General features: G+C 42.8%; 5 protein-coding genes across 11 annotated transcripts in view; 3 read left to right on the top strand and 2 right to left on the bottom strand.

Moving 5' to 3' along the window:
* Positions 1-1534, bottom strand: part of LOC306928529 (seizure protein 6 homolog) — a 60974-nt gene extending 59440 nt beyond the window's left edge. Inside the window, exon 1 of the mRNA XM_079508732.1 lies at positions 1459-1534. Coding sequence (XP_079364858.1) covers positions 1459-1471 — 13 coding nt within the window. The 5' untranslated portion in view covers positions 1472-1534. The remainder of the gene's footprint in view (positions 1-1458) is intronic.
* Positions 1535-95680: 94146 nt separating this feature from the next.
* Positions 95681-225450, top strand: LOC306928531 (vascular endothelial zinc finger 1-like). 2 transcript variants are annotated; one of them, XM_079508734.1, is made up of 6 exons: positions 95681-95827; positions 139185-139510; positions 217308-218071; positions 220523-220592; positions 221132-221291; positions 223220-225450. In XM_079508734.1, the coding sequence occupies exons 2-6, from the start codon at positions 139442-139444 to the stop codon at positions 223576-223578; spliced, it is 1422 nt and encodes a 473-aa protein (XP_079364860.1). In that variant the 5' UTR covers positions 95681-95827; positions 139185-139441; the 3' UTR covers positions 223579-225450. The 2 variants fall into 2 exon arrangements, with proteins under 2 accessions (XP_079364860.1, XP_079364861.1); XM_079508735.1 differs by lacking the exons at positions 95681-95827; positions 139185-139510 and adding an exon at positions 212236-212315.
* LOC306928527 (unconventional myosin-XVIIIa-like) lies at positions 112187-194841 on the bottom strand. Of its 6 annotated transcripts, none has more exons than XM_079508726.1 (48): positions 194714-194841; positions 193451-193515; positions 193277-193302; positions 191849-192712; positions 190161-190241; positions 189544-189603; positions 188696-188728; positions 187935-188003; positions 186815-186902; positions 186272-186378; positions 184782-184958; positions 184132-184342; positions 183113-183255; positions 182832-182932; positions 182300-182363; positions 181970-182114; positions 179576-179746; positions 178124-178214; positions 177448-177640; positions 174863-174949; positions 169981-170119; positions 169570-169729; positions 168507-168693; positions 167609-167837; positions 167346-167455; positions 165973-166038; positions 162533-162661; positions 154898-155041; positions 153944-154033; positions 153413-153532; positions 153098-153218; positions 151695-151822; positions 151114-151268; positions 148206-148329; positions 146997-147197; positions 146140-146250; positions 145572-145676; positions 144648-144794; positions 143652-143765; positions 140677-140793; positions 137894-137977; positions 126811-126948; positions 125475-125660; positions 125224-125363; positions 124502-124546; positions 118036-118158; positions 115948-117379; positions 114411-114548 (listed from the first exon to the last, which is right to left on the bottom strand). In XM_079508726.1, the coding sequence occupies exons 2-47, from the start codon at positions 193485-193487 to the stop codon at positions 115963-115965; spliced, it is 7578 nt and encodes a 2525-aa protein (XP_079364852.1). In that variant the 5' UTR covers positions 193488-193515; positions 194714-194841; the 3' UTR covers positions 114411-114548; positions 115948-115962. The 6 variants fall into 6 exon arrangements, with proteins under 6 accessions (XP_079364856.1, XP_079364857.1, XP_079364852.1 ...); XM_079508727.1 differs by having other exon boundaries at positions 191858-192712; XM_079508730.1 differs by lacking the exon at positions 115948-117379 and having other exon boundaries at positions 112187-114548.
* A 5806-nt stretch (positions 225451-231256) lies between the features above and the next one.
* On the top strand, positions 231257-275170 carry ksr1a (kinase suppressor of ras 1a). Its single transcript, XM_079507244.1, has 21 exons — positions 231257-231696; positions 254005-254145; positions 255493-255640; positions 257222-257690; positions 263254-263438; positions 264466-264535; positions 265377-265460; positions 265553-265614; positions 265932-266041; positions 266439-266607; positions 267843-267884; positions 268410-268458; positions 268610-268679; positions 268829-269161; positions 270233-270429; positions 270517-270613; positions 270715-270848; positions 271082-271213; positions 271853-271988; positions 272141-272274; positions 274051-275170. The coding sequence occupies exons 1-21, from the start codon at positions 231481-231483 to the stop codon at positions 274061-274063; spliced, it is 2991 nt and encodes a 996-aa protein (XP_079363370.1). The 5' UTR covers positions 231257-231480; the 3' UTR covers positions 274064-275170.
* Positions 275171-283554: 8384 nt separating this feature from the next.
* Positions 283555-284943, top strand: LOC306928782 (oligodendrocyte-myelin glycoprotein-like; the record flags this gene model as incomplete). The annotated part of the gene is made up of 1 exon (XM_079509055.1): positions 283555-284943. The coding sequence occupies one exon, from the start codon at positions 283555-283557 to the stop codon at positions 284941-284943; it is 1389 nt and encodes a 462-aa protein (XP_079365181.1).
* Between the last annotated feature and the right edge of the window lie 3415 nt (positions 284944-288358).

Below are 288358 nucleotides of genomic sequence, written 5' to 3'. Positions count from 1 at the left end.
TGGCTCAGGGGTAGAGTGGCCGGATGGTAACCACAAGGTTGCCAGTTTGAACCCGGGCTCCCCCAGAGTTAGTGTCGAAGTGTTCTTGAGCAAGACTCTGAACCCCTAATTGCTCCTGATGAGCTGGTTGGTGCCTTGCATGGTTTCCGCCGCCATCTGTGTATGCATGTGTGTGTGAATGGGTGAATGTAATGCACAATCTATGTAAAGTGCCTTGGATAAAGGCGCTATATAAATGCACCATTTACCATTTTTATCACACTAACTTATTTTGATAAATTAAAATGGTAGGCCAACAACTAATGGCATGAGCACAAATGATGAGTAGGCTACAACTACAACTATCTACATAAGCATTTTGGTATGAAAACCAGCATTGCTAATCCAAATCCAGTATCATACAAAACAAACCACCTGTAAATCGGGTGAGAACTCGGCAAGTTGTGGTGCTTTTAATGCCCGGTTTACTTGCATTGAAGAGTGAACTGCGCAACTATGGCAGATAATACATTTTACTCTGGTCATTAACTATTTACCTTGTTGGTTTGATCATTTGATCATCTAAAATATATACAGAATATATATAAAATATATACAGAATACAGTCTGTTAACAGACTCCTTCTAGATTTGTTTTTGTTGAAAAAAATAAAAATAAAAATCAAGCTATGATCACATGCTCAAAATAAGGACGACAGGTTCAAGGTGGTTAAAGGAGCGAGGGATTTATTTCTCAACAATGACCGGCTGGCCGTCAATTATTCCGCTATTATTATATTGACCCAAAAGCAACAACAAAACTAAGTATTTCCTTGCGTAGGTTAATGAAAGTATTCCATAAGTGTTGCTCAGGGTGGACACGGTCACCTCGGAAAATAAGGAAGTGTTGATCAAATAGAATGAATTTCCGGTTAAACTTGCATTGTCTATTTCTCCCTTCAAATCTTTTCAAAAACATTCTTGAGAGCAATGTTTAGGTGCAAATGACTTTGTTGTTGACTTTGTTTACATGGCTGTCATGTTGGATACAGCACAAAAACAAGCAGCGCAGCAGGTGCTCTGAGTTTTTGATTAGACAGCGGTCTGTTAGTGTAGCCTCACGTAGCGATACTAATATCACTGTGTGGATATTAGTCTCGTCCCTCTCAGTGTTAGATTTGTTTTCTCAATGTCCCGCCCCATATTTGAATACTGGGCCCTGGTTGGTTATAGCCTTGTTCCAGACGATTCTGGTTGGCGTCACCATTTCGGCCGTGAAGCCCTTCCACAATTGAGAGGGGCCAGACTAAATCTGCTAGGGGCAATATGCATTGCAAAGGCAGATGAAGGCTGGCTACGCGAGGCTACTGTTATTGACTCAGCAGTCATTATCCAGAAATAACACATAGTTAATTCAGTGATTGACCAATCAGAAGCAAGCATTAAGCCATCCTTGTAATATAAGGTCTGTTGACGGTACCTGACGTTTGCATGGTGGTGATGGTGGTGGTTGTAATAGTGCTTGTGGCAGTAGATGCGTTTCCTTCGCGCTCTTCTACTTCCGGTGCTGTGGTCAGCTTGGTGAGCGGACGGCCAGGACTGTCTTTGTTTTTTCCTGCTGTACTCTTTGCTCCCCTGCCCTCCGCTGTCCTATCTGAGGTGGGTGCAGAGGGGGTCTCCACAGGAACCACACCCTGGCCGTAAGGCAGGCCTCTCAGGGTGGAAGGAGTTGTTGTGGTGGGGTGGTTTTCATTGCTCTTAGTATGTGTCACATAGGTAGTCAGGGACTCTGTGGTTGCTGTCCCCACGTCTACCCCTGTTCCTTTGTCTTCAGAGACCTTCTTCTGCGATGCAAACGCAGGCAACAGAGGTGCCGTGGGAGCGAATGTGGTCAGCGGGGTAGTCGTGGCGGCCGAGGTGGCGGTCGTGGCGATGTCTGAGAACGCCGGGGCATCCTCGTGGGGCACGAGCTGCGTGGTGGCTTCCCCTTCCTCCAGGGCAGAGACAGGGGCAGAGCCTGGCATGGTGGGATCAGCGGCCAGAGATCCATCGTCTCGGAAGAAGCGCTGGTCTCCCTGGAAGTCCTTGGTGAGCAGCCGCTCATGGAGCAGCTGGCCCTTGAGAACGGACCAGCGGTTCTGGACGTTTAGTGGCGAAACTGTGCTGAGTGTTTGGTGGACCTCGCCCTCCGTGTCCAGGGTGCTGGAGGGTGTTGAGATTCTTCTGTCCAGCTCTGCAGTTTTCTGTCTCACACCATTTGTTTCTTCTGGTGTAGATACTAGAAATGATAAAGACAATATTGAAACCATTATAATACATATAACACATTTTCACCATGTTTTAACACTTTTTGGCGAGTGGGATTATCATACAGCCTATGATGTGGGAATAATCTTTGCAAACTATGCAAAGGCTATGTTATCATTCAATATCAATTTCCCCCAGCACCAATTATATGACTTTCCTGTGCGCCCTGGAGATGTCCATCCTCTAGCAAGCGCTTATGCTGTAGGTCTTAAAAAGCCAAATGTCCAGATATCTGAATAACTATTAAAGCTTTATGCTCCCCTTTAATTGGGTGACTGATTAAGCATCCAACATAATACAGTAGATAGTTTTTAATACCTTGCTTTTAAATGCTTGTAATTGTGTCACCTGTTAATCCCATAATTACAACTACCTACAGTATTTATGTTAGAGATACTTAAGAGCCACTTAAGATGTTCGGTTACATCATCAAGTGAATAGTGGCTGCTGCATAATGTTAAATGCCGGTCAGATTGCCAGACAATGCTGCACGGCACGGCATGTCTACGATGGAACAAACTGATGTGGCCTCCTACACGACCTGAGAGCAGACATGAGATTTGAGCAGGCCGTACACTCAAGGCAGAGTGATGATAGATTGCTAAATCCTGTGATGGTGATCTTGGCGTACGCACGTTTCTCTGTCTGCGTAAGATTGATAAATGAGGGCCAGTATGTCTATCTGCTCTATCACCATCACCATGGTGGGATAAGGTTTTAATGATCCTGACAGTATGTCTATCTGCTCTATCACCATCACCATGGTGGGATAAGGTTTTAATGATCCTGACAGATTGTTAGTGACAGATTATGAGCAGAAGCAACATAAAGGAAAACAAATCACGTTTCCTGATTTATTATGAATGTGCTCAAGTGGAGCTTCCTGGCAGGCAAATTATGTCGACTGTATAGGCTACCTAAAAGACACCATATATGAATCACTATATGTTCCACGATTTTTGTCTGAAAGGGGGAGGGGGGGACGCAGGTTGATGTTACTGCGTCACATTGTCTAAGTATTATTAGGGCATGCCTCCTGGTTTTGTTGCAGTAAGTGGTAATTCCATTCAGCTTCTGCCATGGCAATTTCAGGCTCTCTATAGCAGCCCACAGCCACTGCTTCGAATAAATCCAATCCCTTCATTTGTCCTTTCAGACTTTGGAGATGGAGCAGCTCCTCTGTGACATGCATGTTGCCATCAACGCCTCAAAAATAAGCAGCTGGCATGCAGGGACAGATTAAGACTCATGGAGGACCCTGGCCTGGGCCAATTATCTTTTATGGCCCCCCACTCTGACCCACGCTACCCAGAAGAGGCAGTTGGGTGTTCACCCAAACACACTACTTATGAGTTGTAAGGCATGTGTGCGTTAAGAATGCTCCTGTAGAGCTCCTCCTTCATCGTACAGGATTTAAATTTTTATAACCTAGTACTTACATGATATTTATTAAATAGAACATCTTAAAAAAGTTACCTGAGTTAGTCAGATGGCTAATTGGCTATATGGGAGGGGACTTGCACTGTAGAACATATTTGAACTATATTTAATATATTATTTAATGTAAATATATATGGCCCCCACGGGCTCTTGCCGTCAAGGGCCACTGGGCACATGGGCACTGGCCCCAATGGCCCGGTGCATAATCCATCAAATTCTGGACCTTGTCTTTTATATCAATGTTTTCATACCACGCATTATAAAATAAGCCTAAATAATCCTGCACTTTGTCACAGATTTGCTTTTGTATGTCAGATGTTATGTTCTCAATCCTCTATGCAACTGTGTTCCAAATTCCAAATCACATTTTGAAACCAGGTTTCAAAAGTCACAGGCCATTTTAAATCTCTTTGCTATCACGGCACGACACCCTGTCATGAACAGGTGTACGTTACAGGTGTAGTTTATTGAATTGTAGTTTATTTAGGTTCTAAGACTTTATTAGACTCCACTGATTATTTAACACTAATATTTAACACTGTTCCTGTCATTAGTTCTCGGGCACCCAATGTATCTGTCTTAAGTCGCTTGACTAGACTCGGGAACGATGAACTATTAGAAGAACACATCTTGACCAGACGACCCTGGACGATTACCGCCAGCACTAATTAAATAAATAGTTATTTCCAACAGTGCATTGTTCATTCTTTAACTAACTGGACTGTACTGTTTTCTGTACTGACACAGTACTCTCTAATTGTACGCCAGAAAATACTAGCTGCCTCTAGTAGTGGGACTGCCCTAAATATTGAAGAACAATACTGATCGAAGCAACACTCGGTATAGTCTTGATCCCATGTGCGTACAAACGGGAATAATCCGCAATGTGTTTTGACACCTCCGTTATCTTGTACTCCGTGGGTGACAGTTTGTCTTAATGAGGCGGGAGAGCTGCAAGCACACTTCACATGGTTCTAAGATGAAAGGACGGTATTGACACTGGCGGAAAATGAATGTCTTATATCACCCTTAGTATCCCAGGGTAGTGTTCCTATTGGCTTATATCACCCTTAGTATCCCAGGGTGAGTGTTCCTATTGGCTTATATCACCCTTAGTATCCCAGGGTGAGTGTTCCTATATGGAACCACTGCACCCCAACAGGTTGCATAAACCACAGAGCTGCCAATTAAGTGTGATACACCTACACATTATACAAAGGTTTTTGCCACACAAAGACGTGATCGAGCTATATTGTTAATTGTTGTGAAGCTGTGTTTCGTGTGTTTCTTTATTTTTTTGGTTGGTTGCTAGGCCAACCTTAGTGGTAACCAGGGACCTTGTTAGTGACCCTTCATCTCTTCTTCTCATCTTTTTTCCTTCTTTGTAATCATTACTTTTTCTTTCTTTTTTCCGTTTGTTTGTGACTACTTTGATGATGCAATGAGCTGCAGACAGGGAATTTGTGCACCAGGTGTATCTTTTTATGTATCAAGGCTATGTCCAGGGGCTGTGCTTGTACATCAAGCTACCTCACGCTAGGTAAACAGTAGATAGATACTGTAGCTCCTGAAATATGGAATTATTGCCTCCCTAGCTGGACTAAGCATGAAGGTCCATGAAAAGAGAAAATATTGTAGTCTCATGTGGTACTGGCTCTCATGCAACGTTTGTGTAATCGCACGATTCTCACCTATACAAGACAGGACGTTTTGCACTGAATGCTTTTCATCAGGCATTCCAATCAAGAGCCTTTACTGTAGCTTGAAATGTCACATGACATGTATATTGGCATGGGAGCTACACCGTGTGCAGTCAGTATGTATATTGGCATGGGAGCTACACAGTGTGCTACACCGTGTGCAGTCATTATGTATATTGGCATGGGAGCTACACCGTGTGCAGTCAGTATGTATATTGGCATGGGAGCTACACCGTGTGCAGTCAGTATGTATATAGGCATGGGAGCTACACAGTGTGCAGTCACATGTATATTAGCATGGGAGCTACACAGTGTGCAGTCAGTATGTATATTGGCATGGGAGCTACACCGTGTGCAGTCAGTATGTATATTAGCATGGGAGCTACACCGTGTGCAGTCACATGTATATTAGCATGGGAGCTACACAGTGTGCAGTCACATGTATATTAGCATGGGAGCTACACCGTGTGCAGTCAGTATGTATATTGGCATGGGAGCTGCACCGTGTGCAGTCAGTATGTATATTGGCATGGGAGCTACACCGTGTGCAGTCAGTATGTATATAGGCATGGGAGCTACACAGTGTGCAGTCAGTATGTATATTGGCATGGGAGCTACACCGTGTGCAGTCAGTATGTATATAGGCATGGGAGCTGCACAGTGTGCAGTCAGTATGTATATTGGCATGGGAGCTGCACAGTGTGCAGTCAGTATGTATATTGGCATGGGAGCTACACCGTGTGCAGTCAGTATGTATATTGGCATGGGAGCTGCACAGTGTGCAGTCAGTATGTATATTAGCATGGGAGCTACACAGTGTGCAGTCAGTATGTATATTGGCATGGGAGCTGCACAGTGTGCAGTCAGTATGTATATAGGCATGGGAGCTGCACAGTGTGCAGTCAGTATGTATATTGGCATGGGAGCTGCACAGTGTGCAGTCAGTATGTATATTGGCATGGGAGCTGCACCGTGTGCAGTCAGTATGTATATTAGCATGGGAGCTACACAGTGTGCAGTCAGTATGTATATTGGCATGGGAGCTGCACCGTGTGCAGTCAGTATGTATATTGGCATGGGAGCTGCACAGTGTGCAGTCAGTATGTATATTGGCATGGGAGCTGCACCGTGTGCAGTCAGTATGTATATTAGCATGGGAGCTACACCGTGTGCAGTCAGTATGTATATTGGCATGGGAGCTACACAATGTGCAGTCAGTGACACGCTTTGTTCTCCATCTTTTCATGTCTGGCCCTGCTCGGGTACCTGTGGTGTATTTATGGATGTCTTTCCCTTTTGGCACTTTTCATAAAAATGTCATCTCAGCAGTAAAAAGTGATCCTTTACAAATATGCCCTGTTCAGTTCTTGACACATTAAAAAGTGTTTTGTTAGGGTTGATAATAATAAGCCTGCTAATTTAGCTGCTTGTCAGAAGATAACGAGTTCACCCTAAAATGTGTTTAAAGGTTCTAGAAATGACTCTCCCACAACAGCAAGTGTACATTTTGTCGGCCTTCTGGCGGTACATTCTGTCTTCCTCCTCATCCCTCTCCCCTTTCCTGCACATTACTGTACCCTATCAAATAAAGGCTTTTAAGGCCTTTCTGCATTCTGCATTACAGAATTCTGCACACTGTTAGTGTAAGAGTGTGATCGTGCCATTCAAGAGGACGAGTGAACCATTTCTTTCCCCAGCCTCTTGTGGGCTGACAGAGAGTTGACACGTGGCATTAGATTTCCACTGGCAGGCTCGACAACGCCACATTTATCTTTGTGGGCTACAGAAGAAATTCAAAGGCCTTTTGATGTTCCAAGATGGAGTGGAAACATTTCCTTGTAGCCTTATTCTGTCAGAGTTAGAGCATCCAAAGTGTTTTTTAAAGGTAAACTAAGTATATTTGACAAGCCTCAGTACCAAGGAGATGTAATAGGACTCCATGCAGGATTGTGGTATATATATTTACCACCACGGCCTTTTCAAAGCCAAACCTGAACTGCAATGGACTGTAGCCTGTACCCTCCAGTGAAAGGCACGTGAAAGATTGAATCTTATCCAAATTGGCTTATGGGCGGACAGTGGCCGGATGGGCATCACAAACATCCCGATTTGATTGGCCAACAAATGTCACAAACATGACATCTGCCCGGGTTTGATTGGCCAAGCTTTGCGTGCCATAGTATTACGATCAGCACTATTAGATTTCCGGGCTGCAAAGTGGCCTGAAAATCTAGATGTTATCAATCTCCTAGGAGCTTGAACATCTAATCTGGTTGTTCAAAATTGCAGAGCAACTCTTAAAAAAAGAAATAACACTCGTGTGACTGTGAAGTGAGGGGCACCTTGTAATGTTGAAATGAAGCATCATTTTGACTTTCATAAGCCTGCACATGTGGCAGAGTCACTTCCAAAAAACTAAAAACACTAAATACTCCATATTTCCTCAAATGCGATCTTTTTATACAGATAGTTTTCTGCTGAAACGTGTAAGTTGATCCTCACTCTTCTCTATCAGTCCTCTATGACTTGGCCCTTGACCATTCAATTGCTGCCAGGTTGCTGGCCTTCAGTCAGAATATTGAGTGAGAGCGGAGAGCAGAGCCTTGGGTTAAAGCAGAGTTTCTCATACGCAGATCGATAGAGGATCAATGTGTTCCGGCTGAAGACCTCAGCGCCACGCTGATTACAGAGCAGAAAGAACTGTTACTGCACCGCTCTCATCCAAGAAATCCTAATTGGATGTTCTCAGTTGCTGTTTCATAGAATGTACAATGGCCCTGTAAATGAATTCCAAAATGTATCTGCATCGGTCCACTTGTAATTCAGTGTTTACAGAACAGGACCTGAAGCAGATGCCAAAATTATCCAGAGTGACTTGCAAATCGCAAGACAGGAGTATTCGGCATGAAGCGAACTAACAACCGAATAAACTCAGCTCAGTCAGCTGTCAAGTACATAGAGAGCCATGAAAACAATTTAGTGTTACAATGCATCTACGATAGCAGATAGACATATCTATTCCTAATACAGTACACAAATCTTTCTATTATAGAATATGCATTGTCATGATTTTGACTAAATCGGTAGCCTACTCGGTAGTACTCCAATAGCCAGTATTGTTTGTTGATGATAAAATCACCTTCATCTAGTTCCCTATCCGAGCTTGAGCGTACCTTTTTATTGGCACTGACAGTTTAATAGACTTGAACAAATAAGGAACATGTTTAAAGGCAAAGATCTGAGCCATCGCAACCCTTTACTGGACTGTCTCACATACAAAAATGCTTCATTAGTAGATGGCTAAAAAGCTACTCCCACGCAATCAGGCTTATGAACGAACCAGTCAGGAAAAATAAAAATCAGCTTGGGAAATGTTAATACCACGACTGCCTGTCAGAGGCAGCATAATGTTCTGGCACAGACAGATGTTTATCAGTAGTTCTCTCAAACCTTTTTCATGTCAAGGACCACCAAGTTTATGTAGTATTTGACCATGGACTCCCATTAAAAATACATGTGCACTTTATAATTCAAATACAACAATAGTATATCTTTGACAAGCTTCTGCAAGTTGACTGTACTGATATGAACGGAAATCAAACCACGATGTTTTACTCCTTTTCATGTCAGACCACCAGTGTTGTTTTTGGCATCAAATTTCTATTTTAGTTTTAGTCATAGTCTCTTGAATAGTTTTCACTTAGTTTTAGTCACATTTTAGTCACCTGGAATGTGTTAGTGTTAGTTTAGTTTTAGTCGACTAAATGTCATGAGATTTTAGTCGACTAAATCTACAGTTGATTTAGTCGACTAAAATGCAACCAAGTGTAAAATGACTTATACTAGATCTCTTGTCCACTAGTCCCTTCCTAACATTTTAGTCTAGTTTTTATTTGTTGACTAAATTGTCAGTATATTTAGTCTTAATTTTAGTCATCACAGCTTAGTTTTCATTTAGTTTCCATTTAGTTTTTGTCAGTGGAAAAAGGTAGTCGACAAATAATCTTCGTCTTAGTTTTAGTCGACGAAAACAACACTGCAGACCACTGATATGGTCCTTCTTAGGGTGACTGCTGGTAAATAAAGTGCTGGTGTATAAAGTCACATCACTTGACAATGTTAAGTGTTAATGTTAAAAAAATGTTCTATTCCACGATCCCCTCTTTCACAAGCTGTCAATCCAAGCAAATAATAATAAAATAAAATAATGATGATAGTACTGTAAATCATCTGCAAGTGCCTGAAACGGCTAGTATGATAAGAAATAATTATTTCACAAGATTGTACTGTACATCTCCTGGTATACACTACTATATCTATCTGAGCTGCTTTCATCAAGTATGAATCAATTCTTCTTCTTGGTGTTGGCCAAAACATGTACTTGTTTAAATTGAGATATTTTTGTACAACCTTGCGAATCTTGTATTATTGTCAGACTTGCTGACAAAAATGAAATGAGCCTTACCCTGCCTCATTTCTCAGACATGCTCAGTGATCTCCACTTCCAAGTAATTATCTTTCGAGGACTCCAATCAGGTGTAAAAGTAATATGCTGACTTGTCTGAGTCCCTGACAGAAGCCGCACTGGGAGTCAAACTATAAGCGCTGTGCTGTCAGAGCAATGTGATACTGACATATCCTTATACGGCCCTGAAAACTGCTGTCATGATAGAACTTCTATCTTTAACCAAGCACACCAGTCAGACGAGTGCTGTATACTCCTATACGATCACAAAAACATTGTTAAACGGACAGTGAAATTAAGATGAACAAAAGTGTACAAGAACAGCATGCCTGTGTGAATTATTTGAACATATTGAGGTTTGTGTCAGCTCATTTTTATGGCCTGACCTCAAAAACACAAAATGTTAACCTTCTAAAGCACAGGTTACAAGGTGCCGCGAGGCGAGGCAAATTCCCTGATGCCGCAGGCTCAAGATGAGTTGTGTCGAATATAGAACATTGTAGTTAAGATTATGTGATCTCTCTGCACTCAGCTATACCTAACAGGATGTTTTTTTTATTAGAATATTGCAAATATATAATCATTTAAGACACTAAGGGCAGTATTATGCGTGTCTTAAGTACCAGGTCTTATGACTTAACTTAAGACCTGGAGGCGTGGTCAATGCCGTTTGGCTATTCTGAGTGGCCAAATGACATTGATCACGCCTCCAGGTCTTAAGTTAAGTAATAAGACCTGGTACTTAAGACACTCAAAATACAGCCCTAGAGGTTCAAACCCTCACACGTTGCACAGCTGATGCGATTCATGGCATTTTTTTCCTTTTGTCTGATGCCATGACGACACGGATTGTTTGGGTCTAGTGTTGGTCTAGTGTTGGGTCTGAGTCATAGTGAACTCTATATGGTTATTTATGAGTCATAGTGACAGGGCAGTGGTGGAATATTAATATATAGGATGGATACCCAACTGGCTCGCAAGCTTTTGTGTGTCCCACATATACAGTACACATACATACAAGTCAAATATCAAATCAAGCTCTTTTTGGACCATATTGTACCACACAATCCATCTCCAATTGGCTCCGATTGACTCTCTTCCTACACCAGTCTCTGGAAAAGGTTGTGAAGTGTGGGTCTGTCTCGAAAAAGGAATAACGCGTCTGTGAAACTACAGTCTCATGATCTTCAAGTATTTAAGGCGGCAGCACTTTAAACAGCAAATAATGAGAGCGAGGTACAAGTTGTCTACCCGTATATAAGCTCATAGTTTGCCGGTCTGAGTTCATGCAGAACGGAGAGATGCAAAAATGTAACAGTCCCAGCTTGCGTGTTTGTGTGTGTTTTTTATTTGCGTCGGTGCGGAGCAGTTCAAAAGCGATGCAGCCGAGAAACGTTGACAATTCAAAATCTACCATATTGAAAGTGAATAATGTGTTCCAATGTTTTGGAATAATAATAATTAAAAGCTAAATGTAGGAAATAAAAAAATAACCAGCGTTTGCGAACCACTGATGGGTCCTACAGTATATGTGCTCAGCCTCCACAGCCCAACGATAGTTATGTGTGACATTACTGTAGATGTGAAGTTTGGGCTTTTCTATTGATCTAGCCGTTATGACCCAATGAGAGAGAATCCTCCTCAAGATGACAACACCCTGCAGCTCCGCTCTCCGGCTGAATATCAATGGACTAATCAGAGGTTGTTAATAAGACGGGACAGGCCCCCCGTGGCAGGGCACTGATTGACATCAACCTCCTGATATCGCACAGAGACTTTTCCCCCGTTATTATTCCAGGGAGCCAGTAGACAAGAGAATCAATAGGCACTTTCCGACCATGATCAGATACAAGGCTGTCGGGTGACTTTACATGACTCCTTTTCATGGCCTTCACTAAAGGTTTGGACACACCTGCAAATAGTGAATTCATCCTCCGACGGGTGGAAGTGAGAGAGGTCTGAGAGGAGCTGGGAGTGAGCATTGTGCTGATTGCTCCAAGTGGTATTGGAGGTAGTGGAAGGTGTCTGCACTGGACTATGTTAAGCTATTATAGGGAAGAATGAAATGACAAAGCTGATAAATGATTCCATTAGTCCTCTTGATGAATGGCTAATTTCATCTAGTCCATGGGCAACATTGGGATGTGGCAGTGAAAACAAAGAGAAGAATGAGTATCCTGCTATTGGAATGGACAAACCCTCACCATTGTGTGCTAGCTCTAGTCTGGAATCCAGACTGATTCGCTATGTTAGTCTTCTTCTAACTTCCCTGTCTGGCCAGGGTCCTATTTGATTCGTATTTCAATTATGTAGGCAAGTCAGGAAGTGACTCAAATTTTACATTGGAAGACACAGGTCGGACTTCCAGACCCACACCCAGGGTGCCGGCCCGGTTACTGTGTGGGGTTCCCCGGGACTTTCAGACCCAGGAACAAGCCCAGGGTGCCGGCCCGGTTCCGAAACGGTCGAGAAATGACAGAGTTACCATGTGAGACTCCCCAGGGGTCCCCGGGGGGTCCCCAGAACACCCAGACCCCCAGGAATGCGCCCAGGGGGGCGGGCCGGTTCCGGCGAGCCGCCCCGCATCCGAAACGGTTGAGAAATGACAGTTACCATGTGGGGGTCTCCAGGGGGTCTACTGTACTGTACTGTACTGTCACTGTACTGTCACACCCGAAATCATATACAGTTTGTGTGTGTGTGTGTGTGTGTGTGTGTGTGTGTGTGTGTGTGTGTGTGTGTGTGTGTGTGTGTGTGTGTGTGTGTGTGTGTGTGTGTGTGTGTGTGTGTGTGTGTGTGTGTGTGTGTGTGTGTGTGTGTGTGTGTGTGTGTGTGTTAGGCTGCGCAACAGAGACACTTGGTGATGAAAACCAAGCAAACGCTATTTTCGTGCTCGGACACAGGGACACAGCCAGCCAGCCAGAAACACACAGGAGTGGTATGTTGCACCACTCAAAAACGACGAACGCAGCATTGTCCAGGGTCTCACAGCACACCATTACTCCAACTGTGTCCATACTTGCCACAAATATGGTTCACTGTTCTGGCTATGCAGTGGTTGGGGTGAGTGAGACATGGCTTGATGAGTCAGTAAAATGCAACCAAAATTTCAGTATAACTAATAGCCATGGGGGCAGGGTATGCCTTTATATTAGGAGGGACTTGGCATTTAACCTACGTCATGATTTGTCCAAGATAAACCTTGAAGCTCTACCCGTCGAAATTCCTCTGCCAAAGACACAACCTATACTGACAGGAGTCTGTCCTCTATAATAGACCACCCAAAGCAGAGTGAGTTTTATGAGCAGCTTGAGCAGTCATGTAATGACAGTCAGTGGTTTGCAGAATATGAATGTGTTCTTGTTGGCTTCAACACGAATGGAATGGCAAAAGACCATATTCACACTTGTCATGGTCTTAAACAACTGATTAGTGAACCAACTACAGTAACAGATATAAGGGAATGGAATCCATACTGGATTTAGACCATCGACTGCTCTCTACATGTTTAATACACCGGATTACATTACATTTATTTGTATTACGCTTTTATGTGTATACCGGTATCTGGGTTTAAGTTGTATTGTGTATACTCGTATTTATTTTCCCAAATCAAATCTACTTAGCTACACGTTGCACATTTATAGGGTTCTTTGCCCCACATTTTGGCCAGTAGGCAGCCTGTTGCACTGCATTTGGTTACCTATCGAATTCTGTTAGCTGCCCCACATTTTGGCCAGGAGGCGGCCTGTTGCACTGCATTTGGTTACCTATCGAATTCTGTTAGCTGCCCCACATTTTGGCCAGGAGGCGGCCTGTTGCACTGCATTTGGTTACCTATCGAATTCTGTTAGCTGCCCCACATTTTGGCCAGGAGGCGGCCTGTTGCACTGCATTTGGTTACCTATTGAATTCTGTTAGCTGCCCCACATTTTGGCCAGGAGGCGGCCTGTTGCACTGCATTTGGTTACCTATTGAATTCTGTTAGCTGCCCCACATTTTGGCCAGGAGGCGGCCTGTCAGGTAACAGAGTCGTCTGAGTAACTGGATCCGGTGTAACAGTGTACCATGTCCCGGCTGTGGAAACATAAACAATGTATATTGCGGTGACTTGTCTTGCTTTACCAGGACCAAAAGGAAAGACATGAAAAAGATGTAGCTGCCAATGGCTTTAGACCCATGCAGTATTAGTATTGTGTAAAACCGTTTCTAATCAGCTCAGAGTTACACCTAACGTTATCACAGACACGCTCAATAACCTGCCAATACTTGCCACTTTATACTGGAGTGTGTGAACTGGCTAAACAAATGGACTCGAAATACATTATAAAGGAATATAGGCATATGGATGTAATACAGACATGATCTGATAGGTGCAGATCTTTGTTGATCTTGTCGTCGTGTGTGTGTGTGTGTGTGTGTGTGTGTGTGTGTGTGTGTGTGTGTGTGTGTGTGTGTGTGTGTGTGTGTGTGTGTGTGTGTGTGTGTGTGTGTGTGTGTGTGTGTGTGTGTGTGTGTGTGTGTGTGTGTGTGTGTGTGTGTGTGTGTGTGTGTGTGTGTGCGCGCGCGCGCGCCTCAGTGTACATGTGTGTTGATGTACAGTAGGATAGAGAGAGAGAGAGACATACGTAGATGTTACAGTAGTAATGCACATTCACTTGACCTATAATTATCTGGAACAATCTTATGTTATATTTGAATGTACTGTATGTATATTAAATTATATATATTATTTTACAAATGTGGGGCTGTTAAACTGAGCTAAATGTAGGCCTGATACTGATGCTAAAATAAAATAAAATACATTTCCCAAACAAACTGCCTATTTCTTGTTGAGGTGCCCACAGTGTTTAGCTGCCCACTGGGCCTGCATCTGTTTGGCTCAAAGCCCTGAAGGGGGCTTTTTCTCTAGTCAATATAAAAGGTGGAAAATGTAATTAATGGGCAGGAAGAACATCAGGAAAGCTCACCTTTTTATTTCTTAGACAGTAATTGTCCTTCTCAAAAAGACATGAGGCACAGGACTCATGATTAATTTCCAGAAGCTCAAAAAGCCCTCTTCCTGTTTGGATAATGGATATGACATTGATATCTGCACTCTGCCTTCTTTAAGTGGAACCATAGCGTGTTCCTTTAATTTATTTCAGCCTGTCTGTTGTGTTTCACTTCATTGAGCATGTGTCCTTCAGAGGAGCTTTAAACAAACTGTATCTTAATGGTGCCAGTGAGCTCACAAGCCCTGACCTTTAGCTGGTGCAGAGCCAAAGCAGAGCTATCCCATGACACCATTAGTATGACAGCCATTAGGACATCCATAGTATTCTAACAACAAAGTACTACGCACGCACGCACGCACGCACGCACGCACGCACGCACGCACGCACGCTAGGGCATTAACGACTTGAGATTTTTCCAAGTCGACTTGTCAGACAGTAAAGTCGAAGTTGAGTCGATTTATCGTTTTGTACGACGGGGGGGGGGGGGGGTGGAGGTGCGCGCGCTCAAATACGGAGCATGTCAAACAAAGCACTGCGCACACACACAGTGGCCTCTCCAATATGGCACAGTGTATGTATCATCTATATGGCAAAGCGCTGATTATCAAAACATAAAACTATAATAGTAAATACTAAACAGTGTGTGTCGCGTGTCCCCGTGGGCCGCGGAGAGGCTCACGGCCCGGTCGCGAACCGTTTGTTGGGCCGCCGGCCACGGGGAAGAGAAAAGGAATAAAAAAGCCTCAAATTGGGCAGGCACTTTAGACCATGCGGCCGCTGACTCGGAGGGGGAAGTGAGGGCTGCCCCAGCCTGTGAGCTCGCAGATCTACGCTTCATGCAACGAATGTACCCGTACGTTTGTTCTATTAAAGGGTAGATCGCTACCTTTTGGGGTGGCGGATCTACCCTTTATAGAACGAACGTAGCGATATGCTGTGAGCTTAGCCTGTTGCTAACGCGACCGCCCTTCTCTCTCTCTCTCTCTCTGAGTCACTCTCTCTCTCTCTCTCTCTCTAACGCGTCTCTCTCTTTCTCTCTCTCTCTCTAACGCGACTCTCTCTCTCTCTCTCTCCCCCGTTGAAGTTGCAATAGTTGGATCACTCAACACAGACCAGAAAAGATAACACAACAGGAGAGGCATCATTGGCACACAGCGCCAGCAGCAGCGCGCAGCACAGCGCAGCGGCCCGAGAACACAATACAAAATATGATATGGGGAAAACTTTTTTTTTTTTTTTTTTCAACTTTCGACTTGTCCTAATGTGAATCGACTTGTGTTAATGAAATCGATAAATCGATAAATCGATTTTTTAGTGAATGCCCTAACGCACGCACCACGCCACACATGCCACACACACACACACACACACACACACACACACACACACACACACACACACACACACACACACACACACACAGTCTAACAAATTGATATCAACAGTGAGCAATAAAAGCCTCTTCTGTACTCGTTCTATAAAAACAATCAGCTCACACCCACGGCAACCGTCATTTGTGTCTCTAGTCTCTCTACTTTTCTGCACTGTAGTTTATGTTGTATAGTGTAGAAGAGCTATACAATTTAAGAAATCTTAGCCTTACACAAGAACAAAGTATGGAGAGCAATTTGCTCCCTCTAGACCAGAGTATGTGTTCAGAAAGGCTTCTGTCGCTGATTACTATACGAGATGACCGAGAATGCTCTGAAAATGAAGATGAAGTACCTACACCTTCTCTGACAAGAGAGACCTTCTCTAGCTGCGTGGCTAATATCACTTTCTCCCCTGCCTCAAGTGATCTCCCAGCCCTATAACAATTCAATCAGTGAGGATGAAAAGGTAGTGTCTAGATTCAAGCACCATGAAGAAGCTGGCAACAGCCTTACCCAGTGAACAGTGGCAAGAGAACAGATGTGATCTCACTGGCTAGGTTGATGAATTTGGGAGAAATGTATTCCTGCAGAGGGGAGTGACATGGAGCGGTCTGACTGTCCCACTAGAGAGGCTGTCGAGCATCAGTCACTATCAGGGTGGAAAAAGCACTCGTAATTGGCCACCGACCCCCATCTGGAAATATGTTGTTCCAGCTAGGGACCCCCCTTTAACCCAGAGATTTGAGTTAAAAATGTTCGCTGTGAAAGAATATATATTCAAAGATTTGCGCCACATTTTCAAGATTTTTCCAAAATGGCAGATCTACAAGCTCTTATCGCGACACTCGGTGCCGTGCTATGAGCTTGTAGATCTGCTATTTTTCAACAGCTAAAGAATAAGATAATGCTTAAAACACCAAAAGGGGTTCCTGTCTTGAATGGGTTAAGTAAAAGTATCAATGCTGCAATGTAGAACTACTCCGTCACAAGTAAAAGTCCGGAATTCAAAGTTTACTTTGCAGAATGTCCTATTTCAAGTTTGCAAATGTAACGAACATCTTTTGAAAATAGCAGATCTACAAGCTCACAATGCGTGTGTATTGTATATATTTTTAATAATAATCAAAATCTAAGTAACTCAAGTTTTCAAATAATTGTAGTGGTACATTATTTTGATCCGAAATGTAGTGTACTGAGTTACACTGGTCAGTATAGAATATAGACTTCCTGTCCCACCAAATAAGGGCAGACGAGCACAGGCATTTCCTGTGGTCTCTTGAGGAGGGAAGTGTGATCGGCCGACGATCCAGAAAAGGAGAAAATAGTTATAAGAGGCACGGCGGAGGGAGCGTTTGGTTTATATGACAGGGAGTGAATCTCCCTTCAGTCTATAGAGATATTATGAAGAATAGGCATCGTCGTCGCGTAAGGTCATTTCATTTTCCTCCCTCTAAACACGCAGGGAAATTGAAGGAAAGACACCCCCATAAAGGAGGTGTGTGTGTGTGTGTGTGTGTGTGTGTGTGTGTGTGTGTGTGTGTGTGTGTGTGTGTGTGTGCGTGTGTGCGTGTGTGCGTGTGTGCGTGTGCGCGTGTGCGCGTGTGCGCGTGTTCGCTATTGGAATAAAGAACTAGCTGGAGGGTTATGGCCAACCACTATAACCAGGTATCGTCTGTCACTCACCTTTACTTAACATTTGCCCTCTTGAGTCTCTCCCCTCTCACCCACTAAACAGATAGCAGATTATATCTGATCCGGGGGTCCCTTATAGGACCGACGGACCCATGTTCAACTGCTGTTCACAATTTCACATGCAAAAATCGGAATGGCTGATATTTGACCTCCAAAATATAGTTACCGCACTCATTTTGAGTTAGGTTTAGTATTATCGCCTTTTCTCTCAAACAAAACAAATTTAAACTTTGAAACTTTGTCACAAGATTTTTAAAAATGTGTTTTTTAAAAGTTACTTCACTCTGGCAGAATAGTCCATATCTATCACATCATTTGGATATCTTTTTATAATTATACAAAATAGTGAGGGGAAAAAACGAAACAAAAAAACAACAAAAAACACAGCGAGCTCATCTGCTAGTAGCCTTGGGTGAGGTGCTGCATGGAGCCACAATGGAGCCAGATGAAACAGAAAGGGGTGTTCCGCAGGCTGTGCACATTTTGTTATTTTTTAATATTAATACAGAAAGCTTTTGGTCATAGACCTTCTTCCGTATAATTATACAGAAATGGCTCAAAATGAGAAAGGTTCACCATAACTACCGAGAAGGCAGAGGGTAGCTGAATGGAATAGAATAAGCAATTTAATTGCACACTGTGCTACTGTTTCGGGTTTTTTGCAGCGTTTTTCCACTGGTTTTCCAAAAAAACGCGTCCAGTCTACAAGGACCTTTACTGTACCACATTGTAAAGAAAGTACCACAACTCCATCACATTCAATATACAATAGTCTACATTTTTCCTTATACGGTTAGCTAGCTATTGGCAAATGTGTGATTCTCATCGCTCCATTGGGATAATTAACTGAGGTTACTGAATAACCCAGAGTTACATGTGCAGGGAGTGCTATTTTCTAGCACATAGTGGAGAGGCAATGCCTATTTCTATGGCTTTCAGAATTGACTAGGTTTTGCAGAGTTATATTTTCTGAGCACTAACAATGGGTACTTATATTTCCCTTTAACATTTGAAGGACCTTTACTGTACCACACTATGTCATTGTAAAGAAAGTACCACAACTCCATCACATTCAATATACAATAGTCTACATTTTTCCTTATACGGTTAGCTAGCTATTGGCAAATGTGTGATTCTCATCGCTCCATTGGGATAATTAACTGAGGTTACTGAATAACCCAGAGTTACATGTGCAGGGAGTCTTTGGGACAAGGGCAGACAGAAGCTGCTAGAATGATCAATATACACATCAGTCTACACTTTTCCTTACGGTTAGTCGGTTAGCTATAGTTACAGTATAGGCAAATGTGTGTGTGAAATACAAATAGCAAAAATTGCCCTAGATTACACCCTATTGTTACAGGTTAGGAACTGCACCATGCCATCCAATGGGAGGGAGAGAGGGAGGGAGGGAGGGAGGGAGAGAGAGAGATGTCAAGCACAGGTATTTTAATATGCTGGCTGCATGTAATGCTGAAATGAATTTTATGCGGTTTGGCAGGGGAATGCCACAGAGCAAAGCCAGGTGAGGGCCTGTGAGTACACAAATCAGGAAACATAAATGCTGTAAACCAAAACACAAGCTGCCTATTGGGAGGTGAAGGGAAATAATATTAACGTGGACAGTGATGGATGATTCTCCTGCCTGTGGTCTGGTAGATACAGAGTCCTTTGCAGCAGAGGTGCGCTATTTTCTAGCACGTAGTGGAGAGGCAATGCCTATTTCTATGGCTTTCAGAATGTACTAGGTTTTGCAGAGTTATATTTTCTGAGCACTAACAATGGGTACTTATATTTCCCTTTAACATTTGACACCCAGTTTGACAAAAGCAAAACTGCAGACTGGGAGCCAAATAACTAACTCCATTTAATGCAATTTCACTCTTGATGTGCGTACTGTATGGTTTGGAGCTACAAACGCACGTCATCTTTCTGTGAGTCTGAAAATCGTGACTGCAGCTTGTCATGCATTAATTGCCACCACATTGCACGGGGTGGCTGAACTGACCATGACATTAGAACAAGCAGACCCATGGGAACTGACCATGGTATTAGAACAAGCAGACCCATGGGAAACTTTGATGGGTATCTGGGGGGAACCAAGGAGGTCACCCCCATGCACACCCCCGGTGTCCTTCCTCTAATATAGACGTTAACCTTCAGGTTAGGATGGATTGAATGTTGCACAGAGAGGGCTGTTTGGAATTGAAATCATAATTGTACCAATTTTGAACAAGGCTGTTTAGCAAATGACAGGCGCACCAATTCCGATTGTGCTGTGTAATATCTGAACCCAACAAATCCTATGACGCAAGACAATATAGTGTGTGTGTGTGTGTGTGTGTGTGTGTGTGTGTGTGTGTGTGTGTGTGTGTGTGTGTGTGTGTGTGTGTGTGTGTGTGTGTGTGTGTGTGTGTGTGTGTGTGTGTGTGTGTGTGTGTGTGCGTGTGTGTGCGTGCGCGTGCGCGTGTGCACGCGCACACAGCTTTTGTGCGTCCGTTTGTGTCCATGGACACAAGGAGGGTAATAATATTATATCAATGGTGATTGTCTTGCTGTGGTGTACATTTTTTGCTACTTTTTCTCAGGGCAGACTTATAAACATATTAACATATTAACATGCTACAGTACATAATTCCATGCTGTGTAGTGCATAGGCTTTAATATACTGTACGGAGTGTACGATATATTAACAGGAAATGAGAGGGATGATAACTGATGGATTTTAAAATACTATACTGTCACCAGATTGCATCTGCTTTGTGGGAGGCAGTCCCAGAATTCAGGAAGTTCTGTGATGATTTACATTTACAGTACATGTAGAACTGGGGAGGTGCGTCAGAAGACAAAAACCCTGCGAAAAAATAACAGATCTACAAGCTCACACTGAGTCGCCATGTGACACTGTATGAGCTTGTAGATGTGCTATTTTCGAAAATACTTGAAATAAATTGAAAGTACAGTAGGTTCTATTATTATTATTATTATTATTATTAATTTAAATAATGTTACAGAGACAATCTGGAGATTGCGTCTTGGATACAAATGAGGTCCTCCTGGCAGAATCCCAGCCAGACAGACTCACAGGTCACATTAATGAAGAAATATGACTGTAGCCTCTGAGAGGTGGGAGTGCCAGGCAGCTTTATGGGAGATCAACAGCCCTCCTATATCCACATGTAAGATTGCCTCCTGCAGCTTATCACTGGGGTTCAAATGTGTCTGCCCATAACTTGTCCAACCAATATACTGAAAATGTCAAATGGATTGTTATGAGTGCAGGAATTCCTTCATATTGTTAATATTACAGGTACAGCTTAGAAGTAATAAGACCCTGGCCAGACATTTTTATTTTGTAAACACAGATCTATGTTTGATAATACATTCGGGAAGGGTTTGATTGATTTATATATCTATATCTATATAATGCTTACTATATATCTATCTATATATTTTATGGCACTCTGCTGTGTTATTTCTCCATAGCAGACCTCTGCTCTGTGTTGTCGTTGCAAGGCAAGTGAGAAATTGTAAGCTTGTTTAATACAATTATAGTAAATAGCCATGTAATAAGCAGGATGATACAGCTTTGCATTGAACCTGCTTCAGTTTAACATGAATAATTACGCTAAGTAGTAGGCTAATCTTAAACTACATTGTTTACATTGCTACGTACATGCATGTACGTGCATGCGGTTCCAACCGTAGAATCTAACAGACTAATCATTTTTTAAATCTATTTTAAACAGAACTTATTTGCTCTTGTATTTTGTGCCAACCGTCTCTTTAGAAAGCATTTCCTGAAGAAGATCCTAGTGATCGAAACGTTGTAAACAGTACAGTACAGTACAGTACAGTACAGTACAGTACAGTACAGTCCCACTCACTTCAGACGGGTCTGATTTTTCAGAAAAAAGCCGCTAGAGTGCCAAGCAGATGCGGCAGATTTTACTCTGAAAAGCCCCACCTTCCATTTTCCTCCCTAAACCGGGAGGTATAATGTTCCATTACTACCTCGTGCTAACAAGTCTTATCTCTCTTTAGAAGCGTTAATATTTAATTACATTTACAATTTAGGCATTTAGCAGACGCTCTTAATCCTGAGCGAAATACAGTAAGCAAGAACATAATATATTCCAAATGAGATGCTTGGTTAAGTCAGAAATTAGGACAGAACATTGCCGTTTTGGTCAAAACCATGGACAGCGCCGTAGATTCAGAGAGAATAAGGAAGATTGTTGGCCCGTAAGCAAGGAAGTGAATGGCTGCGTACGCACGCAAAACATGTCCGGGAGCGCTGAGCAAGGCGTTGCCTGGCAATGGCCGCTGTCAAAAAATGGATTTCAGTGATCGCGTTTTATACCATTAGAAAGGACCTAGAGACGTACGTATACACATCTGAGGCACCCCGCCATTTTATTTGAGAGGACATGCATGCACTTCCTTAGCATCCTAAGTGTTAAACAGGATAATGCACAGCGAGTCGGTTGTTGCACAATATATCCCAACAAGGTGATGCAGGACCCTGATGTCAAACAGATGGGCCTTGAGTCATCCTGAAGGGGCTAACTTCGGCAATAATACCTGGCTCGCTGTTCATTCATTCTCCATATACTGAGAAGCACCATCAAATATTGGCCCTTGCTGTATGTCCTCTATTCAGCATCATAAACATTGTCTAATAAAACGCAATGTTGTGAGCCAAAGTAAGAAAGCATTGTGTAAATCGCTACTGTTAGAAACAAAGCACTTGGGATCTGAAGATATTTATGATGGAGAAACCTATACTGTATACCAGGGGTGGGCAACTGGCGGCCCGGGGGCCACATGCGGCCCCCACCTTCACTTAATGTGGCCCTCAGGTTAATGTCAGAATACTGATATAATATTGGTTTCAGCTGTTACAATTCCACAACATGCAAACATGACCCACTTGAATTACTTCAGTCTAAATTAGTAGCTCATTGCTCAACACAAATACTTGTGTATAACACAAGTATTATGTACATTTTTCAGGATTCCAATTCAAAAATAGCAAAAAAAAAATCAAGATTTCAATTAGAATATAGCAAAAATAGCCGATCTATAAGCTCAAAACGTATACTGTATACTCTAGATAAGCTTTCAATATTCTTCATGCATCCTCACGGACAACAGTTTTGTTAGACACGCATCTAACTGTTACCACATAATTATATCATGGGTTAGATATACAACCTTTACTAAAATATTTGTAACTTCAGTTTCAGGAATTCACACACGCACACACACACACACACACACGCATGCACGCACACACACACACACACACACACGTTTAAAATATCTAAAGGATCAAAAGCAGGTGAATAGGGATTTACAGTGTAAAGCTTTTAATACACTGGTCATCTAGTCAAAACACTTTATAAGTCCCACTGTAACGTAAAACACATTCACGTAGTCTGTTTATAATAAACGTACTAATCTTATCTTATTAGCTTTTTTGACATGCAATTGTGATGCACTTTATAGATAGACATAGCACGTGTGGTTCAAGCTGAACGGTGTGTGAGAGAACTGAGTGGAAAGATGGGCTTAAAGGAGCTTGGAAAGAAGTTTTATTTGTCCAGTCATTCATCTTCCTCATCAGCGTTCATGACAAGTTTTTAATAGGTTGTCTGTGAAAACCATGAGGCATACATCAGAGATGTTATTCACTCACTCTTTTATAAAACTAAGCTTGTGTGGGTGGCATTCAACTAATGCATTAGGCTAATTCTGTTAATTACGTATGCCTGCGGGTGAAAATACAAGGCTAATGACTCCCATAGCTGTCAGAAATTAGGAAACACATTTTAAGCAACAATTTAGTGTTGTTAAATAATTTATATAGTAGAAAAATCCTTGTTTTGGTTAGCGGCTTAAATACTATAAGCCATGATTCTCAACCTTTTTAATTTCACGGATCCCCAGTTTGATAATGCAATAGGCCCATTTGATCCAATTCGATACGGAATTTCAGACCCATAAGCGCGCATTTGGCTCCTAACTATCAGTAATTTAGACCCCTGGGGGGTCCCCAGACCTCATGTTGAGAACCAGTCCTATATACAAGCCGCATGCAATTACTGCTACTGTAGGTCTAGAACAGTTGTGTTGTGGCGGTGTGTGCTGAGAAGATCCTTCCTACACACGTATGGATTTCCTATTTACAAATGTGTTCTCATGCAAGACAGTGCACACATTAATTTTAGTTAGGAGTGTCACATGTTGTCACATCAGCTTGTGTACCTGCTTTTTTCTAAATCATGACAATTTTCGGAAAGATTTGAGGCACATTTCGTTTTTTTTTTTTTTTAAGATATTTTTTTGCGGCTTACGCCTTTTATTGGTTTTTGAAGGGACAGACAGTAGGCTGACAGGAAACGGGAGAGAGATGGGGGAAGACATGCAGTAAAGGCCGTGTCGGGCTCGGGAGTCGAACCCGCGGCACACTGCGACTGGATTACCAGTCGGGTGCCCAGACGGTTACGCCACCGCCTGGGCCGATTTGAGGCACATTTTAACGATTTTTCAAAAATAGCAGACCTACAAGTTCATAGCGCGCCACTCGGTGGCGCGCTATGAGCTTGTAGATCTGCTATTTTTCAATAGCTAAATTACAACATAATGTTTAAAACACCAAAAGGGGTTCCCGCCCAAAATGGGTTAATGGTTAATGTGGTTAAACGCTAACGTGACATGGATGCGTTCCAGGTCTCAATGGATTAAGAGCAGCTCTGGAGAAGTGCTGAAGTGACAGGCAGCTCAGTCACAAATACTGCAGTAGGCAAAACAGCTTTGCCAAGAAGAAAAACAAATTACCGGAATTCCATTAAAAAAAAAAAAAAAGGCAGAAAAAAACCCCATGCATCTTAAGAACACACTGGCTACAAAGAAATCTACAGACTACAGTATACTTACAGATCAATACCAGGTCATAGATTTTAAAAAAACTTGAAAGCAAATCCCTTCTGTACAGTTTGTACTGTAAATATGATGTTATTTCAATGGTACCTTGACATGACAATGCACGTACAGTAAAGACTTCAGTGTTATTTTAGAAGTGCAGTAAGCTATTTTATTTTGTTAAAATAAGTGTTAAGGTAGCTCTCCACCAAACAGACTACAGACTATTACACACTGGCAGTCGAATGAAGTTGGCAGATTTGTCAGTAAAGGTAAATGGTAAAATAGTAAATGGTGCATTTATAGTGTTTTTATCCAAAGCACTTTATGTATAGATTGTGCAAGGGGTGTAAGGTGTGAAAAAGGGTTGCTGAATGCACCTGAGAGCCGACACCGACAACTCGAGTCGTGACAACTCATGACAACACAAACAATATTTTGGACCAAACAAATAATTACAAAGAAGAAAAACAACAAAAAAAGTGTTGTAACCTTCCGTTTTTTTCTTCTTTCTAATTATTTGTTTGGTCCAAAATATTGTTTGTGTTGTCATGAGTTGTCACGACTCGAGTTGGCTTTGTCCGCGGCGTAACCGTCTTTAAATAAATACTTTAAGAAATGTCTATGAGAATAATGCATTGGGTTTCATTTCCTGGTCCAGGGTAGGAGGCGGGACTGCGACGCTCTATGGTGCTAAAAATAGCCTACCCACCGCCCATTCAACAGTGTACCCACCGCCCATTCAACAGTGTACCCACCGCCCATTCAACAGTGTACCCACCGCCCAGTGTACCCACCGCCCATTCAACAGTGTACCCACCGCCCAGTGTACCCACCGCCCATTCAACAGTGTACCCACCGCCCATTCAACAGTGTACCCACCGCCCATTCAACAGTGTACCCACCGCCCATTCAACAGTGTACCCACCGCCCATTCAACAGTGTACCCACCGCCCATTCAACAGTGTACCCACCGCCCATTTAACAGTGTACCCACCGCCCATTTAACAGTGTACCCACCGCCCATTCAACAGTGTACCCACCGCCCATTCAACAGTGTACCCACCGCCCATTCAACAGTGTACCCACCGCCCATTCAACAGTGTACCCACCGCCCATTCAACAGTGTACCCACCGCCCATTCAACCGTGTACCCACCGCCCGTTCAACAGTGTACCCACCGCCCATTCAACAGTGTACCCACCGCCCATTCAACAGCATATTTTCTGCAACAGGCTCTTTCCAACCGCCACCGATGTCGGTGCTACCTTTAAACAGTTCTATATCTTTATAGCAATCACTGCTATAGTGCATGTGTTCAGTAATTAGGGACTCGCAGCAGTCTCTCCAGATGCGTTTTCAGGTCAGGATACCAATGTTATACAATCAGGAGAGAGAACTCATACAGGATAAACAATGGAAGTGAAGACACCAAGAAATTACCAGGCAAAGTTGAAAGTGAAATACTATACTATACTGTACCATTTAAGTTGATAAATGGGTACTCTCCTGATTGGATTAAATTGGCAACCCACCTGAAAATGTCAGGGGAAAAGACCTAGACTGTGTGTTGTAAATGCAGGTGATATTCCATTAGCAGTTTCAATAAAGCTAATGCAAACAACTATTAACTCACCGTCCAGGCATTGTGAATTGACATGAAAGCAATTATTTGCACCCAGGCTTACAGCGGCTGCTGTGGGGTTGAATCTTGAGCTAGTAAAAACACAACTAATACTCAAAAAGAGGTCCAAGGCACTCTGTCACAGTCAAGTAAAAAGTCTTTATTTAAACGGCATAAGCTCGGCAAAGAGCATTAAAAAAGACCTCCGCGTTTCGGCTGTAAAAGCCTCCGTCAGGGTCCTATGTTCTATTCAACATCTAATACTCCATTGAGTTTTATTGGCATGGCACATTTTCTGCCACTTTGTGAAAGACAAATACATTTTTTGTTGCTGACATATTTGCAGGATAGGGTTTTCTTCTAACACTACAAAACCATGCAACACAGTATCTGTCATTGTCATTTATCATAGCTTGACGGAGCTCATGTGGTGAGAGTTGAGGGATGAAACTTTACCGCATGCGCTAGTCTGCCTACTTGACGCGTGATAGCTGTCACTTTCATGTCACTCAACTAGAATACGTTCAGCACGCACGCACGCACGCACGCACGCACGCACGCACGCACGCACGCACACACACACACACACACACACACACACACACACACACACACACACACACACACACACACACACACACACACACACACACACACAGAGAGAGAGAGCTGGCAAGCAAACACGCAAAGAATAATATTCAACCCATGATCATTTATACAGTTATATACTGTAGCTCGGATGAATATTTTATAATCAAGGTCCTTGCATCAGTGAGCGCATATAGCTGTCTGCCAATGATTATGAGTAGGACACGCGGACGCACACAAACACACATGACATTTAAAGAACTGCTAAATGTTGCAGTGTTCACTCAAGTATGACAAACCTAATAATGTGAACCCGGAGTGGAGCTGCTCGGATCGCTATGAAAGTAGCCTGGAGGAAATGCAATGAGCAGAAGCTAAGCATTAATAAAGCCCACTTCCCGTGTAAATAACCATTGTCAGCCATGCATTTTACTGTGCTGTGATAGTGTACTGTATACGTCTAGGCATGGAGGGAACTTGTTAGTACTATTCTACAGTATTACAGTATGGGCACGTACTGTACAGTATGTTTGTGAACAAAGCCACACAAATCATAACTACAGTTGGGTGCCACCGATATTGTCCCTTATCATTTGACCCATTTAGGCCTGACCTCAAAATTTAAAAAAATCCTTCTAAATCCTCCACTTTTCTGAAATAAATATTTTCACGATTTTTCAAAAATAGCAGACATACAAGCTCGTAGCGCGCCACTCGGTGGCGCGCTATGAGCTTGTAGATCTGCTATTTTTCAATAGCTAAATTATAACATAATGTTTAAAACACCAAAAGGGGTTCCCGCCCAAAATGGGTTAACTGTCCTTATGCGCAGATCACGCAAACCTCAGCAAAAAGAAAAGGACAATATCGATGGCCTCCAACTGTAGATAAAGTGCCCCTCGGGGCACAGGTCTCCACCAGGGCAGGTCAGGTTGTGGCCTCCTGGTGGCGCTATAATAGGCAAATGTGAAAAGGGTGCCATTTCTTCTTACGCCTTGGATGGCAAGTGGATGATTTTGCAAAAATCCACCTGTTGGTGGCGATATAACAGGCCAATGTGAAAAGGGTGGGATATATTCCTTAGCCTAGTAGGAAAGTGCGTGAAAGATTTAACGTAAATTGCACGCTGCGTTCATGATTTGAGGCCTTTTGTTCAAAACGGGCCAATCCTGCAAACTTTGAAAGCCAATGTTAGCCAATCAGGATGGATGAAATATCGGACAGATCCGTCTTGAGCACATGACTATAGAGATAGTGTGTAACGATTTGCGGGATTTTTGGACAAAATCTGGAGGAGTAATATCCAAAAATTTGTTTTTCAAAAGTCGGCCTCCTGGTGGCGCTATAACAGGCCGTTCTGGAAAATTTGGGGCAGAGGTTCATCATTGGCATCCAGGGAGTGTGTGTGTGCAAAATGTGGCCTGGACCGGGTTAGCGGTGCCGGAGATTAGCTGGTAACAGGACGGACGGACACACACACGGACTCGCATACACACGGACGGACGGACGGACGGACGGAGTGCAAAACATACTCTCTCCCCATGCCTTTGGCCTGGTGGAGACAATAAAACATACTCTCTCCCCATGCCTTTGGCCTGGTGGAGACAAACATACTCTCTCCCCATGCCTTTGGCCTGGTGGAGACAATCATTTGGGGTTCAGAGATGCAGCCACTCTATACAGGCTGGAACACACAGTGGTAGTCTAGTGTGGTGACGGCGTATAAGCCTACATCTCATTTGGCAAATACTGAAAAATAAATGCAATATTGGTTTTCTTTCTGACTGGCAATGCAGAATTTTGATTAGTTGGTTTTCCATTTATTTATTTATGTATTTATTTATTTATTTTTTTCCCCAGCTCTGATTTGGAAAAGTTTATGCAAAACTATTGATTTTGTGATTTTTCCACCTGAAAAGTCAGTCATTTGCAGCAAAACTTTTAACACAATCGGTGCCGGGATGCCTTCAAAATAGGAGCTCTGGGGTGCCGGAAAGACATGGCTTTCTGCCGCTAACAGTTAGTTAGTGAACGGTAAGCTAATATGACCGTAGGCTTCGCTCTACGGTGGCCGAGTGTCCGACTGAAAAATTAAAAAAAGGAAAAAATTCAGAATATCATTGAGGATGCGCTAGGACGTGTACACCCTTCCTATGTACGCGTCGATTGGGTTCCCTAGGACGTGTGGAGCCGTCCTACGGACGGTTAACGGGAAATCAACTTACTGTACTGAATAATGGCAAACTTAAATCACCGGTTATTGCGAATAGCTGAGAGAAGAGAACACAAATGTCCCCCAACATTTTCCATCTTATCACAGCTCCCAGGTGTGCAGTTTGGTATATTAGAGTGACGTGTCACTAGTTTAGTGTGTCACGTCGTTTTGTCACGACATGACAGTAGAATAGTGTACTGTACACAGTATGGCCTACGAGCCGGTTCCCCACCACTGAAAGATGTGTGCCGATAATGGTTTACAGAAGACAGTGTTCACATTGAATGATGCTCTACAAGGCTGATGATCCCCCGCTGAGAGTGGCCTTATCAGCACTCTCATCAGTACCCTTTGGCAGGTTCCACAAACCAATAGGTGCAAAACTCCCAAAGTTAGCCCTAATCTGTTTTCAAAGTGATACGCACTGACAGGAACGCTATCATGCATGAAGCAGAGTGAATAATTTAATGTACTTTATTTTGTTTCCCCCCTAAAATAAAAACTTTGACAAAATGCTAGGGGGGGGGGTTACAGCTTGTCAAATACAGATAAACTGTGCAAATGAATGAGAGCATGAGAGAATTAAATGGAAGCTGGCATTCCAACGAAAGTAGGTAAATGCACCTGATACTGTATGACGTTTTGATTAAATACACATGCTGCACGCACACACGTGCACGCACACACGCAAGCAGGTCGCACGCACACGCTCAAGTTCCCTGTCAGTGGTTTTAATGAAACGTCTACTGTCATCATGCTTAATTAACACAAATTACTGCACCGTGAATGACATAATCTAAGAGCTTTGATCGGGAGCGATTTGTGTGCGTGCGTGTGTGTGTGTCTACAGTATGTGTGTTTTAACCACTTAGGGGTAAAAACAAAAACTGTGTTCAATCAATTACTTCACCTGGGGCGGGGGGGGGGGGGGGGGGGGGCATTACTGTGCAGCTAGTACTGTAGCAGACTGGGATTTGTAGTTCTAGAGGAGTCATCTGGAGGTTGTCGTGGAGCTGTTTAACAATGACCGACACTGACTGTTAGTGCCCGTGGCCAAACTATGACTCACTTTTATTTGCAGTCAATGCCGGCTCTGACCAAGTGTGGCTGACACTCCAGCCACGCGCTAGAGGAGCCGAGGTGAAGTTAGGCAGTGTGACCGAGTGGCCGGGAGGCACCGCCGTCTCCCACTATGTGTGACAGTTTATGGTCAGTGCATTTATCACAAATGTCCTCCCGCATTAGCGTTGAGTTATTGCCAGACACGTTGCATGCATTTCATACAGAGCCTGAGTTATTGTTGCATGCAGGTGTCACGCACCCAAAATAGCCGTTCTGCAAGAGTTTGTAGATCATCTATTTTCAGAACTTACTCAACTACGTATCAGCCTGTACAGTAGGCTATTTGCGTATAGATCTGGATACATTTTCCAGGGGAAAGGAAAGATGACGGATTGAGTGAGTTGTCATTAATGTGTTATTTAATGTGCTGCTGACCATAATTGAAAATGACTGATGTGCAGACGTGATGTCATTAATGGTGATGACGTTCTGAACATCACTAAATTGTGTTACCGGTATAATTCTAATTCATGCTTTGGTGGAAAAGTGTCATCATGCAATATCACATAATGTATCACTTTTTTTCAGTTGAAAATATGTAATTTTACACTGCTGCATATACCATACTTACAGTGTACTAATAGACTATTAGTCAATAATGTATAATTACCAACCCACAGGGACAGCTTTATCCTATATTTCTGGAACAGCAGTTGTTTTTTCCACTGTACCTGTGTTAACTCCTTAAAGGAACAACATTGTCTCATACAACAGAAAAACCCCTTACCTTTATGTTCTGACCATCCATTGGTGTTTTGTTTGAAGAGAACAGCAGGGCAGAAAGAGGGAGAGAGAAAAGAGATTTATGTCAATACACATCATTTTTATCATGACTTTACTGCATGGTCTGAAGCTCAAATCCTGAATGTGGCCGAAATCCAGATTTATACGGCATGACTAGGTTTTTGTGAAGAGTTTGGGGCTGTCTGATATTCTGGTTTGGTGTCACGTTGGATAATGACACAAATGAATTATTTAATTCCAAAAAACGAATTGAATCCTGGGCGTCACGACTCACGATCAAACGGCAGCTGCAGAATTCCCCTGCAGTGACCACTGACCACACAGGCAAACAGGCAACAAATCAGCCAACCAACCAACCAACCACTTAGCTTCAGTTACCTGTCTGCACAGGCCCTCTGGGAGGTGCGTATACGGTATGTATGCACACAGCACTTTATGTCAACATGTCAGCACTGTGAGCGCTGCCCGGTACAAGGTCATGCAGGCACTGTAGAGAGGACAGCCTAAGCTTGTGCGGTAATCTTTTTTCTGGCCTTTGAGAGGGGAAGCTAATTCTGATTTAGACAGAACATGAGAGAGCTGTTGTTTTTCATCATGTGGCAGCCGGCCCCGCACTCTTGTTTCACAGCTTCCTCCAGGAAAAACAATTATGGTGAAATTGAGTGTTTTGGGCTGACTTCAAGCCTGAGAACACTGGACAATTCCACACTCAATGTAATATATATATATATATATATATATATATATATATATAAACAGAGCATTTATAATTTGTAAGAGCTGCTCCTCCAGCTTAGCCAAGTTCCTAGCTCTGAAGAACAACTAGATAGAACACACACAGGCACACCATCAAGCAACATATCATCCCTTATGTGCAATCGTATATGTATTGCTCGTTGCGTATCATTGTGTGTGTGTGTGTGTGTGTGTGTGTGTGTGTGTGTGTGTGTGTGTGTGTGTGTGTGTGTGTGTGTGTGTGTGTGTGTGTGTGTGTGTGTGTGTGTGTGTGTGTGTGTGTGTGTGTGTGTGTGTGTGTGTGTGTGTGTGTGCACGCACGCACGGGCGTGCATGCTCTTGCTTGTTGTCTTGCTCGTTGCTTCGTGAATTTGCACGTATCGTGTGTGTGTGTGTGTGTGTGTGTGTGTGTGTGTGTGTGTGTGTGTGTGTGTGAGCATGCACGCACGGGCGTGTGCACAATTCACAAATGCTTCCGCCTACTCGTGTGAAATTCGGAAGCTCTTCACCTCTGCTGTCCAACTGGAAAACAAACAGTCTCTGAAGCATTCAAAGAATGTGGAATAGACACACACACACACACACACACACACACACACACACACACACACACACACACACACACACACACACACACACAATCTTCAGTTGAGTAAGGCATTGCCTCCCCTGTAAAAGGTTGCTTTTGAAAATGGGAAAACAATTCCCTTATGGATGGCCCTGCATCGTTGAACTCCATTCATTGGGTCTCTCTCACCTCTAAATGAGCCATTCAGCCAGTCAGTCTACGACCCAACGCTCTCTCTGTCATCACGTATCCATCAATACATAGTCCTGATGTCTGACTCCATGGAAACAACTCAGTTGATAAGAGACACATGTAGCACAGTCAGTGCCGGGGCGCCGGAGAGATAAACAGCTATTTCTGACAACTTCTCATCCGGAAAGGGGAGGCTACAGTTGGAGGCCATCGATATTGTCCTTTTCTTTTTGCTGAGGTTTGCGTGATCTGCGCAAAAGGACAGTTAACCCATTTTGGGCGGGAACCCCTTTTGGTGTTTTAAACATTGTTATAATTTAGCTATTGAAAAATAGCAGATCTACAAGCTCATAGCGCGCCACCGAGTGGCGCGCTACGAGCTTGTAGGTCTGCTATTTTTGAAAAATCGTGAAAATATTTATTTCAGAAAACTGGAGGATTTAGAAGGATTTTTTTTTAAATTATGAGGTCAGGCCTAAATGGGTCAAATGATAAGGGACAATATCGGTGGCACCCAACTGTACAGTATGGGGGGCAGGGTGGGGGTCAAAAACACAGCTACTTTTATTCTTTAAAAGTCGGTATACATTAGATTAGCCTTACTAATACCTTTGGACACCACTGATAAACGGCCTATGCAGAACATGAGAATCGGCCGATGGCTATTCAAATGTATGAAACACGCCTTTTAAAGGTTGCATGAAAGTATCAAATATAATGTGCTGCAGTCAACATTGTAAATCTGTTTGTGTGCTTAACTGATTAGCATGGCATGCAGTAAGCTGGATGACACAGCGATGTGGTTCCTGGTTGTTTTACATGCAGTACGGAGGGACACAGAAAACAGCCATGACTTATTGATCGCCCTGTAAAGTGGTCCTCTTATCAGCTGGGGATGTCAGCCTGTATAGTGCAGTGAGCTACAGTTACAGATAAAACCATCCACCTGTCTCTCAGATGGCTGAGGGAGAGAGAGAGGGGCTCGGCCATGTTGCTGTTTTAATGGAGAGATAACTGATGAAGTGATGACCCTGGGACATTACGGAGATTGGCACTGGCCCTGGAAAGGTCAGCAATGCCATAAACCAAGTCAGCGTCGGAGAGCGTGGGCCAGGATTCTGATTGAAACGCCAGGGATTAACTCATAACTCCTCGGAACACTTAGAAAACACGCACGCACAGGCGCATGCACGCAGCCCCCCCGCCGCCCCAACACACACACACACACACACACACACACACACACACACACACACACACACACACACACACACACACACACACACACACACACACACAACCTGTCCTCGCTGCATCAGTTTAATTCACAGAGACGGGTGAATTCAATATGGTGATAAAGCAAACAAACAGCTGACGTACTCTGACCAACTAAGTCAAAACAAGGAGAGTGAAATCTTTCGACTGGAAATTATAGAAGTTCACAGATAGACAAAAACTGACAATTATTTACGCTTACAGAGATGAATGAACACTCAGGATACACATTAGGATCCAAGCCACAGCTAATTCTGTTTATTGTTACCGGAGGCGTGTATTTACAATTATTATTTGTGTGGCTTTCTGACAGATTGAGGAAGACTACACAAGGTTTTAGATTATTATTATTTTTTACTGCCGTTATTCTTAATAATAAAAAAAGATGGTGGTGAGACCAGCTATAATTATGTTGTATGGTTTAGAGACAGTCGCACTGAGGAAAAGACAGGAAGCAGAGCTGGAGGTAGCAGAGACTAAAAGAGGACATGACGTTAGTTGGTATGAGAGAAGGACAGGGTGAGATGGAGGCAGATGATTCGCTGTGATGAGGGAAAAGACGAAAGGAAAAGAAGAAGAGATTCTTAATAATAAAAAGAGTGTCTGGATCTGTGAAACCTTCTTCTTAATATATTAAGAAGAAGGTTTCACAGATAAGTATATTATACAGTATATTATACTGTATAGACACAAAGATCCATACAGAACTCCCCCACAGACACACACAGGCTCGAGCAAACAAAACTCTGCATTTGTTATCACCCAGAGGTGGTGGTACTGTTGAGTTCTTTTCAACCTTTTTCATATCAAGACCCATTATTTATTGGCATTTGAGCCACGGACCATTTGATGAGATTTATCGACTCAGACCCAAACCTAAGAATATGTTGTTGTCGTTGGATAAGATTTTGTCCTCAATTCTGTGCTGTATTGATGTGGTACCATAGGAGAGATAACAGGCAAACGTTGATCAAATGAATTATTATTTTACATTCTCTAATGTAGACTTCTTGTAAATTAACAATGCAGATGTAACTCTTGAGAGCGTGAAATGAAACCAAATGGACCCGTAAGGGTCCATTTGGTTTCATTTTACGCTCTCAAGAGTTAAAGATCTACAAGGGTTCATTTGGTTACCAACTCTCCATCATTTAGCGGTTGAAAACCACTGGTATAGAAGGTAAAGTGAGGGGTGCTCTTATCATCGTACATCATCATATTATCATCCCATTCCGGCCAATCAGAATTTGCGTCCTCACAAAAAGTCAAAATCAGCCAATCCTCTTATTATAATACAACAGACACGGGCGTGGCTTAAGAGGTCCAAGTATTGTATCTCTCTAGTATTGCACAACAATGTCTGACATCTCTCTACCAGCCACATACAGTATATACTGTACAACAGGTGTCCCCCGTGGCACAATCACAATTTGCGTCCTCACTTTTCCATCTTCACTTTTGTCTTCAATGTTTGTGTTTACACAAACACGGAAAGCTGGGCATAGGAGGGGCTAGCGCCCCTAAAGAAATGGACAAAAGCTTAACCCTAAGAACCTGGTGTTAAACTATACAGCATGTCTGTAAAATATGCGTCTGTGAGTCAGTGTGCAGCTGCAATCTTGGTTTATCATGCCTGTCTGGAATTGATCAGTCTTCGCACACAGTGCTGAGGACTTGGGGCAAATATTTGGGGGAACATAGCAGATCTATAAGTTCACAATCACAATGTATTGTGGCATGGTGTGAGCCTATATTCTGAGAAAATATTTGATGTTGAGAGAAAAACAAGGATGGGCCTAGTATATAGACCCCTGGGGGACTGACTGAAATATAGGGATTACTGTGATTAATTTATTGACTCAAGGTGGCAAGTGAGTGAATGCCAAACATCGGTTTTCCATTAACGTAAGCAGAAAACATGAGTGTTGAGTGTGTGTGCATTAGAAGAGTAATGCCATTCAAATTGAGGTCAGTCATCTCAATAGAGTGTGTGCTCATTTTATAGTTGGATTTCAGAATGAGAACAATAATCAACTTCCTGGTCCTTTGGCATATTATTATTATTACTTGCGCAAGCAGAGCCCGCACGTATTGTGGTCGGCTGGACGTATGTACTGTATATGGTATGCGTGGTAGGTAATTTAGATAGGTTTCAGATTACATACATGTATACATTACCTTTTATCCACCCGACATTGAAACATATCTTAAATACGTCACCATCAACAGCCAGTTATAACCCGACATTGAAATATATCTTAATTACGTCACCATCAACATCCAGTATATATATACCTACCAAGGCTACCATGCATACATACATACGTCAAACCGACTTTCAACTTACATACATGAAGTGGAGTCTGTCAAATCCCGCAATTTCCTTCTTCCCATTGCGCTGCAACGGAACTAGGATGATGAACGAAATTCTATGTATACATATGTATATGTAATTTGTAAGTTGATTAGCGGTATACTGTGGTTACTTTGCGCCCCGTTTGATGTGTATGTATCGTAGCAGCATATGACGTCAGGGTATAACTGGTATAACTAGCTCTCAATGATGACGTAATAAAGATGTGCATTAAAGGACTCAATGCCAGGGTGTAATTGGTTTTGTTAAGTATTCGTTCACGAAATACTTCACTCTATGGGATGTTTCCCTTGCGGAGCAAAAGGGCAGAAACTTCATTAATATACTCCCGCAGTACATATTAATCCATGTATGTACTGCGGGTTTAAGACTGATGACGTCAGACGCCCTGCTTCTCGAAGCATGTAGTGAGCGCCTACGTCATGCGTCTTTATTCGCTTTCCTTCTGCCGAGCTGTTAGGACAGGCTTCTGTTTTTGAGTCAAGTGTTTTGGGCGATTTATACCTTGAAAACCGGACAAGAGTTACAAACTCGAGTACCGTAAGGTTCCCTAATACCTAGACTTTCTTCCGACAGAAACTTTTCACGAAAAACTCTGCAGAAACAAAGCTCCACGGTCTGAGTAAGTTCTAGCTAGAACAATTTTAAAAAGACCGCCTTTTCTGACTAAAAGGCTAGTGCTAGCTACAGCGTAGCACCGCGCTAGCGGTTAGCTTAGCAAAGCTCTACCCTTTTTTCTCGCTAGCTTCTCGTTTCGGGGCTAGGACGCCCGCTACCTTTGGCTTAGCTTTTCTCTCCACGAAGGATCTATCCTTTTAGTTAGCTAGCTCGTTCGGGGGCTACGAAGCCTCTTACTCGCTAGCTAGCTCCTGCTTAGCACCGCAGCCGCGGTTTGTTAACGAGGGTTCCTCCTTCAACGTTAGCTAGCTAGTTTCACGCGGCTAAGAAGCCCTTTCACTAGCCTAGTTTTCACCTTTAGCTACGCGGCCGAGAAGCCCTTAGCAAGTTAGCTTTCTCCACGTTAGCGGACACCGACGCCCTTTCACAAAGTCAGCTAACTCCTGGACCCCTTCACGACGGAAGACTACCAGCATGTATTCCCCGTCGAAGGAGTCCGCCGCCGCCGCGAGACGCCGCCGCAGAGGCATTGTTCTACGACCCCAGAAGAGATGCGCTGTGGCGGGATGCGGCAACACGATGTCGGGCACCGACAATCACCAGGTATGTCTGTACTGCCTCGGCGTACAGCATGCCCGCGACGCCCTGGATACCGAGGACTTATCCCATTGCCCTAAATGTGGAACAATGGACGTAAGGTACCTGAGAGGAAGACTGAGGCGCGTCGAGGAATTCTACAAGAAGTACGAATTCAAAGACGGCCATGCTCCGGAATCCTACGAGGACCCCGGGCTCGATGACTATACCCAGGAACCTCCACGGGTCAGACCGAGGCAAAGGCTGGACTACAGTCCGGTTGCACGTAGCACCCCAGCTTTGCCGCGCACAGGAGACGCTCGATCCAGAGGCCCCGCTCTAGCGCGGCCTATACCGGCTCCTCGTAGCCGCGCTACAGCCACGGTCTCCTCCCAGGCAGCTGCAGACAGGGCCGACGAGGCCCGCTACGAAGCTTGTGGAGCCAGACCAAAAGCGGCGCCAAGAACGTCTACCATTGCTCGCCCTCTCATTCCTCGTCAGGTAAGCACCGAGGCTCGACACCCAGTAGCTGGGCCTCGCCACGAGATCCCAGTTATTGTGGAAGGGCGCTCCGCCAGGCCGATAGCGAAGCCCCGTCTTCGCACCGCGGCCTCCACTACCATGGCAGCCCGCCTAGACCCCTCTCCACCACGCAGCACAGGTCCTGTGCAGGACTGGGCTGGTCTTGAAGAGGGGGAAATCGACTATGACGAACTCCCCTCCCCCCAGGAGAGGAACTACGATGAGTATGATGTCATAGACGAGGGCTACTACCGCGAGGACGGGCGAGAGCAGGACTACTCGGAGGAGGAAGACGAGTATGTCTATCGTCGCCAGTTCCAGGACGGTGAGGACTTCGAGATGGAGGAATTTCCTCCCCTCGTCGTCAAACAGGTGGTCGAGGCAGTACACCCACCACCTCAGCCCCTCGCTGATCTCCCCAAGGATTCTTCTACCTTGATGGAGATTTACAAGAGGGCTGCAATCCGCTGTAACCACACCTGGGAGGAGGTCGCTAGCGAAACGGTGCTGTTCGAGGGACACTCTGAAGACAACCTCCCCCCTCCTGCACCAAGAAAGCAAGCCATTCCTCAGGCCAAAGGCTTCGTGGACACCATGACCAAAGCCTGGAATAACCCCATGGCCAAGACAGAGGCTATGCACCGCCGTGGCAAAGGGACAGCCACTGAAATGAAGGGCATGGACAAGCTGAACCTGCTCAACATGCCTCCCATGGACAGAGCCATGGCCTCTTATCTGGCCAACCCCCAAGCCCCCACTGTGATCCCACAGGACAAGGAGCCAGTCTTCTCCAATGCAGCCGACAAGGAAGGGTCAAAGGTCAACAAGTGGCTTTATGACCATATGACCTTCGTCGCCAGGGGACTCAACGCGGGGTCTCTCCTCCATGGGTCCATGAAGGCTCTCCTCTTGACGATGGGCAACATATCTACCCCAGAGAACCTGGCTGAGATGCGCCGCCTGGTACACGAGCAGGCCCAGCTCCAGTACAACATCACCAAGCACACTGGAGCGGCTCTGGCGTCCTGCATCCTTCTGGAGCGGATGAGGTGGGTGAACCTCGCCCCTCTCCCAGATTCCGTCAAGAAGGACATGGTGGGGAAGAACATATCACACGAGAGCCTGTTCCATGGGGTTCTCGAGGACATGTCAGTCTCTATCCAGAAGGCGGAGACGTCAAACAAAACCATGAAGGCCCTCCAGCCACTGGCTGTCAAGAACCCAGTCGGCCGCCCCAAGGCCAAGCGTCCCCCATGGAAGCCCAAGGCGGACGGAAAGGGCCCACCCAGGCCCCCGAGGGACTACTCCGACGACAGGCAGCGTCCACCACAGGGTCCACGCCCCGACCGCCGCCGCTCCCCTCCGCCCTACAAGCCTAGAGGAGGAGGACCCAGAGGACGAGGAGCCGGGAAGCGGAAATGACCCGCATGGCGGGTCCCTGAGGGGGGTCAGAGCCTCACCCCCCCATTTTCTCCCACAGAGTTCAAGGCCGGAGGGAGTGGTCACGGACCTCACCCCCGAGCCGGCGTCGAAGCGCTTGAGGACGTGTGTACAAACTGCCATGGGCAGCAATGTACACACGTACCAAAATGTTGGGATGTGCAATTCACTTGTTTTTCTTGCATTAAAGATTCAAAAAACAAAAAAAACACAAAAAACAACAAAACGAACTCTGAAGGGCATATGCCCACCTATGGGAGAAATAACCCATTCTGCATCAGCACAGGCTGGTGCAGTCCAGGACCGTCACGCCAAATTTTCTCTTCACTACCAGAAGAAACCACTAGAGGGAGACATTCCACACAAGGTGAGTCTTCCCCTAGGCAAACCGTTTCAACATGCCCACAAGCCACAAGAAGACGTCACCAAACAGGCGGGCCTCCCCCCACACACGGGGAACCCCCTGTCACGTCATCTGTTGAAATGGCGGGAGTGCGGGGCATCCTCATGGATCATGCGCACTATAGCGACCGGATACAGGCTCCAATTCGCGTCGAAACCGCCCACTTTCGAGAGAATCTTATTCTCGCAAGCGAGTGGACAGGAAGCAGGCATTCTGCGGGAGGAGATCACATCCCTCCTGCAAAAAGGTGCCATCATGGAGGTTTCTCACAAGCAGGAAATGAACGGATTTTATTCCCGCTATTTCCTGGTGAAAAAGAAAGGCGGCGGGCTGAGACCTATTTTAGATCTCAGAGCCCTCAACCGCTATCTGAAAACCTTCCGCTTCAAAATGTTGACACCACCAGTCCTACTGCGATCTATCCGCAAAGGGGACTGGTTTACGTCAATAGACCTACAGGACGCTTATTTTCACGTTCCAATATACCCACCGCACAGAAAATTTCTGCGCTTCGGGTTCGAGGGGAGAGTGTACGAGTACACGGTCCTCCCCTTCGGAATGTCACTGAGTCCGAGAGTCTTTGTAAAATGTACAGCAGCGGCTATCGCCCCACTGCGACAACAGGGCCTTCGTCTAGCAACATACATAGACGATTGGATCCTATCTGCGGACTCTCAACAAGAGGCGCTGTCACACACACACGTAGTGCTCAGCCACCTCCGCTCTCTCGGGTTTCTAATCAACTACGAGAAGAGCATGTTAACGCCGACGCAGTCAATAGACTTCATCGGTATAACCCTGGACTCCGCCTCTTACAGAGCTCGTCTAAGTCAAGAGAGAATAGACGCAATGCTACAAACTGCGACATCATTCAAGAAGGGACGCTCGATTCCCTTCCATGTATGTCTCAGGATGGCGGGGCTTATGGCTTCTTCAATCCATTTAATCCGCCTGGCCAGGTTACACATGAGACCATTCCAGCAATGGATGAACTCTCTGCGTGTACCTATGTACCGTCGCCACCAACGGGTAGAAGTGACATCACACTGCATACTAGCCCTGAAATGGTGGACAGACAGACGGATCCTTTCAGAAGGCGTCCCCATGGGGAGACCTCTGATCAGGAAAGTGGTCACCACAGACGCAAGCATGACCGGCTGGGGAGCCACGCTAGAGGGTGCCACGACCAGGGGGGTGTGGTCGGAGCGCTTACGCTCCTCCCACATCAACTATTTGGAACTGATGGCGGTTTTCCTCGCACTGAGGCAATTCGAACCGCTCATACAGGGCTGCCACGTGCTGGTGAGGACAGACAACACAACGACGATGTGTTACATAAACAAACAAGGCGGTCTCAGGTCCCCCCCTCTTCATCAGTTAGCTCGAGAGCTCATTCTATGGAGCGACTCTCGGCTGCTGTCCATCACAGCATGTCATGTCCCCGGTATTCTGAACACAGGAGCAGACCTGTTGTCCAGAGGACCTCTCCGCTACTCAGACTGGTCTCTACACCCACAGGTAGTCACACAGATCTGGAGCAAGTACGGGACACCCAAAGTGGATCTGTTCGCCACAGAAGGGAACACGAAGTGTCCTCTCTTCTTCTCGATAGAGGGGCCATCGACGCTGGGACTGGACGCCCTGTCACACCGATGGCCCAAAGACCTACTCTATGCATTTCCCCCACTGACCCTCATTCCTCCCACTCTGGACAGGGTGAGGATTCAGGGCCTGACAATGCTCCTAGTAGCCCCAGCCTGGGGGGTCTGGAGGTCGGAAATAACTCACCTCCTCTACGACCAACCGTGGCGACTCCCTCTACGAGTGGATCTTCTCACTCAAGCAGGTCGGGAGATCTTCCACCCTCGCCCAGGGGACCTAGACCTATGGGTCTGGCCCGTGAGAGGGTGATGTTGTCTGACGTAGGTCTCCCTCCGAATGTCATAGACACAATTCAGAGGGCAAGGGCTCAGTCAACAAGGGCCCGCTACGACACGGCCTGGCGCGTCTTCGAGCAGTGGTGCTCAACACGGCCTACCCAGGTGGTCCCCTACCAGGCGTCAGTAGTGGACATTTTGACTTTCCTACAGGAATTCCTAGACAGGGGTCTAGGCCTCTCCTCAGTCAAAAACAACCTGGCAGCAATCTCAGTCTGCCATGTGGGGTTTGATAACGAGACGGTATGGAAACACCCTCTCGTTAGGCAGTTCGTTAAAGGCGTACGAAGGGAACACAGGGTCAACAGATCCCTGGTCCCCTCCTGGGATCTAACGCTGGTCCTGAAGGCTTTAACCATGGACCCCTTCGAACCACTGTCGACAGTTAGTTTGAAGAACCTGACACTGAAGGTAGCCCTCCTAGTTGCCTTGACAACTGCTAAAAGGGTCAGTGACCTACACGCCCTCTCGACCTCGCCAGAGTGCATGAGGTTTGATGACAGGTCAACCAAGGTCACCATCAAACCTAACCCAGCCTTTATCCCCAAGAACGCTCTCTCTGTGTGCGTTCCAGTGGACTTACAGGCTTTCCACCCCCCTCCTTTTGCTTCAGATGAAGACAGGAGGCTAAACTGTCTCTGTCCAGTAAGAGCTTTACGCACATACGTGGACAGGACGGTTCCCTTTAGGATAGGGAACCAACTATTTGTATCCTGGGGTACCAGGACCAAAGGAAAGCCTGTCACAACGGTTAGTATCTCCAACTGGATAGTGCAAGCCATCCGCCTGGCTTATACTAGTCAGGGAGTGGAGCCCCCACAAGCGCTGAGGGCTCACTCCACAAGAGGCATGGCAGCATCCTGGGCACTCTGTAAGGGTGTCCCAATCCAAGAGGTCTGCACCGCTGCGAGCTGGTCCTCTCCCTCAACATTTGCCACATACTATAACCTAGACGTGGCAGCGCCCTCGGTGGCGCACGCAGTGTTGGGGGCTGCCGCACCATAATGGACCTATTAGGCCATTAAACCATGTGTAATCACATGAGTCTAGATGCCCTGGCCTATAATGGACCTATAAGGCCATTAAACCATGTGTAATCACATGAGTCTAGATGCCCTGGACATACCAGGCCTGCCAATAAGCATCTACCCCGGGAATGTATATCAGCCCGAAGCTGCTGCCATTCTCCACTGGGACCGGGCGACCAACCAGAGGTTGTCCAGCCCTCATTAGGTTGCCATATAACCCTGAACACACTTGACTAAGTTCAAGACACGGGAGTTCATAAGGTCCCATAGAGTGAAGTATTTCGTGAACGAATACTTAACAAAACGAAGAGGTTTCTTTAGAAACCAAGGTTTTGTAAGTAGAGTGAGCGAAATACTTCACTCGAAACACCCTTCTGTCTTGGCCCGGCAGAAGGAAAGTGTTCGAATAAAGACGCATGACGTAGGCGCTCACTACATGCTTCGAGAAGCAGGGCGTCTGACGTCATCAGTCTTAAACCCGCAGTACATACATGGATTAATATGTACTGCGGGAGTATATTAATGAAGTTTCTGCCCTTTTGCTCCGCAAGGGAAACATCCCATAGAGTGAAGTATTTCGCTCACTCTACTTACAAAACCTTGGTTTCTAAAGAAACCTCTTCGTTTTCGATGGTGACGTAATGACGATATGTTTTAGTGTCGGGAGGATTAAAGGTAATGCCCCTATGTATACATGTATGTATACATGTATGTAATCTGACACCACTGCCATATCAAGCACAAGTAGTCATTACGTCATACGCTGGCACGGCGCATACGCATCAAACGGCGACATGGACGAAAACTATTACTTGCGCGCTCTGCTTGCGCAAGTAATACCACGCATACCATACATACATACATACGTCCAGCCGACCACAGTATAGTACTTTCAACTTACATACATGTATACATACATACGTTAACTGTTGCCCAACCAATATTGAAACATATTGTAATTAAGTCACCATCGACCATATTGCATTTTCTTTTTGGATATGTAATTTTCCTAGAGAACGTTAAGGTTTGGGTGAGTATGTATGTTTCATCTGAAACTAGCAACTTGCGAGATACACACAACTAGGTCATACATAGCCTACTTGTGTACTAGTACCCTCCCAAAGTTATCTTAATTATGTCAACAACAACAACTAAAAAGATTCCTTTTTCCCATTAAATGATTTTGAAAGATAGATTGGTTACGTTACCATCAACAGGACAATGACGTAATCAATCAACGTTTCAGAATCGTTTATAAAGAATTACAAACGTTTATAAGAGCATAATATTTAATTATTTTGTATTGTTCAGGAGGTTTTCAAGAGACAAATAAGTAAAAGATACTTTAAATATTGATATCTTTACTGTTTCTTTAATGATTTTGGAGAGATTATATCCTTTTAAAAAGATAAAAAATAATTCTCTCTAAAGTTTAAAAAAAACGTGTTTTAATAATTAAAGATAATTAAAGATTTATTTGTTGTTTTAGTATTTAATTTCAACTTGCGCGCGCTCTGCTTGCGCACTAGTAATATTTATTTATTTTTGCTTGTTTACATAATTGTAAATTTTCCCTTCAATGTCAATGGCATTTCATGTTTTGATGTTTAATTTATGTCATATTTAGAGGAATTCTGACGTCATTTCTCCGTTCATTGTCAATGGCAAATATTGAGACGTGTGGGGACAAGATTTAGCAGACATTTGACCTGAATTCCCCTTTCATTGTCAATGGCAAATCATGAGACGTACGGTGTGGGGACAAAAGCTGTTTATAGCTAGCGCCCCTTAAAAAAGAAAAAAATATATTAATTTGTCAGGTATCTGTTTTTTTCTTAAATCCTATAACTATTATTGTTCTATACTCTTCTGACTCTCAGAATTACACTCAGGAAATCACGTTCATTTTTAAGTGAATGCGTTGTTTCGGGTAAAACTGTTTGTTGGCCCGGGCCCTTAAGCGCTTCCTTGACGAACTTTGCTGTATGTCTCTCCCCTCGTTTCCTGTCTGTCTCCACTTTCCACTGGGCAAAAAGCCCAAAAATATCTTAATAAAACAAAAAATAGTTTCAAGTAAAGGCCTGTGCAGTGACACTGAGAGTCTTGACAAGTATTTTGTGGTTTGTCTTGAATGCTGCCTTTTGACAGATCAATAAAGAGTCAGGCGTTTGGGAAGACAGCTACACGGTTCAAACAATTAGAAGATAACCTAGATAAGAGACGTACGGTATCTTCAATATTGTGTCATGTACAGTAGACACTTGGGGAAATGGTCTGCGTCACGATAACGATTATTTTTAGCACGTCTTTGTAGCTCAGTGGAATAGCTACTGTAGGTGCATGCATGCTACTGTATACAATTGTCACTCAGGACATGAACCTATACATTTGGCACATGGCCTTTGTCAATCTGTCTTCATCTTCCTCATCTTCCAGGTTGTGAAGAGCCACAACAGTAACGATACAAATTCCAGGAATGATCTCGTATTTCCATTATACTGCACACAGAATGGTTTGATCATAAACATTAACCGAAAAGTATTTATGCCCTAGAGGTGTTTTAGCCTCGCTAAAAAGCCTTGTATGTCGGTTTATCGAGCCACTAGTCGAGCCACTAGTCCTTTAACATATCTGAAAAACTTCTTCCTGGATTGACATGGAATTGGCAGAGCACGGAGCACGACCCCTATTGATTCTGGTGACCCTGTGGCCTTTCCTCTAGCGCCACCCGCAGTCCAAAATGTACATATCTCAAAATCCAATGGGCTGATTGCCATGAAACGAGCTGAGCACATGCATGCTCCCAGGAGGATGAACCCAAACCGTCTTGAGTGACCCCATCGACCTCTTCTCTGGCACAACACTCAGTTCAAAATGTCCACTGGCACATAAGATATATCAAAATAATTGGCAGTTTGCCAGTGAAACTTTTCATGCTCCCTGGAGGATGAATCAGATCATTTGGAGTGACTCCGTGACCTTTGACCTTTCTTCTAGCCTCCCTCAAGTCAATTGTCAACTCCTCACCCAATATATCTGTGGCTCAGTGCCACAATTTGACCAAAATGTCCATTTGGATGTACAGTTGGGTGTCACCGATATTGTCCCTTATCATTTGACCCATTTAGGCCTGATCTCAAAATTGAAAAAAAATCCTTCTAAATCCTCCAGTTTTCTGAAATAAATATTTTCACGATTTTTCAAAAATAGCAGACCTACAAGCTCGTAGCGCGCCACTCGGTGGCGCGCTATGAGCTTGTAGATCTGCTATTTTTCAATAGCTAAATTATAACATCATGTTTAAAACACCAAAAGGGGTTCCCGCCCAAAATGGGTTAACTGTCCTTTTGCGCAGATCACGCAAACCTCAGCAAAAAGAAAAGGACAATATCGATGGCCTCCAACTGTATATCTGTGGCTTAGTGCCACAATTTGACCAAAATGTCCATTTGGATGTAAGGAACGCTAAGCGGGGCTATTCAGGCTCTTAGTCTTGATTTTGTTGACTTCAAGAACAAGATTAGAGTATTGCTCTCTGGCAAATAGCCCTCACAGATAAGAGAATAATAGCACTGTTATCACATTTGAAAATGAATTCATTACAATTATTGAGGGGGACAAAGGGAGAGCAAGAGTGAATGAGAGAACAACTGTAGGGATATGTTGGGGTTGCTAGAAACCATTGGGTAGAGAAGCCTTGGCCATCTTGCTCCAGTAGAATTTTAATTACTGCAGACAGCAGCACTTCTCACAGACTAATCTCCTCCACGGTTGGATTTAAAGGCAGTATCGATGCTGACAAAGTGATCACTAAGGGAGAGATGAAACATTATAAAATAAAAGCGAGAAATGGATATGAATAACGCTCGCTCCTGCAGGCAAAATTGTCTTAATGGCTGTTTCACTAAACTAAATTGTTCATCAACAGATTGCCATGGACTATTACCTTTTCTTAATGTGCGTGCGTCCGCGTGTGCATGTGGAGTGCGTGCGTGCGTGCGTGCGTGTGTGTGTGTGTGTGTGAGCAAGCGAGCACAAGATATAAATGCTTCAATTAGGGATGGATAGTTTTCCGCTATTTATCACGTGGTTGAAATGCCATCAGTGAATTCCGTGGTCGCTCCACAGATGTATGTTTGGAGTATTCCAGCAATTCCAGCAGAACATTAAACACAGATGAAACAGCGAGGATTTCAACTAGTCTAATTCAATGTCACGCTGGTCTTTTTTTTAACAGAGGCTGATGACATTGTGTAATGTAAGGCAATGCCGACATTGAACGAGCAGGCATTATGATGAATTGCACACTGTCCAATATGCCCTATAGCAGTGGTTTTCAACCAGTGGTCCTGGGACCACCAGTGGTCCTTGAGGGGGTTCCAGGTGGTCCCCATCTGAATGATGGGGAGTTGTTAACCAAATGGACCCCTATAGATCTTTAACTCTTGAGAGTGTAAAATGAAACCAAATGGGCCCGTACAGGTCAATTTGGCTTCATTTTACACTTTAACATTTTTGTTAAACATCTACAAACATACATTACTTTTAATTTACAAGAAGTCTACACAATTCGATGATATCCAACGATAACAACATATTCTTTAGTTTTGGGTCTGAAAGCCCACCCATCTTCATCACCCCCTAAAACCTCCACCAGCACCATTACTGCACCAACCCCCATCCTGACATTTCTATTACAGCCAAACAGCAACTCCAGGAAGGCATGCTTCTGTCGTTGCCCTGTTTCCGCTCCAACTTAATCCTCCTGGCATTTCACTAGCCAGCTCTTCTTTACACGCACGCGCGCACGTGGACGCATGCACGCAAGCAAGCACAGATGTACACGCACGCACGTGCGCGCGCATTGCACTGTTTAATATTTAATCCACTTTGGATGGGATTACCACGCAAGGGGTTAGTTTGATAATTTTTGGCAGGAGAGAGGGTCCTATCAACGGTTGTGATGCATGCAGGGCATTTTTCCCTCGTTTCCCTTTTGGCTGGGTAACGGAACGTCATTTGATTGAGCTTGTTGAGTGTGAACAGGGATTGATGAGAGGTCTCAGTCTGGAGAGGGAGCCTCTAATGAACAAATAAATCAAACATCTCCCCCTGATTGAGCGGGCGGCCCCACTGCCTGTATCGCCGAGTCACACCACATCACACTTCTTCTAAAGAAGATGATCGAGAGTGCTAATTGAATTGCGGTGTACACATGAGTGTTCCTCCCCCGAACAAGCGGAGCAATCACCTCACTGGGTATTGCCTTTAATTTCACAGCCTGCAGTCAATTTCACACCCTGTGATCTCCATATGTTTATTTACACAAATCGAGTTTCTGTTATTAGCGACAGGCCCTCAACCACACGTTCAAATGAAGGTGTGCACTTTGTGCACGCCCATATAGTAAATAAGTGTATAGTATTATTATGCATCTGCTCATGCACATGAATACACACGCACACTCGCGCACGCACGCACGCACGCACGCGCACACACACACACACACACACACACACACACACACACACACACACACACACACACACACACACACACACACACACACACACACCACCGCCAATTCATTCAAACGGCACATATCCAGAAACGTGCTAATAGCACTGAATGTGGGAGGCGATTTCAAAATAGAGTGGATGGTGACTTTGAATTTATCACACGCAAAAAGCTGTAATGAATGTGTCAGCAATGAACTACAAGTAAAATCTGCAGTGTTCATTTATCCATTTGTAACGCAGAGCGTGTACAAATGTAACCAAACGGATCTCATGGGTCCATTTGGTTACGTTTATAAACTCTCACATCCAATTTATACATATTGTGAAGGAATGATGGAAGATGACTTAAAAAAGGGAGTTTGCATTTTCTCCCCGTGTCCCCTAGGGCGGCGCAGTCGGTACAGCTAGAAGGTTCTGGGTTCGATTCCCGCTGTGGGCGCTGGGGGTGTGTTCTCTCCTCCGCGTCATCAGGTGGGGTTGGCGAAAGGGCCTTTCTGGAGTTTGCATGTTCTCCTCCCGTGTCCCCTAGGGTAGGTACCCTCACAAAAAACATGCAGTAATTCTGGTCTCTATACTGCCTCCCCATGGCCAGCCGGGGCGCCTGATGGAGGGGAAAGGAACTGGTTGGAATAACGTGTTCCTTCCACGTGCTACGTCCAACCGGGGAAACTCCCCCCTGTCAGATGAAAAGAAGCGGCTTGGACTCTTCATTCACTGAAGGAAGTTTGAGGTCAGTCCGTTGTTCTCCCCAGGTTGGCAGAGGGAGTGTAGCGCCCAGGATTACATTCAAAATTTGACACTGGGTGAATAAAATACCCCCCCCCCCCCCATTTTTTTTTAAAAAGACATCTCATTGGTATTTTCCTTTCAGATCGGGTGAAACAGAACTATCAAGGTGTTTAAGATATTCCAAATTCCTGAGATCTTGCATCTTGGCTCATTCCCCATAATTTCCCACACTATATGGCCTTCTGGTTGTCTTCGGGGTGTCTTGCTGGCACTCTTGCAGATGGAGAGAAGAGCTGATCATTACTGGAAAGCCAGGAGCCAGGGTTTGATCAAAATGAAAGTGATCGAGAAGCAGTGCCAAGAATAGACACAAAAACATTCACTGCAAGACCTTGTGCACTGTGTGCAGTGTCACAGGATTGGTTTCAAAGTATTTGTTAGCATTCGCATTACCCTGCTAACTCACACTCTCACACACAGACAGAGAGAGAGAGAGAGTTACTACAGTACACATTTGACAATGCTATAACGAGGAATTTATGTTTAGTTCTGAAATAGTGCATGAAGAAGGTTGTGCACATCCGTGGCCCAGGTGCAAGATAAACACAAATATTGAAAAGAAGATACTGATGATGCTGAAAAAGCTCCTCTGAAGTTTTATTGCTCGTCAATGTTTCGATCTTATTTGATCTTCATATATTCGTATAATGTCCTGATGAAGATTGAAGATTACCATGGCCTATTTTTCAGCATCACCAGTGTGCAGACTCTATTCTTCTGTTTGTCCTGAAATAATGCATACACAATCCTGCAGGTTCATTCCTCCCACCAAGACCGTTTTCATTGTTGTATTATGTGTTCATGCTTTCTTGCCTAATAAGATGTGACACTTTGCCCCACTTAAAAAGCAGACAGTGCAGCGAGGCAAACTCACAAACAAAGTGAGAGGTCCACAGACAAAGCGACTGGCTGTGGAATGAATGCTGACCTTGAGTGTTTGGAGAATGTTCTCTCTCAAAGTCCAGGCTGAAAAACTATTGGTACGGTACAACAATATGTCTATCAGTAGTATAAACTATTGGTACGGTACAACAATATGTCTATCAGTAGTATAAACTATTGGTACGGTACAACAATATCTCTATCAGTAGTATAAACTATTGGTACGGTACAACAATATGTCTATCAGTAGTATAAACTATTGGTACGGTACAACAATATCTCTATCAGTAGTAGTACAAGAGACCAAGCTCACCTCTATTTTTATGACATCACGTTGTAAATCTGCTTCAAAGGGAAAGTGTACCCGCAGCTGCAATTCAGGATAATATGCAATACTGTATACCGTAGGTTGCACATTGCAATTGAGACTGTGAGACTGCTCGTGTGCGTATAGATTTGGAAAGTAATTGGATATAACACGTTGTAGAGTATTTTTTTGTCTGACAGTGCTCAACTGTCGGACAACAAAGGCACCATCAGAATGGTTCACAGACACTGGTGCATAATTAGACATTTTTACCATGAGTGAACACACCCTATGGAATGTCATTGGCAGGTACTTGTCATCTTGAGACAAAAATATAGTTACATTTTAATGTAGGAAACTTCATGGTTGATGAATCTTGATGAATGTTGCATATTGGCTCACAGAGACCACAATGTAATTTTAACAAAGTAAATTGCACAGATTTTTTTATATGCTTAGAGGGACAATACATTAACAACACATTATTTTTGGTGCGTGACACCATCGTAGGACAGATTATGTAATAGCGTATTGACCACACTTTTGTGATTCTTCACAGGTTTCTTTATTTATTTATTTTCCCTGCCTGATTCAGGGTCTAAGACGGGGCAGAACATATCCACTATAATAATGGCTACATACGGTACAGTAGATAGCAATAATGCAACAAAAAATTGTGGGGTATTTTATATGATCGAAAGTCCACTGTTAAGACCCTGAGTGGCAAGGACGGAGTTCTCCGTTCAATCAATTTGTAACACCCAGCACTCAGGACGGAGATTGATAAAAGGACGGAGATTTATTGATATCAAAACCGACCGCATCGCTCCACAGGCTTGGAGCGTCTGTTGCATTCGATGTTATTTTCCAGTGGGACGTCATCGAAAATGTTCCCCCCCCATTTTAGCCGATGAGACCGAAAAAGTTATTCACCGAAAACGTGAATAACTCTTGATCTTAAATCATAATGTCCAATTCTAAGCAAAGACTCATTGCGGTCCCGTCGCTAGTCGCGTTAGAATTAATCATACCTCCCGTTGTTGTCGATTGCATCGGGAGTGTTTTGGCTACATCTAGCTACTTCAGCTAAATCCGGGATAGCGCCTGGTCCGTCACTAAATGTGCTCCGCTGCTATAAATCGCTGGGCGCTCTGATTTAATGGATTAAATAACCCTGATAGTGTTACAATCTCTTTTTAATGCTATAAAGTACACTAAAATATGTTTCTGAAAACATTTGAGGTGAAAACAGAAACTTGATTCAGCACTGCCTTGTCACTCCCTTGTGACATATGAGGCAGGGAATGGTAGCCTACTCACCAATGCCCAACATCAGTGAATGGTAGTCTACCCACCAATGCCCAACATCAGTGAATGGTAGCCTACCCACCAATGCCCAACATCAGTGAATGGTAGCCTACCCACCAATGCCCAACATCAGTGAATGGTAGCCTACCCACCACCAATGCCCAACATCAGTGAATGGTAGCCTACCCACCAATGCCCAACATCAGTGAATGGTAGCCTACCCACCAATGCCCAACATCAGTGAATGGTAGCCTACCCACCAATGCCCAACATCAGGGAATGGTAGCCTACCCACCAATGCCCAACATCAGTGAATGGTAGCCTACTCACCACCAATGCCCAACATCAGTGAATGGTAGCCTACCCACCAATGCCCAACATCAGTGAATGGTAGCCTACCCACCAATGCCCAACATCAGTGAATGGTAGCCTACCCACCAATGCCCAACATCAGTGAATGGTAGCCTACCCACCACCAATGCCCAACATCAGTGAATGGTAGCCTACCCACCAATGCCCAACATCAGTGAATGGTAGCCTACCCACCAATGCCCAACATCAGGGAATGGTAGCCTACCCACCAATGCCCAACATCAGTGAATGGTAGCCTACTCACCACCAATGCCCAACATCAGTGAATGGTAGCCTACCCACCAATGCCCAACATCAGTGAATGGTAGCCTACTCACCACCAATGCCCAACATTAGTGAATGGTAGCCTACCCACCAATGCCCAACATCAGTGAATGGTAGCCTACTCACCACCAATGCCCAACATCAGTGCTCACAGCCGGATTAAAGATGTGCAGACATTCGGCATCTGGAGTTTGGGAAGCTCTGAGTCTGAAGCAGTCCAACAGACAGCTTCCTAGGACATGTCACAATACGGAAATGAAATACGCTAAAAATACCATTTCAGCTCATCTTTAAATGTGGGCCTGTAAAGCCCACTCATCTTTACAAATGTAGTTGAGTTGAGCTGGGCTACTGTATATGTAAACTATTGTAAACTGAGGCTCCCATACACACTGTGTGCTTGTGCTCCTTACGTTAGTGTTAACATACCATATTATGTATTATATGTACTGTGTTAAAAAAACAACATCCCAAATCATACAGAGTACTGTAGATGCTTTGTTATGTTGTGTGTGAGCCAGCCTGGTATCCTTCCTCTTCTTGTGTGATTTGGGGGTTGTATGATATGAGCGCTCAGAAAAAGGCAAAAAAAAAGAAACAATATGAAGAATAGGATTTGTAATGTGAAGAGATGTGTGCATGGACTCAGTCAGACAAGAAAATGTATGACAACACACTCTGGCCTGGTTCTCCGAGCTTAAGCAGATGATAAGCAGCAGTGAGTGTGCCTCCCTTGAACAGCCAAGTCGGTGTGTAACACAATCCTCATGTGGCCGGGGCAGTGGGCTATGACATTTCACCTCCTATGCCGAGTGGTTCCTTCTCCTATCTCTCCCCTCTAAGCCCCGGTGGCTCCTGGGAGCGCGGTGACACGGTCAGCGGCATGTGGCACTCGACTGAGGCTGATTGAATTAACTGACACAAAATGGATTCTGAGAGCTCAACCTGCCGGACAAATGAACGCATCACTCACAGGTCTGAAGCACGATCATTGCAGATACTCGCCCCGATCCAGGACAACGGAGGATGGTGAAGCCATTGCTCATGGAGCATTATACCTTTTCCACTTCTGCATTAAATAAAACAACACTGACAGTGAAGAGGATATACAAATTACAATCCATCAGCCTAAGAAGAAAAGGAGGCTTTGGGAAGCGTTTCTTGTCCCTGCTTCACATCAAAGCCTGATGGGTTGTGCTGTGTTCGCAGAGCAGATTATCAACATTGGCTTTTTTATGGTTTTGCAATTGCAACGGTGCGACCCTAGTTCCCACAACTGTCAACAAACAATTTTACATACAGTAAGAAGATAAACTACCTTGCGTATCCAAATGTGTTGTAACCCATGAACCAGAAAACCACACTGGCATTTAATAGAAATTGGTATTCTGTGATATCCAAACATACATAATAGGGCTAGCCCTGCCACAGCAAGTTATAATAGCCCAGACAATTACTGTTGAGAAGTGGATGTGTTTGCGTGTGTGTGTGGTTCTTGTCTCATGGGGCTTCTGGTGCCCTATAGCTGGATAAATAAAAGAAAAAAAGAAAGAAAACTCCTAACTTAGTTTTTTTATTTCCTTGTAATGAGGCAACATTAGCCTAGGTTGAAGAGGAGGCTTGTCACAGGAGGTTTGCACATTCACATCCCTTGATTTCCGTAGGAAATCTGCGTGGTGGAAATTAATGAGTGTTTTCCTGTGGTTGTTTTGGGCATCCCTCAAGCATGAGTGACTGATTGTATGTGCTAGGCAAACATCTCCCCAGTAGTCTCTCCCCAGTCTCTCCCCAGTAGTCTCTGCCCCATATATATATATATATATATATATATATATATATCTTTTTTTTATTTTTATTTTTATTTTTTTAGTATGATGACAAAATACTAAATTTTGCAATCAAATCAATCAAAACCAAAACAGGCTTCAGGTGTGACTTGTGGACTCAACTGCACTAAGTCACATACTAATTGTTTTTTGTATAGTTCTTGTTCTGAGGTTTATTCGCTACAATTAGACAGCTATTCAAGACACCTGTACTTGACACTGGGTGAACTTGAGGCGGTACAGCCCCAGGGAGGGGGAATCATTGATTTCCCTTAGCCATATAGGCTAGCTTCAAGGTTCTCTCATTATCAGACACGGACTATGCTGTTCACCGTTGCCAGAGGCTGTCTGCAGAAGGAACCCCAAATTGATCACTACAGAGGGCATGATGTACTATATTGTCTTGCCAGGGACACAGGCGGTTCCTTCAGGGGCAGCCGGTGGTGGCCTCGGGACCACACCTTGACAGTGTAACACGGGTCGCCTCAGAGCCGTCGGTGACACAACTTGGAGACATTATGCCCTCTATGTTTCTGCACCAAGAGCTCCACATGGTCAATGAAAGAGGCTCCACATGGTCAATGAAAGAGGCTCCACATGGTCAATGAAAGAGGCGGGTGAAACACTTGCAGCGTCGACGACACGCTATGCACACATGCCGTGTCCGGAGGTTGTACAGTTGGGTGCCACCGATATTGTCCCTTATTATTTGACCCATTTAGGCCTGACCTCAAAATTTAAAAAAAATCCTTCTAAATCCTCCAGTTTTCTGAAATAAATATTTTCACGATTTTTCAAAAATAGCAGACCTACAAGCTCGTAGCGCGCCACTCGGTGGCGCGCTATGAGCTTGTAGATCTGCTATTTTTCAATAGCTAAATTATAACATAATGTTTAAAACACCAAAAGGGGTTTTGCGCAGATCACGCAAACCTCAGCAAAAAGAAAAGGACAATATCGATGGCCTCCAACTGTATGAGACCACCTTCCGTGGCATCACTCCATGAAACGTTGACCTCTGTTTCAATGGAGGAATATTTAAGGCTATAGTAGACTCTGTTAGAATTATTAATATTATAATTATTGTAATAATAAAATAAAACCAGCATGTGCATACTGGTATAATCACTCTCATATGGGTATGAGTGATGGTGCGGATAAGCTTAAAATGATAGTCATTTAAATGAGCCATTTCCATAAAACTGATTGTTACAGGACCCATGTCGAGAAGAAAAACGATCAGAAATCTGTAGAATAGGAGAGATCAGCAGGATGTGTCATACTGACTGACAACAGGCCATGGGATGCCTGTGAGCGGGCGTTATAGGTTATAGGTGCTGGTACTGCCATTTGAGCAGGGCAGTGCCAGAACCCAGTATAGGTGCTGGTACTGCCATTTGAGCAGGGCAGTGCCAGAACCCCAGCCTATAGGTGCTGGTACTGCCATTTGAGCAGGGCCGTGCCAGAACCCAGTATAGGTGCTGGTACTGCCATTTGAGCAGGGCGGTGCCAGAACCCAGTATAGGTGCTGGTACTGCCATTTGAGCAGGGCGGTGCCAGAACCCAGTATAGGAGCTGGTACTGCCATTTGAGCAGGGCGGTGCCAGAACCCAGTATAGGTGCTGGTACTGCCATTTGAGCAGGGCGGTGCCAGAACCCAGTATAGGTGCTGGTACTGCCATTTGAGCAGGGCGGTGCCAGAACCCAGTATAGGAGCTGGTACTGCCATTTGAGCAGGGCGGTGCCAGAACCCAGTATAGGTGCTGGTACTGCCATTTGAGCAGGGCGGTGCCAGAACCCAGTATAGGAGCTGGTACTGCCATTTGAGCAGGGCGGTGCCAGAACCCAGTATAGGTGCTGGTACTGCCATTTGAGCAGGGCGGTGCCAGAACCCAGTATAGGAGCTGGTACTGCCATTTGAGCAGGGCGGTGCCAGAACCCAGTATAGGTGCTGGTACTGCCATTTGAGCAGGGCGGTGCCAGAACCCAGTATAGGTGCTGGTACTGCCATTTGAGCAGGGCGGTGCCAGAACCCAGTATAGGTGCTGGTACTGCCATTTGAGCAGGGCGGTGCCAGAACCCAGTATAGGTGCTGGTACTGCCATTTGAGCAGGGCGGTGCCAGAACCCAGTATAGGTGCTGGTACTGCCATTTGAGCAGGGCGGTGCCAGAACCCAGTATAGGAGCTGGTACTGTCATTTGAGCAGGGCGGTGCCAGAACCCAGTATAGGTGCTGGTACTGCCATTTGAGCAGGGCGGTGCCAGAACCCAGTATAGGTGCTGGTACTGCCATTTGAGCAGGGCGGTGCCAGAACCCAGTATAGGTGCTGGTACTGCCATTTGAGCAGGGCGGTGCCAGAACCCAGTATAGGTGCTGGTACTGCCATTTGAGCAGGGCAGTGCCAGAACCCAGTATAGGTGCTGGTACTGCCATTTGAGCAGGGCAGTGCCAGAACCCAGTATAGGTGCTGGTACTGCCATTTGAGCGGGGCAGTGCCAGAACCCAGTATAGGTGCTGGTACTGCCATTTGAGCAGGGCAGTGCCAGAACCCAGTATAGGTGCTGGTACTGCCATTTGAGCAGGGCAGTGCCAGAACCCCAGCCTATAGGTGCTGGTACTGCCATTTGAGCAGGGCAGTGCCAGAACCCAAGCCTATAGGTGCTGGTACTGCCATTTGAGCAGGGCAGTGCCAGAACCCAGTATAGGTGCTGGTACTGCCATTTGAACCCCAGCCTATAGGTGCTGGTACTGCCATTTGGGCAGGGCAGTGCCAGAACCCAGTATACTGTAGGTGCTGGTACTGCCATTTGAGCAGGGCAGTGCCAGAACCCAGTATAGGTGCTGGTACTGCCATTTGAGCCGGGCAGTGCCAGAACCCCAGCCTATAGCCTGCTGCCGGTGGTGCTCCCGTTGGCACGGCCGGGTGTGGGTAATCAGCGGCATGAGGAACCGGAGCCGTTGCGGTGCGACCTGAATAAAACATGTCGAGGGGAATTGAATCAGGAGAGGGCCATCGTCTGCAGAGCCGATGCCATGCTCCACACGTGTCCTCATGATGATGACATGCCTACAAGGAGGTAGAGGGCAACGCTTTTTTTCATAATCAAAGTGTGTTTTTTTATTCACGACATGTCTATTAATTAGTTGTGAGTTGTCAGCACCGTGTGCTCTGGAGAATTTAAATTGGCCAAAGAGGATTTACTCGTCCTCTTTTCGAGCCAGTGAATTCTTGGCAAGCGTTTTGAATGGAGGGCGGACAAAATGTGTGTGTGTGGGTTGGGGTGTCAAGAAAAAAAAGCAGACAGACAAGGTGTTAAATGTGTGTGTGTGTGTGTGTGTGTGTGTGTGTGTGTGTGTGTGTGTGTGTGTGTGTGTGTGTGTGTGTGTGTGTGTGTGTGTGTGTGTGTGTGTGTGTGTGTGTGTGTGTGTGTGTGTGTGTGTGTGTGTGTGTGTGTGTGTGTGTGTGTGTGTGTCTGGTGTCCCGTGAGACCTGGCATGTAATATATCATTCGGGAAGTTAAATTGAAACTGTCAATGGTGTTTGTCTTGCTGCGGTGTACGTTTTTGCAACTCAACAAATATGTAGTGAAAAATGAAAAATGTGTTGCAGACTGGGTGGCAGGAAAGTAATGATCAAGTAAAAAAAACAACACTTAAAATAAAACAGAAAAACTACATTCAGACAACAAAGCTAACGCTGGCGTCACTTTTTCACAGCTTCCAGGAATGATACAGCAGAGATGGTTTAAAACTGAGACAGTGTCATCTCCTGTATGTCATGTGGATGCCCCACCCCTTTAGGAGACCGGTGACAAGCTCTGCTATTAATCCCAATGGTATTAAGTATACGTGAGCATATTGTGACAGATTATTTATCTCACAGAACACAACTCACAGAAGTAAACACTGGACCCATTTTTCACAAGCCGCATATCTTCCAAACACTGACAAAAAAAGTGGCATTTTTCTGAAATATAACTATATATAACTAATATATATACTGCAACTACGACTTGGGGGTGTGAGAGGCAACCGCACCCACTTACAGTAGGAGACCGGAAGTTGTCTTACATTATTTTTTGCATATGGCGAATTGAACGATTGCGTTTGCAACTAATGAACATACATGTGAGCATCGTTAATTCTCACAAGACTTAATGATGCTGCTCACTGTCGTAAGAAGACACTTAAAGACAGATTGTAGTCATTTTCTCAAAACCAAGAACACAAACAGAATTGCATCCTTGGGAACAATGTGCAGTATAGCTACTCCTCATCAGACCGGAGAACGCGTCTTTGTAGTTGGAGCTCGACATGGACTTGAAGTCACGTGTTTGTAGTTGGAGCTGGACATGGACTTGAAGTCACGTGTTCGCCCACAGCAGCTTGCTGTAGTTGGAGCTGGACATGGACTTGAAGTCACGTGTTCGCCAACAGCAGCTTGCTGTAGTTGGAGCTGGACATGGACTTGAAGTCACGTGTTCGCCCACAGCAGCTTGCTGTAGTTGGAGCTGGACATGGACTTGAAGTCACGTGTTCGCCCACAGCAGCTTGCTGTAGTTGGAGCTGGACATGGACTTGAAGTCACGTGTTCGCCCACAGCAGCTTGCTGTAGTTGGAGCTGGACATGGACTTGAAGTCACGTGTTCGCCCACAGCAGCTTGCTGTAGTTGGAGCTGGACATGGACTTGAAGTCACGTGTTCGCCCACAGCAGCTTGCTGTAGTTGGAGCTGGACATGGACTTGAAGTCACGTGTTCGCCCACAGCAGCTTGCTGTAGTTGGAGCTGGACATGGACTTGAAGTCACGTGTTCGCCCACATCAGCTTGCTGCTCTCATCAGGTGTGAATGTTTCAGTCAAAACAGTGCGACGTACCTCACATCTCCAAAAATGATAATCTTTCTCAAAATGTGTGGACAAAAAAAAACACACAGCATTGACATCTACTGATCTACAGTATACCTTACTGCACTTCTTTTTTTTTTTTACTTTCTGCATAATATGACACATTGTATACTAAAACGTTATACTCACATTGTTTGTTTTGTTTTGTTTTTCCTTGGGTTTTAAAAGCAATCTAGTGCATGTGATTTATGCTGTAATTAGTTAAAGCTTGGGAAGTGGGCAGTGGCAATGAATCAGGGCTGGTAATGGACAGGTACAAGGAGCAGGTTCTATTGAAAAATAATAGCTCAGAGCAGCTCATTAAACAAACAAAAAAAATAAAAAAGCTCAAGAAAATAATGTGAACTAGTTTATTTATTGGGGCTGTGTGGAGGGGGAGCAGGGATGAATGGATCCTTTGGGATGGAATCAGCATCAGGACCACACGTTGCGTTGCTGTGTGACTTGGAAACTTAGCTTCACAATTCTAAATAGTAAACTGTGCAGTTGACTGTGACTCTGAATTCACTTTCATTTGTATGAACTCAGAGCTGCACTTTGTAACACTCACTGTTTTTTTCTTCACAAGTGCTAAATCTTTTCCAACTGAGTTAATGGAGCCTGCATGGTTGCTCAGGGGAGAAATGGATTTTTGACCTTAAGGTCAGGATTGTCAAACCAGAAACAAGAAGGTTGTGCTAAACCACAATCTAAATCAGGGGTGGGCAACTTTGACGATGGCGAGGGCCAATATATTTCCACACTCACTCCAGAGGGCCACAGTGCATATTACTGTCGTAGCAAAAATAGCCCATCTACAAGCTCAAAACGCGTCGCAATGCGACGCGTTTTGAGCTTTTTTTTGCTATATTTGAATTGAAAACCTGAATAATCTTTTGCTTTTTTTTTTTTTTTTTTAATTGGAATCCTGAAAAGTAACCTTTTTATTGAATTTCAAATGCATTTAGTTATAGTTATGTTAACTTTATGAACTGTTAACATAACTACATTGGACACAAAAAGACAATAACATTTTAATACTAGTCATTAGTCATGTAATACTAGTCATGAAATAATTCAAGCGGGTTTGGAATCGTAACAGCTGAAATCAATACTATATCAGTATTCTGATATTAACATGCAGGCCGCATTAAGTGAAGGTGGGGGCCGCATGTGGCCCCCGGGCCGTCAGTTGCCCACCCCTGCATTGGAGTGTAGGTTTTAAGGTAGACAACATAGACTTTTACACAAGACATGGGTCTTTACACAAGACATGGGTCAAAGTTAAAGCTGTAGACCTATTATGGCTTTTAATGTGTGTGTGTGCGTGCGTGTGTGTCTGTCTGTGTGTTTCTATGTGCAGGGCGTTGCTGAAAATGAGCACCTGTGCTCAGCTACTTCCCTGGGTAAATAAATAATAATAATAAAAATAAAAATAAATCACTTAATTTATGTCACTTTTTTTTGGTCCATTCTGTATGGTATGTCAATACTGTAGATACAATTGGGGTGGTTTGGTCTCATTGCTGTTGAGACATTTATGTTACACGATTTAATGCTGGCTTAAAATCTCTGCAAAATAAAGTCTGGCATTGCTCCATACTGTTAAAAGAGTGAACTATTGCTGTGTACTGTAACATCAGCTCTTGAACCATAGAAAGTCATCAACGGCCTGTTTTTGACACGGCTAATAAATAGGATTGTGGCCTTGGCAGTTGTCAAGACGTACTGCAATCAGCTTTAGTCATGGGGTTGGATGGAACAGGAGAAAAATGGATATGTAATGTTCATTTCACACTCTAAAGTGAAATCAGTCAGGCAGCCAGAGCGCTCCTCTACATGTACTGTGCAGTGTAATGTGCAGCGCCAAATTATCTCCCTGGCTTAATTATTCATTACGCAAACATAATTATTTTTGAAGAATCTGTTTCTCACAGGAAGTATTTCCAATGCACGCCAAAAGCACATAATTCTGCTTCATCATTAATGAACAAAGACTGCAGATAAGGGTCTGACTGCTTTAATGAATATTTATTTAGTAGTACTGTACATCCCAAATACTTTTTAGCCATCCTTATAAAGAGTGCCCTTGTGCCAAGCAGGCTTCAAACATTTACTCATGGAGTTGTAGTTGCTGGAAATTCCCTGACATTTTAGCTAAGGAGGCTCCACTTTCATCTGATTAGTGTGAAAATGACTAAGGTCTATAGGGAATAGGGATATGGGTAAGTTTGCCGATACATGATGTAAATCCTATCTTTCTATTGCAAGAGGGACATCACTTCCCAATGTGTTCTGTGTGCCGAGAGCTCGGTCTCTCGCAGCTGGAAAATCTCTATACAGCATGAGCTCTCAGCACACATGCATTGGGAAGTGATGTTACATGTCCTCCTCACATTAGAATGGCGGGCAGCAAAGTTGACATTTACTGTAAACAACTCTCCAAATGCTTATGCCTTAAACTAGTAGAGCACATAAAGCATAATTGGGCAGATTGCGGTGCAGGGATATTTCATATTCAAAGCTGTTATTTTTTCTTTTTCATTTGTTTCATACATACATTGCAGACATCAAGGTGGTCAGAGTGTCCAGGGATTGTTTTTGACCATGGCTGTAAGATGCAGAGAGATATGGTAACATTTCATCTGTGCTGCTGATGCTGTTCTAAACCTGTATCTGATCTACGCACGCACGCACGCACGCACGCACGCACGCACGCACGCACGCACGCACGCACGCACGCACGCACACACGCACGCAGTACCCACATACACATGATGATACATACACATACTGTACACGCACTAACATATCACACACACACACACACACACACACACACACACACACACACACACTTTGCCCTCTCTTCCCTTCTGTTCTGCCCTCGATCCCTCCGAGTTGAACAGAGGCATCTTACAGAGAGTGCACAGGCTTTGATCTCTGGGCCCCACGTTTCTGAGGCTCCAGATCAAGGGGCCGTTAGTCCTGAAACTCAGTGAACTCAGAGAGATGACCGGAGACAAAGCACAAACATGGCACCCAAGTGCCTTTCTATATCCATTTAAACGTGAGGAGCGTGCAGTGAATACATGAACCCTTGCTTCTCTCCTCCGCAACACGCTATTCCACAAATCATTACGGTTTGCTGTTCGCGGGGTGAAGCGAATGGAACATTGACAACATCATGAAAAACGTCATTAAAAGAACAACCCACGGCTGTCCTATCGAATGGCTGTATAATTATTATATTTTTCTTCTTTTCTTAATTGTTCTGATGCAAGTAAGCTGAGAGCAGCGCCGAAATAATGTCTGCAGCTGTGTAGTTCATTTGTTGTCTCATCCCCCGTTACTGCAATGAATGTCACTGAGACAAATTCCTATCAACCTTGTTGACATGGCAATAAAATTATCTTGAATATCATATGTTATTATGCAGTCAAAAATAATACATAAAAAGTATATGGGAGAGACTAGTGTCTGTCTGTCTAGGACATAACCTCATGCAAACTCAATATTTTAATTGTCAAAATGAAACCAGGGACAATGAATTAATGGACAAGGCACTTGTAGTGTTGGAAGTACGTTGGCTTAAGAGATATAAATGGAGTTTATAATGGAACACAAAGTCACACAAGGCCAGTCAATACTTTCCCTGATGAATGCTCTCAGAGTCTGTAAACAGTACTGCATGTGGTGGGTTATTTAGTATACACCATTAGTGGTCCCATAAGGTGCACAAAATAACAAAATAGGCAATAGACTAGAGCTTATAGCTTTCTCTGTTAACTGCAGCTACAGCTGTGGCTCAGGAAGTAGAGTAGTCATTTGGGAAGCATAATGCTCCTGGTTCGATCCCTTTCTTTCCTGGATTCATATCAAAGTGTAATTGAACAAGACACGGAATCCTTAACTGCTCCCGATGAACGGTTCCTTGCATGGTTGCCTCCACCATTGGTGGGTGAATGTGACGCACATTTTAAAGCGCCTTGGAGAAAAAACACTAGAGAAATGGCGTCCATTTGCTGTTATTGCCCTCTTGAGGAAAACAAGCACTGAGATGGCATGCTGCCTTCTTCAATGAAAATTCAAATATGCATGAATTCCTTCCATTCCACTATCAGGAAGTTGTTGACTATTATCTTTGTGACAGCTCAATATGGCTATACAAAGAACCTCACAACGGTGAGCTTTTCTCATTGAGTGGAGAGCAGTGGATTCAGCTGAACAGCAGGCTTCTTAAATGGCAGCAGAATTCACAGCTTGCCTTGGGCAATTTACCTCAACGCATGCATTTACAGTAGGATTCTAAATGCCTTGCTCCTTGCTTATTTTCTTTTGCCTAATATTGCCTGAAGGTCACACCTGAGGAAGTACCATGCTGCTTTGTAGATTCAACTTGGTGATGATCATACTGTATTCAGCAAGCATGGCCATCAAAAAGTATGCTACTGTAGGTTACCGTATTTTCTCTTTCTTGTCTGTAAACTGTTGTAATTCACTCAGCAAAGACTCAAGAGTATCAACGAGCAAATAAGTGTTGAGATGAGTAAATCTGACATTTCCCTTCTTAATTAATATTTACATGTGATCAAGGGAATTTTCATGTAACTGCAAGTTATTATGAAGCTACTGTTGTATTATTAATCCAATTTAAAAATGTTTTGTGGAAGTCAGAATTGGAAACAGATCTCCTATTATTAAACTGATTAATAACCTTTAACAGTTTTACTATGAGTAAAATACACTCATATATTAAAGTGGATTTAATATACCGTACTAGGGACCTAAAATTATTAAACAGTGCCTAGAGAGACATCATGAACTCTGTGTGACTGGTGGCTCAGCCAGTTAGTGCACATAACTAGATAGCTGGATTCCAACTTGTAAAGATTTGGCTTTTGTGACAAGTTTTAGCATTTTGGCATGGCCGCATGGTGTTAGGTATGGGTATAAGGTTTTCAAAAAGATGTGCAAACGAGTTGGGCACGTCCCCTATAGTGGTCTGTTTGCACTGACAAATATTAGACAAGTATAGGTATGGTTGAAACCCCAAATAATTCATAAAAGAGATTTTTCAATGGATTCTGTTAATACTGGGTGTGCTAAATAACATACAAAATTATTTAGGAAAAACTAGAAAGGCATCATTTTCAAGGTGGCATCCACAATGGCTGTCGAGAGCTAAAATGTCTATAAACTGGGATTTAATAATTATACAAAATCATAACAATTATGCATTTGGTAACTACTTGAAGCTACATGAAGGTTTTCAAAAATCATCGCAAACTAATTTGGCTAGCTCCCTAGTGAATAGATAGAATTTTTCAATGGATGCTGTTAAGCCAAATCTTGGTGATTTTTTACAAGTTCATCTCCAGCTAACATCATGCACCTTGTGAGTGCAAGAAACCGGGTTTGAATCCAACACCTGTCTTGTCTCTCCTCTCTTTGCCCTTGGTTCTGTCTCTCCTCACTGACCAAATTGAAATGAAGCATTACAATGTCCAACAACAACAAACAAGCCAATGGATAATGCACAGTTACAGCTGTGTAAACATAATGTGCTGATTGGTCCTCTAGTGTTTGCCATTTAATCAATACCTTATAACAATTATATAATTGATCAACAGCAAAGAGACACGTTTCAAGTGGCTCCTTTTGAGCAATAAGAAAGAAAACTAGATATTTTTCAAACTGATGGCAATGAATGAAGGTTTGTGTCCAAACTCCAAACCATAGCCAGATGGCAAGGTCATAAGAGGTGACCAAATCTCAAATAATCTTCTTCTGACTTTAATTAGAGAAGAAAAAGTGCATGACAAAGAGATCAGCCACTAGAAAATGGTGGCCTAATTGCTGATACACATGTAAAACGGATTATGGAGTAGATGTTTTTGACAGTGCACCTTTGTGTGTGTGTGCGTGCGTGTGCGTGCGTGCGCGTGCGTGCGTGCGTGCGTGCGTGCGTGCATGCGTGACTGTGCGTGCGTGCGACTGTGCGTGCGTGCGTGCGTGCGTGCGTGCGTGCGTGCGTGCGTGCGTGCGTGCGTGCGACTGTGCGTGCGGGCGACTGTGCGTGCGTGCGACTGTGCGTGTGTGCGTGCCTGCTACTCCTTTGAGCTTCTTCCAAGTTTGATGTGGGGTTTAGTGAGAGCTTTTCAACACTTCTTCAACTCTACATCCAGACACAAAACTGGGACTTCTGGAGCTAGGCCAGGGAGCCTGCCCACAGTCTCTTTACAGATAAATAGATCTTTCAAACTCAGTTAACTGCCTCCACGGAGGAACGCCGCTCTCCACAGTAATGCTCAAGCTTTTCCCATCATGCTCCTGCCTTCGCCTCAGCCACCCCGTCAATCCACACAGCAGCTAAGGTAAACAGTTTCACACCTTCCAAATAGAGGCCTTGCTTTGATGACAGTGTGTGTATGTACAGCCGTCAGCACGGAGAACCACCGACTCACAGGACAGACTCACTTTATGAGGAGGACTCTGAGATAATTGCATAGGAGCTGAGTGCCACCCTTTTGTGTCCTGGCCGTTTCGGGGTGTTGTCGAGGTTTGTTTACCCCTCCAAATGGGACTGCGACGAAGGGGTCACATTTCCTGCGATAGAAGCTAAACACAAACATTTCACCTTCAGGCTGGAGCGGTTACTGAGGTTGACAGGCTACTGTATGTGAGCCAGTATTCTATCCCTGTTGTGCTCAGCCGCATGAAATAACAGCACGCCCGTCCGGTGAGCTGGCCAATACAGTATAGCTCCCTGGACGTCTGTCTGTCTGTCTGTCTGTCTGTCTGTCTGTCTGTCTGTCTGTCTGTCTGTCTGTCTGTCTGTCTGTCTGTCTGTCTGTCTGTCTGTCTGTCTGTCTGTCTGTCTGTCTGTCTGTCTGTCTGTCTGTCTGTCTGTCCGTCCGTCCGTCCGTCCGTCCGTCCGTCCGTCCGTCCGTCCGTCCGTCCGTCCGTCCGTCCGTCCGTCCGCCCGCCCGCCCGCCCGCCCGCCTGCCTGCCTGTCTCTTACAGTGGCTCTCATCCTTAGACTCTGTTCTGTCATTCATATCGTTTTATTCCCTTAGTCACGCTCTATACTTACAGTAGTAAACTTGACGTGAGTTGGATCTGTTCTTGGACCGATATTTTCCCCTCTACACTAAATCTCTTTGCAGAAAAATATGTGTCACATTGTGACGTGTTGTGGGCTTATAGATTAGCTATTTCCAGCATATTCCCAGAATAGGCATGGTGGGTTCAAGTGGCTAGAAACCCTCCTTGTCAAATTGTTTATGAACTAGCACCTTAGAGAAGTCAAGGCAAAATTGTGGCAATGAAAACACTGGACTTGCTTTTTCAGCTTTTGATTCCATGTTACACTGCATACGTCTATAGCTGCTATGCCTATAGTATACACTATACAACTTTCAAACCCACAGTGAGAGAACTGATATTGATGTAGCCGGTCAATGTCCTTCCTTGGTCCTTTCCTACTGGAGAGTTTGCCTGCCTCATGCAGTCATGATCTCAAACCTCTCCTTCTCACATCATACACTAACAGCGTGGATGGATTCATAGCTGTCCAGATAAAAACACCGAAAATAGAGGGGCATGTCTTGTAAAATGCCATCATAGATTGATTGATTGATTAGTTCAAGTTGCCGGAGTCAAAATCCGTCTGTGGCTAGGTCTGTCTGTGGCTGGTGTGCATGTTTTCCCATATATGAGGTGGACAACACAATAATGACGGGCAGGCTGATAATACTGTACTGAGCACCGAGCAATGGTTTCTGTTGTGTCTTTGTGAGAATGTTATTTCATTTTAGTACAAATTGATTATTAGACTATAGACACACAGAGAGAGAGATGTAGAAGGGGTTAGGAGGGGAGGGAGGGGGGAGCTGAGCGGTGTGGGAGAGGGACAGATGGAGGGGGGCAGGGGGAGTCTGTGGGGGATTTAGGGGGACAGCAAGGGTCAAGAGAGGGAGGGGGAGAGAGAGAGAGAGAGAGAGAGAGAGAGAGAGAGAGAGAGAGATACTGTAGCCTATTTCACCATTGTAGTAACCCAGATACCCAGAACCTGAACAACATGCTGATTGACATGTTGCTAAATGCAATAACATGTGACACTGCCACATAAATGTGTGAAGATTGTTTTTTCCTGTCTTTTTATGAGTATTGAAAGAAAATGAAACATAACATACTGGGTGATAACAAGGGATATATTGGTTATAATATGGTTGAATATTTAACCCTGAAAAAATGTTTTGTTTTGTGTAGATGAATATGTCATTCATTTTCTGTTGACAAATTGCAATTTAATCTAAAAAACAACAGTTTTATGTTTTCTTTTTGGTCTGCAATACAGTTTGGTTACAAAGAATTACTGACGTGGGTACAGGACCTTTATTTCTTATATTTCTTTAATATAACTCTGACATACAATTTTATGGTTCTGATTGTTATAAACAGAGTGCAAGCTTATGCCGTGGCTGCATTTTCTGCAAACTATTCTCTTTCTTAATAATGCTGCTATTCTTGTCCATTTACCCGGCGGTCGAGGGAGCATGCAGTTCCCTATAGCCATACATTCTGCACTTGGTGTTCTTCCTTTGACTCGTCACTCTATCTTTGCACCGTTGCTCCAACTATCGGGGGTGTGATCCAATCAGATGCTGTAGATCAATGCCTCATCTGGAACATTCTGTGCAGTTTAGATTTTTTCATTATCGGAATCCGTAAGCCCCTCCCAATTGCCGTTTGGCGCGTTCCATCAAGGGGTCACTTAAGCTCACACCCCAAATCTGGGACAATTTAGTCTATTGCTTCCCGAGTTATGCCCTGGACATGGATTCTGTACACAGAAATTATTTCTTGCGTGAATTATTTTCCGTGGACAGAGACTTGGTGGCTTATGATAAGCACGCATACGCATACGCACACGCACACGCACACGCACACACGCACACATGCACACGCACACGCACACGCACGCACACACGCACGCACGCACGCACGCACGCACGCACGCACCATATTCACCTGGAAGTCTTTGTAAAGGATAGGACACATCCAAAGGTATTCCGCTGTAATTCATTTTCTCTCCCATTCCTAAGCCCGCCTGCTGATAAACATCTGGGCTTCGCCTTACAGCAGAAAGCTTCAAAGAAGCCTCTGCTAAGAGATGGGAGATGTGCTTCTAATGCTACTGATGTGGTGAATACATACAGGAGGCCATTGTAGGGACCATCTGCCGGGGAGGCCCAATGGCAAGCATCTTTCTTTGGTTCTCTCTTTCAGAGTGCCTGTTAAAATAACTTGCAGCAATTACAATACACGGCACATTGTGGGCTGACAAGTTGTGCATGTCTGGGCACATGATGGCGTTTGAAGTGATGCTTATTATTCCAGCAAAACAAAAATAAAAAGCATTTGAGCATTGAGCAAGTGAGTGGATTATTTGAAGTGGCTCGATCCATTCGGCAGTGGAGTGGTTGTTTTCACCTTGTGTCAGTGACTCTATGTCTAGGTAGTGCACTATAGGGTTTTACAGCGTGTGCATTTAGAAAAGTGAAATTGCTCCACCAGGGAGAAGTATTGTTTTTGTGATTCATCTCTAAGATAATTGGAAGTGTTCGTCGTTGTGAGGATAAAATTGACATCGTGAGGATAAAATATTACAGTAATTTAAAACTAGTTTAGCAGAGAGTGCGAGTTCAGTGTGACACAGTATTATGTGTCCAATCATCACCAAGGATCATGTCCTACTGTCACAATTCCTTGGCTCTGTTTGTCGCCATAATCCACATGTAATCCTTGAATGTACATACGGCCAAGGCTCATGAACCCAATATGCAACTCTCCCCAGTGTCCCCACTGACTATAGAGCGTCGCAGTCCCGCCCCCTCGAGAGACCCGGAAAATAAATCCCCGTTCATTTTCCTCATAGACTTTTCAGAAAGTATTTATTTAAAGACGTTTACGCCGCGGACAAAGCCAACTCTTGTCGTGACAAATCATATATATAAACACAATGTTTTGGGCCAAACAAAGAATTAGAAAGTAGAAAAAAACGGAAGGTTACAACACTTTTTTTGTTGTTTTTCTTCTTTGTAATTATTTGTTTGGTCCAAAATATTGTGTTTGTTGTCATGATTTGTCACGACTCGAGTTGGCTTCGTACAACGCTTAAAAGGTCTTTAAATAAATACGTTTTGAAATGTCTATGGGAAAAATGCATTGTGATTCATTTCCTGGGCCTGGCGTCGTCATGAAAGGGGGCGGGACTGCAACGCTCTATTGAGTCACACAAGAAGAATGTAGGCCTACAGTACGTTTTCCTCTTTGACTGTATTACACTGTCACATGGACAACTAATGGTGTTAATAGGAATATGATTTAGCCTAGTTAACAGAACAGTGCAGATTTACGCACTATGATCATAGTTACAATCTCTTAGTTTACATGAATATAGAGTTATAATTAATTCAAACATAAGATGTATTACAAGTGTGTGTGCAAAATACCGTAGCTTATATTAGCAATGTATCCAATAAATCCATTGTATTTAATTCAAACTGACATGATATTGATATACTATTTTTTCATACTTTTACCTAATAATATACTTTTTATAAAATTGCCTTGCCTGTGTACAGAATGCCTTGTACCTGCCTTAAATATAATTCTCTGAAAGAATAAGTACTTAGTAAATACTTGCAATGTAATGCATGCAATAGGATCATGCCTAATGATACCATGAGCACTAAAAACAAGGACTCTTGAAAAGGTGGTCTAACAAACAACTCTCTCACAGCATTATATATGAATACATAATAATGTATACAGTATATAAAAAATCACACCCGTGTGAATTTGGTGTAAGGTATTATATAGACTGATCAGCTGTGATCTGACGTAATGCCTGACGTAATGAAATCACACCCGGGTGAACTGGGTGACCATAGCAACCATGCTCATTTTTCGGTACGAACAGACACGTAAACTAACAATGATGAAATCACACCCGTGTGAACTGGGTGACCATAGCAACCATGCAAATTTGTTTTGGTACGGACAGACACGTAAACTAACAAAGCCAGTTGTAGGAGTGGTTTACACCACTCAAAAATGAATATAATTCATGAATTAATTTGTCAACATACAGCAAATCTTTTTCACCATACAGCAAAAAGCTGTATACGTATATCAAAAAATCACACCCGTGTGAACTGAGTGGTGTAAGGTCTTATATAGACTGATCAGCTGTGGTCTGACGTAATGTCTGACGTAATGAAATCACACCCGTGTGAACTGGGTGACCATAGCAACCATGCTCATTTTTTGGTACGAACAGACAGACAGACAGACAAACAGACAGACAGACACTGTATAAACACTGACTGTATAAACCAAAGACCGATATTAACAATTTGGGAAGAGAAGGCAACAATAGAGATATTTAGCCCTGAATGCCTTATTGTTCACAGCTGTGGCTTGGCTTCTAACGTGTCTTAGTCATTCCTGCTTAATGTCGCAAGTGCATTTCATGGAATTCTATGTGGCGATGCATTTGGACGTTTCTTGGAAATGTGTTGCGTGCTGCATTACATTGCCTGATTCACTGAAATATTTCATTTGCGTGCCAGTGCCCCGCACTGACAATAGCTCTACAAATGATCTACAAGCGCATATCCGTTGCGCCGCAACAATGTAATTGCGCTGCACGCTTCTATGTACAGTATAAATCAAATTATGCGGTACTAGAACATGACTCATAACTGATTTTGACCAATCTGTATGTGAATACAGTATAACTAACACAACTGTGGTGGTTGTATTTGGTCTCCCTGCTCTTCTATTGAGAACTTTAGATCCTGTGATCCAGGAAGAAAAGTGGTACAACCTGAAGATCAAAATGCAATGTTTGGGTTCGGATCTCCAATAGGACATGAAAGGTACAGAGTGCAGCTCTCACCTAGCCTGGTTAACCACTAGCTTTCACTTGAATCTGGGAAAATACCATATTATTGGACTGTCCTGTAATTGAGAGTTTTTTTGGCAGCAAATTCACAATTGTATCTTAGAAATTACAAAGGTTTATTTTCCCTTCAATTTTCAATTACAATTTACAATTAGGCATTTAGCAGACGCTTTTAATCCAGAGGGATTTACAGTAAGTAAGTCGCCCTAGGCTTTACATATTGGGTGACCCAAAGCAGGCTGCCCATTGTGATTATGTGGATTAATTTCATCCTGACGGCTATCATGATTGGTAGACAGGTTCTGATGAGGGGTTGGAAGGCTGCGGGGAGTCTCTCCCTATTTTCAAGAGTGATTTGTAATGGTACATTTGCAAGGTTGCTGCATATGAGGAAATAACCGATAGGAGGTCTGACAGATTGGATAAATATATCAGTAAATGGGGAAGTTATATAATGTATATTGATCGTTGTCGTTGGTTAAATTGTATGTTACTAAATACCTAGGACCAAATGGCATTGTTGTGACTGCAGGTCGCATTTACTATGAAATCGTGCATTTCCCGTCAGTCAGTCAGTCAGTCAGTTGTTTGGTTGGTTGGTCACCCCAGGCATGACCATATATGGTCGTGACATCACGTGACATCATCAGGGATGGAGATCCCTGATCATCCTGATGTTATCGATATTAAACCCATATATGGGCATGCCCATATATGGAGATCCCTGATGACATCAATATTGGCCAGCAACTGTACATCTGACCTTGATCCACAGTCTCTGTGGATCAAGGTCAGATGTACAGTTGATCGGCCTCTTCCAGCATCTGAAGACCCACAGATGACCAGATCCACCGACAGGAGGACAATCATTCGAGTGATCGCCGATGATGATGATGATGATGATGATTGTATTGTATTGTATTGTATTGTATTGTATTGTATTGTATTGTACATTTACTTTTTGTCTTGTTTTTGTTTCAATTGTCTTTTTGTATGTCTGATTCTTGTATTTATATTTTTCATTCATCCTATTTTTCTGTGTAAAATCTGGGGGGAAAAAAGAAATAAATTGCACATTATTTATTTGTTTATTTGTCCCCAGAATCGTGAGTATAGCATAAGGCTGGTGGAATGCAGAATCGTGAGTATAGCATAAGGCTGGTGGAATGCAGAATCGTGAGTATAGCATAAGGCTGGTGGAATGCAGAATCGTGAGTATAGCATAAGGCTGGTGGAATGCAGAATCGTGAGTATAGCATAAGGCTGGTGGAATGCAGAATCGTGAGTATAGCATAAGGCTGGTGGAATGCAGAATCGTGAGTATAGCATAAGGCTGGTGGAATGCAGAATCGTGAGTATAGCATAAGGCTGGTGGAATGCAGAATCGTGAGTATAGCATAAGGCTGGTGGAATGCAGAATCGTGAGTATAGCATAAGGCTGGTGGAATGCAGAATCGTGAGTATAGCATAAGGCTGGTGGAATGCAGAATCGTGAGTATAGCATAAGGCTGGTGGAATGCAGAATCGGCGTATAGGCTTGATTGTCATTCAGCAATAAAAGGTGACGCTGACCAATGGGGCTCATTTAGCTGTATAAGCAACACCAGCAATCAGTGACAGGATCCAACCAAACAGCATTCCATTTAAGGGCTGCTCTCTGCTCTGATAGATCAGAACAGGCTTGATGAGATTATCCATCATCTAGAAAGTAGAGAAGGTACAGTCTGACTTGTACTTAATTGTGCGGCCGTGTCACACACAGATAATGGGAGATCTACAAGCTGCACAATATGTCGCTGTGTGACGCATTGTGAGCTTGTAGATCTTCTATTTTAGACACGTGTGACACACAATGCTCAATCAAGTGTGAATCAGGCATCTATACTGTAGTAGTACAGTACGTGCTATAAGTGGGCTGCATGCTGCTTGAGAACTGACTGGCATACAGTACGCTACAGTACGCATACAGGGACGCCTCACAGTTACTGAGATAGATTCTTGAGATCGATACATCTTAGTTGATGGTCAGTGTTACCACCTATATATGTGACTACATGATCCTCTGTGGTCCTTCTTAAATACATCTCCTTGATGCTCATGTCCGCTTCAGTGCCTTCATCTCTGTCTGTCTGAGCTGACAGCATTGAGCGATAGCCTATTACATGGTTTGAAATCGATGTGTACTGTACAACTATACGGTACACTGTCAAATCCTGAGTGTCCATTTAACTCCGAGAGGGTACAAATGAACCCAAATGGGCCCTCCATTTTAGCAGTGTTTATATGTCATCTAAAAGCTCAATGTAATGTTACTCCCTCTCTTTGTCTCCTTGGAAAGTTGAAAGTTAGGACTTTGCAATATAGAATATTTGATGTGTTGTGGAAAAACATTAGGGGCAGAGGTGGCCTAAGGGTTAGAGGAGCGCCCTTGTTTGCCGAAAGGTTGCCGGTTCGATTCCCCGGACGGGCAGGAAAAATCTGGGTGGCGAAGTGATTGTCATCACTCACCCAACACCGCTGAAGTGCCCTTGAGCAAGGCACTGAACCCCCAACTGCTCCCCCTGGAGCTGCTTAGTGGCCAACAGTATAAGACTGTGAGGTTTACTGTGTGTGTGTGTGTGTGTGTGTGTGTGTGTGTGTGTGTGTGTGTGTGTGTGTGTGTGTGTGTGTGTGTGTGTGTGTGTGTGTGTGTGTGTGTGTGTGTGTGTGTGTGTGTGTGTGTGTGTGTGTGTGTGTGTGTGTGCTCAGCTACTACCCTGGGTAAATAAAGGATACAAAATAATTAGTGGTCTAGGTCTGCACATCTAATCTGTTGTCTCAAGTAAACCCTTTGGCGTACTGATCATTTCCTTACATAATTTCCATTTATTGTTTTGCTCGTCATAAATGAAGAAATAAAATGAACCAGCATTAGGTCATATTAGTATATTGATAGAGAGAGAATAAAATAGCATTTAACCTTCAGAGGCCTGCACTTCTTTTATGCATTTAGAGGGGTTCACAAAGGTGCCAACACAAATGTAATGGCTGCCCCAATGTCCTACCCAGCCTTTCATTGCTTGTGTTTGCCTTTGACTATTTTCAATTACCCGTGAAGCTCCTATCCACCTCCAACATCGTTATCTTTCCCTGCTACTTATAATATGTTTACTCGTCCTGATGAATTCAATTACATCTTTTCAGAGGAAATTACTGTGGGGGTGGCTCCGCCTGCCAGAGGTCAGCACTAACCGTGAATACTAAAAACTCTCCTCCAAACACATTACACAGCCTATTACCTGCGGCGTTCCGTGCAGCGCTACCCGGGGCCCTACATCTTGCCTTTCGCTGCCACAGATGAAATGCTTTCTAGATGGGATCTGGCGTGGAGAAGAGGGGAAGAGAGCCGGGGCTGTCCCACGGCCTAATCGTTTCGGAGAGCCGTGCCCTGTGCAGCCATGGAACACGCCAGTCCTGATTAGGGAGGCGCATTCGTGGCCAGGCAGAGCGTGAGAGGTGTTGAACGGAGGCTGGGCCTATAGGGTGGCCGGGGGATTCACTGTTTTTCCTCCCCCCCCAGTGTCCAGGGAATAGAATCAATAACGCACCGGGCCAAAAAGATATCCCATGCAGAAGCCCCACAAGGTACTGCCTTGACAAAGTGCTAGACATTTCTCTATCAAGGTCTAAGATAGGAGGTGAGGCTGATATGAGGGAGGTGGGGGTGTGGTGTACGCTTAGAAAACATCAATTACACACCCCATGAAGCCTTGGATTCATGGAGATTATTTTGTTTTTGTCGCATTCCTAAGCCAATAATGTGATGAGCGGCGGAGTCGACTCAAATGCAGGCTGGACAACGGAGGGCAAATATACATTATTAAATCTGAAATTTCCACTATTTTTTACATTGTGGGAAATCTTTTTTGAAATGTCCACTTATGATGAGCTGGACAGAAATAGGCACTGGCAGGTTTAAAGTGGTCATTTTGTATTGCTCTCTATTGGATCAGTAATGCCGGCTGCAGAAAGGTCGTGTCCAGCGCTCTATATATCATGAGTTGACTTGACTGGCTATCTGTGAGTGGTTGCATCAACTCCAGAGAAGCTTTTTTTTTTATTGGCTTCCCCATGGAGCCGGGCTGAAGGTTTCTGTGCGAACCTGCTAAATGGGCTTAATCTCAAAAGATATTACCAGGATCGTGTTCAGACAAGATAAAGCCTGAAGGAGAACCTACACTTCTCACCTAATTCTTATCTAATAGCAAAAGAAACACACGGTACTGTGCTAGGTCTACTCATCCCTCTGAGGAGTATAAGACCAACAGCACAGAGCATGCTGTGAAGAACAGGTTTATTTATACTGTAAGGATTGATTGATTAAATACTTTATTAGTCTGAAATGTAAACAGCACCAGGTACAGTAAGAAAAAAGTCCTGGGGACTTGTTTCCATTGTGGTCCTCCTGTCTGTATTTTTTTCAATTCATCAACAAAGCATACAAAATTAACACAAAACTACATTATCATCAACAAATACAATCACTATGTACAAAAGATAATTACATGTATCTCCCCGTTTTGGTCTCCTGATGATATTTTTGAAAGAATCTAGAGGATTACCCACAGCCCTAACTTCAATCTACATGGAAGAGAAAAAGGTCTGAAGCTCCATACAGACTCACTCGCTACATAACTCATGTACAGAACAACTTTGTTAAGCCAACGTGTTTAATCTTGTGGCCTTCATAAGGCTAAATAGCTGTTCACAAGCAGGAATGCTTCACTTTATTGCTTTGAGTTGAACATCAAAAATCAGGCCCTAAATAGGTCCAAGTTTATTCCAGTGTTTGTGAATATGAGAGGCTAAACAGGAAGTAAACTTGAATCCAAGCTGTTCCCTAGCAACGTAATTACATGACAAAGGTCTATAAAACACAAGGGAATTATACAATAAACTGTCAATTTGTTGGGCATACACATAGACCTGTCGTATGAATGGATGCATTTGCATTTGCTAAATTGCTGATAATGAAATTCTCTGGAAAAAAAAGAAGCTCCAGTTGTATCACTAAAGTGACATTTCAAGGACTACTGTTATTCACCACACTAAAGCGACAGTGCTCAACGGTATCTTAAATACACACCTGATACTGGTAACATGATCAGAGCATAGCGCTCAAAACCAGACCCATAGAGAGAGATTTGTAAGAATGGAATGCGGAAGTTCTCTTTCTATCTCAATGAGAAAGTTCCAATGTTTGGAACTACAGGAGGCAACTTTATGGACGGCGGGATGAAAGCGTATCGCAATTCTCTTCTTCTATGGGTCTGCTCGAAACGTCATTTTGGTTCTTCAATATATAAATGGCCATTGGAGTCCTGCAGTGTGCAAGGTGTAGTGCTTTATTTTTGAGGGGCGCTAGCCCCTCAAAAATGTGTCGTTTACGTCATATTGTCTCTTTATTGTTAATGGCGTTTAATGTTTGTGTTGGCACCGTTTGTTTGACATCACCATTACATCACCTAATCAACATGAGTTAGACTTTAATATATTAGCGCCCCTCACTTCACACGGGTGTGATTTTTATGTTTGGGTCAGGTCCTTTTTTTGTTTGGATGTATGTACACACTGTTTATCCACCTGAATATACTCCATTCATATCCACAGTCTCCATGGTTATTACATGAATTATTATTATGCTCTGTGCATCTGCTGTATATGACCTCTGAATGTGTCAGAGCCGGATGTAACAGCTTAACCTTCTATACTTAGTTGACAGGAGTCCAGCCGGAGTCTATACCAGGCTCGTCATTTTTCCTGCCACACTAAATATCTTTGCCAAAAATAGCCGATCTAGCTACATTCGCTGAATATGTGGCTCACAATAGGAACGCAATGGTTCATGTGGTTTTAAGCTGCCGTGAAAGTGTGGCCTCATTCATTCCATAAAAAAACTGAGCTCAATCTCTATTGGGGAAATGTAGACATCGGAAGTTTGGAACAGTAACAACTGTCAAATCAGCAGGAAAAAAAACAACTCCAAGCAAAGGACATTTGAATAGTCAAACACTTTAATCATCCTCATAACATAAGAGGATAGATATGAGGCGATGACTCAAATTAGTGTGCAAAGTATACTAGTGCAGAGACAGGCACACCTGAAGAGCTGAAAAAGCATTACTCAGCCATGCTCGGTGCCCTGCCAAGGATGTAGTGGAGCAGGGAGATAGTGGCTCAGGCACCAAGCCTTGAAGAGTGGCATTCTGGTATAATGAGACTCATTTGCCATTGGCAGACCTGGCAAACTAAATCTAATTATGACAGCACACAGATGCTGAATAGCCCTTGATGAAGTTAATCACAAACAATTCAGAAAACAGGTGTTGAACATTTAATATCCCCCTCCCCCTGGAATCAAAGGGTGATCAGAATTTTCCAGAATGCTGTATGAAGCAAAGAAACACTGATTTCCTACACTCGGCTTTCTACCTTTGAGAGCAACTTTTTTATATATCCGATCACGTGAACAGTGTTTCAGGCCAGGGGTGGATTCTCCATTAAACAAGATATGTGTGTGTTAATGGCCTATACCTGTGTTTCTGCATGTTTTAGTCCATTAACTTCCAATCACATACAATTTACATTACATTACAGCTGCCCATTTTCCAGTATACCATAGCTATTTAGATTCTTGAATTTGTTTTTCCCTACCTGCTTCCTGGAAGCTGTTGGTCTTCATTTATTTCAGTAATGTATATGAAAATCTAGACTCTATAAACTTGCTCAAGCAATTTAATCCAGTGCTTATCTTCATGTTTATATTGGACTTTGCTGATTCACAACACATTCAAAGGTACCCACACAACAGAATGCATGTCTCTGAGAGTCCCTGCAGAAATGATTGTTTTACGAACAAAATTCCCACATCCATGATTTATTTTTAGCAATTTGATGGCTTTTGAAATTACGTCATATGGCAGCCAAATCTATGGACTTTTAATGTCTGTTTAGAGCCCTTCTAACAGGGTGGCAGCCAAGTCTATGGACTTTTAATGTTTGTTTACAGCAGTCAACGCCATGTGATTCAATATAAAAACATCTTGTAAAAACATCTTGTGAGGTGCCCTTCACTACACACAAGTGTGACTTTTATGCTTTATTTAAGATAGGTCAGTGTGAGACACAGGGAACCAAGGACACAGAGAGAGGAGAGACATCATGCCAGACAAGATGAGAGTTGGATTTGAACCCAGGACTTTGTGCTCCCAAAGAGCATTATTGTCTGTGCTCTAATTGTCTGGGCCACCCAGCAGCCCAACATCCATGAACATGAACAATAGCCTCAGAGAAGCAAACCATTTTAATGTGCAGGGTTTATCACCTGAAAGTTTGAATTAAGAAAAAGTATGGACATTCCATGTACTGTAACACTAACACTGTATGATTAACAACGGATAATGTAATTACTTTTCATAATGTAATAACTTTTTCCTTTTATAATGAGTTTATTATGTAATAAAACCTGATACCTGGCTAATAAACTTACTCTCACTCTCTCTCTCTTGCTCACGCGCACACACGCGCGCGCGCACACACACACACACACACACACACACACACACACACACACACACACACACACACACACACACACACACACACACACACACACACACACACATACACATACACACACACGTAGGGGGTATACAATGGTAGCCATGCAGTCAATGTGGCATATGTGGCAAATTCGAATGTGAGTACAGTGTACAGTCTTGAAGTTAGTAGTAGTTTAAAGCTATAAATTATAATATAAAAACCATCCTATTATCTAAAACGTGTAACTAGTATCAACAATATAGTATTAATATGAACATACAATGTTTTGCGCTACAGTACACACAGATAATATGACTTTTAAATGCCAAATATGTATCTTACAAGGAAATTAAACTGAATATCAGTTGTTGCTGCCTATTTTCTTATATACCGGCCATATACGGTGTCTAAACAGTTCTTATTTCCTTTAGCAAGAATGCTGCTACATTCAACAGCGGTAGAGCTTTATAACACTAACTCAACAGATATAATCTAATTCAAGACTTTCAGACAAAGAATCTATCATAGATCGAGGATACACACTGTATGGCTCAGACAGTTCTCTGAAACCCTATTAAATCTTCCAAGCATGGACACGTCCAGTTAAAGTTATCTCCAGTTAACTTAATTCTTATTGACAATATTTATTTGTACAGTGCTGAGAGAGCATGAGAGCAAGCAAGCGTACAGTATGCACTTGAACCTGACACCTGTGTTTGCATGCACTGGGTGTGCAAAACGGTTGCACGTGTGCCTTTCGTATGATGCATAAATAATGTGATTTATAAAGGTTATTACATTATGAATAGTTGTTACAGTGTGTAGATTATCGGGTGTTAAGTTGCAAAATAAAATAAATCACTGTGGTATGCTTTGGACGTTTGTAAGAAAAGTAATTTCTTTTGTTTGTAATCAGTAATTTCTATACATGACTAATGAACTGTAGTCCTTCCAATTTCCGGTTACTGACACACTTTCATTATTTAAAATGTTATGATGACCATAAAGGGAAAACAATATGTTTTACTGCCACGATGACCTCATAATATGCTTGCGTAAACTGTACATTACACCAATATTAAACCCAAACTATGAAAAATAGGGAAACAACACTGTTGTATAGTGACAATGAAGTATCTAATTATCTACATTTGGAGCCCTTTGGAGTAATAAATATCAATTTCCAGAACCTGCCAGTCACTTGAGCCCTTCCTCCATAGAAGCTATGGTAAATAATCTTCTTTTCTCCAATGACAATGCTGTTCTGTGTTATCGTCCTCATGCACAGCCCCACATCTATTACACCAGATTGAAACCTGAGCTGCTGAAAACATCCCTTTCCCCAAACTCCCAGTTCTCTACAGCAGTGGTTCCCAAAGTGGGGTCCGGGGGCCCCCAGGGGTCCTTGAGGGAGTTCCAGGGGGTCCCCAGCTAAATGATAGTTTGGAACCAAATGGACCCCTATGGGTCTGTAACTCTGGGAGTGTACAAATGGAACCAAATGGACCCTAATGGGTCCATTTGGTTCCATTTGTACACTCTCAGAGTTAAATTATCATTGATTTTACAATATAAATGGGGGGTCCCAGAGATAGAAATGTCATTAAATGGGGGGTCCGTAGACTAATGCATGTCAAACTGGGGGTCCTTGAGAATCACTGCTAGAGCAGTAAAAATATTCTCTTATGAGGGTTCCTGGCATATCTTTTCAATTGGGGGGTCCACAAACTAATTGGTGTCAATTTGGGGGTCCTTGACCTGAAAAAGTTTGGGAACCATTGCTCTACAGTAAATCTTAGCAGCCATGAAATGAATAGACTGAGAATGAATCTGCCTTTGAGGATGTATAGTAACTATACACACATAATGGCTCTATTGATCATGTGAATACTTTTAAAACAATATATTCTATAGATACTGGAAGAGCTTCTGAGAGAAGTAGTTGGGAAAGACTGTAAAAGTGGCTGATATTAAGATCATCCCATGGGATACCTTTTTTATTTGAATACTGTAATACTAATAGGAATAATAAATACATGCCATATTAAATAATGTATATTTGAAAGCAAGAGGAGTGAATTCACTAATGGAAGCTGTTACTCCAAATTTCCCTCTAAAAATGCCTGTGTTGCATTTTCTCTCTTCCCCCAGAGTATTGAGTGGCAGGACCGAATGTGTTTGTGACTTGATAAGACTCAAATTCTCCTCTCATCCGAAATTCATACATGCATGGCATATGCTAAGCGCTATTGTTTCTGCTTGTGTTGCTGACTGAGCACGCATGTACTCAAATAAATAACAAAGTGGCTCCTAAACAGTTGCAGGCTTCACCGTGAGCCTCATACTGTACATTTTGTTTCAGCGCTCCATAGAGAGTTAGACTATTATTCTTTTAAAAACTCAGAGGAACGCACTCTTCTTCCACGTTTGGATATTTCATTGACATTAGTCGAGTGCAAACTTGTCCTGGACTCCACAGCCACATCCTAGAGGTAGCCTAAATGAACACTGTGTGCGGATGAAAAGGTCAGAGCACCAGTAATTAAAAAAGCTATGTTTTCAAGTGTGTGAAGGAGTAAATTCACATACGCACGCACGCACGCACGCGCACGCACACACGCACAGACGCACACACACACACACACACACACACACCCACACCCACACGCACGCACGCACAGTATTTCGTGAAATATTACTAACTGACTATAACTAATGATTACTGCTCATGGCTCCATGTGTTTAAATTTGTATTAGTGTTTAATTAGTGTGTATTCATCAGCAAACACTGAGAGGTCTGTTACTCACACATGCACACACGTGGAGCACATAGTGTGCACACACACACACACACACACAGACACACACATAGCCTCGGAGGAGAACCATGCCTGCCCAATCTAATTACTGCATAAATGAGAGAAATACATTACCATTGGAAAAAGTGACATTAAAGTTCTGTGCATATACTATAGGCCTTTGGAAAAGGCCATATTTGACAGGAAACGATATAGATATAATGGTAATGTGAGGACAGGCTGACTTAACCACTTAAGCCTTCAAAAAAGGTGTATAGATTTGCATTCATTTATTTATTTTAAATGTTTGCACCTACATGCATATAGAATATATAGGGACGCCAGGGTGAAAGTGGTTAAGGCAAGGGCACTGTGTGTGCATGAGTTTAATGGAGATTTCCACAGTCACTCGACTGTGTCAGACAGCTTGGTCAATAATCCTCAGCAATTCTGAAGGATTAGAGTGTGTTTATTACCACGCGCCGTCTGCCACACATGGAGCTCCTAGAACAGCCAACTTCCTCCCTGACTGTTTGTTTACTCTGGTTTTGAAGAATTGGTAAAGATGCAAACACTGGACACCATTAAAGTGTGTTTGTGTGTTTGTGTGTGTGTGTGTGTGTGTGTGTGTGTGTGTGTGTGTGTGTGTGTGTGTGTGTGTGTGTGTGTGTGTGTGTGTGTGTTGCTCCGTGCAGCCAAACGTTTATTTATTTTGCTTGTTGAGAAACTCTTAAAGTCCCAGCAGTTCTAGAGGCTGAGTAATCAATACCGGCATTATTTTTAATGATAGGCTATACTTCCCCCAATTTCCCATGATCTTCTTGTAGCCTACAGTATAGGCTATATGTCCGCGAGGGATATACACAAAATAATAATGCAATGCGGTGAGTATTGCCTATTAATTTACAAATGCAGAAAATGCAATAGCCTAAAGCTATGTGAATAAGACGTAATCCATCAAAGTGAACAACTTTGTGGTCAACATTGTTGTGACTGCATGGAAATATCGCGAACACGTGTTTTACCCAGACTAATAATAATTGCGTAAACCAATATTGCATCACACCCTTCCATTCCGTTACAAGTGTAGCTCATACTACAACAAACACACTTGTAGATTTGACTCATGAACTATAGGAGCCGTTTCACGGCACGCACATACCAAGCCGACTCGTATAGTTTGACAGAAAGAAACAGAACAAAGCTCTCCAAGTGCGTGCAACATAGTAGGCTACCATATTTAGTTCTTACCTTGTCCGTGAATTTTGGCCACACCAACAGCAAGAACCAAAACCAAAAGGAGAGCCTTTACTTGATAGTCCTTTTTCCTACACATGTCTACTAAAGTCGAGGTCGATCCTCAATCGCTCACGGAATATACGTCCTTCTATTAAATACTTCCAGGGAACAAAACGAAACAAACAAAATGAGAACACGCAACGTCAACGCGATCTGTAAAACAGCCGAAGAGCAGCGCTGCTGTTGGATTTATTCAGCAAGGCGAACCGAGGACAGATTTCACTAGAATGAACTGAAATTCAGAGCCCGTTTAATTTGGACGCTCAGTAAGCGGATTCCTGGCTCTCTGAGAGAGAGACGAGGCTTGCTGACGCTTCAGCACCGTGGACAGCTCCTAGCGTCAGCAAATGGAACACCTCCACAAACTTAGCGGTACTTATCACGTACTTTGCCGAAAATACTTAGCTTTCCACCCGACCTGCTTCAGTGTGTTCGTGGTATAGGCTGTAAGTATAATTTTGACCACACCATACTAATCATGCTTTTTATATGCTCGTGTTTATAGAAATAAGCTAACGTAAAGGACTCTGAGGATTTAAGCTGTTGTCAGCATTCTAAAGAGTTAGTTATACTATTATGGCCAGCCTAATAATTGTTGTGAACTCCTGCTTAGCCTGTATTCCCTAGCGACTACTACAGAGGTGACACTTGAAAGGAAATAGGGCAACATCCATAAATTATTTACAGTATCCTACAGTCCACAGGGAGCTCTATAAAAAAATCTTTAAGATCTGCTGTTCGCCAATGATATATATACTGTAGCTTGCATTTACCAGATTTATTTGAATGTTATTCATAGAAATTGTCCTGGTTCTTCTTTGTTTTATCATGTGTGATGCATCTACAGCAGTGGTTTTCAACCAGTTGTCCCTCAGGGGGTTCCAGGTGGTCCCCCAGCTAAATGATGGAGCGTTGGTAAACAAATGGACCCTTATAGATCTTTAACTCTTGAGAGTGTAAAATTAAACCAGATGGAGCCTTACGTGTCCATTTGCTTTCATTGTTAAACATCTGCATTACTTAATTTACAATTAGATTAGATTAGAACATGTATAGAAGAATTGTTATTTTGATCAGCGTTGGTCTGTTACAGTATCTCTCCTATATGGTATACCAACATCAATACGGCATGAAAATGTGGACCAAATCTTACCCAACGACAACAACATATTCTAAGTCTTGGGTCTGAGAGGCTAAATCTCATGGTGTAGCTCAAATACAGAATAAATAGACCTTGACATGATAAAAAGGGTTGAAAAGCACTGATCCACAGTATTGTATGGTTATGGTGGATATGCAGTGTATGACTGATTGACCGGTGACCGTCCTGATTGCTGCTCTTAGAGCAGAGCTTCTCTGAATGGGAATGTGTGTTGTCGTTGTGTTGAGCTTTGATACATGGAGGATGGGGCAGTTGAACATGTGTAACACCCGGGAATGGAACTCAGGTCTCCCGCGTGGAAGTCCAACATCTTAGCCACTATAGACCAGGGGTGGGCAACTGGCGGCCCGGGGGCCACATGCGGCCCCCACCTTCACTTAGTGCGGCCCCGCAGGTTAATATCAGAATACTGATATAGTATTGATTTCAGCTGTTGCAATTACAAACATGCAAACATGACCTGCTTTAATTATACTTAATGACTAGTATTAAATGACTAGTACTTAACGACTAGTATTAGTAGTATTGTCTTTTTGTGTACAATTTGTATTTAGTTCATAAAGTTATCATAACTAAAACTAAATCTATTTGAAAATCAATAAAAAGGTTACTTTTCAGGATTCTAATTAAAAAAAAAGTATATAATAATTCAGTATTTCAATTCAAATATAGCAAAAATAGCTGATTTACAAGCTTGTAGATTGGCTATTTTTGCTACGACAGTAATATGCATCCCTCTGGAGTGAGTGTGGAAATATAGTGGCTCTCTCCATCGTCAAAGTTGCCCACCCCTGCTATAGACCAAAGGGATATCCTATGGATCGCGGGAGATATTAGACTTTTGAGGCCATCAGGCTGAGGCTCTGAGCCACTCATGCTACACATGTAACCTCAGGTAGTCTGTTGTGCACAACAGAGCAGAAATAGCATCTATGTATCATTACACAAATAACAGGGGAGTTAAATGTAGAGACACAATGAGACAGCAATGTCTTTATTTCCAAGACACCAGAACAGCTTACATGAGAACATTTAAATCAAATACATCACTACAGTTTAGCATCCAATCACTGCAAATTTCAGATGATCCAAAACAAAACTATATATATTTTTTTACCAACCATGATCTAAAATAATTTAGATACAGTTTCTTCATTGTATCCACATAGTAAAATCCCCTGTTGTGTAAAAAGAAATAAAAAATTAAGCAACCCAAAATAGTCCATTTGAATCTATTTGGATGAACCTTTTACACTGTCAGAGTGGCCATTTCAGCATCCAAATCATCTTTATTGTCACGTCGCATTTTTTGTTCGTTGTTTTTTAGTGCACTCCACATCATTTGTATTTTTTGTGAGTGAGAGGATAGAGGTATAGGGTAGAGCAGGAGAGGCAAGAATACAAGAAAGAACTTGAGAAAGCCTGGAGGGGCGAAGCGTTGTTGGTTGAAATAAAAAGGACGGGGAGCAGAATTATATGGTGTGCGGAAATTCCACTTTTTCTAAATTGAATCACTTTTTTGGGTCCAGCACCGTATAAAAACTGGGATGTGCACATCGTTTTCCTCCTTTACATAAGAATAAAAGAAAGAACACAGGATAAGATATACTGTACAGATATTGTATATATATTAGTAGCAGGTAACATGATGTTTAGATCATTAGCATCATATGCAGGTGTGAGCATTTATTTTTCAATACAGATTCATTAAATGCACAGTAAAAATATGCAGTAGGGGAAGAATGTATATCTCTTCTCATAATCTATTCCTGCCCCTCTATGACACGTGTCACATGCAGTGAACACATGGCCACCTGGCCTCTCTGACCCCACAGGCCCCTCTATGACACGTGTCACATGCAGTGAACACATGCCACCTGGCCTCTCTGACCCCACAGGCCCCTCTATGACACGTGTCACATGCAGTGAACACATGCCACCTGGCCTCTCTGATCCCACAGGCCCCTCTATGACACATGTCACATGCAGTGAACACATGCCACCTGGCCTCTCTGACCCCACAGGCCCCTCTATGACACGTGTCACATGCAGTGAACACATGCCACCTGGCCTCTCTGACCCCACAGGCCCCTCTAGGACACGTGTCACATGCAGTGAACACATGCCACCTGGCCTCTCTGACCCCACAGGCCCCTCTATGACACGTGTCACATGCAGTGAACACATGCCACCTGGCCTCTCTGACCCCACAGGTTAGGATATGACACATGTCACATGCAGTGAACACATGCCACCTGGCCTCTCTGACCCCACAGGCCCCTCTATGACACTTGTCACATGCAGTGAACACATGGCCACCTGGCCTCTCTGACCCCACAGGTTAGGATTAACAGGACTCCACATTCCTCATTCCTTCACACTGTCAGAAACTGTCATCATATATCTCTCCACTCTCACTTTCTCTTCATCTCTGCCTTTAATCTTCTCAAACCTTTCTTTCAGCCCATACAGCGAAATCATTAGTGTAAATTGAACTCAGAAGCGTGTATACCTTCCATTTGTAGAAGGATTTTCCTGCGCAGTCATTCTCTGTGCGTTGCTGTTTACATTGTTGTCCATGCACCCTTTCCTTTCCCCTTACACTCTTTCTCTCTAAAGCTCCTTCTCTTTCCCCAGCCCTTCCCGCGAGCCTCTCGCTGCAGCACATCCTCATAAACATCTCTCTTATCTTGCATGAGTCACATAAGGCTTCTCCCTGACTCAAGCAGTGCGACTGTCCTGTGGTGAAGTTCAGTGGCCCAGTAACATAAACCCTGAGGTATAGCTGGCAGTCAGACGTTCACGGCCAAGCGTTCTTTCTGCTAATGGGTGGGGGAGGGGTGCGGGCGGGATGCGTGGGGGGGAGGCAGGGGCTGGTTAATGAAGATCAGGCCCTTCGAATGAAATGACCAACGCCTTATTAGGGGCAATGAGGCGCACATCAGCAGCAAGGCCTTACAAGCATTAAGGTAATCTTAGATGGAATGATTTTGTAAAAGCATCTTATGATGTCCATTTGTTAGACACTTAAGGGCTGGTTGATTATTTCACGGCATGTTCACGGCAAAGTGAATAACACTTTGGAATAATTTAGAGCAATAGCTGGCATATTGCGTGCGTGCGTGCGTGCGTGCGTGCGTGCGTGCGTGCGGAACCATCCCTCTTCCTGCATTTTATAGTCATAGGAGTCAGGACATAATGCATACACAAAAGGTATGACTGCAAATAGTTCAGTTAATACCATTGTACTGAGTTTCATTTGTTGAATAGTAGCCTACTTCCTGGCATTGGAGTTGACATACAGTATGTATACTGTACCTCCGCTGACCATCATGTGTTGGCATTAACCTCACTAAAGGTGACAAGACAACTGCATGGTGCATGCATATTTTTCCTGATTTCTCACCTACATTTTTAAAGGGAAAAATAACAATGGAAAACTCTGTGTTCACAGTTGTTTCATTGGTGGCTCACTCAATATTTGGGGTGCAAGGGCTTTGGGAGAGTGTTCAGAGAAAAATAAACCTTTTTTCCCTAAGCAAATCCTGTGAGCTGTGCGGCTGGCTGGCATTCTGCCCAACCCACGTCCCACCAGTGGGACTACATAGTAAAATTCTTAGCATACATGGACTGTTACGGGTCCATTTGGTTCCATTTGTACATTCTTGTAGTGAAAATAACATTGAGGATTTTACTGTATACTATATAGTGAATGTGACCCCATGGACTATGGCATCTGTTAACCCCCTGATCATTGCGTCTATCTGACGGTGTCGGCCAGACTGGAGCAGTGTCTGCCCGGTCACGCGGGACCGTGGCAATGGATTCAGCAGACGATGCTAATGAGACAGAAAGTATCCCCAAGCTCGGCACTGTCACTTTGACGGCTCCAAAATTAACACTGCTCTAGAAATACTCAGCACCTGGTTTGCTGGCAACATTCGCGATAGAATGAATATATGGGTTGTACAATTCAGCTACATGAAAATTAATGTAACCTCTCTTGTCAGATGTAATTAGCACTGTGGCGGCACAGATGTAACACAATGAAGCTGTGAGAGTGGGAAAGGAAACGGTGATACCTCACAGACACAATAATACCTGGACGATACGTAATAAACTAGTAAAGTGTGCGAAGCGCAAATCTCCATGCCTATCTACTGCTCGCAAACTGGTCAGTCATAATCAAACGAAATGGACTATGAAACATCTGCCTGATGCATATTTAAAATGGTGCATTTATATAGCGCCTTTATCCAAGGCGCTTTACATAGATTGTGCATTACATTCACCCATTCACACACACATTCATACACCGATTGCGGCGGAAGCCATGCAAGGTACCAACCAGCACATCGGGAGCAATTTGGGGTTCAGTGTCTTGCCCAAGGACACTTCGACATGTAGCCAGGAGGAGCCAGGATTCGAACCGCCGACCCATGGATCATTGGACGACCTGCTCTACCTCTTGAGCCACAGTCGCCACAGTCACAGTCACAGCCACAGTCGCCCCATTTATTTATTACATGACTCCAGCGATAATGTACCAAGTTATGTGAGTTGTGATCAAAATCTGTAGGAGTTGTTGCAAAAGGTGTGATCATGCTGATCAGATGCTGCGTCCATGATTTGTGGCATTTTAGGCAAAACGGGTCCCTCTTGCAAGAAAGTCATCCATTGGCAATTGGAAATCTGAAATCTGACAGATACATGTTTATCACATGACTACAGAGATAATGGGCATCATTCAATAACGTGGCTGTACATTTCGTGTATACCCTGGTCATACATTTTGTGTAGAAGTTAATTCTGAAGTGCGATTCATGAAGGGGACTGCAGAGCCTTTATTAATGATGCTGCTGGAGAAATCTGTCCTTTGGACAAACATCCACTGTTCTATATTGGAATTTGAAATGGAGTAGTAATGTACATAGCTATAGATTTCATGCATACTATATCCTCATCAGATGGTAAGACAGCGTTCGTTCATGTGATGTGGTCAATATTATAAATGAATAGCGCGCCATATGGAGCTGGCATGAAAGTCCAATACGCAAAACCGTGGCCACGCTAGCAGAAACCGCAAACACATTGAGGGACCTAAATGCATCAACTGAAAATAAAAATAAAATTGGTTGAATTTGCATCATGTCTATAATCTTTTTTATTTGAATCCACAAAATATGATTATGGAGAATCGACATCTATGTTAGAATGTTTATCTTGAAATTCCTGGTCCATGTACAAATCAAAACCTCCAGAATCAGGACCTCCTTGTGACTGGTGTCAACAAAAACAAGATCGGGTGTATTTGGGATGCTAGCAAAGAAAACACGCACACGCGCACACATGCACGCACGCACGCACACGCACACACACACACATGCACGCACACGCACACACACACTCGCAGAAAAACTGGCACAGTGTATAACAGTATGTTTGATCTGATGTTTCGCTTGTTTGTTTTTCCTTTGTTTTGTTCGTGTACGTTTTGTTCTTACGATGTCTCCCATGTCTCCCCTTTTTTGGTCTAAGGCTCTCTCAGCCTTCTCACTTTTTTTTATCAGGTTTTTGTTTCATAACTTTAATTTGTTTATGTTAGATTATTAATCCTTAATTCTAGTGAAAAAGGAAGTTGTCCTCCGAAGAGGGGGGTAGTGGCGGCCTAGCTGGGCCCCAAGTAAAAAAACAAAAAGATGCACAGTATCGTTTTATATTCACACTAATGTCACTATGACTCAGCCATAACCATACAAGCAGTTCCCAATGCAGCTACGGCCAAACACACACACACACACACAGTACACACACACACACACACACACACACACACACACACAGTACACACACACACACACACGCACACGCACGTCTGTGACCTGACACGCTGTTCCGTCTTGTTACAGTACACCCAGATCCCTCTCGGTTCACTATTCTTCCTCTTCTTCGCACCCGGTTTCCCCTCCATCTCCTTGACCTTCTCTTTTCATTAGTCAGAGTACTACATCTCAAGCCTCAGAGCGCGCTGATAGTGCACTACTCCTCCAAGGCTGCATTTATCAGCACCATAAACGCTCTCAGACAACAGCCAAGCATCTCAAGGCTAGTGGTCACACTACCTGACAGGTGACAACAGCTGCACTGCAGCGCAGCCATCTCCGACAGTATTTTCTGTTGCTCCGTGAAGTGCCAAATAGCATGTCTGGTTGTTGACAGGTTGTTGACAGGTTGCTGCTGCCTCACACTAGGTCTTAATGAGACGGTAGGCCTTGAGTCACAGAGGAATGCAGCCAACGCACTTTCATTTCCCCTTTTCTTTTGTAGCCCACACCTCAACTTTACTTTGCTCACAATTCAATAGCTGCTATCTGCACATGGGTGTTGGGTGTGCCAAGCTAATGTGAAACACAGCTGCAATGCTTACTAAGACACAAGATACAAGACCTGTGTGTGTGGACCCCAGGAATAGCTGCTATTTACTTAGGGGTGCATGCGTTGGTTAGACATACAGTCCGACAGGCATTAGTCCGGCAGGTTAACCCGTGTCTTCCTGTGAGGTTAGGTTTAGGGTTTGGGTAGGGTGTCGGTACTTCTCGATTCTATCCATCCATCTTCAACCGCTTATCCGTAGTCGGGACCATGGTCTGCCCCGGGGGCTCCTCCCAGTGGGACCATGGTCTGCCCCGGGGTCTCCTCCCAGTGGGACCATGGTCTGCCCCGGGGTCTCCTCCCAGTGGGACCATGGTCTGCCCCGGGGTCTCCTCCCAGTGGGACCATGGTCTGCCCCGGGGGCTCCTCCCAGTGGGACCATGGTCTGCCCCGGGGTTTCCTCCCAGTGGGACAAGCCTTCTAAACCAGCATGACTCAGCTGTCTCAGACTGGCTTCCCAGAAAACAAGGATGCCATACTGTACAATGATCCTCATAACTAGTTATCTGGGAATAGTGAATGAACGACATCTCTATTGCTTTATTATTATTATTATTACTAAAATAACGAAAATGCAACAAGTGTTTGGATAATTAGTTTGGAAATTAATCAGTCTCTTAAAGTAGACCACTTTAAAATGGCATGATCTTGCATAATCTGATCATACCATCACTGGTTAATCAACCTTCAGTGTTGAACGTCTCCCTCCCGGCTGAGTGGTATAACCAATACTTACAGCATCTTCACATTCTGTCGGTCTCAAAGACTGTCTCAGCTCAGCACAGGGTCCTGGGTTGAGGAAGTGGACTCCTTGCATCATTTGTATTTGCATTTCTGTGTGCCTTGCTAGTAGTATCAGCAGCCGGTTGTTCTGATAACAACAGTTTGTTTGGTCTTTCATCTGAAAAGATTCTGTTCCAGTGACCCCCAGAAGCAAAGATTTGAGTTAAAAACGTGCGCTTTAAAAATATATATTCAAAGATTTTCACAAATGTTAAAGATTTTTAGCCAAAGTATATGGTTAAAGTGGTTACACAGATGCTTTCCCAGTTGTAATGAGTTCAGAGCTCTCATGGACAGCTCCATGGCCCTTCAGAGCTCTCATGGACAGCTCCATGGCCCTTAATGAGTTCAGAGCTCTCATGGACAGCTCCATGGCCCTTAATGAGTTCAGAGCTCTCATGGACAGCTCCATGGCCCTTAATGAGTTCAGAGCTCTCATGGACAGCTCCATGGCCCTTAATGAGTTCAGAGCTCTCATGGACAGCTCCATGGCCCTTAATGAGTTCAGAGCTCTCATGGACAGCTCCATGGCCCTTTAATGAGTTCAGAGCTCTCATGGACAGCTCCATGGCCCTTAATGAGTTCAGAGCTCTCATGGACAGCTCCATGGCCCTTTAATGAGTTCAGAGCTCTCATGGACAGCTCCATGGCCCTTAATGAGTTCAGAGCTCTCATGGACAGCTCCATGGCCCTTAATGAGTTCAGAGCTCTCATGGACAGCTCCATGGCCCTTAATGAGTTCAGAGCTCTCATGGACAGCTCCATGGCCCTTAATGAGTTCAGAGCTCTCATGGACAGCTCCATGGCCCTTAATGAGTTCAGAGCTCTCATGGACAGCTCCATGGCCCTTAATGAGTTCAGAGCTCTCATGGACAGCTCCATGGCCCTTTAATGAGTTCAGAGCTCTCATGGACAGCTCCATGGCCCTTAATGAGTTCAGAGCTCTCATGGACAGCTCCATGGCCCTTAATGAGTTCAGAGCTCTCATGGACAGCTCCATGGCCCTTTAATGAGTTCAGAGCTCTCATGGACAGCTCCATGGCCCTTAATGAGTGCAGAGCTCTCATGGACAGCTCCATGGCCCTTAATGAGTTCAGAGCTCTCATGGACAGCTCCATGGCCCTTTAATGAGTTCAGAGCTCTCATGGACAGCTCCATGGCCCTTAATGAGTTCAGAGCTCTCATGGACAGCTCCATGGCCCTTAATGAGTTCAGAGCTCTCATGGACAGCTCCATGGCCCTTAATGAGTTCAGAGCTCTCATGGACAGCTCCATGGCCCTTAATGAGTTCAGAGCTCTCATGGACAGCTCCATGGCCCTTTAATGAGTTCAGAGCTCTCATGGACAGCTCCATGGCCCTTAATGAGTGCAGAGCTCTCATGGACAGCTCCATGGCCCTTAATGAGTTCAGAGCTCTCATGGACAGCTCCATGGCCCTTTAATGAGTTCAGAGCTCTCATGGACAGCTCCATGGCCCTTCAGCCTTTGAGCTCTAACACATGTCCATGTGGCTCGTTAGATGGATATACGACGAATACACATACTGTATACGGGGACATTGGGAAATGAGGTGACACGTACAGCAGCGCAAATAAATATTCTTAGCTTCTAGAATATTAAAGTTGTGAATTTGTTCCTCCGTATCAACTGCCAAAACTATGCCTTCATTCCATTTTGGTTAAGCTTTAGAAAATGTGTTAAAAAGAGCCTGTGTCTGCGTATCTTCTCTTGTATCTGAATAATGTTAAAAAAAAGAAAAGCGAGAGGTCAAGTTGAAGTCTTCACAGATAACTGGTTTAGATGGATTGCTCATGTTTCTACCATAAGACCTGATTTTGTATAGTTTCAGTTAAACCTGTTTAACCTGTATATGCACCTGTATTATACTTATGTATTATGAATGTTCATCGATAGAGAAGAGAGGCAGACATCTCCCCTTGTGTGTATTGTACGTATATTGTCTTGTTTTGTTTTTGGTTGTATGTATTGTCAATTGTCAGTCGTTCATGTATGTTTGATTCAAATTCAATAAAACGTAAATTAAAAAAAGAAAAAAAAGAAAAGCGATCTTCACGCCATCCCACCTGCCACAATCAGGAGTTGCCAAACCATCTGTATAGGAGAATAAAAATATTAAATGAAGTGTGCTGGGCTATTAAGCACATCGTATGGTGGGTGGTGGTTAATGTAACATATAATCTCTTTATGTTTTTAATTAATGCGTTTTGTACTGTAAAATCACACCCATGTGAACTGAGTGGTGCAACTCCCCTCTCCCCCTACCCCTCTCTCTTTCTCTATCTCTCATTAGCAGGCAACAGTGCAGCACTATCTCTCTCTCTCTGTTTCTGGCACAACAGCGCCACTTTTGCCCCTACTGGTACTCTAAACATAGTCACATAGGTACATAGGTACATAGGTTAAGACGGACATTGCTGTTCCTTGGAGTGGTTGCACCACTCAAAAATAGCTGATCTACAAGCTGCAATGTGTCACATTAGCTATTGTTTATTACATTTGTCAACTTTAAACATTGTAATCTACAGTATAACATGCCTATAATGAAAGTTTCTGTCTGACAACAATGATATGTGCTTTTTAATTCTTGCTTTCCCCCCAACTTGCTTTTCCCATCCAAACAGAAAAGTCCTGTCTGATTGCATTAAACAATGTTAAACTCACCAACATTGCAGCTGTACGAAAATCTTGAATTATCCTCTTTCTATCTGCAAAGTTTCATAAAAATCCACCATAGAAACGTTATGAGCTACTTTCTGTCAAGAAATGCCCTGCATTTCATTATTTTTCTAAGTGTCAGAGTTTGGAAGTGCTTGTTTTCAATAACACAACATTTTGCTTCCTCCTGCATTATGTGACATTTAGCACCAGGTGGTACGCAGGACCGTTGAGTGATTTCCAACGAGCGCTTCCAAACTCCAACAATCCATGCTGCTCAATGTTTTGCCACTCAGTCCTGATGGAAAAACCATGCATGTGCATACTCTCTATTGTAGAAAGTAGCCTCCAGTAAATTGGTAGACACTCCCTAAGCAGGCTTCAAGCTTGCTCTTTAAAATCCTCCGGTAGCCACGCCCCCTCCCCCTGCACACACACATACCTGCTACAAACAGACAGACACAAGCTCCTTATGTTTGGCAGTAAAAAGAGTGAAATAAACAACTTATAATGTAACTTCACACCTCATGGAAGTTGAGTGGAGTATCGTCTGGGTTGTTAGGAACTTGGGAAGTGAAAACTGCTCAGTCACAAGTATATGACAGTTTGAAAGAGAAGTTAATTCATCTTCATAACAAACTGTTTGGTCGATTTGTTTTTATTCTGCTGGTGAGTTAGCTACCTATGCAAAGCATTAACGTGCATGTGTGTGTGTGTGTGTGCGTGTGTGCGTGCGTGCGTGCGTGCGTGCGTGCGTGTGCATGTGTGTGCGTGCGTGCGTGCGTGCGTGTTTATACAGTATACACAGACTGGTTGTTAGAGGGTTCCAACAACAACCTCCAAAAAGGAGGCAAAAAGTCTGACAAAGTATTGTAGTGTCTCTGCTAGTGCTATAATTGGCAGCCGCCACCTACGACGGAGACGCTGCTACTTATACCCCTAGATAAAGTACTGAGTGACATGCCTATTGTACCATGAAAACACATGCCCTCATTTTGTAAATGTAACCTTACTGCACCTGTAATATTTGTGCATATGCATCTCTGTGTGGACATAAATAAATGACGTGTGTGTGTGTGTGCATGCGTGCGTGCGTGCGTGGGAGGGAGGGGGGGAGGGAGGGAGAGTGAAATGAACAAACAAAGGTGCTTGAAGTGCTGTGTTCATGGGTCCTATACATTTATAGAATAAATATACAGAAACAATGTTTTGTTTGGGGTGTCACAGCACTAAATCCTTGTATGAAACCTCATTCTTAACTCTTAAATGATGGTTTAATTGAAAGTGATATTGATATTGAAAGTGTTACAACCTGAATTGCACATCTAGATTTCTATCTCTCAATTTATTTCAAGGCATACACTAGTCCAGGCATGTCCAAAGTCCCCACAGCTTCCTTCCTAAAATGTATTATTTATCTGATATAAAATTAACATTATGCATATACTTACACCTACGTATACTGGGCTGTGTTGTGACAGGATACAATAGGCTATATAATATGTACTGTATACTACTGTATGTTGTAACCGGAAGGATGCAGTATAGGGGACAGGGTACACTTTCTTTCTACATACCTTACTTACTTACTTACGTAGGGGTTGATGCTAGAAGACTCAGGGGAGTGCTCATGTACTATGCTGTACTGTGATGTGCTGTACTGTGATGTAGTTTTTGCCACTACACTTACTTACTTCAAAGTTCATGGTGTCTCTCTCAACCTGCTCCACAGGTACACGAGCCAGGGTGATGACCCCAGACACTCAGCTCAGCTGCCTTCTTCTCAGCCCTGAGTCCATTCTCCTGTGACATAAATCACTGACCACTGCACTACACCAGAATGCTACATGCTGTATGTGCAGTACTTAACAACCAAGGCTGAGAGAAGATGGCAGCCAGTAGAATGAGGCTGGTCGTTGCCATATTGATACTGGGAGGAAAGGAAAGTACTGACCAGCTAGCCAGATCTATGGAGGATGGAGATCTCTGGAGACCCCCGCTGGAGGGCTCATCATGAACTAGAGAGAGAGAGAGAGATGGAGGCTCTATCTCCGTCCATGGGTTCCAAAGTTTGACCCTGGCATCACTTCCACAACTGATGGAAGTCAAGTGGAAGATGGCTCAAGGTACGAACTTTGTTTTTTTGCTTCTTTGCGGCCGACCAATGATATTCTTTGGAAAATATCCAACAGTTTATCTCCAGTCTATAGGTATTTAGTATTAAGTTATTGCTTATTATTTTCTGTTAGACAAAAAGCGAGTGATCATTACTGGTCACAGTTCAGGTAGCCACATACAATACTGTATAGGTCCCACATGTACAACACTGATACTGTACTTGCAGAAATGTCCAGGATTATTGTGCATTATTCACATGTGTTTTGTATTACCCCTGCGGGCACAATGGGTCCAACTTAAGCAACACCCTCCACAGCTTGAAACATAATAAAAACAATGACTAAAATACAAAAGTGAAAGATTATTAATAAAATATGAAGCTCACTAAAACAAACGCCCACTGTCTGACAACCAGCTGAAACTAATTTGTAAAGAGCAGTGACATCTGAGAGCTCCCGAGCACCCGTCCCACGGTCCAGCATTCTGTGTCTGCCGTGCCCTGTGCGGTTGCCACATCCCACAGTCCGGGTGGCTTTACTGTGAGGTGTCAATAGGCTGGTGGAATAAAGTGACCAGGAGGTGAAAGTAGAATAGGGTGGGGGAGGGGGTGATAATAAGGAATTCATGTGACTGACTCAGAGACTTGGGCTTATCTAACTATGAATATTTCATACAGCGGAGGGGTGTGTTATTACAGCTCAGCATGAGCCCTCACAACGTGGGGCCTTTGCAAGTTGGGACAGGGTGTGTGTGGGTGTGCGTGCGTGCATGCACACCCACGACTGATATCTGTCCACCTCAGCTGCCATGGAATCAGGAAGGACAAAACATGTACAGGAGTGGGACGATTCACTTACCTCCCGATTCGATACGATCTCAATACCTAGGGTGCCGATTCGATTTATATTGCGCTTCTTAATTATATTGCGCTTCTGCAAATCAACGATTGTTGCAATTCGATATTATGATTTTTTTGTCTTATTTTTCCCCCAAGTTACTTTGCTTTTTTATACTACATTTTAAAACAATTATAAACAATATAAACCATGAAAAGTTGAATCAATGCAAAAATATATAATAAAAATCAATTCTGAACTTTAAAATCTATTTAAAAAAACCGTCATATTATATTTGAGTGAGTCAAAAAACAATCCACCCCTATACAGGACCATAAAGTTCTTCATGACATGACTATTAGCCTTTAACATTTCGTCTCTCTAGTTCGTCTCGTCTCTCTAGTTCGTCCGCAGACGAGCTCTCCATTGGCATAGTTCCAGTCATACATCTGGCCAGTTTGTTGGTACTTTGCGCTCCTGCGTCGTTCTTGAGTACATCCACATATGTTAGTGTGGGATGTCCTTGTGATCATTAACTTCCCACAGTACTAATTTGCTGGCTGGCAGTTCTTGATGTCTTTGGTATTTCTTTTTTTTTCTTTTTCAGATATATCTTTTTTATGCCTTTTTTGCCTTTATTTTATAGGGTACAGTAATATGAAAGTAAAGGGGGAGAGAGATGGGGCGAAGACATGCGGCAATGACTCGAACCCGCGCCACGCCGTCAGGCTGGATTACCGGCCTAGGTGCCTGTTAAGGAGGCCTAGGTGCCTGTTAAGGAGGCCTAGGTGCCTGTTAAGGAGGCCTAGGTGCCTGTTAAGCCCAGGCCATGTCTTTGGCATTTCGTACTGGAATGGTATACGGAGGTGAAAGTCATGGAGAATCTGTAGCAATTGACTTCCAGTTATAGTGACTTTAAAAACACTACAACTCAATAATGTGGATGTGGCCAATTGTGCTTCACACACAATCTGAATGATCGCTTCAAGCTGCAACTTTAAAGCACTACTGCAAGTGAAAGACATCAAGTACAATCGGAGTGAAGCTCGCCAGTTGAACCTTCATATACAGTTGGAGGCCATCGATATTGTCCTTTTCTTTTTGCTGAGGTTTGCGTGATCTGCGCAAAAGGACAGTTAACCCATTTTGGGCGGGAACCTCTTTTGGTGTTTTAAACATTATGTTATAATTTAGCTATTGAAAAATAGCAGATCTACAAGCTCGTAGCTTGTAGGTCTGCTATTTTTGAAAAATCGTGAAAATATTTATTTCAGAAAACTGGAGGATTTAGAAGGATTTTTTTAAATTTTGAGGTCAGGCCTAAATGGGTCAAATGATAAGGGACAATATCGGTGGCACCCAACTGTACTGTAGGATTAGAAGGCCACTCAATACATATTCAGTTTACAAAGATCTGGTGCTTGTCGGTCTGCAAATTAGTTCAGCAAAGAAGCTTAACGGTGCTAGCTAACAGGCTACTGGAGCTAGACCTCTGGCTATTCTGAAATAGTCCTTCTCGGTCTAAAGACATCCCTGGCAGCACAGCATCTCAAGACGCCATCGTCTTTACCAATTACTGTATTGTCCTGAGAAGGGATGGCAGTAGCCTGCTATAATGGGAAGGCATATTTTGGCTTATAAATACCCTAAACTTGGGAGAAATGCAGAATATATTTATACTAGTGTCAGCTTTAGAGGCCCTGTTGTTACTGTATACCTGCATTATGCTGTGTATGTGTGTTTCTGTGTACAGCAGCCTGCTGTAATGGGCTTACTGCTGTTATCCAAATGCCTACACCTACAGTACAGCGTACAGTAGATAGACGTGGGACCAAGCCTGTGAACCACACATAGAACCATTGACTTACAGGACAGTCACAAAGACAAGCTCATAGTAGTGTGTTCATTGTCTTATCCTACATTTGTATTATTTTCATAATCAATATATTCAGTTGTATGGATGGTAAATGGTAAATGGTGCATTTATATAGCGCCTTTATCCAAGGCGCTTTACATAGATTGTGCATTACATTCACCCATTCACACACACATTCATACACCGATTGCGGCGGAAGCCATGCAAGGTACCAACCAGCACATCGGGAGCAATTTGGGGTTCAGTGTCTTGCCCAAGGACACTTCGACATGTAGACAGGAGGAGCCGGGATTCGAACCGCCGACCCATGGATCATTGGACGACCTGCTCTACCTCTTGAGCCACAGTCGCTCAAGAGGTAGAAAGATGATGTTGTATGTTTGTTTTGACTATAGTTTGGACTTTTGGTATCTATTTTTTATTTATTTTTTGCAACTGAATTGCTGGAAAATGGAAATTAAGAGTTTACATAGTACACATTAACTTTCCTTAATGATTATATCTGGTTTCAGTATTTATTTATGTTTATTTATGATGTAATTTCTCTACTATGAAGGTTATTGTAGTGGTCAATTTGTATTGGGGGTGGGGAGGGGGGCGGGGCGGGTGTCGCGAGACATGGCCAAAGCATTTCCGGGGGGGTCCCAGCCAAAAACGTTGAGAACCCCTGCTATAGCTAATGCAGAATGGAGTCTCGTTGTGATCTCTCCCAGCCAGCGTGTCAGACCTTCAGTGCCCCTGTTGGTGACATCCACCATCTACCAACATGGACACCTGAGACAACACAGCAGCGCTGTTCAGTGAGCAGGCTGTCTTATGCATTATGCATTAGCCTTTAGTTATTCATCAGAAGCTGGCACTTATTAACCTGTGTGCAAGCAAGGCAGCACTATTAATATTCAGTAGACTGGTGTTTATATTTAAACATGTCCAGAAGTAGATGGTAGGGCTGGTAAATGATGGGTAATTAAAACCTGACATCTTATAATATTAGAAATCTTAAAAACATTTACTTGCAGTATTTTGCTTAATTATCGTCAATTCCAGTAATCATTTAAAGGCAATTTGCTGTCAAATCATGACAGTCTACTGTATTTTGTATGTACAATAAATAAAACTGTTGGATGGGTTTCTGTGGAAAGTTGTGTACAGTATCTCAGTACTTTACAGTAGCAACTTTTACTGCATTTCAGAGACTGTGAAAGAAAGGACTGGCGGGGTGATGACAATGCCAGTAGTACTGTACAACTGAGTTGGAGAGGTCAATAGAATTCAGTCCTCTCATTCTGTTTTGTTTTCGCTGCTCCGGTTAGCTTCTGAACAGAACTCGCTCATGGTTTGTCTATGATGCTGGGAGGCAGAGTACTGGTGGGTTTGAGACTATACAGAGAGGCTCAGCAGTCATCAGTAACGCCAGTAGCAGGTGGACATTGTCAACCATGTATGCTGGATTCCCAGGTGTTTACAGCAGTCTGAATGGACATTTGGAAGAACATTTAGGAAACACTGGTTTGGTGTGTGTGTGTGTGTGTGTGTGTGTGTGTGTGTGTGTGTGCGTGCGTGCGTGCGTGCGTGTGCGTGCGTGAAATGACAGCTGCTGGCAATTTTAATCACCCTAGATTGTAAGCTCTTTTTTCCCTTACACCAACATCTCTTCACTGAAAATATCTACAGATCTACAAGCTCACACCATGAATGTTCCCCCCAGAATAGGGATACTACAGTTCAAGCTCACACCATGAATGTTCCCCCCAGAATAGGGATACTACAGTTCAAGCTCACACCATGAATGTTCCCCCCAGAATAGGGATACTACAGTTCAAGCTCACAACATGAATGTTCCCCCCAGAATAGGGATACTACAGTTCAAGCTCACAACATGAATGTTCCCCCCAGAATAGGGATACTACAGTTCAAGCTCACAACATGAATGTTCCCCCCAGAATAGGGATACTACAGTTCAAGTGCAGACGAAAATGAAAGCCTGGGTATCGAGGCTATACAGTTCAAGTGATCCACATCTAAATGGACCCTTCTCGCAGCAGACATTGTGACTGCAGCTGAAGGTAATCATGTTAATTGTGGGTGATGTTTCTGTGCTTGCACAAGTGACGCGATGAAACACACTCACAATTAATGTGGGTTAAAAAAAACTTTCCATCTTGTGATTTACACAAGAGAGATGCCAGTTTCTGAATCACTCGTTTATGATTCATAATTCGACTGTAGTGGTTTAAAAGGCATGTCCTTTGTTCTGCTGTGTGTACTGCGCACAGTCATCAATTATGTGTGTGCAAATCTCCATGTGGCCATGTTCCAACTACACACACGCTGACAACTCTTCTGAGTATCTTTAATGCGCACTGACTTGTGCTCTCATATCAGTCTTTATTCAATAGGTCAATTCCTTGTACTAAATGTCTCGCTCTTGCCTTCTTTAGACAATATGAAATTATATATTTCTTCATGTGAGAGTATCCAATCGATGAAAGCAACAGGACATATGAATCGTTATTCTGGTCCATCCTGCAGGGTGATACTGTAATGCTGGATAATGGTGTAATGTTTGTGATAGTACTCAAGAGAGTCTCTAGATCTGGTCAGGATCAGTGCAGTTGGGAGAAAAAAATGGGACAAGCTGCTCAGTAAACACAAACATAATTTACTGTACTCTACCAAGCACATGACCTTCCGGTCTATGGGGAAAACATTACACATAACAGGTAAACAACACTCTCATCAAAGTAAAGTGAGTGGGTTGCCTGGAAATCATTTGTCCCTCCACAGCAAATGTACCTTTCATTGCACACAATTCACATCCACATCCAGCGTTGGATAACTGAGCTGAGTGAACTTTGCTGATCTTAGCCGAGCAATGATTATTTTATTCATGTGTTGTTTACTACTATTCTCCTTCTCGCTCTGCCCTTTAGTCTCCCATCTCACAGTACGGGCTGAAATAAAGCAAACAAAGTCTTCATTAAAAAAAACATTGTACTGTATGTGAAGAATAAAGTCGTCTTTTTGTTGTGTGCAATTCGCTTTGTATAGGAATTGGTGAGTTTTGAATAGCACTACAGCAGGTTAATTTCTGAACAAATGTGTAGTTTGTAGGGGAAAATGATTTTAGAATGTTGGAGACCTTTTATTTACTGGTGGAAGAAAGTAAGACTCATAAAATCATTTGAATCATGACTATTAATTAAACTCTTGAGTGTACTTAATGGAGCCTGTAGTTTACTGTGTAGGCTGGATATCATGTAGTTTACTGTGTAGGCTGGATATCATGTAGTTTACTGTGTAGGCTGGATATCATGCCTCTAATATGGAATGAGTCAGTTGTTTACTGACTGTCCCTGAGAGTGGTTTCCGTTATAGCTCACAGAATTTCTAGGGTTCCAACCAGGGCATGAAGGGGAGTGCTACTCAATTTTAAACAGCATGCCTAAAACAAACAGCATGTTTATCTAAATAACATAACATATGTGAGCAAGTAACCAACATATATTTGCAAAAGAATAGGTGACAAGAAGTGACAAGAAGAATGAGAAGTGCTATGGGTAAGATTCTGAAGAGTTGAGTTTTCAGACTGCGGTGGAAAATGGGCAGTGAGTCTCCAGTCCTGACGGCGAGGGTCATTCCACAACTTAAGAGCAAGCAGTGAGAAGGGTAGCGTACTAGTGTGGCATTGGTCCAACCTCCCGTTAGTCCGACCATTACTAACCCTATTCCAAACCCTAACCTAACCCTAACCTCACAGGAAGCCATGGGTGATTTGTAACCCGCAGCACGGGTGATTTGTAACCCGCAGCACGGGTGATTTGTAACCCGCAGCACGGGTGATTTGTAACCCGCAGCACAGGTGATTTGTAACGCGCAGCACAGGTCGGACTAACAGGAGGTCTGACTTAATTTTCTTTACACTACTTGAACATATTTACTCAATATACTAGTTATTTTCAATGGACAGTTAGTCTAGAAGATAGAGTAGGGGTGGATCATGTCTTGAAAGAAAGTGGGTGCCTTGTAGGTCTTCGCCAGTGTTTTTAACTGGATGCAGGCATCAACTGGAAGCCAGTTAAAGGAATGCAGAATGAAGGGGTACAGAATAGGAGCTCGACCCGCCTAACGCCATGTGTCTGTGTCGCAGTGCGATCCGAGTGAGACACACACACACACACACTCTTTATCTTTGCCCACTGACTGTGTTTTTTCCGTGCTGGCTGTGTTGTGTGTTGTTCCGTGTTGTTTTTCCGTGAATATCGTGTGTCAAGACAGTGACGTATCACGGCAACAAAGCACAGGCGTGAATGGCACTTCCGCACCTGAAGTGGCACACAAAGTTGGGCACAATTATGCGTGTGTGGAATTCTCCTAAATGTAATAATAGATCAAAATGTTAGGAGGTTGAAGACCAGGCATGCCACGGCATTTTGGATCAATTATAGGGGTTTGAGGTCCAGAAAATGTGCCGTAATCCTGACAATTATCCCAGATGCCGTCAGACTACTCTGTTGTAGTTATTGGTGACAGCGAGTGAAGTGAGTTCTCCAGTAAGACAGAACAACAAATGGAACAGCTGTGAATTTAAATGGCATCACCAAAAGCTGGAATTCAACAGTATTCCTTTCATGATTGCGCTCAGCCCACTGCCACTCAGAAAATGAGTTTGATAATAGTGAGATATACAGAAGACCTGGAATGTCTTTCAGTGGGTCAATGCGCAGTGGATCAATCACAGTCCTGCCAACAATGTTGAGTGGGGGGAGCTGAAAACCGCCTATGTTGGACTGTCTGGTGGGCTGCATTCCATCAAAAATGCAGACACGGGGCCCATCGGTCACCGTACGCTGTGTCACGTCATGAATCATATTCACATCCAGACAGTGGATTAGGACTCCAGAGAGGTGTGGAGAGGCTCAGGAATGGGAGGTCAGCTTGACCAGAGGTGACCTGCCAAGGCCAGTGTGGAGAAACAGCAGCAATGCATCACACTGCAGACCATCAATCACCAATACGACTCAGTTCAGGGGCAGCCATTCCGAGGGTGGTCACAGTTACCATCACATGGTGGACCAGTCAGTCACGTGGCTTTCTTTTCTTTTTTTACACACCATCCCTCTTACCAGCTGGCCGCTGCATAGTCAAAGTGTGAACAAGTAAAGTCTGGTGAAAATGAACAAGACGGTATTTATAATCACATCTCTCTCGGGTCTGCGGTGGACCAGAATATGCACACAGCTAGGGACCGAGTATAGCTTAGGCTGTGCCGAAGCTTTATTTAACACGCCTTGCTCTGAAATGCCCTGGTTTAGCAACATGAACAATAGATAGGACATGTGGATGTCCGTGGATGGTCCATGGATGGTTGGAGCTTGACAGAGCGAGTGGTGGTGAAATAATGTATGACCTTTTTTGAGGTCAGTACTGTAGCTGATGAACAGATGGTGAGGATTCATTTTGTATATCCTGGGCACACACTATACCTGCTGTACAGTATGCCCTGCTCTTCCTAGAACGGGCTGGAGAAGATGCATCACCATACAGTGGTGAGGAGAGAACATAATGAACTGTTAAAAACCCAAGCCTCCAGTAATGCTGTCCTCTGTGTGTGTGTGTGTGTGTGTGTGTGTGTGTGTGTGTGTGTGTGTGTGTGTGTGTGTGTGTGTGTGTGCGCGCGTGTGCGTGACTGCGCGTGCATGCTTTTATGCTTTATTTAGGTAAGATAGTGTAGAGAGAGCCTCAGCCTTGAAGAGGCAGAAAGAAAGTGGAGACATGCCAGACATGGCAGGAATTGGATTCGAACCCAGATCCTTGCAACTCAAACGTTTTTTTATTTATTTTTTCACCACCAGTACTGACTGAACAATGGAGTACCGATTAGAGTTCCATTTCCCTAGATGTAATGGCCGTTATTCTGGGTGAAAGCCTCTGTGCCATAATTCTCTGAGATGTAATCAGATAGCTATTGTGCCATATTCTACACATGTGAAAATCACTGAGAATTTCCATCTTTACTACGTGAAGCAGATTATATCCACCTTAGAATAATAATTTCCTTAAGGGAACAATACCGTAATTTCCAGAGAAAATGAACTAACGTAAACAACAAAGTGAAAATGTATTTTGATTGTATGACCTATGGTTCAAGAGTTAAAGGCCAAAATGTGAAGCGACCTGTTATAGCGCCACCATGAGGCCAATTTGAAAAATATTCAATTTCTTCCATGGCCTAGTGGGAATGTGCTTGCAAAGTTTCACGGCAATTGGTTCATGAGGCATTTTGTTCAAAATGGGCCATTCCTGCAAGCTTTGGATGTCAATCAGGATGGAATACGAAACCTCGGACAGATCCAACTCGATCACATGGCTATAGAGATAATGGGTACCGATTTGCGTGATGAGTTTGGGCAAAATCTGTAGGAGTAAATGTGTTTTGCAAAAATCTGCCTCCTGGTAGCGCTATAATAGCCTGGTAAACCACCCCGGTCACCAAATTCAATTTCATTTTCATTCGACAGACTGAATGAAAATGAAATTGAATTCCGCGACTGGAGTGTTTTACCAAACTAGCGCTATAACAGGCCGATGTGAAAAAGTCAGGACAGAGGTTCTGCTCTGGTCTCCAGGGAGTGTGTGTGCACTGCAAAGTTATTAATATAAGACAAAGCGGAGATGAGCTGCTCACAGACAGAAAGACGGACAGACGGACACACACACTCACGGACCGACGGACAGACAGACGGACAGGGGCGAAAACATACTCTCTAGCTGCCACGCCTCTGGCCTGGCAAAGACAATAATGTACAGCCATGATACTTGATGATACATGATGTGACGATTTAACTTAAATGAAGATGAAGATTGGTGAAGATTGAACCTGCTGGGAGAGACACATAAGGCCATTAGAGCAGGCATCAGCTTTTCCCTAGTTCTGCAACATCCCTCAAACGTAATGTGTGAGGGGCTAGATAAGAAAAGAAGTGCATAGTCTAAAAATCTATTTTGTCATTATTTCAGGGTCTACTATTAAATCTTGAAGTTGTAATGCTCTTATAAAGAACAAACTTGCAACTTAATTGATTGCAGTGCAAAGTATTTTTTATAAAATATATTGACTCAAATTGCATATTAGCTGAGGATTGTGCTGGGATGGCAGCAGTAATTGCATCCAGGAGACAGTTATACATGTCAAAGACAGCAAGAGCAGACACGACATAATCAAAAGTATTAATCTTTAGTCTTGCAATAATTATTGTAAGAAATACAAGGTGCCCTTGAACCTCCCACACAATATTCCCATTCCATCCCTGGCAATAGACTAGAGCTCCTTCAACTCTACACTATCTGACATCTGGATCATTTCAATTTACTATATCAGCCCACATTTTGTTGTGCGCGGTCCGCGGTCGATACAATAGTCTGGCGCACAGATACTGTAATTCTCCCCAATGTGGAGCCATTGCTTTCAGTCACGTACAGCTCTGTATAAACACATGAACGTTCAAGTCATCTGCAATGCAATTAAGGCACCAAGTTGTGGAAAACTAAATATGTGTGGTTGTGGTGGCTTGTATTTTATTATGTCATAAGGGGTTAATTTTTAATATATTTTTATAAAATATATTTATATTTAAGTATTTATTGTATGAGCTACTGTATAGTCAGATTAGTCACCCATTGTGTGTCCAGAATCATTCAGTGTTCTTGCTGTACTTCCATGATGTTCAATGTTCCAGTTCTGTTTTACATTAGTTAGGCTATCCATAGACATATATAAAGGCTAGATGACTCGCCCGCGCTGCTGACCAATGGAGAGCAACGTCGCCACATGGCGGCCATCTTAGCCACTTTGGTAACGTTTGTAATAAACCAAACCGTTTGTAAATCCGTCAAGACTTCAGAGAGTTAAGAGTATTTGTGTTTGAGCAGATCACCAGCTACCATAGAACGTACCAGGAAAGTTGATTGTTGCAAGATGGCCGCCGGGGAACTGCGCTGTAGACTCGTTGGTGCTTCACAGGAGCTTCCGCATGTGTCACAGAGCGCATGTTCGGGTCTGACAAGTCCCGGAAAAGATGCGCTGTGATTATCCAGTAGTGACTTGAGTGGTAGCGTGGCGTAGCCAGCTGCCTTCCGCACTTCTGCCGCACTTCCTCATTTGTTCCTAGCGAACTTCTGCCCTCCCATCAACACACATGGCTCCAACTCAAGTGGAATAGTAAGAGAGTGGCGACACACTTTGATCTCGCCGCAAAGCGGGTGCCTATCGGCTATAGTTCCAAACATTGGAACTATCCCATTGAGATAGAATGAGCACGTCCGCATTCCATTGTTACAATGGGAGTCAACGCCAGTGTCGCCACTCTCTTACTAGATTACTCTGGCTCCAACGAACTGCAGCGGCCAATGAGGCATCTATTCTTTTATATCTATGCTATTGGCTATAATACCCCACTACCCAGTGCAATTACAGTTTCCTTAAACATTTACTTGTACTTGCTGAGGCCATCTTTGTGGGCTGGATGTTTACTTTTGTACTTCTGTATGATGTGTAGTGACCCCTAGTGTGTGCTCTGTCTGATCATTATATTTTTTTAGGGCATCACTGCAGGCCCATGCTGCTCAGAACCACTGTCTTTGTTGGCCTGTTTGGGCCTTAGAGTCATACTACATGTACTGTAGGTCATTATGATCATAACTCGTGACATCACTCACTACTTCTTTCCCCATGTTCTTGTTTTGTTGTGTGTTGGCGTTTCTTACTTGACAGGAAGGATCAAGGGCCTGTTCTTCCCCTTTGAAATCCCTCTGACACAGGAAAGCAGTACAATATTGTAGGACGTCTTCATCACACACACACACACACACACACACACACACACACACACACACACACACACACACACACACACACACACACACACACACACACACACACACACACACACAGAGGCCGGCTGCTTGTTGCACTGTGGAGATAAAGCAAGTACTTGCGCCAAATGTTGTGATCATTACAGCGTTCACTCTTGCTCTACTCCAAGGAGTTCAGCAGTGTGTTTCCTGTGGTTACAAATAAATAAATACATTTCCATGAGTCTCTAGGCTTGCAAAGACCGATGCACTATACACGTGACATACTGTATGTAATGCCTACCTTTAAGCTTTGTTACAAAGGTTCAATACTAGTGTGTACAGATCATTAGAGTGGCAATGGTATGTGCAAACAAAGAGAGGCATCCTTTTCATCTCAGAATTGCAAATGAATCCAGCTCACCTCACCTGGTCCCTGCAGGCAGTATCTCAGTGCCTCCAATCAGGAGACAATGTTCAGTAATAGTTGAGGATGATTATAATCCCCCGACCTTCTCTCATTCTAACGCCACAACTGTAAGCTTTAGCGCCCTGTGGAATGGCCTCCATCCAATGTCAAATGTTGGAGATTGATTATTTGCTTGGCAAACAGAACTACTTACAAAATCAGGCTCATGGTAGTATCAAAAACAGACTGCCGATTGTTCCTCATTCCCATGTTAATATTAAAAGGTGTGAGGGTACAGCACATCTTCGGCAACTAGCTCATAAATGTGGATGCAGGGTTGCATCCATTTGCCCATCAGCCCAGCTCTGATCAGTCAGTCCATTAGTTAAATAGATTGTATATTAAGATGTACGCAACAATCCCAGCCTGCCTAGGCTAACGGCTGTAAATGTTTCACCATCAATACCTATACATTGTATATGGCTCCCTATATTCACTTCAGGACGACTGTACATATTGATCCCTATTACTGTTAATACTCTCTACCAGGGATAGTACAAGTAAACACGTACAGTTGGGTGCCACCGATATTGTCCCTTATCATTTGACCCATTTAGGCCTGACCTCAAAATTTAAAAAAATCCTTCTAAATCCTCCAGTTTTCTGAAATAAATATTTTCACGATTTTTCAAAAATAGCAGTCCTACAAGCTCGTAGCGCGCCTCTCGGTGGCGCGCTATGAGCTTGTAGATCTGCTATTTTTCAATAGCTAAATTATAACATAATGTTTAAAACACCAAAAGGGGTTCCCGCCCAAAATGGGTTAACTGTTTTGCGCAGATCACGCACACCTCAGCAAAAAGAAAAGGACAATATCAATGGCACCCAACTGTACAAGGATAAGGATACTGTCTAGTCTAGTACAGCAGTCCGTTTTGTAGTTTCCAACTTTCCATATACAGCCTTTTTCTATTTGTATATTCATTATAATTCAAGGCCAAACGTGCAGTATTAAAGAGACCAAAATGCTCCAGTGTTTGTAAAAATTACAAAATGTACATGTGCAGCAATGATAATTAGTGTGGTTGCCCTAACAGGGCCCTAACAGGGCAACCAGACTATAATATATTGTAACACTTTATTCTTTACACTGGAGTAACCCTTTTTTGGCACGCTACTTGTCCCACAGTTTTGACGCTACGCACTCAAGCCATATGTCAAATTGACCGGCTTCATTGGGAATGTGCTTGCTCATTGCAAAGAGAAATGTTGTATAATTTAATTGATATTAATTTATTCGTGCATTCAATTTCCCGATTGACTCCATTGGGAAAATGGAGGGGAGGTTCATAATAATTACAAAAATTAATTAACTTATATTTATATCGGTCGGCCTCATGGTGGCGCTATAACAGCCCACTTTACGTTTTGCTTATAACTCTTGAACCGTAGGTCGTAAAATCTAAATTTCCCTTCCCCTAGATTCCTTGGGTCATGACGCAACTCCCCATATAGGCCACACCCATTTCCGTCAGGAAAGATTTTCCACCATTTAGAATTTTCTCCAAAACACACTTTTTGCTCCTCCTCCTACATATTTTGTCCAAATCTCGGTACCAAAAATCGGTACACATAATCTCTGGACCTATCCGATTAAAACACCACAGGCGACTGTGGCTGAAGAGGTAGAGCAGGTCGTCCAATGATCCATGGGTCGGCGGTTCGAATCCCGGCTCCTCCTGTCTACATGTCGAAGTGTCCTTGGGCAAGACACTGAACCCCAAATTGCTCCCGATGTGCTGGTTGGTACCTTGCATGGCTTCCGCCGCAATCGGTGTATGAATGCGTGTGTGAATGGGTGAATGTAATGCACAATCTATGTAAAGCGCCTTGGATAAAGGCGCTATATAAATGCACCATTTACCAATTACCATTTACAGGCAGAATTTTAATAGTGCGTATCGTTCGGCCGTAGTCGGCTTCCGAAGTTAGTGGGAGGGGCCTATTTTATAACAAATCACGAACCAAACGTCCAATCTACCCCAAATTTGAATCAGATGTCGCGGGTGGTTGATTAAACCAAGAGCCAAAAGCAATTTCATTTTCATTCATAGGGGGCACCGCAAATGCAAAAAAAGTAACCGTTTGTTGCAGAAAAATGATTTTTGGGGGGATAAATCCCCTCTCATTACTTACACATGATCACAGGAGTGACGTGATATTGTAATTGGCTAGCAAAAGTAGTGGGAGGGGCCTATATAAGCGATTGCGGCAACCACACTTTGCAATTCTTCCAAAATTGCGACTTTTCTAGTTGTACTTGTTTGTATGATGTATGTAGGACTATATAATATGCCAAATGTATATAATATGAAATATATAAAGTATAATTTATTGATAATATGAATAGAATACATTATAGAGGATATAAATACGTAAGTATATATGACTTACACTATTACATCATTTCATTATCTACTTCATTTCTCTGTAGTGAATGATTTTATTTAAGTTCATACCATGTTGGTATATATTGACGCCAAGCGATGAAATACTAGCAATAAAGGGGTAGGGTTATATGTTTTTTACTTCTCCCTACTCCTATTCGAACATGTAAAGAAAATAAGAATTATAATACTTGCCAGTGAGGCTTGTTTTTTTGTTTCTTTTGTTCTTTTTGTCTAATTTTATCATGTTCGGAGTTTGAAAGTTTTTCATTCATTCATTCATTCATTCAATGTCAAGGTTTCAATAATTATATCTGATAGTGATAACATTATACTCCCATTGAGCAGGACAATCCTCCCTATAGTAGACTAACATGTCTTTAGTGTGCCATTAAATGTGTGGCCAAACCATCAATTCTAAATGACATGGCGCGTGTCACTATAAAAACAGACTTGCTTGCCTTTGGTGGGCTGACTCCTTGCTCCAATGGCTTGTGAAACAACCTTAGAGCCTAAAGAGGTCAAATAAGAAGCAGAATTTAATCTGTCACTCAATTGAAAGCCTTTAAGGAGAAGCACACCGCTGCCCAGGGGATGCATGCAAGTCAAATTACCACACAAGCTCCCTGGCACAGGGTGAGGCAGAGAACGGGGATTAGAGATTGGCTGAATAAATGGAAATCATTTAAAGAAAAAACAGAGTGTACTGTGTGTGAACGCAAACAAACAGCAACCTACAACCATCAATCCATTTGAATCTAGGTGAACATACAGTTGGAGGCCATCGATATTGTCCTTTTCTTTTTGCTGAGGTTTGCGTGATCTGCGCAAAAGGACAGTTAACCCATTTTGGGCGGGAACCCCTTTTGGTGTTTTAAACATTATGTTATAATTTAGCTATTGAAAAATAGCAGATCTACAAGCTCATAGCGCGCCACCGAGTGGCGCGCTACGAGCTTGTAGGTCTGCTATTTTTGAAAAAAATCGTGAAAATATAAAAAATATATTTCAGAAAACTGGAGGAGTTAGAAGGATTTTTTTTAAATTTTGAGGTCAGGCGTAAATGGGTCAAATGATAAGGGACAATATCGGTGGCACCCAACTGTATCTACAGTAGAAGAAGGTTCACAGATGAAATACAGATTGACATAGAGAGGAAGACTGCACCATGTGAACCAAATTAATTAATCCAATTGTTGTTTGTATGTACTTCTGCATTATTAACGTTGCAGCTGTGATAACATACTGTGAGCAATGTTCAACTGAATTTATGATTCCTCATCTCAATTACTTGTTTGTTCTCTCTGTACTATTCTGGGATAAAGAATTATGGGTATAATAAAGAGATAATGTCTACACACACTATAATGCTCTCCCATGCTTTATTAATCAAACAAACAAAGCCACTCCTGGGCAAAACATTGTTTGTTTGATTGTTTGATTGATTGATTGATTAATAAAGCATGGTATTATACTTTGTGCAGACATTACATTTTCCAGTTTCTTTGTTCTCTCACCGGTTTTATAAAAACACTTCCTACTCCTTTTTCGAACACAAATATAATTTAAGTAATACCTATGGAAGAAAACGTTTGGGCGCTATTTATTTCTTTTCCTCATTTATATTTTTAATCAAATATGAACTAAATGGCCTGGGCCGTGGCTCAGTGGTCCAGGCACCTTGGCTGGTATAAGCCAGCTTTACAGCGTGTCGCAGGTTTGAGTCCCGATCCTGATGAACTTTGCTGTGTGTCCTCCCCCCATCTCTCTCCCCTTTCCTGTACTATCATCTGTCAAAAAAAGCCAAACATATGAACTAAATAAATAAATGGAAAAAAATAATAATAACTGTCCTGAACCTGAACATTCTTTTCTCAAGTTCCCTCATAATCTAAAGGTGAAGAATTACTGTACATTGACATCCAAAACAACTTCCACATTATGTTCTGTAAACAAATAGCTGAATTTATTTAAACAAATCACTCTTATCACAAGTTGTGTCCTGTCAATAATGAAAATAAATATGCTTTTTTTTAAAGTTATGATGTCAACTCATACAAAGCTTTAAAGCAAAGTCAAAAGCTCCAATACAGATGTAGTCAAACAAATCTCTATATTCTGAAGCTTTGACATCAAAGTGTCCTGTGTTCCACATTAATATTCATGTGCTAAGCAAAGGAAGAAATGACAAAATAATAGACAATATGTAGATAAGCTTCTGAGAAGATATGCAAATAGCCACACTTGACGCTTATTTCCTTCCACTGCACATGAGCAGACAGTGTGCACACAGGCTATGCACCTCCATTTTCTAACCCTACCTAGACATCATTTACATATAATTTAAAATTCATAAGGTCACAATAGTCTAAGGATATCATTATCATCCAGTAAGGCCAGATATAAATATACCGTCAGCTCATAAATATTTGGAGAGTAACACAACGTTTGATGTTTTGGCTTCATATTCTTCATACTTTGCATCTGAAATATATAAAGTTATGATTATGACTTAAAGATGATGCTGTCAGTTATAATTTGAGGGAGTTTTTCATTTGTATTTGTCAGTACGATGCACAAATAAATATGTTTGAGTTAGAAAGCCTTTTTCTTCTGAATTCTAGGGGAAATGATTGCTAAAGTTGATAACTTAGAGCTTTGTTTTCCAACCAAGTGTAATCCACACCTGAATTCTCTTAGGGAAAAAACTGCAATGCAAAAAGGCAGGAAAGAAAAGTTGACAGGAAGAAATGAGACAGTGGATGGCATACTTCTAGAACAGTATATAGAGAAGAATGGCTGTTTTACTGATCATACCTTGATCTGTAAAGAATATTTGGCACCTGGAAATGGCAGTACAAGTGTGGAAAAAAAGTATGGCCATCCTCATATTGTGTTTCTCCTTTGAAGAAGATACAACCAAAACATTAAACAAAGTTTGTCCAAATACTTAGCTCATGGTACATTTGCCATGATGTACTTTGTGTGGTTGTACTACCCATATACAAACAAACCTGCAAACAAATTCCCTTGATGACGAAAAAAAATCACAGATGGCGTCAAGCAGTTGACATGGACTCCACATGTATATATAGCTACATATAACTTAAAGCCTAAAATCTCACAGAATATCTCTCTTTAACATAATTTCATCAGAATATAGTTTACATGATCAGGTTTCAACCCATAGTTTAAATCCTATGTATGAAATATATATTCATTACAAATCACTCAAATCCCTTTCACTTGGAATTTACTGGACAGTATTTCAGTGATGGATAGTTGTATTTTTTTTTATATTAAAAAACATTAGCACTTGGCAAGAAAAAAGTTGTAATGTCTTTCAAATGACAGATCTCTCATTTTGGAACAACTCTGCACATGTAAGCATATGCAAAGATTATTAATAGGGGGGGGGAGTCCGTAATTCTTCTTCATTAATGTGGAGAAGATAAGAGCAGATCTTAATAGCTGGTCAGCTCTTCTTGAGGAAGTACAGCAGAGTGGGTTTATCTAAATCCTCTTGGCACAGCTATCTGAATAGTCCTCAAACATCAGTGCCGAGAAGAGCTTAAATTAGACTGAAAAGCAGTTTTATGGAATAAAGCAGTAGCGAGAATGTTCTTTTGATTGCTCTTAACATTATGCCAATGTTGCTTAACATTATTGAGCTGTAGTACTTTATAATGTATTAAATATTTTTTTTAAAACAAGAACAACAAATATATCCATGAAAACAATATTACTCACTTATGTTAAAACATCCCAAAGTAAACTTCAACTGTACTGTCTTTCAACCTCTTCCATGAACGTAGTGGGCCTTCTTTGCTCGTTGAGATGAATGGAAGTGGTTTTAAGAGTAAAGGTCCTTTCAGACGGATAGTGGGTGACGCAGGCGTTGTTGCCTGGATCAACGGCGGGTCTGCTCCAGGTCTGCACAAGAGGGGCGCGGAACACGTAGCGGAAAAACAAAAAAAAAGCTCAACACATTCCAGGTCTAGTCAGCTGCCGGCGCGTGCACAAAACAAACACGCGCGCGACAATCGCCCCTCAACTTCTCCGCTCGTCCAAAAAACGCCTCTCATTGCAAATTAATTACTAGGCGCGTCAGACGCTGCCCGTCTGGAAGGACCTTTAGACGTGGAACTGTGTGTCCTTGTTGGTGCCATGAACCTGGATTACGCTGAGGTCTCTGCCAGTCTGCCCTCACTGTCACTCTGCACCAGGGACTGCCTGATGGAATCTCTCCCTCCCTCATCCTCCTCTTCAGATCTGGAAACATTGAGATGTCTCCGGTAGACTGGAGGACTAAAAAAACGCACGAGCGCGCACACACACACACACACACACACACACACACACACACACACACACACACACACACACACACACACACACACACACACACACACACACACACACACACACACACACACACACACACACACACACACACGTGTTTATCTTTTTCTCAAACACACTGTCGTTCAATCACACTACGTTGATGTCACAAATGAAACAAACAGCATTCAACAGTGGTCAAAATGCACAATACTGTACCCCCTTAATAATCAATTCAAGTGCTGAGATTAATTTAACATTTAACAACCGTGAATGCTTTCAAGTGTGTGCGGCACGTTGTATTTTTCTGTTTCTATTTATAAACTTTTAGTATGTGATCAGGGGCTATGCATGCCTGTGGTGTTAATTGGTCAAAAATCCACGGATGCCAATAATACACGATTAGTTTCAATTAAATGCTTAACAACAAATTAATAGGCATCTGAGTCATGGACCTTGTACATTAATCAAACAGCAATTAGAGTTCAATCATTGCAAGAACTGCATCACACCTCCAAAATAAAATGGATAATGTATCCATTTGGAACTCAAATAATGTATAAATGGAACCAAATGGACCTGTGTGTGTCCATTTTTTATTCCATTAGTAAAGTCTCAGAGTTCAATTAAAACTGAGGATTTTACAGTGTCTTGGCAATACTGTAAGTGTAAATAAAACTGATTTGATTTGTGCATTGCTGACATTTCTAACACTGTCCAAAACAACTTGCAGAGATGGACTCTGCCAAAACAGGCAAGCTAAAGTCCATTATGGTGAAACAGAAGCCAAGAATGACAAAACAAACACAACAAAAATAGCATGTCTACTGAGGCTTATTTTTCAGTAGTCTACTATCATCTGTCTCTTGTAGCTCAGAATATGCAAGGTGATACTGAAGACTGAATATCTGCATAGTGTTTGAAATGTTAATTTTCTGATTTCCCAAAATGATGGATAATGCCTTTCAAGTGAGCAATGTTTCTCTTCAAGTTGTATTTGATTTGAAAAGAAAACTGGAGTCAGCAAAAAAGAAAGAAAGGAAGAAAAAAAAGAAAACAATACTTGCAATAACCTAAAAGCAATATACTATAATATCCTTTAAGTGCAAAACTCATTAAAATTCAAACCTTAACAAAATAATAGTGAGGTATTACAATGTTTCAGCAGTAAGAACTATCCTGTCATCCACATCAATAATAATGTAGTATAGATGCAGCATCATATTATAATATAGACCATGCCCTTTAAATGCGACACACAGGTTTAGTGTGTTAGATTGGTGGAAAAACAAATCACACGCCTGTTGATTAGAATAGTTCCAGGCCACACTGACTCCTTTTGGGTTAGAATCACAACAATCATCACCTTCTGGTGTTGGTTTTAATCATCGCTGTCAGGCTTATAGAGGTACTTCATCACCAAGTTGTCCACTTTCTTCTGCTTCTTGTTGTTGTCCTTTTTACTGGATGGCCCGATGTCATCGTCTGAGGCGGGAGAGAGCCGCGGCGGGCCCTTCTTCACGCTGTTGGAACTGCGGTAGGAGACGGTGGAGACTGAGGAGGAGTCGGATGACGACGAGGAAGAATCTTCAGACTCACTCTTCTTCTTCTTCTTCTTAGACCCCTTCCTGGACTTCTTGCCCTTCTTGCTCCTCGAGCTCCTCCGGCTGTGGCGGTCGTCCGAGGAAGAGCTGTCAGACTCTGAGCTTTTCTTCTTCCTGCTCTTGTGACCGCGGGAGCTGCTGGTGCTGAAGCTGCTGGAAGAGCGAGTGCCATGGTCCACCGCTGAGCCTGAAGCTGAGCGGCTCAGACTGGATGTGCTGAAGGCCGGACCATCGTCGTCCCCGCCCCGCAGGCTGCGCATGCCCTTCCTGCTATCCTCGCCTGCATCGCCCTTCTTTTCTTCATCCTGCTCCTCCTCCTCCTCGTCAGAGTCCTCAAGTTTGCTGCGTTTGAACTTGATCGGCTTGAAGCTCAGCACCTCGTTGATGGCAGCTTCCAGGTCTGGATCCAGGTAGTTGCGGTGAGTGACCGATTTAGCGGAGGATTCCGGCGGATTGTCATCTGAGGTCCGCGTCTGGACTGGGTTGGAGAGGCTACGGTTGAGGGAGCGCGGGCTGAAAGAGGAAGGACCCCCCTCGCTGAAGGCTGTGCTCATAGCATCGTCGTCGTCATCGTCTAGGCGAAGGCCAAACTCACTGAGCCCCGTGCTACGGGCCAGGGACATTCGGGAGCTGCCGCCCCTGTCGTCCTTCCAGGAGTTACTGCGACGCACAGATCCAGGGCTGGTGCGGCTCACGCTGCTGATGATGGACTTGTTGTCGTCATCAATGTCGAGCACGCTCCTCCTGGTGGACATCCTGCTGGGCACCACAGAGGACACCATCGAATCCTTATCGAATTCTGGACTGCTGCGGGACGTCCAACGACAGTCCATGCCCTTCCTGGCTCTGCTGGTGGCTTCAGAGTACGCCATGGAGATGACGGAACCCCTGTCGTCCGGGTCATCCTGGGTCTTCTTCCTGTCGTCTTGGAGTTCCCCGGGCTTGCACTTGGCCTTGCGGACAGATGGGTGGTGTGGCGCATCCGGCTGTTCCTTGAGAGTGTTGAATAGGTAGCTCTCGTCTCCTGTCCCCCCTATGGAGTCTTTGAGGTTGGATCGCTTCCTGTAGCTAAGGGAACTCATTGCTGACACTGGCCGGCTCTGCTCCACCTCTTTCCCCTCTTTGCTCCCTTCGTTAATCTTCTCCTTACCCTCTTTTGTGTCCTTGGCATCTACATTGGCCTTGGCCGCATATCTTGTGGGTTGACGGAGGGAAAGCGAGACACAGGCAGAGACCACACAATGAGAGACAGGGAAAGGATCAAGAGATAAGCTTTCAATAACTTTCAGAGGAGAAATGATGAGTCGATTTTGAGCACATTTTCCCAGCAAAACCACAACGCTGTTTTTGATTGAATCTAGTATTGGATGTGAAGTGGCTGGGATTTAAAGTCTCCGTATCATTACAATATTACAGTACAACAAGGGCTGAATTTGTCCTTTGGAATCAGAATAGAACTGGGACAGTTACAGTAGCCGTACAAATTTGCTCAGGCTATAGCCAGTATGTATAAAATAAGTGAGGTAATCAGCCAATGGGAGCATCCATCCCGTCTGTAGCATCGGGGCCATTTAGCAGACGTGCCAACTGGCCACGGGCCACTTCAATAAATCTGACAGCAGCTGCCTCTATGCCTGCCATCTTATGTCATTAGAGAGATGACCGCGAGAGAACAAGTTGACACCTAATCATACGAAATACTCCTGCCCTCTGTTGCACGTACTGCCCTAGGTAATCCTGGACGTTCTTAGGGTATATAAGACAGGAAATGAGGATGACTCTCTCTGTACGGCCACAGGGATGTGCGGTGGTTTATCATTATGAGAGGCCCCGCAGGTGACAGCACTAACCTGGTGCTCTTCAGGCTCCCCTCATCTGACAAGGTCTTGGCAGAGCCCTTGTTCTTCGACAGCCAAGACTTAACTCCATCGACGCGGTCCTCCACTTCTGAGTCCGTCTCCGTCTCGTCCCCGCTGCATGGAAACAAGTTCAGTTACACATTTAATTGTTGTTTTTTTATGTCAGAAAAGAGCAGATTTTCTGTGAGTCACACATGCAGCAGTTGATGTGTTTCATGCATACTGTATGTGACAAAGAAAGCCAACCACCTAACCATTCTCAAGTTATTGTGTTCTCTCTCTCTCTCTCTCTCTCTCTCTCTCTCTCTCTCTCTCTCTCTCTCTCTCTCTCTCTCTCTCTCTCTCTCTCTCTCTCTCTCTCTCTCTCTCTCTCTCTCTCTCTGGCACGCACACACACACACACACGCATGCACGCACACACAGACATATACTGTATACACTCAAACCTGCAAACAAATACATTTCCTTGATGACGAAAGAGAACAACATCATAGACACACACGCACACACGCACACACACAGTCACAGTCACACACACACACACAGGAGTGCTCACAATAAACTGCCACGCATCACTGCAGGCAGGGTAATCATTTTTTGGTTGAGTGTGATACACAAACAACATCAGGTTATCAACTGTTGTGCGCTGACTTGAGCCCAGTATTGAAATGTCCAAGATGCTTTGTGCGTGACAATCGTGGTCAAGCAGAACGCCGTGCAGATGCTCTGAGCAGAATGTAAATGAAGCTCTTAACAGCTAATTAACTTGGCTGGGTCTGAGCGGCTGGCTGGGCTATGCGTGGCATGTGGCCCATTGCTGGGGATTATTATTGGGGTAGCGCCAATGAGGCGACCCTCTAGACCCGGTCTTGACAATAACATGCAGTGTACAAAGACCTGGGGACATCATTGAGAAAGCATAATAGGATTGCGCCTAGAAAAGGTCAATTCCCCTTCATCTGCATCCGCTCCGAGGTGAATAACCGCTGAATTATGCATCCCATTGTCTGAGGACATTAATGCGGAAGGAATGGAAGAAGTCATCTATGGGTGCTGACCTCTGTTGGAGTATGTCACCTCCAATGTTGTTACTACTCAAGCTACTTGTCCAACTGCTTAGCTTACGGATGTGTAAAAGTGATGCGTAACCTTAATTCATGTGGTTTTACGAAGGGAATGATTCATACATTCAAACCACTTGAGCACCTTGGGGAGAGGACATAGCATTCTGATCTATTTTGTCAGATTGAGACACTTTAATTGAAATGTTGTATGAGATGGTTTGCACTGGTTTGCAGTATCGGTATAGTGCCAACTTTGGATATTGAACGCTTCTGTGAGAAGCAAAAAAAGTTTAAAAATAAATGTTTTGAGGCAAAGCAGCCTTCTATGATGACAGTATTTTCCCAAAGGAACTTCAGTTCTAGAGTCCTCAACTGTAACAGTTAGTCAGTTACAGTTGTAATTATTAAAATCTGTCACAACTGATAATATAGAAATCAAATACAAATTGCTCAATACAGAATGGCATCTCTTTTCCTTATTACTGAACAGCAAGTCTGTGAGCATCCAAAATTGTTTTACATTTTGAAAAATATAGCTGATTTGTATTAGAGATGCCCCCCCCCCTTCCCCCCCAACATACACATTTAATATCGGAACATTTTTATCTAGTTGGTTGTAGTGGACTATAAGAATGATCTCAGGGAGTGCATGATCCATAACTTAAGTTGAAGTCGTTCTCTTATTTTGCACAGAGAATGTTTACATTTGGAAAGCCTTGTTGCATTTATGAATGCATCCAGTGCAATAGGCATAATGTGTTAATTCCACAGCAGGAGATATATATGATCATTGTGATGTTGTTACATGACATTGGTTTTGGTGAAAAAAGCCTCGCATATCGGCCAAAAAGCCAATCTCAGACATCCCGTTACTCTTGGACCAACTAATGTATTCCATTCTTTGAAAAGTGGTGTAAAATTGTTGTCAGAAGCAAATACAGCAGCATTCCTATGTGGAGTCTGAAATTGCAGCCATACACTGAGCTACATAATACACAATATACACAACATTGCATATCATTGTGCCATTCCATCCCAGCCACGGAGTCTCCCACTGAGGAGAGGAGCGTTTCCTTTGTCACTGTGTGATGTGTCACGCATTCAATCATGTTTACATAGTACAAAGTGTTCATTCTCTCCTGCTCTTTGGGTGGTTTGCCTGAAAACCGCAAGTTATTTAAATGGAGGGATGCATAGATAAAGAGAGAACAAGACAAAAGCCTGATTTATTCTTGGTCATACGACGGCATCACAGGCCAACATTTAAATATAGCCAATCTAGTATAAGCTCAGAAGCCTCTTCCACAGAGATTCCTAGTCAAGATTAATGTGGAGTCTTTATGTCAAAGATGGCATTGTTATGGGCATTTGCTTTGGTTTTTTAATCACTCTTTGGCTTTGTCATTGTTAGCCTAACAATCAGCGATAAGTGACAACGTAAACCTGCATCTTGGAAATCTTCTTTCTTTGTCTCTACCTCTGTCACACACACACACACACACACACACACACACACACACACACACACACACACACACACACACACACACACACACACACACACACACACACACACACACACACACACACACACACACACACACACAGGTATCTTTTTTGTAAATGGTGTCACAAACGGTTTGTCCTTGGCCTCACACCGTTAGATAGCCAGCCCTGGTTCTCTCGGATACAAACAAGATAATTTTGCATCAGACATTAGCCTCTTCTCACAGTCTGCCTCAACTGGTTGTAAATCTTTGTCACAAATACTGTAGCCTACGTATACCCTGCATCAAGTTCTTATGGTTTCTTCTAGGGTTGTCCCGATCGGATCAGGGGGTTCGGAAATCGGCTCCGATCACATGATTTTCAAAAGATCGGAATCGGGGAGAAAAGTTCGGATTTTTAATTGTCTAATGTAAATGGGAGCAAAACAAACGTGATCGGGACATCCCTAGTTTCTTCCTATATCACGTTAGTGTGCTCATCATAATATAGCACAAGGGATAATTACATCACACCTTGTATATCACTAATTAAATGCCAATCCCAAATTCATGTGGAGCTTTGCAAATGTGTGCAGATTAAATACTCACTGGCAAAAACATGTATTCATGTTGTGTCTATGCAACACTCTATTGACTAATAATAAATGGACTAAGATGGCCATAAGCAATTTGTGTGCTGTATGACAAGCATCATCACCTAGTACGAGATGGACTCATTGCTCAGATCAGTATTACTCCTTATCTTATCAAGCATACCTTTATATTGAGGTGATAATTGCAAAATGCAAACCATATACACATTACTCCTACACAGACTGCAAACCATATACACATTACTCATACACAGACTGCAAACCCCATATGCACATTACTCATACACTGACTGAGAAACCATATGCACATTACTCATACACAGACTGCAAACCATATACACATTACTCATACACAGACTGAGAAACCATATACACATTACTCCTACACAGACTGCAAACCATATGCACATTACTCATACACAGACTGCAAACCATATGCACATTACTCATACACAGACTGCAAACCATATGCACATTACTCATACACAGACTGCAAACCATATGCACATTACTCATACACAGACTGCAAACCATATGCACATTACTCATACACAGACTGCAAACCATATGCACATTACTCATACAAAGACTGCAAACCATATGCACATTACTCCTACACAGACTGCAAACCATATGCACATTACTCATACACTGACTGCAAACCATATGCACATTACTCATACACAGACTGCAGACCATATGCACATTACTCCTACACAGACTGCAAACCATATGCACATTACTCATACACAGACTGCAAACCATATGCACATTACTCATACAGACTGAAAACCATATGCACATTACTCATACACAGACTGAAAACCATATGCACATTACTCATACTGCAAACCATATGCACATTACTCATACACAGACTGCAAACCATATGCACATTACTCATACTGCAAACCATATGCACATTACTCATACACAGACTGCAAACCATATGCACATTACTCATACACAGACTGCAAACCATATGCACATTACTCATACACAGACTGCAAACCATATGCACATTACTCATACACAGACTGCAAACCATATGCACATTACTCATACAGACTGCAAACCATATGCACATTACTCATACACAGACTGCAAACCATATACACATTACTCATACACAGACTGCAAAACATATGCACATTACTCATACACAGACTGCAAACCATATGCACATTACTCATACACAGACTGAGAAACCATATGCACATTACTCATACACATGTAGACTGCAAACCATATGCACATTACTCATACACAGACTGCAAACCATATGCACATTACTCATACACAGACTGCAAACAATATGCACATTACTCATACACAGACTGCAAACCATATGCACATTACTCATACACAGACTGCAAACAATATGCACATTACTCATACACAGACTGTAAACCATATGCACATTACTCATACACAGACTGAAAACCATATGCACATTACTCATACACAGACTGAGAAACCTACTCTTCCAATATTGCTCCTCCACATTGCTGCATACTGCATTAAGTTAAAAGGAGAACTACTTTGTTGCACTTAATGTAAAGTGCACTGTATTGCATTTTAATGTAGGCAATGTACTACAGTGTATAAATAACACCTGATTGACTGGCTGATTTAACAAATGTATAATTATGTATAAGGTACATGTTGACTCATTTCTCTTCTTCCCGGGTTGCACCGTGGCGGAGGCAGAGCATTGCATCTGATGCACATGACTTGTCTGATGAAAAATGAATAGCAAATGAGCATTGAGTCAGAATGACGGGGGTGCTGCGAGAAACAGTCGTGGGTTAATTCTGAATCAGTGCACATGACATTGTAAAACAGGAAATAATGAAAGGGCACTGCGTGTCTGCCACGTTAATGTTCTGATCTGACTTTTAATTATAAAATGAGACACTATTGTGATTGCCGCACAAAAGCAGAGGGGAAATAGCATTTAGTTAGTCACCAAGAATCATGCTATTGTTTAGAAACAAACAGCATTCACAATCGAGGAGAAACCTTGTTCATTGTACATTGTTTTTCTTGAACATACTGTATTATGTTCAAGTCCCTGTTGTGATACGAAATCAATGCATGACTCACAGAACAATGTGCAACAATGTTTTCGTGCATGCAAGTTGATACCTGAGAGATAGTTGGCTTAACGCCAGCTATCTAATTTGGGCTTTGTACTGCGGAATGTTGTACTGTCTCATAATATTGTGTGGCTGTTGCAAAGCACATACAACTGGTTCCCATCTAGGACATGCTATGGATCAAGCTGTCAGACCGTGATTTTGTATGTAATGTGTAGTCGAAAACTTCAAGTACATTGTACACCACCATCTTTAATTTGCCAAGGTGATAATCTATATCATGGACATCAGATGGTATGGCTGAGAGAACAGGTTACCATTACGCAGACATAATATCAGTTCTGTCATGAGCTTCTCCTAACTGCTATTGAGATGTACTGTATTTAGTTGACAATAGTTTACCACATATTAAAGCTATTACAAGAATAGCACTTACATTATGACCAGTGTGTCAATAGGACAATTTTGTTGTATTATTATTATTAGTATTGAGATTAATTGGCCAACTACTGTATGAGTTCTACAGCCAGCAATTGTCCGTAAGTAAACAGCATTGACCCTGGCGGGCCTATTTTGGGCATGTCTAAAGGCCTCTTCAGACGGGGAGCGACTGATGCTCAATCAGAGGTGTGCGTTGCTCAGTGAAGGTCGCTGATCTAGAAGCTCACACTGCACCGCAATGTGAGGCATTGTAACATTGGTCTGTGTGCAATTTACCAATGACTCTATATGAAGGCAACATGCTTATTATTCCATGATAACTTGATAGAAATATTTCAAATATGCCTAGTTTATCTGCTTGTAAAATGAAAAGGACAACCAATATATCATGCAAATTCTCTGACTTCACACAAAGGGGTTAGTGGTATAGGTGATTGCATAACCACAAAATGGTATAGAAGATATCATTTAATAATAGTGCATTCTGTAAAGGTTGACAGCGGTAAATATTTAAGGAGACAATGATGCAGTATCCAAGTGTGTTGTATGTTGGCATCTGCAAAATGATGTCAAGTTAGGTTTTCCATATTACGGTATTCAGATAATGTGTCCTTTTATTTTAAACATACCGTAATTCCACTACGCAGTTCTCACCACAGTAGGAATAATGCATCATTCTCTCATGTCAGTCGATGGAAAAAGCGGAAAGCCATGACAACGACAAACAAAAAGTCATGCATCTTCATTCTCACGTTTTGTTCTTTCTTTTCTGATATTTCGTCACCATGTCTTGTAAGCTGGCCGAAGTGTGTGACGTAAAGACGAAGAGAGGAAAGAGACACAGAAAAACAGGTTGAGACACATATAAACAGTATTGTGAGAGAGAGACATAAACAACAGTATAGTGAGAGAGAGACTAGACCAAATAAATTGGTGCATTCCACTGTGAAGCACTGAGTCAGTAAATCAATTCATCCCGTTGCTGCCTTCGTTCGCAAATGCAGCAAGGGAGTGTAATGTCTCCCTTTTGGAGCTTTATATTACTGGAGTGTTTACCTCCTCGGTGAAAATCTCAAACTTCTTACAAAGAAGCAGGGACTCCCGACTGGGGAAAACCCACAAATAGACAAAAGATCGGGAGCAGGAGATTGAATTAAAACAGGGGTGAAGGAGTGTGTGGGGAACAGAGAGAAGAAGAAGAAGAAGAAAAAAAATGACAGGGAGACAGAGAGAGCAGAAACAGAAGAGGGAGAGTGAAGCAGATAATTGCAGAGGAAAAAACTGAGAAAGGGCTGAAGAAGCAAAAAAAAAAGAGGCAAGATTGACAGCTGGCCGAATAATGAGCAGTGGTCAATCGACCAATCTTCTCGCAACTTACAAAGTGAAAGAGGTCTGTAGCTCTGATGCCAGAGTAGGCATTATGCAATACAAACAAGATGCTGTATTCCTATGGAGAAAACAGGGGAGGGTCTACCTGTCAATTAGGTCATCGTTGTCGTCGCTCTCCATCTCATCCTCGATGGCGGCCTGCAAGTCACCAATCCTCTTGAAGGCCAACTTAAGGTCCACCTGTAAGCTCTGATTGGCTGCCTCCAGGCTCTCAATGTCCATTTCCTGGTGAGTGGGTTTGAGATGTTAATTACCACTTCCATTAGAAATCAATCAATAAAAGAACATTAGAATGGATCTCGCCATGGTTTTACGAGCAGTACCCCAGAGCCTCACCAGTTCATGTTTCTTGCGGCTAGCCTCGGTCTCCTTCTTGCTCAGCTCTCCCATCTCCTCTTTGATGTCCCTCATCTGCCTTTGCATGCGTTTGTTCTGCTCTTTCTCTCGGTTCTCTGCAGTGCTATACTGGTTCCTCTCCTCCGTTAACTTCTCCAGGTTCTCCTTCAGACGGCCCGCCAGGCTCTTGAGGAACAACCAACCAAGCAGAACCAGTTTATAGAATTCTATCTCTACGACCACATGGATTACCGCGGTGAAAAAGAACAGGTGTTTTGTTTTAGTTGAGCTTAACCAGTTTAACCCTAGCATCCCTATTATAAGCATCAGGGCATGTCATAATAGGCGAACATTCGCCAAAACTAGGTGCATATTAGGTGAAAATAGCTCACACCCGTCACAACGCGAGCCTTTATACATCAGCAAAGATATAGGTATATGGTTTGTTGTTAATAATGGTGGGGTTCTGGTTACGGGAGAAGAAAGTAGGCTATTTTGCCAGTTGCACATTTTCAAAAGTCTATTGTGAATGTCAATGTTTTTTGACATACAGTACTTTATAGGGCAGCGGTTCGTAAACATTTACATGCCAAGGACCCCTGAATAACCATACCATCTGACTACGGCCCCCTACAGTGAAATGGTTTTAACCCATTCTGACCTGAGATCAGATTCTAAAAATGTCTTCTACATCCTGACAGTTTTCTGAAAAAGCTATGTTTCTATGTCAGTCGTTCTTCGATTTTTCAAAAATATTTTTCAATAGCTAAAGCATAACATAATGCTAACACCAAAAGGGGTTCCCGCCCAGAATGGGTCAAGAAAACCTGTTGTAGATCTGCTCTTTTAGGGTGTGTTTGGAAATGCGCACCGGGAATGTGCTCAGTTTTCTGAGTGTGGTCATTTTAAGCAGTTAAAACATGGGCCAAGGTGAATCATGAACACTTGTATGGTGATTTATGCTTGCCTTAGCTAGCTTAGATTTCGCCCACAGGAGTGCAGCGCACCAGACTTTCGCACTGTGCACTGTGTGAGAGTGCACTGAATAAACAAACGAGAAGAGGGCAAACCAGTGCGCTCAGCGCGAAGTTCTGAACGCAGCCTTAATGTTTGATAACAATGACATGCTAAAAATAGGGATCATGTTGAAAGTCTGCCACAACAATCTTTTGAAATAAATTTGAATTGAAATGGAAAAAATGTTATATGTATTCATTTTTTAGGGCATTTCTTCCTCCTTTTTCCTCTCCATTCCAATTGCCGGCCCCCACTTTGAAAACCTGTGGTATACTATACTATAGGGCATACATACAGTATAAAGCAGCAAATATCTCACCTCCAGGCGTTTGATCTGAGTTCTCTCATACTCCAGTTTAGTCTCCAGCTCACGGATCTTAGCTTCCTGACGACTTACTAGAGATTTCTCCACCATGGACTGCTCCTGGAACTCAATATGGCTCTGCAGGGAGTGGAGCTGAGAAAGACAAAGATGCACGCGCACGCACGCACGCACGCACGCGCGCACACGCACACGCACACGCGCACACGCACACGCACACGCACACGCACACGCACACGCACATACACACACACACACACACACACACACACACTGAACCTCAACCTCAACCTCATAAAAGCACAAATGCATGCAGTCACTCTCTGAGCAATCTGAGAACCAATCGTCAAAAAATAAAGGAAAAACAGCGTCATCTTTTCCTTGAGAGACTACTCTCTGTGAGAAGAACTGCTCAGTTGAAAAAAACTCCTCTTTGGCCTGTTTTATTTCTCCTCCTCTTTAAGGAGTTTATTTTGAACATGAATCCTATTCTATTATGATGAGAACATATCATAAATCTGACATACAGCACAGCTTCCCAATACGTTCTGTGTCTCCAGATATTGGCTCCAGTGCTGAAACAACTCTGCAAGCCATCCACAAGTTTATGTCATATTTTCATGCTACCCACCTCACAGTAGAGATACAAATCTGCAACGTTGTCCTTTACATAATACGCGTTAACTGATTAGCGATTAGTAATATAATGCATGGCGAACAGAAAATAAGGCTGTTTTCTTGGCAGATGCCATTCTTGTGTTTCCGGGGTATATGATGAGCCCCAGCCTAGATGATCCCTCATCTGATGGAAGGAGAGTTGGCTTGGTTTGGAGCGGTTGATCTGGAATCAGCACAAAGGCTCTATGAAGTGTGTGATGGGATTATTAATACTCATAAACAGAGACCTTAAGAAATAATCGAGGTAGAGAGTGGACTGAAACAATGTACACGTTTATTACAAGGAGTGGTCTGTACCAGCCCAGGGAGGTGCACGGTGCAAGCCTCCCAAGCTGTTCAAATGAGTCTCTCTTATACAAAATGAAGAAGCACAAATACATTGGAGGTGTGGTCAGTGGACAAGACTAAACATGGGTCTTGGGTAAGAAATAGGTCATCTTGACAGACAATCAACAGGTGGAAGCCTTGCTCCAGGCAGTGTAGTATTTTCTGCCACTACATTCCACCATTTCAAATATGTAAATTAAATGTCTCATATTAATTTATACCAAGGAACATGAGATACTATACTGTCTGCAAGTTTACTACAAAAAGATTACTTATATATGGACTATCTCCTAGAGTAAGAAAGGTTTACATTTAAGTGTATTCAATGTCCACCCACATGATAATTTTCTTTTTATTACACACAACTTCTGATGGCTGGTAGGGGCGAAAACCCTTTTCCTTCTTATTGGGAAATTCCAACCTACGACCCTCGATTTGTCTTGAGCGATCACTCATAAGCCAGCATCAGGTGTAGTCTTTTTTCGTGGTTTTCTCCTCCACGCAAATGTTCTCCTCTCCTTATGTTTCTGTCACAAGTTGTGGCATGGCATTTTAGTCTTTTTTCCCCATGGTGGGCCCAATATTTCGTCTTTATCCGGCTCCCATCGCTGTCACTGGGGGTTGACTGCGGGGATGGAATGCGTGTGGGCCTTGTAGGGACGTCTGGAGTCTCTGGACGGACATGATGATGTGGCTTGGCTCTCATTGGTGTCACTGGCCCATGTGACATATTTATATGTCTGTCAGGTTTTCTTAGAGGGAGAACAACTTGCAGGTAATTTTGTTCACTTGAATTATTTCCACCGTGGTTAAAAAGGTGGTTATACAAAATTCATTTCAATATTATTATTATTATTATTATTATTTTACATTAATTGTCTTCAGCTTCAGCTTGTTATGTAGACAGCTCTAGAATTGCACTTTATGTAGTCATAGCACTTTATAGTACACATGTATAATATATTATATAGTATAGTATGTATAGTTTACATAGATACTCCAATGTTACGTTCTTAGTTTACGCATGATTCATGATAACTACTTTTTATACATGTGATGTATGCCATGCTTTTTGTTATTGCTTAATGTAAGTCGCTCTGGATTAAGAGCGTCTGCTAAATGCCTAAATTGTAATTCATATAACACTAGACTGACGTCACTGTATGTGTGTATATTTACCCATCCTACAAACCCAAATCCTTTCAGTGCTTTCTCTGGTTGTCTTCATTTGTTTGTTTGTTTTTTCCTTGTTCAAACACATCTCCTGATATGTTTCTCTTAATTTATTGGATTTCAGAGCTGGAAAGAAAACAAAACAACACACTACCCCTATTCTAAAACATTTGTTCTATACTTTTCCCCAGATGATAATACATAATTAGGAATTTATTAAGATCTATCTTGATCACAGTTGATCACAATCTTTCACAGTCTGATTTATGGTTAACTCCCTCTCTTATGGTTATTAGCTACATTGACAGGTTACACATTATTGCATCTTTACACTGTATTTCATCACTACTAGTATCCTCCTGTCAATATAAATATTTCAATAATGTATGAGATCGTGTGGGAGTTCTTACCTTGTCGATGCAATGTCTATAGATACTCATTTTTCCCTTTGTCCTTCCTCCTGTAATTGCATTGTATCACAACACTCTTCCTAGACGAGTTATTCTAAGTTTTTAGTGAGTTAGTCAATATCGCCATATTAACCATGCCATGCACACTGGGGAAGGAAGATATTCATTAAATTGTCAACACATTTAGACCATCTCATTGATTCACCATCCAGTCCTGGAAAGTAGGAAAGAACAATTTTCATTAGAATAACTTCACCTAAAAATAACACTGTTGTACACAGTGATACCTTAAAACATTTTACTTACTTATAGGCCTACTCGATAAACATCACATTCCACACATACCCGGGCCATTCATTCTCCACACTTGCCACTGCGTAGGTCTTCTACTTCGCTTCATATCACACCAAATCTGTGTAGTGGCCTAACCCATAGGTCGCCACTTGACCCCCGGCTGGGCCCCACCTGTCTGCGCTTTTAACAAGTCATTGAAAGCGGGGTTGTCTAGTGGCACACCACAGTGCTTCTGAAAGCAGTTCTCCAGTCTATTTCTGTAGGTGTCACAGGTTTCATCAGGCCATTGCTTAGTGCTGTGAATTTTTTGCCAATCAGTGGGTACTGGAAATGCTGCTTTGATGCTGTCAAAAAGACCACCGTGATTCAGCAGCTGTCCAGTGACAATGTGATTTTGTGCTCCATTCACATCAAAATGTTCCCTGAGATGTAGCCATTTTAATCCAAAGACTTTGCGAAATACAGATTCGAGCATTCTTGCCGATGGCTCATACATCTCAATCAAGTCTAACACAGCTGTACACCAGCGCTCCACGTTGACTTTGTGGTCTGGAAGGTCCTTCACGATGTCTTTCAGTTCATCAGGTGTCCCGCGTCGCTGCACATGTACTGTTGAAGAATATGTGTCTATTTCTGAGTGCTGTGCCCCAGTCCCCCGATGAGGATGAGGTTCTGGATATGGAATGAATGGAAATAGCTTCCTTGGACAAAGTCTCTGTGACACCTGCTCCCCCCTGTCCTTGATTGTTTTGTGACACCTGCTCCCCCCTGTCCTTGATTGTTTTTGAGGGGTTCAGGTTGTTCATGGTTGTTGCTGTTGTCTGCGGGCTGTTCCTTGGGTGTAGTAACAGTCAGTTGTGTGTCTCCGCTGTGGTTTTGCAGTATTTTATAAATATTTAAATATAGTGTAGTACTTGAGTGAAAAAACTTCCCCATGTGTAGTCTAGTCTCCCCTGTACCTGTATCTGACTTACTGCTATTACTACTGGTTTGAGTGGAACCAACTCTTCACAAGCAGTACGTGTTCTGTTACTGTAAACAGCCAAATAGGCGACATGAGGCCAGGTCCTTTGAAATAACATTAATTTACTCATCAGATCTTTCAGACAAATGTGGGCCCGCAATTCTACTCGGTACATCTACAATTTGACATGCAATCTAAAATGCCGTAGAGGTTTTGTTTGTTTATTGTTTCAGCAGCCTACTGAATGTAGTTTTAGAGGTTTGACAATATGTCGCCATAGACTCAAGAATAAATTATGTTCCAATGCTTAAAATGAATTTGAATTAAATTATATGAATTTGAATTAAATTATGTTCAACTTAAACTATACTTCATAAACTATACACTTCTTAAACTATACATGTCCCCCCTCTGAGCACTTCTGTCGGATATAGATAGAATTTATCCATAGAATTGCTCATAATTTCTAGAACCATCGCTTTACTTTAAACATTTTTAATATTACCTAAGCTATTTAACAGCATCAACATCCTATTAACACTAAGCTATTTTACCCTATTCGTCACTTCCTCCTGCCAGTCTATCTATAATTGAAACAACGTGCTAGGTATGTTTTGTGCACGCAGATCTGCTATTTTTAAAAATCCTTTTCTATCTTTCGGTACATTTTTTTTCCCTAACTTCAAATAAAATGATCTCACATCTATAAAGAAATAAACTAAGGATAAACACATCTAGGAATACATTTTGAAAAACACACACTAACAATAAACTTTCTCCGGTAAGTAGGAAAGCCGACTTGGTTAAATGGTTTTTAACTGTTAAATCTTGTTCATTGAAAATAGCTGATCCACGGGTTCACTCAACTGATTTCTTAAAATAAAATGCTAGTATTTACATGACTCGTAACTTAAAATAGTATGTACATAATGTTCTTTGTTAAAATAGTATTTACATGACTCTGCTGTATATGGTTTACACTATTATTGATATATTTATTGATATATAAATAAACACCATGATCAACTAGACATTCAAATTGAACCTCATAGCTTATCATACAAATGTGTATGCGTCTTAATTAATTGACCAGTATGCTTGCTGCTTGATTGTTTGATGGAAAGTCCAGATAATAAAAATCCTTCCTTCTAAAGTCCTCCTCCGTCACATTATTGCATGGACAAGTCCCTGTCTGAAACAAGGATGCCGGCTGGAAGCGACAACTGTTTACTGAACTGTGGAGTATGCTGCACTTTGTAAAAATGGCAAAATATAACTCCTAACGTTGTTGAAGTGGGACACATATATCCCCCTGACTTATTTACAAAATCATTCCTGCATCCCAGGACTCATTTACTTTTAAAAATTACTCTTCTAAGAAATTAAAAAATGACTGGACACATCTAGAATCAATTAAACACATCTATAGTTAAATTAGAAGATAGTAAACACATCTAGTTAAATTCAGGAAAAAATTTTAGGAAGATAGTAGAGCATTGAGAATCTATTTACATCACTGCTTGGAATCAAAAAGTGAAATGCCTGACCCCGTTCTCTAGCTGATTAAAGCAGATAGGAGTACAGGCCTATTAGTTAAATGTTGACAACAAAAATGAGTCAACAGGGCATTTGCCATGAGTGTGAATTATCCAACTATTAGGGGACCTTCTCTTGCCCCCCCCCCCCCCCCCAAACACTGATGCCTGTCAATCACACTGCTACTCTGAAGTGAGGGGTGCAAATGGACACCTGGTTGGCGTAAGTGACATGTCATGCTGTGAAACTCTCCTTAAATTAGAAAAACTAAACTGAACGGAAACTGAACAATATGAGCCCCCACTGTTATTTTAACAGCTGTGATCGGGCTATTTCTGCGGACAAGTTTACATTTTGCGTGTCCCACACATTACTTATGTCACTGAAAATATCTTGCCTTAGGCGTTGGGGGGGCTGGTGAACTAGTCAAGCCCAATGATTTAGGTACCCCTTGATATGTGAGTCTTACTTACAATATGAGATACTCAGTAGTATACGGTATCTATCTGCCTGTGTTATATATATTTTTCAGTGCTCCTGGGCACGCATGGGAGGGAGACATGACGTCATGCCCTCCACCGTTGGTGACAACAACTTATTTCTTACTTTACTTGTTCATTAATATTACGTTTGAATCAAGACCAATTTACTACAAGATTTGTGAGTCCTAAAACTCCCTTAATTCAGTTGTCTGATAGACTATTGACTATAGGAAAGTTGTATGATCATATTGACAAGCCAAAAAAGTCTCTCATCAAGCTTGACGATTCCCCCCGCTTAAAGGACAGTGTCTTGTTACCCCCATCGTAAAACTGCTTAATTTAGGCATGTAGCAGGGGTCGCTGCTCTACACGTAAAATGTCTTGAGACACTGTAGCAAAGTTGAATCAGATTGACCCCAAAAAGCAGTACTCTCTACTCACCCACTCACTATGACATCACCAATGGCCCACCATCGCAATCGCACGTACCTCGCCACAGAGTGGACGCACAGTGTTCCATCACATGAAAGGAAAAAGACAGTCATTAGTTCATCCCTGGAATGTTCCCTTTTCTCACATATAGTCCTCCACTGCTCATGCCTCTGTCCAAGTGCCTGCATGTCCATGTTCCCAAAATGTAATTCGGGAAATAGTCAATTCCCGCCTGTGTTGGGCCCCAAACCAACACACGCATACTGTTCAGACATCGAAGTGCGGAAACAGTCTGACTGTACATGTGACTTGCCGTGCGATGCGATAGGCGATCCATCTGATGGTCCCATAGTAATCAGGTTCCGTAAAACACAGTACTACTGATTTCTATGTCTGGTGAATCAACTTTACCAATAATACCCGGGCCTTTACATATCTAATTGCACGTCACTCACACTAACGTATGAGTTCTGTGTCTCACTTTTTAGGTTCACACAATACTATTACTCAAATGCTCCTACGCGGTAATGCAAGTTCTCTCATGAGGGAATTGCGCTTGTCCATATGATCAACTCAACACAACTCCAAACCATGTCTTCCCTACTGGATGACCTGTCCGTATATACGCATGTAGTTGAATACTGTAATTACTGGTCACTGTGTAGATTATGGTTATTACAAATCATACATTAACCACTCCAGCCCTATATACATTTTTTCCATGTTGCAAATAACTAATGTACAAGAACAACACATTGTGAGCTCGTAGATCTGCTTATTTTACAGTTATTTTATAATTAAAAATGAGACATTCTGCTAAATTGTTTTAGTTTCTTAAATACAGCCACAGCTAACACTAATTTACTATTAAGCCTACATTTGAATTCTGGACATTTACTTGCTACAGAGTATTCCTATATCGTGTATGTATAAGTAACATTACACTCACCAGACTTCCCAGCTCGACCCGTCCCAAGTGTGTCCACTCAGAGCAGCTGCTGTCAATGGTAGGGGACTTTCTGAACTGCCTGTCCTGGAAAATGTCCCTTACTTGAATCTGATCTTAAGTTCCCTGAGGACCTCTCTAATCTTTCCACAAAAAATACCATACCGATATATTCTGTATAGCGACAAAAACGAAAGGTTCCTAGGAAAAACAAAAACAGGGGTTCCTGTCTTGACTGGGAAAAAATTTGATGACAGTTACAAATATTGCCTATTGTAAGGAGTTACTTACTACCTATACATTTCATGCTTTGAGTATAATTTTGCCTATCTATTTAGTCCAAATATAGAGAGTGACAAAGCCCAATTACACTCAACTTGCCGTGACTCTGGGAAATTGTTATGTTGTCATTATTTTATAATAAGACGTAATAAGATAATACATATGACCATGATGATCAGCTAACCACGTTACTGTTTGTTAATTACTTTAAATACAAGACAGCACTTACTGGGTAGACCTGCTATTTTGAGTCTGCCGCTGACAACTGCTAACTGCTGTCCTACTAACCATGGGTGGTGACACTTAACTAAAATACCAGGACTACATTCTTCATACTTACTTGTTCACAACGCCACATTTATACTAGGAAATCACCATTTGACTTTTTACAAAAATAGTATTTTCCGTTCATCCACACGTACGACACACTTCCATTCCATACTCAACATTCCACATTCCACATTCCACATTCATACCTGCTGCTCGAGTCTTACGCGTTATACAAGTTGCTGTTTCACCATTCTCTTTTAATCTTCCCTGTGGGCTGTTTGGTCCCAACAGGAGAGAAAAGAAAGAAAATAACGGTGGACGCTGTCTGTATGATTTCCTATGCTATTCCCTATCCTACTGATATAGGCTATAGTTTCTCTATATAAATGTCTATGAAAGACTGTTACCACTCGGCAACGATGAAATACGATGAGGAGGGACTGTCACCAGCTCCTTTAAATACTATATAAATGTCTATGAAAGACTGTTACCACTCGGCAACGATGAAATACGATGAGGAGGGACTGTCACCAGCTCCTTTTAAATACGATGAATCCGATGAGGAGGGACTTTAACCAGCTCCTTTTAAATACGATGAACACGATGAGGAGGGACTTTAACCAGCTCCTTTTAAATACGATGAACTAGTACTTTGTACGGCTGCATCTCTAACAACACAGCCTCAAAATACAAAATGTTGTACATTGAGTCAAAACACTCTTACCCCAAAGTTCGTTTAGGTGTTGTCCCTGTCGGACCAGCATCTCAGATCCATATGCACAGCGCTATCATCTGAAAAAGAGAATGCTGACGGACAGTAGAAACACGCTGCTCACTGCGCCATAATTGTGATGGGATTATTAATACTCATAAACAGAGACCTTAAGAAATAATCGAGGTAGAGAGTGGACTGAAACAATGTACACGTTTATTACAAGGAGTGGTCTGTACCAGCCCAGGGAGGTGCACGGTGCAAGCCTCCCAAGCTGTTCAAATGAGTCTCTCTTATACAAAATGAAGAAGCACAAATACATTGGAGGTGTGGTCAGTGGACAAGACTAAACATGGGTCTTGGGTAAGAAATAGGTCATCTTGACAGACAATCAACAGGTGGAAGCCTTGCTCCAGGCAGTGTAGTATTTTCTGCCACTACAAGTGAAAGGATCAATGCCCTGCACTTGTTGAGACACGTATCTGTTTTTCTTCGTAGTCTTATAACTGGAAAAAGGATGAAAGGCAGATGAAAGAGAAAGAAGAGCGAGAAAAAAAGACCCTGAAACACATATGGCACCTGATGAATGGTTCTGCATCTGAGACCAGGAGGATTTGGAGTTCCCTTTTGAAGTCATTAAAGAAGGCAGATTTTCTCCCACTGGTAATATGACAACCACTAGAAGGTCAGAGGCTTTAGATGGCTATCGCAGCCTCCTTTGGTAGATCTTAACAATGCCTTACAGCCTGCTACGTGTGAGCATGGAGAGCAGAGCCAGCATGAGGACAGAAATCCTTGCACATGATATGACTTCTCTAGTGAATATTCTGAGGGAAGGATTAATGTGTGAGCCGAACAGCCGCTCCAGGATCTCACAATGATGAGGAGTGATAATAAGAATTTATGTGAAGAGAGAGTGTTCTATTTTTTTTCCTCTGTAATCATCCCATCCAATTTTCACATCCAGTGCCGAAATTAATCACGTTCGCAATTTTGCCTAATCATCAATTTTTTTTATCACATACACAATCCAATCCACCTGAACATAAACAAACCGTCACTGACGATGACACATTTACTTTATTTTCTTTTGGCTACCTGGAGGAAATCTCTGCCTTTTACCAAAATCAATGTTCTGATGTTTCACACAAAGTCATATATTACTGTGGAAGTGGAAATTGAAAGTGGTACTTTAACCCATTTTGGGCGGGAACCCCTGTTGGTGTTTTAAAGCATTATGTTGTACTTTTGCTATTGAAAAATAGCAGATCTACAAGCTCATAGCGCGGCACCGAGTGCCACGCTATGAACTTGTAGGTCTGCTATTTTTGAAAAATCGTGAAAATGTGCCTCAAATCTTTGAATATATATTATTACAGAGTGGGGGGCAGAGGCATATTACATATAATTTCTGGGGTCCTACAAAAACGCAAGGTTTTTCAGAAAACTGTCATGATTTAGAAGACATTTTTGAAATGTCGGCGTCAGGTCTAAATGGGTTAAAAGCTCCATACAGTAGGTTCTTTTTGGGCATTGTAGGAGGGAACAACACTGACACATCACTGTGGGAGGGAACAACACTGCCACATCACTGTGAGAGAGGCTGTTGTAGGAGGGAACAACACTGCCACATCACTGTGAGAGAGGCTGTTGTAGGAGGGAACAACACTGCCACATCACTGTGAGAGAGGCTGTAGGAGGGAACAACACTGCCACATCACTGTGAGAGAGGCTGTTGCATTGAGGGAACAACACTGCCACATCACTGTGAGAGAGGCTGTAGGAGGGAACAACACTGCCACATCACTGTGAGAGGCTGTAGGAGGGAACAACACTGCCACATCACTGTGAGAGAGGCTGTTGCATTGTGGGCATTGTAGGAGGGAACAACAGTGCCACATCACTGTGAGAGAGGCTGTTGCATTGAGGAGGGAACAACAGTGCCACATCACTGTGAGAGAGGCTGTTGCATTGAGGAGGGAACAACACTGCCACATCACTGTGAGAGAGGCTGTTGCATTGAGGAGGGAACAACACTGCCACATCACTGTGAGAGAGGCTGTTGCATTGAGGTCAGAAGTGAACTTTTAACAAAAGACAAGTGGTGGATTTAATGTTTGGAGAATGCAGTAAAATACTGTAAGTGCAGGTAGCAGGGTTACACACACACACACTAGGGTGTGTGTGCGTGCGTGCGTGCGTGTGTGTGTGCGTGCGTGCGTGCGTGCCTGCGTGAGTGCGCGCGTCAGAGAAAGAGAGGAGGCAGTCCACATGACTCTCCTCGCTTTAGGTTGTAAAATCATAGCTCATTTTCTTGCTGTTTTTACCAAATTCTCAAGTAGAAATGTGCGCTCAGTAGAGCACGAATCTCAACCAGGAGACATTAGAGCATTGAAAGGTGGAGGTCGCTTGAGTTATGTGCTTATGTCACTCTACAAAAATAGCATATTTTCAACTGGGAGGGAAAAAAAATAAGAAAAGTGTCATGGCACAACACCTTTGCACCGAAGCATAATAAATATTAGTTGAAAGCGTCAAGGCAGTGTGTGTCTCATATGGTCCTTTGTACTGTACCTTCTCCTGGATCTCCTGCTTCTCCTTTGAGGCTTCTTCTAGCTGAGCCTGTAGATCACTGATCTGGGTCAAGTCCCTGGCAGACTAGAGCACAAACCAAAACCAAAAACACAGAGTCACTAAACCAGTAATGTGTGTGTGTGTGTGTGTGTGTGTGTGTGTGTGTGTGTGTGTGTGTGTGTGTGTGTGTGTGTGTGTGTGTGTGTGTGTGTGTGTGTGTGTGTGTGTGTGTGTGTGTGTGTGTGTGTGTGTGTGTGTGTGTGTGTGTGTGTGTGTGTACACCTCATGGAAGTTGAGTGGAGTAGTTTGGGTTGTGAAAACTGCTCAGTCAGTGTGACAATTTGAAAGAGAAGTTAATGTAATTCATCTACATACTGTAACAAACTGCATGGTCCACTTGTTGTATACAATATATACATTTATAGAATAAATACAGATACAATGTTTTGTTTGGGGTATCACAGCACCAACTCATTGTATGTAACTTCATTCTTAACTGTTTACCAATGATAGTTGAAAGTGATATTACAACCTGAATTGCACATCTAGATTTCTATCTCTCAATTTGTTTCAAGGCATACATACCCTAGGCATGTCCAAAGTCCCCACAGCTTCCTTCCTAAAATATATTATGTATCTGATATGAAACTTAACATTACATGTACACCTACATATAAAAGGGTGTGTTGTGACAGGACATAATAGGCTGTACTGTATGCCAGGGGTTCTCAACCCGTGGGTCGCGACCCCTCGGGGGGTCGCCAAATTATTTTAGGGGGTCCCCAAATTATTTTCAAAAAAAAAAAAAAAAAAAAAGATTTTTTTTAAAATTTTATTTTCATAATTTAAAAAAAATAGCAGACCTACAAGCTCATAGCGCACCACTCGGTGGCGCGCTATGAGCTTGTAGATCTGCTATTTTTCAATAGCTAAATTATAACAATGCTTAAAACACCAAAAGGGGTTCCCGCCCAAAATGGTTTAAGGTTATTGTAGCAGTCAATTTATATTGGGGGTCGGGAGGGGGCGGGGCGGGGGTCCCGAGACATTGCCAAAGCATTTCCGGGGGTCCCCGGCCAAAAACGTTGAGAACCCCTGCTGTATGCTACTAGGATGTATATGTAATCGGAAGGATGCAGTATACGTACTGTATACAGGCTGTGTATGTTTGTCTTCTGTTGCTTGTGAGTTGTGACCGTGTACAGTATGTAGCTCTTGGTCAGCTCACTTTCTTTCTACCTTACTTACTTACTCTCAAAGCTTATGGTGTCTCTCTCAACCTGCTCCACAGGTACACAAGCCAGGGTGATGACCCCAGACCGTCAGCTCAGCGTCTTCTCAGCCCTGACTGAATCCATTCTCCTGTGCATGCTGTGAATGCTGGACCCTAGAGCCTGCCCTAAATCCCTGCCTACTGCACTACACCAGAATGCTTATATGTGCAGTACTAAACATCCAAAAGCTGAGTGAGAAGATGGCAGCCATGAGAATGAGGCTGGTCAGTGTCATTGATACTGGGAGGAAAGTACTGTCCAGCTAGCCAGATGTATGGAGGATGGAGATGACTGGAGACGCCGCTGGAGGGCTCATCTGTGTCGGAGGCTCTATCGGCTCAAGGTAGGAACTTAGTGTTTTTGCTTCTTTGCTGCTGCTGCTTGTGTTGTGTGCTGTGTATACTAGTGTGCTTCAAACTGGTGTACTATTACTGTCATTTTGGGACCCAATGACTGGGTGGCAATGAAACATGTTCAGTAACTGTTTGTGTCTCTGGAATTGAATGCTGATTGAGTACAGTTTGTATTGTATCTGCCGTTGAAGGTATGTGAGTTGTAACAGGGAACAGTGTATGTGGCTCTTGATCACAGCCAACAATTCCAAATGTTAATTTTCAATTGAAGACTGATAAACAGGTGTGTTGTGAGTTATTGTGACAAGGTGGCTGTATTTCTTTCTTTCTTTCTTTCTTTCTTTCTTTTTTTTGTTTTGTTTTGGTGTCCCGTTTGGTTCAGGGAAAAATACTTATAGACATGTAGTCATTCAAATGTGGCTGTATCCAACAAAAATGCTTTGTGCCTTTGAAAACTAGTTTTTTTGTCCAGCTCATGAATGTAGCTTAATTGTGATAGTGTGATTAGTGAAACCCTAATCTTAACCCATGGAATGGTGCATGATTCCCACAACTATTGTGCCAGGTAGGTCTATGATGGACCCACCCGACACAACAGTGTTGGTCCCCAGGTTGCTCTTAGTCAGGATGGTGGTCCCTGGGTCAAAATCAGTTGAAAATCCCTGTGCTAGGAGATGTTTACACCACCAGGAAGGGTAAAAGCTAATTGAAGACATCGTGAGCTGGTAAATAATGGATGAAAGGAACCTTAGCTAGCCTAACTAACAGATGCTTTTTTCCGATACTTGATGTTGTTTCCCATGGCAACACTGACAAACACAGATGTCCACAAAAGTTGGAACGTCAGTGCAGCTGCGTTATTGTTCACAGCCTGAATCCTCAATTAATGTCATCTGCTGTGAACCAACCAAGCAGCGTCTCTCTTTGATAGCAGTGTATAGTGACTTGGCACATAAACTGCAGTATATTACTCACATTGTAAATCCATTCTACTAAAGAATAAACAAGAGCAATAACTGGTAATGCAAATGGCTACGGCAGCCTTCATTTTAACATGCTACATTGACCATAATTCACATGGCAGCCATCCGCGCATATATCATACTCTGCTCAAATATAACGTCATACTCTGGTGTGTCAACGTAGTATGGCTTACTTGGGCGACTGCAGCCTTGTGCTTTTTCATCAACTCATTCATATCCTCCTGATCCTCCTCCATACGCGACTGCAGGTCATTCTTCTCCCTCTGCAGACGGCTCACCTGCTCATCCAACTGAGAGAGAGAGAGAGAGAGAGAGAGAGAGAGAGAGAGAGAGAGAGAGAGAGAGAGAGAGAGAGAGAGAGAGAGAGAGAGAGAGAGAGAGAGAGAGAGAGAGAGAGAGAGAGAGAGAGAGAGAGAGAGAGAGAGAGAGAGAGAGAGAGAGAGAGAGAGAGAGAGAGAGAGGATAGTTTAGAATAGTGTCAGGCTTTGTCTGTGAGCTATTGAATGTGATAAAGGGTCATTAGCCCAGCAGGCCTGGGCAGTCCTGGATTCATCTAATGGCTATAAAACACAGTCTGGCCAGTGTTCTGGCTGGAGAATGAGACCAATTGGAGATAATCAACAGGATCATTTACTGTAGGCGGGGGAAAGTGCAGCCAGCCCAGCAGGCTGGAGGTGTTCCATATACAGTTCACACACTCTTTTAAGAGAGACAGACCCAGACTCCCAAGACCTTTTCCTTGCCACAGACATAGCAATTAACATGCAGAGCACAGTCAGGCAGTGCATTGTCGTCAATCATTTCTAAAATTCGAGGACTGTCATTTGACTGTCATTCAATAGCAGAAGCGGACAAATTGAAGATATTATAGTCCATCCATGGCTGGATGAGGTGTGGGCATTAACCCATTTAGACCTGACCTCAAAATTAAAAAAAAATCTTCTAAATCCTCCAGTTTTCTGAAATAAATATTTTACAAAAATAGCAGACCGCAAGCTTGTAGATCTGCTATTTTTCAATAGCTAAATTATAACATAATGTTTAAAACACCAAAAGGGGTTCCCGCCCAAAATGGGTTAATACTGATACTGTACTATTGCACGTTATTCCATGTTCACAGCTGTGGCAGAGAAGGAAACAGTAGGGTGTGAGACTGTGAGTTGCTCCAGGCCCCTGGCTCATTAGAGCTGTTTTTGTTTTGCTTTGTCTTTGACCTTTTTTTTCTCTCTCTCATCTAGTCATTATGTCAATGCCCCCCATGTGTATAGTCCCTGTCACTACAAACCCCTAATGCTGGTCTTGGGGAGGCTGTAGACAACGATATCTCTCCCACACTAGGTCACTACAAACCCCTAATGCTGGTCTTGGGGAGGCTGTAGACAACGATATCTCTCCCACACTAGGTCACTACAAACCCCTAATGCTGGTCTTGGGGAGGCTGTAGACAACGATATCTCTCCCACACTAGGTCACTACAAACCCCTAATGCTGGTCTTGGGGAGGCTGGAGACAACGATATCTCTCCCACACTAGGTCACTACAAACCCCTAATGCTGGTCTTGGGGAGGCTGGAGACAACGATATCTCTCCCACACTAGGTCACTACAAACCCCTAATGCTGGTCTTGGGGAGGCTGGAGACAACGATATCTCTCCCACACTAGATGTGACATCGATAGCCGATTCTTTTCACTTCCTTCACAGTTAGTTCCCAACCAGCCTGTAGGGGTAGCGTGTGCAGCGGCAGAGATAACCTTACCGAACCGGCTTCCCATCCGTGAATACGGTCAATTGGGTTTGTTGGAGCACCTGGCCAAGGCGGAGTTGCCTAGTCATAACGATGTTGAGAAGGAACTTTAACCAGTGGTGGAAAAAGTACTCAAATGTTTTACTTAAGTAAAAGTATCAATACTGTAATATAGAAACACTTCATTATAAGTCCAGAATTCAAAATATCAAAATGTACTTAAAAGTACCAAAAGTAGAAAGTAGTCTTTATGCAGAATGTCTCATTTCAAGTTTTCAAATGTATAAACAATCTTTTGGAAAATAGCAAATCTACAAGCTCGTGAGCTTGTAGATTTGCTATTTTCAAATGGCCGAAATGTATATAGGGCTGAAGTGGGTAATGTATGTTTTGTAATAATAATCCAAATCTACAAAATAACTAGTAACTAAAGCTGTCAAATGAGGTTTATAGAGTAAAGTTAACTCCATAGATAGACACATAAAAAACATAAAAAGTACCACAATCACGGCACACTGACTTTAACTACTGTAATACTTAGTCAGGCGGAGGCTGTGTGTGTCGCTTAATTTGCTCGCCTGGGTATTTAAATGGTAAATGGTGCATTTTTATAGCGCCTTTATCCAAGGCGCTTTACATAGATTGTGCATTACATTCACCCATTCACAACACATTCACACACCGATGGCGGAGGAAACCATGCATCGGGAGCAATTAGGGGTTCAGCGTCTTGCTCAAGGACACTTCGACACTAACTTTGGGGGAGCCTGGGTTCAAACTGGCAACCTTGCGGTTCCCATCCCTGAGCCACCGCCTCCCGATGCGTGTGTGCAAAGGGCATGGTGCTGGGTCACAGGCACAGCATGCATGGCCTGTTGCTGTCCATCAGCGGTGGTGCTGAACCATTCAGCACTCCATGCATGCAGATAGTGTATGCATCTATTAGGTTGTCCACTGTATCCCGACTGGCAGAATATTTGCTTTATCTTGTTGCTTGCTTGTTCTGAAGCATGCAATGGTTAAATAAATAACAATTTGTGTTTTAGAACCCTCAAGAGTGATCCCCCCCCTCTATGCTGAGAGTCAGTTATTCAGTCAAAGATTGACGAAAGGTTTATATAATTGCAGTTTGCACAAAAATATATTTGTGTGGGAGCAAAACTCAAAATGCTAATGTCTGATTTATAGATGTTGCAAATGCAAATATTGTATTGTAGCAGGTTAAAATGTACATGTCAATATCAGACCACTTAAGCAGAAAACAACGTGTTTTTTCAACACCAGTACAAACCCAAATTATACATCAAGTGAGGCAGTTGTACTATCCACATCTTTGTATTGATTGAATACTCTATTAACAACAAGTTGCAAACAGTACAGCAAGTACCATTCACAGACTCACCGCCATCTTAGCTTTGACCATATCCTCCATTTGGATGTGCAGGTCCTCCATTTCAATCTCCATGCCCTTACGGGCCTTCACGGCTGCAACGCACGTGAACTCCGACTCCTCCAGCTGGGAGAGAAAGGAAGGACAAAGGAGGACGGTAGGAGCGGATGAGAATGAGCTGTGGTCAAGGATGTCTCTACAAATACCACAATACTCAGAAGGCTGATGATGATTAAAAAGAAGGTAGAAGAAACGAGTGCTAATGCGTTTATGTCGAACGTTTGTTTTGCTCAATAAATAATGTTGGGAGGATGGTCACAAAGCCAGCCAAATTGAACTGCCGAGGTTTATTTACCCACTTTCAACATCCCTACAGTATTTTACAGGTTTATTTAACCACTTTCAACATCCCTACAGTATTTTAATTCTTTTCAATCAATTTAAAAATGTCACGATGTTGCATGTTTACAAGCTTTAGCTTATAAACCTGACCTTTAACTAAAGTGTTACCTGGTAGTTTTAACGGCAGTTTTATGAGATTATAATGCATTATGACCAGCATACACCCGACCTTAACCCATTTTGACCTGAGATCAGATTCTAAAAATGTCTTCTACATCCTGACAGTTTTCTGAAAAAGCTATGTTTCTATGTCAGTCGTTCTTCGATTTAAAAAAAATAGCAGACCTACAAGCTCGTAGCGCGCCACTCGGTGGCGCGCTATGAGCTTGTAGATCTGCTGTTTTTCAATAGCTAAAGCATAACATAATGCTAACACCAAAAGGGGTTCCCGCCCAAAATGGGTTAATATACAGTCTTATGGAGACTCTGCGTTCAGACTTAGATGGTTAGAGCGGCGCGATTACATACAAAGTCAAAGCAAAGACGAGAAGTTGCGCGAGCGTCGCCAACGGGCGCGGAGCGACCTGGCGCAGCACAAACGGGACGAGTCTGAACGCACCTTTAGTGTTGTTCCACCACCCCTTTTTAATAAATATAGTGTTGTACTTGATTTTTAAGTTGGGCGATCTCTCTCTTGTTGGGGGCACTGCTCTTCAGGTGGTCCAGCATTATCTGAGTGTCAGCCAGCAGCACCTTGGTTCTCTTAAGATCTTTCTTTAGCTTCTTCTCTGTCTCCACATCCCTTTGGCCCACCTGAAACACAAGACACTTTACTATAGCATCACCTCTGTCTCCACATCCCTTTGGCCCACCTGAAACACAAGACACTTTACTATAGCATCACCTCTGTCTCCACATCCCTTTGGCCCACCTGAAACACAAGACACTTTACTATAGCATCACCTTCTCCACATCCCTTTGGCCCACCTGAAACACAAGACACTTTACTATAGCTTCTTCTCTGTCTCCACATCCCTTTGGCCCACCTGAAACACAAGACACTTTACTATAGCATCACCTTCTCCACATCCCTTTGGCCCACCTGAAACACAAGACACTTTACTATAGCTTCTTCTCTGTCTCCACATCCCTTTGGCCCACCTGAAACACAAGACACTTTATTATAGAGGGTATGCGCGTGACATCATCATCAAACCAGGAAGTTATGCAGGAACGCCTACTGAGTGTCAAAAAACTACTTTCTGGCCTTGACAGCCCATACATCTACACAGAAAAGTCATATCTGATTGCATTAAACAACATTAAACGATGTTAAACTCACTTTGCCTGTTGCTTTGCCACTCGATTTGCCACTCGATGTGCCATTCACTTTAAGCATGCGCATACCCTCTATAGCATCACCTTGTCAAAATACTAGTATACTACTGTATGCTACTTCAGAGACCCACAGCACAAGAGTCGACTCCAAAGGGAATCTTTTAAAGGGTTCCGACTGCAATAAGCAATAAGTGCTCTACTTGAGCGCGAGGGTGTGTGCAAACACACACAAAAAACGTGTGCAGCCATTACCTGGTCCTGAGCACTCAGCAGTTTGGACTCCAGCTCCCTTCTGTCACGCAACACTTTCTGCTTGTCGTCGTACTCCTCTTCGAGCTGCACCTCCATCTGCTTCAGCTGTAGGACACACACACACACACACACACACACACCACACACCACACACCACACACACAAACGCGCGTGCACAGGTTCACATAACGACGCCTAACAAAGTCAGACACAACCCCATCTATCACAGGACACGACTGCTCTCACAGGTCAAAGACAAATGGGCCGATGTTCAGAGGACAGTGAAGCATGTAATCACAGTGTATACACATACTGTAGTTCAACCAAGTTGCAGACAAAAACTTTGATGTGGCACAGTATGAAATAAAAAATGTAAATATCGGTTGAAACAGAGTATTAAGCATCCAAGACATTAACAAGGTAATGTTAGGCATTGGTGGAATGTATGAGCATACTGTAGTTTAACACACGGTTTCATGCACAAGTGTGTGTTTGCAAGGGAAGCTGTCAAAGCTCCTTTATTGAGCGTTAATTATCGTTGATTCAAGAGGTGTTAGAACGATGAGACCTTCTTATTGCAGGACTGTCTGATCTCCTCCACCTCGTCATCCTTGCTCTCCATTTCTTTGGACTGGTTCTGACGCTGTCTTTCCATCTCCATCTCAAGGCGTAGCTTGGCCTGAAGAGTGAGGAGACAGTTACTGTACTCGCAGTGTGACGCACCTCAAACAGACACAACAAACATATGTGATGGATATTACTCTTTGTTGCATGGCTCTTTCAGCAGGGTCGACACGACTGACGCACATTTTTCAGTTGACATTAGGCAGTTTTTTCAAACAACACTTGATGAAAGGGTCGTACGAGCCTTACATGGTGTGTCACGAGTTTCAGTGCAAAGTCTACGGAGACGCTCAACAACAAAAAGTATAGCGTCAAAGTTAAGAAAACCTAATATATCAAATATTGTACTTGGGGTCCAAGACAAATTTCTCCCCTGGGAGACAAAATAAAGAAACCTTGAAACCTTGAACCTTGTACTATTAAATACTATTAAAGTACTATTAAATTAGCGGTTCTTCTTTTCCTTTCGGCCTTTCCCTTCAGGGGTCGCCACAGCGAATCATCTGCCTCCATCTTACCCTGTCATCTTTCTACCTCCTCTTCATTCACACCAACTAAATTAATTTCCTCTTTCACTAAATCCATAAATCTTCTCTTTGGTTTTCCTCTAGTCCTCCTCTGACAGCTCCAACCTCAGCATCCTTCTACCGATATATTCAATATCCCTCCTCTGTACGTGTCCAAACCATCTCAGTCTGGCCTCTCTGGCTTTATCTCCAAAACATCTAACATGTGCTAACGTGGACACTGCTGTTGTGAATTCAGCGATAACACAACGTGCCCCTCGCCCATGTCTCATACCTGCTCCAGCATCTGGATGCTTCCAGCCTGTTCGTCCAGTTCCTCCTCCTGGTCTTTGACCTTGGCTTCGAGGTCGCGGAGTTGCTTCTTGACCTTGGCCAGCGAGGCCTCGTCCTTGGACTCCTGGGAGGTGAGGTCGTGCAGCTCCGCCTCTAACTGCTGCACTTTCAGGTTGGCAGAACACAGCTCGAGGTCCTTGTCCTGCCGAGCGATGAGAGAACGTTAGAAACACAGCTCGCGGTCCTTGTCCTGCCGAGCGATGAGAGAACGTTAGAACACAGCTCGAGGTCCTTGTCCTGCCGAGCGATGAGAGAACGTTAGAACACAGCTCGAGGTCCTTGTCCTGCCGAGCGATGAGAGAACGTTAGAACACAGCTCAAGGTCCTTGTCTCGCCGAGCCATGGCACAAAGAACGTTCATAGTCCGGTTTTCGGTGAAGAGGTGATCACCGAAAACTACAACATGACGTCACGCCGCGGTGGTCACCGCTCACGCAACACATCTCTCTGTTTTTACTAACCGTTTTGGTGGTCACGTCTTCACCGAAAATTGGACTATGAATAGGCCTTTAGTCGGAGAGACGGACAGAGGCATGTGCACGCACACACACACAGTGGTGGGAAAAAAGTAAGTCGACAGCAAACAAGGAGAGAGATGGGGGGAAGACACGCAGAAAAGTTTGTCGGGATCGGGACTCAAACCCGCGACACGCTGGTTGGATTACCAGCCAAGGCGCCTGGACCGTTAGGCCGGCCCAGGCCAGATCGGCTATTTTCAAATGGCTAATGTTTTGTAATATTAAACAAAATCTATAAAGTAACTAGCAACTAAAGTTTTCAACTAATCGTAGTGGAGTAAAAGTACAACATTTGCCTCTGAGGTGTAGTGGAGTATAAGTAAAAGTACAGAATAATGGAAATACTCCAGTGAAGTAAAAGTACCTTGGAATTGTACTTAAGTACAGTACTTGAGCAAAAGTACAAGTTACTTGACACCACTGTACACACACACACACACACACACACACACACACACACACACACACACACACACACACACACACACACACACACACACACACACACACACGCACACAGGGACCTGGAACAACCACATTGTGCCATATATAGACATGGTAGACCAGATGCATGGTCCCCTGCAAGGACATCAGGTTCTATCAAGGGTATGTTTGTGGTGCAGCCTATATACCTGCAGCTGCTGGCGGAGGCTGAACATCTCCCCAGTCATCATGTCCTTCTCTCTGGCCAGCTTCTCTCTCTGGCTCCTCTCTCTCTGTACCTCCGCCTGAGATTGGCCCTGTTCCAGGTCAAATCTGAAACAAACAACACACACACACACACACACACACACACACACACACACACACACACACACACACACACACACACACACACACACACACACACACACACACACACACACACTTGAGTGGGATGATGAATATTTACTACTGAAGACTGCAACCATATTCTACTGTCCATTGCGCTCAGATATTATACATACTATATATTACTTTCAAATATCAAGTGAGGAAATTCACTTATTAGAACAATTTCTATCAGCAAATATATACTGTATGCTGAGCCTGTAATTTTCAGAAACTTTACTCATTTTGTAACTTTTTTATGTTATGAATTTGTCTCATTAGTATGAGTAATCTCACTACACAGACGTGAATGTTTTTATCGTTAACCTTTCTATGAAAGTATCTTTACCATTCATTTAAATTTGGATTATAATGGTGCGCATGTTTTATTCAACTGTCAGCATAGCGGCCATGTTAAACTGTTAAGTGTTCTGTGCTGTCGGCTCGGTGTAATTCTCCTTTTCTCTCCCGAAGCACAACTCAAAGTAATTCCTCCCCCGAAGCATCTTCAATTAGCCACAGGGGAGAGTTCACAGTTTGCCACAGCCATGGCTTCTGAAGTGCTTAGAGTCTGGAGTCATTTTCACAGCCAATGCAACGCCGGCGATTACAGACCACCTCCACAATTCAAATGAGTCACTACTGTATCCTAAGTCCAGATGTCTGAGTCACTCATCAAGAACAAAGGAGTGAGGCGTTTTATAATACAGTATCTATAGTGTGTGTGTGCGTGCGTGCGTGCGTGCGTGCGTGCGTGCGTGCGTGCGTGCGCGTGCGTGCGTAGACAGACAGACAGACAGACAGACAGACAGACAGACAGACGAGTTTGTCCAGGGACAGCCTGGCACTGATTAATTTGACAGTCAATGTGTGTGCAGATGGCTGGGAGACTAAAGGAGGCAGTGATGGTGTCTCCATAAGGCCGTGGCCACCTGTTAGCCATGCTGTGGGAATGGAAGGTGCAATAAGGTGCTTTCACATGCAGTACATTAATTGCCAAAAATGTGTCTGAAGAATTGTTTTCCTATGGAGGCAGCAATATACCTGTGCACCCTTGCAATGAAATTACAGCTTTATTAGATGCGCGCTGTACGAGTTGAGCTGCTCTGCAACAGGTTGAACAGTGGTGGTGGTACCAGACAAACCGGGTGCTGGTCTGTCTGGTAGAAGGAACGGGTATACCATTTCTATGGGTCACGACTCAAGTAAAAAGTTTTTTTTTTTTTTAGAAATAATAATAATAATACATTTATAAATGATGAAGATTCAAAAAAGTGTACAGTATTTGTTAAAATGTAATTTGGTGGGACACGCCCACCAGTTCATTAAGTATGCCTGGTTTGCCTGGTGGGTGGTGATGGGTGGTGATCCACCTGAACTGAAGCCACACCCACAGCTGTTGTTGTATGATAAAGGGGGAGGGGATGATTTGTGATGTCACTATATCACTGTTTATTTCATTGGCACGTTTGACTGTCAAGGTTTCAGCCTCCTGGAAGAAACGCTAAATACAAAGGGAAGACATCATTGCACAAAGCAACCACACCAAGGGGTCTAATGAAGTACTGTCACCTCATAAACACATGAAAAACCTGAAAAAATCATGGCACTCCCTCTTTAAAACAAACAAACAAATCTAAGAAATTTAAATTAATAATAATACTTTTTTTTAAAGTAGTGAAAATAGACAATCTAAAATGTCGCAAAGCAACGCGCTTGTAGATCTGCTATTTTCACTAGTTTGGGTCCTGGGCAAACGTCTAATTTCTCTTTTGGGTCTTGAGCTAAAACGTTTGGAAACCACTCGATTCTAGTACATCCTCAGTCCTCACAACATAAATCTATGTGTGCTGCTGCTTACTCATACGTTGAGTGCTTCTGTTTAAAGCTAAAGCTGTTATGCAACGTCTTTCATCAGGCGGCATGGCAGAGTATTATTAGCACCACCAGCAACTGGATAGTTCCATGTCTCCAAAAACCTAAGTCTCGTAGGAACGAGTGCAGTCACCTTGGCAACATCTCTCTCTCTCTCATTTAAACAACTTGCTTGTAAATCTCCAATCAGTAAGGGTCTAGTAGTGCCACGCTTATTTTTTGCTTTTCCATAGCCTGATAACCTGATTGTCCAGGAGAACCTATTTAGGAACCTTTGCCAGTGGCTCTGTGGCTACGAAGCCACTTGACGCTACCTGCCTAACATACTTTCATCAATCCATTCATCCATCCACCTGTCCTATACTATGTACAGATGATGCTACAGGTTCATGTGATGAACCTATACTATGTACAGATGATGCTACAGGTTCATGTGATGAACCTATACTATGTACAGATGATGCTACAGGTTCATGTGATGAACCTATACTATGTACAGATGATGCTACAGGTTCATGTGATGAACCTATACTATGTACAGATGATGCTACAGGTTCATGTGATGAACCTATACTATGTACAGATGATGCTACAGGTTCATGTGATGAACCTATACTATGTACAGTTGATGCTACAGGTTCATGTGATGAACCTATACTATGTACAGATGATGCTACAGGTTCATGTGATGCTGTCCTATACTATGTACAGATGATGCTACAGGTTCATGTGATGCTCACTTCCATCCACCTGTCCTATACTATGTACAGATGATGCTACAGGTTCATGTGATGCTCACTATACCTATATCCTATACTAAGTACAGATGATGCTACAGGTTCATGTGATGCTCACTTGCGCTGTTTCTTCTCCAGCTCATAGTTGCGTGTCTGTTGGCCCTCCAGATGCAGTTTGGTGTCCTGAAGCTCTGCTGTCAGTCTCTGGCATTTCTTCTTCAGCTGCTGCACAGCACGCTGCACGTCCTCATTGTCTGTCTGCAAGTCAGCCGCCTGCAGTGCACGTGCATACACATAATATGCTGACTGTCACTGTACACAAGGATATTCTAAACGTTTAACTTAGTGGTATGAAAATGCTAATGAGAACACAGACTGAATCTCAGACAGAAGTCTGTCGTTAGTAACCAGATACCAAGCCAGGCTGAGGTACTGTATACAACAAAGATCCCGTGCATATGCCAGCAAACACATATTATAGTAGTAAAATAGAATTGTCACTAAAGAAATGTTTTTGCTTTAGTTTCAGCCATCCAATCATGGCTCAGCCACACTTAAGACAGAGTGTCTGCAACTTGGCAAGTTCCTGTTGCTGAACCTCTAAAGGTGGCTATTTGACCAAAATGGTCAAATTTGCATAATTTGTGTCCTCGACGTCTCGCACTGCATTTGTTGCTGAAACATGAAAACAGGTTTTACCCTCCGTTCCAGATGTCTCTTGCTCTGTTGTTCCGTCTCCAACTTGTCTTCAAAGTCCTGCTGAAGTTTCTTTTTGATGAACTCTGTCTCACGAATGGCTCGGTTATACTTTATGCGCCACTCTCCTCCTGGAAGGTAAAAGCAGTGTTGACTGTTAAGTAAAGTTGAGTTGCGTAGATGAGGCGTTCATATTAGAGGGAATACTGTCTTCCCCACGTAAAAGAAAACGTCTTTCATCAAAACCTTACCGTATCACAACAGCAATAAGGTCAACGGGACACCACCCATTCTAAGTTCCTCAGCTATAATAATCTAAATAAAAACCAAATATATGACTGTAATCTTCAATACACCTCAGGTGAAAAGAAGTATCGTATTTGACGGCGAAGGACAAATTTAAGTGGCACTCTCCACAGTTCTTAACTGACCCTAATTCTGTACCTGTCAGAGGCTATCAGAGCCACAGCAGCGCCCGGGCACACTTTGAGGTGCAGCTTCATTTCTAAGCCTTATCATTTTGGTGGCTGTCCATTTCTCCTGCACATACCACCGCTGGCTCCTCCATCAGCGCTCCCTATTAGCATATATATAACATAATGACAGCTTGCAGGGCCACCGGCTCTGATCCCCACGATTATTTTCTCATTCATCGGAGGATTCGGATATGCTCTATAATGGCTTGTCTGCAGGGGGAAAAAAGTGTCACGGACACAACACCCTCGCTGCAAGCACACCCGGAAGCAAACGAACAAAGACACACAAGCCTGGGATTTAGGCTGGGTAGTATGCATCTTAATCCCGTGGCTGTGAATTAGTATTCCTAGATAGGACACTTAATGCAATTATGCAAGATGTGACCCAGCCACACTATCATGTTCTCCTGCTTAACCAGCGCAATGGCGCCTCTTATTACCACAGTTGTGACCGAATTTCAAACTGTGCTCATAATCCTCGTCTGAAGGATTCAGCCCAGCAAGTCAGGCAGGCTTAGGCAGCTGCACATGGTGGCACAAGTCATCTGGAATAAATGTTTGAAAATGCAGTGGGGTCCATTTAAAATGTAGTGCAGAGCAAAGCCTGTGAAAACAGCATTCTAAAGAAAAACTCAAATGTATATATATATATATATATATATATAAAAACATTAAACATGAATTCTAATAATATGAATGCACTCATATTACTCTCTAGGGCATGCTTTAATGGACTAGTTAAAGCCATTGATCTCGGAAGCACGGACCATATCCAGCCAGAATAATAAATCTCACTTGACATTTATTTTAGCCTTGTTATAAGCTGTGAATGAACATTAGCATTCGAAGCAGCAGCAACAACGATCAGGTGGTAAAGGAGCTTTAATGCGTCCGCCCTGCCAGAGCCCACTGGAAGGCGTTCAGACTGACCGGCGTCATCGTCGTCATCCGCCTCCAACTCCCCGTTCAGCTCGGCCGTTCTCAGGAGCCGGGCCTCCATCACCTCCACCTCCTGTGCTTCCATCTGCTTCTTCATGGCATCAAACTTGGCCTGGGACGGGACAGATTGGAACAGTGAGCGGGCCACAGAGCGGCCAGGTGTTCACTGTGGTTCCTGTGGCAACCTGCACGTGTCCATTTTGAGGCATTGTTTCATCCTCGGAGTCAAATGAACACTGCAGATTTGACCGCGTGCGTGCGTGCGTGCGTGCGTGCGTGCGTGCGTGCGTGCGTGCGTGCGTGCACCTGTAGGTCCTTCATGTCCTTCTCCATACGTAGTCGTTCTGAGGTCTCAGTCTCTAATAGCTGTGACGCTGACTCTGCCGTATTCCTCTCATCAGCCAACTCTGCCAACAACTCTGTGATCTAGAGGACACACACACACACACACACACACACACACACACACACACACACACACACACACACACACACACACACACAGTACATACATCACACACAGCACAGCAACATGAGAAGCAAAAAGCCTCTTCTGGGTGTAATACAAGCACATCCTTATTACCATACAAGCAGTCAGACCTTCAAATGAATCCATAGGGTGTTTAACCACAATGACAATTTCAGCAGTGCAACAACACAACAGACAGAGATCACACCCTGCTCTCCAGTCAACAACACAACAGACAGAGAACACACCCTGCTCTCCAGTCAACAACACAACAGACAGAGAACACACCCTGCTCTCCAGTCAACAACACAACAGACAGAGATCACACCCTGCTCTCCAGTCAACAACACAACAGACAGAGAACACACCCTGCTCTCCAGTCGATCGGTGTTCAGCCTCAGTTCATTCCTCTCCTTCTCCACCTTCTCCAGCTTTGCCCTCTGCTGCTGGAGGTCCTCCTGAAACACAGAGTTGCACCGTGAGACATGGAGAAAGTACTCCATTGTTTTACTTAAGTGAAAAGTATACTGTAATGTACTGTAGAAGTACTCCGTTAGAAGTAAAAGTACGCTGTTCAAAACGTACTTGAGTGAAAGTATTAGCATGAACATGTACTTAAAAGTACCAAAAGTAAAAGTACTCATTGTGCAGAATGTCCCGTTTCAAGTTTTCAAATGTATAAAAAATCTTTTGAAAATAGCAAGTTAAACTAAATTTGGCACTGATCGGTCCAGCGGCTTGCAAGGTTAGCAATGAGGTTAGGAGGGGCGCCGCCTGAATGTGACTTGAGCCACGTGAGGCACCGGCGAGCAAGCTAAAGCGAGCGAGTCTCCGTGCCGAGCGTTGCGAAGTCACCTTCGGTCGACTCAGCGCCGTCCGAGTTATGTACCGATAGGAACAGAATCTTAAATCATTGTCCTTCCTGGTCTCGGTGCCTCCGAGACGCCATTTCTTTGTTTGACAGGGGAGCGCCGGAGGAAGTTAGGAACTCCTTTTTCAATCTGACTCGTTTTTCAATCGTAATGTAACACATACACTTAATTATTTTGTTGAAATGTAATATAAGTTGTCTATTCAAAATGTCCGACGTGGGCTACAGACCTCAATAACAATCAGACATACGGTAAGACATATTGCACATAATGAGCAGTCATACAATACAGCACTTACATCTTTGGCTCTCATCTGGTCCTCAGTGAGCTGGACCTTGATGAGTGGCTGAACAGTGGTGAAGAGTTTCACTTACATCTTTGGCTCTCATCTGGTCCTCAGTGAGCTGGACCTTGATGAGTGGCTGAACAGTGGTGAAGAGTTTCACTTACATCTTTGGCTCTCATCTGGTCCTCAGTGAGCTGGACCTTGATGAGTGGCTGAACAGTGGTGAAGAGTTTCCACCAGTGCCAGTCCCTTACACCACGGTTCTTCACGATGTTCTTCTGGACACAGCGGATGGCCAGATCCTGAAGCTGTGGGGATACACACATACACACGTACACGCGCACATATGCAAATGATTCACACAGGCATGTGCACCAAATGGTGGGATTCACCATTTGATGCCCACAAGTCAAAGGTGTGCACACATTTCATGTAGCCAACGTTGGTCTTTTCTTCAGAAGAGAAATACACTCAAATATCATCATCATACTATAATTCACTCAATGTCTGAATGAATGTCTGTCTGAATGTCTGTCTGTCTGAAACACTGTCGTAGCTCCTCACTGGCTGCACCAATCGCTTCAACCTTTAACGAAGCCCTTTTCTCAATTTAACAACTTATTAATTAATAAGTAATTTATTAGTGAATTAAAATGTCCCATCGACTTACATGAGAATATGCAAAAACTCACATCAAGTCTTTTTCTCTCAGAACACACTTGGAAGGGAGGTCCATAATAATTATTAAAATTAATATAATACATAATTACATCAGTCGGTCTCATGGTGGCGCTATAACAGCCCACTTTACATTTCGCCTTATAACTCTTGAACCGTAGGTCGTAAAATCAAAATTTCACTTTCCCATGATCCTTTGGGTCATGCTACACCATATCGCCTTTTTGCTCTTCCACCTACAGCTTTTGTGCAAATCTCACAAACACATGATCTCTGGACCTATCCGATTAAAACACCACAGGCAGAAATTCCATAGTCCGTATCGTTCGGCGTTAATCGGCTTCCAAAGTTAGTCGGAGGGGCCTGTTTCACACAAAATGACACAAATCACGAACGTGTCCAATCACCCCAAATTGTATTCACATGTCGAGGGTGGTTTAATCAACGGAGAGCCCAAAGCAATTGCATTTGCATCCATAGGGGCGCCACAAATGCGGAAATGCGTTTATTGCAAAAACATGCTTTTTGGGGGATAAATCCGCTATGTTTGCGATAGCGTAGCCTACGTGGGAGACAGGACAATTCCCTCCCGAACAGTAATGTGATCTATTACATCGCATCACCCACACTGTACATCATTTGGTGTTCATATATTCAGAACGGGTAAGGTCTAGTCCTTCAAATCATACTCGTTAAGTCTTGGGACAGTTTTTGAGTGGTGCTAGCCACTTCTTTACGCAGCAATGTGTGTCCCTCATATGTCTGTATGTATGTCTGAGCACGGAAATACTGTTTTTTCACTAAATGGAAACTAAATAAAAACTAAGTTACGATGACTAAAACTATGACTAAATGTATTGACAGTTTCGTCAACAAATAAAAACTACACTAAAATGTTAGGAAGGGACTGGTAGTTGAAATTTAAAGCAGCACTATGAAACTTTCCTCTACTACCCCAGAGAATAGAGACAACCTGCTTACCCAGGGAGAATTCCGGTGTCATAGTAGCAAGAGCAGTAAAACAAATAAATAAAGATAAAATAAATCCAAATAAAACAATAGTTAGACTTCAAATTATAACACATGTGGTCCCTGAACGAACAGGTTAGTGAATGTACACTTGTACAGTCTATCAATAAATATGAGTATAAGTGTGCAATATATCCCCATTGAATCTATTCATTAATACATGTCTGGAGTGGTGATAGAGAGCACATTCCAAGACTAGCAGTGTTTATTGAATTAAATCAAACATGTCTGCAAATAATTCCAAGTGTTATACGATTTCCATGCTGCTTATGCGTGAGAATTTCTGGCTGAAGCAGATTATGGGTAAACCCAATTAGAGCAACATAGTTCCCAGCATCAGGTACACTGTGCCCTGAAGGCACCCTCTACGACCAATTAGGATTTGTCACACCATGAAAGCATTAGCATGCAGTAAAATGCATCAAATCTCCGACAACCACATCAAACAGGCCTCATTTGTAACATTTAGCCCATAATGACTTAATGACTTTCACAAACAAAAGATTAAACCACTTGAGCAGCGTGAATAAACAAAGTGTTATACTGTATCACATTGAGAGGGCATGACAGTGTGCAACGGAAACTGGAATTGGAATGAGGCAAGATTATGACAAAACACATGACCTCCATGCTATGCCATCTGCCTGAGCACTCTACAGATACCTAATGTGCAGCTTAGCAAAAGGACTGGGAGGGAATGTCAAATTTTTGGTAACAGATGGAGATGAATGTGTTTTTCTGCTTGCCAATTGTGTGCGTGTGCGTGTGTGCGTGTGTGCGCGTGTGCGCGTGCATGCGTGCGTGCGTGCGTGCGTGCGTGCATGCATGCGTGCGTGCGTGTGTGTGCGTGCAGACTGTAAAATGAGCCCTACTCTACCACAGGGGGCAGTACCAGCTCTACCACCTGGCTCCACTGCGTATCCAAATAAGACTCTTAAACCCACCACTTATTATGAGACTTACTAGCTGCTCTACTCAGTATTTTAGGAATTCTAGCTTCGTATCTTGGTGGGCATGCTAATCATCTGCCTCCATCTCACCCTGTCCTCTGCCTCCTCTTCATTCACGCCAATATGTCCTCTTAAACTAAATCCATAAATCTCCTCTTTGGTCTTCCTCCAAACTCCTCTGATATATTCACTATCCCTTCTCTGTACGTGTCCAAACCATCTCAGTGTTGGAACAACAGATGTATTGTCATAGGAAAGTAGGAGATTGCTGCGGTATGCATGTCTGTCCGCAGCTAATCTCGCAAACTACGATGTCGATAAGCATAATATTTCTTCTTGTACACATTGCTGGCCAATAATATGAATATATCGGTCAACGACAACTATGTCATGATGTAGTATCACATTACGTCTAATTTCTTTTTTGAGCAATTGCAAATTATTAATCATTAATGCTCATTACATTAGCCCAGTGAAACATTGTTTCATTGCGATAGAACGTCGATTTGACGTAATGCCGATACATGTAGTCAAAAAGATTAAGCTGAGGTCATGCCCAGTTAGGTTATACAGTATAATTAGTACCATTTCTACAGTAGCAAGTTTACATAATTATACCCACTATATACCTGACCACATGTTAGACTGTCTTCATAGTTTCATCATAATGAGTTACATCTCTCAGCTCATAGCACGAGGCCTGGTTCCAAGTGTTGTTTAACTACATCATTGTAACTGTTTTTACCTGTAGCTGTTCCATTTCCATTTCCAATTATTTTGTACTTCCTTACATGTCATACACAGTGCTACAATGTGCTGTACTTATTCTGTTTTTCATTCGTCTAAGGAGCTAACATTACTCCTAGACCACCCGATGTGTGCATGGATGACTTGCCCGTGTATTTCAGCTTTCAGCTGCAAGCTTCTCTGGCAAATAGAGAAGCAAATAGCAACAGATTGGACTCCTGCATGGCATAGCAGGAGGACCATAAACGCATTTACTCCCCTGAAATTAACGTAATATTGAATTGCGTCACTCAAAAATAATAAGCGTGATTCGTGTCGCACCTGATGTGAGTGAGTGCGTCCCAACAACCAGGGAATGTAAAGAGAATGTGGAACATCTTCATTATCTAAGTAATTCACACATGTAAAAGGATTTATTTCCCCCAGCTAGCCTTAGTTAAAAAAGTGGTTAAAAAGACTGCATTTGGCAAAGGAAGGTAGAGAGAGAAGTCCTTGGTGAGACTGCAAGTGGGCAATAAACTCAAATCTAGGATGTTTAATGAGCTTGTTTAATTGGATGTGTCCAAAGAAATATAATGTTTAACACAGTTTTTGGAAGGAAGAAAAATGGAGCCTGTAGCACTCAATCTTTAAAAAAAGAAATGGTTTATGTGCACTGCGAATATTCCAGTGCCATAGTTTCCTCACTTGGAGAAACAAAGTGCCAAAGGGCATGCATCCTCGTGGAGATTTGCACTCTACTGAGCGGACCTTGCTAGTTTTATTTTGAACATATTGACATCAACACAGGACTTACTGAAATTATGGCCACAGTTTATTTTAAACGGCATATGGAGAACTAATTGCAACTCTTCCACGCCACTTTTTATTTGTAATGTTATATTCTTCAAAATGTGGGTTGTCATTTTATTTATAGACTCAAAAAAGTGGGACCGTGGCACAGCCTCACAGATTCAAATAACTCAGTGTCTCTGCTGGGCCTGTTCTGACATGGAACAAATCGTAAATATGCATATTACCGTCTCTACCCTGCAAAGACTGGGTATTTCGTACAGTACAGAGGCACAGCAGCCAAATCAATTTCCACGAAGGGAGAAGAGCAAGGGCACAAGTGGATGTCATTAAACAACGATTATTCTAAGACTGGGTGGCAACACACTCAGTTAATCTCCCTCATGGAGCAAAGGAGCAATGGTTCTCCCTCAGTAATATACCACTTCACTGCCCTGTCCAATTACTCTGCTGGAGAGGTGGTGCATTTTGAATATTAAGGCACCAAATTTGATGGGGAAGAAAGGAGAATTTATACACTATGTCAGCATATTGTATTTATCTTTCAGATGATCCATGCAAAGAGACCCACATGTGACTTTACACAATGGCAGGTTTCGCAATTTGCAGAGTGATATTAGTCTGACAACAGCACCATGTTTTGTTGATGATGGATTACAGCAGTGTAACCAAATGTGAAAAAAACAGTGGAAATGCTTCATGAAATCAAAGACATTTTTTTATTTGTGTGCTTTTGTCATTTTCCTGTTGACTGCAAAATCTTCTCTCCAACCTGTGAATGGCCTTTTCTGAGGTAAATGTAATTTATTGTAAATCCTCATTTAATTTTCTGCAGTAGGAACCTAAGGGGTATTTTACAGTATATGGGTCAAAAGAAAAATTAAAGTATGTAGTGTACGTGTGACATACTGTACATCATTTATATCAGTGGTTTTCAACTTTTTTCATCTCAAGGCCCATTATTTATTCAGCATTTGACCCACGGAACACCATTTGATGAGATTTAGCCTCTCAGATCCAAAACTATGAATATTTTGTTGTCGTTGAATAAGATTTTGTCCACAATTCCATGCTGTATTGATGTGGTACCATAACAGGCAAACGTTGATCAAAATACAAATTCTATTATTTGTGTAGACTTCTTCTAAATTATGTAATGCAGATGTTTAACAATAATTGAACTATTGAGAGCGTACAATTAAAGCGAATTGACCCGTAATGGTCCATTTGGTTTCATGTTACGCTCTCAAGAGTTAAAGATCCATTGTGTCCATTTGGTTACCAACTCTCCATCATTTAGCTGGGGACCACCTGGAACCCCCTCAAGGACCACTGGTTGAAAACCACTGAATTATATTGATAATATGATAATAACATGATAATAAATAAATAAATACAAATCAAATAAGAAAAACGAATTGCCTACTTTAATGTACCTCGCCAAAACAGCAAAGCAAAAAGTTACAGAGTAAAATAAAGTGACTCTTATCTTTCCATTATAGATACATTTACAAGAAAAGATGTGGGAGGGCTCAGAGGGGGGGTGAAAAAAGCCCCTTAGCTAATGGATTTTGTAATGGTACAGCTGTCAAGCGAGCTTGCACGGTCCCTTACTGCTGACTTTCTGCCATTTCCAACAGATTAGAGAGCACCAAGGTTCTTGGTCTGCCGCTCTGTGTGAATAATGACCTTTGAACTTAATCCATTGAGACCTGGAACGCATCCATGTCACGTTAGCGTTTAACCACATTAACCATTAACCCATTTTGGGGCGGGAACCCCTTTTGGTGTTTTAAACATTGTTATAATTTAGCTATTGAAAAATAGCAGATCTACAAGCTCATAGCGCGCCACCGAGTGGCGCGCTATGAACTTGTAGATCTGCTATTTTTGAAAAATCGTTAAAATGTGCCTCAAATCTTTCCGAAAATTGTCATGATTTAGAAAACTTTTTTTTTTAAATTTCTACGTCAGGCCTGAATGGGTTAATAAGAGGAACACTGTGGCCTTTTGCGGCTTACCATTTTCAACCAACACCCATTACTCAAAAGCTGCTTGCGTTGCTATATGGGTGAAAAGGGAACGGAAATCAGATCATGTCAGCAGTATAGAAGCCAGTCCTAAGACACTGCAGGAAGAGGCTGTATTATGTTCTATTGCAGCCTATAATATATATTCACAATAATGTGTTAATGCTGTTTATTGGCTTCACTGACATCACCAAAAGAGAAGTTGATTGAATTAACTTTTTTTTCTTCTTCTGCTGGTTCATGATTACATTTAGTGAGACATAGTGTACATGGAGGATGGAGAGAAGCAGCATGTCAGCAGTATGTAAGGTTCACATGTCACATGTGATCCCTGTGACGATGCTGATTGGATAGCTCAGGATGCTGTGGGGGCCGGGTTGGACTAATGGATTTGAGTGCAAGTAGTTCAAGTGTAAGGAGTTGAACATGCAGATACATTGGTGCTATAGTCAGCACTAGCAACCCCTCACGTCCTCAAGGCCTCCGAAAACTCACACATTAAAAAGCCAAATAAACAGTAGGCCTAAACTGCTAATTTTTGATAATAATGTTTTTGTTGATTTATAAATTAAATGTCAAAGAGTCATTTATTGTCCATGAATAAATTATAAAACCTCAAACAGAATCACAATAAATGAGCTCTCAGGCTGTTACTTGTTTGTTTGTTTTTGGCAGATTATAAATGTATGGCCATGTGCATTCTACGTAAAAAAAACAAAAAAACAATCTTCATATTAGTGATAACTAGACTGGTGCCCTGCTGTAGAGCACCGAGTCGGTAACGATGGAAGATTGGAGATCCATGCCCCCCCTGGCTATGCAATACCCGTTGTACCCGTGTCAGAGTACCCGTTCCACCCATATGTCTGTGTCCATCATTTGATGCCCATATATGGAGATTTCTGTATCTGTCTCTCTGTGTTCTCTCTATTCCTATATGTAGTTCTGTGTCAGGCATGCCTAAATATGAAGTGTTGTGATGTCAGAACACAGGCCAGCTCCATATATGGAGATATAGGGGTGATCAGGTCCAGAGCCCGGGCAGAGGCTTTTGTGCTGGTTCTGGACAACCGGCTATCCGACGGACTCGACACCGGGCACTGCACTCCCTGTGGTGGTGTGGAACGCGTGTGTCGAATTTGAAGTCGGTGGTGCTGTTTTTCGAGTTACGTGGATTACAGATGTATACACCTACTGTACGTACAGTTGGAGGCCATCGATATTGTCCTTTTCTTTTTGCTGAGGTTTGCGTGATCTGCGCAAAATGACAGTTAACCCATTTTGGGCGGGAACCCCATTTTGGTGTTTTAAACATTGTTATAATTTAGCTATTGAAAAATAGCAGATCTACAAGCTCATAGCGCGCCACCGAGTGGCGCGCTACGAGCTTGTAGGTCTGCTATTTTTGAAAAATCGTGAAAATATTTATTTCAGAAAACTGGAGGATATAGAAGGATTTTTAAAAATTTTGAGGTCAGGCCTAAATGGGTCAAATGATAAGGGACAATATCGGTGGCACCCAACTGTACACACAGAGCCTTGGTGCATTTATAGATAGATAAGCCATGCCTACCTTTCTCTTCTTGAAGGCGTGTCGTGCCAGGTAGCCACTGCATGAAGCTTGGAACAGGGTTATGTTACGTCTGGTCTGCTCATCCCGCTGCTCCTCCAGCTTAGCCAAGGTCCCAGCTCTGAAGAACAACTAGAGTAGAACACACACGCACGCACACATGCACGCACACACACACACATGCACGCACGCAAACACAAACTTTAACCCATTCAGGCCTGACGTCGAAATTAAAAAAAAAAAGTTTTCTAAATCATGACAATTTTCGGAAAGATTTGAGGCACATTTTAACGTAGCAGACCTACAAGTTCATAGCGCGCCACTCGGTGGCGCGCTATGAGCTTGTAGATCTGCTATTTTTCAATAGCTAAATTATAACATAATGTTTAAAACGCTAACGCGACATGGATGCGTTCCAGGTCTCAATGGGTTAAGCCTAGTTTTGGGGTTTATACTTTATTTATCCTTTTGTCACACAACTGTCACTGGATAAATTATAAATGAGCCTCAGATCATTTCATCTAGCGACCAAAGGGTATAATTGCTCCCAAGATGGACATTCAGAGGCGAGGTCACCCATGGTCATTGGGTGTGAAAAACACACACCTTAGAAGTGCACTGAACCGGTAAATCAATATGAAACGGCGTAATCCATGGCCAAGAGAGTCTTATCTGATGAGGAAGCTGTGATTAAGTTATTATCTCTCACAATCAGCGAGTATATCCGTCTAATCAGTTAAAGCTAGAAATAGTAGTTGGATCACAGGACAGCCTGTCTATCCCTCAGTCACAGGGATTAGGTACGGTGGGTGAATGCCTTCAAGACACGAGCACGGCGAGCAACTCAAATGAATGGATGATGATGAGAGATCTGTCTCAAGCCAAGGCTCTCTCTAGCCTGGCTCCAGTGCTTTATAAATGACCAAACTCCTATGGGTGATCTGTTAACAGGAAAGAGGCTGGAAATGACAGAGTAGCGTCAAGTAGGGGAGAATCTCTGAACCAGTATGGGGGAGTGATGCGTTCAATGATGGATGTCAGAGTAAATGGAGTTGTGAAATGGCATGCTGAAGACCCTTATTGAAAGGGAGACCATTAGCCAATTCCTGAGTATTTACCCATACTGTGTCTACTTAGCACTTTAAAAGCCACTACACAGGAGGAAGAACGAGCAGATTGTAATGAGTGTAGACACAAATTGTGCAGTTTGCATGCACATATATAACAGTGTGGTTTATCCCATCTAAGCTTTGATTCCACTGCAATGAGGATATTGACATCATATAATTGGCTTGCTAGACAGAGGTTGCCAAGATGTCACAGCAGGAGTGCTCAACTACTTCTGAATCAAATTCACACTCCAGTCCAAACCAATGTCAACATCTGTTTCCAAATCATTTCATCTTCAGACACCTATAAAGAGACCTGAAAGGCATATAGAACAGACTATACTTATTGTAGAAAGATTTAATAGTGTTGGTACGGCCAGCAGCAGGGCCGGATTTACCCTCCCAAGGGCCCCCAGGCTAGACAAAATTTCAGGGCCCCCCTGGGCTGCTTGGTGTGGATTTTTTTTTGGTATTTTGTTTTAATTTCGCTGTAATTTTGGGGTACCCAGCCCCCCCAAAAGAGAGAGGCAGGTAGGCAGACAGATAGACTAGTCACTGAATGAATGCAGCCACTAGTAGCCAGTAGTGCACTAATGCAGTTTTACAGCAAAATATTTCACAATGTGCTCTATAAAATCACAGTAAGAGAGATGAGCAATACAAAAAAGAGTAAAGCCACTAATAGTGCACTAATGCGGTTGCCAGTTTTACAGCAAAAATATTGGGGGTATTTTGTTTTAATTTTGGGGTACCCAGCTCCCCAAAAGAGAGAGAGAGAGAGAGAGAGAGAGAGAGAGAGAGAGAGAGACACTATAGTCGCTGTACATGGCAGGCTTTAGGGCTTTCCACAGCTACCCCACAACACAGCATCACTGTCTGCAGTGCAGACAGCAGAGCAGAAGCTCTCAATGTTTTAACCATAATACTAAATATACAATAACTAAACATAAATCTCACTTGAATTGGATTGCAATACTTTACAATTTTTAACTAACGGTTAGTCCGGCCTTGGCCAGCAGTGTGAAATGTGATTTGTCTACAAGTACCACTCTGAAAAAGGCCTATTGCTTGCAATATCATGAATACAAAATGATGGGGTTAGGCAGATCTGTGATCCATAAAAAGTGATGAAAATTGACATTCCTCAAGGACAAACAAATGAAACAGGAAGTGCACAAATGACTCATAAAGTAAAGTCTAGTTTGTTTGCCTGTTTTGAGAAGGCTACATTTCATTGCCGGAGGGATTAAACTGGCAGAGGTGGCAGTGCTCCTATATTTAGCTACATATAGGCCCTCAAAAATATATTGATAGTGCTAGGATATGAACGCTAGTATGGTTTCTCTATGTCAACTACCGTGAGTAGGTTTACTATACTGTCTGTAAGTGATTTGGTACTTGACAAAAGACTGCAGTGGCCTACTGACCTTCAGTTCAAGATCTGACCGACCCCACTCCCGCTCACTTAGAACAGCTAACATATGTCTATTCGAACCTTCCCTGAAGCTTCCCCTGGACAATACTTAACTCCACACATTCTAGACACTTCCTCCTCCTGGTTCACAAACTGTGTAATGCCACTGTCTGCAAACTCACCTCTTCAGACTCCACCTCGCCCCTATAGAACTCCTCTTCAGACTCCACCTCACCCCTATAGAACACCTCTTCAGACTCCACCTCACCCCTATAGAACTCCTCTCTCCTTATCACCTCTTCAGACTCCACCTCACCCCTATAGAACACCTCTTCAGACTCCACCTCACCCCTATAGAACTCCTCTCTCCTTATCACCTCTTCAGACTCCACCTCACCCCTATAGAACTCCTCTTCAGACTCCACCTCACCCCTATAGAACTCCTCTCTCCTTATCACCTCTTCAGACTCCACCTCACCCCTATAGAACTCCTCTCTCCTTATCACCTCTTCAGACTCCACCTCACCTATAGAACTCCTCTCTCCTTATCACCTTTTTTGAGTGATGCTAGTTATACTACGCAGATCTATGTTAGTTCAGTTAGCCTACTTGTTCATGGATTTGTTTCGCTTGCAGTCAATGTTAAGAATGTTATTTAGAGTATGTTGTTTAGAGTATAGACAGATGCTTGGTTTCATGTTCATGTTTACCTTGTATCCTAGTTTCTTTGGAGCACTACAATGTTCTCTTTGCACTTCACTTCACTATTTACTCTGTTGTTTGTTGAATAGGGTTTGTGCTTACTCCGCTTACTCTGAATTTGCACTTCAGTCCATCTGGTTAAGAGTGTCTGCTAAATGCCTAAATTGCAACGTTAAGTTCTGTTCTGAATGGCTAGTGCGGAGGAGAGTAGTACTCACCCTACTCAGACCCATGTGATAGCTGCTCTTCTCCAAGTCCAGTGACTCCAACAGCTCTTCCACTGCCTGGACAGAGAACGCACGCACGCACGCACGCACGCACGCACGCACGCACGCACGCACGCACGCACGCACGCACGCACGCACGCACGCACGCACACAGGCACGCACGCACGCACACACACACACACACACACACACACACACACACACACACACACACACACACACACACAGGTCTCAAACCTCGGATGCTTTTGTTAACACTGTACTTTGGTTCAGCGGCCCCCAGGTCCCTCAGCGGCGTGTCATCTGTGACATCAGGCTACACCTCCTCCATTTCACTCTAATCTATTCCCCGACATGCTTCTTTCTCAAAGGCATTAAGCACCCAGAGAGAATCAAAATGCGGACCATAGTAGACAACAGCAGAATCCAGCTGCTCCAGGCTTAGTGGTGTCGGTGCCACAGCATCCATTAACACACACACACACACACACACACACAGTCCGTACGTACAGAGGCCTTTCCCGGTCCCATTTACCAGCCTGTGTGTTGGTGTGTGTTTGTCTGTACCTCTGCACCCCCTGCTAGAGCCCCCTGCCTGAAAGACCATATCTAGATTACACAAGGAGAGGTTAGCCGCGAGCACTGAGGGGCTTTTGTTTGCCACCGTTTCCACAGAAACACAGCCCCAAGACACTGACACAGGGGGAGAAAGGCTTTCTTTTTTTCACTCCATCGCCCCATTCTTTGACTCTTTCCCGTTCCTGTCTAGAGACGAGGTTTAGTGTTTTTCTTTCTCGCCATTACAGGTCTCAACACACTGCTCCCCCTCGCTGAAAGTTTACCTCCAAAGGGAGGGAACATTAGCAGCCTCTCTCCACAGGTTGGATTTCATGAAATGTCAAACTATCAGACTGTCTCACTGTTGCATCTCCAAATGCAATACAGTATTGACGTCCTTGCCTGGCAAATCGTTGAGGCGAAAAATCTCGCTAGTTAGCTGTCATGGCCCTGCATATTAAGTAGATGTGTCCAAATACTTGGACTGTATGTTTGCGAGCTCTTAACCCCAATGCAATTAGTGGGCATTTCCTGTCTACACTTCCTATCGATCTGCCTCGGTAACAGGCATGATGCAGCTGGAATTAAGCTGATCAGGTCATTACAACGGCTCTGATGAATGGAGCTTTCTTTCTCTGTCAGTGGCTGCTGTCAGACCACAGAGGGAGTGGGAGAACACTACCTCTCCACATTATTAATCTTCTCCGTCCTTCCCCCCTACGAGAGCTATAAATCATTATTCCCTTTTTCTGTCTGTCTGTCTGTCTCTCTCTCTCTCTCTCTCCCCCACTTTCCGACCGACTCACCCGCTTCTCATCCTTCACTATGTAATTTCGGCCATGTTTCTTGGTGAGGTGCGGTGCCAGCACGTCAAAACGTCGTCGGAACTCAGAGAACACCATGTGATCTGGGTAACCTGTAGCAGAGCAAGGAGAGAGAGAGAGAGAGAGAGAGATAGAGACATAATTCAACATAGTCCATGATATATGGAACCGGGTATTCACGGGCCTTTAGGAAAGCACTGTGGCGGTGACTGTCGGCCTGTATATCTGTGGCTCAGTGAGCTCACCCTGCCTGTAGATTCTCAGCGCGTCCAGCAGCTTGGAGCCACGGAGCTGAGCGCGCAGCAGGGCAGCATCCAGCTGCGTCAGGCCAGAAACTGCACTCTCCGCTGCATGGACATCACTGTCCCCCCCTTTAGACATGGAGCCACTCAGAACCTTCAGGGCGTCAGCCTTTGGCAGCAGGCAGTGAACAAAGTGGACCCTGGACCTGCGCACCATGTCCAACAGAGCGTCCTGGAGGAGGCAAGCGTTGGGTTAGGTAGGGGTTTATTGCAGAAACAAGTACACTGCTAACCAACATAATACTTAAAATGTGATGCTGTTTAATCATATTGTGGTATAGGGTATGTGCGTGACATCATCATCATATCCGGAAGTTATGCGGGAGGGCCTAGTGAGTGGCAAAAAACGACTTTCTGGCCCTGACAGCCCATACATCCAAACAGAAAAGTCCTATCTGATTTCATTAAACGACGATGAGCGAGAAGTCGAGGGGTGTCAACGCAAGCGTATTTTCGTGGACGCAGTCCCGTGAAATTGTCGCGCGCGTGCTCGTTTCGTGCACACGCCCGTGACTAACTAGACCTGGATTGTGTTGAGCTTTTTTTACGCTTGCGTTGTCGCGCCCCTCTTGAGCAGACCTGGAGGAGACCTGTCGTTGATCCAGGCGACAACGTCTGCGTTCATGGATGCCAGTATGAAAGTACCCTTAAGACTAATGTCTCAATTGTACATTGGGACAACGTCACACACTATCAATGTCACACACACTGAAACACAGGCTCAACCTCGGCCTTGGTCTCACTTCTAATCTCCACCCCAATTCCTGTCCTAATTTCAATCTCAGCCTGAAGACTTCTCGTCTCCGTTTCAGCACCAGTCCCTTCTGGTATCTCCTCTCACCACTTGGAGTTTAATCTGGATGCACAGGGACTTCTTCTTGATGGCAGCCACTCCTGTGGTGAAGGTTTTCCTCATGCTAGTGGCCCGTCGCAGCGACAGCTGGGAACCGCCCTCCAGGCCGGCGATGGACCCGGACAGCACCGTGGCCCCTCCCCCTCGGCTCATGAACAGCGAACTTATGTTCTTCCTGGAAAAGGACAGAGAGTCGAAAACTAACTGTGTCAGACCCTTCACTGCAGGAAGAACCAGGGGTGGAAAGGAACAAAGTACAGTTGGGTGCCACCGATATTGTCCCTTATCATTTGACCCATTTAGGCCTGACCTCAAAACTTTTAAAAATCCTTCTAAATCCTGAAAAAATCCTTCTAAATTTTCACGATTTTTCAAAAATAGCAGACCTACAAGCTCGTAGCGCGCCACTCGGTGGCGCGCTACGAGCTTGTAGATCTGCTATTTTTCAATAGCTAAATTATAACATAATGTTTAAAACACCAAAAGGGGTTCCCGCCCAAAATGGGTTAACTGTCCTTTTGCGCAGATCACGCAAACCTCAGCAAAAAGAAAAGGACAATATCGATGGCCTCCAACTGTACATTACCTGAGGCCCAATCTGGGAACGCCTTCTAGGGCCTGGCCTGAGGTTTCTGAAAACCTTCAAATTCTGATTCATTCTTTTTTTTAAATAGTTATGTTGCTACATGTATAGCAATAGCTGATGAGACACAGAGAGCGCGCCGGCATCAAAGGTAGAACAATGTATAGGTTGCACCAGGTGTCAATGGTTAAGTATACTGTACTTAAGTACAATTTTGAGGTATTTGTACTTTACTTGAGTATTTCCAATTTCCAATACTTTTCCTTCTACTCCACTACATCTCAGAGGCAAATTATTGTACTTTTACTCCACTGCATTTATTTGGTTACTTTGATTATTATTATTACTTTTTATTTTACTTAAGTCAAACAATTGAGTAGCCTACGTTTTCCACCACTGCCCCCAATAAAATAAATAAATAAAGAAATAAATAAAATAAGATAAGATAAAATAAAGTGATGCATATACTTCTGCGAGTCCTGCAGGATGCCTGCAGCACTGCCGGAGGCGGGGTTCTGCTTGGCGTGGTTCAACCACCCTCTGGCGTCGTACTCCACCCAGTCAGTGCCATGACTGTGGCCCAGTAAGAAGTGATGAGCCTTTTCACTCTTCAGCAGCAACGTGTGGCCTGATATAGAAACACACAGGCATTACTTCAATTATTAAAAACGGCTCAAATCATGAAGTCACAGGGATACAGGACAGGTGGGCACTATAGGGACATGGAAAGTATATACATGATGTGAACATGCACGGTACGTCATTGTGAGACTTCATTTTATCCTTCAGCTTTCTTGTTTACTTTACATTTTCCAAATATTTGCCAATTTAACACAGAGGTACCCCGAGTGGGAACATGGACCTTATAACGTGGCCCACCTTTACTCTCTCCTTCGGCGGGCCCATAGTAGCTGAACAGACGTCCCAACAACTTCTCTTCTGAAGCCCCAGGCAACAGCGCCTCTTCCTCCATCAGCCACAAAAGACCCCGCGCTTCATCTGTTCTTCCTGTCCGCACCTGTCAAGCACACATTAACACCCACCCACAAGGACACATAAGCACACACAAAAACACACATTACACACGCACATGCAAACTCGCATCAAGGGTGTTCTCTACACATTTAACCAAGACCTGAGGCCGATTCTACAAATGCCTTCTAAATCAGTTAGTTCTCAAATCATATGTACAATGTATATTATGTAGGCTAGCTAAAATCTAAAATAACACAGATGCATTCCCTGTTTTAATGGGATAATGTTGTTATCTGTTGGAGCTGCAACCCTCTGCACACGAGCAGGATTGCCTGTCTCACCAAAATAAACAGAACACTGCCTCGATGCAATAGACTGCTTTCCATCCATATGACTCACCAAAGCCTAAGACTGCTGACTTTGTTGAGACTCACTCATACTGTACTGTATATGAAAAGCTGTATGCTTCACACAGCCAGAGCATTGATTCCACTGATCTATTTGAAAGGAAAAGATTCATAGACCACAGGATGCCATTTTTGTTTGTTCCCTTAAATTGCTGAAGCCTCCCCCCTCTGACCCCCTCCCGAGGAGCAGTGATGGTGTCTGAAGCCTCCCTCTGACCCCCTCCCGAGGAGCAGTGATGGTGTCTGAAGCCTCCCTCTGACCCCCTCCCGAGGAGCAGTGATGGTGTCTGAAGCCTCCCTCTGACCCCCTCCCGAGGAGCAGTGATGGTGTCTGAAGCCTCCCTCTGACCCCCTCCCGAGGAGCAGTGATGGTGTCTGAAGCCTCCCTCTGACCCCCTCCCGAGGAGCAGTGATGGTGTCTGCCCATCATCCCTCTGACCCCCTCCCGAGGAGCAGTGATGGTGTCTGCCCATCATCCCTCTGACCCCCTCCCGAGGAGCAGTGATGGTGTCTGCCCATCATCCCTCTGACCCCCTCCCGAGGAGCAGTGATGGTGTCTGAAGCCTCCCTCTGACCCCCTCCCGAGGAGCAGTGATGGTGTCTGAAGCCTCCCTCTGACCCCCTCCCGAGGAGCAGTGATGGTGTCTGAAGCCTCCCCCCTCTGACCCCCTCCCGAGGAGCAGTGATGGTGTCTGAAGCCTCCCCCCTCTGACCCCCTCCCGAGGAGCAGTGATGGTGTCTGAAGCCTCCCTCTGACCCCCTCCCGAGGAGCAGTGATGGTGTCTGAAGCCTCCCTCTGACCCCCTCCCGAGGAGCAGTGATGGTGTCTGAAGCCTCCCTCTGACCCCCTCCCGAGGAGCAGTGATGGTGTCTGAAGCCTCCCCCCTCTGACCCCCTCCCGAGGAGCAGTGATGGTGTCTGAAGCCTCCCCCCTCTGACCCCCTCCCGAGGAGCAGTGATGGTGTCTGAAGCCTCCCTCTGACCCCCTCCCGAGGAGCAGTGATGGTGTCTGAAGCCTCCCTCTGACCCCCTCCCGAGGAGCAGTGATGGTGTCTGAAGCCTCCCTCTGACCCCCTCCCGAGGAGCAGTGATGGTGTCTGCCCATCATTCTTCATAGAATACACAGGATGCTGCCTTCTGTGGGTTTCTTTCCCCTCGTATTTTTAGCTTTCTTTTGGTGTGTGTGCACAAACTTTGTCCTACACAAACATTAAATTCCCAATGACAATGAATGGAGACTTTTACGTCATAGTGTAATAATATATACATAATAATTCTTCCAAAAGTAAACTGAATAAAAGAAGGGTTGTGCCAGACTTGAGCCAGTAATGAAGAACAGACTGAAATGTCAAAATGACAATCTGTGGTCTTAAGATGACACTGTGTCAGTTCAGTTTTTTGTGACTATTCAACAGGAAAAAGACTATTGAAAGACCATAGAGTGGTTTGGCATGTTTGGTCCATTGACTATGGCTTCACTGTATACGATTTTTCGTTGTTGGGTTTAATTCATTTCAGTACAATCAACTTGCTGAAGATAATCAGACAGACTAAATAATTATGTTCTTGTCAAATCGACATTATCTTATACTAGTGATTTATGCCGTTCAAATGCCCATGACGTAACCACTTTCAACCTGGAATGCCTATTTTGGGCATGTCATTATAGGCATACAAACAGAAATGTAAAACAGCCTTAAAAAGTAACATCTACAAGCTCACGGTATCGCATCATGACACAAGGTAAGGCAAGGTCAGTTCTGTAACTTTATAGTCTTTTTTTCAATAAAGAAGATGGCCTGATGTTATGTGATACTGTATATAATGGAAGCAGTGATTGATACTGTATGTATTCGTCCACCGGTATGGTCTTTTAATGGTTTAACCTATTCAAACTGGGATTTTAGCTATATATACAGTTACAGTATATAGCTAAACCAGCTCAGTGGCCTTGTGGTTAGAGTGCCGCCCTGAGACCGGGAGGTCGGGGTTCAATCCCCGGCCGGTCCATACCAAAGACTCGGGGGTCAGTCCCTGCGACATACTAGTGTCATGTCCAGGGGGTGTACAGTACTTGTACATCAAGCTGCCTCACACTACAGAAACAGGAGATAGGCTCCTGCCCTATGGGCCTCATGGCTCGGCAAGGCTTACTTACTTACTTACTTACTTATACAGTATATAGCACATTGGTTGGCTGTCACAGACTTTGGGGTCCTTCGTTGTAGAGGGTTTTGTATTGTTACTTGTTCTAGTTTTTATGGTCCTATGTTCATGTCTTCACCCAGGTGTTTCTCATGTGTAATCAGCCCTCACGTTTAGTCTTGTTCCCCAGTCAGTCCAGTACGTTTTCTCTATTCATTTGTAATAAATCCCCAATCTTGGGTTTTGCCTGCCTTGCCATCCTGAATTTGGGTCCTAACAACACCACCAGATTGTGACAGTTGGCTATTCAAAAATGGCAGATATACAAGCTCATAGAGCATCACTTTGTGCCGCACTATGAGCTTTTACTATTGTACGCTATTTTTGAAAAATATTGAAAATGTGTGCAAATCTTTGAATGTATATTTTTAAAGGAAACATTTTTAACTCAAATCTTTGCTTCTGGTGGTCCCTGGAACAAAGATATTTTGAGATTGGGCGTCAGTGGCCAAATACTATTTTTTTAACGTAGTCCACTGATAACAGTAAGTTTGGAAAACTGTATTTAGAAGACATTTTTAGAATCGGCCTCAGATCATTTTTAGAAAAGTAAAAGAAAAAAAGGGAAAATAAAAACCCCTGATGTACGTGCCATGGAGCAGATTGTGAAACAGGTCACTGTTAGGCATGTAACGATATATCGTATATCGATATCGATATTATATCCCGACGATATGTATCGATTTATTAAAAATGTATATCGATTTTCAAACCCCCCCTTTTTTTTAGGGGGGCTAGTGTGTGATATGAAATGTGAGCTGTAATCATATTCCATCATATTCACGTACTTTTGGAGAGAAATGAGACAGACTCCATGCAGTCACTTTCAGTATCAGAGGCCTGCAGAGGGGAGCTATATGTGTCTGTGACACAGGTGAATGAGGTGATGGTCGTTATTGATGCTCATTAATACATCAAGGAAGGCAATTATGTTTCTGCACTGTCAAGTAGGTCTACATCTATCCTAAGATGCCATCAAAGAAAAGAAGAAATGTTAACTCGAGCTAGGTTTAAACATGAAAGCATGTTTACAGTTGTTGCACAGAAATTAAGTAATTTCACATGAAAAGTAATGCTACTTTTGCAATGTAGTTAAATACAAATTGTGAAAAAAGCTTGGGGGGAAGATAAATCAATTAAGATAAAAAAAATTCGGTCATTTGTCTGGAAAATAATTGTGTTGAAAATATCGTGAAAAATCGTATCCAGAACCTCATATCGTGATACGTATCGTATCGTGAGTTGAGTGTATCGTTACATGCCTAGTCACTGTGGTTTCATTTGTTGCACCATCAACAAAGAGGACAGTAGAGTCTACCTTTGTGCTGCTTAAAGAAATATATCGTACCCAAGACCAGGTGAAACACAGTGTTCTCTTTAATTCCTACAGCACAAGCATGTGCTAGAATGTGTGTGAGTTATGTCCTGCTCCATGACAGATCACACACTGAGGTCCCAGGATTGGCTGGATAATTCTAGCCTCCTGACCCTGTGTTACCTTAGCAGTTATTCAGAATTGAAACACCTCCATATTACCTAGTCATCTGTTCTATTAGTTTGAACCAGCTGGAAACCAAAGATTCAAAGAAGTTGGCCTTTGCATTGCACAAGAATGTTCCCTCTGCAGGATCAATGGCTTTGGTTTTTGGTCTGATGTGCTCTGGCTCGATGCATTCATTTGATAGTATCCCCGCTGGAGCAGGGAACCTTTAAAGAGTAAAGCGCTTAAACCAACCACCCTGGAGTTATATACCAAACGGATCCCTGACACTCTGCACTGTGCCCTCCTTCTGTTTTCTATAGCACGATTCACAAGCTGGAGAAGCCAAACATTGATTTCCTTTTGTTGCAGTCAAAGATTGTATACAAACCTTCTGCAGTCTGTGAGTATCTTTGATACAACATTGTGAAATATTATGAATAAAACACGCACCCAGAGATTGCAGAGAGAGAAAATAGAACTTGAAAGGGGCATGATTCATCTGGGTGGACTGATGCACTGAGGGATTCAGAGGGGAGTGAATAATACCAATAACCAGTCTGTTATGTGCAAATATCTACACAGTGATATGTCCTTGTTAGTTTAAAGGTCGTATAGACAACATTTAAGACAAACTTTTATATATAAACGTGTCATTCTGACGAGAAAACTGCAAAGATTATATAATCCTTACCAGGGCTTGGCTTGATGCGTGGTCTACGACCCCCACAGAGAGAGATGGGCTTGGCTCTATGTCATCTAAAGCAAGCTCTATGTTCTCCTGGACGGACGGAAAGACAGACAGACAGACAGACAGACAGACAGACAGACAGATTAAGTGTGGAAAAGTGTTTGGATCGGCAATTGGTCTACTCTACACAGCCCCCCCCCCTCAATAACGATGGAATGCCATAATCAAGTGTGTGTGTGTGTGTGTGTGTGTGTGTGTGTGTGTGTGTGTGTGTGTGTGTGTGTGTGTGTGTGTGTGTGTGTGTGTGTGTGTGTGTGTGTGTGTGTGTGTGTGTGTGTGTGTGTGTGTGTGTGTGTGTGTGTGTGTGTGTGTGTGTGTGTGTGTGTGTGTGTGTGTGTGTGCGCGCGCGCGTGCGTGCGTGACTACTACACACATTAATGAATGTGTATGAGAGAAATTGACCATTGTCTGAAACAAAAGACATTGATGTCTTGATCAAAGTCCAAGGAACTGCACACACATATATAAAAAACAAATCAATGCAAGCCAATTATGATTCCAAGGGCAAAGAACAAAGAGCAGACGTAATTTGTCGTGTCCTGACAGAGAGTACAGTACTTATCAGACTGTGGTGAGGAAAACAAATTAAAGAGGAATGGCTTGCATAGTGGGAGTTAAGGATGAAATATAAGGGCCTTGTGTCTGGACTTGAATACTAATATCAATGAATTGCATTTTCATAGCGCTTTTCCAAGTGCTCAAAGTGCTTTACAATGGTTCATTCATACATTGGGGAGGTGAAGTGGTGAACAGTCGACACCAGGGTCCTCACTTCCTACACCAATGGTTCATTCATACATTGGGGAGGTGAAGTGGTGAACAGTCGACACCAGGGTCCTCACTTCCTACACCAATGGTGGCAAGCTATAGCACCGACCAACTCATTGGAGGCAATGTAGGGTTCAGTGTCTTGCCCAATGACACTTGGGCAAGACGGGATTCAAACCGCCGACCCACGGATCATTGGACGACCTTCTCTACCTCCTGAGCCACAGCCACCCAGCCATGGCAGTTTAGAAGTAGATCGTACGTAATTAATTCATGAATATACAGGTTGCCAGTTAACACCTTGGAGGCCCGGAACTATTTAATCCATTTCATCCATGTGCCCATCATTTGTAGCGCACGGACCACTTTTACCGGCGCACCGGAAGCTGGTGTGCATGTCTGTGTAGCAGCTAACAATAGCCACACCACTCTAGAGTCGATCGACAACAACGGGAGGTAATAATCCACTGCTCGCTGCTCGCTTTGCCTAAAAAAATGGCAACTAAAAAATACGGGGAAGCAGCTTTTTGCTTCTACGGGCCGACGGCATGGAACAAACTCCCACTGTACCTTCGACAGGCAGCCTCTGTAGAAATTTTTAAAGCACAGCTCAAGACCCACTTCTACACCCTTGCTTTTAATTGATTTATTTGTCTTAAAAAGAAAATGTTATTCATGTCCTCACTGTATTGTTTATGCCCTGCCTTTCTTTTCTTTTTTTGTGTAAAGCACTTTGAGCTGCATTTCATGTCATGAAAGGTGCTATACAAATAAAGTTGTATTATTATTATTATTATTATTATTATTATAATAAATCTATCGCGACTAGTGACTGGACCGCGGAAGGCCGTCAAACACAGGATATTTTTTCAGAATTAGACGGGATGATTTAGATCGGGAGTTATGATCGTTTAAGATTTTCGTTTTCGTCAGCTAAACAGGCAGGGGAGATTTTCGATGACGTGTCACTTTTTGACACGTCATCGGATCGGGCAACAAGCGCTCCAAGGCTCTAGAGCGATGCGAACGGTTTTGTTATCATTAATCTCCGTCCTATTTATCAATCTCCGTGTTGGGCACTTGACCATGACCTTGAACTTGGACGGAGAACTCCGCCCTGGGCCTCCAAGGTGTTAAGAGACATTAAGTGACCTTCTCTGTTGTGAATCATTTGGATATATGTGAGTTTTGGGAGTCGGGAATGCCAGAGAGTGATGCATTTCTGGAATAAACAAAGACATAATTGAAAGGAAAGGAAAGGAAATACTTTATCCTGCAGATATTTATATGGTAAAAATATATATGCAGCTGGATTTGGGGTAGGCAAGGGGCGATTCTGCCTTGTTATCATGAACTAGTATTAGTGCATGCAAATGGAAGAGAAGAGGTAGATAGTGCTAGTCTTCATCATGGAGCAACTGGGTGGGTGTGGCTCCCATGGGAGTTTGTGTTTGATCTCAGCAGGGGAGGTGAACACTTGCACCATCAATGGTGGAGGTGGAGGTGACTCCCAAGAACTACAAGAGCTCGTCAAGGCTGTGACAGGGAGGAGGGATCGTGTGTCTGAAGTATGACTTGTACATAATAGATGTTGATACATCAGAGAAAAAGAAAAGGAGGTGGAGAGAGAAAGAGAGAGTGCATGCTAGAATGAGTGTGTTAGAGAGAGAGAGAGAGAGAGAGAGAGAGAGAGAGAGAGGGAGGGAGGGAGGGAGGGAGGGGGAGAGAGGGAGAGAGATAGAGATACCATGTGACTTTACCTCCTTGTATCTCTCCAGCTCCTGGACAAAGGTGCGCTGGTAGAAGAGGCTCTGCAGGCGTTCTTGGGTATAGTTGTGGCACAGGTCCTCAAAAGAGGCACCACCTTCTCGCTTTACCAACCGTGGGTTCTGGAAGCCGGGCGTATCCACGATGAGCAGCGAACACAGGGAGTTCTGGCTGGACTTCAAGGCCCTGAGACAAACACGCACACATTCACGCACGCACGCACGCAGGTACAAGAACCTGTCAAGAACAAGGCAGGCTCCACACTGTCTCTGTCTGGCAGCTGTTATAGAAGTAGTTAGCGATCACATTTCCATACAACTGTCAAATTAGCCTACTTTTCAAAGGCCTAAAATCGAAAAAGTTAAGAAAATCTAGGCTGAAAACATTTACTACCTGATCGTATACTTGCATCAAACACATGCATCCGTTAGACAAATAATTACTAATGGGCAAGACGGTATCAGTAAATGTCACATCAGGTTTTATTTAACGAAGCAAAATAAAAATAAATAGCGGGGACAGTTTTTTTGCACTATTAGGACGTTTTTGTTGAAATAAATGCTGTTTCTATGTCAGCTTTTCTTGTATGCGCTCACTTATATTATACAGTTTTTCGGATAAAAACATAAATTAGCTCATTGCGGGTGCAGAGAAGGGTGTCAGACTCACCGGTTGATGAAGGAGATGAGGATGGTGAAAAGTTCAGAGTAAAGCCCAGATGCCATAGCCTCTAAACACTCCATCGCTGAGGCCTTGGATCCTGGTATGGTGTGATGTGTGTTGGAGGTTAGCCAGGCACAAAAGCAAACAGAAAACTGTAAGTTCACAACATCATTGTCCAAAAAAACACACAGGTATACAGGAATGCGTGGCTGAATCAAAAGGCAGCCATGTCAAATGGCCGCTATATTTGATACAAGGAAGAGCGGTATTGTACATGGTAGCATATTTGATTTGTGAATTTATTAGGGCCATAAGCTATTCGACTGGCTCGAAATAATTTCTGCTGCTCAGCATCATTTAGGAGTTTCACAATTGAGATTAATTTCAGTTGTCTTTTCTTCCTAGCTCCGTTGTCATGACATCTTTCGGAGGGCCCGCTCATAAAGGAATGCTGCAGACTCTTGACGCCCGAGGACATTTTATAACACAACAAAATGGTTGTCCAAGTGGTTAAAATATATATTTCCTTTGAGAATTTGCCTCTGTATTTGGAAATGTGTGCTCATAAAGTACTGAGATAGTAAATTAAAATGTTTGTATCGATGCTGCAGTATAAATGTGTGTTTGTCACACACCTGGACTTCTTCCACAGCCCATCGTTGGGGAACCACTGCTATAATATGTGTACGTGTGTGGGGGACACACGCGTGCACGCACGTGCGGTAGTACGTGTGTGTCACTATACGCGCATATGTGCTGTGCAAGGGGAGATACAAGCAGGGTGAAATTGAGGCCGGCCATTCATCTCTTCTGAGATAAGGTGTGTGTGTGTGTGTGTGTGTGTGTGTGTGTGTGTGTGTGTGTGTGTGTGTGTGTGTGTGTGTGTGTGTGTGTGTGTGTGTGTGTGTGTGTGTGTGTGTGTGTGTGTGTGTGTGTGTGTGTGTGTGTGTGTGTGTGTGTGTGTGTGTGTGTGCGTGCATGCGTGCGCCGCGTGCTCGCGTCCTTCAAGGTGCGTTGTCGTCTTGATAAAACTCAGAAGAAGTGCACGTGTGTGAGAAGATGAAAAAAAAAATCAATGCAAGCCAATTATGATTTCAAGGGCAATGAATGAAGAGCGGATCTCAACTTCCTTGTCCTGATACAGTGTGTGTAGTACTTATCACTGTGTGTGAGGCTCTGCTAGCCATTACTTAGATAAGCTTTTACCTTTTACAGAGCATGCAATTTCCCCCAGGTGATGAGGGAGTGTGTGTGTGCGTGTGCGTGTGCGTGCGTGCGTGCGTGCGTGCGTGCGTGCGTGCGTGCGTGCGTGCGTGCGTGCGTGCGTGCGTGTGTGTGCGCGTGCTCGCGCACACGCTCGCGAGAAGGGGGGGGGGGGGGGGGGGGGGGGAGAGATAGCCAGCTGAATGCAGAGACTGATGAGATAGTCAGAGTTGCTGTGTGTGGTCTGTAGGCTACCTGCGTCCCCTGTGCCGTTTTCCTCGGCGGGCTGCCGTAGGGTGCTGACTCTCGGCAGAGTGCCTTTGGCTTTGTGCTTGAAGATGGAGGAGGACAGCTCCTCCAGGGTGCAGCCCAGCAGGTAGGCCGCCTTCTGGGCCCACTCGTGACGTGCAAATTGTTTCCTGCCAGCTGAGACACGACCATGAAAAAAAAAGCCATTAGCCCCTCTGCCAAGCACCGCAGGCACATGACTAGTCTGGTGGTGCCGTGGCAATCCTGCCTCTGACAGGGTAGGATTATGGCTCCGGTCAGGCTGGAAATGACTGCACACGATGTGCACTCACAGCCCTGAGCCCTCCCCATAATGACAGTGGTTTGAGGACACAAAATTGCATTCCAGAGATACATATTGTCTGGCGGAGGTCACAAAAGCCAAATCCCAGCCTTCCACATTTTTGAGGTAGTTTTAACCCATTTTGACCTGAGATCAGATTCTAAAAATGTCTTCTACATCCTGACAGTTTTCTGAAAAAGCTATGTTTCTATGTCAGTCGTTCTTTGATTTTTCAAAAAAAGCTCGTAGCCCGCCACTCGGTGGCGCGCTATGAGCTTGTAGATCTGCTATTTTTCAATAGCTAAAGCATAACATAATGCTAACACCAAAAGGGGTTCCCGCCAAGAATGGGTTAAAGGCTTTTTATTATTATTATTCAAGCTAAGAACGAGAGATCTATATATTTTATCGGCCATACCGAAGATGATGGGTAAGACAGCAATCAAAGAATATCCTCCACAAAGTATAACCGCCGTGCAATTACATTTCATATACAGTCAAATTGTGAGTGCGTGGTTCACCCTATGCCACGCACCATAGAACGTCTAAGTAGAGCCACAGTTAACTGAACACATCAAGAGGAAAGTGGCACTCTTCAAAAGGACATACTGGGCTACTGCTATAAAACCAAAAGTAGCGCCATCTGACTTCATGAAAAACTAAAAGAATCGATTAACACTAGCATACACATTAATAATGCAGTAAGAGTATCTGTGTTAGATGTTCAAATAAATGGTGGTATGTGATATAAAGACAAGGAACACATTTTATGTACCATGGTCTCAAGAATAGAGATCTCTGCTGCCCTCCTGTGTTGCTTTGAGAATGCTGCAATGCCAACATCCACAATATAAAACCAGCAGAGTGGCCATAGTAAACACCTCTGGTCAGTGTGATATGTAGTTCCCATACCACACTGTACTTTATGGAGAGATATTAAGATATTATTTAGTTGGTGTACTGTATTATTGTATTTTATAAAGCATTATGCCTATAGGAATACATTTGTCCAGGTACATAGTACAATCTTCACTGTTTATGCATGTGCAATCTGGGAACCCATCGGTAAAGAAAAGGGGAAAACAGCGCCCCACTGGTGTTTTTTCCCTTGAATTTGCCTCTCGGGGCACCGCCCAATAGAATGTGTGTTAGGCCTCAATTACACCTATAGTATAGGCTACATCTAGCATACAACAATGTTGCATGGTTGATGTAAACAAGTTGTAAGTGTCATGGCCGCCCCAATGCATTTCCAATGGAAGTCACATGGTTTGACACAACATTTTTGTTTGATGCAGGGGAGGGGGGCACAACACAGCCATCAAACAAAATGTTGTGTCAAACCATGTGACTTCCATTGGAAATTGTTGTTCCTTCCGGTGGTGCTTCTTTGTTTACATTCCTACTAACAACAAAACTACACGTTGTAAACGGAGTTGCCGACAGATTCAGCTGCAGAGCTCTGAATCTGTAGCCCGACACTCAGTCTGAATTTTCATTTCGTTTCACTTCATTATTCAGACTGAAAGCCCTTCCCACGGCAGCCGCTGTCAAAGCAGCAGTCTTTGGCGATTGGTTCACACCAACCAATCAAAATAGTAGCAAAGGAGATGACGTCGTTGTCAATGTGGCTAACCCGGTTGCTAACCAAACAAAGTAAACACAGTCAACGAGCGCTACTAGCATGTAAACAAATACGGTAAAATATGTCGGATGATGATGTTTCTAAAACCTCTCGTTGTGTCTGTAAATAAACTATTTATCATAGGGCGATTTAATAGCCAGGTTTAATAGCCAGTGGCGGCAGTTTGTTGTTTGACGTTAACGACTGACGGCACTGATGGCCAATCAGCTGCTGCGATCAGATTTTCGATCAAGACTTTCACACACCCATAGACCAAGTCACCGACCTGAATCACCAGAACATTCTTTTTTTCCGCGTGGCTAGCGATTCAGGGCTGGAGCCAGGCTACTGAATCTGAGTCTTGAGAGATTAACGCACTTGTAACTCAGAGAGTGTGCTTTTGTACACTCTCAGAGTTAAATGATCACTGAGATCACATATTCAGTGGTCTTACCCTTGGTGGCCCCTGCAGCCCCGAGGTGATAAATGGCTCCTAAGACGAGCCAGAAGGCCTTCTGCTCCTCAGCATTTATCCCAAGAACTTTCATGGCTGCTTGCAACTTGGAGAACTGCTGAGAGGCCCGCTGCTTGTCATCCGACTGGGAGACAACAACACACATTATATTCATGCGAGTTCCGTTGGTTACTGTTACTGTTACTGTAACTGTTACTGTTACTGTTACTGTAACTGTAACTGTAACTGTAACTGTAACTGTAACTGTAACTGTAACTGTTACTCCATGAAATACATTTTGGTACAAAATCTTAAGCCACCGGTGGTTACCTTGGGAAGAGGCACGATTCCAAATGCACTGTTTTCGGCAAAGTGGTTCAGATGCAGCTCAGTTCTGGGAAAGAGAGCAGATGTTAGTTGCAAAGATGAGGCAGAATTAATACTTTAAACATTTGACCTCAACACAATTGTCCACAACCATAATGTGTGTGCGTGCGTGCGTTTGTGCGACTTAAAATAATAAAATAAGTATTATTCTTTAGATTAAGAATTAATACTTTAAACATTTGACCTCAACACAATTGTCCACAACCATATGTGCGTGCGTGCGTGCGTGCGTGCGTGCGTGCGTGCGTGCGTGCGTGCGTGCGTGCGACTTAAAATAATAAAATAAGTATTATTCTTTACAAGACACATTCAAATACTAATACCCTGGCAGACTGAAAATGAATCAAGCCATTTTGCCTCCTGTATCCTATTTGGTTTTAGAAGACGATTACATGTTATTGTATATTATATAAGTGTGGCTATACACAGGCTCCCACTGTGAACAGAGTTAGAGGTATGCTGCATTCCTCCTAACCTAAGAGAGCTGTCCACACCAGCCATCAGATAGTAGAAGACGTTAAAGGTAGCTTCTCCCTCTGGCCTTCTTGCCACCCTCGTCTTCTCCAGCAGCATGGTCTGAAAGACAGCAGGAGAAGATATCACCACAGTAACCTCAATACCACTTCAAACCACAACTTTGTATAGCATAACAGCATCTGTGAAAACTCCATCACATTGGAATGTCTGTTCTGAATTCACAGATGGGAAAAGAGGTAGACATTGAGCTGAGTTGGACTGCTCTGATGACATCGTTACCTGGATGGAGGCGGAGGTCACCTGACCAGCCTGGTCAAAGTCCAGGGAAACAACATGGGAGAAGCGACTAGCGTTCCCATTCATGGAGGTAGAGGCGTTCCCAAATGCTTCCAAAACGGTGTAGACTGCCTGCCATTTCTCCGCTAATTGGAAAATCCAGACATATAGGTTTGTTTTTTAAAGAAAAAAAGACAACAGGCAGACAAATGGAATCCGTAATGCCTTATTTGGTACCAAACAAACATCGGGTAACACTTTTACAGTATCACCTGCGGGGATCACAAACAATTTTCCAAATTGGTTCCCGCTAAAACAAACAAACAAAACCTGCATTGTATTTAACCTTTGCCATTTGGAGGCCCGTTTCAGAAACCAATTGGAGCAAACGGATATTTTCACATTAACACTAGTTCTCAAAACTGGACTGGATTTTATGGCCACAGTTTAAAATAAATCCGTTATATTCTTCAAAAGGTGGGTTATCATTCATTCATATTAGCAACATATGCTAGCTATGTTTTTCTCTTGACGTTTTTTTAAGCAAAATATTGTATTTGGGTAAAGGCAGTACTGGGATTCAGAAATTAGGGAACGGGCGTACTGGTGCCACCGCTATAGACTACCCCTAAGTGACCTTTAGCACCATGGTCAGCTACATTGGCTCTCAAAACAATCCAAGTTTCAACCTCTAACGAATGACTAGGGCCTAGGCTATACGTTTTACTAAGAGACATGGCTTTTTAATAAGACACAATAACAATAAATCACCCAGTCTTTCCCTCTCTCTCTCTCTCTCTCTCTCTCTCTCTCTCTCTCTCTCTCTCTCTCTCTCTCTCTCTCTCGCTCTGTCTCATGTGGGATTGTGAGTGTATTTTTTTAGTGGCAGGTGATAACAAGCATAACTGACACAAGATATATTAACAATCAAATATAGAAATAGAAATGTAGCGTTGGACGGGGCCTTGTACCCCGCAAGTCCCCTGCGATAGCGTCACAGGCATTGTTTGGGTCCAACTTACTAGAGAAGGTTTTGCTGGTGCTGCCTGCAATGGTGACCAGATATTGGACCAGGTGTTGACAGTTGGTCGTCTTGCCACTGCCACTCTTGCCCAGCAGCACAATGGACTGGTCCTGACGAGTGGTCAGCAGGGTCCTGTAGGCAGACTGGGCCATGCTGTAAATGTGAGGCGCGGTGTCCTCTCTCCTGCAGCCCTTGAACATGTGCATCACCTGGGGCAGGAGAACGCACGCACGCACGCACGCACGCACGCACGCACGCACGCACGCACGCACGCACGCACGCAAACACACAGAGACAGGAGGGGAATAAGAAACAGGAGGCGATGATGTAATAGAAAGACAGACAGGTGGGTGCTCGCTGGAATACTGAACGCCATCTGTGACCACTTTAACCCATTTAACCTGAAAATTATATGTATTTGGTCGTGGCCCACGATCTGAAAATATTTTGTTCCAGGGACACCCAGAAGCAAAGATTTGAGTTAAAAATGTTCACTTTATTTATTTGTAATTTTTTTTAATCTAAAATGCTTTCAAAAAAAGTATAAAATAGTGGTTAAAATCCAAAATGAGCCATGATGTGCTTAATGCTCCTTCCCTGTATGATGTAGCAGATGAGTCCCGGTGCACAGAACAGGCTGCGTCCTACCTTCTCAGAGTACATGGAGGGGGCGCTGATGGGGTTGATGACCACCATGTTGGCGCCGGCGTGGGTGTGTACCAGGTTCCCGCCGTAGCGCTGGCGCAGTGTGTGGACGACACTGGACTCGTTAAGGTACTGCAGCGAGGCCACGTCCTCCATGCGGTCAAACCTCGGAGGATTCGCCTGCAGTTCAAAGTGGAAGGGACGCCGCGTGCATTAGAAATAGATTTTAGAATTTTAGGATTTAGAATTCATCATTATAAATACCGTAAGTGGGTTTTTTTCAACCATTTTCATATCAAGGCCCATTATTCATTCTGCATTTGAGCTTTGAGATGAGATTTAGCCTCACAGACCCAAAACTAAAGAATATTCTGTTATCATTGGATTCGATTTTGTCCACAACTCCATGCTGTATTGATGTGATACCATAGGTTGATCAAAATACCGGTAACAGTTCTTCTACATTCTCTATTTGTGTAGACTTCTTGTACATTAAGTAATCCAGATGTCTAACAATAATTTAACTCTTGAGAGCGTAAAATGAAACCAAATGGACCCGTAAGCCAAGGGTCCATTTGGTTTCATTTTACGCTTTCATTTTACGATTGCTGAACAGTGAACACCTCAGCAATCCATCTCCCAGGGATCTAGCGCGTTGTTACGGGACTCCCGCGTGTTTTGTTTAAACCTTTTTAAATCGTATGATGATTTTTTTTAATGGATATTTACTCACATCCCACAAAAATGGGTCCGCATCTCACCAAAGGGGCTCACTCTCAGTCTCGACCCACTGTTTGGGAAACAGTGCTGTAATAGAGCACCGAAGTCCTGACGTCACTGTCAGTAGAGGGCGTCAGTCCACAGGTTCATGTACTTTTTATTTGCATTTTCTTTTCACTCATATGGATATGAAGCATCGACTGAAGGTGGAAATGTACAAATATACCCAAAGAGTAACAAAATAAGCGTTAGAAACGAGTCAAACAACCCAGAGACTACATTTCCGGGTAGGGGGGGTGGCTGCATCTGCCCGTCGCACAACAGAAACTGAATGTCAATTACGTTTATTTTTATTTTTATTTTATTGATGATATTTAATGTTTCGTGGTTAGTACGAGTCGAGTCACCACCAGCTGAGCTTACGTCAATGAGGAATCTCAGGAACGCAATGTGTTGACAGCTGGGCATGACGTATATTAGCAGCGACATTGCCTTCATATGTAGTTTCAAGGCTTTTGCGGCCACATTAATTCCATTTTCTCCAGAAACTGGCTGTATCAAATATGAATGGACATCATTAACGACGCACAGCCACACCCCTGACAGAAAGGCCGGGGTGGTCGGTTCATTTTTCAAACACAGTTCTTATATGAAGCGACCTAAAATCGCCCTATGGAGATTGCAATGCAAATAAAAAAATACATGAACCTGTGTGTTGGTGCCCTCTACTGAAAGTGACGTCAGACTTCGGTGCTCTATGCACAATGAAATACCTTTTCCACATCCTCTTCGTCCACTTCCAGCAGTGATCCATCGCTCTCCAGGCGTATTTTCACTTTCCCCTCTGGTAGACTGCCTGGCTGGGTCTTCAGTAGAGTGGCTGCGTAATTTATACATTATTATTTAAGGCAATGGGGAACAAAATACACTTCAAAATGATGATGTTTGATAGCTCTTGTCAAAAAAAATGAGGAAGCTCCAGAAAAGAAAAGCAAGTGTTCAATTTGGAAAACTAGATTAGTTTAATTCAACAGAATACTCTGCTTTCTCTTCATATAGATTCTGTTTAAACTGAGTTTATGCCCTAGAATGACACACAGCTTGGCCCTCCTTTTGAAGAGGCCGGGGTAACTCTTTTGAATAACTATTCGTTATAGTTAATAGATCATTCATAAAGTGTTAGTCAATGAGTTATTATGACTTGTTAAGCTGAGCTAACATTTAGCTACATTTATACTAGGAGTCCTTAAATTATATATTATATTCCAGATAACCTGAAACAAGTTGAATTGAAAAGTAACTAAAATAATACCAACCCAAAGAAAATCCATCCTTGTGGACAAGCCATACTTTGTCAGTGTTGTACCAGGCCTTCTCTGCAGCTATCTGCTCCTCAGACTTGCCCTGGGTGAGAGAGAACTTTTCATGAAACAACAGAAAGAATACATGAAATGTTGCACAACACAGACATCCAAAGGACAAACAATGATAAATGATGTCATGCAAGAGGGGCAATGCACTGGAAATGAATCAAACTGAGGACAATTATTGAACACAAATATTGTGTAAACAGGTGTATATCTATGCACAATATTGTAATATGCTCAGTGTTCATTTATCCATCTGGACCTTTCAGAGTTGAATTAATGCACATGATTTTACAATGTAGGACCATGCTAGATTATACCTATACAAGAAGAATTTCAATCAATCAATCAATCAATCAAAGCTTCTGTGAGATTATATTGGCCATATTGGGGGGGAGGGGGAGGGAAGTCTGCATACTATTTTACAGCTCCCAGGGTAATTTATCTGAAGTCGGTAGACAGACCACAACAGGTCTTCGTGTACGTATCTTTTTGTTCAGCACCTGTAGCATTTTTTAGAGATGTGCGTACTTCCTTTTGGACTCTATTCCCAATTCAGTACCAGGGATGGACTGACTACCTTAACCAGTGTTCGTTATTATTCTTTTACTGTTTTTTTTTTGTTTTTTTTGCATTTTCATTAATAACGCAGTGACCTGAAGAATAAAACAATTAGATGAAAAAAGGTAGGGGGAAAAACAAACAAAGATTAGTACAGGCGAGTTAATTAAATGGTTTCCTATTGGACAACATCTAAGCTAATTGAGCATAACCTGCAGCTGTCAATGTGTGACCACACAACTACCACTACTCTCTCTCATTATTAACAAATAAATTAGAATGCACAAAACCACACACTACGGCAACACCACATCACATGCCTGGAGGACAACATGCCTGAAAATAGCAGATCTCAAAGCTCACTATGTGTTGCATTGCGAGCTTGTAAATCGTCTATTTTCTATCTGAGACAATAATCACGCTGGATAACAACACAGCAGAACCACTGCACAAACACACCACTTTCTAGGATATGATACATGCAGGGTGAATGGCCATATAGCCAGACCTTAGACTGGGTGGCTGCAGCAGCATGTGCTGCTTGTAAGATGGCCACAGGGTCTTCTGCCAACCTAGACTGGAGAAGGAAATGACACAGGAGGACGGGGTCATTTGAGGAGCTAACAGAGAGGTCACTTTTAATTCATTGTTTCAACACTGAAACACATGCAAACAACCGTGATAACCAAACGCTCATGAGTTTCAATGGAGGTAAAGAAACAAAACATGCAGAGATAAACACATTACAGTGAAAGCTACCTCTGTTCTGCTAAATGCTTCTGTGGTAAACGGAACAACCTGCCTCATGTGCCCAGTGTATATGGGACTAAAAGCCAGCTGCACCGGCTAGCTTTGACCCTTGATTGTTTGAATTTTTTACTGTGAAAAATGCATACCGGTGCACATGAACATGTATTTGTACATATCTGTCCAAAGGATAAAGGATTGTGGTTCTATGATACTGTATGTAAACCTTCTACAAGTTGACGGTTATAATTAGCGGTACTTGAAGTTAACAATAGAGCTACTGTACAGTATGAAGTTAACAATAGAGCTATGTCATTGACACTGGATCTTTGAGGCCTCTGAGTGCATCACTCCAGTGGAGAATGCAGTGACAGGTGAAGGGAAGCACGCTCAATAATGATGAGAAACAGTGGGGTCAGTAGAGGAGAGAGCTGACTCCGGCAGCCACGCCCTGCCCTGGCTGGGGGAGGGGCTGAGGAGGCGTGGCCTGCCTGGGGAAGAGCACGGCAGAGCGACATGTACCTCTGAGGAGATGGAGCGCTTGGAAGTTGAACGCTAGCCATGCAAACAGCAACGGAGACAGTAGTAAGCCAAGGTCCAGCAGTGGCCCACAGAAAAGCAGAAGGAGAAACAAAGAGTATATATAAGGATATAAGACAGCAGGAGAGTAGCAAATAGTCAAATAACCACAAAGACAACAACATACACCCATTTAGACCCACCCACTCTTTTAGACCTTCTACCATGGAGGACAGTCATGTCCACGAAAGAATGAGAGGGGAGAAACAGAAAGACATTGAAGTTGATGGAGCTACATATTTTGTTATGCTGTCAAACTAGTCTGCACAAGCTTGAGCTTCACAATACTTCATGCAAATGTATCTTTTGTTTCCCCCACAAATTGCATTGCCATAACATTGGTTAGCAATTCACTCAAAAATCGAGCTTAAGAATCCCCAAAAAGATAATCACAGCATTGACACAGAATATTCCCAGCCACAAAACACAAAACACTCAGGTGCAGGAACTCCAGTTGGTCAAGTACAACTAAGTTTATTATTTATTGATTTTAAGTTGATGGAAAAAGGTTTCTATTCCCGTTATGCAGGGCCATTGACTTCAGTTTTTACTTGAGTTTGTGCCAATAACTCAATGACTTGGACTTATGGGCTCAGCACTGAAAAGCTTAACGCAAGCAATGTCAAATCCAACATCAGAGAGCACTCCTGTAATTGCAACACTACTGGCAGGTGTACAAACTAATTTGGATTTTTGTTCTTCATGCTGGGTATATAAGAAGTTGACCTAAGAGGATAAACACAGGTTAAGCAGCAGGCCAAACCAAACAAGCTGAGAGAGAGTGACGTTACTTCATTTCCATTGGAAAAGATCCTCTTCACGCGTATGTGATCGTCATCGGTAGGAATCACCTGTTAACCAACAGTATACAATACATATAACTGAAATAGTGTCATCGAAAGGATATTCGTGAAAATGGTCCACAAAACTATAGGCCTAGTTCTGAAGTAACTGTCCTCAGTGTCTAAGACCTCTGAAAACCAAATTCGTATTTTAACTATAATATATAATAAAAGTCTTAGACGAAGCACTCTAGAAAAGTAATTCCCAAACTTTTCAGGTCGAGACCCAAAAGAGAAATTAGACGTTTGCCCGGGACCCAAACTAGCAGATCTACAATCGCATAACACATGCTGCGTTGCGAGTATTATATGTTTTATTCATGGTATTTCTTAGATTTGTTTGTTTGTTTTTAAATTTGTTTTATTTAAAATATATATATATATATATATTTGAAATATATACATTAAATGTAGGAAAATAAAATGGGAATTTTACTTGAGTCATGACCCATAAAAATTGGTCCGTGACCCACAAATGACCCACTGTTTGGGAAACAGTGCTCTAGACTAGTCTAGAGAACAATCAGTATTTTTCAGTATTTTTGGCTGCAGCCTGGAACACACACCTTGTCATTATGTGTAGGATGAGTCTTAGACTCTGTAACCTCAGGAATAGGGTTACCGGTAGAGGCCACGGCATCCTTTACCTTTACATTACATACATTAAACACAACGACAAAGGTGCATGATTTGCACACGCACGCAGCCACGCACGTGTGCACGCACGTGCAGCGTTGGAACGCACGCACGCACGCACGCACACACACACACACACACACACACACACACACACACACACACACACACACACACACACACACACACACACACACACACACACACACACACACACACACACACACACACACACACACACACACACACACACACACACACACACCAAAGATGAGTTAGTGAAATGTGATGTTACAGTGATAGTGAAGTGTTAGCTCCATATCAGATTTGAAATGAGGTGGTGTTTCCTACGCCTGAGTATGACATACTGTAAGAGTAAAAAGGGCACCGTGTGAATAATGGTTTTCTCACCAGTCTACTGATCTGGAGGGAGGAATCAAACTTTGATGGAAGTTCTACATAGCTGGGTCTGAATTCGTTAAAATCGTGCACTTGGTGACAAGTTTTTGATTTTTGGTATGGTGGTAGGTATGGTTATAAGGTTTTAAAAAACCATCGCAAACGAGTTGGGAGCGCCCCCTAGTGGTCCGTTTGCAATGAATCTAATATTAAATGGGTCAGTATATGGTTATAAATCAAAATAATTGATAAAAGAGATTTTCCAATGGATTCTATTAGTATTGGGTGTGCTAAATAACATACAAAAAAAATAGGAAAAAATTACTTCTGGAAAGGCATCATTTTCAAGATGGCGTCCACGATGGCTGCCGGGAGCTTAAAATGCCTATAAACTGGGATTTAATACATAAAATATCATAACAATTATGCACTTGGTGACAAGTTCTTGATTTTTGGTATGGTGTTAGGGATTTCATATTAGATTCATTGCAAACAGGCCACTAGGGGGCGCTCCCAACTCGTTTGCGATGGTTTTTGAAAACCTTATAACCATACCTACCATCATACCAAAAATCAAAAACTTGTCACCAAGTGCACGATCTTGTTGATTTTGGACGAATTCAGACCCAGCTAACAGGACTACAGGGTGACAAACTATAAAGTAATGGATGATGGTTCAGTGCTCTCAGCCCAACTCAAACGGACCAGACTATAACGGACTAGAGGAGGCATTATTTCATGTGCTTCTGTCCATTTGAAACTTCTGTCAGGTTTGAAACACAACCTGTTTACCCAGGCTGGCTTCTTTCTGTCAAATCTCTTTTCAACAGAAACCATAAATGGAATGATAATGGAAAAGTAAGAAAGGGGTGAATTCAACCAACATACTGATCAACATCCACACAAATATTAATTAATTTGAGAGGTATAGGCAAAGCCTTATTGATCCATCCATGAACACATGCCAATCGACAAGGTTCACACAAGTGACTTTCAGATCCAGCATCACCTGCAAGGCGTTGCCTAGCAACCGGGCCAGTGTTTAAAGTTGATTTTCAAGCAAAACCGTTTCATATCTACAAAGTACATTAATTGACGGAGAATTACGACAAAGGCAGACAAGACTAATGGTTGGATTTTAATTGATGGAATACTCCGTCAAAGGGTGCTAAGCTGTTAATATCTCACAGCATGCTCCATTAGTATTTTAAATAGTCACACTCTGTACCTCTGGTTTCTTCACAGCAGTGGTACGCGTAATTGGAATGAACCCCGGAGGGGGCGCCAGAGCATCGGTCCTCTGGACCGGGACGAAACCTGGCGGCCGTGGCAGGACGTTCTGTTTCGGGGCCACGGCGTTGGAGGAGGGCTTGGGGGCCGGAATGAAACCGGCGGGAGGGGCCAAGGGGTCAGGCTTGGGAGCAGGCGGGACGAGGTTGGGCTGTCTGGGGGCGGGGATAAAGCCAGGAGGAGGGGCCAAGGGGTCAGGCTTGGGAGCAGGCGGGACGAGGTTGGGCTTTATTGGCGGCACAGGTTGGGACGGTGCAATGACGGACACAAACGTGGGCGTAGCCTGCTGTGTTTTTTCCTCTGCCGTGGCCTTCTCTTCTGGCTCCTTTGCCCTTTCTTTCTCCTCGTCCTTCTCGGTCTCTTCTTTGTCGGGCGGGTCCTCCTTGCGGTCCTGGGTGCGGGTACGAGGCCGGTGCTCCTTGGTTTTACTTCTGCCCATTAGGCTGGCCAGGCCCACGGAAATGTCGTCCTTCTCTTCGCGGTGTCCCGAAGACGAGGAAGCAGCCTTACTGGTGGTTTTGGGCACAGTGGTAGCAGCCACAGCAGAGGCTGCCCCCCCGGAGGGCTCGGAGCTCTGCTCCGCCGTCCCTCCAGGAACCACCCGCCGAGTCACAACCCGCCTCACAACCTTCACCACCCTGCTACCGCCGGCACCCTGCAGGGTGTCGGGATCAGCCATAGCGCTGACAATATTGGATTCCTCAGGTGTGACTGTGGCTGTGGGCTGTGGGCCACTTCCTGTGTCTAGAACAGGGCTAGCAACTGGTTGAGGCTGATTATCATCACCATCAGACTGTGCATGAACAGAGGAGGACAGAGACACTGGTGATGGTTATGTAGGTCCCTGGCAGTGCACGCACTGTGCGCACACACGCACGCACATGCACACACACACACACACACACACACACACACACACACTCACACTCACACTCACACTCACAGACACACACACAGACACACTCACACTCACACACGTCCACTGTCAAGGAGCAAAGTGACCCTTGGATGACTGTTTTGGTTAATTACACATTCAAATCCTTGGTATAACTCAGAGTGATTGAACATTTGTAGCTGAGTTACAAATGGATAAAACTGAGGATTTTACTGTGTAGATATAGGACAATGAGTTCTGGGCGAAGAAACGCTATACTAACCCTTGAAGTTTACATAACAGAGCACATCTTTCCAAGTTTTGCACTGATAAAGCATGCTGTTATAACTGCATGTCACCATAGTTAAGAAAGACCCTCTAAAATGCAACAAATGTTACTTTAGATAGCAATTCTGTCTGCTCTAGTGATACTACATACAGAGTGAACGCTATCCAAACTCATGCAGGTGAAGTGACACTTACATTTGGCTTGTTATCAACTTTAACCTACATGAGGGAACACCAAAGATGATTGATTAGACCATGACTTGTCTCTATCTACACAGTAGTACACACCACTTCAAAGCATGAAATGAAGAACCACATGCATAGTGAAAGTAGAAGCATTAGAGCAGAAAAGTAAAACGAGACTTCCCTTTTGTTCCCAAAATGAAAAGCGGTTTCGATAAGCCATGGTGGTGACCCAGATGACATGGGGAGAGCTGGGAGAGGTAGAGGGATGGATAGAGACAGTGACAGCAGGCAACGTAGGACATAGATAATACAGGGAGAGGACAATTTAGGGTGCTTAATGAATGAATATAGTAACACTTTCTTGACACAGGAGGTCAAATATCAACAGGGCAGTAGGACCATGTTACTGTAGCACTGAGGACAGAAGATATGATAATGAAATGAATAGCTGGAGCAAGAGGGGAGTGGAAAATAGACCCCAAAAAGCCAGGACCTAGTCACTGCATTTAAAAAGGATCTTGGGATAGTCCTTCACTTTATTTAGTCATTCACACGTATAATAAATTAAAATGCAGCAAAAAAACAAAACGAAAAAACAGCCGCAATATTAATCATTTGGATCCTTTCTTTAAGTAATAGCAGAAAGTAAGTTATGACATTGGTGAATTGGTAAGTGACAAACAGACTTTACAAACACAGGAAAGAGAGTGCACAGAAAATGTTTGGCAAACAGAACACCCTGGATATTGAACACTTGATTCAAAGGGCTTAAAAGGCTCACAGTGTAGACTGTAGAGCCTCAAGTTAAATACAATTTAGGCATTTAGCATTACAGACACTCTAAACAATACTGAACGTACGTTCGTATTGTTTAGAGTGTCTGCAGTGCTAATTGGGGAGCTCTAGAGCCAAAACAAGACCTCTTAGGAATACTAGGCTATTCAGTAGGTTATTTAGTGTATGATGACAAGACAGAATGTCTACTACATTCACCTGTCTTACAACTTTATAAGTAAATGGTAATCGCACAAAAGCAATAAGGAAGATTTTGAAACTGGCAAGAATCAACACTCGGTCAGTAGTATGAATAGTCAATTAACCACATAAGCAAGCAGTGCATTTGATGAATCACACACAGTAGTATTTAATCAAGCCGCATGCTGCTAGATCGACTTAGTAAAACACACTCTTACATTTTTAGGTCCAGTCTAACAAAGTCCAAAATGGACCTTTGTACTCATTGATGAGACAGAACTGAAGTCAGTGGAGCAGCAACATGTTTCACCATCCCTGGCCTAGCTTTCATCAGAGTCCACTCCTATAAATAGTTTCAGCAGCAAAGCAGGCCATTCTGAGGCAGTGCCCTAATGGAAGAGCGTGTACGCCCGGGTATAGGGAAAGCACACTGCGAGCCACACAGTCCAGGGGCCTATAGCTTGTTGTTACCTTGTCTCCAGACCTGGTCAGCTTTCCACTGTTCCTTCTCTTGCCACTGCAAGTCGGGGGTGAGACAGGCCGGGCTCTGGGGAAAAGCTTACGGAGTTGAGTAGGCAGGGGGAAACCATGCGGGTCGAACGTCACAGTCAGCCGTGTATATGTTGCTGAGGTCTGAGGGGTGGGCCGGGTGGGGTGGGGGGTAATCTGATAGGACCCTGGCAGACGCAGTATTCCGGATGCAGGCCGGAGGGGCAGAAGAGGGACAGCTGCTGGGATACATGGAGGGCTATGAATAGATTGGTGGTGCCACACCAATTACACCTCTCTTACCTCTCTTCCTGACACTACCGCCCCCTGCTGGGTGCCCAGCACATCTATCACCAGTGGGGGGGAAAAGTACTCAATTGTTTTACTTAAGTAAAAGTATCAATACTGCAATATAGAACTACTCCGTTACAAGTAAAAGTCCAGAATTCAAAATGTACTTGTACTTGAACTTTTGAAAATAGTAGATCTACAAGCTCACAATGCGTCGCATCGCCACGCATTGTGAGCTTGTAGATCGGCTATTTTCAAATGGCCGAAATGTATATAGGGCTGAAGTGGGTATAGCGTATGTTACGTAATAATAATCAAAATCTCCAAAGTAACTAGTAACTAAACTTTTCAAATAACTGCAGTGGAGTAAAAGTACAACATTTGCCTCTGAGGTGTAGTGGAGTAAAGTAGGCTACAAATACCTCAAAATTGTACTCAAGTACAGTACTTAAGTAAATTACTTAAGTAATTAGTTATTTTCCACCACTGTCTATCACTGAGAGAGAAACTAAAAGGTGGGAGCAAAGAATGTGGGAGTATTGTACAAGCAGGAATGCCCCCATCGTCTTAACAATGTAAACTGACTGCATGTTCTTTCTTACTGCGCACCCTATCTCTTTGTGCAGGCCACACACTATTGACACCATTGAGTCGCAATACATACAAAAGTAAGTGTTTTAAATCTAACGATGCATAATGATTGTGTGATTATTAAATTGTGCACACTACACAGACCATTGGCTGTAAGTTATAGACAGGGGAAATATATATTGCTTACAACGTTCACTGTGATCAGTACACCACAAGAGGGAGCCATAAACCTAATTGTCAGCCCAAAGAAATGCACTAGATTTACATTCTGCTGGCCTATATACTAATACTACATAGTATTAATCCATAATGAAGCTTAATAGTGGTCAGGTTCTAGTCCTGATATGGCAAGAACATATTTGTTTTTCTTTTCTGCTGCACTTAAACATGAATGAGCATTTCTGGCATACAAAACATAATTATGCTATGAGAAAATGTGACAAATGGCATAGCCTGGATCCAGCCAGCCCATAGACCCTGCCCACTCTCTGAGTGGACTGCATCAGGAAGCTTCAGTCTGATAATCAGGCTAGCATAGAGGTATGCCCATATCCATCTTCTAATAGAAGAGTTGCGATATTGAGGGGGCAGAAAACAGCCCGGTCACATGGTTCATGTGCTCGTGCGAGCCCATAGACTCCAATGCATCCCGTAAACTTCTGGTTGTCCCTATTTGAAGCCTTCAAATAGGGACAAACCAATAGAAGTCTATGTAGAAGAGCCGCCATTGGACTAGCCCCATGAAGTGAACGGAGTTTGCGTAACTCTGTCTATACTCTATGGCTCTGGGTATGGCCATAGGAGACAGGTCGCTCCAATGAACTACAGCGACCAATGAGGCATCTATATTTTGTAATATCTAAGGGTATGTCTAATATCTAAGGGTATGTCACCTTTAAGAATCACCTTAAGTGTTGTCACACCCAGTCACTACAAGCATACTTGCATGAAATCTATGCTTTTTATAATACTTGGGATGAATGGCTAAATAAATGTAACACTTTCAAAGAGGAAACCGTTTTAAAGTTTGATCATTGTAGTTTCATGGTGACCACTAACTCTTTGAGTTTCATGGATTTCTATATAGTTTTTAGACTTCTCTATGGCAGAATGGCGTTTTTGAATGATTTATTGAAAATTCTCTGTTGTGAATGTGTGACAACGAAAGACCTTCAGAGAAAGCTTGGCTTGTCTGCTTCCAGGAAAAAAATGAACTGAGTTGATAAAATGTTTAGTTGTGGTGTTGGAAGCCATTTAAAAGAGCCTGCATTTACACTGGGTAGTGTTTCTAGGACAACAAAAAAAGTTATGACCGGTTGAAGTTTTATTTTCTAAATAACTTTTTTTCTGCTGGGCGTACATAGCCATGCAATATCTCATTTTAAAGGGTGAGTTGTCTAGTTCAATTAAAATAAAATAAAAAGTTTCTCACATGTACCACTGTAGATATTTTGCCATCTATAAATAGCATGGTCAGTCATGATCAATCTGACCTATCCAGCTAAAAGTCCCCCTAGCTCTGAAATGGAACATCATATAAACTCAATTCTTTTTTGGGGTAAAATTAGACATTCTAACGCACATTTTGATATATACCATGTTTACATAGTCTTACCAGTACCGTGTCTATTCATGCATGTATCTCAAAAACCTGTTGTGAAGAAACAGTTTTGATAAAAAACTCATCCAAGGACATTGTTTTGATATGACTTTGTGCCCATGATATGTATCAAAATATAGACTTGAATGTATACTGTATTATAACAAAAAAATTGGGTTCTTACCATCTACCGTTACAGAGTAAATCACAGTTGAAACTCGCTTAGTCAAACCATAAACCTCAGACTAGTGAACAAAATAGCCATGACAGGTCTAACTCATTGTAAAAGCTTGTCTTTTATTTTTTATGACTACTAACATAATACAATTATAATAAATATTACAGAAAATAAATAGGCCTACATACAAAACAGTTGTCCCCAAACTCCCCAGTGTCCCCAAACCACTGCATTCCAGTTGTTCTTGACGGTGTGTGTGTGTGTAGGCTAAATTTAAAAAAAAAACAACAACTGAAATGAATGAATGCATCCGGTTCAGTGTCGGATAACTCCATCGCAGTCTTGACTCTTCGTCTTCATCATCATCATCATCATCATCATCCTCCTCCTCCGATGCCAGTTCTAAATATATAAAAATAAACATTTAGCTGTAGTCAGCCCGGCCAATAGCCAGTTGGGGGGGGACGGGGACGTAGGCTATCTGACATCATCGTCATCATCATCATCACACGGAGACACACTAAACAATGTACAATCATGATTGTATACAATATACAATGAATGCAATTATCATGCAAGCTCAGACGTCAATGAAACGTCATACAGATCTTATATAATACGCTACTGTTAGCTTCACTCCCCGTCCCCCTTCCGATCCTTGTAGCAACGTCATCATAACCACGCGTTGCTTCAGTAAACGATGCATGTTTGTTCTCCGTCTTTGTAGACAGTAAATAAAAGGAGCGAACATTACTCTAAAGATCAGATCGCCTATAAGGCACGCTACAATATAAAATACTTGTACTGCCATGCGTGCATGCCTGCTACGATACATTTGTACTGCACCGATCGACACCAACCCCCCCCTCCAGCCCTTAGCCAGCACCAATGCACCGACCAACACCATTAGCCAGCAGGCCATCGTGGTGAGTCATTCTGGCGTCATGATCTGACTAGTAGTAGTAATTATCCAAGCATCTATTTGTAGCGATCATCTTATGATTTCTGATCACTATAGAAGGGCATTTTCTACAATAAGATTACCTCAAAACATTCCGGGTTGATCGTCTTCTTCAATGGTTTCCCGGTATAGCTCATCGGACGACGATGGGGAGACAATGAAAAAAGGAGGGAGGGAGCAGCGAGTCTCGCTGTAAGCACTGGACCAGGGCTACTCCGCCTGGAGAAGGCGACTGGGACGCGTATGGATCAATACTACTACCACAAAACTCGCTCAAATAAATAGTACTGCTTTCAACTTTTTCTGCTAGAAAATCGCTCGGGCGAGACGGCAAACAGGCAAAACAATGAAAACTATGAAGACTCCCTCTGCCCCCACTGTTTACAGGGGGTGGGACCAGCTTCCAATGGCAACACGTACACGTGTGTCACGTGACACGGGTTTTCTGGGTAATGTAGTTGGAATATAAGCTCAGGAATTTAAACAGCGCTTCGGAGCATATTAATATGTTTAGATTCATCAAAAACTGTGAAGACGCCAATTGGCGTCATTGATCATTTACGGAATTCTGATGAAGACGCCAATTGGCGTCTTTCATCTTCTAAGGGCTAAGGGTGAAAATCAGTGCTACAACTTTCACTGTGATCAGTGCACCACAAGATGGAGCCATAAACCTGGGATTTTCAGCCCCCCTAAAACTTATTAAATTCATCATGCCTGACCTTATGTTATTTTGTATTGTACACATTTAAAAACAAAGCCCAATGGTACTAGCGGTAGTACTGAGGTAATAATGTTCGGACCAAGTGTCATTAACGCTCCTCCCTTAGACCTGGGCCCACTTCAACCCTTTGTGGTTCCCATGGACTCCAATTTAGGAGTTCAAATGGATAATGCTTTTAAACTTGATACACAAATAAATGCTGTGGTTAGATCTAGTTTTTATCATTTGAGGCGTTTATCACAAATCAAATCAGTTTTATCTTTTAAGGACCTAGAGCGAGTGATACACGCTTTTATTACAACTCGCCTTGATTATTGTAATGCCCTCTACGCCGGCATCACCCAAGCCTCCCTCTCCCGCCTTCAACTTGTTCAGAATGCTGCCGCACGACTTTTAACAGCAACCCGGAAATATGAACATATCACTCCCGTTTTAGCTGCACTCCACTGGCTCCCAGTACGTTTTAGAATCCATTTTAAGATTTTATTGTTTGTTTTTAAATCTTTAAATGGATCAGCGCCAGTTTTTGTTTCAGATCTCCTAAAACCCTATGTTCCATCTCGATCACTGAGGTCAGCCAATGAAATGCTCCTTGTCATCCCCAAGGCAAGGTGTGAGAGAAGAGGGCACAGAGCCTTTTCAGTCATGGCTCCTAAACTGTGGAACCAGCTTCCTAGCCGTGTCAGGCTGGCTCCAACACTACCTGTTTTTAAAACACATCTTAAAACTCATTTCTATTCCCTGGCTTTTAAACCGTGAATAATGTGTACTCCTGAGTGTTTGATTTTATTGTATATGTTTTTATTACTGTATTGTATTATGTTTTATTACTGCTTTGCCTAATTGTACAGCACTTTGGTCAACTTTGTTGTTTTAAATGTGCTCTATAAATTGGATTGGATAGTGTTTTTCAGGTTAGTCCTGATACGGCAAGAATTAGCTTCCCCATGTCTGGTGCCCTTAAATATGAATCTACATTTCTAACATTTCAAAGTACACTACAGTACTGTATGGGCATTGTGCAAACGTGACAAATGACATAGGTATGGCCTGAGACACCTTTGAGTTGTCACAGTCACACCCAGCCAGAACTAATAACAACCATACTTCACGAACAGGCTAGGATACTTCAGAGCAAAACATTTGTGGGTTTTATCATACGTGGATTGACTGGCTGAATAAAACACTTTCAATCTACTGTTTTTGTCTTATCAGGAAACATTATAATCGAATGAACCCATATGATGAACCCAATCAAAATAATAACAGAATGAACCCATACAAATTACTACGCAGCAGGTGTGACTGTTGTCTTTGCGGTGAGGCTTGTGATTATGTAATTCACTGAAATGTATTGTGACAGAACCAGTTTGACAAAACACATGTTAAAGAGGGAGCCGCGCCTGGAGCTAGCTATTCAACTGATTCAGTTATGGTAAGGCAGGTAGCCCCAGGAGGAAAAGGAAAACTATACTCTTTTATCTTAACTTTTAGGCTATTATCTTATAACTCTCTAAGTGGAAGGTTAATTTAATACATGACACTGCTGTCAGAAATATGCTACATAATGATAGCATCCAGGTGCATGTTTAAGGCAAAAAAAGTCAGGAAATTTATGACATATGCATGACTCCAAATGTGAGCACTGTCTTGACTTCCATTAAGTATTATTAATTCATGAAATCGCTATGTCTGTCTGTCCTGACCGAACAGCCGGTGTGCAGTGATCGGACTAACGGTTTCCGAGAACAGAAAAAACACTAATGTCTGTATCAGTTTGTTCTTGGGGGGGCACGGTGGCACAGTTGGTAGTGCTGTCGCCTCACAGCTAGAAGGTCGTGGGCTCGATTCCCGCTGGGGACGCCGTGGGCGGGCCCCCGAAGCAGGGGGCCCCAGTGTGGAATCTGCATGCTCTCCCCGTGTCCCCCAGGGTAGGCACCCTCACAAAAAACATGCAGTAATCCTGGTCTCTAAACTACTACTCTAGGACCTGGCTAAGATATGTATGCGCTTTAGCGGAGAATATCTCAACTGTTCTTGGCTAATATGACCGCTGCGAACAACGTGGGAACTGTGAAAGATTCTCTATCCGGGGCGAAATACCCGGAAATGACCACATCAGACAGCTACTTCAAACATGGCTCTATCTTCTAAACTGTTTGTGCGACAGATTTCCTGAGATGCTCAAAATGTTCAGAATACTCATGTTTGAATACTCAATAGACCATATGCACACGGCGGTCATCTTTCCACAAGTTAATGGCAGGGTGGAAACTAGCCGCAATTTGCCAATGACTGCCCATACATCTAAACAGACAAAGTCCTATCTAATTGTATTAAATTATGTCAAACTCACTAAAATTGCAGCTGTACGAAAAGCTTGAATGATGCTCTTTCTATCTGCAAAGTGTTTGCTTCATAAAAGTCCACGGTAGACATGTTATGAGCTACTTTATGTCAAGATTTCTTTTCTTCCTAAGTATTGGAGTTTGGACGCGCTCGTTGATTAATCACTCAACAGCCCTGCGTACCACCTGTTTTGAATTTGCACATACAGTAATAACGTGTTCCTTCCACACACTACGCCCGGCCGGGGAAACTCCCCCCTGTCAGGTGAAAAGAAGCAGCTTTCATGCATAGAAGGAAGCATGAGGTCAGTCCACTGCCCCCCAGGTTGGCAGAGGAAGTGTAGCACCCAGGATTACATTAGATAATTGACACTGGGTGAAGAAATGGGTTGCAAAATCGTGGGATAAAATTATGAGAAAAAAAAAAGTTTGTTCATGGGTCTGCATAGGGCGCACCGAATCTTAGTGTTTGCGAGGGCTGTGGGTACCAGCTTCCCTGACTGCCTGGCCAACCTTGACTGACACACAGGCCGACCATCTTAAAGACGGCTAGACTACTGCAGAACCACACTGTAAAAAAAAAAGAAAAGAAAAGAAAGAAAAATCAAAAAAGAAATGGTGCTATATAATCACAGTGTTGATCTGTATTTATATTTGAGGCCAATACTACTTTGATGATCTGACTATTTCACATTCAAATAACATAAGGCTGTGTAGAACATGCTATCATCCTCATGTTAAAGCAGAGCTTTACCATTCTACAGGTCAACATGGGCAGTCTAAACATAGGGTGTGTCTGGCCTATCTAGCACACTTGGTTAATCCCCAGAGTGTGCGAATAGGACACAGCTTGTGCGTTGTTTGTATGCACTGACCAAAGATTAAGGATTGTGTATACCCTAAACACAATGGTTCTGACCCACTTACTGTACTAGAGCATGACCTGAACTGTTTCTTTGTCATAGATAGTAACTCTACTTTCATTAATTCAATTTAGATAAGGAAGGACCCATAGAGTACAAAAAACATTTAGATGAAAACCCCATTTTTTTTCCTATGAAATAAAATAAATGTATATTGTATATAGATTGAGGAGAATTTCTTAGCTAGACATACAAATTTGAAATAGATTTGACCGTTAAGTAGCATACCCACAATGCACTGCACAGTCATGCAGAGCCAAGTTGACCTACCGGTCCGTAGGTGCAGGTGTAACTATATTAAAATGATAGTAGTGTTTAGGCAATAGGGACAGGGTAGAGATAGTTATGGTTAGGTATGTGTTTAGTGTACAGTGTTTAGTGTACAGGACAGGACAAAGTCCTGGGAGGGCGGTTAGCCAGTTTGATTGAGTGACCTGACCTCCAACTCCCTGGTTTGGAGCTTGTAGAATTTGGAAACAGTTAAGAAGCCACAACCAATAAATTATGGGACCACAGTATTCTAGTTAGAATTTTGAAATACAGGAAAGTGAAGATGACCCAGAATTCACAAAGCACAGGCGAAAAGCCCTGTGATTCACAGAAGTTCTTACAGAAAGCAGGTCGTTGCAATGCGGTGAAGGACAAGTGGGTTAAAATACAGACACGGGTGTGTGGTGTCTCCTGTACTGTATGGTTTACAATGTGCTGTGGATATAGTCTTTAACGCCTTGAAAGCTTACAGTATAGATCTACTATTTTCAGTACATATACACTATTGTATACGAGTACAACGCTCTTAAAATGCTCTTAAAACTCAACTCCAGTCCAGAGTCGGCATACACAGGGAAAAATGTTTAGCACACTACTGCACACACAGTTCCTTCAACAAACAGGTCAACAATTCATCTAATAAAATGTAATCAACTCCAAAACATATCAGGTCACGCATTTTCACATATAGCTAACCACACCACAGGCATTTTGCCCGAAACACACACACACACACACACACACACACACACACACACACACACACACACACACACACACACACACACACACACACACACACACACACACACACACACACACACACACACTCATGCATGCATGCACGCACACGAGCGTGCACACATGCATGACACGTACAGTCGTACACATACAATACAGTAATGTAGTGCTGTAGGCCGAGTGAATAATTAATGTTTTCGATGAACTGAGTACAAAAGGACCCTAATGGAAACAAACCAATAGGCTTTCTTGGATTCATCCCTTTAGCAGACCTTGTATTGTACTGTACTTTCCTGTGTTGTCCATGCAAACTGTCAATAAAGTATTCAATCAATCAAAATGGCAATTCACTCATCTGAATAGGTACCATTAAAAGAGAAGCAAACGGAAAGAGGAAACCAGGAACTGACTTTTTCAGTAGGGAGAGTTCAGTGATATAATATAAAAGTATTTAAGTTTCTGTACTGTAAGTAGCACAACATAATGTAATTTGACAATTCTAAAACATCACGTCTCGTGTAAGGCTAGCTGGATAACAGTAAAAGGTTTACCTTGATGATGAATTCCTGTTCTGTCCTTTGTCTATATAGAAGTGTCTATTTGTACGTCTCTAAATGTTTTTGATGAATTGAACATTGTGGACCCTATTGGAAACAAGTGTAATGCTTAATTGGGTCGTCCACTCACAGTTAACAGCCTTTGTATTGAGTTTGTGCTTGAAATGTACTGTAATTCTGCAAACTGTTAATACATTTTTCAATCAATCAATCAATCAATACCATCTAAATCCACCAAAGAGACAAAGCTGATAACAGGTTTCTCAATAGGATGCACAGCTACTGGTAACTTTTGTAGCCCCAGGACATTGTATAGCTACTATTCTTGTACTTGTACTTTATGTTCACTTTGAAAATAGGAAAAGAGAGAAATGGCCTCTTAAGACTGGCTTCTAACTTGAACCAAACAGCTTTATAATTATCCTTAGACTTAGAGGAACCGCCCCTTTCTAATATAGGTCTGTGTTAATGCTCTGTACTAGCATCACCATCACCATTACACCATACTGGAAATGGGAATGATATAATTTAAATGGGCAGCTTGAGATTAAACCATTTGCTAATTTCCAGTAACAAACCCTTGTGTGAGCATTAGACAGATAGCAAATGCAATGGAATAAGCTATAACTAACAGAGCTATTACATGAAACCTTTGACATTAGCTGTCCTTGTGAGCCACTGCTACCATAACCAGTCATCTCCTATAGCCCCTGTTGATGATAACATAACATATTGAAGTTATTTCTCTGTACACTACAGGCTTCCTGTCAGCCAACAGCCAAGAACGTACCTAAACTAAGTAGATGGCAGCTGAACTATGATCTACAGTGCTATACTTCAGACCTTGCATATGAAAATATGATTCAGCCTCTTATTATAGTGAGGGCACAGTCCAACAGGCTGTATGACATTTTCATTGAGACATAACTTTAATGACCATTATGTGAAGTGAGCATGATGCTGGCCATCCATGTTGCAGATTCTCCCTTCTTTGTAAAGCATGTAATTAAAATCCATCCAAACTTCTGGCTCCCCTCCCCCTCTCTCTAAAATCTACACACTCTATCCCATACTCATGCTTTATGACAAGTTGACAACACAAGATGACCCCCCCCCCCCCCCCCCCCCAACTGCACTTTGGCTTAATGACTGTTACAATGAAAAAAGCAACCAATTTAACTACTAAATACATTTAAATGTAGTAGCTCTCCGCGACAAGATAAATTGTCTTACTTTGGCTGCTGTAGTCTGACTCTGTAGGAATGTGTTGTTTTGATAGACAAGGGGTGGATATAGGGGATCCTAATCCTATTGAAACACAATTGCATATTATTGCATGTTATAACATGGCTAGGCTTCAATGAGAGGCCTTGGTTCAGAAGTAACCTTGCTGATCTGAGCTTCATGGAGAATGGACGGTAGCAAACAACCAATTAACAAATGCTTTGATTTACTCGGCTGCTGGTTCTTGGCCCAGAATAGTTATATAATCTAATTTGGTGCAGAATGAATTCAAGAATCCATGTAAATGCTGCTTGTTTGTGATGCTACAAAAGAACATTTAATTAATAGCGTATTTCTTAAGGACCACTTCACCCATTTTCAACCTATGTTCATATAATTGGTCCTAACTACTAATGCTCTGTGTCTCAGAGGAAGGCTGTTGTTGACCGTTATGAAAGCCGCCTGCCGATGACATTATCGCTAGACAAGTTTGGTCATTTCTAACTTTTATTTTAATTGATGTAGAAAAATGACTTCTATTTTTTCAGCATGCTAACTTTCCAGGAATACAAGGTAGTTTTTCTATTAGCTTAGAATGTCTGATGATGATGATAAAGACGCCTGGTGATGTCTTTAGGCTGGTTTCTGACTTGTCCATAGCCCTCTAATGAGACAAATAACGGTGAGTAGACGGAATTGTGCTATCTTATGAGCAAGTTTTTGAACATGTGTGAAGTGCTCAAACGTTTCTGATGTACATAAACTCTGCAGTCAATCAAGAGTTGGAAAGGTTCCAAAAAAAATCATTGACAGGATTTGAACCATGAAGGTCTACTCTATGGGACTGCTCCAATATTTAGGATGATTGGAGTTTAGACAATTCTAAACTACAAATGCTCAAGTTTGACAGGCATTACCTTTCCCATTATAATAAGACATGAAATACATACTACAAACTTTTGGCAGGTGAGCAAATAATAATAATAGCTTAGGTCACATGCAATTGTGCCAAATATTATGATTTCACAATAAATCTAATTTTGCTATATGGCGAGAGAGAGAGAGAGAGAGAGAGAGAGAGAGAGAGAGAGAGAGAGAGAGAGAGAGAGAGAGAGAGAGAGAGAGAGAGAGAGAGAGAGAGAGAGAGAGAGAGAGAGAGAGAGAGAAGAGATAGTGAGACTGAAAATAAACCTGAATGGCAGGATTTCTTTTAAGAACAGGCCTCTTTGTTCAGCCAACACATTGTAGGCATGACTATAATTAATCAGAAATAGACATGTGCATGATTGTTCAACTATGAGGCGTACTGGATAGTGTACAGCACCTTACAAAAGTCCAAGGGATCATGTAACAAATTACAGATTCAATTAACTTTTAATATCAATTTCTCATGACTAGACCATAGAGTAAACAAGAATCAAGCAGGACACTCATCATAGCATCATAGCATTTTTCTAAAGTTTACTCCTGAGATCCAGAATCCAGATTTTTTTATAACCTCCTATAAATAGTGCTGCTGTTTCTAGGTCATTCTCACACTTGCGTTTTCATTTTTTCAAATGACCTGTCTTTTTCTATAATGATCAAGATTGGTGCTTTCTGGGACACTGTAAAGCCAGATTTATGTTTTGCACGAAGCACGAAGCAAAAAGTGTCGCTCAACAACAATATCGTATTGAGTCACATAGCATACTTTTCAGCTGAAAATATTGTTTTTGTAAAGTAACACGTAGGGTAGTGTGTCTTGGGCCATAATCTCCATCATACACTCTGAGGCTGTTCAAAATGTTGGTTACTCATGCAAACTCAGTTGCTCATGCAGGTAACATTTGCTTGAACAGATGGGTGTTTAGTTTAGTTTAACACTCCAACAGATGAATCTGTTAATTCAAACAAATGAACACTTAACCTGTGAAGTGTTGTGGGTGACCTAAAACATGCTGCACTCAGGCACCCACTCCATGTGCAGTGGTCAGCCTGGATAACCGGAACACTCCATGTGCAGTGGTCAGCCTGGATAACCGGAACGCTCGTCCCAAAATACACTCGCTCGCCGCCTCGCCCCCAGCAGTTCTTGTATTTGTTTTAACTAAGGTTGTGTTTAGGAATAAGGTTAGGTTTAGACATAGTTTCACTGAGGAATGCCTGGTTTAGGTTTTGGAATACCTGGTATAGCGACTGTTCCGAAGTCGCCAGATTTAAACCGGGGCGAGCGTGTTTTGGGGCGAGCATTCTTGTATTAGTCAGCGAGAACATTCTGTTTTGGTGCAGTATGGAACATAATGATACAAAAAAGTGCATAGTGCATAGTGCTTCTGTGCATCTGTGATAGGAACCACTGAACCACCAATGAATGAATCCACAAATAATCACAATGTATGTAACACTCACATCAAACACCTCCTTGCTTGGCCCTTCGCTGGTTTTCAACCAGCAGCAACTCAGCTCACTCAGCTCCGAAATGGACTGCACCTTGAGACGGACTGACTCTCCGGACTGACGGATGGCCTCCACGATCTCATCTCTGCTCTTGTTTTCCACATTGACCCCGTTAATCTCCACCAGCCTGTCTCCGGGCACCAAGCCCAGGGCCCGGTCCTTGGTGCCAGCACCTGGCTCTGCGAAGTGCACCATACGTCGGCACACCCCTCCATCAGGCCTCCTATCCAACATGGTGGTTCTCCGCAGGGAGAAGCCAAAGTCCCCAGTGCTGCGTCGTTGCAGCTCCAATTCCCGTGGCTCGGGCAGTGGCGGAGCCACCAACACAGGCAGCTGTAGGTCCACACCAGGGAAGGTTTTCTCCACCACCTCTGGGATGTGAACCCGTTTCTTCTTCTTGAAGCCCTGGGACCTAGACAGGATTTGTCTATGCTGCTGTGGCACCCTGGTTTCTATCTGAGGTGGTGGAGTTGGGTGGTCCTCTTTGCTCTGCTGGGGAAAGGAGAGGTGCGCCTGGCCCAACTGAGGATTTGTCTTTGCCAGTTCACCAAACTTGGCTGCCCGCTCCTTTACAGAGCTACGATGAGGAGCCAGTCCATCTACCATCGTATCATCATCATCGCTGGGACTGGCTGCAGGCATTTGTCCCACATTCTGCCTTTGGGTGCTGCCGTTGTCATAGCGCTCTCTTTCTATGTCTGTCAGGTTGAGCTCTGTGTTGGTAGCCACTATGTCTGTCAGGTTGAGCTCTGTGTTGGTAGCCACTTTGATCGGGATAGGGCTGGAGATCTCAAGCCTGGTCTTAGAGTCCCTCTTGGAGCTCCCACGGTGGAGGTTAAAGAAGCCTCTCCTGATGCTCATCTCCTCCAGACTACTCAACTCCGCCTGGGACATTCGCTCCTTTTTGTCCTTTCTGTCCTTTTTCTCCTTTTTGCCCAAATCCTTCTCCCTCTCCTTCTCCTTCTCCTTGTCCTTCTTGATCAAGTGAAACATGCTTGACTTTCTCTGCCAATGCCAGAGTGTACTGGAGAAAGAGCAGGGTAATGCAAGCTATTCTGCCACAGTTCCATTCAGTGACATCAAATGTAGCACTCCAACCAAATCATGAACGCATCTAGAAGGGTGTAAAACAGTAGTCAGTAATTAATATAGCTGACACAGTCCTCTAATGTGAATGACAATAAATGGTAAATGGTGCATTTATATAGCGCCTTTATCCAAGTCGCTTTACATAGATTGTACATCAATTCACCCATTCACACACATTCATACACCGATGGCGGCGGAAACCAGCACATCAGGAGCAATTAGGGGTTCAGTGTCTTGCTCAAGGACACTTCGACACTAACTCTGGGGGAGCCCGGGTTCGAACTGGCAACCTTGCGGTTACCATCCGGCCACTCTACCCATGAGCCACTGCCGCCCCAATCAATCAATGAATCAATCAATCAATAAATCAATCAATCAATCAATCAATCAATGTGTTAATGAGATCCAATAATGCATCTTATACATGTTTAATAGTATATGACTAAGAGGGAAAAATAAAAGCACATTTAGGAGGAGCAGAAGCTGCCTATAGCTACTGTATATTATTTTTTAAATTAGCCTAATAGATGGTAAGATACTGACATGATCGATTTGTGGCTTGTGGTCCAACTCCTATATGTCGAAACTCGACTCGGAACTGTCAGAGTCGTCATATGTCATTATTACATTACATTACAGTCATTTAGCAGACGCTTTTATCCAAAGCGACTTACAATAAGTGTATTCAACATAGGTAGGGAACAAAAACTACTAATCACCAGAAGTCTTTAGTGCATTTTCTGCAAAAACAAGCAACCAAGAGTATACCTAGCGCTAAGGTAAAAGTGCAATATATCAGCTACCTATTTCCTTAAACAGATGAGACAAAATAGCTCAAGATCGGATCATGATCAGGATCGCATAATGTCAGCCTGCCCTGCCCATGGCCGTAATGGTCAAATTTAAGAGATTTGCCTGCTTGACCATTCGTGATCAATCTCGCGCACTTTTTTACGTTTGGCCAGTTAATCAAAAATGGTCCCAGCAAGCGCTAAACAGTTCTCCAACCCTGTGAATGGATTCCCTGCGAAAGCTGAAACTTGGACAGCTATACATAGCCGACTCCTACGTCCCATTCCCATCAAAAATAAATGTATAGCCTACTTTTAGCCATATGGGCCGACTTAATAGGTATCATGACATTTAACTAGATCAGCCTAGTACTCGCCTACAATATCGACCTGCAGCCACTTGTTACTACTACAATGAAAACTTTAACACACCCAATAAGAAATTATTCTTGTTCATGTTTTCTGGCTTTATCTTACTCGATTACAAGGTTGTTGTGACTCGTCCGGTCGTAACGCGCTTCCCTTTAATCTGCTTTGCCCTCATTCTTTACAGTACCAGAGGATTTAGGGAAACACTTTCAGTAATAATGGCAAATACAATGCATTATAAACCCGCGCCTCATATAACGTATCAACATTGCTATAAACACGTACCCTCCAGGCGGTAGATGGACTTTGATGACAGCAATGAGATAGTAGGTAGTGTAGGATGAAATCGGGAGGTTTCTCGCATTTTTCTTGGAGTTGACAGCCGGGTGTGCACTGTGTGTGCAGGGTAATGTTAGTGCGAGTGTGAACCAGTCTGTATGAATGAACTAACCAGCAGTGACCTCTCCTGGTCTCTATTTGCAATAGAAGATGGGAAAGCACAAACTTTCTTTCTTTCTTTCTTTCTTTCTTTCTTTCTTTCTTTCTTTCTTTCTTTCTTTCTTTCTTTCTTTCTTTTTGTATTGTTGGTCCACAATCCACCATCACATGTTGTAACCTATTAAATTAAATGCGCCCACTCTCACATGCCCCATCTTTGGTAGACTTTGTTGGAATTATGGAATACCAAACGAGTTGCCCGGCTATTGCAAGCAATAATAAGTTAAAGTTCAGAAGGTTTATGTTTTCCTAGTATTGGTTATGAACAATTGATCCCATGTTCATAAAATCCCTTTAATCTGGAAAGTATGCTATTACATGTTTGAATTTTAGTAGCCTATAGCTCTGGTCCATGGCTCTAATGCCTTCATTAGAGGCTGAGCTATATGTTACTCTTCTCTTCCTGCGCTCATATGAAATGCATGCAGACAATAACCTGTAGCAAAGCATACTTTCCTTAGTGGACTGTGATTGTGGTGGTCAGACTGGAGTACTGGACACACTCTGAGCCCCCTTTGGGTTTTTTTTAGGAAGGCAATATCGGTAGAGGGCGCAGTGGAGTAACTAAAAGTATTTTTCTTCAGGTGAAAGAAAAAATCCCTTTCTGGCCAAAAAGTGCATTTTGTGTGGTGGGGGGCTGAGGGCTCAGAGTGCAAGTAGGCTATTAACACAAGCCGCCGTTGCATTGATGAGTAGCAAAAACGTTCTTTATATTTTCGCTACAGGTGAGAGGCTACAGGTCTGCATTTCATACGAGCGCAGGTCGCAGGAGAGAAGAGTAATAGCTCTAATGAAGGCATTAGAGTTAGAGCTACATTGGACTAGTATATAAACAACACACACGCGCGCGCAGTTCCAGTTTTGGCTGCTCATTTCTTTGTGTTTTGTCATCACTTCCAATTATTCTGTATTCTCTGAGTTTTCTCTCAGCCTACAAGTTCAGGGGGGAGCTGCACACCCCTGTGTAATTGGTTGATTGGTTAATCGAATACTTTATTAACGGTTTTCAAGTACAGAAGTATGATGACCACACAATGACACAAAAGCCCTAGGTGGGCTTAATTGTTTCAATGCATTAAGACATTTAAAGAATATACAATAAACAAGACAATCAACTCTAGCAACGAATGTACAGTAAAGATTTGTACTGTAACTGAACTGTTACTCAATGCAATGATTAATAATGAATAATGTTCATCAATAATGTTATCAAAACCATAATGCACAATGTTTTTAAACCTCCTGTGGATGTAGCCTACTTTATTTTGTACAGCGCCCGCTGTTGCACATAGGCTACTGTCACAATTACGTTATAGTTTAATATGTAGCCTAGCTGTTCAGTTTCTCTTCTGTGCACTGCGACTGCACACACATATGTTGGCAATAAAGGTGTTTCTGATTTAGATGTCTGAATTTCACATAATCATGGAGGGGAATGAAACAATCCATCGTAAATGCCAGTGGCTATATCTCACGTACAACTAAAATAATTTTGAAATGTTAGCGTGAAATATTTATAATAGGCTGCATTACTACATATATATTTACATTAAGTGATTTTTGTTTCAATGAATGGATGAATGAATGAGGCGTTCTTGCATTAACAGTCGTGATGATCAGCGGTACTGAATGCCCCGTGCTGAACGAAAATACCATCTATAGGGTGTTTATCAAACGACATGGACCATAATTGTTAGCAAATACCACAGTTCTCTGTATCAAATAAGCACATTTGATTTTTCATTCGTAATATCACACACCGAAGTTTTTACTGAGCTGTTTAGGTAATTATGGCATTGTTGCCGTGCCTTAAGATTGTTGTTTTTTTGTGGGTCCCACCCCCCCTGGTAGTATGAGAATGGTTCCGTCCTGCAGGCTGACAGGAAGTTGTTGTAGCTGCCATGTTTGGTTGCTTTGTTGTAGGCGCTTGGAGGTTTCCTGCAGATTTTTTTTGGAAATGGAACCGAGCTGGAGTACGTTTCTGTTTCAAGTAAGTTGCCTGCTGTTTCTCGGTTCAACGTGCGACCGTTCGTACAACAAACCAACAAATCGAACGCGCTGAATTCCGGGCCAGGCTGTTTGTCCTTTTAATGTGTAACGTTAGGATCGTCTAGCCAAGCAAAACAATGGTATATGAATCCAGGCTTCCAGCTGTGAGGCTTGGGCTGCATGCACGCTAGAAAAAATCAATTCACCTCTCTCCTTCTTAAAACGGATTCATGCCATGTTTTAGAATGATAAAGGCATTTTTGTAATCGTTTTGTTTATTGGATAAGTAGTCGGGGCTGCGCGTTTTCAAAGTTTTTTTTGATGGATCAAATCAAAGGCTGTAAAAAAAATAATGCGGGATCTGAACAGACGCCGCACCGTTAAATGTTACGCTTAATTTAGAGCGACTTTGTCGTACGAACCCCTCGACAAAAAAATGACGCATTTTCAACTGAAAAAAGTAACTACGCGCCTCAGGTCGACACTTTTTCCAGTTGAAAATAGCGTCGTTTCTTGTCGCTCGACCGACGCGGAGGCGCTCGTGTCATGTTCGAGTATAATAAAGTAGTGGAGCCGTTATGAGCGCGAGCCATCAGCAGCAGTGTGTTTTTCTCTTTGACTGAATGCTTGATCATTCTGCGTGTGATATAATGGATGTAGTGGGCTAACCCTAGCAACACTCACAACCAGACAGTTATACTTTGAAACATTTTAATAGCCAGTGTGTGTGGCTCCGTATATGGCGGGGCTGGTACTTGATAACTAAACCTCATTCCACACAAAGTCCGCAATGAACTTTGCGTTGTTCCTCTGACGGCCGGGGCTAGCGACATTAAGTTTGCTAACGAAGCCGTTAGCCAGCTAGCGGCTAAAAAGCCTGCTGCATACTTCGTCGTATGACTGCGTCGCGCGCCGAAAATTGCAGATCTACCAGCTCGCAGCTCGTCGATCACGCGATGCGATGTGAACTTGTGGGTCTGCTTCTCTGCTATTTTCGCTACAAGCTAGCCTCACTGAATGGCCGTGTTGCATGCTAACTGATTGCTTTCAACTTTGTTCTGTTGGTGGTGACCATGGTGGAAAGGAATTCAAACTATGCACATAATGTTTGCTATAACCCAATCAACTAAAGCGCAGATTTGACCAGAATACAAAAAAAGTACTTTGCAATATGCACATTTTAATTGCTTAAAAACGTTTGCCTTGTTGGCAACGTGAACGTTGAGATGAAATGCTTGTTCTATCCCCATGGTTCTATCACGATTTAAAATTAAAGACTGACATTTGTTTGCCATGGTCGTCGGTAGTAGTACTGTTGTAGTAATAGTTGTAGTAGTAGTGAACAACGGCTGATAACAGAATCATCTTTGATGTTGTCCTCATTGTGGAACTGTTCCCATGGGATGAGCGCTGATTTTGCTTGGTCAAGAAGTACAAACTACTACATTTACCCTTGTCCCCAGAAATTGGCGGAAATGTAATTTCCAATTGAAAGGATGTATCCGTCCCAATAGTTTGCAACAATAGGTATAACTTTGTTGTTGTTCATCCATGCATAGAGATTCATTTATTGTTGATAGTAATACATTGGGAGATCTCAGATGTTGACCAACCATGAGAATTATGCTTTTAATGTTGACTTTGAATGTTTATATTATTAAGTAACTATACAAATTTCAATATTTAGTTATTACATTGTTATGTATATGTTACTGTATGCATGTAATGTATGTATGTGAAACAATTTGATGAATACATTTACAATATATCATAATATAAGATCCTGTTAGTTGATATGAAATAAATTAAGTATTCACATTTGAATTCTTTACAGACACAAGATTGTCAGTGTTCATGATTCGTGTGGGGAATCTGGGGTACATTAGGGAAGGCCTTCAATTATGCGGCCTAAAGGACTGTACGTACACACAAGCTGATCAGTTGCATACCTACTTACTTACACTATATTGTGGGAGGCATTGTGTCTTACCCATTTGCCATAGTTGGCTTAGTCTCTGTAACCAAGACAGTTTGAAATCCAATGGAATGCTTTGCGTCTGATTCATGGCTCCAGAGTGACAAACAACATATCAAATGACAGTTTACAACCTTAAATTCAGAGATGAGTTCAACTGTCTAACAATAGGAAAACCTTTTTATTTATTTAAAGTAGTAGTGCTATCTCTAAATGTTTGTGCCCTGTTCCTGACGGGAATACTTCCAGTGGGTTGTTGGCCTGTACAATTGTGAGTCACACTAGTAAACACCTCTCCCATCTGGAGGCTTAACTCATTGATTTCATTGTTGCTGGTCGCATGGTAATTAATTAAGGATAGACAAATTAACCTTTTTTTACATGACACTCTCCATTCCCAGTTAAAAGAAAGATTATATTTGAGTATTCCTATCTCAAAACTTGACCTCTACTAATCATACCTCTGCTCATTATTACTGTATAATTACAAAAGTTTCACGTGAGCTCTTGTTAACTAAACAGACTTGAGAAACACTGAAGGAGCCTTAGGCTTTCAAAGCAAATAAACACTAAACAGAGGTTTAGATTAACCAGTTTCACCAGTTCTGACTGGTAATGTGTTTTCTCCACCATTTTTTGCCTTATTTTATTTATGTATTTTTAATCTCCAAATTTGGGCTGTATGCTTCACTAGACTAAGCAGGAGAAAAACATAGCGTGATGCAACTGAAGTCTGGAACAGGCTGGAATTTAACTCACAACATGGCCTCTCACGTCATCAGGACGCTCCCCCATTTTGATGTTGTTTATGATAGTGACCCAAAGTTGTCCCATCACATTTATGTCCAAGTGCTCAGCGCTGCGCGAAGGCACAGCAGCCTTTAGGATTTAGGCTGTCCACCTCTGTGGGGCCAGGGCTGCATGCCGTACAACTGTTACTGCTGTTCATAGCTTTCACAAAAGGGGTCTCGGCAGAGTCGGCTGGGAATCCCTGATCCCAACCCCCCCCCCCCCCACACACACACACACACACACACACACAAAAAACATTAGTCAAAAATGACTAATCCTGGAAGGTAGCATGTGTGTGCACACTGAGCAGGTGTTCAGACAATTAGCTGCAGCGCTTTGGTGGCATTCTCAGTGAGTCACTCGGTTCCCCTGGGTCTGTGAGCTTGTTTAGCCGGGTGGTGTGTGGATAAACAATGTAGGCTATCTGCCCTATGAATAGAGGAACCAAATCAGTGAAGACGCACAGGAGGATCTCCTGCTGAGCACAGTGCATCACAGGCCGTATTTGTGTCTTTCACAATAGAGTAGATGAAAGGAGAAACTAGCAGGATTCATTTTTCTTTTCACCCTGTCTACTGTTCAACTGTCTTCCTGGCTGCCTCTCGTGGATGAATGAACCTCAAAGGGAAAGGTCAGGCATCTCACCTTGACCTTAATGCATTTGTTGGTAGAGATACAAGTTATGTCCATTTTGATTGCCATATGTTTAGGTGCCATATGTTAATAGGTGCACTTTTAAAAGACAGCTTTTCTCACACTTTTAGTATGTAGGACCTTGTAAAAAAAAAAAATCAGTCCACAATCATTCATATAACTCCCCACAGAGGCGGGCTCTGTAGCACTGCGTGAGATGAAGTGTGTAATATACTCTGTGGATGTGAGACGTCAGCTGTTTGACGTCAGTAATCTTCTCTCTCGCTGGGGGACCTCTGGTCTGTTTGTACGGTACAGCCACAGCAAAGTTTCTCTCTTAATTGCCAGATTATTTCAGAAGTCTCTCCTGGAAATGCTTTCTAATTTGGCTTTGAACCATGGCTGCGCTAACGGATGCAAGGATCTGTAGTCTCTTCTGTCAGGAGGCTAGATTGTCATTGTTGTTTATTTAAAATAATAATAATGTGGAACGTTGTGAGTTTAGTGAGCTGCAGTGGGAAATAACCATGTCTTCCCAAATTCCCCCAGTTTAGCTGAGCTGATGGCCAGCTGTTAAAACCCTTAGTGGCACTAAGCTGGACCATACCCGCCCCTAATTTGGAAGGCCTGTTTTGCAGTCACATGATGAATCAGCATCATGATGGGATCATTTTTCATTCAACAGAATCTTCTGCCTCTTTGGCATACTTGTGTGTGTCATTAATGATAAAGCAACCACACTACCACAGTATAACTAATCACATCACAGACACATACCCTTGTTTTTATGTGAATTGTCAAGAGGCACTTTGGCCCAATATAATATTTAGGCACAATCACAATTCACAAATGGGATCCAGATTTATAGCATCTGGATGTCATTGATTGTATTTGACTGAATACTGATGGCAAAAAGGAGCATTCACAGTTTTGAACTTCAATTTGAAGTGAGACATTTTTAACCCCAGTATTGAACAGTAACTGTTGAGCCCATTGCGATTATTACATTAGTAAGAGAAGAAAAGTTAATTAAATAGTGATACTGTCAGTTTTTTACCTCTAGTTTCCACATTTAAGTGAGTATTTATCTATCACACTGACGTCTGACAGACTTTAAATAGTCAAGTGACCGATGGCCACTGCAGCTCCAGCATTGCTGCCATTCTGTGGCAGGTGTTTACCTCAACCTAACCAGTTTTTATGTGTTGCTCTTATTTTAAGTCACATGTGTTCATGTGTCACTTGATTACATGCACTGAAATGTTTAGAAATGGCTTTCATAGCATTTGACTAAGTTGTGTTTATTCATATTAACACTTATGATATTGATTAATATTAAATGGGATCGCTAAAATCAAAAATTTCCTCCGTGGTGATTGATCATGACGTGGATGTTCGGTTCTAATTTCTGACTTCATCATGCATCTTGGTTAGAATATTAACGCTTCTAAAGAGATCAGTTTTATGACGGTGATGTAGTAAAGGAAGATTTCACCTCCCGGTTTTGCAGGGAAATGAAAGGCGGGTTTTTTAGAGTAAAATCCTTGTTCTGAATGTATTTATAACCACGTTTTATTTGTTGTGTTTCAACAGCAGGCCAATGAAGCCCTTCACCACCAGCACCACATGGCCCAGAATAGTCTGCTGCCTCTTCTCAATTCTCAAGCTGAGCCAATTGACCAGAAGCCCATTCTTCCCATCCCGCTGGACCAGAAGCCCCCTGTCAGCGCAGCTGAGCTCCATAAAGACCATGGGGCCAATGGTGGTGGTGGCGGCGGCGGTGGACGGCCCCTTTTGCCCGTAGTAAAGAAGGAGCACAAGAGCAAAACGCCATTTATCTGCGGCTACTGCAACAAGGCCTTCCGCGATAGCTACCATCTGCGACGCCATGAGTCCTGCCACACGGGTATCAAGATGGTGTCGCGGCCCAAGAAGACCGCCCAAACAGCACCCACCATGGTGCCCCTAATCTCCACTATGCCACGAGAGAACAGCGGCCACCCCTCGTACATCTCCACCATTGCAGGTATCCTCACCACAGCCACCACCTCTGTGTCCTCGGGCTCGAGTATCATGACGCCGTCCGCAATGGGCAACATGCCCCAGCAGACCACCGTCAAGAAGCCTGCTAAGCTTGTTAAGAAAAACCATGGATGTGAGATGTGCGGCAAAGCCTTCCGTGATGTCTACCATCTGAACCGCCACAAGCTGTCCCATTCAGACGAGAAGCCCTTCGAGTGCCCCATCTGCCACCAGCGCTTTAAGAGGAAGGACCGTATGACCTACCACGCTCGCTCTCATGATGGGGGAGTGCACAAGCCCTACGTATGTCCTGTATGTGGGAAAGGTTTTTCCAGGTAGGCTCAAAGTAACCTTTTACTGTATAGTTCTAGTGAATGGCGGGGGTGTCAGTCAGGGGGTGTCAGTCAAATTCATTGTTGGTCCTGGCCCCGGAATAGGTCAAATGCAATGCAACTTAATGCGGGCCAGACTAGTTGCATGCACGAAGAGCACAAAGCTGCTCTTGTGTGTCTCAGTCTCTGCTATAACTAAATTATTTCACTTTAAGAATTTAGTTTGAAGATTAAACGGGAATCATTACTCTGTCTCTTACCTTAAGCTCTCTCACACCACACCATGTGTCTGTCATGTCATGTAGTCAGTCAGTAGTAGCAAAGTTTCACGGCAGTCGGTCCAACAGTTCCAGAGTTTTAACTGTTCATCACAGGAAGACAAAATGTACACATGGAAAGACAGAAGAGAAAACATAGTCTCTGACCACAACTGTCCAGCCTGGCAGAGAGAACAGTGTGCGTAGGCTATCATCAAAATATGTAGTCTTGCAAGTAGCAACCCTGGCATCTTGTGTGCATGTGTTGCAGTGACAGGGAGGGAAAATACAACAAGAGAAAGACAATTACTGAGTTTTGTAACTAGAAATGATCTTTTGGGCAACTGAGTGGATTACACAACTTTACCATGTTCTTATTTGGAAAAAACAGCCTTCATGTTGCTCGCTTGGTGAAGGAAAATTAAACAAGGATGAAACTTATTTTTCAGCCATAATATTGTGTCCTGTACCTGTCCATGTAATTATTCTCTCATGGATAGTTGGAGTGGATCGCAACAGCAGTAGGGAGAATGTGGCATGGTGATTCCTCGGCTGTCATATAGATACAGAATGGTTGTGGATTATCATCTCAAAATAATTTCTGGTAAAACAGAGGCTGGTTGTGTCTCAGCCGACCTTCCCGTCCTCTCGGGTTATGGGATCGGTTCTGCTGTCGGCACTCGTGCAGAAGCAGAGTTTTTGTAATTGCATTACCTATTTCTCACCTTTTGTGGAAGCTTCATTCAAGGGCCTTTAAATTAGCCCCAGTCAGAATAAAAGCTCTTCTCTGGCAGTGTTGGTAGTAGTTGAAAAGAGGTAGGGATATGCACATCTCTTTCGCCTCATGTATTGATATAACCAGTGCTAGACCAAAATAACTCAAAGCAGTTTTTCCTGCAGGAAAATGCTTTGGCATGGTGCTGGGCACGGGGGGACCTTCTGTCGCGAAAATGTTGATTAATTAATTAATTTGATTAATAAATTAAGATTAATTTGTATTATTGCTCTTGTATTGCTATTGGAGACACTGGGGAGACACTGGGGAGACACTGGGGAGGCACTGGGGGACACTGGGGAGGCACTGGGAAGGCACTGGGGATACACTGGGCAGGCACTGGGGGAGGCACTGGGGGATACTGGGGAGGCACTGGGGGATACTGGGGAGACACTGGGAGGGACACTGGGGAGACGCTGGGGGGGCACTTGGCGGACACCGGGGAGGCACTGGGCAGACACTGGGGGAGGCACTGCGGAGGCACTAGGGAGGTACTGGACATTTCATATCACACACACCATGATTCACTAGCCCCCCCTTTTTTGCAGCTAAGCATGGCGCGATTTATTTCAAGCAAACAATGCTTTTCCCAGAAATTGATTCATAGTAGTACCATACTAGTAGTGCTTACCCAGTCGGCCAGTCCTACCCATGAATCGCTAATAATCTATATTGAGTAATATGAATCAAATGTGAAATGAAATAAAAGTTGTATTTGTAGCTCATAGAACAGGTCTTGTGCTCATACTGAAGTAAACAGTGTGCCCTCTGTCCAGGCTGTGATGTTAGGGCAGCTTTAAGCTTGCTTCCTCCACAGTGACGTGAAGTAGAGACTTGTCTGCTCCATACTGGATTGTGAGAGTGGGGGGACTGGATAACACAACATTGACTCACTGCCATGCAACCATTCTTCTAGTCCGACATTCACTGTCTGGAGACGACTGTCCTCCTCAGTGGGACACAGACTCATACAAAACAACACGATTCCGGTCCATGGCGTCACTGAGATGATTCCACTTGATGGCTCCCATTTGGAATAAAAACTTCCCAGCAGTGTGAAGCTTTCCTGTTGAAGGATCAGCTGCCAGTGCTTTTGACCTTATTAAGTCTATTCTAATAGTTATAATATAATGCAGCTTTAGGCTTCTATGCCATGCTTATAGGTTTACACTAGCGCTAATTATAAGTGATTGTGTTTCCTTAATGTGTGTTGCCTTAAAACCAATTTTATACGCGAGCTCCATAAGTAATGTTTCAGTAGTGAAATTGAGTTTCTTCCTTTTACTCTGAATGTGAAAAATATACACTGTCTGCAAGTAAAAAGTTGATTGCCTCATTTCATTTTAATGAAATGATTAGTAAAAAGTAGTAATAAACAGCCCTACCAATAATGACCTTGTTTTTCCTCTTGTGTCCATATAGACCAGACCACCTGAGCTGCCATGTGAAGCATGTCCATTCCTCAGAGAGACCATTCAAATGTCAAGTAACGGTAAGATACACTGTCGTTAATTAAACATTTCAGCTATAATCTTGGACATGTCCATGATTCTTAACAAAGAATGGTTTTCAGCAGCAAATATTTGTCTTTTACCTATGAAAATGGAATTAGCGGCCCAGGCGGTGGCGTAACCGTCTGGGCACCCGACTGGTAATCCAGTCGCAGTGTGCCGCGGGTTCGACTCCCGAGCCCGACACGGCCTTTACTGCATGTCTTCCCCCATCTCTCTCCCGTTTCCTGTCAGCCTACTGTCTGTCCCTTCAAAAACCAATAAAAGGCGTAAGCCGCAAAAAAATATCTTTAAAAAAAGAAAGAAGAAAAAAAAGAAAAAGAAAATGGAATTGGCTTAGAAGGACATGATTCTAGCCCTTTTCTGACCACTTCCCAAATCAGCAATAAGTGATTGATTTGTGGATCGAAAATGCTGACTTATTAGAATAAAATGTTCTAGTTTTTTTCTAGGCAAATAATTTTACTAACGAATTGGTACCATGGATGGACTTTTGACCTTGTCCTCTATGTGCTTGCAGGCCTGTACCTCCGCTTTCGCTACCAAAGACAGACTCCGTTCCCACATGATCAGACATGAAGGGAAAGTCACTTGTAGCATCTGTGGAAAGATGCTCAGTGCAGCATATATCACCAGCCATCTAAAGACTCATGGACAGTCCAACTTTAACTGTAATAAAGGTATGTAAGACCCAGATTTCAATTCTCGTTACAAATTCTAATTGTATGAACTGTAATACTAGAGTGTATGTTCAAAGTTCAGAATTTTAACATTGCATTCCAACTTGGGGGGTGCTGGGTTAGAAATCATAGAGAAAAAGAATAGAACCGGCACACTCATAATATGCTCCAAATACAATCTTTCCGATTCTGAGCTCTTAGTCAGGTAAAAAAAAAACACATGAAAGGCGCATGAAAATGTTTTTTCATGTACCTGCTCAGTTATTGCTCAGTTATAAATCATTTAGTTGTTTTCAACAGTGTAGCTGTTACAACACTCCTGTCCAACCACTTTGAATGGATGTAAATTGTTTTGTAAACGGTAAATTGTTTTGTATTGTACACCACATCCCACCGTTCAAGACCATTTTTTATAGTGCATAACGAGTTCAATTAGCGTACTAAGGATTCATTCAGCTTGAAAGAAGTGGCTAGCTTGTGGCAGAAATCTGGTTTCATGTTCCACATTTATATTGCTTGAAGGCATTGGCTTGTGTTTGTACACAAAGGAGAAGAAAAGTGGAGCAAATAAAACATGATTTTATATTCAATTACAGCAACAAAGTCAAAGTCAAAGACTACAAATGGCTGAATGTGTTATTTCCAGTGATGCGATATCATCTTTAAGTCATTTTTTAGCTATATTTGGCTACTTTCAATGCAAGACGACAACAATAAAGTATAAATAAAACACTTCTAGGGTAATTTTAAAGCCTACTCTTGTTATTGTGGGTGCCCCCACAGTTTTCAAGTTGCTTGATTCACGTCCTGTATGTGTGAGTGGGGCGTGATTCTTCAACGTTTTTAATTATTATTTCACAATGAAATGATGCATAAATAAATAAAAAATTGAAAAATGAATTGGAAAAAATACAGCACCTCACACATTGGAAAGACTATCAGTCACCAGAACCAGACGGGTTGTGTGTTTTTCAATGAGTGGTTAAAATTGTTACTATTAAATCAAGTAACGTAAAAACGTTAGCCAGACTAAGCCAGAGTAGACACCAGAACAGTTTAAAAAATGAAATACCCCTTTAAGCATAGTGCCAGGATAGATTTAGAAGGTTTTTCTCCCCTGGAATCATACAGTATGTTGCTCCCTTTTGTGAGCATTATGAACAGAACCAATTGCCTGGGGAAAAAGTCTGTTTAGGCAAGGTCCTACAATTAATTAAATTAAATGCAATATAATAATGGTAAAAAAATAATGACAATAAACTTGATCTGTGGGATAACCCATGAAAAAAAAAGTATGAAACCTCCCTGGTTTCTTCCTACCATAGTTTACTAATTTGAACACCTGTGATCTAGCATGCTGTCCTTATCTACTATAATATATTCCTACTGCGTCGTTAGCATAAAGTAACATGAAAATATATCTGACATGATTTCCTCAATGGAACAATACCATCAATAGTGATGAGATTTGGGTGTGAATTGCTGAGTGTCTCTTGCCTTATTCATGGGAGGTTGTATGAGAGCACAAACGAGTTTGTTTTGGACTGAATATTTTCGAAATCGGCTACCCCAGGCATATAGTACGCTTGTATTTAAAACTTATAGATGTTAATTGCATTTAGATTTTCTTCAGCTAATTTCATGCTAGCAATGCATAGAAATATTACATATTGTATGCTTTTAAAAACTATGTTTGGTAAGGCTGCATCTGTATATTTTGTTTCCAAATGTTGCATCAGTATTATCTTCCAAAGTGTTTTGACTGATATTGTTTGCCTTAAAATCCTATAACGATGCTCATAATTTAGTAATGTGTTTTGCCAAGACAACATTGACAGTAAACTCTAGGTAGCTATCCAGTGTTGATTGGTTTTAATTGTATTGACAGCTACAGACTACTGTTTTAAAACATACTTTGGGATTTCTAGGCAGCAACGAAGTCTGCAATTCTGCTTCAGCCATCCCTGTCACTGTTTCCACCCCCATCACCACTACGATGAACCGGGGCAACTCTATAAACCATGCCGTCACCATAGCGGCACAGATGAGCATTGCCACCAACACCGTGAACATCACAACACCAGACGGCCTTCAGCACCCAATCACCATCAACGGGCCCATCAACATTGCTTCTGTCAACCTCCCTCTCTCGTCCATGAATATTGCCCACCCGGTTGCAATATCCTCCCCCATGGCTATGAATATAGCTGGGCCTCTCAATATTATGAGACCCATGGAAAGCATGTCTTTTTTGTCCCAGGTCTTACCCTCTGGCCAACCCTGGTAAAAGCAAAACACAATACAACGGGGAGGTCTTTAAGGGATAATGAAGTAAAATGAGAAACTGGTGAATTACTGATCATTTGTACCTGGAGCCCAACCCTTTTAGACCCTCCTTACTTCATCACAACTAGGGAGAGGAACTCACTGGCGCGTAGCTGCACCTCGGCTGTTGTTAAATCACTGAGAAGCAGAGCAGTTGGCTAGAAATCAGGTAGGATTTATCTTGTTTTAATCTGAAGGACTGTGAAAGCTAGATGTACTGTAGTAAGTTAATGAGTGTTAAAACTGTGATGTCATCATTCCAGTTGCGATTTGATTGATATCGGATAACTCCTAGGAAGCTTCATAGGAAAATAAATAAATAAACCGTACCTTTTTTGAAAATGGGAGTATTCCAAAATGGACTTAAGCAATAACTTGCTACTACGATGTTCCACAAGTTCTCTTGCAAGGCATTTGGGTGTTCTTTTGTATGTTTTTTTTTATCCCCTTTTTATTTTAACACTAGCCTGCTACATATGACTTAATGTTATTGGAATTACAAGTCTAGTAAAAGGGACAGCACCTGTCATTTTTTATTTTTCAGATGGCAGGTATGCTCTTGAGGTACAGTGACTAACTTGTACAGTTATATTAGTGTATTTTCACACGTTGTGCTTTTGTTGTTTAAGTGGATATCTTCTTGACACTTGTCTTTTACTATTTTTTTATTTTATTTTATTTTTTTAAACGAATGGCAAATTTCTTCTTTTAATTTGTCCATCAGCTGTGGTCAATTTTACATGAAGTGAGAATGGAATGTCTTGCACTGAAAGCATATCCTGCATATAGCTGAACAGCAGTATTATCAAAGATCAAATGTTAGCCTTGTTACTTTCCCAGCCCGTAAACCTGAGGGCAATCTACTGGCAAAGCACTGCAACTCACACAACGATCTGGCCCTTCTAGTTCAACTTTTCTTTTTCTCATTTGGTCACCATTTTGATTTAACACTTTATACCCAAGTATTTTTTTTAATTGTTTATCAGTGAATACCCCAACATAATAGTAGGAAGCTTCCACTCAGGAAACGCAAGATGCAAGAGATTTTGACACATGCTCATACATGTATGTGCAGTGTTGGCGTGGCAGACTCTGCCAGACTGCTAATTATGTCCAACACACATTGAAATTCTCTTTATTCTGGCATTTTACATGTGAGAAACTCCTGAGAGTCCTGATTGGCGTAAAACATTTGGCATTCTTGCCAAAAGAATTGCGTAGATTTCACATACAGTATAGCCGTCCATTTAAATATTTTTTTATAATAGTTCCCATACCCTTAACTTGCATTCGATTAAGTGTCCAGATCAGTCTTTTAAGTCTGGATATAGGTGTGATCTTGGTGAGTTGGACTCATGTATTAAGGAAACACTAATGAACGTATGGAGAGTGATTGACAAACTACATGGCTAGTTCTTTTAGGAGGTATGTTGTTGCCAATTCAGTCAGGCACCTCACAGGCTGCAGTATAATGAATTGAAATGCAAGACTTTGCCCATCATCACCTCCACGGGCTAAGGCATGAGTTGCATGCCCCCCCAAAAAAACATTTTAACTGTGAAAACATAAGCTGTCTGAATGCCATTTTAATCCTGACAGTGTTGCAGCTCTGAGCTTTGAGTTGATTCATTGTGTACTGAAAAAGAAAAAAAGGAAAAAAAATGCAATATGCATGTTTTTGTCGTTTCCGAGTTTTGTTTCAAAGAAAATATTAGTGTAACTTTTTGTTTTTATGCATTTATGTAGATACACTATGATAACCTGTTTGCCAAATTTGAAACGATGTGATTCAACATTTCTTGTGGAATTAAACATTTCTTTATTTTTAAGGAAATTCTAGGACCCTTGTGAAGGCAGTTGAATGTATATCTTTGTACAAAACTATTTTAGTTCCAAGGATATGGTAGTTAGAATAGACGTAAAAGATTAAATAACCTTTTATAAAACTTTTGTATTAGAACATTAAGAATGGTAATTTTGTATATACGAGAAGCTAGGCTTTCTGATTAGCAGAAAGGTCAAACATTCCTACATTTTTTTTAAATGTATGTTTGTCAAATTATTACATAAACATGCGCAATGTTTTATGTGCCTTTTATTTGGGTTGTCTAAATAAAAGAAAACTATCAAATGTGTTTCTTTGTACTTGGAGCCATGAAAACGATGTTTTGCACCTGGTTACTATTGTGGATTCAAGTTCTGGGGCAGAAACTGTACTATTGGGACCTGGTCCAAAAGGTGTTTTTTGGCCTATCCAGATTAGAAGATATACAGTATGGACAGTTCTAATAGCATTGGAATATTATTTTCCCCCTGCAGTCTGAAAACAGGATTAATATTTCTGCAATTGACAACCTGTTGAAATGTTTTATTTTCTTGCGTAGCATATGTACAAGGTACATGGATAAGTTTGGTCCATAACAGACAAGCCTCCACAGTATAATGTCTTAAGCTCCAGGTTGTTGGTGACACTGTTATGAGATATGCGTTTTATTGTTGCTGATGGTGTAGAAAGCTTGTCCACAACTTAACTTTTCAGGATAAAAAAAAAAGTATGTAGCAGGAGCAGAAGCTCAAAACATTTTTGTGATTGTTATTGCTGCTATTTTTGCAACTTTTGTTTGACACCAGTAAGATAGAGATGGGCATCAATTTATCAACATTAGAGATATGAGGTTTCTGCCTGATGGAAACCATATGTTCCCTGGCTCTTATTTGTTTAAGTATTGAGTTCACGGTGTAATAATGGTTCTTATTGCTCTCATTCGACAAGCAACGGTCTAGCTCTAGCTCATCTACTGAGTATAAATTGGGCATCTGTTTAGTTTTACTCTTTGTATTAAGTATCGTACACTAGATGGCACAGTCGGTAGTGCTGTCGCCTCACAGCTTGAAGGTCCTGGGTTCGATTCCCGCTGGCGATGCTTTGGGCACTGGGGGTGTGTTCTCTTCTCATCAGTGCCAATACCCGAGGCGGGGTTGGCCTTTCTGTGTGGAGTTTGCATGTTCTCCCCGTGTGTAGGTACCCTCACAACAAACATGCAGTAATCCTGGTCTCTAAACTGCCTCCCCCTGGCCAGCCGGGGTGCCTGATGGAGGGGAAAGGAACTGGTCGGAATAACGTGTTCCTTCCACACGCTACGTCCGGCCGGGTATACTCTTAGTTAGGTAAAGTTAGCTTAAGTTGTGGCAAATCTGCAAAAAAAATGCTTACCACTAGCTTTCTTCACAGATGTGTTCATAAAGGTGTCTACTATCACAGAAACATTTGTTCCAACCCAACTCCCTTGGAAAACTTTGTGACAGCTGCTGAAAGTTGGGGTACCATTATCAACCAATATAAGGCAAAACATTCCAAATTTCATTATACTTTAAGTAGCATGTGACATGTCAAACTAGGGGGTTTTCAAGATTCTGAATCCATTGCAAGCATTAGTTTTGCACAAAAAACACTCCTTTACCTAAAAATGCCCATAGCCGTCATCACAAATGTGAGGAAGTGGCTATGGCCGAATTTAGCCCAAGGAGTATTTTCGTGCAAAACTCATGCTTGGAATGGATTCAGCATCATGAAAACCCCCTAGTTTGACATGTCACATGCTACTTAAAGTATAATGAAATTTGGAATTTCTTGCCTTATATTGGTTGATAATGGTACCACAACTTTCAGCAGCTTTCACAAAGTTTCCCAAGGGAGTTGGGTTGGAACAAATTTGTCTGTGATAGTAGACACCTTTATGAACACATCTGTGAAGAAAGCTAGTGGTAAGCATTTTTTTTGCAGATTTGCCACAACTTAAGCTAACTTTACCTAACTATCTCCCCTGGCAGGTGAAAAGAAGCAGCTTGTACTCCTCATGCATAGAAGGAAGCATTGGCAGAGGAAGTGTAGCGCCCAGGATTACATTAGATAATTGACACGGGTGAAAAATGGGCTACAATGGGATAAAGAAATGATTTAAAAAAAGGTATCGTCCACTAGATGGCATTGTCTACATGTATTTATTCCAGTCCGGTTCATCTGTGGCCTCTGTGGTTTTAATGTTGTCCAAAATAACCTGAATGTTGATTAGTGATCATATAGTGGTGCGGTGGACAGTAACAAAGTACATTACTTGAGTTCTGTAGCCTACTTTCCTTAAGTACTTTTTTATTATTTAGTATTTTGTATCTAATAAGTCAAATATGCCACATTATAAATATAAAAATAAAATAAAAAAATAATTATATATATATATATATATATATATATATATATATAATTTCCCTCTATAACTACAATTAAAACACCTTAAAACAAAAATACATCATATGGATGCACCTGGGACGTATCCTCAGTGATGTATCCAGGCCCGGCCCTTCCTACAGGCCGACGAAGCAGCCGCTTCGGGCGCCATATATATATTTTTTTAATCTGTCCCAACTCTGTCTGCCCAGTGTCCCCCCAGTGCCTCCCCAGTACCTCCCCAATGTCTGCCCAGGGCCTCCCTAGTGACTGCCCAGTGTCCCCCTAGTGCCTCCACAGTGCCTCCCCAGTGTCCCCCCAGTGCCTCCCCACCCAGTACCTCCCCAGTGTCCCCCCCCCCAACATCATACCCCTCACTCAGGTGACCCAGCCGGGGAGATAAAGTCCCGACTTACGTCCCAGTAGCTACCCTCGACCAGTCCCATTAGGGAAAAACCAGGGCCACACAATCCGTTCCTCCAGAACTACTCTGCCGGGACTGGGTATGCGGGAGGATCGCATCAATCTGGTGCGTGGAAGGACTAGGCTCTGTGGGTTGACTCCTGTCCGGGCCTCTCCTACGTCTCACCAGGTCCACACCAGGTGTGTGTGTGTGTGTGTGTGTGTGTGTGTGTGTGTGTGTGTGTGTGTGTGTGTGTGTGTGTGTGTGTGTGTGTGTGTGTGTGTGTGTGTGTGTGTGTGTGTGTGTGTGTGTGTGTGTGTGTGTGTGTGTGTGTGTGTGTGTGTGTGTGTGTGTGTGTGTGTGTGACCTATGGTTCTGACCATGACAATGGAATGTCCCTCACAGTAACATTGCAGACCATGGAGATCTTGCCCAGAAGATTATTTTCACCAAAGAACACAATCAGATTGTCCACGTTCTAATTTAATCTCTTGCAGTGCTGCTGCTAGGTTCACTATACTGTACATGTGGTGTACTGACTGTCCAATAGCATGACAGAATGAACAGCTTAAGTGGCTGGGACAGGATCATGTCCTCAGCTCAGGGAGTCACACCAACAAGCTGTCAATTAAGTGCCTCTATTCTGCCATCACTTTGTGTGCCCACTGCCCAGGGTATCTTTCATACATTGTTGCTTGATTGATTGCCGACACACTGTTCAGGTTTGAATATGTAATTATACAAGGAAGCATCAGAACATGCTGCACACAAAGTAAAACAATAAAGCTTGAATAATTTCATTTTGTATAATAGGTATTTAAGTATTTATTACATTTTTGTAACAAATACAACGTATGTACGCACACACACACACACACACACACACACACACACGACACATCACATCTGAAATATCAAAGGTTTGGCATATAACTTAACATAGCCTACATCATATTTGGCTGTGAACATTTAAAAAAAAAAATACTCTCCCCTATGGAACTTTCACTAAGTCAGCACCACAGAAGAATACACCCAAGTGAACCTGAGGTGTATATTTGATATATTTACACAGACATATTATGCAGTTTTATTTTTTATTCATAAAATATATTTGCCATTTTGCCAACCTCCCCTAGGCTAAAAAGCTTAACAACAATTGGTCATTACACATTATTAGACAAGTTAGTGGGTACTTTTTATGGTCAAATAGTATTGTAAAGTATAGCCACCTCTTGCCCTGGTGAGTGTGGGGTTGATTGTCATTCACTTATACAGAGTAGGCACTCTTAACCCTTGCATTATGGTAGGCTATAGTAGACAATTTTAGATATAGCCTACCATTTAGTTTCAATATTTTCCACTGTATCAGTGCACATCTCCATAGGAGTTTAGGAGCCTTCCACTACCATCTTAGGTTGCATTTTGAATGCATTCAGGATGGTATTCAACAGAACAGTCACTGCATGGGCACCTAGCTGGTATTTCTGCATTTTTTTTTCTCTGTACACTTGGCACATCTGGGCCGAGTAATCTGTATCCTATGAAAATTGCATATTATTGCAAACATATTCAGCATATAGACCCATGGGGAACTCATGGTCAACTATGTATGTTGGGTTTATAGTAGCCTAGAATTGGTTATTTTCCTCCTACTGTTTTTAGACACCAATGTATTTTGCAGTAGCCTATACAACTCCTTTCATTTATGAATTTCATACTTTGTATTACAAATTAAATAATTCACAAACACCTACATTTTTCCCATGGATTTGTTATGCGATTTCCTTGATGACATGATGACATCTAATTTGTTAAAAACAACAAAGGTCAAGTGGCTTTTCCCCTAAAGTGATGAAATTCCAGGCCTTGTTGTCACAATTGTTACTGCCACTATAGTGTATGGCGCGTGTAGGCTACTGTGGTTTGGGTTTGACAGTGGCAACCCAAAGAACTATATTTCCCGAATTGCAATGCGGCCCATCATGTTCCTAACAGCTGACAGACGATAAAAACCATTAAAAACCTACATCTATAGTGATAAAGCTGCCCGCTACGTCAAGTTAGACGTGATTTGCAGAAATAATGCTTCCTGTGTATGTATCAATTTTGGCCAGTCTCTTTTTTTGTTAATATGTTATTTCATGGGAATGGCACAAATTATCGCCACTTTTTGGAAATAAAACACTATCCTACCCAGTTCTGCACGTTGCCTATTTAGATAGGCCACGTGGCCTACCGACAATGTATTAATCATGGTATTAGTATGGTATTAGTCCGTAGTTTTCAATAAAGATGGGTTTTTTTACGGTTAGGCTATGTCGCAAATTCCCAATGCCCATAGATGGCGGTAGTGTGGGGCGCATCGGGCGCATCCGGCGAAAGCCGAAATTACGTTCAATGTAAACGAGAGGGAAAACATGGCGTTCGGCCACAAACGGGATTAAGACACTTCTTTATTGAAAACTACGGACTAATATACTGCACAAGCACCCCGTATGCCTCTCTAACATTCGGATCCTTAGGGAAATGAAGCCTTTTAAAGACTCTTGTAGATTGAAAATGTGACAATCGATTAAATATATCTACGAGACTAAATCTTAGGCTACCCTACCCCTGCTATACTACCCCCAGACCGCACAGTCCCCTGTATTTGTGTGTTACCCCAGCGCTTGCTTCCGCCATTAATGACTCGGATGAATATGCAGTGCCAGTATAAGCGTTTGTTTTACCTAGCGGTTACCAGTAAAATATATCAACATTTGAATGACAAAAACCTTTGGAAGAGTGCCACTGTCAGAGACAGAGTTGCACGAATCCCCGTGCAGGTCAGTCAGCTGTAGACTCGAAATGTTGCTGTTTTGCTGATGTTCACTTTTATTTTGCAAAGTTTAAGCGGAAGTGTTGTTTTCATTCCTGGTAGCTTCACAGCACTAGATGCACAGGCTGAGAGAGAAGAGGCGAGTGTCTCGTCGCTAGTGAACGGGACAGACGACAGATCAGACAAGACGAGCATTACTGGGACTGGCAGTGTTTTGGACTTGTACACCGGGCTGCCATCGATAATCCTTCTTTGATACATTTATAGTACACATTCTGGCTGCATTTGTAGCATTCCAGATTGGGACTGCAGGTCTGGGAGTCTGGGACGTGTGTTATAACTTGCATTCTAGACCAGTGCGTCGCTGGTGCATATGCATTTTGACTCTAGCCCTTCAAACGGTGCCCAATGCTGAGGAATGGATGGTGTGTGTGATAAAGGTGGAAAGATGGTCGAGAGCGATGAGCAGCCGGAGAGGGAGAGCCGCGGCAGTGGCGCTGCAGCGATGGCCGCGCTACATCAGTGCGAACTCATCCAGAATATGATTGAAATCTCCATCTCCAGTTTGCAGGGGCTACGGACCAAATGCGCCGCGTCCAACGATCTCACACAGCAAGAAATACGCACTGTGGAGGTAATTTATGTTTATAAAAATGTGTAAAGCACTGAAGCTTGGAGCCCCTTCATGAGAAAAACGCAAAACGTGCAGTCAAATTGCGGAGTCATGAAGCCTGTGTCCTCAAATAGGCTGGTGAATATCAGCTGCAAGCAACGCGAGGCGCCCGAGTGTCACTGAGGTGCTGAGCATATATTTTGTATGGTAGCCTACAATATACTGCAGCCAGAAACCCAAAATAGCCATTAACTTGGGCTCAATTATTTAGGCTATACATTATATGCATGACTGCAAAACATGCAAAAATGTCAGTGACGCCTGATTTGGTTATTTCTGTGTCCTATAGGAATTATTTGACAGGAACCTACGGATAGTTGCTACATTTCCGTTTTTGTGTTTCTTGCGTTATTTTATTCAGAATTTTGCATAAATAAACTATTTACAGATCACCATTTCGCATTTATACATTAAAGCCATCGACACCTTTTCAACAATTTAAACGTATAGACATCATCACACTATGAGTGTATCAATTCCTCCACCATAACAGACACTCGGACAATAGTGTTGCAATTGCTGCTATTGATGTTGATATTGATGCGCTGATATTCTGTGTCTTTGATCCGAATTCAATTCAGTTGTATATTGGGATGATTTAACATTCGTTTCCCCAAGAGCCCAAGGGGTTTATGGCCTCAGCCTATCCTACTAGCCTACACTTAGGCAATAAGCGTGTGCACTATGGGAGAAGTCATGCTTGGTAGCATGCTGGGTAGTGTTGGCGCAGACATAAGCTTATGATGCAGAAATCGTATCCTCACTCGGCCCTCAAAGGCGTCACTATAACCCACTTTATGCACAATTTGGATGCATTGATTTTTGTGTGCATGTGCTTTTTACCTCCCTGGATATTTATAGTCACACATTGTTTCTAAAATAGCTGTAGAAGTGAGATGACTGCAGAATGTTATTAGTGATGAAGCTATGGTATAGCAGGCCCTACTTTTGCATGAAGGTAGCGTGAAGGTGGTAAGGAGAAGAGTATAGGCCTACGCCAACCTTTTCTGTTGTTGATGATCCATGTGCTTGTACGAAGCTCACTGTGAAATATAGGCCTATTCTATTCTAGAAGCTTGTCTTGACAATGTTGACATAACGGATAAGATAGTTTGTGTAGGCCATAAATAAGTGATATAACAATCAAATGTCAGTTGACGTTGTAAGGGTGTTTTTTATATATAATAGGCTATATTTATTTTGGCTATGTGTAAGCCTTGTTCTAAAAGTTGTTGTTTTTTACCAAATGAATGCTCACTAGTGATTGACCGGAGGAGGGTGTCAGTTGCTTTAGGATACAGTATGTGCCTCATGTGGTGACCCTTTCTAAATAAGCCCTGTGTAATCTATTCAATATCATCATAACTTATATGTCTGATTAAAGTCTGAATGCTCAATCAGAAATGAAGCACCCAATATTCAGGAACAAAGTAGTTGACCACGATGTTCCAGTGTTCCCCTCTTTTTTTAAATCGGCTCAGCAGGCGATTCATCTGGATATGGCAACATAGTTTCTCATTTAGGTATAGGCCTACAGTTTTAAATTCTGTTTAATAATGCCCTCAATGTTTTGGACAGGAGTAAATTATTGGTAATTTTCAGATGTAGGTTGGCATGGTACTTTTGTGATATTTTATGAAAGTCACGCATTACAAATTGGCTTTCATTTTGAAGAATGTAATTTGAACTACTTTGTAACACACAAGCCCATATCTGCATTAACATTATATATCCCTAAAGCATTTATTAATCTGCTTATAATGTTTTATAATTATTGTTATAACTACCACTCATAAATACTCATAATACTTCATAACAATAATCATAACGGTATAAAATAATATAGTCTGTTTACACTGTGTAAAGCACTCATAACTTAATACTCATGACACATAAGCAGTGCATATGACTTAAGGTCAAGTATCATAATACTTACTTCTTAAATGCTGATCACTCAGATTAATTGGATCCTCTGGCCAGGATTATAGTGTATTATAATTATCATATAGTTATAATACAGTATAATCATATAATGCTTTATAATCACTGTAATGCATTATCGTATTATTATAAATATACGTCATGGTAAGTGGCCATTGGATGCTTTAAATAAAGTGGAAAAGACTTGGCATTAAACCTAAGTGAGAACCTTTTTACTATGGTGAGAACACACAAAATATTTCTACACCTCCAGGAATGTCATTACTTTACTTAAAAGCACCCAATGACCACGTAACAATGACTTATAATCATTGTAAAATATGTGATTGTCCAGCAATTATTCTTATTATGCTTATGCCTAATTATTACTTGACCATATACGTAATTATAAAATGCTATATAATATGTTATAATTATTGTCATAGCATTTATGAGTGCCTATAACTGTAATTGTATTGTGTTATACACATATAATGCATTATAAATATGTTAAGATGCCATTATTGCATTAATTTCTAGGAAGTTAACTCTTACCATATAGTAAACACAAATGGGTCTATCTATGGTGCTTTTGATTTATTTATCCTTCTTTGTAATAAAACTATTTAGCACTGTGCATGGTGTACACACATTGGAATCCTTCATTAGCAGTGGTTCTAGCTCCCACTGTCCCTTTCACTAGTCTGTGCAGAGGACTCGACCCGTCTGGGTGCTTTCTACACCTGGTCATCAGTCTTCATGCGGTGTGATTCGCCACTGATATGAAGAGAAGGACGTGGTCTGGCCGTAGTGACCGATCACTTCTTGGAGTGTTGTTTTGTATGTGCGTTTTGTTTAAGCATCGGCCTGCCAGACAATAGCCAGGCCATGCTGGCCTCACAATTCGCTTGGGAACATAAATAATCAGAGTTCTCTACCAGGTCTTCCTGTAAATGTTTCCTTGTCGTGGCTCTTTGATCTGCCATATTCTTGCAACAACTCCTTGGTGCAACCTGTTGGTCAGGCTGTCCAATGAAAGTGTTTGCTGTGTTGTGCCAGTCAGAGACGGTTTTCTTCTCTCTCTCTGTCTGTCTGTCTGTCTGTCTGTCTGTCTGTGTGTGTGTGTGTGTGTGTGTGTGTGTGTGTGTGTGTGTGTGTGTGTGTGTGTGTGTGTGTGTGTGTGTGTGTGTGTGTGTGTGTGTGTGTGTGTGTGTGTGTGTGTGTGTGTGTGTGTGTGTGTGTGTGTGTGTGTGTGTGTGTGTGTGTGTGTGTGTGTGTAAAATCATTTTGGTGTCCTGTAGGCTTCAGGATACTCTGAAGAAGGCATTTTGTGCCAAAACATTGGTCATCTTAAAATAAAGTATTTGCACCGTGAGTTGTGTGACCTCTCCTCTTTGTTCAAGTTTGATCAAGCCGTGGTCAGCACCTCCCCACTATTGGTGTGCGCTCCTATACCTCTTTGTTTGCTTTGGTGTCCTTATAGGCTCACAGCTCCCTATTTACCTGTAATGTTTTCTCGCAGCTGCAATGGGAAGGAAAAGTGACAATTTACCAGAGATGTTAGTTCTATGAAGAAACTGTTCTATGAACAATATGCTTCATAAACAATGTTGGTGTAAGAGATTCGCTTTACATTCATGGAGCTATTCGTAGAGAGAGCATAGGAGACAGTCTAGTAGTGTGTGTGTGTGTGTATGTATGTATGAGAGAGAGCGGTTGTGTGCATATTATTGGGGCATGGGATCTAGTGAGAGAGAGGCTCCAACTGGAGCAAAAACTGTTCAATGAACTTAAAGGCTTCATAAGAGCAATGTTGGTGTAACTACAAGATTAGCTAAAAATATATGTTTTTACTACGATGCAAGTTATACAAGTACTGTGACTCCTGTCATTATTACTTTGTCGGAGTTGGGAGTGGGTGAGAGAGAGTGAAATTTGCCGGTCTGAGTGTGGAGATGGATATTTTTTGTCGCTCTTCTCAAATACATATTAATGCCTATAATGTACTTAAGACACCTCTTGTCCGAGCATCAAGTATGATATTCCAGTGGAAAAGACATTTTACTCTGTGTGTGTGTGTGTGTGTGTGTGTGTGTGTGTGTGTGTGTGTGTGTGTGTGTGTGTGTGTGTGTGTGTGTGTGTGTGTGTGTGTGTGTGTGTGTGTGTGTGTGTGTGTGTGTGTGTGTGTGTGTGTGTGTGTGTGTGTGTTCTGCAACTACACCACCAGTGTGTAGAACCTTTATTATTATTTTTGTACCTTTTACTTTGTAACTTGAAGAAAAGCTTGATAATAAAGATGACGACGATAATGATGACAATAGTTATAATAAAAATAATACCTAATTACATAATTACAATAATAAATATAGTAATTATTGTGGGCTCGAGTAGCGAGCCTACTATTGTTAGCGTACATGTTTATTCCTTGCCCCGTTTTCCTGCTGGGCTGTGACTGTGATGTCATGTGGGTCAACCAATAGTAAGACAGATTTGTTCTTTTAACAAAATATAAGAAAATCTATACATCATACATGATCATCATACTGTACTTAACGAGCTACTCAAGCCCACACTGTTTCTTCAGGAACAGTATTTTCTAGTTATTATTCATATTCTTCATTATACATTACACACACACACACACGCGCGCACGCACGCACGCACACACACAGTGAATTCCTGAATTTGACTTTAAGTGTAACATTGATTTGACTGTCTGCTGTTGGCTGCCATTGTTTTGCCTCTCTAATGCTGAATAGAATAACTATTTAAATTCCTTTTTCCCATGTTTTTGTTATTTTATTTCCGTTTACTCTGGTTGGTGTGAAGAATCTCTGCACAAAAGAACAAGAGTTATTTCACTCATTCTCTCATTCTTCAGTGGTACAACTAGGAATCAGCCCAGTGGCAAGTTTGAGCCTCTCTGGTTCTCTATTGAAAGAGTAGAATATTTTGGGAGCGGTTCTAGTTAATTTAGTTAATTCATTTTGGCTAACTAAAAGTCTGATAACAACTGTTACTAACAAAGGGAATAGTTAGCACAGCAGATGTAAAAAAAAAAAAAAGAAGAGACAGGCTGTAGTTCCACTTATTCAAGAAAATTGGCGACCTTCGTCAAGCCTACCCAATACCATAAAAAACTTCAACTTCAATCCCGCATTTTAGGGATTTGAATGTAAGAAAAGGGCCAATTCAGCTTAGCAGGTGGTTAGAAACTACCAGACTGAAAATCTATTACAGGCGCCTATATCATCCTAATGTAGGCTGCCAATAGAGCGTCGCAGTCCCGCCCCCTTTCATGGCGACGCCAAGCCCAGGAAATAATTCCCAATGCATTTTTCCCATAGACATTTCAAAAAGTATTTATTTAAAGACCTTTTAAGCGTCGTACAAAGCCAACTCGAGTTGTGACAAATCATGACAATAAAGTTGAATAAACACAATATTTTGGACCAAACAAATAATTACAAAGAAGAAAAACAAGAAAAAAAGTCTTCTTCTTTCTAATTATTTGTTCGGCCCGAAAAATTGTGTTTGTTGTCATGATTTCTCACAACTCGAGTTGGCTTTGTACGAGGCTTAAAAGGGCTTTAAATAAATACTTTTTGAAATGTCTATGAGGAAAATGAACGGGGAATCATTTCCTGGGCCCTGGTAGGGGGTGGGACTGCGACGCTCTATAGTGAATATAGTGCCTCTATAGGAAGGCATTTAAAGGTTTTCAATGAAAAGCCAAAGTCAGAAATAAACAATTTATTCTTTTTGAAGTAGGGGTGAAGCCCATCTGATATCCTGTAACACCATTTTAAAACCACATCCTATGTAACATCACTTTCACTTCTTCCTAGAGTCCTTCTTGGGTTTCCAGTTGCGTTGGTACCACATGGCTCAAATAACGGGTACGGTCGCCCCAATTCCATCTCGCCCCAGCTTTTTTCCGCCGACCTCACACCGACAGCTCAGTGCGGAGGTTCTTGTATTCTTTATTTTGTTTTACTGAGAATAAGGTTAGAAATAAGTTTAGGGTTAGGGTTAAGTTTAGGAATAGGGTTAGTTTTACTGAGGTTAAGGTTAGGAATAAGGTTAGGTTTAACCGTTTAAGCATAATTTACTTAGATTACTTTAGGAATACCAGGCAGCGCTGTTCCGCCGGCTGTACGCCCGGGGTTGTTTTGTATTCGCTCAAATCAATGTTGCTGCACTAGATCTCAGTTCTAGGAAGAATGAGAAGATCCGTGTACTTTTGGCCTGTATAAAAATCAAATGCATGCATGCCAGGTTTAGGTGGGATGTTAGCAAAACAAAACTCATGTGCGGCCTAGAGGAGCATCTGAGCATGTGCAGCACTACAAGTCTTACACCATATGCGTTTGGGAAACCGGGCCATTAACTTTTTAGTATCTGTACTTTAGTACTTGTATTTTGGATATTATATTGTACTTTTGATTCCACTACATTTCCAGGAAGGGGAAACATTACTACATACATTACTAGAGTATTTACTTAAGTTACACTGATTAACTTTTTAAGTTTTATATCTGCTGTCTGAAACCAGAGACAGTAAAGATGCACAGAGCCACGGATGGGCTTTTTCGTCACCATAATCCGCGTGTACAAGTTCATTATCCATCCATCATCCAACCTCATTAATTATATCATCCTATTTATAGATCCGCACCGACCGCACCACAGGGATGCAAATGGGAATCTATATGGATACAAACAATGTCACTAACTGCGTAACAGCAAGCCCAAGTATTCCACCACTTTATCACATTGCAACTTTTCATAAAACATATCCAGTGGTCGGCAGGGTTAAGAACTTCACTAAATCACAACAAAGTTGTATTCCTTCCTTCTTTTTTATTTTGTTTTAAATTCTCTGTTAAGTTTCTCTCTCAGCCTGAAAGAGTCCTATGCTTTCTGTGCATAGAGGGGCGGAACACACTATCGCTGTAAACCGACGCCATCTTCCTATTGGTTCACCAATCAATAAGCCTGCCTCCCCGCTCCCCTCCTCCTCCCCTCCCCAGTAGAACGCAGTGGAGAATACTGATGTCACCACATTTGGAGCGACGCCCGCTGCACAGTTATTATCGAAATACAAGGTTTACTCCCACTCCTATGCTACTTTTCCTGCTCGGCTCGCAGGTTTATTTTTCCCAAAAAATGCCTGCGGTTTCGAAGGCTACTCTCACTATAGCTTCTTTAAGTCTAATGTGTTGTTGTTTGGAACATGAAGGACCCCTTGCCGGAAAATGCGCAACATTCTAAAGGTGCTTATAACCACGTCCTGCTTCTCTGGGCAACACGGAAGTGCTCAGCATCATGAACCCCCCCTAGTTTGACATGTCACATGCTACTTAAAGCATTATGAAATTTAGATTTATTTCCTTATAGGTTGTTAATGGTATGGTGATGGTCACATATTATACCAATTATGAAAATTGCTCAACATATGCAAGTTAGCATCCGGCGGTTTCTACCCCCATTAGGGGTGTGCTGAAATATCAATATGGCGATATATATCGATACGTCCTCCCGCGATAAATAATCGATATTGATTATTAAATCTTTTTTTTTTTTTTTTTTTTTAAATTTGAAATGTTGTTCATAATGAAGTGATGAACAATATGTTTAGAAAAGGAGGAAATGACAGCTAAAATAAAGCAAATCCCACTCAGATTCCACAGCAACCAGAAGTACTGAATTACTGGATGGTGATTTGTCCAAAGTCTCCAAACAGCTTTGTGGGAATACAAAATGCTGCATTTTTTCAGTTCCAAGTATTTTGTAGTTGCAGATATCGTGATATATCGTTGATGAAATTTCATACAATATATCGATATATCGCAAATATCGCAATATATCGAATATCGTGATATTATTGTTATAGAGGGCCTAATATCGCGATATATATCGTATCGTGAGGAACCCATATCGTCCCACCCCTAGTACCCATACTCAACATTTCTAACATAAAACTTTGGTGTACTTGCCTGGGTTCACATTCTGGCAAGTGTGCATATTCATAAAAACAATTACTCGACACACATGGGCACATCAGAAGGCAAATTGTAAGAGTACATATCAATGAATCACTTCCTTTATACCGATAGTACTCAAGTGTTTATAAAAACATGTACTTTTGAAAACTTTTAAAAGCAAGTACTCAAGTACAACTTTAACTTTGTACTTTGTCCACAACTGACTGTGGTTTACCTGTGATGCCTTGTGCAGTTTCGCAGCAGAGCTGAGTTGCAATGAGAAATATGACCACTAAAGAGCCACATCAATTGAATCCACGTGATGAGTTTGACTGAATTGTGAGAGGTCAAAGTGGTTGTCACACTTGTGATGCCAAGGGGCATCAATCCTATACTGCACTCCAGTGCAATCAAGAGCGGCTTGAACTCACATTATATTCTCATTGGGAGAGCTTTATTATTCTGCTTGAACAGTATGTGTTTTTCCCCCCTGTCTGCCATGCGAGTGAGAAGATAATGGTACTGGCCTCTCACATGGAGTGTTAACTGGTACTTCTCTTTTCACATGCTAATGCCAGTTTGTCTGATGTGTTCTCTCTCTCTCTCTCTCTCTCTCTCTAACGCTCTGTATTTTAGTCTGTCCGTCTCCTTGTCTTTGTTGTACTGCATGTCAACTGTGCATTGCCATGTCCGTATTTACTGCTGTTAACATGGGGCCATAAATAGATTGAATTAACATAATGCATGCGAGTGTGATGGTTCTCATAAATAATTTCATAAAGCTAAACCATACACTATATTAGCCTCTCAGTGCACATTGCACACACACCCTGAATTATGCTCGCTCCATGTCAGTGAATACGGTTTGCAGCTGTGTGTTGTTGACTGTCTAGCTAGGAAAGCATCATTGTTTTCTTTACTTGCGGTGTTGGAAAGAGTTCTCCGGCCGCTCATGGTGTGAGCTATTGTGGCTGGGTCTATATTTAGACGTCTTTCTTCCTACGCATATTGAGGGTTGGTTGTTAAAGAAAATCAAATGACGCGCAAAGAGCTTCTGCACAGAGGAGGGTCGGGAGGGATTGAAAGCCAATCAGCTGGGCTGCTTCTTATGACACGGCAACCGCTGTGTCTGTGTCTCTGTAGGAGGCCTCCGAGGAGACAATGGAGAATGTGGCTCAAACAAGGCTACAAGGGAAACACAATGCTAGTGATTGTAGCAAGTAGCAACAGTGGCACCGTGGCTCTGTTTTCCCATAGGCAGTGTAGCCAATGGACCTGGACTGCATGATGTGGAAATCAGGGTGATTTAACACAGCCTTATGAGCCTTTAGCCTTGAGAGCTATTCCTACGCAGACTGAGGATGAGTTGCTTTGTATCCTGTAATTTTGAGGCTGGCTGTATTTCTATTTTGGGAAAGGGGGGGGGGGGGGTGGATTGGCAGGGCTCCAAATGACAGAGTATTGCATGGTGTCCCCTGTTGTAAATGCTTAAATGTGCTGGGTGTTTGCAGTTCTGATTCACTGTAATTTTATCTTTAGTCCTAGATATCCCAAATATGAAAGTTTGTTCATTCTCCGTCTGTGTATACCAATGATTAGTTCCTTGTACAGTCTGATTCATGTTCACCCTATTTAACCTCTTTATACTGTGGCTGTTTTGAAATGTGCTTCCAGACAGATTAATCTGTCTCTATTTTCCTATGCCAGACATGGCAGTAACATAACCCACAACACTTGACAATGGCCCTCTAATTGAAGTGATGAGGCTAATGTGAAGGATGTGCACAATCATGAATGCACACAATAGATGTTATGTTCAACAGTATTTCTATGCTCCTGAATGTAAAGTTTCAGAATAATGTCTGTCAGAATCCTGGGTCCATGTGTGCAGGGCCATGTTAACATCATTATGGGCCCTATAGGCAAAGGCCGATCAGCATACACAGTGAGCAGTAAGCTAATAATGCCATTAAAGGACCACTTCACCACTTTTCAATCTTCTTCTTATAACTGGTCCTCAATGTTCATGATAAAATACCACAATCTTTTTCTGTGTCTGATAGGAGGGCTGTCGGCTGTTCAGAAACCCATCCACCAGTGACATCATCGTTAGGCAGATAATAAAAAAAACATGTAGGCCTATTTAAATTTGTATTATCGTGAGAACGATGGCTTCCATTTCCAGAATGTATAATAATAACGTGCATCCGTTAAAACTGCTTTATAAATAAGAGTTTATAAATAGATGGATAGATGGCCGTCTTGTGACGCTATTTATTCATATTTTTTACGCAAATTTAGAAGTTCATTCACGTGTCTAACTCACCGTTCTTCTCCACCTCCCTCTCTCTCTCCCTCTCTCTCTCTCTCTCTCTCTCTCTCTCACTTTAAAAAATCACACTTGTGTGAAGTGAGGGTCACTCTTATCATCAAAATCATCATACATCACATTCTGTGCTCAGCCAATCAAATTATCTAAACTTTGGTACACACAGACGCACAAAGCTGGGCATAGGAGGGACTAGCATCCCACAAAAAATAAATAAAATAAAATAATTTATACATTTGCCAGCATAATGGTAAACACCACATTGTATGCACCTCAAATCTCTGTCCTTGCCTGGCCGCGGTCGTAGAAGTGGGATGAACAGGTTGTGGCTGAGATGGTGACCGTCTTCGATACGGTGATCGTCGACTACACATCGCTTCTAAGTTCTCACACAGATCCTAGAGAGAGCGCTCGGCCACCCGTGTCCCCTTAGCTGACTGCGTGTCTGTGCGCTCGGCCGTCTGTGCCTTAATATGGAAATGAGGGGTGATGAATATTGACGATGTCATCGCCTGTGAATGGTGGGTCATGCACTAGTTTATAGTGCTAAATACAATGCTAAACGTGCTAATACAATACCAATAGAATTATTCCCATACTATGTCTAGGGTTGCAAGATCAAATCTCTCTGTAAACTTCATCTGCGTCTTCTGAAGCCCATCATCATCATGTTGTTGTTGTTCAGACATGGCTGCCAGTTCCCACCTGATGTTGTGTGGGAGTCCTGACTGCTCCAGACCATATTGAATAACTGCTAACTTGCATAATGTTTTCAGGTTAGGCCTCAAGTCTAATATGTACATGGTACAGTTTTGTTTGCTTCCTCCAAAGAGGATATTATGATCAACAACAACACATCCAATGGGATGAGAGCTCAATGGGACATTCTCCTCTTCCAGTTGCATCTGTGTGCAGCTTGATCCGGTGCAACGTCACTGTGTTGAAGACGCGATCCTCAATATGATCACCGTGCCCTCCAAAGGAGTACACCTTGTTCCCCACCATCACAGTAGCTACAGCGGGACATTAGTGTGTCTCTGGTCGTCATGTCACTAGCATGGATGAAAGTGGATTGCAAATCCTCGCCTCTCCAGGTCGCGTGCACGCATCTACCTGGGTGACAGCAGACTGCTGGGCGAGCACTGGCGCTTTGGAATGGGGATGGGGGCATGGCGTTCCAAGCATTCCCGTGCAGTCCCAAATCACACATCACTGGACGCGTTTCTGAACTGCCCACAGCCCTCTATGACTGAGACACAAGAAATCACACCTGTGTGAACTGAGTGGTGCAACCCTGTGTGCAACGGACCCCCGGGGACCCCCACACAGTAACTCTGTCATTTCTCGACTGTTTCGGACACGGGACGGCTCACCGGAACCGGGCCGCCCCCCTGGCGTGTTCCTGGTGTCTGGATGTTCTGGGGACCCCCCAGGGACACCAACACGGTAACATTTCTCATTAGCCGGTTCTAATGAGAAATGTTACCGTGTACTTGCACCCCGGTACCGTTCCTGGGGGTCTGGATGTTGAGCACAGTACAGTACAGTAACTATAACAATAAATGTATAGTTGCACCGCTCAGTTAACACAGGTGTGATTTATTTTTATTTTTTTCTCAGTACTTTGTCTTTCAGTAAAAAGAAAATGGGCATGGGTATTTTTCATCCACCCCACGACAGAGAGATAGGCATTTTTATAGTTTGCCTGTGCATAAAAACGGCCTTGCATGTGTGGAGACTTGGGACAGGAGATAAATAGTAGGGAAAGACATAACTAGAAAATCTATTGTTTTCCAGCAACAAGCAACACAGCATAGACAGTAAGTAGATGGGTAGCCTCCCTGTCCTCCAGGCAGGGGCAGCCCCTCCTCCTCTCCAGGAGTCAGCCCCCGCTGATGATAATGATGGAGGAGGGGTCAGCACTGGCCATTGTCTGGAACAGTCATACACAGACTTTCAGCTTGCCAGCCATACAAAGCACCACAAAGCCCATGTGACCTGCTTAGCACTTCATCAGGCAGGCCTGCCTGACACCCCTCTCCTGGGGAATTGATTTGTTTTATTTTCATGAATCAAGTCTATGGCACTGAATCATGAATCAAGTCTATGGCACTATTGTTGTTGTTGTTGTTGATTATTATGAGGCCTCACAAGGTTTGGAGACATTTTCTTTGATCACAGAGCCCTCAAAAGTGCCTATATGACCAGAGATACAATTCATATTTGATTTATATTATGACATTACAATCACAACTATTAATCACAATATTTAGATTTAGGAATCAAAATGATTTCTATTGTACTTTGCATGTAAAATTAACATCTCCACTAATATGACCCACAGTGGGCAATGAAAGAAAACATGCCACTATCACTAATGTGCCAGTTTTCTACTACTACTATTATTTATTGTGGAAGCTGAAATCATGATATCTTCTGTTGCACAATGGATTGTGCAGGCCTATGAGAGGATTATTTCTAGGTCACTGTGCTGTGGTCGTTCAGCCCCATGTTGGTTGTGACACTGGAGCCACCAGATAAAGGCTTCTGTGCTCACGTGGCCCTTTGTGCACACTGATAATATTGTCTGCATGGATGTGTGCTGTTTGCCTCTCAGATAACCCTTCCTCAGACTTGTGCTGTGTCCTGCAAGAGAAGAGCAGGGCTGCTTTTAGAACACTTCTGGGTTGAAACTTGGTGACTGATAGCCTGTCCCGATTAACTCAAGGACATAATAAATACATTATTATCATATAAAATATATGGGACCTGCACCATGTCACAATGCAGAAGCAGAATTTTGTTGCCTTATTCTCCCGACTCGATTGCTAACCTACGTGACCGATTTATTTCACTCTGAGAAATACAAACGGACTATTACGAGCCTGGGGTCTTCATGCGCATGCACACCACTGTAGTATTCTCTGGAATAGAACGCTCTTGCTCAGTTCGCAGATAGGCCATGCTATCCTTGGCAGGTGCAACAAAGTGTGTGTGTCAGCAGCAGGCTCCACGAGGGAGACTTGAGGAAACATTGGAGCGATGGATGCTGCTCCCAGTCTGCAGTGTCAGCCTCCCCCCCACCCCCCCGCTGACACGACTGGCTGGCTGTCGCTCATCTCCTCACGGCATTAGGCCGTTGCCATGGTGTTGTTTAGCGGCGCTGACAGGTGGACTCTGACGCCATCCACCCTCCACCCCCACCCCCAGGCCACATGAGTCGACAAGAGCCGCATTCTACACTGCACCAAAAATACGATAATATGCAAGAAGGCCACAGGGGAATGATTGCCTATGTGACATCTCAGTGGGTGCACTGCACGCAGACTGCACACATGCATGCACGCACACACACACACACACACGCACACAGGTAATCACTTTTTGGGGAGATTGGGTTTTTATTTTTAAAATGCAATCCTATCTACCTCGTGTAGATGAGATTGAGTGGAGCGTTGTGGATGGTGTGTTTATAGCGGCTATAGTTATCCTCCAATAGAGATGTGAACATTTTGGTTCTATTTTAGGGCTGTATTATGTCAGAGCTCTGTGTTCCACATGTACGGGAAAATCCCACTGAAAACGCTGCTGACGACTCTGAAGTGAGGTTGCTAGGTAACCTGACGTCACCAGACTGCACTAGTGTGTGGGGAGGTAAAGTGGAAGGCTTGCTCATTAGCCACCTCTTGAGCCTGTGTTACTGCTAGCTGTGCTAAGGCACATTTCTGTACACATGGTATTCAGGTGGCTCATCATCCAGATCAGAGGTTCTCCAACCTTTTGATTTCAAAGACCCCATAACTTTGAACATATACATACACAATTACACATGAGCCCCTTTTGGGTCCATTTGGTTCCATTTGTATACACTCAGAGTTACAGACTTCCATTTTGAACCCTCTCCAGAATCCCTTAGGGTGCACTTCGTGAACCATTGTTTCCAGACATTCAAAACTCTGAATAATGTTGTATGTGACCATGTAGGAGGCTTCTGAAACTTGAGCATCATAAACAAAAGGCAACTCGTTGTTTATTAGTAAATTGTCAGTTTGACAAGTCATTTTTACATTAACCCATCCAACTGGCGTATCTCGCAGTGCTTGCATCCATACTAATACACTATTTTATTGAAATCTCTTTATAAACTGTGACCTCTAATAATTCACAAAAATAAGATAAGTAGGCAATGAGACAAAAGAAGTAAACAAAACTACATAAAGTGATTTTTGCCCCACAATTAAACCACATCATTATACATTTTATCCATATGAAACTTACTGTACAGGGAATGAGGGAAAGCACGACAATCAAGCCAAGCTATGTTGATGTGCACTACAGGAATATGATACACATTATGGACAGACCTACAGTTTTTAGTTTTGTTACAAAATGCTGTGTAAAAACACATGTACATGGACATGAACCAAATATCCACAAGCAGCCTACAACAGTTGTAAAAAAAGCTCTCCTTATTGGCTAACCTAAAAAGCCAAGGTTCAAACTCCAGTGAGGTGACACTATGGACACAAAGGAGACTGAGGAGGATATGGCTTTACACTAAGGCTCTGTGACTGTTCTCTAATGTTTTGCACATGAGAAAAACATCGACTTGACAAAGTTTTACTGTACATTTTTACCCCTCCTGTAGGTCAAACAGGACATCCCATGACGTAACTAGTCAACATGCTTTGACATGATTTTCTCAGCACCTCAGAAGGGTTCTAAGGGTTTTCGTCTTCCACCGGACCTCTGAGGTCCAGAAGAGGTCCATCCTTCTGCCCTTCCTTCCAATATCTTGTCAGGACTCGAGTATAATATCCTAGAGGGCGTAGGATGACCACCCGTAGTACTGTATATGGTTATATGAAGGCAGTGCATCACATAGAGGGCCTAGGTCCCGTAGTACTGTATATGGTTATATGAAGGCAGTGCATCACATAGAGGGCCTAGGTCCCGTAGTACTGTATATGGTTATATGAAGGCAGTGCATCACATAGAGGGCCTAGGTCCCGTAGTACTGTATATGGTTATATGAAGGCAGTGCATCACATAGAGGGCCTAGGTCCCGTAGTACTGTATATGGTTATATGAAGGCAGTGCATCACATAGAGGGCCTAGGTCCTGTAGTACTGTATATGGTTATATGAAGGCCAGGGGTGCCCAAAAGGTGGATCGCGATCTAACAGTAGATCACAAACTAAGGCTGTGCAGGTAGATCACATGACATGTGCCTTAGGAATATTTAATTCAAATGGTGGCATCTGCCACTTGAATTAAGGTGACTTGATTGATTGACATCAAAAGGGTCAGCTCAAACCCACAATGCAACAGGCCTATTTTGTTTTCAAGAGTGTACAAAAACATTGGTAGCATTACAAATTAATACAACAAACCCCTACCTATTCCATTTCTCCCGCTCTTATTTCGCATTCCAAGTGCATTTGTCTTATATGTAAGGCCAGCTCCGGTATTCCAAAGCCCCCTCAGATACATATTTAAACTATTTTCAGCAATGGTTTAATAGATTTTTTGGTGGGTAGATCTTGTTGAGCTGGTCATTTTGAAAGTAGCTCTCAAGTCCAAAAAGGATGACCACCCGTAGTGCTGTATATGGTTATATGAAGGCAGTGCATCACATACCAACTATAGTCACTGTGATCCTACAGTAAAACCCCTGTTGCAAACACTGCGTCATCCTGTGGTGTACTATGGATTGCCTTGTAATATTTTTTGCCTTGTTGTCATATATTTTGCCTTGTTGTTATAGTTACATATTATGCCATGACTGTTTTACTGATTTAAGGGATATTTCACTTTCAAAAAATGTTTGGTAGTTTTATCTTCTACTTAGGCTTTTGGGAGTCCCCCAGACAGTTCTGAAGTTGCTCAATTCAGTATTTAGATATTTGATATTCTTATATTTTTATCACACATGCCCCCTTTCTCTACAAACCCATTGTAACTTCAAACTGCATTTTAAACGTGATAGATTAATCGAAAACACCTGGTGACTCCTACTTCTCTCCTGTGAGGGGGGCGTGTTATTTTTGATTACTTTTTTCATATATATTTTTCTTTTATTTTGTATCATTTTTTCATTTTCCCCCAAAAATATCAAAAATAAATGATTAGTAGAGCAGTCTCCACCAGAACCAAGGATGGGTGTTTTTGATGAATTTATCATGGTTAAAATGGAGTTTGAAGTTACAATGGGTTTGTATAGGAATTGAGGGCGAGTCTGATGAATATCAAAATATTGAATCAAGCAACTTAGGTCTGGGGGGCTCCTAAAAGCCAGAGTAGATGATCAAATGACCAAAACAAGTTTTGAAAGTGAAATATCCCTTTTAGACAAACAGGCAGGCAGTGTCATGGATTTATTTGAAAAGGATACCGGTAGTTAATGTTGTCAGTACAATTACTCAAACTGATAGCTCTTGAGTGTAGCTGAATGAGAGCTGTTAACATCTATTCAAATTGAGAGCCTCTTAGCCTTAGCTTAGTTGTTAACTTGTTACCCAAGGTGACATCCACCACGCTTATACCTGTCATCTCTTTTATTCTAGGTCTCTCCATTTGAATTTCCTGAAGTGGATATGCTTTTGTTAGCTGTCACAATGCTGCCTCGTACATCCCAAGGCCACTTCTCCTCGGTATCGCGTGGTTGTGTGTGTTTACGTGTGATGTGTGCGTTTTGTGAATGAGCGCATTCAATGAGCAGGGAAAGACGCACGCTACTCATTGTTGCTCAAGCACTTGAGAGGTGGCTGCTGGTTGCGAGCTAACAGATGCTTCGCATCTGAAGCCGCTGTAGCCTGCTCAAGGCTGGCTGCTGTAATGGACTCTTTCAGATAAGCTCAGAGATAAGGCGACACACTATACGGCAGTGTTGAGCTGCCCAACACGCGCCACTGCAAACCAATACCATGGTGTTTGGCACCATGGTAGTGGCCCGTTAGTGACCACCTAGACTAGAGCCTATGGGCTATATCTTGAGCCACGCCGCCACCCCTTATCCATAAACTTTACTATTTTGAAAAACATTTTAAAATAGTTAAAATAGCTAATCTACAAGCTCACAATGTGTCAATGTAGTACGGCTAGTTGAACTATTTTTAAATGTTTTTTAAGATAGTAGAATATGGCAAATAAGTTTAGGGATAAAGGGTATGGCGCGCCCAAGATAGGGCCATATGGGCTCCATTTTCGTCACCGCTAAACCCCTTATCCCTAAACTTCTTTGCCTTTTTTTACTATTTTGCAAAACATTTTTGAATAGTTAAAATGGCCAGTCTACAAGCTCACAACGTGTCAATGTAGATTGGCTAGTTGAACTATTCCAAAATGTTTTTCAAAATAGTAAAAAAAGGCAAAGAAGTTTAGGGATAAGGGGTTTAGCGGTGACGAAAATGGAGCCCTATGTGTCTCCTTACACCGAACCAGACCAAAGTTGTTTGCAATGACAGGCATCCTAGAGTAGGACTGCAATCTTACTAGTAGGACTAAAAATTAAATAAAAATAACATTACATTTCAGCTCTGCTGAGTTCATTCTCTGCGGAGCATAATTGTGCAGAACAAGTGTCATGGCAATCCGCCCATTAGAGGATGATACAAGCCCAGCTTTTGTGCAAATTTTGGCCAAAGTGTCGGACGGCAAACAAAGCGTGATGCATTTCACCACCACCAGTTCATGTTTTACAGTTGGTTTTACTCACAGGCCCTAGACCTTTGATGTGGAAAGACCCTAGGTAAAGGGGCAGTCCTGTTCTTGTGTCCTTAGAACATTTCCTATATCTCGTATTCGGGCCTTTTATTTGATTGCCATGTGCAGTTCAATCTTTTATATTAATCCTCCAGTGTGTGGTCATATCGTAGTAGGCATCGGTTGAGTTGTTTGGTGTTTCTCTGCCCCTTTTAATGGTCTTTCCTCGTCGTCCTTGCTCCCATCACACAGTGGTCCACAGCCCGCCGTCTGAGGCTTTGGTGTCAGGCTTTTGTTTAGACGGAGTGAGCGCACTGCAGGGTTGGCCATGTCCTAGTCATGTTTACTGATGCATCCCACGTCATGAGAGAGACTGCAGCGATGGCCTTCATGGAGGGTTTACTCATTAAAAGTGCTGATTAGCAGAGGCAAACATGGAGAGCAGGACTGGGGGCAGGGTTGCAACAGTGAGCGGCACAGCTAAATCCTGAGTGTAAAATACAAAACAAAACAAAAAACGTGGTATAGGGTGAATTCACAAAAGGATTACGCAGCTTTTACAGGAATTGTAATTCTCAAAGCCAGGTTAAGCAAATGGCATCTTGATCTCGCCAATGGGCTTTGACCTTTCTAGATATCATCTATCTGGAGATGTCCACGGCAAGATTACACGGAGCGAAAGAGGAAAACATTAATATTTGGTCTAGTATTGCAGATTTGGTCAAGGACATGATTTAGTCTTTATTTTCCTATTGCACAGTGGTAGGAATCTTGGCACAGGTGTGCATTTTGTGGCATCTTTGGTCCCGGGGGGAGGGGTGTGTGGGATTGTTTGTTTGTTTGTTGTTTGTTGTATGTGTATTACTTGTTTTCTTTATTCATTCATGGTGTTAACATATTTGATTGTGCTATTAAAAAACATTGGTGTCCGGGTGCTATTTGCACATGAGTAAATGAGTTAATGTGCATACATTTGGCGCCATATCCTCATTGCAAAAAAGTTCCATGCTCAAATACCAGTAGCACTAATAGCCATGTTTTGTGAAAGAGGTTGAACGTATGGGCCTTGATGCTCCGTTTATTAACACTCCCCACGTATTCTATAGAGATTAATTATTTTTTGTAAGATTTGTTTTTGGCTTTCTGTCTTTATTGATGGATTCAAGTGAAGATTGACAGGAAAGAGGGAGAGAGGAGGGGAGAGACATGCAGCAAAGGTCGTCATGAACAGGACTCGAACACGCAACGCGCTGTCAGGCCAGAGCCTGTATGTGGCATGCGCCTGGACCACTAGGCCACCAGGCACCCCTATAGAGATTATTTTGACCTCATAATATGTTGCAGTTAAAAACTGTAGTTTTGTCCAAATTAAGTATCATTTTGCAGGATTTAAATTGCCCACAGCTTCCCTACATACTGTATGTACTTAGATTCACCAGTAAGTGGTGGTACATAATAAGTGATGAGGGTGGTCACTGCTCAGGTGGGCAATTCAGAGTCAGCAGAATTGGTACTCTGTAATCGGCCCAATTCAACCACTGTTTATAACGGCAATGTTATTAAGTCCAGTTGGTATGAGCACAGCCCTTCTGCTCATACACTGGACTTCAGTGTGGCATGGTAGGCTATTATTTTTGGACAAAAGAGCTATGTTTGAGTCCATTTGCTCTAGTTTAATACATAATTACAGTTTTGATTACTACTATGACATTTTCCAGTTTCACTGCCAGCAAAACCTGGGCAAATTGCACTCCATTACAAAACTTTAAGGACAGTGATATCATTAGCACAGTATCTTGTGTTGATCAGACCTTGAGACGGGGCAGATTGAATTTGTGATGCGTATCTTATAGTGCTATCAGCGACAGCAATCCATTCTTTGTGAATTCTTCGCTCAGTAATTTTTCAGAGTGCTACCCTGAGCAGACAAGCTCTCATCTCCTCCTCTCTCTCTATTGCCCTATTCCTCTGCATCATCAGGAGAGCCACTGTAATGTTGAGATGCTGCCATGGCATCTCGGCAGGGGAGGAGGTGGGGGACAAGAGAGGCTGGAGGTGGGGTAGTTCCTCAGAACTGTGTTAGGGTGGCGTTCTCTTCAGCCGTTCAGTTAGCACCTGGGGGCACTAGAGTTGGGGCGATGTCGCCTTCAGATTGTCCAATCGGCACTGCGTGAGATCATCAATGCCAAGTGGGGTGTTCCACTTGGAGTAGAAACGGGGTGGTTGTGTGCTGTGTGGTCGACCGACACAGAGAGAGGGAGAGCTTTCGTGAGTATCATCATCTGTGAAGTTTAAGCCTAATGCTTTATAGTAGCATGGTTGTCGCTTGCCAAAAAGAACAGATCTACAGGCTGGCTAATGTAGTGCTATGGGCTTCAGATATCCTCCTTATAGAAACAAAAACTTAATACAAAGTATTGCATCACGGTGCGCTGTGATCTTGTAGATCTGGTATTCATTAAGCATAACCTGAACCTGGGTGGGGAAGGGGGGTGGGCAGGAAGTTGGCCATAGGGAAAACAAAATATCCTACTGTGCACAGCTCTCATTGACTGCTACAACCACACAGCTGGGAAAGGAGAAAACTGAATGTAAACCAAATCATGACTGTTGGAAATATTTCATTTTCTGTGATGTGAATGTGTATTTACAGAAATAGATTTCTATTGTATCAAAAGATTAATGGTGAATTCAGTGGATGCTTAATTTCCTGCTTTGGGGGGGGGGGGGACTAGCGCATTAGTATCATTTTTAGTCCGTACTGGGTGGTGCGTGGTCCATACTGGGTGGTCCTGCTAGGTGGTAGTGCTAGCCTCACACTAGCTCTGGTCCATAGCCTTACTGCTCTTGCTGCCATATGTTGCATTAAGGCTATGGAACTGATTGGCTTCCTGCCTCGCATGAAATGCAGACCAGCCTCTCCTCTGTAGCGAATATAAAAATAATGTTTTACCTACTCACCAATACATAGACGGGTTGGGTAATTAGAAAGTCTACTTTCCTTAGTGGACGCACTTTGAGCCCCACACCACACGTATAAATCAACTTTTTGGCCAGAAAGAGATTTTGTTTTCACCGGGAAAAAGTAAATAATTTGAGTTACTCCACTGCGCCCTCTACCGATATTGCCAAGAGAAAACCCTCATAGAGAAGACTTTTCATTCGGGTGAAAAAAAAATCTCTTTCTGGCCAAAAAGTGCATTTATACGCGTGGTGGGGGGCTCAACGTGCGTCCACTAAGGAAAGTAAGCTTTCTAATTACGCTACAGAGGAGAGGCTGGTCTGCATTTATGCGAGCCCCGGAAGTGGACAGTAACATAGCTCTAAATGCGACGGCATTAGAGCTATGGACCAGAGCTAGCCTCACACGCTGAACTTTGCATCTTCCAGGGCTTTGGTGATGTCACCGCGGTTGCTCGTCATCCGCTTCAATGTTCCAAAGACACTTGGTTGCCATGCCAGCGCAGCAGACACCCTCATGAGATGGCCAGCTCATTGTCCTTTCCATGTAATAATAGCTATTTATATCTAATTGACAGCACTGCTTACGGGTGGGGTGGGTTGTTAAACAAACCCAGTCTTATTTATGAAAGACCGAGCTGGGAAGTGGATGGAAGGAGGTATCAGGCCATTATAAAAGAACGGAATTCTCATTTGTGTGATGGAAGTAATTTTTGTGTCAAGTTGGCCTTTTCGCACACTTGGGGGAAGATAATATGGCAGCTGGTGTCATGGGCAGTGATGAAACCCGGATAGGCTTGGATGCATGGCCCTCTTAAATAAATTGAAGGGAACAATTCAGTAAACTCAGTCATTCTATTTCAGACCTACCATGAAATTGTGTGCAAAGCTTAAATATTCACTGCGGTGTCTTTGCAGTATAAATAACCTATGATGTTTTATTTTTGCATGCCCAATTGCCTTAGTTTTCACTCACAGGTTGGCTGCAGGCCACATTGAATTTTCTGTCGTGGTCAGGTATACCTGCCAACACATAGAGGTGTGACACATATCCTCAAAGCCAGATATCCTAAAACTGTGGTAACCAAATGTATGGAGTTTCTTAACATTTTCTTCATGAAATTACTGGAAAAAAAATCATTGAAGTTTGAATGTTTTTTTTAAAAATGTTTTGAAATAATAATAATTAAAAACAAAAATGTAGGAATCTAAAGGGACCCATACAAATGTGTCCGCAACCCACAAATAGGTCCCGACCCAGCGTTTGGGAAACGGTGCCCTAAAATACACATCCCCAAAGATGCTGCCCTAGTCTGCGCTTTGTCATGCCCCTCCCAACTGTGTTGTGTTCTCTGTTGCCCCCCGCAGGTGAAGCTGATGAAGTACATCTGTAAGCAGCTGCAGTGCAAACAGAAAGTGCCAGAGACAGAGAGGCCCGAGGCCCTGGACAGTTATCCACGGCTAGGCGACTGGCTTCGCATCATCAACCTGCGTCCTGAGCTCATCGAGGTGGGCCAGCAGCGTGTGTGTGTGTGTGTGTGTGTGTGTGTGTGTGTGTGTGTGTGTGTGTGTGTGTGTGTGTGTGTGTGTGTGTGTGTGTGTGTGTGTGTGTGTGTGTGTGTGTGTGTGTGTGTGTGTGTGTGTGTGTGTGTGTGTGTGTGTGTGTGTGTGTGTGCGCGCGCGCGACTAACAGTGGTTCTCTGTGTTTTGGTCGAGTGTCACCCGGTGTGTCACGATGACATGGGCAAATAAGTCTGTGAATTACGGGAAAAACAGATGACTTGTTGCCATCAGAAGTTAGTCGTGCAGTGCATCTCAGAATATCATGCTTGTTCCTGAAAACAGCTACACTTGGATGCTTTTTGTGTTTTATTGCCAGCTATTACTAATGACGAGAAACATAATAATTATGATCAAGTAATGCAAATCATAACTAGAAATGCACTCTGTCGAGGTGCCAACTTGCGCGTTGCACACAAGTAGTTTTCTGAAGCCTTATTGGCTCTCCTGTAAGTCATTCATCAGGGTCAGCTTCATGTTATAGGTAACATGTAAGTCAAATTACAATAGATAATACAAAATATCTCATTTAAATAAAGGTAGTTTTGGATAATATACCTTGCCTTTGTAAGATTTCTGGGTCACATGAAAGAATAGCAGACTTCAGGAAAGAAGCAAATTCGTCCAACACAGGTTTTTGCCATACATTTCAACCTGTCAGTTAATTGTGGTTGGGACTTGAGCCTATTTTATTCTCAAGCCTACAGTACATTGCTGTGTCACTCACTGATAAGAACTGAATTGTGAATTCATTACGCTCCATATATGGCCAGACCTCATCAAATCCTGTACACTGAAGACACTGCCCCCGCTGCCACCCTTAGATCTCCATATATGGAGCTGACCTGGTCTGACATTCCATATGTTGATCTGACCTCATCAAACCCTGTACACTCAAGACACGCTCCATATATGGCCAGTACAGAATTCATTCCATATGTTGATCTGGCCCCCCATGTCAAAGCACCAGTGCTTGCCCAGCAGTCTGCCGGCCCGTCACCCAGGCGGATGCATGCACGCGACCTTGACCTTTAGGGCGAGGTCGCTTCTCGCCCCGACCTCGCCCTAAGGGTGTCTTACTGGGTGTCAACAAAATATATGTTCAGTTAGGCCCATCATCCATGGCATACTTGTACTGTTCTCTAGAGCTAGACTCAAACGTGGCTAAAATGGATCATCTACAAGCTCACCTGTCGCATCATTGTGTTACATTTTGTATTCCTTTATAATCAATTGAATCAATCCGTTCAATTAACATTGTGTAATTGAATACTCATTCATTTTGTCTCTTTGCAGGCAGTGCCAGTAAAGCTGTCCCTGGATGCCTTGCTGCAAATGACAGGTTCTCAGGTGCGGGAGATCATGAGAAGGCTAGGCTCCAGTTCAGAGGAGTGTGCCAGGCTCAGCACTGCCCTCTCCTGTCTCAAGAGTGCCACTGAATCAGGTGTGTGGGAAATGTTCCAAGAGAGAGAGAAAGGCCCAATCTCAATAAGTTCACCCGGTACCCTGAGCACTGAACCCTCACAGACTTTAAGTAACGTCACTTGCGGAAATGAGTGCGAGGGCTTTAAATGTACAAATAATTATGATATGAAGGACAGAACATCTTTTCTATTCTTTCCTCTTTATAACTATTTTCAACGTCTTACTGTGCTTTTTACTCTTGTCCACATTGTTGGGGAGGCATTAAGAACAAATCATTTCACAGTTGCCAGAACTTGCCACAGCTGTATTGTAAACTGTAACAAAAATCTTTAATCTTCAAATATGGTAGTTCGACCATAGATATTAAACTAGAAATGCACTCTGTCGAGGTGCCAACTTGCCCGTTGCACACAAACAGAGCGCACAAGTACTGCCGACCTTACGATCAGCCCCTCTATAAAATATATATATACCTACCACCGTCAACAGCCAATGTACATACATACATACATACATACATACATACATACATACATACATACATACATACATACATACATACATACATACATACGTTACCTTTTACCCACCCAACATTGAAACATATCTTAATTACGTCACCATCAACAGCCAATTATAACCACGCATACCATGCATACCACTTTTGGTCCAGTCGACCACTTGTTACTTGCGCTCTGCTTGTGCAAGTAACAAGTAATAACCAGCCGGCCACAGTACTTGTGCACTCTGCTAGCTCATATTCCATTTGTAATTAAATTAAATGGTATCAGCTTAAAACAATAAAAGGACACATTGTTTTGCATTTAGCAAAACAATGGTAGAGCTCTGTCAGCACTTTGTTGTAAAACTATTTTATATCTGGAATTAACTGGAATTAATTTGATTTCAATTAATAATGTTTTCTAAAGTTGGCAGCTCTTTATGAAGAGAAGCTGATTGTCCAAATAGTTTTATGACATGGTATTTTACACAAGTCTCGTGTTTGGAGATATCTTGCGCTGGGGCTAGACTGACGACTGTAGACATTTGAAAACTCCGGGAGTGTTCGGATATTAGTTTTCCATAACCGACGTTCTAACCAATATGCCCATATGGGTATATAGACATCAGGGATCTCCATATATGGGCCACAGACAGACGGGTACAACAGGTACAAATACGGGCCACTATGACTCAGACATATTGGTTAGATCAGCAGTGAGACCTAGGTTAGTTAACTGTAGATGTGAGGGCTGCGTAGCGGCCTGAACCTCTAGTTTTGTAAATTTGCCCAATAACAAAGAAATCCCTCCTGCTCCAGGTTTTGCTGTTAAATTCAAATCAATTTATATATTTTATTTGTATTGTACGATGTTTTGGATTTATTTTTTGCTATTCTGTCTCTCACTGTTGAAATAAAGCTTCCATTCAAATTATAGACTTATTCAAAATGATAGAATTATAGATCTTTCAGTGGGCAAACTTACAAAGTCGCCATGGGATGAAACGATTATTTCCTTCACTGTACGTGAGTGCGGACGTTGAGAGCCTCTCATCTGACCAGTCACTCTTGAGTGTTTCTTTTTCTGTGTTCGGCCAGGAGACGATCTTAGGGACGACGTAGCTCGGAGGGACAGTGGCTCCCTGCTCACCGCAGACCAGCTGACCGCCATGGGGGCTCCGCTGCGTCCTCACAGCCCCTCGCCGCTGGCCCGCCCGTCCACCACGCCGTCCACTCCCTCCACCCCCTGTGCAACTTACCCGCACCCCCGCTCGGGTTCCGTTTCAGCCGTGCCCACGGGCGAGGCGCAGGCTCCATACATCTATGGCGACAGCCCCCTCACGGATCCGTTCCCCATGTCCATGGCCCGTGTGGCCAGATTCCATGGACGCACCTCTACTCCGCCCATAACACCGCCCTCCAAGAGGCGCCATCGGCTAAAACCGCCGTGCACCCCGCCACCTCCCTCGCGCAAAGTGCTTCACCTGCTGCCTAACATCACACTGACCCGCAGCAAAAGCCACGAATCCCAGCTGGGCAACCGCATTGAAGACCCACCTGCCAACAAGTAGGTCCACATATGACCTAATTTCTACTTTCATTGTCAATGGCAAATATGGGACGTGTGGGGAAAGCCAACTCGAGTTGTGACAAATCATGACAGTAAACACTATTTTGGACCAAACAAATAATTACAAAGAAGAAAAACAAGAAAAAAAGTGTTGTAACCTGCCGTTTTCTTCTTCTTTCTAATTATTTGTTCGGCCCGAGAAATTGTGTTTGTTGTCATGATTTCTCACAACTCGAGTTGGCTTTGTACGAGGCTTAAAAGGTCTTTAAATAAATACTTTTTGAAATGTCTATGAAGAAAATGAACGGGGAATCATTTCCTGGGCCCTGGTAGGGGGCGAGACTGCGACGCTCTATAGAAGCATACAGTGAGCCCTTACCATGGGTTCTAATAGAAGGATACAGTGAGCCCTTACCATACTGTAGGTTCTAATAGAAGCATACAGTGAGCCCTTACCATAGGTTCTAATAGAAGGATACAGTGAGCCCTTACCATAGGTTCTAATAGAAGCATACAGTGAGCCCTTACCATAGGTTCTAATAGAAGGATACAGTGAGCCCTTACCATGGGTTCTAATAGAAGCATACAGTGAGCCATTACCATGGGTTCTAATAGAAGCATACAGTGAGCCCTTATAGGTTCTAATAGAAGCATACAGTGAGCCCTTACCATAGGTTCTAATAGAAGGATACAGTGAGCCCTTACCATGGGTTCTAATAGAAGCATACAGTGAGCCATTACCATGGGTTCTAATAGAAGCATACAGTGAGCCCTTATAGGTTCTAATAGAAGCATACAGTGAGCCCTTACCATAGGTTCTAATAGAAGCATACAGTGAGCCCTTACCATAGGTTCTAATAGAAGCATACAGTGAGCCCTTACCATAGGTTCTAATAGAAGCATACAGTGAGCCCTTACCATAGGTTCTAATAGAAGGATACAGTGAGCCCTTACCATGGGTTCTAATAGAAGCATACAGTGAGCCCTTACCATAGGTTCTAATAGAAGCATACAGTGAGCCCTTACCATAGGTTCTAATAGAAGCATACAGTGAGCCCTTACCATACCATAGGTTCTAATAGAAGCATACAGTGAGCCCTTACCATAGGTTCTAATAGAAGCATACAGTGAGCCCTTACCATACCATAGGTTCTAATAGAAGCATACAGTGAGCCATTACCATAGGTTCTAATAGAAGCATACAGTGAGCCCTTTCCATAGGTTCTAATAGAAGCATACAGTGAGCCCTTACCATACCGTAGGTTATAATAGAAGCATACAGTGAGCCCTTACCATAGGTTCTAATAGAAGCATACAGTGAGCCCTTTCCATAGGTTCTAATAGAAGCATACAGTGAGCCCTTACCATACCGTAGGTTATAATAGAAGCATACAGTGAGCCCTTACCATAGGTTCTAATAGAAGCATACAGTGAGCCCTTACCATACCGTAGGTTATAATAGAAGCATACAGTGAGCCCTTACCATAGGTTCTAATAGAAGCATACAGTGAGCCCTTACCATACCGTAGGTTATAATAGAAGCATACAGTGAGCCCTTACCATGGGTTCTAATAGAAGCATAAAGTGAGCCCTTTCCATAGGTTCTAATAGAAGCATACAGTGAGCCCTTACCATAGGTTATAATAGAAGCATACAGTGAGCCCTTACCACAGGTTCTAATAGAAGCATACAGTGAGCCCTTACCACAGGTTCTAATAGAAGCATACAGTGAGCCCTTACCACAGGTTCTAATAGAAGCATACAGTGAGCCCTTACCATAGGTTCTAATAGAAGCATACAGTGAGCCCTTACCATGGGTTCTAATAGAAGCATACAGTGAGCCCTTATAGGTTCTAATAGAAGCATACAGTGAGCCCTTACCATACTGGAGGTTCTAATAGAAGCATACAGTGAGCCCTTACCATACTGGAGGTTCTAATAGAAGCATACAGTGAGCCCTTACCATACTGGAGGTTCTAATAGAAGCATACAGTGAGCCCTTACCATAGGTTCTAATAGAAGCATACAGTGAGCCCTTACCACAGGTTCTAATAGAAGCATACAGTGAGCCATTACCATACCGTAGGTTCTAATAGAAGCATACAGTGAGCCCTTACCATGGGTTCTAATAGAAGGATGGATGAACCAGCCCAACAAGCATGTCCTTGACGGTTACATTTGAACCCTTTCAAGACTTAACCCATTTAGGCCTGACGTCGAAAGAAGCAAAGATTTGAGTTTAAATGTTCACTCTGTAATAATATATATTCAAAGATTTGAGTTTAAATGTTCACTCTGTAATAATATATATTCAAAGATTTGAGGCACATTTTCACGATTTTTCAAAATAGCAGAAGCAGACCTACAAGTTCATAGCTATGAGCTAGTAGATCTGCTATTTTTCAATAGCTAAAGTATAACATAATGCTTTAAAACCCCAAAAGGGGTTCCTGCCCAAAATGGGTTAAAGCCTCACTACAGTGTATGTAACTTTTTTGTTTATGAATAAAATGACATTTTGTCCAATCTGTATGGTAAGGTATGTTAGAATATGACTTTTGCAGTGGTTGTTTTTGTACCCCTGCTGTTCTATTGTCAAAGGCCATGTCTCACCCTAGAAACAGGATCTTACACGAATTTTGTACATGAAAGCCGGCTCTATTAGCTCAATGGTGAACATTTCAGCACTTAGGAAAGCAGGTTCAAATCCAGGGTAGAAGAGGACAGTTACATAGCTGCTTTAAGCTAACACTGGATTTGACTGTGCCGGGCTTATGTAGGACATACAGTACAGTATTTCATCTCACAGTCACAACACTGTTATTATAGACAGAGATTTTCTCACACACACACACACACACACACACACACACACACACACACACACACACACACACAGTCGCACATACACACATGCGCACACGTACACACACACAGACAAGATCCTGTTGCTCTTTTGCTCTGTGTATTTGACTGGGAGTAAATCCCCCTCCACAGAAGAGATTATGAGTCAAAACAGGAAGCATTTCCTAGGACTAATGCTCAGTGGTGGTAAGATACACACACGCACGCACGCACGCACGCACGCACGCACACACACACACACACACACAGTCACACACAGAGACGAGTGCATTTTCTCTATAACATCTGTAACATCTGGTCCATGTATGGCAAGCTTTGCTGTAAATTCCTGTAACATAACTAGACAGAAGTAAACAGGTGTGTGTGTGTGTGTGTGTGTGTGTGTGTGTGTGTGTGTGTGTGTGTGTGTGTGTGTGTGTGTGTGTGTGTGTGTGTGTGTGTGTGTGTGTGTGTGTGTGTGTGTGTGTGTGTGTGTGTGTGTGTGTGTGTGTGTGTGTGTGTGTGTGTGTGTGTGTGTGTGTGTGTGTGAGATATCTTTTGGGGCCCTAGGTGAAATTCTTTGCAGGGCTCTCGTACATATGCACACTGTACACTCATATTGTTTCACTTTTTGCGGGGGGCCTTTACAGTTATGTTATACTGTAGCAACTTCACACCAGAAATGTACACATTAGCCTACATGTCTCATGTAAATGGAAGCTAGATGTTCCACAATAACTTGGCCCATGTTGTTATTGAATAACTGTCTAGAATGCTCAATACTGTTGCCTTGTCAATATTAACAGTTTGACGGCATAAAACGCTTTACCCGCTATTTAATCAAATATTCTACGCTGCCGAGATTGTTTTATTACCTTTGCAGCATACGCCGAAGTATTTGTGCTTTCGATCCGTGAAAAACCGCTAGTAAACACTCCCAGCATTTGTTATTGAGCCAACAAAAAAGCCACTTCCTTGATCCGGGTCTCAGACAAAGAGCAAAGCGAGCCAAGATTGTCCCTACCCCCTCGTTCACTTGCATTGGGCTCAATTTCCCAGAAGCCGAATTAAACACATTAAACAAATGTCGGGTATAGCGTTTTACGCGCGGTGGAACCCTGGATTAAACAATTAGCGGCCGTCAAATGGCATTTCCCTGATATTCTCTATTGTCTTCATTGTGAATGTACATGCCAGTTCATACTTTATTTTGAACTATTTTGTATACAGGACATTGAAAGAACGCAAATAGAATGAACACCCTTCGTTTAGCTTAGTTGTATTATACAGTATTTAACTTCATCCTCTTACAGTATGCTTCACTTTCACTATTTCTGTATGTTTTCTTCATTCTCTTTCTAGATTCTTTCTTTCCTTTCTCACACCCATGAGGATAATTCTGCTGCTATGTAAATGTCATGTCATGGATGTGCGTTGTCTTCATTGGTTAGAATCGTTTGGCCGATGGCAATGGACTCTCGCCCAGATAATTATGTTTTCAATCTTCTCTCTCAGTCTCAGAAATGTCATCTACATTTTGAACGTCAGTGTCATGTTGAAATTGGATGGATTTGGATTGCAGTCGGCGTGCTCACCAGACCACACCACATTTTTAAGACCATGTACGCTAGCTGTGCGCAATATAAACAACGTGGGCGCTAGGCATAAAGATTACAAGTGCGCCGGTTGGGAGATGGCAATGATGATAATTGCGCTGCCCCTTAGCACCGCCTTGCATCAGGTGGAAGATAGGTCCCCAAATGCAGTGGTGAAAAAAGTACTCACATTTTTTACTTGAGTAAAAGTATCAATAGGCCTACTGCAATGCAGAAATACTCTGTTACAACTATGTCCGGTATTCAAAATGCACTTGAGTACACAGCGTACACAGCACGCAAAATTGACGATTCGTGGACATGTTTCACCGGTTTAGCGCTCCTTCAGCAGCCTTTGCTTTTGGTGCGATCTTTAAGTCTTCTTTCACTTTTTCCCTGCCATTTGGTGTCCCCCCCCCCCAAGGTCGGTGCCCTGTGCTGCAGCACCTAAAGACCTTCCATCTTAAAGGACCACTTCACCACTTTTCAACATCTCTTCATATAATTGGTCCTCACTAATGTTCATGATAAAACACCACCATTTTTTCCTACTGAGCCTGTGTCTCATAGAAGGGCTTTGGACAGTTCGGACACCGGTCCACCAGTGACATTATCATTAGGCAGATTCTTTTTTAAACAAGATTTGTTTTAAAATATATTTAGATTTTTATTATCGTGAGAACGATGGCTTCAACTTTTGCATTGCAACTTTTCAGGAAAAGAAAGCCTGCCGTTTCTATTAGCTTGGATTCACCATCGATGATGTCACTGGTGGACGGGTGTCCGAACTGCCCACAGCCTTCCTATGAGACACAGACTGAGTAGGAAAAAATTGTGGTATTTTATCATGAACATTAGTTAGGACCAATTATAGGAGGAGAAGTTGAAAAGTGGTCCTTTAAGCCCCCACTGAGTACAGTACTTGAGTAAATGTACTTTACCACTGACTGAATGTTCATTTAACTCACTGAGTCAAATTGAACTCTGAGAGTGTAGAAATGGAACCAAATGGACATGTAAGTCCATGTGGTTCCATTTATTATGTCAGAGTTACACTGTCAAGAGTTACATCCACACTGAGGATTATACCATGTTGCTTGCATTTCTATCCTCCACTCCAGGTGCGTGAAAAAGAACAAACTCTTCTTGAATATGCAAGTCAACGGGAACGGGTGTGAGGACTCGCCGTCCCGCTACCCAGTCCTGTCAGCTCGTACCCCAGTAGCCACCCCAGCTTCCACCACGACGTCATACACCCTCCCCGGTACCCCCACCCTGATGGAAGAGCACCAGAGCAGCCTCAAGAGTGAGTTACGCACGCACACGTCTCTACTCTATTGAAATGACCGTTCTGCATAATGGTTGCTTGAAAAGGGAATTAGGGACATGCTAGTTTGGGATTTTTCATTATAGTTTAGTTTTAGAGCGGGTTTGCTAGTTATTATTATTTATTTTTGCGACAATGCTTGGTTTTAGTTTTTCTCATACGTTGGGTTATTTGTCAGGTGCAGGATTCAAAAAGGTCACAGTAAGTAGGCCTATTCTGTAATAACGACTCAACAAAAGATACCATTAAGATACCATATATATATATATATATATATATATATATATATATATTCAGTTACTGTTCGTAACAAGATAAGCTAAGCGCATTTTTCTATAATTTCAGTTCGTTTAGTTTGTTTAGTAAACGCACAATACAGTTTCAGTTATCTTTTTTATTTTATTATAGTTTTTATTTAGTTAAGTTAAACGAAAATGTTAGGTGTCTATTCGTAAGAAAATGTCTTTTTACTTTTCGTTATTTTGTTAGTTTTCGTTAACTATAAAAACCTTGATTAGGAACGGTTTGGGTTTATGGGCTTTTCTTTGTTAGTTGTTAGTTAGTTATTGTGATTTTGAGGGCCTCCTATATTCAGCTATAGACTTTCATCCTACACAAACATTAAATTCCCATTGACAATGAATGGAGAATTTAAGTCAATGTGTATGAGCAAAACAGCTTTAATAGTGTCTATTTTTGTCCTACCCAAACATTAAATTCCCATTGACAGTGAATGGAGAATTTAGTGGTTTAGTAGATAATTCATAGTGTCTGAGCAAATAGGCATAGTGTCTATTTTACATCATGATGATGTACGATGATAAGAGCTCCCCTCACTTCACACGGGTGTGATTCTGTTGTTTCTTGACAGCTTAAAGGGAATTCTTAATAAAGTGATCACTAGCAATATTGTCACATGCATCTCACACTCAAATGTCTGTAAATAATCAAGCTTCTTGCATTCTGTCCATCCCTGATCCTTCTGATTCCTTCTCCCCATGTCTAGATAACCTGGGTGTTCACCGAAGCTCTCCACAAGCAGTGAGAAGAGACATCGGCCTAGCAGTCACACACAGGTTGGTTTGCACCGCGCGTGACGTCATGTGGCAGCCAAGTCTATGGACTTTTAATGTTTGCTTAAAGGAGCACGTTAAGCAAACATTAAATGTGAGGCCCCTCACTTCATACGAGTGCGATTAGCTTTTGAGCGGTGCAAACCACTCCAATAACCAGCTTTTTGTTGAGTGGTGCAAACCACTCCACTAACCAGCTTTGTCTGTACCCGTGTCTGTACCTGTACGTGGGTAGACAAAGCAGGAAAGGGCGCACACCAGTATTGGTGAGGTGCTGGCCTAAGGCAGTAAATAATTAAGAATAAGAAAAGTCCGCACACACGTAGCCACGATGCTGTATATTTATTGAAAAGAAACCAACGTTTCGTTCTTTCGGCCTTCTTCAGGGGCCATGTACAGGTGAGCATGGTTGCTATGGTTAGTGTGTGACGTCACCGCACCACTCAGTTCACACGGGTGTGATTTTTTTACATGATGACTTTGACCTGGATTATATGATGATGATGAAGCAGACACCCAACAGCTTTTATTAACGATGAAACTATTTTATTAACTGTTGCATAAAAAAACACTAATGACACAGCTTTATTCATTTTTCGACCCCAAATTTGTTTCAGCACCGATAAAGCTATTTACATTAAATGTTTTTTTTGAGTGGTGTAAACCACTCCTACAACTGGCTTTGTTAGTCTGTGCAGAGAAAATGAGCATGGTTGCTATGTTCACCCTGTTCACCCGGGTGTGATTTCATTACGTCAGACATGATTTCATTACGTCAGACAGGTTATATAAGACCTTACACCACTCAGTTCACACGGGTGTGATTTTTTTCTTTTTCGTATAGGTTTTCCACTAAGTCCTGGTTGTCCCAGACATGCCAGGTGTGCCAGAAGAACATGATGTTTGGGGTGAAGTGCAAACACTGTCGGTTAGTAGAACGAGTGGAGAACCATCTGACGTACAGACAGTCTCATTATCTGGATATATACCACTTTCATCTTCTTCATTTTATGCCCGCAGGTTAAAGTGCCACAACAAGTGTACGAAGGAGGCCCCCTCCTGCAGGATTTCCTTTCTGCCAAGTAGGTGTCCAGTCCTCTACCACCAGAATGAACCTCCATGCACACAGTGATCTTAACCCATTCAGGCCTGACGTCGACATTTAAAAAAAAAAAGTTTTCTAAATCATGACAATTTTCGGAAAGATTTGAGGCACATTTTAACGATTTTTCAAAAATAGCAGATCTACAAGTTCATAGCGCGCCACTCGGTGGCGCGCTATGAGCTTGTAGATCTGCTATTTTTCAATAGCTACATTATAACATCATGTTTAAAACACCAAAAGGGGTTCCCGCCAAAAATGGGTTAACACCAATAACCATAACCATTTCTCCCCTAGTCGCCAAAATACGAAGGACCGAGTCTGTCCCGTCTGATATCAACAACCCTGTGGACCGTCTGTCAGACGCCCCGCAGTTTGGCACTCTGCCAAAGGCCATCACAAAAAAGGTACAAAAGACTTGGGGCTAAGCTGGTGGTTGACTGGATAGTGCGTCGATGACATATCACTGCAAAATATTATTACTTGAAATCAAACTTTATTTTATTAATACATCTTAAAACCAGCTAAATTAACAGTTTGTGAGTAGAATATTTTGAAAGAAGCCAGGAAATTGTGGATCTCAGTTTCCTCTGTCTATACAGTACACTGTCAGGGTTAAATGAAGCAACATCGGACAAAAAGAAATCTGAGGGAAAATGGCTTTCATCAGACAACTGATGAAGTGTGTGCGTGTGTGTGCGCGTGCGTGCGTGCGTGCGTGCGTGCGTGCGTGCGTGCGTGTGTGTGTGTGTGTGTGTGTGTGTGTGTGTGTGTGTGTGTGTGTGTGTGTGTGTGCGTGTGCAGGACCATCCTCCAGTGCTGAACCAGCTGGACTCTAGCAGCAACCCATCCTCCACCACCTCCTCCACACCTTCCTCACCCGCCCCCTTCCAGCAGAGCAATCCCCCCAGTGCCACCCCACCGCCCAACCCCTCGCCCAAAGGCCACAGGGACAGTCGCTTTCACTTCCCAGGTAAGACTCACAGGTCGTCCATTGACAGAAACACAGATACATAATAAAGATATGTAGTCTGAACGACGCATGTGTAGCAGAGTGGGCCTGGCCCTGCCTGGGGACCAGAAGGTCTTACATTTGGCCTGTGCTGAGTGGGTACGCGCTCCAAACAGCTACACCCCACATACAGTACAATTCACTATACATCAAAGGTGTGTGCATGCATCATTGTACTATTTTATTAGTCTTTATTTAATCAGAACTAGCACAGAGCCCATTCGAGGTGTGGCCATTCGGAGTGTGTACCCATTTGAAACAGGCAGACGGGGGGGCGGGTGGGGGGAATGCACCTTCTGAGCGCATGCCTGTTTGGAACACGTTGGAGTAGGCGTTTTACTTGGCCCTCTGAAGTGCTGCATTATTGTCGAGAAGCACTTGGCAATGTTTTCAAGAACCACTTGGCAGTGTTTTCAAGAACCAGTTATTATGATGGACTTCACACTCGGCCCAGTACTCCCATTGTTCCTCAACAATATGCCCACCAAATGTGAAGTTGATCGGATTAACGGTTCTCGAGATACGCGACAGACAGACAGACAGACATACTTACTGTACATAGTGGCTCACAACCTCAGCCTGATGACCTAAAGGTCTAATAGCTCCCGCAGATTTAAGGGATATCCCTTTAGACTAGTGGTTAAGATGTTGGGTTTACAGGTGGGAGACCCGGGTATGAATCCTGGGTGTTACTGTACATTGCCAGTTGCCATTTCAGAGCGAGAGGCCTTTCAGTACATGTGCCTGTTTAGAATAGGCTGATTGCTTGGTCCCTGGAAGTGCCCCCCTTGCAGCGTTCTCAAGAACACTGTGGTATTTTTGCTTGCAGCCCTCTCAAGAACAGCTCATCCAATCCACTTCACACTCGACACTGCACTCGTTTGTCTCCTCACCAATACACCCTCCTGTGAAGTCAATTGGATGAACAGACAAACGGACACAGAGAGATTCCTGGAATGTATAGATGGTTGTTGTTGCCTTGAGTCACTTCTTGTGGTTTTAACAGATTGTGAGTGGACGGAGCAACATGCACCCTTCTCTCCTCTTCGCACTGCATACAAAGCCACTAACACTGAAGTACAGCCCAGGGATGGCTGTAAAACAATAGGGCTCGTTTGAGTCAAAGCTTCTCTAACCCAGACTCTCTCTCTCCTCCTTCCATGCTTGTTGTTCTTTCCCTCTCTTTTTGCCTTAAGCTGCCTGCTACTTTCAGCATAGACAGCAGTTTATCTTCCCTGGTGAGTTTATGGTTCCCAAAATGTTCATAATGCATTGTTTGCCCCTTGCATTCACACTCCAACCTCTGCATTCCTAGCTGCTATCTCCATTTCCTGCTTGTGCTTGCCTGGGCTTGAACGGTTAAAATTGTGTGGGGGAAATTAACACTAACCACCAGCAAACTGCTGGGAAGTTAGTTTACACAACCAGACATTTTTGGTAGGTAACCAACTGCCATTGAAGGGTCTTATTTTACTATAAAAAGTTAATTTTGTTGTAACATTATTCATGTGGCATTGTGGCTGGTGGATAAAGAGTTGCTGCCTGGGTTCCTTGAAGGGGTTCTTTAGGCTGGGGGTTTGTCCATTTTCTCCGTCTGCTGGGATATTTGAGAACTGCATATTTCAGCTCATCAAAAAGGTGATTTTGGTTGACAACCTGAAGGAAGTGGGAATTTTATTTATTTTTCATGAAGAAAAATGGCTGCATTGGATATTTTATTCTTGGTGATACTAACTCATATTTTTCATATTATTTTCTCCCAGATGTCTCCAGTCCTGTTAGTTTGCACGCCGACATCCTCCCGGATACTGTGTAAGACCTCTTGTCTGTTTCACTGTTTTAAAAAGCCAACACATGAAGTTAAATAGAGTTTAAAGGAACACTGTGTAGGGTGTCATATGGTACTGTGACTGATTCCTTATGTTTTACCTCTTCATTTCTGCTACTGTATCTCTTATCACAGCAGTGAGATCGAGCAGTCAGTTGATGATATAAGCACAGACCTGGTTGAAGATGAAGATGAAGATGAAGAGGTATTGATATACAGTACAATTCCACAAAAAATGTGTATCTACTCATTAAATGTTTACAGAGCTGGTTATTTGGGTTAACCCTTATCTTTTCACAAATTAAATAATAACGCAACCATCTGTTGCTGTTTCTTTTTGTTTTGTTTTTTAAGGAGGAACGGGAGGTTGAAATTGAGGTTGAGGATAACGACCCAGGAGTAGAAGAGGAGGAGGAGGTAAATGAGGAAGAGGAGGAAGAGGAGGAAGAAGCTGAGGAAGAGGAGGAGGAGGAGGAGGAGGAAGAAGAGGAGGAGGAGGAGGAGGAGAGCGAGATGAACGGGGGTTCGGATGGCGAGTGTGATGGCGACGAGTTGGACGACCTGCCCAGCTCCCGGGGAAGCCATTGGAAGGGCCCTATCGCCCGCAAGGCCAGTCAGACCAGCGTCTATCTGCAGGAGTGGGACATTCCCTTTGAGCAGCTGGACCTGGGGGAACTCATAGGAAAGGTGAGGAGGGGAATATCTGGACCTGGGGGAACTCATAGGAAAGGTGAGGAGGGGAATATCTGGACCTGGGGGAACTCATAGGAAAGGTGAGGAGTGGGACATTCCCTTTGAGCAGCTGGACCTGGGGGAACTCATAGGAAAGGTGAGGAGTGGGACATTCCCTTTGAGCAGCTGGACCTGGGGGAACTCATAGGAAAGGTGAGGAGTGGGACATTCCCTTTGAGCAGCTGGACCTGGGGGAACTCATAGGAAAGGTGAGGAGTGGGACATTCCCTTTGAGCAGCTGGACCTGGGGGAACTCATAGGAAAGGTGAGGAGGGGAATATCCCCCTTTGAGCAGCTGGACCTGGGGGAACTCATAGGAAAGGTGAGGAGGGGAATATCCTGTGAATGCACAAAATAGGCACAAAATAGGTATAAAGTACTATAAAGTACTACCATGGCGTTGGTACTAACTATAGCATTGGTGCTATCAGAGCCATTGGGTGCTATAACACCATAGTCACGTGGCTGTCTCTCTGTACATCGGTACCCAGCACTGACCAGGTTGGCCAGGTTACTGATTCTGTCTGTACATCGGTACCCAGCACTGACCAGGTTGGCCAGGTTACTGATTCTGTCTGTACATCGGTACCCAGCACTGACCAGGTTGGCCAGGTTACTGATTCTGTCTGTACATCGGTACCCAGCACTGACCAGGTTGGCCAGGTTACTGATTCTGTCTGTACATCGGTACCCAGCACTGACCAGGTTGGCCAGGTTACTGATTAGAGGCCAGTCTCTGATGTCAGTCAGCTTTGTCTGTACTGTGACATCAGGCTGTCAGTTTAAGTTACTAGATTTTCAGAAAATCCCTGCAAAAAAAATGCAAAAAGGAAATCTGGTTTTACGTGGTCTCCATGCATATCACATGTAATCCAAGATTGTTTTTTTCTTTTTACCACTGTACATGTACAACTGCCAAATGTCTTATCTCCACAAGGTACTGGTTCTCTGAAGCACGGTCTCCGTGCAGAAGCGTGCTAGCATCCTTTTGATGATGGACTTAAGGTAATTTCTTTTGTTGTGCAGGGTCGCTGGGGTAAAGTGCATAAGGGCCGCTGGCATGGGGAGGTGGCTATTCGACTACTGGAAATTGACGGAAACAACCAAGACCATCTAAAACTGTTCAAGAAGGAGGTGATGAACTACAGACAGACGAGACATGAGAACGTGGTCCTCTTCATGGGGGCCTGCATGGCTCCGCCCCATTTAGCCATTATCACCAGGTAAGGGCAAAACTTGCCTAACTCAAATGATCACCATTTATTTCAATAAAGGATCTTTGTTCACTTCACATATTTTCCCGTTCCCAGTTTTTGCAAAGGCAGGACGCTGTACTCGGTTGTTAGAGACACAAAAAACACCCTTGATATCAATAAGACGAGACAAATCGCTCAAGAGATTGTAAAGGTAATCATTTAATCAATATGCCATGTTTTTTTTTTTTTTCATATGCTCTACTGTATCTAACCATGCCTCATGTATCACTGTGTGTCCTCCACTGTGCATAGGGAATGGGCTATCTTCATGCAAAAGGCATTGTTCACAAAGACTTGAAGTCAAAGAATGTCTTTCACGACACCAATAAGATAGTGATCACAGACTTTGGCCTGTTTGGGATCTCTGGAGTAGTCCAGGAGGGCAGGTATGTAAGAAGAATGCAAAGAAGAAAATTGAAACTTCTAGCTTTTAAGTTGAACAATTTTAGATTGTCTTGTTTAAATTCACACACATACAAAATGATTGATCTAAAACACATATTTAGGAATTTACTCAATGGGGTGACCATGTAACAGCTCTGTTTGGATAGTATTGAATTATGTACTACTAGTCGTGAATGTTGGTGTTTAATGTTTGTCTTTTTGTGAATTCTTGCAGGCGTGAGAACAAGTTAAAACTTCCACATGGTTGGATTTGTTACCTTGCACCAGAGATCGTCCGTCGATTGAGTCCTGGTAATACTGAAGACCGCCTCCCTTTCTCCAATGCAGCAGATGTTTATGCCTTTGGGTAAGCACTGTATATGTTCCCTCTACTTTAACAGTTATCGGATCTACCTCAGTGATAATAATATTGCCTAGTTGTCTACCACGTAACTCTTTCACTGTCAAAAGTATATAATAATTAAAAAGTTAACTGCTACGGTGTGGCCACAGATGGTAGTTAGCGTGCGCGAGCCGGAATTGTGGAGATTGCTACTTATTCACTTCCGTTTTCCCGGCTCGCAGACCTCCATTGTAAGAAACAGCTAATGTTAGCATTAGCACACAATGTTTATCTTTCGCCAGAAACCTTAATATTTTAATTGCGATGCGGTGAAAAAACACAAATCAGACCCGAACCTCGGATGGATGATCAACACCACGGACAGCGACATAGTTTCCGGGAAAACAGCAACATTAGATCGTAATTATAATGTGGCTCTATGGATGCGCGCGTATGTTTTTGTGCAGGCGGGGGTGAGCAAAGGCGTTGCCTAGCAACCGGCTCAGGGCTAAAAGTTGTTTTTTAGCTTAACTGTTTCATATCCATATAAAGTGATATAAAACGTATATATACGTCAGCCGCAGACAATAGTGGCTATTAAAAACGTATATACGTTAATTATTTAACAGGTCTATATGAATGATCATTATTACCCCCTTTTAGCACCATTTGGTATGAGCTCCAAGCAAGGGACTGGCCAATCACCAATCAGCCAGTGGAAGCTACTATTTGGCAGGTGGGGAGTGGAGAAGGTATAAAGAACGTCTTGGCTGAGATCAGCCTCGGCAAAGAGGTCACGGTGAGCAAAACAAAACAATATGACAGTCAACAAATAAAAATCACTGTTTTTAGTTGGATTAAGTTGAACTCTTGACTCTTGAGTTTAATTGTTTCTGGGTTTACAGTGAATGTATGGGCGTGGTTGCAAATCAAATGCTGTTGCTTCTTTAGGAGATCCTATCTGCGTGCTGGGCATACGACCTGAGAGAGAGGCCCACGTTCACCCAGCTGGCCGACATGCTGGAGAAGCTGCCTAAACTCAATCGCCGGCTGTCCCACCCCGGGCACTTCTGGAAGTCCGCAGAGTACGTATCTGAGAAACAAAGCTGTGTCTTTTTTAATGTCGATTTGGCCTTTTTTAACATATATTTAGAGGAATACAGACATCCCACCCGAGATTGAGGTTTGGGCCTTAGTTTGTGGTGCGTGGTAAAGGCTTAAATTGCGTGACTCTCACTCCCAAGGGGTGAGACTTGGCAGCCCAAGTCTCTCTGTGTGTGTGTGTGTGTGTGTGTGTGTGTGTGCGCGCCTTTGGATTTGAAAGAGATTTGGAAGCTCTAATTGGGTGGCGGAGTGGTGGGTGGGCTGAGTTTAGCGAAAGGACCATATTCACAGAGGTTTCCCTCTTTTGCATTGTTTGTTGTGAATGTTTATACTAGGATGGATTTTAATAACTACAACACACACAACTAGTTCTTTACAGATAATTGAATGCAAATCTCACACACATTATTTTTTAACACATACTTTTGCATCTGCCCTCTATTTGTGATTTGCACTTTCTGTCCTCTTTGCCTTTCAGTTAAACTCGTGAGGTACTTACAAATTGATCCTCCGTTGCCAACTGATTTCATTCAATGCATGAAATCATGAAGTGTGCAGTGCCATTATAACGGCTTAGGAGGCATATTAGCTGAGTCAGCTACTACAAAGTGGTCCAAAAGAGGCCTTATTACTGATGCTGAAACGGATGTGAAAATAAATAAATAATAGGTAATACACAAAATACTTAACTTTAACTTTGATAGTGCAGCAACTTTTTCCATCTAGGGCTGCTCACTCAGACAATTGGTTGGTTTGGTCTTAATCAATCAAGCATTGTCAAGTAACCAATTCTATTTCATTTTGATATTTTATTCTTTGTTATTTTGTTTGTTTTATTATTATTGTATTATTATATGCATGATTGCATATAAAACAAATCACATTTTACAGATGTGTCAGTCACCAATCAAATGAATTAGTCATCAAAAGCTTTGGCTTTTAGTTGACTAAGAATTTCTTTAGTCAATCAAGTACAGTATTAATCCCATGTTGAAGGTTATTATGTATCTACACATAGTACTGCAATTGACTTCTTTTCAAACCTCTCTTTGTGTGAGCTGACCTTTCTTTTCACTAACCGTCTTATGTCTGTTTTCCTTTTGTTCTTTCCCCCTTTCCTTTCTCTCTTCATCTAATCTAGGTTGTAGCAGTCGCTCTGAAACATAAGCAATGCAAAACAAAGCCTGGGTCTGCCTTGCATGCTCCTGAAATCCTTAACTCTTAGAGGGATTGATCAAAGCGTTGCCTCTGCCTGAACTAGACACTTCTTCCACTAATCTGCAGTCTGTTCTTCCATGTCTAACAGTGCGTCTTCTCGTATGGAAGAGAGGACGGGTGGGGGCTGAGGAGGAGGGAACACACCGCTGACCCCCTCTCTCTCCCCTCTACCCTTTGCTCTCCTTCACACTTTGTCTAAGATCTACTTGCCTTTTTGTTGTGTTATCCTTCTGGACTTTTGAGACTTGTGAATAACTGGCTTTTGGTGTCTGCTGAGACTGACTGGTATGCTGTGGTCTCTGCCTGCTGATGATGGCTGCCCTGTCCTTCCTTGGCCTGAACTCACCCACCACCACCACCACCACCACCACCACCTTTCTGTACTGCTGTCGTTATTCCTGCTGGGGCCTCTGACTACATGACACACACACACACACACACACACACACACACACACACACACACACACACACACACACACACACACACTCTCTCTCTTTCTCTCACATCTTCCCTTGTCTTGACACACGTTTCGACAGGCCACTTGATTGATGTTCCTCCTCCAGCTGCCTTCCGACTCCTCCCCATCACTTCTCTTATGGTTGTATGATGGCATGCGCTGAGACGGTCACCTCGCTACCCATGTCTGCCTGGATACAATATGCACTTTGTCTACAGAAGAGGAAAGAAGGGAGAAAAAAGTACAATAGCAAATTGTCACTTTTTGGGTTAACTTTTTTCGGTTTGATAATCATGTTTATCGTGTTTTTGTTTGTTTTAATTATTGAGGACTTAATTCAGCAGTGTTTCTGAGGTTTGGACTGCTTGATATGTGGATGTGTATCCTGTCTTGTTTGAGTAGAATCTGAGTAAAATCACACATGAATGATTGGATACATTTGGAAGAATCAGGATGAATATTATAGCATTCCATTTGACTCTTGGTCTTGGCACAATGTTTGCTTCTATCACAATCCAATGGGAATTAAATAATTTTGGTTATTTATGAATTATGATTGAAGACTTCTTGATAATGGTAGCGGTATCCATCCATTTACATGTCAAAGTGCACCTTATAGTAATACAAATTCTTTAGAAAGATCCTCCTCTCAAAAAGTTGAATAATTTCATTCTATGCGCAAAAAGACTGGCGCAAAAGTGTATCTTCCTAAAACATTACCTCTTGTGCGTGCTTGTGTGTATACATGTTTGTGATTGCTGGCTTCAGTTAGTGTGCTTGTATTTATGTGTTTGTGTGTGCGTGCATGTGCGCGCGAGTGAGTGTACTGTGTTGGACTAATGTGGGGTTGATTTTGTGAAACATTGCTGTAAATGTTGTGTTGCAAATATAATGGTATGTAGTGTAAATACATTATTTAATGTACAGCCAAACTTTCTTTCATATTTGTACAAACATTTTATATGTATTATACATCATGACATTTTTGAATAGGTACTGCTATCCCTATTACAGATGTGTATATATAATATATATACAGTATATATATTTATATTTTTTTCATGTACAAAATCCTGTATAAAGACTGCACATTTTTTTAAATGGGCCAATACATGTTTTTTATGTTATGTAAAAATCCATATTTTTGTATTGCATGTGAGTACCATTCTGTACACGCAGTTTATGTTTTCATCCATGAAAGAAAATAAAAAGAAGCTTGTCATGTTATGTTGGTGTAGTGTAGAATTTGTCACTTATGATTTAGAGTTGACATTGAATGTGGAGATTCATAACAACAGCCATGAAGGAGCAGATTCAGGTATGCTTCCATTGATCATGTTGCTTTATTGTGAATAAACATTGAGTCCTCTCTTATACTGTACAAGACACTACATGACATTATGTTGGCTACATTCAGAAAATTATTGACTTGTTTACTTTATTTGGAAAAATCAAATAACAAGTTTCACATTTCTTGTACAAAATCTTTAGTGCTATTCCCAAGATTATTATTTTTTTTACCCCCCCCCCCCCCCCCCCATTGTCCCGTGGAGTCCTTAGTCTTCAACCGCTTATCCGGAATCGGGTCGCAGGGGTTCCAACAGAGATTTCCAGACATTTCTCACTTAGTCACTTCTCATCGGGAGAGCTCGGCCACCCGTCTCAGAAAACTCATTTGGGCTGCTTGTATCCGCAATCCTATTCTTTCGGTCATGACCCACACTTCATGACCATAGGTGAGAGTAGGAACGAAGATTGCTCTGTATATCGACACTAGAGCTTTGCCTTCTGGCTCGTCTCTCTTTCCATCACAATAGTGCGGTACTGCAATACCGCTCCTGCTTCTCCGAACCCCCGGCTGATCTCCTGCTCCCATTCTCCCCTCACTCGTGCACTCTACCACTCCCACATTATGTAATATAATATATATTGAGTTTAAATATCTATAAATATACAAAATTATTACACTGCATATTGTAGTGAATGGAAAGATGCACATTATTACCGGTAGTAAAGGTGAGATACATGGGTACTTGACTAAATACTGCACTCTACTGGCCAGTGACACAACCGTTTCCTAGGCATTATTACTCCAGGTGATTTATTTCCCAAGTTAAGCCTAAAACAAATGTGAGCCAAGTAAATTATGTTTGTTATTTAGACCCAAAACATAGCTTATTAGTTCTGTTTCAGAACTGTGAAGCTTGTAGGCCTATTCACCTTTGTGTTGAGGCACCTGCATGTGTGCGTCTATTTTGTCCAGAAAGCCCCTGGAATAATCATAAGAATCACTGACAACGTTATATTTGAAGTGTGGCTTTGACCGTTACTGCACGAAAGCTGAATTGATTGTGCGTACTGATGTTTGTCCCACAGAGAAGAAAGGAGCTTGTTTCCTGGGGCTGTACTGACTGTACTCTGACCAAAAGCTATTTGACTCCATGCAGCTGGTACAAGACCACATGATCACCATCTGAAGAGGGTTGTTGCGCCGAACAGTAAGTCACAAAATGCTCTTGCTTGCTCTCTTTCTCACTCTCTTTCAGAAACCTGCATGGCAAAGGACATCAAAGGAAAGGAGGTGGCAATGTGTTTTCCCCGTGTAAATACATCAAAAGAGTCACTTCAATTAATATGTGTCATTGCCATAATGGTGCACTCAAACAGTATTATGTCCTAGTAACCTACAATAAATTCATACTATGTCACTACTATAATATAGTAGCATACAGTATGTTATGCTGTATGCTAGCACCATCGCCAAAGTACTGGCTGTTAATACCAGGTCATAAAAATCAAAAATGTATCTTACTCATTTAATATTTTTTTTACAGTTTTTGAGGTCTAGAAATACTAGTAGCAATACATGCAAGTTATTTGATAAATCGTCTCACCTTTAGTTAGATTATAATCTGTTAACAGTGGGCAACACACAGTAAAAGCCTCAGCATTCATTTATCCATTTGTAACTCAGAGAGTGTACCAATGGTAATAAGGGGTCCAATTGTACAGTCAAGGTTAAATTGACACTGAGCATATTACTGCAGAGAGGGAGAGAGGTAGAGGGAGAGGTAGAGAGAGAGAGAGAGAGAGAGAGAGGTAGAGAGAGAGAGAGAGAGAGAGAGGTAGAGAGAGGGGGAGAGAGAGAGAGAGAGGAGAGAGAGAGGGGGAGAGAGAGAGAGAGAGAGAGAGAGAGAGAGAGAGGTAGAGAGAGAGAGGTAGAGAGAGGTAGAGGTAGAGAGAGAGAGAGAGAGAGAGGTAGAGAGAGAGAGAGAGAGAGAGAGAGAGAGAGAAAGCACTGCCACAACTGTGTCAGCAATCAGTTCAGCTTTAATGGATCCAGAGTCTCCAGTGGCATCATGGGAAATGAGGCAGTAATGCCTCAGGTACTTAAACCGAAAGAACGAAAGGGGTGAGGACACCACACACACACACACACTTTCACAAGCACCATTATGTTACCTAGAATAGGATTTTCATGAGAAACTAAAATGACTTCCTGGGTCATTTCTTTTTTTAGACCCTTTGTCACTTCCTGTGTAGGTTATCTTTTGCGTCGAGAGAGAGAGAGAGAGAGAGAGAGAGAGAGGCCTTTATCCAAAATTACAACTGCAGAAGAGCATCAAGGACAGGGCAATGAAATGAGCAATACTCTCTTAATGTGGGTGTTAACTGGGAGCAGGTACACATTGGTGGGTGATCCTTTGAGAAAATGAAATGAAAACATCTTGTGTCCTTCAAATCCAAATTTCCCCTCCAAATAGTACACAATGTTAAATGTTGTGTGTGTGTGTGTGTGTGTGTGTGTGTGTGTGTGTGTGTGTGGGGGTGTGTGTGTGTGTGTGTGTGTGTGTGTGTGTGTGTGTGTGTGTGTGTGTGTGTGTGTGTGTGTGTGTGTGTGTTTGCAACGTTTCGACCTACAAGGTCTTCATCAGGCAAAATCGTCATCTGTAACCACTGCTGGCTCCTTATGGGAGACCGACAGGCGACATGGTCGCTCCTTCCTGTCAGTAGCCATTACATTCTGTTCTGCCCTTGAATCAATGACTGGCTGCTCGCTCACTCTCTCTCTCTCTCTCTCTCTCTCTCTCTCTCTCTGTTACTCATGGACTACTGGGAGGTACACAAATAATCAGGGCTGCTCAGGGTAACTGCTGTTAATGTCTCAGTCTGTAGTATAGTGCTCACTTCATTCACTGTTCATATTGATCCATGTTAACCTAGGCTGTTCATAAAGTCTACTATAAATCCGTCTTGTGTGTGCACGCATCGTCGAGGACTCGAGGGAGTCCTCTGTGTCAAGTCGATAACCTCTGATATGTCCATATAGGCACAATTTAGATCCGGTTGTCCAGAACCGCCGATCCGACCGATATGCACATAGGTCTATATAGGGTCATCATGCCCACATATGAGACCCGATCGACTTCATAATCGAACCTGAGGGAGAGATGTGCTAAGCGGGAAGTCTGTAGGTTCAGTGTAAAACAATGTTGTTGAAATCCCTATACTGTATAATGTAATACCTTGAGGTCATGAAGACTCCGCATATAGACTGACCTGGTAGCATACGGTAGTACATATATGAGCATACCTGATAAGGAACTCCATATGCGGGCATAAAAGGGACGCAGACAGACAGATACAGAAATCTCCATATACGGGCATAAAAGGGACACAGATGATGTGTACACTGGGTAATGTTGTAAGGGGGATGGGGGGGGGCAATGCCCATTTTACTGATACATGATACTTTAGGTTTACTTTAGCCTATATTTTTTTATAAAATCACATTCATGTGAAGTCTTATCATCAGTCATACATCACATTCTGTGCTCAGCCAATCAGCTGAGCTCATTCTGTGCTCAGCCAATCAGCTGAGCTCATTCCGTGCTCATACGGACATACACACAAAGCTGTGCATAGGAGCGCCGCTCAATAATAATATCCATATGGATCTGAAAATGCTTTGTACCAATAGTGAATATCTTTCACAATAGTTCTAATAAATATCAGATGTACAAGCTTGCAGCGCAGTACGAAGTGACACGCTGTCCACTTTGAGTTTGTATATCTGATATTTTATTGTTCTAAACCACTGTCTAAATCCTCATGTAGCTATTTAGCTAATATCTATGCTTCCCGGTCTTTATTGGTTAAGAGAGTTTTTGTTATTTTCACAGATGTACATGGTTGATACTTGATTTCACAAATGTACACTGTCAGATGTACATTTGACTCATGTACTGTGCATTGGTTTTATTTTTATTCTTTGTGAAGCACTTTGTAACATTGTTTTTCGAAAGGTGCTATATAAATAAAGGTTTATCATTATTATGATCTTCAACTTTTACACTCAAATTAACAGTTGATATCCCATTCTTACACTGTCAGCAATTTACTGTGCCTGTTGTAGCGTACATACTGTAAGTAACAGCTGCCTGCGTAATCCAACAGCTACACCACATTTATTTTTGGTTTATAAAAGCCAAAGAAGGAAGTGTGAAAAGGAACAGGAAATATATGTGTAAGGGCAAGGGCTACTTGATCTGCAGTCACAACTCCACACTCCCTGATTTGTTGTATCTCAGTCACACTGTTCCAGCTGATTCTTCGTTCATCTTTAAACAAACAACATTGTTGGATCTATACTAAAGTCATAAGCAGTGTAAGTGATTCTTTTTTAAATATATTATATATCTAGAGTGTGTGTGTGTGTGTGTGTGTGTGTGTGTGTGTGTGTAATATGCACATATATGCTACAATACATACAGTAATATGTCTTTTACATATACTGTAATTTAAGGCATCAGTATCATAGTATTCAACAACTTTTAGTGCCATCCATTCCATTTAAGTACTTTTAAAGAGATGGAATATATTACTGGAGGTAATCGTATGATGGTGTGAGAAGTGATTCAAACAATGAAACCCCCGTGGGATTTACACAGAGCACATAACAGGAAGTTGTTTTTAGACACACTTTTTAAAAGATTCAGCCATCAAATGTGGATTGTTTTCTTTCTCTTCTTAGGTAACCGTAAAAGGTACCAACATGAAAGCCTATAACATCCTCCTGCTTCTGTGCTGGATTGAATTCATGGGAACTGCATTATCCGGAACTGAACCTACCGTGGCAACTTCTACCACTGCCTTTACCACTGATGAGCATGCCAGTTTGGATCCTGGCGATGGGTCATCGTCAGATGATGTATCTGTGACAATGACAGTAAACAGTGTCCAACCTACAGTTGCGCAACGAGATGAGTCAACGCTATTATCCACTATTCCGATTTCTGAACTAGCAACGTCAGCTACTTCTAATGAGCCCATTAGAGATGCGTCTGAACCCAGCGGCATTCCTCACACTGACACATCGACAACCGCTCCTCTGTCTCCCGCCAGCAGCAGTGCACTGCCTTCGGCCAACACTCAGCCTGCCCCCAGCAGGCCTGCAGATGACTGCCTGTTTGCCAGGAAGACGGGCCTCATAATGGTGATGGTGACTGGTGGTCTCATTTTAGCCTGTACTATTCTGCTGCTCACCACGGTGTTATTGGCCTGCAGGTTGTGTCAGGTGAGGAGACATGACCAAGGAAGCGACGCTGAACTGATCAGCAACTCTGACTACTGGATGGGCACTGCCCAGAGGAATCGTTGCCGATCCGAGACGGGGGGCGTAGAGACGGGTGTGCTGATGAGCCCACTCAGCCAAGAGCAGGTGAAGAGTGGCAGTACAGCTAAGAAGCCGGAGACGGGGAAATTAGACGTGCAGGTGATAAAAGAGTTGGAGGCAGCGAGGGACAAGAAGAAGGCCGCAGCCACGCCTGACCAGGCTCCGGCAGCAGGTGGAATGGAGGAGCAGACATCTGGCACTGGGAATTCATCCTCCTCCAAGAAGACTGTGGATGCTGCTCACCCTCCTACTGCTACAACTAACACTGTAGGATCCTCTCATTCTGAAAATGAAACAACAAGTGCAGCTGTAGTGAAGGTGTAAAGCCACAATCTTTTACATTGACAACCTTTTACCCAATCCACCCCCTGCCCACCACACACCACACACACACACACACACACACACACACACACACACACACACACACACACACACACACACACACACACACACACACACACACACACACACACACTCTTACTGTAGCATCCTTGGTTTTGCTTTTGCATAGCAGAGTTGGCTTCTAAAACAATTGCTCTGTTGCAATTTGCTTTTTATTACAGTGCCACTAAACCTGTAACAAAGTTAATATTTGTTAGAGATGAATATATTGTTTCCTCTACCATATGTTTTTGTGTTATTTAAAGTGGAATATATATAATTTGTAAATGTCATGACTCATGTCACATGTTTCTGATTTTTAGTCTACACAAGAAAACAGACCTAACTCAGTAGTTTTTATTGGATCTTCAAACCTTAGTGCATGTGTGTGAGCATGGATGTGTGTGAGTGAATGTGCGTGAATATATCAGTGATGTGGTAATTGGTAAGCAGAGAATGTCTGCCTGCTGCTTCTGAAAGAAAGCTCTCTTTCTCTTAAGCAGTTGGGCCAAATGTGAAAAGGCCGATGAAAACCTGTTCGTACATCACTCCTATGCTTCTGGGGCATTTATTCATTTATATGGTGATAAATATATACCGTTCATCTGCATGTTCATATGAGTCATGCAGTTGACATCATCGTCATCACCTGTGGTAATTTAAAACAATGTTGGACTTGCTATACAGAGCACAGAAGAGCATAGAAGATGGCCAGGTAGCTGTACTGTACAACCCTAGGTTGTACCACGTTCAACATCTCTTTAATATCGGAGCCCGAGATTGAAAGACATTGCTTATCTCCTCTCACACGTGGCAATTCTCAATCTCAACTTAGAAACAATTTCAGATGATGGGGATGTTGCAGAAACGTACCTATAATAACACACAGAACACAGAGTACCAGCAAAACTACAACATGTACTGTATGGTATACATTTGAAAATGACAAGTGAGAACCCTCCTCTGTAATGCTTGTAAACCTGCAGGATTAATGTGTGGCAGTTTCCCCCTTTCCTCATCAGTAGCACAGGGACCTCTCCACTCAGCACTGCATCATTCTGCCTCCCCCGCCTACTTTGCCTATCCCATCACACACACACCGCGCACGCACGCACGCACGCACGCACGCACGCACGCACGCACGCACGCACGCACGCACGCACGCACGCACGCACGCACGCACGCACGCACCACACACACACACACACACACACACACACACACACACACACACACACACACACACACACACATATATCCTTACACCACCCCTGCACACTGCACAGTAGTGAGAGTCCAGAGTCTGCAGTGTCTGCTCAAGCTTCATATTTGCCATGTCCATTATCAGATGCTGAGCCACAGCAGAAAGGAAAAAAGCTGAAGATTACAAATTGAGAGAGAGGGTTGAATTCCTTTTGCGAGAGAGGAAAATGCACCTTCAGTAGCACGGCAGCAGCTCCAGAGCTTCAAAAAGAGACAAAAGGAGAGTGGGAACCGGAGCTGAACAGCAAATAGGAGGACAAGAGAAGAGTGACTGGAATGAAAAGATGAAAAGGTATGTGCTAAATGAATCTAAAACAAAGCAGCCCTTTAGCTATAGAATATACTCGGTCCACAGCGATCTAGCTTGCAGAATGCAATTTCATTGTCTTTTCTTGCCTTATTGGAACCTGCAAATGTGCTCCGGCATCCCTAAAGTCATTAAGGAAACTCTTTTATTGAGCTTTGTCCCCCTGTTACTAGGCGAGTAGGACCACACTGACAACCAGTGGCAATCGAGCATTCTTTGCGCAGGGGAATAACCACCGCAGGGAATTGTCTGGTGATGATGATAGAATAGAATGCAATATTTTGTCTCACACAAATAATGTAAAAAGTTATGTGACTGCAAGGCAACGTCACCTCTCTACTGTGCACTTGCCTGCATAATTAATTGTACACGATGCTACCTAAATGTATTGTATGTATGCATTGTATTACCACACAATGCATTGATGCATATAGTGTGTGTGTGTGTGTGTGTGTGTGTGTGTGTGTGTGTGTGTGTGTGTGTGTGTGTGTGTGTGTGTGTGTGTGTGTGTGTGTGTGTGTGTGTGTGTGTGTGTGTGTGTGTGTGTGTGTGTGTGTGTTTCATTCAGCACAGCTCTCTGCAGTATGTCAGCCACTGCTGTAGTCTGTAGATTAGACACCCCTGAAAATGCACCCATTTCACTTTTATCCTTCACATATGGGCAGGCAGGGCAGCCATAGTTGAGTGGGTAGAGAAGCCATCTGGGAATCTGAAGGTTGCCAATTCGACCCTCAGCTTGCCCAGTCTATGTGTTAACGTGTCCCTGAGCATTTAACCCCTAACTGCTCCCCGGGCGCTGTTAAATATAGTTGCCCACTGCTCCCAATAGTTAGCAGAGGATGAATTTCAGGTATAGGCAGATGTACTTGACAAAAATGCATGCAATACATACATGGACAATCACACTGTCCAATGTTGATACAAAGTAAACTAATTTAAACCACATTTCTAATATGTCCTTGGTCTTTATATTTTCTGCTAGCAGACACGTGTTCCTGAAGCACTCCACTACAGAGGTCCTCCTGGGACTACTTGCCTTACTGCTGCTGGGTGCGCATGTCACGGTGCCGTGCCCCTCCGTTTGCTCCTGTAGCCCCGGCGACAGGGAGGTGGACTGCTCTTGGAAGGGTCTAAAACAGCTCCCTGATGGCTTACTGCACAACCTCCGCTCCCTCAACTTGTCCCACAATCGCCTGCATAACCTTGATGGACAGCTCTCGGTTTACGCCCACCTCCGCAAGCTTGATTTGTCTCACAATCGGCTGGGCCATGTACCAACTGGCCTGCCCCGCTCCCTGTGGCAGCTACACGCCGCCGGCAACCGCATCCAGGTGCTGGACAAGAACGACACTGCCTACCAGTGGAACCTGCGTATCCTGGACCTGTCCAACAACAAATTGGAGCGGGCTGTCTTCATCAACAACACTCTGATCAAGCTGCGTGTGCTCGACCTCAGCCACAACACCTTTTGGACTGTGCCCACCAACATGCCCATGTACCTGGATATGGTGGACTTGTCCCATAACACCCTAGTACAGGTGCTTCCGGGCTCTCTAGAGCGGCTACCCCAGCTCAGTCACTTCTATTTACATGCAAACCGCTTTTCCACACTGCCACTCGGAGCATTCGACAAACTGACCGGGCTTAGAGTCATCACCTTGGGGGACAACCCCTGGGCCTGTCACCTGCATGCCAACATGACCGACTTGCTCTACTGGATCCATCATACTCCAGCCCGCGTACTGGGCTGCCCCTGCCACACTAAGCCTGTCTGTGGAGAGACACGCACTGGCAGGACTGGAGGTTGGCACTTTGCTTCCTACAACCTCCCTCCCCTGGCAGCCAATGCTCTGGACCTGAGCTCTGCACCCCCAGACACGGACCCCACTTTCTGGTGGTATATTTCTGGGTCTCCCAGGCTGAGCACACATAACGTCATCAGGGAGAGTTCAAACACACAACACCACCACCCATCCACATCCACCCCCCTCAGCTACTCCACCCTGCCCCGAAGCACCGATGACAGAGACCTGTCCACTGCTGTCAGCCCATCTAGCATTGACCCTGTGTTCTTAACCTTCATCACAGTCAAACCACTGACCACTGACACCTCATCCTCTGCTGACACAACCTCCAGCACTGCCACTACTGCCACAAGTCAAGCCACAGCCCCTCTCAGCACAAAGAGAACAACCACTCTCCGCACGAGGAGCGTTCGGAGGCCCAACCAGTCCTTTCCCAGTGGTGCTCATAATTCCAGCCCAGCTCTCATTAACTTATCTGTACTGTATTTAACTGAGAACCTTTGGTTCCTGTGTCTGGCTCTGCAACAAGTCCTGTAAAAGATACATTAGTGTACATTGACGCTTGGCACTAACCAAGCCTGAAAGTTAAGTGAGAGCACAAGTGTAAACGGAAGACTGTTGATATACGGAGGCTCTGTGTTCGTCAACCATGACCAGTACTGTATTTCCGATAATGTGAATAGTTAAAACAAACATAACTATAGTCTATCATATCTTCATCTTGACAGTAAGAATACATTTCTATATACACCAGAAAAAGACAGTTATTCTAACACAGACCTTCAGTCGACTGCCCTTGAGTAAAGGGCTAATATGCAATAAATAGGACCACCACAACGGAATGTATGCCATTATGTTCAGTGGCCCATTTATTAGGGCCACGGGGCGGCGGTGGCTCAGGGGTAGAGTGCCTGGATGGTAACCGCAAGGTTGCCAGCTCGAACCCGGGCTCCCCCAGAGTCACTGTCGAAGTGTCCTTGAGCAAGACACTGAACCCCTAATTGCTCCTGATGTGCTAGTTGGTGCCTTGAATGGTTTCCGCTGCCATCGGTGTATGAATGTGTGTGTGAATGGGTAAATGTAATGCACAATCTCTGTAAAGCGCCTTGGATAAAGGCGCTATATAAATGCACCATTTACCATTTACCATTTAGGAAACCAAGTAGAACAATATGTGATCTAACTGTGATAAGGGCTGACAAATTGTGCACTCCGATGCTATACTCAACTTCACTGATGTATAGTGCTGTTTCCTGTGATTTACTTGATAGGTTGCATGACTTTTGACATTGTGTTTCAAATTCGCTCATAAATAGGCTTAACTGCGCAGAGAAAATTCCAAATCCCATCAGTACTGACGTCTTCTAGTTGGATCACTTCTCAAACAAGGGATCCTCAATTAGTCTAATGATTATCTGCATGGTATATTAAAGTCACCAACATTAAAAATGCTCACCTGCTATCAAACAAGAATATAGGCAGTGTTAAATTACAGATTTTGTTTTCTCTTGTCAAGAAACTCATTAAATGAAACTTGGAGACATAGTCTACACAGTATAGTGTTTTTTTTTGTTGAGCAATAACAAAATAACAAAAACATTTGAACCATTCACAGTTTCACACCAATAGTAAAGTCTTTCCCATGTTGTTGCTTCTGTATGAAAATGGTGCTGGAACGAGCTGTGGATGTTTCTTTGATTCAAACGCGAGTCAAAGGAGGTAGATTATGTTATTTCCTCTCTCACTCTACTGCTATTTTCCATCTCTGGATTGATCAAATCATGTGGTGACTGGTGAGAACCACTAGCATCTGAGACAGCATCCTGTTGTTACTTTGCCCAGTACCATTATTATACATAGTTTGGTCCTTAAGCGTCCCCATTTGAAAGGGTTTACAGATTACACAATTAAATGACAGTTGAAACACTAGTCTAATCATTTTACTGTTATGTGCCAGTTGACCCCATACAAACCTCAATTACAATCACAATAGACATTTTGGAAGCTAATTCATACGCTATTGAATATCAAAACCTTGTGTTGATCGTTGCTGTCGGGCAGAAACATCATACTGCATGTCCAAAATGGTTACCTTTTGGAAAAGGAAAAATGAATCCAATGTAGTTATTTAGTCACAAGCTCTTGTTAATACTTTTCATTTTTTCAATATTTATCAAACCCCACAGACACACTTAACCACTTTCAGGTAAACATAGCAGATATATAAGCTCACACAATGCATTGCATACTTTAGTGACAATGTAGTATAAATTTGGGCATTAATTTATGGAAGAAAAAAAACATATTTGAAGTTTCTGCCCGACAGTGACATGATTTAAGTATCATGTCTCACTCTGACCTTCACTGCTCCAAACCCCTTATCCATCACTTTATGGATCTGAGTCATATCTCTTAATGGTTTTGAGTCAAAGCAGCAAGCATTTTAAGATATAGTACAGTATGTCTACAGTATGTAATTTGAAAACTGCGGGAGTTAATAAAATAAGGGTAAAATCTCTCCAACTAATAGAATGGAGAGCCTCACATAAGTCCTTTTTAATTAGTCTTCTAGGGATGGCTTTCCCAAGTGCAAACGTGTGCCAAGCACAATTTTGTTTCATTATAAGCCAATTACCAAAGATGGTCCTTTTGATTACAGGTTTATCAAACTCAATACTTCCAGGATTAACTTAAAATTTGAAGGACATTTTCAAGTAAAGACTTGCGATAGTGTGTAAACCTTTTTTAATGTGCAGAAGAACATTGAATTTGAAAGCGCTGTGGAGTCAGCTGCCAGTTGGCTGACAGCCGCAGCCACTTTGCTGCTCTGCTAAGACCAAGAAGGTGACCAAGCTATCACATTGTCAGTTCGTTTGAAATAGGACTTGATTTTATTGCTGGTCAACTTCAGTTGTGAATGTGATGAGGTCTCAGTCCTTCTTTTTGTTCAAGGCCTACTATAGTTCATTTTTACGATTGGCAGCTGGCACATGCCATGTCTTTGGCAAGCCTAGTGGGAAAAATACAATGGCCAAGGGCAAAGTGAAATAGGCCAAAGTGAACCACAGCGCAGACTAGAAGCGAACGGTGGGCCTACTCAGATCGGTCTGCGTATTGTTCACTTCACTTCAGAGGGGTCTGAGTGTTCCCATTATGCTTGAAAAATAGCTGAATATTTGTGTCACTGTCAGATGAGGACCCAAATGCAGAAAGGATGATTTAATGATGATGCCAATGATTTAATTGTCAAAACAGGAACACACTAGGAGCACGAAGAATATACTGAGGAACAGAACACAATACCAACATTTAATAACTCACAGGGAATACAAGGAACTGAGGGTTTAAATACACACAGAGCTAAACATACACAGGTGAACACAACTGACAATCAACGCAGGCATGATGTGGAGATAACTAATAATTACACGATTAATTGAATATGTTGGACCCTGCTCAGTTAGGAAGGATGTGTTAAATGCAAATAATGAATGTATGTAAAAATTACCGTGGTTAAAAACAAAACAAAAAAAACACATACATACTAGGGCTTTAAGCAACTAGTCGACTATTCAACTAGTTGACTATAGTAAATCCACTAGTTGACCTTGTTGGTAGTAGTTGACTAGTTGAGGAAAAGAGGGGGGTTCCCGTTTTTGTAGGCCTCAAGATCAGCTAGATTATAGTTATAGTCACCAGTGTAGACAGTTTTTATGTACAAATATTATTTAAAAAAGAAGAATAGGTAGTTAAACAACTAGTCGACTAGTAAAAATCACTAGAAGTGAAACATACATACATACATACATACATACATACATACATACATACATACACACACACACACACACACACACACACACACACACACACACACACACACACACACACACACACACACACACACACACACACACACACACACACACATACATACATACATACATACAGA

The sequence above is a fragment of the Electrona antarctica genome (genome assembly GCF_951216825.1).
Source record: "Electrona antarctica genome assembly, chromosome: 8".
In the NCBI taxonomy this organism is placed as follows: domain Eukaryota; kingdom Metazoa; phylum Chordata; class Actinopteri; order Myctophiformes; family Myctophidae; genus Electrona; species Electrona antarctica.
This window is presented reverse-complemented; position numbering and strand designations above follow the sequence as displayed.

Bases quoted from the DNA above. Each gene is read 5' to 3' on its own strand.
- LOC306928531 (XM_079508734.1), top strand. From the start codon at position 139,442: ATGGAGGATGGAGATGACTGGAGACGCCGCTGGAGGGCTCATCTGTGT. The intron at 139,511-217,307 runs GTAGGAACTTAG...GTGTTTCAACAG, and splicing joins GGAGGCTCTATCGGCTCAAG to CAGGCCAATGAAGCCCTTCA. The intron at 221,292-223,219 runs GTATGTAAGACC...TGGGATTTCTAG, and splicing joins CAACTTTAACTGTAATAAAG to GCAGCAACGAAGTCTGCAAT.
- LOC306928527 (XM_079508726.1), bottom strand. From the start codon at position 193,487: ATGGCTTATCGAAACCGCTTTTCATTTTGGGAACAAA. The intron at 153,533-153,943 runs GTGTGTTCTCTG...TGTGTCCTCTAG, and splicing joins CCGATCGACTGGAGAGCAGG to ATCACAGAGTTGTTGGCAGA. The intron at 147,198-148,205 runs GTATATAGGCTG...ATCGCTCGGCAG, and splicing joins GCCTCCGCCAGCAGCTGCAG to GACAAGGACCTCGAGCTGTG.
- ksr1a (XM_079507244.1), top strand. From the start codon at position 231,481: ATGGATGGTGTGTGTGATAAAGGTGGAAAGATGGTCGAGAGCGATGAG. The intron at 263,439-264,465 runs GTGAGTTACGCA...CCCCATGTCTAG, and splicing joins GCACCAGAGCAGCCTCAAGA to ATAACCTGGGTGTTCACCGA. The intron at 271,214-271,852 runs GTAAGCACTGTA...ACCCCCTTTTAG, and splicing joins GCAGATGTTTATGCCTTTGG to CACCATTTGGTATGAGCTCC.